Source organism: Hemitrygon akajei, chromosome 24 (genome assembly GCF_048418815.1).
Source record: "Hemitrygon akajei chromosome 24, sHemAka1.3, whole genome shotgun sequence".
Lineage (NCBI taxonomy): Eukaryota > Metazoa > Chordata > Chondrichthyes > Myliobatiformes > Dasyatidae > Hemitrygon > Hemitrygon akajei.
In genome coordinates this window covers 18,336,471-18,624,828 of record NC_133147.1, presented here as the reverse complement: position 1 = coordinate 18,624,828, position 288,358 = coordinate 18,336,471, and the positions used below count along the sequence as shown (strand labels likewise).

The window sequence follows — 288,358 nt, the reverse complement described above, 5'->3', positions numbered from 1 at the left end:
AACAGGCCCCCAGTCCTCGGGGTCGCGTTGCCAATGGCGGGGGTGTTTTAATACGCTCGGCAGAGGGTGGTGCTCAGAGAAGCTGTGCCGGAGGGAATGGGTGGAGGCTCGGAGGTTCGACTGACTCGGAGTCCACTGCAGTCAGATCACTTTCAGTGTCTGCAAGGCTGGGTTCGACGGAGCTTTCATTGTGTGCTGCATCTGCGAGGCTGAGTCGGGCGGCGCCGTGGAAGTCCATAGTGGAGGTGTTCCCTTCTGCCGCTGGCATGGGATGACAAGTCTGTTGGGACCCTGAGGACTTGTGGAAACTGTGCGGTGGTTTCTTTTGAACTTACAGTCTTTTAACATCTTTGGACTATTTTTACTGTGCCCATGGTCTGTTTTTTATCAATTATGCTATTGTTTGCACTGTTGTAACTATGTGGTTTTGTGCAGGTCTTGTAGCTTTAGTTTTTGGTCTTGTTTTGTCTGGTGGATTTGGAGCTCCTTTCCGGGAAACGCGCTAAGATGGTAGTGTGATATTAATACGCAGCAGCCTCTCCGGACTCTGGACTGGGGATTGCCAAATGTTATGTGGATTTTCTGGTGTAGTCTGCTTTGTCGTGTGCTTTTATGATATCATTCTGGAGGAACGTTGTCTCATTTTTTAACTGCATTGCATTTGTGGTTTCTGAATGACAATAAACTGAATCTGAATCTGAATTCAAATCTGAATACATTTGAACTGCTGACATATCAGTTTTTGAATTTTTAGCTTTTCTTGCTTTACAATTTTCCCTGTACCTTGGGCTCCACTGTGAAAATGGAGCATATGACCCACAAATAAAACTTCTCAGTTAAATCGATCAATATCCCTGATCATTCATGTGAACAAACGGTTGGGGGTTGAATATTTTTTTGCAAGGCACAGTTACTGGTGTTGGTGTTACAAAATCTAAAATTTCATACTTCATTGCTTGAGGACTAATTGTGTTTTTAATGATGCAGTAAGCCATTATTGCATTATATGCAAAAATTCAAATCCTAAAAAAAACTATTTTGGTGTACTGTAGTGTCTGTATGTTAATACTTTAGATAAAAGCATTTTAAAAGAATATTGATTTTTCTATAATATCTGTGGGGATATTGTGAGTCACTGTTCAGCTAGGTTAATGATATCACAGCAACACACAAAATGCTGGAGAGACTCAGCAGGTCAGGCGCATCAATGGAGGGAAGTGAGCAGTCAACGTTTCGGAACGGGCTCCTTCATTAAGATTCAGGTCTCAGCCCGAAATGTTGACTGTTCATTTCCCTCCATAAATACTGAGGCGGGCCTCAACTTTATGAATGCTGAGTGGAACCTGCTGAGCTCCTCCTGAATTTTGTGTGATTACCAGCACCTGCAGACTTGGGTCTCCTCGTGAAATCACACATTCCGGATGCTAGGAATGCTTTTTGAACTAACACCCAGTAGCAACTGACTTTGGGAAAGCCTATTCCACAGGGTTAATCTTTCAGCTTGATGGTCTTTCATTAGAGTTGATGAACTGAAGCATTAACTGTTTCTCTCATCACAGAATTTGCTTGATCTGCTAAGCGGCTCTTGCTTCCTCACCTCATTTCATCCAGTACCTGCGGTGTGTCATTTCTTAGGCCTCCGTTAGTCTCGAGAGACCATGGATTTGCGCCTTGGAAAGTTTCCAGGGCGCAGGCCTGGGCAGGGTTGTATGGGAGACCGGCAGTTGCCCAAGCTGCAAGCCTTCCCCTCTCCACGCCACCGATGTTGTCCAAGGGAAGGGCACTAGGACCCAAGCAGCTTGGCACCGGTGTCATCGCAGAGCAATGTGTGGATAAGTACCTTGCTCAAGGACTCAACAAACTGCCTTAGCTGAGGCTCGAACTAGCGACCTTCAGATCACTAGACCAATGCCTTAACCAATGCCACGTCATTTAGGATGAGCTAAATAGGTGTATGCTTAAAATTAAACTAATACCCTTCCCTTGGACAACATCGGTGGCGCGGAGAGGGGAGACTTGCAGCTTGGGCAACTGCCAGTCTTCCATAAAAAAATCTTGCCCAGGCTTGCGCCCTGGAAACTTTCCAAGGCGCAAATCCATGGTCTATCGAGACTAACGGAGGCCTACTACACTTAAAAGGTTAGTATCAAAGTTTATTGACACAGATAGCAAGTGGGCAATTAATACTCTTCCATGACTTTCACTCCTGCAGGTTGATTGCAAATCCCACTTCACCAAGATGATGCACCTATTTTGGTTAGTTCCACCAGCTTGTTCTTTAATCAGGCCACCCTCAGCCCAATGGTGCATCAATCAGTGTGGCAATGTCAATGTCAAAAAGTGTCTTGAGTTCCCGAACTATGACAGCAGATCTGGGTTCTGCCCTGATGAGGATGTCTGTGAGGGTCCTGGTGTCCCAGAGGCCAAATTTCAGATGAGTCTGTTTCAGTTTTATTTAACTCCTGTATATTGAAACACAGTGAAGTGCATCATTTACATTAAGCTGCCTGCATGTGGTTTCTTTAACCTGGGTAGCCATTGCCCACCAAACTGAACAAAATTCACAGATCAAGCCCTTGATCCAGTGACAAGGGAACTAAGACAACTGAAGACCAGGCTCTGATGCAGGAGATTGTATAGTGGTACATACATTATTTTTATAACATATAAATACAATTGACTTTTTAAATATGTTTGCAATTTCTTGAGAGAGCAGAGAATTATCTGAGTAAATTTCAGCTAAGTCACGGATTTTATAGAAAAAGCAGCTTGTATTATAAACACGCAATTCCAATAAGATTCGCAACCCGTAGAATATAAGGTGCATCAATATATCAACTCTTGTAAATTATTTCTTTCTAAAACATCAATTGCTTTCTAAAACATTAAATAATCTTTCTCACGGGGCCAGGAGTGGCTAATGTGAGGAGGCGTAATTTTAAGGTGATTGTTGGGAAGTATAAGGGGTGGTGTCAGAGGTAGTTTTTTTTTACGTCGAGAGTGGTGGGTGCGTGTACCGCGCTGCCAGGGATGGTGGCAGGGGCAGTTACATTACAAGGCTCTTCGATCGGCACGTGGATGAGAGAAAAGTGGAGGGCTGTGTGCGAGGGAAGTGTTAGATTAATCGTGAAGTAGGTTAAAAGGTCGGCACAACATTGTGGGCCGAATGGTCTGTACGGTTATATATTCTATGTCCTATGTTCTATGATATGAGACGATGAACAGGAAGGCTAAAATAAGTACTTTCAGATATACAGTACTGTGGAAAAGTCTTATGCACATATATATAGAGCGAGGGAGCCTAAGACTTTTGCACGGTGCTGTATTTGTCAACGTGGAGCGGAGAGCGAGGTTGTAAATCTGGCGGGAGCAGAGGATGCTGGGAATGGTGAGGGTGGAGCGCCGCGGGAGGAGCTGGGGGGGGGGGGGGTTGATGACACGGGTGCAGACACACCCAGCTCCTGAGACACCAGACAAGGTCACTTGATTCCAAACAGTCGGTTTATTGATCTCTACAGATAGTCTCTCGGGTGCCTCCCACTCCCTCCCTCGCCCTTCCCCTTTTCCATGCCATGATTCCCCTCTCCCTGCCCCACTTCCCACTCTCAGTCCACAACAGAGACCCATATCACAATTACGTTTATCGTCACTCACACATATCATGAAATTTGGGTTTTTTTGAGGCAGCAGTACAGTTCAACACATAAACTTACTACAAACACTGTGCAAACGTCTTTGGCTCCCTATCTCTATATATATGTGCCTAAGACTTTTGCACAGTACTGTACTAAGATTCACAAATTCATTATTTAAAACTACTAAATAGTTCTTCCTGATCCAAGTACTGATAGTCTAAATAAGTTTTGAAATATGTTTGGACAATTCATGCTTAAAGAGCTGGTTAATAAATTCTAACTCAATAGTGCCACCTGTTGGGCCTAAATCACAAGTGCAGCCTGTTTGAATATTGGAACTGTTTGGACATATCTCGGTATCTAATTTGGGAACAGCACGAGGTGTACCTGAAAATGATAAGGTACCAGCCCGGTAAAGTTGCAGAAGAGGAAGATGCAGGCGAAAGAGTAAATGCAGCCTTCTAAGCGAATTCACAACCAGGTCAAAGTTACTAAATCTGTTGATGGCTGGAGGTTAGTCTCCATAAATATACCCATCTCAGTGATACTGGCACTGCATGCGAGTATTAAAGGCCAATGCATTTGAAATCATGCTCGTCTAGAAGTGAATAAACAGATGATCCCTCTCAGCTTCCTGCTGGGAGCTCCACCATCTCAAAAACGGTCCAGCCAATTTCAAGATCAAGTTTAATTATCATTGAATTGAATTGACTTTATTTCTTACATCCTTCACATACGTGAGTAGAAAAAAATCTTTGCATTACGTTTCCGTCTAAATGTGCAATGTGCAATTTACAGTAATTTGTAACAAATAGTATGTACAACAGGACAGTCAGTACAGCGTAGAAATACAAATGTATCACTGTGAATTACTCAGTCTGATGGCCTGGTGGAAGAAACTGTCCCAGAGCCTGTTGGTCCTGGCTTTTATGCTGCGGTACCATTTCCCGGATGGTAGCAGCTGGAACAGTTTGTGGTTGGGGTGACTCGGGTCCCCAATGATCCTTCAGGCCCTTTTTATCTGTTACTGTAAATGTCCTGAATCATGGGAAGTTCACATCTATAGATGCTCTGGGCTGTCCACAGCACTCTCTGCAGAGTCCTGTGATTGAAGGAAGTACAGTTCCCTTACCAGGCAGTGATGCAGCCAGTCAGGATGCTCTCAATTGTGCCCCTGGAGAAAGTCCTTAGGATTTGGGGACTCATGCCAAACTTCTTCAACCGTCCGAGGTGAAAGAGGCGCTGTTGGCTTTTTTCACCACACAGCCGGTACGTACAGACTACGTGAGATCCTTGGTGATGTTTCTGCCGAAGAACTTGAAGCTGTTTACCCTCTCAACCCCAGACCCATTGATGTCAATAGGGGTTAGCCCGTCTCCATTCCTCCTGTAGTCCACAACCAGCTCCTTTGTTTCTGCGTCATTGAGGAAGGGGTTGTTTTCTGTGTTAGGGTGATGGCTTCAACCATACATGAACACCCATGAATACAACTAAACAAAACCGTGTTCCTCCTGTGCCAAGGTGCAAAACACAGTACCAACAATCACATAGAAACCTGACAGCACAATACAGGCCCTTCAGCCCACAAAGTTGTGCCGAACATGTCCCTACCTCAGAAACTACTGGGTTTACCTATAGCCCTCTATTTTACTAAGCTCCATGTACCTATCTAAAAGCCTCTTAAAAGACCCTATCGTATCCGCCTCCACCACCGTTGCCGGCAGCCCATTCCACGCACTCACCACTCTCTCGAGTAAAAAACATCTCCTCTGTACCTACTTCCAAGCACCTTAAAACTGTGCCCTCTCTTGTGAGCCATTTCAGCCCTGGCAAAAAGCCTCTGACTATCCACACGATCAATGCCTCTCATCATCTTATACACCGCTCACGCTCTGTCGCTCCAAGGAGAAAAGGCCGAGTTCACTCAACCTATCCTCATAAGGCATGCTCCCCAATCCAGGCAACATCCTTGTAAATCTCCTCTGCACCCTTTCTATGGTTTCCACATCCTTCCTGTAGAGAGGCGACCAGAACTGAGCACAGTACGCCAAGTGGGGTCTGACCAGGGTCCTATATAGCTGCAACATTACATCTCGGCTCTTGAACTCAATCCCACCGTTGATGAAGACCAATGCACTGTATGCCTTCTTAACCACAGAATCAACCTGTGCAGCTGCTTTGAGTGTCTTATGGACTCGGACCCCAAGATCCCTCTGATCCTCCACACTGCCAAGAGTCTTACCATTAATACTATATTCTGCCATCATATTTGACCTACCAAAATGAACCACCTCACACTTATCTGGGTTGAACTCCATCTGCCACTTCTCAGCCCAGCTTTGCATCCTATCAATGTCCTGCTGTAACCTCTGACAGCCCTCCACACTATCCACAACACCCCCAGTCACGTACACAACAGAGGGCACATATAGTTCATATAAGATATCAATAAAATATAGTCACATTTAAAATATATGGTCCAAGACCCGCAGTCCACGAATGTTGTAGCAGTCTGCAGTTGAGCACAGTACGGCTTGTTTTCTGCTGAGTAAACACTAGGGGGCAGCACCAACACCAGCTTGGATCTACACCACACCGCCCCGGCACTCCAATGAAGGGCAATACCTCTCTACTGGGCAGCTGTAAGAAGGCAACACCACGGTTTAAGACCTAGTTATCACTGTAACTGAAGCCGCACAGTTCTCCCACCACGAACTCCCAGCTTCAGCTAAGGTAGAAAAATCAGCTCCAGATTTTATCACAATTTTGGTCCAGACATATATTGCCCTGAACATAAAGACAGCAATTGATCAAATGTGTCATCAAGGCAACTTGTTAAGTGAATTACACACATTTGCTTTCAAATTTGTTTTTATTATAGTGATTGTTTCATTGACTTCGGCGTCGAGTCTTTCAGAACAGGAGCCTTCGCCCCTCCACAAGGGTCACCCTATACCAAGCGGTCTGTGTAACCACCCTCCTTTATAGCCGTGAAGCTTGGGTAACCTACAGCCATCACATCAAGTCCTTGGAGCGCTTCCACATAAGCTGCCTCCAGCACATCCTGGGAATTACCTGCCCTGAGCGGGTGCCTCACACTGAAATACTTGTAAAGACCAACTGCAGAAGTATTGAGGCCATGATCACCCAGCGTCAGTTGCCGTGGCTGGGTCACGTGATAAGGATGCCCCCATGTCGGCTACCCCGCAGAGTGTTACGCGGCCAGCTACATCATGGTCGACGCTCAGCTGGAGGGCCGAGGAGGCGCTATAAGGATCAGATGAAGAATGCTTTAAGGAAGTGCAAGATCAGACCGGAGGACCTGGAGGATGTTGCTGCTGACAGTATCACTTGGCGACAGCTGTGTAGGGACGGGGTTCGTATTCTGGAGATGGAAAGAACAACCAGAAGAGAGCCAGGAGAAATGCAGCCATGGTTGCCATCACTACCAGCACTACCACATATACATGTCCCACCCGCAATAGAGCTCGTGGGTCCAAGATAGGACTGTATAGTTATCAAAGATCTCACCGTTAAAGGAGTGGACGTTGTCATTAGATTCTGATGGACAACCGAAGAAGAAGATAAAGGATAGTTTGAATTCTCCCATGAGTGTGCAAGGACCTCCTCTACACTGGTGAGACCCAGAAATGGAATTTCCTAGTGGCCAACCATTTTAATTTCTATCCCCATTCCTATTCCGACATGTCAGTCCATGGCCTCCTCTTTTGCCACCCTCAGAGTGGAGGAGCAATACTATGTATTCTGTCTGGATAGCCCCCAACCTGATGACATGAACATTGATTTCTCCTTCATTAAGAGAATGATTTATTTCCGGTAATTTCCCCCAACCCCACTTCCTTCTTCTTCCATTCCCCACTCTAGCCTCTTAGCTCTTTTCCTCACATGCCTATCACCTACCCCTGGTGTCCCTCATTCTTCCCCTTTCTCCCATCATCCACCCCCCCCCCATCAGATTCCTTCTTCTCCAGCCCTTTACCTTTCCCACATAGCTGGCTTCTAGCTATTCTCTTTTCCCTCCACCCACCTTTTTATTCTGGTATCTTCCCCTTTCCTTTCCATCCCCAATGAAGGGTCTTGACCCAAAACATAAACTGTTTATTCATTTCCATCGATGTAGCCTGAAATGCTGAATTCCTCCAGCATTTTGTGTATGTTACTCTGTATAAGTGGAAGTTTCTTTTTCCTTTTTGCAGAAAGAACACAAATTCATAAATATAAATACTACCACTCTCATTTCTTGACCTGACTAAAGCAGACAAATAATTAAAATATGACTTTGCTTAGATAAATATCATTAGGATTTCTTTTCTGCAATGTGCATGCCATTTGTTGACTTTATTGCCTGATTGCAACTATGACTGTAGATCGCTTTATTTCACAAGTGCTTGCCAAGTGACTGATGAATTACTGATACTAAAAGAAGCTTGGTGATGCCATTTCATGGGCTTCCTCCATTTTCTGCTTGTTTGTCCTCATCCTCACTCTGCAAACCGAACAGCAATGGAGATCTCTTGGTCCTCACCATTCAATCCAACGGCTTCCACATCCAAAGTATCATATGCTCCAACATTCCCACCAGCTCAATTGTGATCCCACCTCCAGATACATCTTCCACTCTATCTGTGATTTGCTGGTCCACTCATCCCTTCCCTCTCACACCCCTCCCTCAACCCCTGGCAACTTACCCTGTAATTAGAGGAGGTAAAAAATCTGTCCTTCCACCTCCATGCTCACTATCATCCAGGGACCTAACCAACCCTTCCAGGCGAGGCAGAGGTTTCCCTGATCCTCTCAACCTGATCTACTGCATTCAGTGTTGACAAAATGGCCTCTGCATTGGTGAAAATGAGCATCGACTACGCAAGCGTTCTGCAGAGCACCCGCACACTGTCCACGATGGCCATCTCGAGGTTCTGGTTCCATGTCATTCAACTCCCCTGCCCATTTCAACACTGGCCTACGGTATCTGTCTTTGGTTTTCTTCATTGCTACACAAATTGAAAATAAGACCACATCTCACATTCTTTGTGGGTAGCTTGCGACTCAATGGTACAGAGTCACAGAAAAGTACAACACAGAAACAGGCCCCTAGGCTCATCTAATCCATGTCAAAACCTCTTAAACTGCCTACTCCCATCAATCTGCACCGTGACCATAGGCCTCCATACCCCTACAATCCACATATCCATCCAAACTTCATTTAAACATTGAAATCAAGCTCACATGCGCTACCTGTGCTGGCAGTTTGTCCACACGCTCATGACCTTCTGAGTGAAGAAGTTTTCCCTCTTGTTCCCCTTAAACTTTTCACCTTTCCCCCTTAACCCATGACCTCTGGTTATAGTCCCACCCAACCTCAGTGGAAAAGCCTACTTGCTTGTTCTACTCAATCTATCTACCCTATTTACTCTTTTTTAAATTGCTCTGTATTTGATAAATCTGCATTCAAATTCTCTGGGATTCATTTATTCCATAACCTCTCTTTTCTCTCTTAAGGCAATCCTTAAAACCTCACTTATCTACCCTAACATTTTGCAATGGGGTTTGACGTTAAATTTTGCCAATTTCTCCTTTAGGAAGATTGACTATACTGTATTTTAAAAAACGCACCAATTATTTCTCCTCCCGAAAACAGAGACGCAGTTGCAACACCCTACCGGCTCTCCAACCACAGTCAGTAGCTTAACACAGAACAGACATTAAATCTACGACCTTTCTGTTCTGGAAGGCTTACACGTTGCTGGGAGGAAGGAAATATAAAAATCAAAATTTAAAGAAAAGTTCATATTAGTAAACTAACAGTACGTTCCTACTTCGCTCCACAAATACAAACGTACTTTCTGAGCTCGCCAGACATATGTTTATTGAAAATATCCACAAAGTATACATGTTTTTAATAAGTAGAGTATTGCTGAACCAAGACTTTCTGATCTTCTCAGGTGGATAGAAATGCACCTAGCCTTCCAAGAAACACATCGTTACAGCAGAGATGTTCTTAAATTCATGTTTACTCCACTAGCATAGAAGTATACTTTCATACTTAAGTATAGATCGTTGGAAGAACAAAATTTTCAGCTGTATTCCACTTGAAAAAATTACTTATAATTTAAGAGATAAATATGAAACATTTCTGAAAATTTGGCGCCCTTATTTACAAAAGACAGGATTAAATATATAGGTGCTCCGAAGATAAAATTATTGGTTATTCGGGGAAAGAAAGAAATATATATACTAAAGCTATTATGAACTCCGTGGAGCATGTGGGGATCTTCCGATATCCAGGCATTCATTCTTTCTTTCTTTCTTTCTTTCTTTCTTTCTTTCTTTCTTTCTTCTTCTCTTTCTTTTTCTTTCTTTCTATAGATATATGTTAGGGGGAGGGGTTAAGGGGAGGGGGAAAGGTTGATAACTTGTTTTTCTTTCTTTCTGTAATCATTTGAAAACTCAATAAAAAAAATTTAAAATAAAAAGAAGTATACTTGTGAACCAAAATTACGAAAACAAGTTGGTGTTTTTCCAGTGAAGTAACTTGACTGATCTAATCGAATGGCACTGGGGGTTCAGGAAAACCGATTTGATAATATTTACAATAAAGGCCAAGGGATTCTTTATCTGTTCACTATAATCCTTTTTTTGGATGATATCTGGAGTATACATAGTATGAAATATATTTAGGCATCATTCATAGTTTCAAAATGGAATGAAAAGAACTGTTTTCAGTGAAAACACTTATAGCCTTTCCGTACATTCAATGAATAGCCCAAAGGTCAGTGTTGTATTTCTTGGCAATACAGATGTATATATGAACAAACAAGTAAGCAGGAACTACTCTGTGAATCAAAATGCCAAGAGATATGAAAATTAACTGTGCAGCCAAGGAAGCTTCCAATCAACACTGGCGCACCATGGGGGTGTGTGCTTAGCCCACTGCTCGTTTCTCTCTACACCCACGGCTGTGTGGCTAGACATGGCTCAAATGCCATCTGTAAATTTGCTGAATATACAACTGTTGTCGGCAGAACTTCAGGTGGTGACGAGAGGGCGTACAGGAGCGAGATTTATCAGCTGGTTGAGTGGTGTCGCAGCAACAACCTTGCACTCACCGTCAGTAGGACCAGAGGATTGATTGTGGACTTCAGAAAGGGTGAGACACACCAGTCCTCATAGAGGGATCAGAGGTGGATAGGGTAAACAATTTCAAATTCCTGGGTGTCAATATCTCTGAGGATCTATCCTGGGCCCATCAATGCAGTTACAAAGAAGGAGCGACAGTGGCTGTATTTCATTAGGAGTTTGATGAGATTTGGTACGTTGCCAAAGACATTTGTAAATTTCTACAGATGTACCATGGAGAGCATTCTAACTGGCCTCATAAGTATTTGGGGAAAGACTGCACAGGATCAAAGTAAGCTGCAGAAAGTTGTAAACTCAGTCAGCTCCATCATGGACTCTAGCCTCCATAGTATCCAGGACACCTTCAAGGAGCGATGCCTCAGAAAAACAGTATCCATCATTAAGGACCTCCATCACCCAGGATGTGCCCTCTTCTCCATCAGGGAGGAGGTACAGGAGCCTGTAGGCACACACTCAACAACGCAGGAACAGCTTCTTCCTCTCTTCCATCAGATTTCTGAATTGAACCCATGAACATTACCTCACTACTTTTTTATGTTTCTGCACTACTTACTTAAGTTAACTTTTTAAAATATGTATGTAAACTTCTTACTGTAATTTACAGTTTTTTCTACTAAGTATTGCAACGTACTCCCGCTGCGTAAGAACAGATTTCACGACATCTGCCAGTGATATTAAACCTGATTCTGATTCTAATTCTGACATACAAGGGGGTAATTTTAATTTGGGGGAAACGTACATCAACAAATAATTGAATTAGTGGTGCATTAAACACTTCATTTTCTATTTCATTGAATACAGTGCCTATTGCTGAACCAATTTTGAAGCTACCATCAGGACAAGAAAGCATTGAAATGCTGTGTATGATAAGAAAAAGCACTGAAATTCCACAAAAGGATAGTTTTATTAGATAAAGTGACATAATTGATTAACCGGATTCTGACAACTTGCACTCGCTCTTCAATCACACTTTATTTTCTTGTTCCACAAGAAGAACAGCCTGTCCCTTGATACCAAACTGATCTGAAGTTTGAGTGATAAGATGCCATTTTTGTACAGTAATTGACTCGTTGGATACAGATATTGATCTGATAGAAACTTTGTACACATCTGAATCCCATCTCTTGCACATGTGAGTATCAATCATAGTACATATTTCATATTGGCGCGTGGCCTAGTGGATAAGGCATCAGGTCCAGTGATCTGAAGGTCACTGGTTCGAGCCTCAGCTGAGGCAGTGTGTTGCGTCCTTGAGCAAGGCACTTAACAACACATTGCTCTGCGACGACACCGGTGCCAAGCTGCTTGGGTCCTAGTGCCCTTCCCTTGGACAACATCGGTGGCGTGGAGAGGGGAAGGCTTGCAGCTTGTGCAACTGCCGGTCTCCCATACAACCCTGCCCAGGCCTACGCCCTGCAAAAACCTTCCAAGGCACAAATCCATGGTCTCACAAGACTAACGGATGCCTATAAATTTCGGATGAGATGTTAATCTACATACTAAAGGCCCCTAATATTTGAGAATTAGTAAATTAATCATCCAATAGTAAGTGTTGCCCTAGACTCCTTTGTTTGCATCATTATATTGTTTTGGTAAGCTCGGTAACCTTGGTTACCAGGCTTGAGCAGAAAGGCTGTAATATAGGTGAGTTAGGCTTTCAAGGGCCGTGTTCAGCCTGGATAACTGCATTATGTCTGCATGCTGTCTCTATCAGATTATTATCGTGACTCTCGCTTTACTGGACTTCCACACGCTTGCAGTAAAAGGCTGTACGAAGTGTCTACACCTTGTTCTGTCAGCACCCCATTTGAGCGCTTGCCTTGTTGTAAACACCCACAGAAGAAACAAAAAGCTAGAAGGATTTAAAGAGCAAACACGAGGAAATCTGCAGATGCTGGAACACACAAAATGCTGGTGGAACGCAGCAGGCCAGGCAGCATCGATAGGGAGAAGCGCTGTCGACGTTTCAGGCCCGAGTCCTGGCGAAGGGTCTCAGCCCGAAACGTCAACAGCACTTCTCCCTGTCAATGCTGCCTGGCCTGCTGCATTCCACCAGCATTTTGTGTGTGTTGTAGCTAGTAGGATTGTAAAGTTCTCAAAAGTTCAAATAAAGGCTTGGAGAGAAGGCTGGGCAGAACTTTTACTTGAGGTGTGGTTGGTTACCGGGTTAAACAAATCACGGGTAGAAGCCGTTGACCAGGATTTTGACTAAAAGCTGTAGCTGGTTACTGGTAAATATTAAAAGCAGGTTTATAAATTAAATATTTGAACAGACTTGCACATTTTAAAAATGGCCTTTGTGCAGAGGTTACTTACAAACAAGCCAAAACCACTCAGACAAAACACGGGGAGCTGACCCTGTATAACGCATTCCACAAATAATACATGGCCTCCTCTACTGCCATGACGAGGCCAAACTCAGATTGGAGAAGCAACACCTCATATACCGTCTGGGTAGTCTCCAGCCCCTTGGTATGATCATCGAATTCTCCAACTTCCGGTAATTCCCTCCCTCTCCCTTCCCCAATCCCACTTTCACTCTGCCTCCTCCTCTAGCTGCCTATCACCTCTCTCATGACTCTGCCTTCTTCTACTACCCATAGTGCTTTCCCCTTACATTCCTTCTTCACCTCTCCGGCCTATCCCCTCCCTGCTTCCCCTCCCCTACCCCTTGATCTTTCCTCTGATTGGTTTTTCACCCTCCCCCCCACCTTCTTTATAGGGCCCCTGCCCCCTCCTTCTTCAGTCCTGACGAAGGGTCTCGGCCCAAAACATTGACTCTGCGTTTCCACGGATGCTGCCCGACCTGCTGAGTTCATCCAACTTGTTTGTACGTCTTGATTTGACCACAGCATCTGCAGTGTGCTTTGTGCTTACCACAAATAATGATGTTTTCTATGTCAAAGGAAGTATGTTCGATTCTTTATTAAGCAGCCAGCAAAGATGAACAATCTTGCAACAATAAAACTAATGAAACTAAAAATATCAATATAACAAGATAAACAGTCTAAGTGTATTCAAACGTACTTAAGCGTTAGCAGATTTAGACTAAGCATTCCTAAACGTGGTCAACAAAAAACTATCACTCCCCCTACTCTAATCGGCCTAAAAACTGAACTAAAGACAAAGTGTGAATACGTAACTCTACTCCTCATTTCTACCATGCCCCAACCCGTGTGACAAATTACCCATTACCAACGATCAACACAAAGTACAATACAGACAAAAATACAATAGATACATGGTTCACACACTATGTTTAAATTGGCTAATGTTTAGGAACTATTACCAAACAGTATGGCCACATTCGTTTAATTAGAGGACAAACCAGCAACCCAGAGAGTTCAATTAATAAACCAGAATGCCCATGTTGAAATTATTTCTTTATGCAAATTATGAATAAAATATGTTGCTATTATAGGTAACCAAAATGCCTCAATTTATCCTAAATGTTTACCTTGTTGCCCTTTGGAGGAGGAAACCCTCAATCCTCAACTGGTCTGGCATAAATGCAGTTCCCATCAAATGTGATGGATTCTGGATTGTCCTTAATGTGTAGTGTAGGCCTCCGTTAGTCTCGATAGACCACGGATTTGCGCCTTGGAAAGTTTCCAGGGCGCAGGCCTGGGCAAGGTTTTTTTTTATGGAAGACCGGCAGTTGCCCAAGCTGCAAGTCTCCCCTCTCCACGCCACTAATGTTGTCCAAGGGAAGGGCATTAGGACCCATACAGCTTGGCACCGGTGTCGTCGCAGAGCAATGTGTGGTTAAGTGCCTTGCTCAAGGACACACACGCAAGCCTCAACCAAGGCTCGAACTAGCGACCTTCAGATCACTAGACGAACGCCTTAACCACTTGACCACGCGCCAACATTGTCCTTAATATTGGCCTAATAAAGTATGCATACGCATCAGACTGAAACAAATAACCCTTGCTAAGGTGTTCTGGACCATACAGCAATTTCTCAGAGCGTGGCTATAAATACTAACCTTGTGAATGTTGCCCAATTTCATTGTCACCATTACTATTCACGGCTGTGGAAAGAATTCTTTCTAGATTCAAATGTGTTCATCATTATCACATTCCACCCATTACAGGGACACAACGATTTTAATCTGAAACTGAAAAAGTATTTATAAATCTTCTGTGAATGCTTCTGTTGCGATCACTAGAATGACAAATACATTGAATTCCCTGAGTAAACTATTAAAAAGGGAGCCACTTGTAATTATTATACTTTCTGAGCTTAAAGGGACTCAAAGGACAAAGCATACCTTCAACTTAGTATCAGGATATTGCATCAACTACACTAATACAACCTGATTCAAAAAAGAACCATTGAATTTTTTGCCCAAGATCAGTTAATGTTCATGAATGGCATTGCTGTATCATCTGTCCATCTGCAATTCTGTCCCCCTTTTCTGTAAAACAGTACTCCAGATAGTTAGGTAGATGATGTACTTGTGTATTCAAAGTTTGAAATAAATTGTATTATCGAAGTACATATATTTCTCCATAAACAACCCTGAGATTCATTTTCCTGCGGACATAGTCAGGAAATCTATAGAATAGTGACTATAACAGGATCAATGAAAGATCAACTAGAGTGCAGAAGACAATAAAATGTGTAAATCCAAATATAAATAAATTATGATAAATAACAAACACTTGAGATGAAGGGCCTATGAAAGTAAAATTGTTGGTTGTGGACCATTTATTTCAATGTGTGCAGTATACAGAATAAGATAGATGAACTCTAGCACATTTGCAGATTGCCATGTATGATGTTGTAGGCATCACTGAATCATGAATGAAAGATTATATCTGGGAGCTTCATGTCCAAGGATATATATTGAATCGAAAGAATAAGCAGGAAGGCAGAGGGAGCAGCAATGCTCTATTGATAAAAAATGAAATCAAATCATTAGAAAGAGGTGACATAGGGTTGGAAGATGTTCAATCATTATGGATAGAGCTAAGGAACTACAAGGGTAAAAAGACCCTGATGGGAGTTGTATCCAGACCCCCAGAGTGCCATTGCTGTTTGAGATTATTGTTATTGTCTACAAGTCAACAGTGATAATGTCAAAGAGTCATGGAATCAGTACAGAAATCCTCCAAGAGGACCACAACCTAGTCATTGGGTTTGGAGGCTTGAGTGCCTCAATGACCCAGAGAACTATTTTGGCTGGAGTCCAGGCTTTGTGCTTTGGCTCTTGGTGGGGGTCACCCATGCCAAACAGGTCAAAGGGTAGAGGCCAGACTAAGAGTGGTCCACCGGTCCTCCAGGTTCGGGGGTTCTGCTCAGGGCTAACGACCCTGACTGGTTCAAAATGAATTGTTACGGAAACAGTAATGAAGAATGCTTCTATACAGGCAGATATGAGGAACTTAATTGCTGTCCTAAACACCAGTGGCATAACGGGCAGTAAGTAAGCAAGTAAAGAAACGAGCTCTTTGGCCTAACCCATCCATGCCAGCCATGATGCCTATTGATATTATCCCATTTGTCTGCATTAAGCCCACTCTATTCCTTTCCTATCCATCTGCCCAAATGCCTTTGTGTCTCTAACAATTCATGAACAGCCAAGCATTTGGGGCAACCTAAAAAAACGCAAAGTGCTACAAAATAATATTTCTTTTAATAGATTTAAATTACCTGGAGCCATTTATCCTTCCTTCTATAAAATAATCTAACGTCTATTTGAAACCCTTCTTGTGCCCCAAACCATAATACTTTTGTCTCCAACCAAAATTGAAGAGAATATGGTAGGCTAGATCCCTCCCCTTTCAGCACAGTCTACTTTCCTTGTTCAGAAAGATTCTAGCGTAATTTTCAAGGTTTTAATGCAAACGTTAGCTATTTCTTCCTCCATAGTTGGTGCCAAATCTGATAAGCAGTTCCAGCATTTGTTCCTTTCCAGCAGTATGTACCTGATTTACTCATGAGAATTTTATTGGTCATGAGCTGTACTCTAGGAAGGTCAAGGACTGGAATTCACCAGTGTGTGGTATTCCATGTTCATTCATGAAATTTTCAACCTTGTCAGTTTCTTCGTCTCAGACCACAGTTGCAAGAAACAGGTCAAGCATTTGGCCACAAGATGGAATGGAGCCTAGAACACAAGTTACCTCAAGACTGCCCGATTCTGCACAATTACTCTTTGGTACAATGCAGAACTGGGAAAGCCTGGGGTAATTTATTCTCCGCTTGGCTACCAGTTTCTACTATTGATGGGAAAGTGTGATAATTTTGGGAAGCCGTAATATTTTAGTAAGTATGAAGTATTTACAGTAAATTAACAAAGTACAAACACACAGAGTTACATGTTACATTATACAGAAAGTCATAATGAGAAGCTTTATGGATGCAGAGTTAATAAACAAAAGAATTAAAGGATGGCATTTAGTCAATATAAAGATTTCAGTCTTCAAACTAGAAAGACTTTCCTGCTGCAATTAAACCTGCTGCAATAAGTCTCCAAAGTTCCCTGAATACAAGGGCTTACAGACTGAATGTTTAGCCAGACTGAGACCCGGTTGCTGCTGAAAGATTCTTTTAAGTTCCCGTATAATCCTGAGAAATTGCTGATCAGAACAATCATTACTCTTATATCTCGCAAAACAAACTGGGGACTGCAAGTTGTATCCCATCAATTTAAAATACACACCCCTGAAATCTAATCTATTAATCTTCCTGTTAATATAATCTACAATAAGAGTCAGTCTCCATTCTCCCAAAGGCCCTATAAAGAATGTGACCTGAGAACGTTGCTTTGCAATCCCTAATAACATCTTTAAGTGAAAGATTCCATTCTCCAGCATAAAGGTGGCCTTCTCTAATTTGTTTACATAATTATATGTAATGCTCTCTTTTATTTCATTTTCAAGAGGACCTTCTCAGGAGGACCTGCTGTATTTTCACTTCTGGTATTTTTTCAGTAGCAAAAGAGGAGAAACAGTTTCAACAGCTGAATTGCCGAAAATATTCAGAAAGCCCTATTCATTCAAGGTTGCAACTCAAAGCCCATGAAGTACTGGAAGGAATGTTTGGACTGGCACACAAGGTAAATGCTGGCAACTGAAGACTAGCTAAGATTTACTGCCCCTAGGTATTGACACAAAGCAGTAATTAAATTGGTGCAACTGACTGGGGCATGGTGTTCTTCCATGAATACAGCAAAACAGGTAAACTCTATCCCTACCAATTTCCTTCAATGAATGCCTTCCTACCCTATACTGTTCCCTAGATCCTTCTATGCAAAACTTGTACTGTTCTTTCCAGAGGTAGCTTCACTTCTACATCCAAGAAATTACAATCATTACTCTGGGGCAACCACTGCATTCTTTTCTGTTAACTCCAGCCGCCATTCCCAAGGAGCCAGCTTCTCTTCTAAGAACAAAGCCATCCTAATCCACCTCTACAAAAATAACTCTCAAAACTTTTGAAATTCAAGAAGATTCCCCACAGTCCTTTCCAAAAGGAGATTAGTTTGAACTAAATCAAGTGCACTGCAAACAGGAGACAGCTAGGGCACCGAGTCTGTGTAAATCAAAGAAAGATGCCACCTTTAATTAAATATTACTATTAGAAAAAATTAAGTTTTCCCACTGTTGACCCCGTCTAGAGAGGCTTAATCTGCACACAGCTCAAAGATGATAGATTTGATTAATAACGCACACTAGTTAAACTTCCTCAGTTTAGGAATATTTTTGTTTGACGAAAGATAACTGGAAGATAATAACTACAAAGAACAATGATTTTTGTGATTTCAGTGATCAGTGATAGAGAATATTTCATTTCAAATCCATCAACTATTCCAGTTTAACCATAAGAATTCCACGAGAATATCAAATCATTACTACTTTACCTTAAAAATGAAAACAGGGATCAATTTTGATTCCTTTTTTAAAAAAAATTTTCATGGTATCTGTTGGCCTTGGCAAAATAGATATCAAGATTCAGCTGTAATATTCTGCAATATCAAAAAAATTCCTGCCAAATGTCATGAGTCTAGCTGCAAAAATGGAAACCATCACCTTCCTGACCGATGATGTCCAGAAAACTATTATCTCTGAATGAGGCACTAGCTTCAGGACAGTAATAGAAAACACTGACAGAGAATTCATATTGTCATTGCAATAACTTGGGCATATTTGAAGTCAACCCCTGACTACATCTAAAGTGACATTGTATCATGGTATATGATAAAACCATATGACCAACACACAAACCATCAATGGCTCAGGCAGCATCTATGGAGGGAAATGAATTTGGTGTTTCAGGTCAAAACTCTTCCACAGGACAAAAATAATCTTTCAGAACTACTATTTGCAGCCTTACGGTGTATTTGTTCATTTCTTATGACACAGGCAAACATGGTCTTTCTACGACTATGATTGTTCTTGGCAAATTTTTCCTACAGAAGTGGTTTGCCATTGCCTTCTTCTGGGCAGTGTCTTTACAAGACGGGTGACCACAGCCATTATCAATACTCCTCAGAGATTTTCTGCCTGACGTCAGTGGTCGCGTAACCAGGACTTGTGATGTGCACCGGCTGCTCATACGACCGTCCACCACCTGCTCCCATGGCTTCATGTGACCCTGATCAGGGGCTGAGCAGGTGCGACACCTTGCCGAAGGGTGACCTGCAGGATAGTGGAGGGAAGGAACATCTTACGCCTCCTTTGGGAGAGGCACATCTCCACCCTGCCATCTTTAGGGTGCATTAAGGTGGAGAACCTAACCAAGTGCATCCTCGGACTTCGTGGGAAACTGGAGAGGAAATTTCAGAAGCACTTGCAGAGATATTTATTACATCACTAGCTACTGGTGAAGTTCCCTAAGACTGGAAGGTGGCTGATGTAATTCTATTACTTTAAAAGGATAGCAAGGACAAGTAAGGTAACTACAGGCTGGTCAGTCTGCCACCAGTAATGGGGAAGTTTCTGCAAGGGTTTCTGAGGGACAGGATCTAACAGCATTTGTGCGTGGGGTGTCACGCTTGACAAACTTTTAGAGTCCTTTGAAGAAGTAACCAAAAAGGGGTACGATGGTAGGACAGTGATTGTCGTCTATTTGAATTTTAGCAAGACCTTTGACAAGGTTCCCCCATGGTAGGCTGGTCTGGAAAGTTAAGACCCATGCAATCCAGGGAGAACTAGTCAAGTGGATTCAAAATTGGCTTGGAGGCAGGAAGCAGAAGCAACACCACCCCCTCTGCCTGTCCTTTCACCATAATGCACATCCATGGAAATTAAGCATCCAACTATGATCTTCTTTCAGCTACGACTCAGATGCCCACGACATCATGTCTGCCAATCTCCAACTGCGCTACAAGATTATCTACCATATTCCACATATTGTGTGCATTCAAATGCAACATCTTCAGTTCTGTAATCATCACCCTTTGTGATTTTGCTCCCCTGTTGCACATTAACTCACCCCACCGACAGCAATTTTGTCCTATCATCTGTCTGTCCTTCCTCACAGTCTCATTACACACTGCATCTACTTGTATACTAACTGCCTCAACCTCAGCCCTATCATTCCAGTTCCTACCCCCCTGCCAAATTATTTTAAACCTTCCCCAACAGCTCTAGCAAACCTGCCGGTGAGGGTATCAGTCCCCCTCGGGTTCAGTTGTAACCCACCGTTGTGAGCAGGTCAGACCTTCCCCAAAAGAGATCCCAATAATTCAGAAATCTGAAGCCCTACTCCGCACCAGTTCTTCAACCATGCATTCATCTGCCAAATCTTCCTTTCCTTACCCTCACTGGCACGTGCAGCAAACGAGATTACTACCCTGGAGGTCCTGCTCTTCATCTTTCTAACTGACCCCTTATATTCACTCTTCAGGACCTCTTCCATCTTCCTACTACGTCCTTGGTGCCAAAGTGTACCACAACTTCTGGTTGTTCCGCTCGAATGCCGTGGACTCAATCCATAACATCCCTGACCCTGGCACCTGGAAGGCCACATACCATCCGGGCGTCACTTTCATGGCAATGAATCTGCTTTCTGCTCCTCTACTTATGGAATCCCTCATCACTACTGCTCTCCTCTTCTCCCTCCTTCTCTCCTGAGCCACATGCTGCAGTTATTTAAGTCATTTGCTGAGGCCGCACTTGGAGTACTGCATAGTACTGTCACTCCGTTACAAGAGAGACGTGAGTGAACTGCAAAGAGTGGGAAAAAGGATGTTGCCAGGACTAAAGCGCCTAGGTTTTCAGGACAGGTTGGCCAGGCTAGGGCTTTATTCTTGACAATGAAGGGAATGAGGAACAACTTTAGAGAAACATACGGTTCTTGATGAGCCAAGGCGTCAAAGGGTATGGAGAGAAGGCAGGGGAGTTGGGATGACTGGAAGAATTGGATCAGCCATGATCGAATGGCGGAGCAGATTTGATGGGCCGGATGGCCTACTTCTGCTCCTATATCTTATGGTCCTATTGTCTTATAACATTTAAAATCATGAGAGGCATAGATAAGGTGAATGGTAATAGTCTTTTCCCTCAGGGTAAGGGAATCCAAAACTAGGGGGCATAGACTTAGGCCAAGAGGGGGAGATTTAAAAGGGAGCTGAGGGGCAACTTTTTCCACACACAGAATGGTGTATAAGAAGTTGTATCATTTAAGAAGCACGAGGATAGGTACATGGAGAGGCAGTGCTTCAAGGGCTATGTGGGAAAAGCAGGATATTGGGACTAGCTGGGTTGGCACCATGGTTGGCATGGACTTGTTGGGTCAACCACACTATTTTCATGCTCTCTGATTCTATTAACTGGAGAGATACTTCAATTTTTAAACACTTTAATGTTGTAACTGCTGTATTTTATAGTATATTCCGACGTCTATTAAAACTACGGAAGAATTTCACTTTCAAAGGTTTACAACTGCACCAGGAAAGGCAAAATAAAAACGGCATTCACATACACATATCAGTGCAATGTAGAAGGAATCCCTCAGGTCCCTTTTAAATCTTTCCCTCTCGCAGTAAATTTTGTACATACCGGTTTTCCTCCTGCGTTCTTTTGGTAAATCACCGTCATATTGGAAGCACGTAGGCAAATATCAATGACATTAAGAAATTTAATTGCATGATGCTGATGATGTAAGCAAAAATTTCTTTTTTTTTATTAAAGGCAAATACAAATACTTTGGGATTGTTTCCCACCAGTATAAAAAAAGGACTGAGCATTTCTAGGCATCACCACTACAATTTCTTTATCATGACACATAGAATTATATCATTTTGTCTTGAATAGTCCTTCTAGGGTAGGGTTAGGGTTAGGGTTTTTTATAGCATTGAACCTGACCATTGACCAAGGGGTCTGTGGACCCCAGGCTGAGAAGCTTAGTCTTAGGACAAGCTTGACCATTTTTCCACAGTCATGACATGAGCTTCCCAGTGCTGCAACAGAAAGGGCAGGTTATCAGGAAAGCAAATTACTTACCTTTCTCCTCTTCTTGCGCCCAATATCTATGCCTTACTTTCCCGCCACTCCAAACACCTGGACCCAGGCTTCAGTCTGTTTCCCCAACTCAGATCATAGAAGAGCGAGGTTTCTGTGTAGGTAGGGTCGCAGAGTCACTGGGACAACATGGGCTAGGCCAAGATGCTGCCAGGTTCTTGTCCATCCAGATGTTATAAATCCTTTGCCTGCAAGAGTCCATGCAAACCATGGATGGCCACACTTTCTGCAACGTTGCTCTGTCCTGTCGTGTGCTTAGAAGTGATCAGCTTTACCTGGAGCTGGCATGTCCCTCTCTCAGATGAACTCATTGCAGCAAGTCCCCATCAACTAATCTCCAGCCTCAGTCTGTTTCGAATCATTTCACTATCTGCACCTTCTTTCTCTGCGAAAGTCAGTGAGCCCTTGCCATTCAAATGCAGCTTCTCGTCCCACATCCACTACCAAGTCAAAGTCCATCTCCCCGCCCAATTCATCCAAATAAACCGTCAGATCGTCCATTCATACCCAATGCTGGAAACAGCAGAGGCTCAGTACTAACATCTAACAGTTCCCTCTTCTCCACACCTAGACCAAGCCTTTGAAGAAAATACCAGATGGCATATTTTTGGTTATGAAAGTAATCGATGCCAATCAGCCGCAGAGCTTCTGGAACAACAAAGGCATCAGCAGATAGCCAACAACTAAATTCTCTTTGGTCTCCTGTTCCTACATCAGCTGCTCCATCAGTTAGTGTGGAGGAGAATTTCCATGGATCAGTATTTTTATATTCTGTTGAAATGCTCAATTCTGCTTCTTAATCAATGATTACATCTTTTACTTCATTTACAAGACAAATCTTTATTAAATCAATGTTTCTTTTAATAGTCTAGCGCAGAAGAAAAGGGGTAGTGAGGTGGAAACACATCTCTACCAAAGGAGGTGTAAGATGCTCGTTCTCTCTTCTAGACTTGGGCAAGGTGTAGCACCTGTTTAGCCCCCCCCCCCCACCCCCAATCAGGGTCATATGAAGCCATGGGAGCAGCTGGTGCATATCATAAGTCCTGGTTATGTAATTACTGATGGCAGGCAAACAATCTCTGAAGCATACTGTATTGGCGATGGCTGGGGTCATCCATCTTGTAATGACATTGCCCAGAAGTAGGTAATGGCAAACCACTTCCTGGAAAAATTGGCCAAGAGCAACCATGGTTTTGAGACCACAATCACCTACATCATATGGCATGAAACATAATGATGATAATTGCAAAAGAAAAGCTTCAGTTTTGCAAGAAATATGTTACAAGATTGGGATTTCCAGCAAACAAAAATATTTGTGCAGTAATTAACAAAATAATTATAAATATTCTTGTATGATTTCTTATTACTGGGATAGTTGCTTTCATATGGAGTCTGTCAACAGAAATGTTTGAGATTCTGACTATATTCCAACAAAACCTCACACTAACCAAACCACATAATATCCTGAAAAGAATTTGACTAACAGATGGTCACGTCGGAAGAGTTAAATCATAAGCACTCAAGAGCAGAGAACCAACCAGAACAACTGGCCAGATGCAATAAACCAACAAGCGACCAAGTCGCCACATCTTACAGAGTTATCCAAATCACCGAATTTGGATCTTGTAGAGAATCTGACCACAGGGTGAGTAAAGCAGCAATTCAGAAAGCAAGCAACAAGTTCTATATCTACAGGCAATGGATATAATCTGAAATTGAATGGTAATTGAGAGCATCCTCTTTTGCTGTAAAGAATATATAAAATTATTTTATTGTGAAAATAAAATCATTTCACAATAAACTAACTTTATATGTTCTCAACAGCAAAAGTGCACACCATCAATTACTATTCAATTCCACTCCAGTCTTTTGTTTAAACTCCAATGAAATTCAACTATTGGGATAAATATTTTTAATTTTGAAATTTTACTTAATAAACAAAAATGTACAAATATGAATATGCCATTAATCCCTCAAGCCATTCCAACATTCCATAGTTCTGTGGTTTAACTTCGTAAACCCACTTTTTACCATTTTTAGCTAACAAAATAGCACATAGAAATAGAAATAGTAATTAATCCAACGTCTGTTATCACTTGTGGAAGAGAGTTCTAACTTTCTACCACCTCTTATGTGTAAGAGTTTCCTGAATGCACTAATGAAAGGTTTGACTCTGTGAAGATTACCCAATTATAATTTCTTTACCGAGGCAGAATGCTTATCCAAGTCTTGCTACGCGCAGATACGGGCTGCTGCATTTGCTACAGAGCTGAAAATGGATTTGCGCATTGTGGAATTTCCAGCGAGGATCCCCATTTCTGACCTTATGAAGCATGTAAATAGGTGCTTAGCCTGGCACCTACGCTCTATCTGCCAGAAGAAGTGGGATCTCCCAGTGGCTACCCCATTTTAATTCCCATTCCCATTCTGATATGTCTATCCATGGCCTCCACCACAGTCGTGATGAAGCCACACTCATGTTGGAGGAACAACATGTTATATTCCATCTGGGTAGCCTCCAACCTGATGGCATGAACATTGATTTCTCGAACTTCCAGTAATGCCACCCCCACTTCACCATTCCCCATCCCCTTTTCCCTCTCTCACCTTAACTCCTTGCCCACCCATCACCTCCCTCTGGTGCTCCTCCCTCTTTTTCTTTCTCCCACGGGCCTCTGTTCTTTCCTATTGGATTCCCCCTTCTCCAACCCTGTATCTCTTTTACCAATCAACTTCCCAGCTTTTTACCTCACCCTTCCCCTGCCGGTTTCGCTTATCACCATGTATTTCTCCCTCCCCTCCCCTCATCTTCCAAATCTACTCCTCATCTTTTTCTCTGCAGTCCTGCTGAAAGTTTTCATCTTGAAACGTTGACTGGACTCTTATCCATAGATGCTGCCTGGCCTGCTGAGTTCCTCCAGCATTTTGTGTGTGTCGCTTGGATTTCCAGCATCTGCAGATTTCCTCTTGTTTGTGGAAGCATGAAAATAGTTGGGCCCCACTGTCCTGAAGAATTCCTGCAGGATGGTACTCCATGGCCCGGATAATTGACTTCTGACAACTATAACATCTTCCTTTATTCTAGGTGTGACTACAGCCATTGAAATGTTACCCAAGACATTTTCTAGGTCGAATGCAGTCAAATGCTACCTTTAGTTCAAGGAGAGTCATTTTCACCACACCTCTAGGGTTCAGCTCTTTGACCTGCTTTTTTTTTTAGACAGAGGGTGGTGGGTGTCTGTGGTGGTGGTAGAGGCAGATATAATAAGGGTAATCAAATCAAGAGGCTTTAGATAGGCACATGAACGTGGAAATGGAAGGATTTGGACATTGTGTAGGCAGAGGAATTAGTTTAGTTTGCCATTTGATTACTAATTTAATTAGTTTGGCACAACATTGTGGGTTGAAAGGCCTTTTCCTGCTGTTCAATGTTCTATGTTGTTATGTGAGCAGATTATTGGAAAGTGATTGCCATTTGATAACACTTTTCACAACAGTTACCATCACCACATAGATGGATTGAACAGTAATTAGCTGGAATAAAGTTTATTTGCCTTTTGTGAACTGTATATATCTCGACAAATTTGCACATCATCAGGTAGATGCTAGTGGCCAAGTGGTTAAGGTGTTCGTCTAGTGATCTGAAGGTTGCTAGTTCGAGCCTTGGCTGAGGCTGCGTGTGTGTCCTTGAGCAAGGCACTTAACCATCACATTGCTCTGCAGTGACACTAGTGCCAAGCTGTATAGGTCCTAATGCCCTTCCCTTGGACAATATCGGTGGCGTGAAGAGGGGAGACTTGCAGCTTGGGCAACTACCAGTCTTCCATAAAAACTTCCCAAGGCGCAAATCCATGGTCTATCGAGACTAACAGAGGCCTACACACAGTGTTCTAACTGCAAAGGAACATCTTGCTAGAAGCACAGCTAGTCCTGGAGTTCAGGAGTTATAGTACTACAGCAGAAGGGCAAGCCTGTATCCATTTCTTGATATCAGGTAAAGTTAATTGATTTGACTGGAGTTTAGCTCATGTGACAGTGAGCTCTTTGGAAAAATCCGAGATACAAGGCTAAAATGAACCAGATTGATTATGGAGCTTAAGGTAAAGGAACCCCTAGGAGTCAATGATCATAGTATGATAGAATTCACCGTGCAATTTCAGAACAAGAAGCTAAAGACAGATGTATTATTATTACAGTAGAGTAAAGGGAATTACACAGACATGAGAGAAGAGCTGGCCAAAGTTGATTGGAAAGGGGCACTACCAGGGATGATGGCAGAGTGGCAATGGCTGGAGTTGCTGGAAGCAGTTTGGAAGGAGCAGGATAGATACATCCCAAGGAAGAAGTATTCTAAAGGTAAGATGACACAACCGTGGCTGACAAAGGAAGTCAAAGGCCAACATAAAGGACAAAGAGAGGGCGTATAATAGAACAAAACTTAGTCAGCTGTTTTTTTTCTGGTAGTGGGTTTAGATTTTTTTGTATAATAAAATTATTTCTTTTCAATTTTACATTTAAATTTAATCTATATGGATATGGGGTAATTACATTTCATCTGTGATTTCAATATATTGTAATTGATATATGTGTTGGTGCGTGGCCAAGTGGTTAAGGCGTTCGTCTAGTTATCTGAAGGTTCGAGCCTTGGCTGAGGCTGCGTGTGTGTCCTTGAGCAAGGCACTTAACCACACATTGCTCTGTGACGACACCGGTGCCAAGCTGTATGGGTCCTAATGCCCTTCCCTTGGACAACGTTGGTGGCGCAGAGAGGGGAGACTTGCAGCTTGGGCAACTGCCGGTCTTCCATAAAAAAACCTTGCCCAGGCTGGCACCCTGAGAACTTTCCAAGGTGCAAATCCGTGGCCTATCGAGACTAACGGAGGCCTACAATTGATATATATTATATATCTTATATATATATATATATATATATAATATTTCTGTACCCTGCATTCTTTTATGTAAGAAATTAATCAAAATATTGAAAAAGAAAGAAAGAAAAAAATTAGTGGGAAGTTTGAGGTCTAGGAAGCTTTTAGAGCACCTGAAGGCAAAAAAAAGCAGCCATAAGGAGCAAAAAGATGAAATATAAGCTAGCCAATAATATCAAAAAGGATACCAAAGTTTTTTTTTCAGATGTATAGAGTGAAAGAGAGGGAAGAGTAGATATTGGACCAATGGAAAATGATGCTGGAGAGGTAGTAATGGGGAAAAGGAAATGGTGGATGAACTGCGTAAGTATTTTACAGCAGTCTTTACTGTGGGAGACACTAGCAGTATGCTATAGGTTCTATAGGTCACGGGCTGAAGAGAGTGCAGTTGCTATTACTAAGGAGAAGATGCTTGGGAAGCTGGAAAGTCTGAAGGTAGATAAGTCATCTGGACCAGATGGACTACACCCCAGGGCTCTGAAAGAGGTTGTAGATGGATTAGTAATTATCTTACAAGAATCACTAGATTCTGGAAGGGTTCCAGAGGATTGGAAAATTACAAATGTCACACCACTCTTCAAGAAAGGAGGGAGGCAGAAAGAAGGAAATTATAAGCCAGTTAGCCTAGCCTCAGATGTTGGGAAGATGTCCGAGTCGATTGTTTAGGATGCAGTTTCGCAGTACTTGGAATTCTCTAACAAAATAACAAGCAGGATAGACAAAGGAGAATTGGTGGATGCTGTGCATCAAAGGCCTTTGACAAGGTGCCACACATGAGGTGCTTAGCAAGGCAAGAGCCCATGGTATTACAGAAAAGATACTAGCATGGATAGAGCATTAGCTGATTGGCAGGAGGCCAAGAGTGGGAATAAAGGGAGCCTTTTCTGATTGGCTTCCAGCGACTAGTGGAGTTCTGCGGTGGTGGTTATTGGGACCTCTTCTTTTTACATTGTATGTCAATGATTTGGATAGCAAAATTGATGGCTTGTGGCCAAGTTTGTGGACAATAAGAAGATAGGTGTGGGACTAGGGTGTGTTGAGGAAGCAGGAGGCTGTGAAATGACTTAGTTTAGGAGAATGAGCAAACAAGTGGCAGATGGAATACGATGTCAGGAGGTGTATGGTCAGGCACTTTGATAGAAGGAATAAAAGCATAGACTATTTTCTAAATGGGTAGAAAATTCAGAAATCTGAGATGCAAAGGAAATTAGGAGTCCTCATGCAGAATTTCCTAAAGGTTAATTTGCAGGTTGAGTCAGTGGTGAGGAAAGCGAATGTGATGTTAGCATTCATATAGGAACAAGATTTAATGTTAAGGCTTTATAAGGCACTGGTAAAGCCTCACTTGGAGAATCGTGAGCCATCTTTCCCATCCCCCCAGTTTCTGCTTTCCACAGGGATCACTCCCAACATGATTCCCTTGTCCATTCATCCATCCCCACTGATCTCCTTCCTGGCTCCTATCCTTGCAAGCGGATTACGCCCTACATCTGCCCTACATCTCCTCCCTCACTACTATTCAAGGCCCCAATCAGTCTTTCCAGGTGAGGCAACACTTTACCTATGAGTCTGTTGGGTCATATGCTGTGTCTGGTGCTCCCTGTGTGGCTTCCTGTGTATCATTGAGACCCAACGTAGATTGGGAAACTGCCACACCGAGCACCTACACTCTGACCACCAGAACAAGCGGGATCTCCCAGTGGCCACCCATTTTAATTCCACTTCCCATTTCCATTCCGATATGTCTATCCATGGCCTCCTCCACTGTCGTGATGAGGCCACACATAGGTTGGAGGAACAACGCCTTATTTTCCATTTGGGTAGCCTCCAACCTGATGGCATGAACATCAATTTCTTGAACGTCTGGTAATACCCTTCCCCACCCTCCTCTCCTTCACCATTTCCCATCCTCTTTTCCCCCTCTCACCTTATCTCCTTGCCCGCCCTTCGGCACGCTCTGGTGCTCATCTCCCCTGGTCTTCTGTCTCTTTCACCTATCAACTTCCAAGCTCTTTGCTTCATCCCTCCCCCTTCAGATTTCACCTTTCACCTTGTGGTTCCCTCTTCCCTCCCACCACCTTTTAAAGCTACCCCTCAGCCTTTTTTCTCCAGTCCTGCCGAAGGATTTCTGCCGGAAACATTGACGATACTCTTTTCCATAGATGCTGCCTGGCCTGCTGAGTTCCTCCAGTATTTTGTGTGTGTTGCTCGGATTTCCAGCATCTGCAGTTTTCCTCTTGTTATGATCGAATAATAATCGGACTCCTGCCCAAAACTTCAGATGTCCAAATGTTGCATATTTTCAAAACTGGCCAGGCTTGGGAAGACCATGTCTGTTCTGTGTCCAGAGTTAACTAGGAAGAGCTTTTAAGAGTAATGGTGACGGGCAATGCTTGTGTGGTGATGGTTAGGGGTGGCAATTATTGAGGTAAAATATCATCAGTGCCTGGTGACATTGTGGGAAACAACAAAGGGGACTGGGTTGAAAATGTGGTACTGGGGCATCAGATGAGAATGTGGTGAGACTGAAGAATGAAGGTACACAATTCAATGAATTAGCATGTGTCCCAATCTGGTGTAGCAGTGGGAAAACTAGGCTGTGGTCCAAATTCTCCTTGTTGCAAACAGTTCTTCAGCAGTTGCGATGGGAAACAATGTTCTATGCATCCTTAGTGCAGAAAAATGATTAGGCCTCATGATCAGTAATAACCAATGGATATGGGACTCATATCCAGATGTGGCAGTTTGAATTTTTAGATGAATACAAAGAAATATGGAAACGGTCATTATTTAATTTCATTCCAGAAAAAGAAGACCTATTTTCAATTACACAATGCTGAAAACAACCCAACAGCATCATGGATGTCTGGGGAGCAACATTTTAAAATGGTGATGATCAGCAGCAAATGGAATGACATTTGCGTATACGTATGTGAAACCTGCAGGAGAACTGAGCTGGTATCTGGCTAGAGATGCAAGCGAAGAAGAAATGGAATAAAACGTAGGTCAAGGAAAGGAAGTCATAAATACGTCTCTGTTCCCGTACAATTTCGGGGGTTTCACCTACAGGATGTATTTACGTTAAAAATTTACATAAATAAATGTTGTATCATTCTAACATACTTTTTATACTAACTAAATCGACACATATTTATGTACAGCACCATACAAAGATCGTAGCTATGGCGCCTAAGGCTTTCACACAGTACTGTATTTGTCAGCGTCAAGTGGAGAGCAAGTTTGCAAACCTGGCAGGAGCAAAGGACGTTGGGAATGGCGAGGGTGAAGCCCCGCGGAAGAGGTGTGGGACGGGTGGCGGAGAAGGAGTGATGGGGGCAAGGGGTTGGCATGTGTGCAGACATAGTGTGTGAGACCCCAGGCAAGGTCATTTGATTCCAAACAATCGGTTTATTGATCATTACAGGATGTTTCTCTGGTGTTTTTTTTTACTTCATCCCCTTGCCTTTCCCCTTTTCCCAACCATGATTCCCCTCTTCCTGCCCCCTTCCCACTCTCAGTCCACAATAAAGACCCATATCAGAATCAGTCACACATGCCAAGTCGGGGATTGCATACTTATGCATATCTACTGGAGCTGAAGAGAATAGATGTGGTTTGATTGAAACCTAAATGGATCGTGAAAAGAAGGATGTGAAAAAGATGTTTCCTTGTGGGAGAACATAAAACTAAAGGTTACTGTTTAAAAATTAGGCATCACCCATTTAAGACAACGACGAGGCAAAATATTTTCCCTGAGTTCGTGAGCCTTCAGAACTTCCTTCCTCAAAGGCTGGCGGAAGCAGTGTTTGAATATTTCTAAGGTAGAGGCAGATAGAAACTTGATAAACAAAGGGGTGAAATGTTATCACAAGAGACAGACACACTGAGTTGAGGTTACAGTCAAATCAGTCACAATCTGCTTATTAAAGGCAGAACAACTTTGAGAGGACATGTGACCTACTCCTGATTTATATGTTCATGCATCCTCTGGCGTAATGTCCAATGCAAGACCAAAGTCATTGAGGAGCTTAGAGTGATACCTGATCTTTAATCTACTGAGTGTGCCGATGGGTTTTAGGCACATGAAGTACAGTCGGCCCTCCGTATCCGCGGATTCAATCAACCGCAGATCGAAAATATTCGAAAAAAAATTCCAGCAAGTTCCAAAACGTTAAACTTGAAATTGCCGCGTGCCGAGCACTACACTGAATCCACGCGAATGAAGTGATGTGGAGGCATACCCTGCTGTAGCCTCCCGCCATTTCACAGATCCTCAGTCTCTCTCCAGCACTCTTTGCTTGAGCATTGTTTGCCTCGCGTCTAGCTCGTTCACTACTTGTGAGCGAGAGGAAGGAGTTTAAGGCTAGTAAGGGATGGCTGGCTAACTATGTAAAGTGCTGCAGCCTCATGAACTTAAAGATCACGGGAGAATCTGGATCGGCTGATGGCCAAGGCAGCATCAGCGTTCCCAGAAAAGCTACAATGGTTGCGTCTGTAAACATGTACACAGTTTTTTTTCTTGTCAATATTCCCTAAACAATACAGTATAACAACTATTTACATAGCATTTACATTGTATTACCAGTACTTATCAATGGATTCAGTGTAGTGCTTGGCACGCGGCAATTTCAAGTTTAACTTTTTGGAACTTTCTGGAATTTTTTTTCTAGATTATAAGTAATCTAGAGATGATTTAAAGTACACAGGATGATGTGCGCAGATTATATGCAAATACTACGCCATTTTATATAAGGGTCTTGTGCATCCACGTTTTTTGATATCCACGGGGTGTCCCGGAACCAATCCCCCACGGATACTGAGGGACAACTGTAATCCAGTTATGGTTGATTCTTTTTTTTATATGGAGTTTCGCTTAAGTTCTGGGGCTTGAAATTACCCAGTACCTCTCCTCACAAGTTGGCAGTATGTCTTGCATTGGACTCTGTTTAGAAGTTTTTCCTGAATTGGGCTTTCCTGATCATATTTTCTATTTCAACACCTTTGCCTCTTTTTTCCAGACATAAAGTTGTCATTTTATCTGTTGGGGCCAGGAGAACATCAGAATCTTTTTTCCATTTCATTTTTGTTGGATGGGGGAGTTTAGGGCAGTAAGTTTAAGCAGATTCAAAGACTCCCAGACAGGGTGCATTGTCTGTGACTTATAGAGTCCTTATCTGCTATACAGGGGACTACATTCATTATTTAAAGGTTCTGCACCTGAAACTACAGTAACATTTCAGTTCCACACTCTAATCTTTAGATACTCTATGCAAAGGATCTCAAAGTTCGAAGGATCACCTTCTGGGACTGTCCCCATGCTTTCTTAGGCCAACAAGCAGTTGCTTTCAGCTAAGTCTCCAGCCTTTCTTCCCGAATTAGATTTCAACTTGGGTGTTCCTCGCTCCTGAGATCTTGCGGAACCAGAGGCATCTGGAACGTCTCACCAAATCCAAGAATCACATTTCAGTTTAATTTTGATCAAAGCTTTTAATATAACTTAAATAAACACAGGCTACAAGTTAATTGATAGCAACCGGCATTGTTAATTATATATGAAAAATTAACTGATGTATTTTTGTTAGTAACTAACAAAATATATCAGTTAGTTAACTTGGTGCCAGTAAGATTAGGGTTATTGGTACAAAATAGAAAATGGAAGCTACACTATATCCAATTCATGTACAACATTAAAAACACAGTAATCACCACCAACTGTCTTGATTGGTGCATTTGGGTAATACAGTTTCATCAATCAATACTTAATTCAGGGGCCCCCAAACTGCTTTATGCCATCAAGCAAGGGGTCAGTGCCAGGTTTGGGACCCCTGAACTAATTAAAGAAACAGTCATCTTTTTTTACGATAAAGAGCATATAATTCTCAAAATAAATTAAACATCATCCTTTTGCCAGTGACGTGCTGCAGTTCACTGGTGTCCACCAAATGTAAGTTGCCCTCCCTTCTAACAGACTAGTTGGTACACAGCTGTAAGGGGCAAACAGAGAATTCAGGAAAATACTCTGCAGGGTTCACCTACTAGTGCTTACCCTGGGGGCACACCCACGAGGAAATCTCACACTGGTTGCAGGCAAGTCGTTAACAACGGAGGGAAGTACAGCCAAAAGGTGGAGGAGTGGAGGATGAGATGCAAGGGGTGATCCATTTCACCCGAATTCCACACAAAGTTTCTTTCTTTAACTTGCTTTGCTTGCTCATTCTTCCAAGAACATAGGTCAACGACAAAATGCAATATAAATTTGCCAAGTACTTAAGATAACTGCGTATACTAATAGCTGCTCATATTTATCAAAGCTTAAACGCACATATGGCAGCCATATATATACACTTTGCTTCATGTGAAGATTTTAAGCTGCATTCCTCTAAGATCTCAATAGATAGAATACTTAGAGTACCAGAATCTATTCAACACCAAAGAAATCTCAGAGCTTATTTCTATGTGACCAATACCCCATGAAAGAAAATGTTAATTAGCAGAAATGAATTACCAGTTGATTATTTGTTTCAAGTCAGAAAAACGTAAATTATCAAATCACAACACCCACGCCTTGTGCTTTCCATCTTCATTCTTAGCACCATTCCACTATTTTTCTAACACATTTTTTAATGGCAGCATACCATAATGGTGCTCTTCAAAGAAGTTTAGATAAGCAACCACATTATTTCAAATAAGCCAGAATTCAGCGTCTGTGTTATTAATGGTCCTTCGTACACTCCCTTATTCACAATTTAGTTTTCCCACAAATATCTAAGTAATTTATACGTGTGTATATAGCAGAATATCTTTACTTTGGGTACAGTATGAAAGCAGCGATCATGAAACATATAAACTCAAATTTCCGAAAAGATTCTCTGAACCCAGGCCGTTAGCAGGTTCTTAAATGAAAGCAGTGTTTGTTTGATGTTTTGTGTTACTACCAATTAAATTTGCATGGAAAAAAGATTTCTAAAATCTTGTTATGTTACCTTTAGTATGTCATAGACGAATATGGAGCAGGTGACTGAATACATAATAAAATTTATTTATTTTGAAGGTTCGACTTCAGAATTTTACAACTCTCCACTTTACTAAAATATGTTATTTTTTAGAAATTTCTTGGGGAAAAATCTGTAATTTGGAACTATCAATCATACTAATTTTAATTCCTATATCACAGAAGTCAAAGATGTTGATAGCATTTACCACACAGTGAGCCAATGGATAAGTATGTGTGAACCACAATTTAGGGACAACCAATCAAACAACCGATTTCATCAAAAAATATACGCAAAGGTGAACAAGGCCATTTAAATTAACAAAGCAGTGCAAAACATTTTGCAAAGGAGAAAATGTAAATGAGCCACATGGGATTGATATCTTTCGTCCCTGCATATTAGGCTAACAACGAACCGAGTAAAAGTAGGGATCACTAATTAGATGATACCGTATACAATGCATTTCCCTCACTGAAGAAAGATCACTTGATGTGGACACTCCTACGATTATAAAGCTTCCTTATTTCATGCCTTAATATTGAGCAGCTGAATCACTGCCTGTTTCGGAAATTGCACCATCTCAGATCGCAAGACCCTGCAGCAGATAGTGAGGTCAGCTGAGAAGATCATCGGGGTCTCTCTTCCTGCCATCACGGACATTTACACTACGCGCTGCATCCGCAAAGGAAACAGCATTATGAAGGACCCTATGCACCCCTGATACAATCTCTTCTCCCTCCTGCCGTCTGGGAAAAGACTCTGAAGCATTCAGGCTCTCACGACCAGATTATATAACAGTTTCTTCCCCCAAGCTATCAGACTCCTCAATACCCAGATCTGGCAAGTTGGGACAAGTTGTACTGTGTCATGTAACACCACGGTCCTGAAAAACGTTTTCTCACTTTTACTATGCATTGTACCAGCAGTTATGGTCAAAATGACAATAAAAGTTTTCTTGACTTGAATATTAAGCATGCAATTACATTTTTCTGGATGATTTTTTTTATTTAGAGGATCGTCACGGTAACAGGACCTTCCAGCCCAACAGGCCTGCACTGGCCATGTGACCAAGTGAGCTGCACTAGGCCAACTAAGCTGTATGTCTTTGGAATGTGGGAAGAAACCGCAGCACCCCGAGGAAACTCACACGGTCACAGGGAGAAGGTACAAACTCCCTTCAGGTAGTGTGCAGGAACGGGACAAAAAAATCCACCTTCTGGAATTATTAGTGTTGCTGAAGAAGTTTAAAACATGGAAGCAGGTTGGCGGGCTTGATAAGTGAGATAGAAGATACCAGGTACCAATAAACATATTCATCATTTATTTACAAAGAGTAAAAGATTCGACCAATCATCTAAGTCCCCCCCCCCCAAGTTACACAAACTGACAAACTAAATATTTAACAAACAGATACTTAACTAAGAGTGCGTGCAGGCCTTCTGAGTCTGGAGCGAACTTTCCCAGTGGTTCTGTGAACGGGCTCTGGGGACAGAGGGAAGAGGCCAAGCCTCCCACATGTGCTACTCTCGAAACTGAACACCATGTCATGGTACACAAAGCAACCAATGGGAAAGAGCAGCTGCATGCTGCAAACTTGCCAATCAATGACCGGCATGATGGAAGTGTGGTGAACTACATATACCTGTCTGGACTGCTCCTGTGGCTCGTCCCACAGACCCCCGCTGACTGCTCCTGTGGCTCCTCCCACAGACCCCTGCTGACTGCTCCTGTGGCTCCTCCCACAGACCCCCTGCTGACTGCTCCTGTGGCTCCTCCCACTGACCCCCTGCTGACTGCTCCTGTGGCTCCTCCCACTGACCCCTGCTGACTGCTCCTGTGACTCCTCCCACAGACCCCCCCCCGCTGACTGCTCCTGTGGCTCCTCCCACAGACCCCCCCCCGCTGACTGCTCCTGTGACTCCTCCCACAGACCCCTGCTGACTGCTCCTGTGGCCCCTCCCACATACCCCCTGCTGACTGCTCCTGTGGCCCCTCCCACAGACCCCCTGCTGACTGCTCCTGTGGCCCCTCCCACATACCCCCTGCTGACTGCTCCTGTGGCCCCTCCCACATACCCCCTGCTGACTGCTCCTGTGGCCCCTCCCACATACCCCCTGCTGACTGCTCCTGTGGCCCCTCCCACAGACCCCCCGCTGACTGCTCCTGTGGCTCCTCCCACAGACCCCCCCCGCTGATTGCTCCTGTGACTCCTCCCACAGACCCCTGCTGACTGCTCCTGTGGCCCCTCCCACATACCCCCTGCTGACTGCTCCTGTGGCCCCTCCCACATACCCCCTGCTGACTGCTCCTGTGGCCCCTCCCACATACCCCCTGCTGACTGCTCCTGTGGCCCCTCCCACAGACCCCCTGCTGACTGCTCCTGTGACTCCTCCCACAGACCCCTGCTGACTGCTCCTGTGGCTCCTCCCACAGACCCTTGTATAAAGGCGATTGAGGCCTGAGCCCGGCCTCATTCTCCAGGATGTAGTGTTGTTCATTCTTCCAGTCAATAAAAGCCGATATCCCGTTTCTTACATCTCAGAGTGAGTTATTGATGGTGCATCAGGAAGCAGTTTTCAGCCGACAAGTAAACTAACCCCCACATAACAACGTGCAAACAAAAACCAGTAAAAAAAAAACAGGATGGCTGATCAATCATTTCCAACTGAGGCACACGTGAGCTCACAACTTACTTAACTGCCTTGGTCCAAGTAAGGAAAGTGAGCTGAGTTCCAGAACTGAACTGAGGGTGACAGCCTCTGACATAAAGACCATATCAGATCAGTTACAACATCAAGGATCCCAAGAAAAAAATGAAAATAGGAATCAAAGAGAAAATCTTCCACTGGCTGGAACTAGACAACAGCAAGACAGTTAGTTGTGTCCTGACGAAGGGTCTCGGCCCGAAACGTTGACTGCTTGTCTCCACGGATGCTGCCCGACCTGCTGAGTTCATCCAGCTTGTTTTTACGTGTTGATTTGACCACGGCATCTGTAGTGTACTTTGTGTTTACTTTTAGTTCTGTTTGTGCTGTTTTCACTTTCAGGACAGTGTCCTCAACCAAAATGCAGGTGCAAAAAAACCATTTAAGATACCTTTGTCTCTTTTGGCTGCACACATGGGTTACCATTCTGATCTTCCTGAGGACCAATTTTGAGCCTCGCAATCCTTTCGTTCTTAACATATCTGTAGAATCCTTTAGGATTCTCCTTCATCTTGTCTGCTAAAGCAAATTCATGCCTTCTTTTAATCTTCCTGATTTCCTCCCTAAGTGTTGCTTGCACTTCTTATATTCCTCAAGTACTTCATTTGTTCCTCCCTGACTATACTTACTATGCACCTCCTTCGTTTACTTACCCAGGGGCCTCAAAATCAAAGTTACCCAAACCTGTTATCCTTGCCTTTTATTCTGATATGAACATACAAACTCTGGACTCTCAAAACTTCACTTTTTGAAGGCCTCCCACTTACCAAGTATACCTTTGCCAGAAAACAACTTGTCCCAACTTGCCAGATCCTTTCGAATACCGTCAAAATTGGCATTTCTTCAATTTATAATCTCAAATTGAAGACTAGTCTGATCCTTTCCATTAATAACATGAAACAAACGGTAACACGATCACCAGATGCAAAGTGTTTCCCTGCACCAACTCCTGTCACCTGGTCCGTCTCGTTCCCTAACAGGAGATCTGGTATCACATTCTCTCCAGTTGGGACCACTATATACCGATTAAGAAAATTTTCCAGAACAAAATCGACAAACTCCTTCCCATCCAGCCCTCTTACAGTACGGGAGCCTCAGTTAATATGCGGAAAGTTAAAATCTCCTGCTATCATAACTTTAGTCTGGGATCACCTTACAAATTTGTTCCTCTAAATCCTGTGGACAGTCAATATTATAGTCCTATTAATGTGGTCATCTTTTCTTATTCTCAGTTCCATCCATATAGCCTCAGTAGATGAGCTCTCCTATCTGTCCTGATTGAACAGTGCTGTGGCATTTTCTCTTACTAGTAATGTCACCACTCCCATTCTATCACATCTAAAACAACAGTACCCTGGACCATTAAGCTGCCATTCCTGCCCCTCCAGCAACCAAGTCTCACTAATGGCTCCATTGTCATAATTCCACATGCTGGTCCATTCCCTAAGCTGCTCTGCCGTTCCTACAATACTCCTTGCATTGAAGTACCCCCAGCTCAGAACGTTAGTCCCACCATGCACATTTTGTGTTGCAGGCTTAGCAATATCTTTTTCTGCAACTGCTCCACTACCTGCTCTGGCACTCCGGCTCCCATTCCCCTGCAGCTCTAGTTTTACACTCCCCCCCCCCACCCCGTGCAGCAATGGCAGACCTTCCTGCAAGGATATTAGTCCCCCTCCAGTTCACGTGCCAAAATGTTCCTTCTGCACAGCTTCCGCCTGGAAGAGCGCCCAAAGATCCAAAAAGCTGAAGCCCTCCCTCCTGCACCATCTCCCTAATCATGTGTAAAATTGTTACTGGCTTCACTAGCACGTGGGACGGGTAACAATCCTGAGACCACAGCCTACTTCAAGTGCAGTCTGACCAATGCCTTATAAAGTCTCAGCAACCATCCTTGCTCTAAGGACACCTAAAGGTTAGGTGTTCTTTACTCAGCACCTAGATAGATAGATAGATAGATAGATAGATACTTTATTCATCCCCATGGGGAAATTCAACTTTTTTCCAATGTCCCATACACTTGTTGTAGCAAAACTAATTACATACAATACTTAACTCAGTAAAAAATCTGATATGTATCTAAATCTCTATCTCAAAAAGCATTAATAATAGCTTTTAAAAAGTTCTTAAGTCCTGGCGGTAGAATTGTAAAGCCTAATGGCATTGGGGAGTATTGACCTCTTCATCCTGTCTGAGGAGCATTGCATCGATAGTAACCTGTCGCTGAAACTGCTTCTCTGTCTCTGGATGGTGCTATGTAGAGGATGTTCAGAGTTTTCCATAATTGACCTAACCCTCTGAACTCACTTTGCAGGGCCTTGTCACCCTTCCTACCCGTGCCATTGGCCCTGACATGGACCACAACCTCTGGCAGCTCACTCTCCCATTTAAGAATCTTGTGGACTCGATCCGTTATCCCTGACACTGGCACCGGGAGGCAACATACCATCACGGAATAGACATAGAGCATAGAATAGTACAGCGCACTACAGGTCCTTCGGCCCACAATGCTGTGCTGACCCTTAAACCCTGCTCCCCATATAACCCCCTCATCCCGGTCCACGGAAGCTCCTGTCTGTTCCCCAAATGGACAAATCCTCTATGGGCACAGCTTTCCTCTTTGTCCCCACCCCCTTCCCTTCTGAGCCACAGAGCCAAACTCTGTGACAGAGTGGTTTTCCTCCGCTGGGTCATTCCCCCACCCAAAAATACCAAAGTTGTATACCTGTGGTTGAGGGGAACAGCCACAGGGGTACTCTGCACAAGGTGCCTATCCCCTTGCCCCCTCCTGATTGTCACCCATTTACTTGTGTCCTGCACCTTGGGTGTAACTACCTCCCTATATGTCCTGTCTATCAACCCCTCAGCCTCCCAAGTAGTTTAGTGTTCATCCAGTTCCAGCTCTAACTCCTTAACACTGTCTGAAAGAAACTTCAGCTGGATGCAATGCTTGCCGTGTAGTCGTCAGGTCTCCCTGTGGGATGAGCATTCCACTGTCCTGCCTGGCATCCTCACTGTTTCAACAGTACAATAAGAAAGAAAGAAAGAAAGAAAGAAAGAAAGAAAGAAAGAAAGAAAGAAAGAAAGAAAGAAAGAAAGAAAGAAAGAAAGAAAGAAAGAAAGAAAGAAAGAAAGAAAAAGAAAGATTGATTAAAGGAAAAAAAATCCTCTGTGGTGGTAGACCTTCCATCTGGCTGATTGCTGGCAAAGCCAGATTCTCCACACTTTTCATGCACTGGGTATGAAGAATATTTCATCTTTTGCAATATCAAATTCTAGTGGCAGACCTCTAGACACCACTGCAGGTTTTTTTTTAATGCACTTAGCTACCAGGAGGCACTTGGTTGACTCAGAGCCTGAGGAAAAATGGCTTCTAATTTTATTATTTTACTTCAAGGGTCTTGGGCCTGAAACATCAACTGCTTTTTGCTCTCCGTGGATGCTGCCTGAGCTGCTGAGTTCCTCCAACATTTGTGCATGTTGCTTTGGATTTCCAGCGTCTCCAGAACCTCTTGTGTCATATAGTCCAAGATCTATTTGCCAGGGGGTTTGCTCCTCTGCTCCCCTGCCATTCTCTGAGTGTCCTACTTGTCTGAGAGGGATATACTCAAAACAATAAGTAAGGTCTAAGAGAGAAAGGAGGCACCATTTGAACTAAGGACTCTTTAGTCTCCGTAATGGGACAATGCAATGCATTAACTGGCATTCTACGCTATGTATAGTGTTACAGAATTATACAGCATGGACTCATGCCATTGAGCCCAACTGGTCAATGCCAACTAAGATGCCTCATCCAAGCAAGTTCCATATGCCAATGCTTGGTCAAGGATCTTTTAAACCTTGCCAACACAAGTACCTGTCGAACTCTTTTAGAAGTTACTGCACCTACCTCAAGCAGCTCATTCCACATAGAGCTCAACATATCAGCTGAATGTCCTTCCAATGGCAGTGCATCCCCTAATGCTCGTTCATTAATTACCCAGTTGAATGACATGGGCTTTCCATGACCATGATTGTTCCTGGCAAACTTTTCTACAGAAATGGTTTGCCATCACCTTCTTCTGGGCGGTGTCTTAACAATTTGGGCGACACCAGCCATTGTCAATCCTCTTCAGAGAATGTCTGCCTGGCGTCAATGGTTGCATAACCAGGATTCGTAATCTGCACCGGCTGCTCATACGACCGTCCACCACCTGCTCACATGGCTTCACGTGACCCTGATTGGGGGGTGTTAAGCAGGTGTTTCACCTTCCTCTTCCTCCTCTTCCACTGGGCAGCTTGAAAGCATCTACCACCAGGCTCAGGATAGCTTCTACCTCACTGTTATCGACCATTAGTCCTTTGGTATGATAAGCTGAACTCTTGGCCTCACAGTTGTGATTTTGCAACTGTTTGCCTGCACTGAACTTTCTCAGTAGCTGTTACGCTTTATTCTACATTGTCACGGCTTTATCTTCTTCTACCCCAATGCACTGTGCAATGATCTGATCTGTGTGAATAGTACACAAGCCAAACTTCTCACTGTATCTTGGTATTTCTGAGAATAATATACAGGTTCCACAATCCGGTTCCACATCTGACAGAACATAGGTTGCGGTTCAAGAAGAGATTTCACCTCCAGATTCCCAAAACCAACTCAGGATGGCATTCAGACCACAAACAAGAGAAAATCTGCCGACGCTGGAAATCCGAGCAGTCCTGCCGAAGGGTTTCGGCCCAAAACGTCGACTGTGCTCTTTTCCATAGATGCTGCCTGGCCTGCTGCGTTCCTCCAGCACTTTGTGTGAGTTGCTCAGGATAGAATTAAATGCAGCCTTTGCATGCTTTGTCAACTAACTTTAAAATTGTATAATTAAATGCTTCTGATTTCTTCCCTTTATCTGACAATTAATTTCATTAGAAATAAAAAGCAATACAATACTATTACTTCTGCAAGTCTTGTCAAAAATAAGTGTAACAACCTTAAACAACATAGGCATTGATTTACACAATGCCAAAAGTACTAATCCTAAATATTTTTTGCAATCTTGTGTTTTTTAAAAGTTGTACCTAGTCAAACTAATAAGCTCTGATGCCAAAGTTTGTGCTTAAATAGTAGCAATGTAGTAAATGTTATTTAAAGCTCCGCGGGGAATAAATTAGAATAAATATTTCCTGCTCCGTGTTATGGTGCCACTAAACACACAAACAAAACTAGTGAGGCCCATCTAATCTGTTAATTCCTGGTCATTTCCTTTTTACATTATTGATGGAACTTTAGCACCGGTTATGAAGAAAAGCTGTCCTGTTTAAAATAACTGCAATTAAATATTTATTGCTCCAGATGCCAACTTTTTAACGTAGTTCTGCAAGATTAGATGTTAACTTTGCTTTATTTTAATTCATTCATGAGATGGGGTTGTCACTTGAAAGGACAACAATCATTGGTCATAATTGTCCTTGGAAAAGTAATGTTGAACCCTTACATCCTTTGCCCTTGCTTAGATCTTCCCAAAGGACCACAACCTCGCTGCTGGATTTGGAGGCTTGCGTCCCTCAATGACCCAGAAAACTATGTTGGCTGGCGTCTGGGCTTTATGCTTTGGCTCTTGGTAGGGTCACCCATGCCAAACAGGTCAAAGGGTAGAGGCCATACTAAGAGTGACCCACCAGTCCTCCAGGTTTGGAGGTTCGACTCAGGGGTTAACAACCCTGGCTGGTAAGACAAAACTGCTATGGGAGTTTCAGTGAATAAGTCTTCAACACCTGAATGCATGGTATTCCTGAGTCTCCACCCGGGACTTGCATGACTCACAGTAGTGAAAACTGAGAGGAGGCTGCTGGACACTACCAGAGATGGAGGACCTTCATCGCTGCCCTAAACACCAACAGAGTAACAGGCAAGGTTCTTCTCTCTCCTTGCTTGGATATTGGATTCCAATGTACTGTTTCCTTAAAGCACTGGGATTCAAATTGTATTGGCAAGAGACAAAATGCTGTGATGTGATTAGCACTGCACTGGACAGTAGACCTAGAGTTAGTGCCTTTAATGGCTCAATGGTGGTAGTTATAGGAGGGATGGTAACATTTTCCATTTTACTGAACTCTAAATTTCAAGCAAAAGATACCTCACGCATTGTTTCACCACCTAGTTTTTACTGATAGTGATTTATTTCTTCTCGCAGGACAATGCTTTATTATTTCATGTCGTTGCTATTATCAAAGCCAGTCTCCTGCTACTGTTCAAAACCTGAAGGTACAGAACTGGGACTCAATACTCCACCTAAATGCCTGTGTCACTATAGAATACCTGCAAGATCTCACAAACTCAGGTGTGGAATTCCATCCTCCACCCTACCATCAACGATATCTTCAAAGGGTGGTGGTCCAAGAAGGTCATTCAGATTATTAAGGACTCTCATCTTTGGAAGCACGCCTTCTCTTGTTACTACAGAGGGGGTACAGGAACCTGAAGACCCACACTCAATCATTCAGAACAGTTATTTCCTGTCCATCCTCAGAATTGTTCATGAACCCACGAATGCTACCTTGTTACTCATTTACTTTGGCAATATTTATTTATTTTGCTATTTATAAGTAACTTAATATCGTTATATTGTACTGTGTCAGAAAACAACAAATTTCACACCACATAAGACAGTGATAATAAACATGGCTCTAATTCTCAGAAATTTGATAAGGGACAGGAACAGGACTACAAGGCTTCTCAGGATTCCTGATGACTCTCCTCAACAACCAACGTCAAATACAAATCTATAATTTCTGGTCTTTGAGTTCAAATCATAGCTTCTTCAATATGTAAGTGGATGGATGGGTTAATAAATTTGCTGATGACGCAAAGGTTGGGGGTGTTGTGGATAGTGTGGAGGGCTGTCAGAGGTTACAGCGGGACATTGATAGGATGCAAAACTGGGCTGAGAAGTGGCAGATGGAGTTCAACCCAGATAAGTGTGAAGTGGTTCATTTTGGAAGATCAAATATGATGGCAGAATATAGTACTAATGGTAAGACTCTTGGCAGAGTGGAGGATCAGAAGGATCTGGGGGTCTGAGTCCATAGGACGCCCAAAGCAGCTGCGCAGGTTGACTCTGTGGTTAAGAAAACATATGGTGCATTGGCCTTCATCAATCATGGGATTGAGTTCAAGAGCCGAGAGGTAATATTGCAGCTATATAGGACCCTGGTCAGACCCCACTTGGAGTACTGTGCTCAGTTCTGGTCGCCTCACTACAGGAAGGATGTGGAAACTATAGAAAGGGTGCAGAGGTGATTTACAAGGATGTTGCCTGGATTAGGGAGCATACCTTATAAGAATAAGTTGAGTGAACTCAGCCTTTTCTCCTTGGAGCGACGGAGGATGAGAGGTGATCTGATAGTGGTGTATAAGATTAGGAAAAGCTTTGATTGTGTGGATAGTCGGAGACTTTTTCCCAGGGCTGAAATGGCTAGCATGAGAGGCATAGTTTTAAGGTGCTTGGAACTAGGTACAGAGGAGATGTCAGGTGTAAGTTTTTTTAAGCAGAAAGTGCATAGAATGGGCTGCCGGCGTTTGTGGTGGAGGCGGATACGATAGGCTCTTTTAAGAGACTCTGGAGAGGTATATGGAGCTATGGGTAACCCTAGGTAATTTCTCAGGTAAGGCCTTGTTCGGCACAGCTTTGTGGGCCAAAGGGCCTGTATTGTGCTGTAGGTTTTCTATCACTGGCAAAGCCCTCCCCACCATTGAGCTCATTTCCAAGGAGCACAGTCTCAGGAAAGCAGTATCCACCATCAAGGACTGCCACAATCCAGGCTATGCCCTCTTCTCGCTGTTGCCTTCAGGAAGGTGGTCCAGGAGCCTCAAGTCCCACACCACCAGGTTCAGGAATAGTTATTACCTCTCAGCCTCTCAACACATGACATACAGAAATTTAAGAAGTGAAAAAACCCCAGAGGAATTTGTAAAATCAAGGAACATGAGCAGGAAGCTGTAATCTTACTCATTCTGCTTTTAATTCATCACATTTCTGGAGTTTTTCTACTTTTTTAATTTCTATATGTTATATGTTTTTGGAATGGCTATATCTATTAAGTAAATTGTTTATTCTGTTATATTATATCCAGACGCTTACTGTGGATTGTCCTATCTGTAATAATGGACCAGTCATAATGTAATTTGTCGGACTCTGACTCTAAAACTGGATCAGGTTTATATTTAAAGTAAGATATGGTGTCTTTTATGAGTTTGCATTTTAAAGAAGTATTTTTATGAGTTTGATGAATATATAAATTCATAGAAATATTTTGATGAACGATGTTTGTCACTTGATTGTGCCTGTGTAAGTAATCAGATTGAGTTAAACTGCTGCAGGGTCCTGTAATGTTTTTGGTTTCACTTGGCATTTTCTACATTTATCGCCTTGAATTTGTTTGTCATTTAATTATGCTAAACACCTGGCCCCCTGTATTTCCACAGGGAACCCCTCTGTTTCTGGGAAGAGGTCTCCAACTCTGATCCAGGTGTCCTTGTCGACGTGTAGTCTGGTCAGATTGTGGGGATGTCTTCCATGGTGAGTCATGCTCTTCCATTGGTTAACTTTTTCTTCTGTTGTGATGATTTCTTCATTTTTCTGGGTTGAGCTTTCACTTAAGTTTAGTGGCGTATTATGGCAAAAGAATATGTTAATATCAGTAAAGCAAAAATATACATTGCCTTTGCTATATTTTACTATTGAACTCTGTTTAAGCCTTGAAGTAAATTCTGAGACTGCCGGAAGTAGTTCTGACAGTGGTAGCCACATTTCTTCTTCTTTCTTTTTCTTCCTCTAGTTTGTGCATCTTGATCTTGTGAAGGTACATTTAGTCAACTGGAGTATTCCCTTATTAATCCTCCATTGCTCCCTCTACAATCTGATCTCTTCTCTTGGTTTCCTCATCCACAACATCATCCGACGAATCCTCTGTTTTCATATCTCCATTCACTCCTTTCTTTTTGACCTTCCATTCATCCAGCTGGGCTTTGGTCTTTGCACCTACTTTGACAAACAGCTTTTTCATCTTCCACTTGAAGCTCCTGCAATAATCTTACTGCACACAGAGTAAATTTTGGTTCTTTATATTCATAAAAGCCAGATGCTTGCAACTTTCCTGAAGCTCCTTGATCTCTCTTCCAGCTTCAAACCAAGTCACATTTCGCAAGCAACTGCCTGATTAACATATTACAAGCCTTCTCAGAGATGTTGCCTACAAAAACTGTTGTAGTCACACCACTGCTTTTGTCATTTCCATACTTCCTCTGAGCAGCATGTCCTTGGTCCAATATGCTTTCCAACCAGAGGCACAGAGGCTAGCACCAACACCTGCTTGCTCTCTGTAGAGGAACAGTATATGGTGTACATCATGGAGATGGATGTGGCATCATTTAGTATCCTTTTTATTTTGCTTTCAGTTGTTTTCATTGCAGGGGATGTGACATGCAAATGGTGGATGGACTTCCGATCAAGTTGTAGTTGTTTCAGCCAATCACGCCCCCATAATTCTGGCCCTCCATACAAACTCAGACTGGTTTGTTGGTTGTTGTATTTCACTATCACAAATGTCATTTCAACAGGAATGATCTTGTCTCTAGTATAAGCTCTTAGCTGGATATCTTCGGACTTCAGTTTACTATCTTCGAAATGCTGTTCAAACTCATTTTATGGGATGACCGAAGCAACTGAACCAGTGTCCAATGCTATTTTATTTAATTTGCCTATTACTTCTGGCATAAGTGATATTGCTTATCTATTATTAGATTTCAATTTGAAAATCTCAGGGGATTTTCAGTCCTGCATTGCCCCCATTCGCAGATTTTGCATGCAGATTAGTGCTCTTTTTGAAACTGCAGCTTGAACTTCTAGCATTTTTTTCTTCCCTGTACAGTCCATTTGTTTTTGTCTGCCTGACATGCTCTTTGAATGTGTCCTGCTTATTGCACATTGGTAAATTATTATAGTATATATCATTCTTTTGTACTTTATTATTAGATAATATTATTATTAAATTTATTATTTATTATTATTATTGCTAAGTGTGTTTTAACTGTTGCTGCTATAACGAAATAACTCCCCACTCAGGAACAATAATGTACTTACTATTATTGTTATGACTTTGTTGCATTTTCTGCAAATGTCACCTTAAAATCTGCTTTTGTTTGGTGTATGAGATGGCACAGCGGCACAACGGTGGCACAATTTCTTTCTGTTTAGACATTGCAATTTTGTTCACGCTCACTTTCATTCCTGGCTGCACTCAGTTGTGTCCCTGTTTGCCGTTTCCATTGAAACAGTGATTTCAACTGCTCCTTTAAATGTGAGCTGTGCTTCAGTTAGGAGCCATTTTTTGAAAGCTTTATTGTAAGATTCCACAAACTTAACAACCTCTCAGGGCATCACACAGCCTGGTTACCAGACTGGCAATGCTCAGACAATCTCTTCAATTCCCCCAGGTACACTGAAGTAGTCTCCCCTTCTTTTTGATTCCACTTATGAAACCTAAGGCATTCTGCAATCAACAATGGCTATGGCTCTAAATGTTCCTGCATTGTTTTAACAATTTCAGCAAAGCACATTTCTGCTGATTTTGCTGGAGTAGTTAATCTCCTAAGCAAACCGTACACCTTTAAACTCAATGTACTCAGTAAAATTGGTATTTGTTTCTCATCGGCTATTTCATTTGCTTCAAAATACAGTTGAATTTGCTCACTATATAAAATCGTTAACTGTTATGTAATCAAATGTATTTTTCTTTCTGATGTAGCCAGCCATATCTGCTCTTTTTTATGATTATCTCCCGGTATTCACTCTTTATGAGCCCATGAATCCTCGCGTTTTCTGACGATTTTTTAAACTGAATCATGTCTTCCTTCCAAAGAGCTCGTGCTATGCCGCTTTATTCTTACTCCACAGACTCTGCACATGCTGGACTGTGTTTTTACTCCCCATTCCTCTTTCTGCATCTTTTTTCGTTCAAACGCCTCACTGCACTTCAACAGATCAATAGCCATTTCGAGTTTGTTTTAAAAATACCTGGTAGCCAATATTATGTTTTCTAACTTCAAAATGTTAAACTAATTCAAAGGAAGACATGGGAGTCTGGAAACTTTGTGTTTTCTTTAAGTGAGGCGGGCATATATCACGTATGACATATAGAAACATAGAAAACCTACAGCACAATACAGGCCCTTCAGCCCACAAAGCAGTGCCGAACATATCTTTAACTTAGAAATTACCTAGGCTTACCCATAGCCCTCTATTTTTCTGAGCTCCATGTACCTGTCCAGGAGTCTCTTAAAAGACCCTATTGTATCGGTCTCCACCACTGTCCATTCCATGCACTCACTACTCTCTGCGTAAAGAACTTACCCCTGACATCTCCTCTGTACCTGCTTCCAAGCACATTAAAACTGTGCCCTCTTGTGCTAGTCATTACAGCCCTGGGAAAAAGGCTCTGACTATCCACACAATCAATGCCTCTCATCATCTTATACACCTCTATCAGGTCACCTCTCATACTCCATCGCTCCAAGGAAAAAAGGCCGAGTTCACTCAACCTATTCTCATAAGGCATGCTCCCCAATCCAGGCAACATCCTTATAAATCTCCTCTGCACCCTTTCTATAGTTTCCACATCCTTCCTGTAGTGAGGCAACCAGAATTGAGCACAGCACTCCAAGTGGGGTCTGAACAGGGTCCTATATAGCTGCAACATTATCTCTTGGCTCCTAAACTCAATCCTATGATTGATGAAGGCCAATGCACCGTACGCCTTCTTAACCACAGAGTCAACCCTGCGTAGCAGCTTTGAGTGTCCTATGGACTCAGACCCCAAGATCCCTCTGATCCTCCACACTGCCAAGAGTCTTACCATTAATAATGTATTCTGTCATCACATTTGACCTACCAAAATGAACCACCTCGCACTTATCTGGGTTGAACTCCATCTGCCACTTCTCAGCCTAGTTTTGCATCCTATCAATGGCCCACTCTAAGCTCTGACAGCCCTCCACACTATCCACAACACCTCCAACCTTTGTGTCATTAGCAAATTTACTAACCCATCCCTCCACTTCTTCATCCAGGTCATTTATAAAAATCACAAAGAGTAGGGGTCCCAGAACAGATCCCTGAGGCACTCCACTGGTGACCGACCTCCATGAAGAATATGACCTGTCTACAACCACTCTTTGCCTTCTGTGGCAAGCCAGTTATGGATCCACAAAGCAATGTCCCCTTGAATCCCATGCCACCTTACTTTCTCAATAAGCCTTGCATGGGGTACCTTGTCAAATGCCTTGCTGAAATCCATATACACTACATCTACTGCTCTTCCTTCATCAATGTGTTTAGTCACATCCTCAATATGATGTATACAATTCATCTATTTATACGCATAACCTATAATAACTTATTTAAACAATCAAGAATGCTTAGTCAAACAATATATAAATGTTTGTATATACAAGACTGAATGAACTTGGCCTTTTCTCCTTGGAGCGACGGAGGATGAGAAGTGTACACCTGATAGAGGTATACAAGATAATGAGAGGCATTAATCATGTGGATAGACAGAGGCTTTTTCCCAGGGCTGAAATGGCTAGCATGAGTGGGCACAGTTTTGAGGTGCTTGGAAGTAGGTACATAGTGGATGTCAGAGGTAAGTTTTTTTCACAGAGGGTGAGTGCGTGGAATGGGCTGCCGATGACTGTGGTGGAGGCAGATACGATAGGGTCTTTAAATAGACACCTGGAGCTTAGAAAAATAGACGGCTATGTGTAACCCTCGGTAATTTCTAAAGTAAGTACATGTTTGACACAGCACTGCGGGCCGAAGGGCCTGTGTTGTGCTGTAGGTTTTCCATTTTTTATGTTTCTAAGATTATTCAAGTATTACTGAAATATTAAATATACAACATAGCTCTTTCAGCATATTTAATGTTCTGCACTTACCTGATCCAAAAGGGCTTGTTTATATGTTTAGAAAATAGTTCTGCTATTTGAATGGATAGTTTTTTACTGATGAAAGAACGCATAATTTCAAATTGTCCATATATAGAAGTTGAGTTAAGGTATAATTCATTTGGTTGACACTTATTTGCTAGTCTATTTTCATCCAATTTAGTAAATTAGAGTGGGTTTAAAGCTAGATAAAACCATAGTTTATCCATAGTTTAAAACCATAGTGTGTTTAGAGTCACCCTGGAAAATGCTATTCTTCTTATTATTATTATTATTATTATGATGATGATGATTATTATTATTATTATTATTATTACAGTTTATGTTTTCTCAGCTCAAGCTGGTAAAACCTGAGGTATGGGCATAGCCCAGCACACTCATTTCTCAAATGCTAGGAACTTTCAGACTATTACAGAAGTATTTAGTATTGTGGCTTTCTGAAGATTTACATCGATATTATTGTGTAGCCCGAATTCTTTATGCTATTGTGTAGTGCCATTGGGATGATACCAGTTGTATCATCCTTTCAAAGTCCTTACTATCAGGACAATGTATAGCCTGTTCATGTTCCATAGTCTTTCAGTTTCCTCTTTTAATTCAGCATATTTCTGGTGGGTTTTTTTCACTTACTGATTTCTGTAAGTTATGTGTGTTTGGAAAGGCTGTATTTATTAAATAAGTTGTTCTTGCTTGTTTATCTTGTCCATATGGTTATTATGGATTGTCCTATCTGTAATAACTGATCGGTCATAATAAAGACGTTATTTTCCTTTCTTTTTGCATTTGGACAGCTTGTTGTCTTTTACACATTGTTTTTTTTGTCCGTATCTGTCACATGTGGTTTTTCATTTATCCTATTGCATTTCTATTTATTGTAAATGCCCACAATATAGTATATGATGATGGCAAATATGTAGCTTGATAATAAATTTACTTTGAACGTTGAACTTTGTCCTCTGGCTCCGCACACAGATTACCTCTTTGGTCCTTGGTATCCTTTTGTTCTGAATAAAAGCCTTGGAGTTTACTTAGCTTGTGACCATAGATAATGGAAAAAACATTTGAAATGTCATTAGGTGAAACATTCATTGCAGGATATCTGGTGCCATGAACTGCTCTATAGCCACTGTATTTATCAGGTTGGTCCATTTGGGGTCCTGGTCAGTGATAATGTCCGGATGACAAGATCCCGTATGGGAGGTTAATTAGGAAGATTCAGTCGCTAGGTATACATGGTGAGGTAGTAAATTGGATTAGACATTAGTTCAATGGGAGAAGCCAGAGAGTGGTAGTGGAGGATTGCTTCTCTGAGTGGAGGCCTGTGACTAGTGGTGTGCCACAGGGATCAGTGCTGGGTCCATTGTTATTTGTCATCTATATCAATGATCTGGATGATAATGTGGTGAATTGGATCAGCAAATTTGCTGATGATACAAAGATTGGAGGTGTAGTGGACAGTGAGGAAGGTTTTCAAAGCTTGCAGAGGGATCTGGACCAGCTGGAAAAATGGGCTGAAAAATGGCAGATGGATTTTAATACAGACAAGTGTGAGGTATTGCACTTTGAAAGGAAAAACCAAGGTAGAACATACAAGGTAAATGGTAGGACACTGAGGAGTGCAGTAGAAGAGAGGGATCTAGGAATACAGATACAAAATTCCCTAAAAGTGGTATCACAGGTAGATAGGGTAGTAAAGAGAGCTTTTGGTATATTGGACTTTATAAATCAAAGTATTGAGTATAAGAGTTGGAATGTTATGGTGAGGTTGTATAAGGCATTGGTGAGGCCGAATTTGGAGTATTGTGTGCAGTTTTGGTCACCGAATTACAGGAAGGATATTAATAAGGTTGAAAGAGTGCAGAGAAGGTTTACAAGGATGTTGCCGGGACTTGAGAAATTGATTTACGGAGAAAGGTTGAATAGGTTAGGACTTTATTCCCTGGAGTGTAGAAGAATGAGGGGAGACTTGATAGAGGTATATAAAATTATGATGGGTATAGATAGAGTAAGCAGGCTTTTTCCACTGAGGCTAGGGGAGAAAAAAACCAGAGGACATGGGTTAAGGGTGAAGGGGGAAAAATTTAAAGGGAACATGGGGGGGGGGGGGACTTCTTCACACAGAGAGTGGTGGGAGTGTGGAATGAGCTGCCAGATGAAGTTGTAAATGCGGGCTCACTTTAAGAAAAACTTGGACAGGTACATGGATGAGAGGTGTATGGCGGGATATGGGCCAGGTGCAAATCAGTGGGACTAGGCAGAAAAACAGTTCGGCACAGCCAAGAAGGGCCAAAAGGCATGCTTCTGTGCTGTAATGTTCTATGTTCCTATATTGGTGTGTGAGTCTGCAACAGAAATGCCAAATGATGTATTTGGTTGTATTACAGAACATGTTGCAGAACAACAAATTGCCATTATATGGTGTCTTGGCATATGACAACATGTACCATATGGGGCTGATATTAAGCAATATTTGACACAGTCACAAGCAGATATTTGAAAAAATGATGAAAAAAAAAGAAAAGTGTCATGTCAAGTTTCAAAAGAGGAGTCTAGAGATGGAAATATTAGAAAATTGATTCTTGAATTTAAAGCCTAGACACTAACATACAGCCAATTAACAATGGAGAAATCAAAACCAGGAATGTGTAAAGAGTTACAATTGAAGTAAAATGGCCTTGGAGTGTTGTTAGGCTCGAGGTGGTTGCAGGGTTAAAGAGCTGTGAAATCATGAAATGTTTTGAAAGTGATGAGAATTTTTTGGATCCAAAATACATTAACAAAAACAGACATTTGTTTGACAGATAGCACAGGACAAGTTTTGGATGAAAAGCTTATAGAAGATGCATGATGAGAGAGTGGATTGCAAAGTGTTAGAATAGTGAAAGGTGATGATAACAAAATGACAAATGTTTATGTAATTGTTATTATGCTATTGTAATAACTATATAATATTGTCTGTGGATGTACTTCAGTTTAGTTATACCAATAATGATTAAAATATGAATACTTAGAGAATTTGTTTGTAGATCATCGTTTAAGTTGCAAAAATAATGCAGATGGATCAATAACTGAAGACTTTTCTTAATAGTGTAATTGAAGCAATGTTTCTGGATCTTCAGGAGACAGGTCACATATGAATGGAGTCACAGGAAGAAATGGAATTTCCTGACAAAATAAAAGGTGCTTCATGATTTTAAGCCGGTTGCCGTTCATTACCCCGTTTGATATTCTCAGTGTGCTGCACAGACAGAGACCTACTGTCCCGAACTCCACTTGAAAACAGTATCAGCGAAGTCGGTTTGAAAGGTGCAAAAACAAATAGAGATTGTGGCCATGTTCTTTATAAATTGCAAATCCCTGAAACCGTGTGTGGAAGGTATTCACTATTTTGATTGCTAGTTTTTAAGCAGTTCTCAGGCTCAGAATATGACTGAGTACCCTTTGACTACCTTTGCATTCCAAAGGTCTGCAAATACCTATTAGGCAAATAGAGGTACTGTTGCAGAATCTTCAGTGTGGTAGGAAGCAGTCATGGCCAAAGGAACATGATGCTGTTTTTTTGTAAAACTGTGAATATGAGTACTCACTCCTTAAATTCCTGCTTCAGAATTTTGGTTAATTTCAAGGAGCTTACTATGGTACAGTTCCATTTTTATAAGGAAAAGTTGTACTGTATTTTTCCATTATGTCTGGGGCACTTTATGTTATCACAGAATATTAAAATGAAGTAATTTAAAATGTATTATCTGGTGAATCAAAAGTCAATTGTGTAAAGGTTCATAAGTATTCAGAACTGAACAATATACTCGTCTGTAATAGTTGTAGAGCACAAGCTGATAGAGAGTAAAGTGGGAATAAAATTCTTCTTCCAATGACCTGGGATAATTCCTGCCTTTCTTTGTAATTAATAGTTAGTATGAAACATTCCAGCATTGGAGGTTGCACATTGTTTAGCTGCATTTTTTTGTGTTTTGCTTCAAGTTAGGTACTGAACAAATACACTATATTCTTCTGACTTTTGTTAATGAGAAGTCTTAAAACCTAACTCAATAATAAAATAAACTTAGAATCCATTACTAGACCCACTTAATATTACCATATACCCATATAACAATTACAGCACGGAAATAGGCCATCTCGGCCCTTCTAGTCCGTGCCGAACGCTTACTCTCACCTAGACCCACCTACCTGCACTCGGCCCATAACTCTCCATTCCTTTCCTATCCATATACCGATCCAATTTTTTTTTAATGACAAAATCAAACCTGCCTCTACCACGTCTACTGGAAGCTCATTCCACACAGCTACCACTCTCTGAGTAAAGAAGTTCCCCCCCCCCCGTGTTACCCCTAAACTTTTGCCCCTTAACTCTCAACTCATGTCCTCTTGTTTGAATTTCCCCTACTCTCAATGGAAAAAGCCTATCCACGTCAACTCTATCTATCCCCCTCATAATTTTAAATACCTCTATCAAGTCCCCACTCAACCTTCTACACTCCAAAGAATAAAGACCTAACTTGTTCAACCTTTCTCTGTAACTTAGGTGCTGAAACCCAGGTAACATTCTAGTAAATCTCCTCTGTACTCTCTCTAATTTGTTGACATCTTTCCTATAATTCGGTGACCAGAACTGTACACAATACTCCAAATTTGGCCTCACCAATGCCTTGTACAATTTTAACATTACATCCCAACTCCTATACTCAATGCTCTGATTAATAAAGGCCAGCATACCAAAAGCTTTCTTCACCACCCTATCCACATGAGATTTCACCTTCAGGGAACTATGCACCATTATTCCTAGATCACTCTGTTCTACTGCATTCCTCAATATTACCAGCAGTGTTAAATAATCACATATTTGTAGAACAACATTCTGTCTACAATGAAAGCTTGACCTTTAAATCAGTCAATCTGAGATTAAGGTGGGTGGTTAAAAAAGAAATAGATGAATTTATTGTTTTATAAATTCTTATTTCTAATTAAAGTGCAGGACACATTTAATATTAATGTTTCATTGGCTTTCGTATTTCCTCTCTGTAAGGATTTCTATTGCTTTTAAGCTCTATTGTACATTGCAGGTGTCTTTAAATAGAAATTCCAACTACCTGGGGCTTGCAATAAACTTCATATTAGCATTAATTTATTGAATCAAAACACTCACTATGATAGAAGCTTTAAAAAGTTAACTTTCAACTTTCAAATGCTAGATCAATGGCCATAAACAAAATCTGTAAAGGTATTGGTCCAAAAATAGCTGCAAATACCCGGGATGAAACAGAGGTGTGTATAAAGGCCAGCCAATGATAAGTGTAAAAGCATAATTGAAGAAAGATCAAAAAGATGTAGCCACAAAGGAAAAAGTCATATGGACTGCTGTGGTTTACCAGAAAGCCACAAGGAACTCACAACAGCGGATCTTAGAGCTGTTGGTTTAAGTCATTTCATGTATTTATATTTGAATGCCTTGATAATTATCTGCTAAAATGTCAAAACTGTGGATTCCTAAGCAAAACTTACCAAGGCAGCACATTTGATGTAAAGGAGAGACATTCTATTGATTAATAATGACAACCAACTAGCATCATAGGGTCATACAGCACACATAAAGGCTTGTGGTCCATCGTATCTGCACTGACCACTATGCCCAATTACCCTAATCATACCTACACACCCCAGTTCCATAGCCTTCTCTACCTGACTGAATCAAACATTTACATTAATGCTTCTTAAATGCTTTGAGAGTATCTGCCTCCACACCACTCGCAGGCACTACATTCCAGATTCCCACCACGCTGTATGAAAACAATCTTCATCTCATCCACTCTAAAGGCTGATTTATACTTGTGCATCGCATCTACGCCGTAGGTACCGTGTACCCTACGCCATAGGGTGACGTGCACCTCCCCAAAAAAGTAACTCACGCGTTGTGGCGACACAGACCGCAACTGTGATTGGTCCACTTGGTGGCATCGCATTTCCGCCTACACATTTCCGGTCGCTTCTTCTCCGCCACGTCTGTACACCGATGCGAAATAGATGAACCAAATCGTCAAATCTACCTGCTGACATGCGAAAATGTTCAAAATGCATTTCCTCGTCCATGTCTCTCATGAAGAAACTCAACATAGTGGCATGGAAACCCCACTGCCAACTAGTGTTTTGACGCACTACAGCGTAGAGCGACACAGGAGTGAAAATCAGGGTTACGGCGTAGGCTGTGGCATAGCCCGTACACACAAGTGTAAATCAGCCTTAAGCCTCACACTTCAAAAATATGCCTTCAGACCATTTTTTCTGTGATTCATTTCTCCACCCAAGGGACAAAATGCAAATTAGAACCCTGTCACCTTAACCAATATTATTTCTGCTTCCATATAAAATTTCAGGAAGAAACACTCTAGTTTCATGCCGGCTTCCTTGAACAAATGATTCTTCTCTGATGAAGGACTGATCAAAGTTCAAAGTAAATTTATTATCAAATGAGATTCATTTTCTTGCAGGCATTCACAATCGAACAAAGAAATACAATAGAATCAATGAAAACTACACACAAGCAAAAACTGACAAGCGACCACTGTGCGAAAGAAGGGAACGTGTGCAAGTCCAAAAATAAATAAATAAAACTGAGAACATGAGTTGAAGAGTTCTTGAAAGTGAGCCCAGAGGTTGTGTTTAGTGATCAGTTCAGTGCTGAGGTGAGTGAAGTTATCCACACTAGTTCAGGAGGCTGATGGTTGAAGGGTAATAACTGTTCCTGAACCTGGACGTTGGGGAGAGTTTTTCCTGTGATTGACTGAGCTGTATCTATATTTTGGCCTCTGCCCTTTGACCTGTTTGACATGGGTGACCCTACCAAGAGCCAAAGCACAAAGCCCTGACTCCAGCCGACATAGCTCTCCAGGTCATTGAGGCACTCAAGCCTCCAAAACTAATTACAAGGTTGTGGTCCTCTTGGAGGAAGTCAGAAATAAAGTTTATTTTTTAACATAGTGAAATCTTAGCGCTCAATATCATTGAACCTGCAACTTTAAGACCTTAATGGCTCTGCGCCAAACTACTCAGTATGTTTCTCTCCAGCTAAATGGGGAGATTAATGTGCATGATTTAATTGATATGAAATCATTACATCTATGAATAAATTATTGCATTTTATTCTCTACTGAAGTCTTTCATCGAAATTCTGAAGTTGATCTCTAATTGTTGAAGAATGAGTGTGTAGGCACAAGTCATCAGATTTAATTAGTCAATTACACAGTTGCGTATAGTAAATGCGTTAATTAATGCCATGCTCTGATTTTGTGAAAAATGTAATTTGTTATCTAAGTTGCTGGCAGAATCTCAGATGGTAACAAGGAAGTGTTCAGGAGTGAGATATACCAGCCAGTTGAGTGGCGACATAGCAACAACATTGCACACAACGTCAGCAAAACCAATGAGCTGATTGAGGACTTTGGGAAGGATAAAATGAGAGAACACACACCAATCCTCACAGAGGGATCCAAATAGAGAGAGTGAGCAATTTCAAGCTCCTGGAGTCCTGACTTGGTCCCAACATATTGATGTAGCTATAAAGGAAGCAAGACAGCAGCTTTCATTAGGAGCTTGAGGAGATTTGGTATGTCACCTAAAACACTCGCAAGTTTCTACCAATGTACCTGCACAGGATCGAAGTGAGCTACAGAGAGTTGTTAAATTAGTCAGCTCCATCATGGGCACTAGCCTTCATAGTATCCAAGACATCTTGAAGCAGCAGTACCTCAAAAAGGCGACGTCCATCATTAAAGACCCTCACCACCCAGGACATGCCCTCTTCTCATTGTTACCATTGGGAAGGAGGTACAGAAGCCTGAAGGCATGCACCCAGCAATTCAAGAACCGTTTCTTCTCCTCTGCCATCCGATTTCAGAATGGACCTTGAACCTCTATATATATATATATATATGTATCTCACACTCTGTCACTATCCATTCCATAGGATGATGTTGGTTGCTCAGAAAGGAACAGCGTGTGCGTGAATGGATTTTAGGTGAGTAGGGGGTTGCACAGGTCCAGACCCCCCCCCCCCCCAACATCCCCTCCCGGATCCAGCGGCACAGCGGGGTCCGAGACGGCTTGGGGGAAGTTCAGCTGCAGTGAATGGCCAGACCAAGCTTCGATGCAAGGGATGCCCCTTCCGCGCTTCACGGCACGTGTTTGCTAGATGGCTGTTGACCCTATGAGAGGGTTCATCCGCCTTGTTTCTCGTCCTGCAGGTGTCTAGCCACCCTAAACCGGGTGAACCGGTTTAGTCGCCGACCACCCAAACATGCGACAGGTAGTTCCTGGGTTACCTGGTACCAGCGGCACTCAGACGAGTGACCTTAAACCTATAAACACTACCTCACTACTTTCCATTTCTGTTTTTGCACTATTTATTTAAATTAACTATTTAATATACATAAATATATACTTAATGGAATTTACAGTTCATCTTGTGAGTTATTTTGTATTGCATTGTACTGATGCTGCAAAGTTTACAATTTTCACGGCATATGCCAGTGATATTAAACCTAATTCTGATTCATCATATATTTGATGCCCTATCCATTTTCTGTGTAGTTTTTGAAAATTTACCATTTTCCTATAAAATAATAATCATTTTAGGATTATTTCACACTTATAATAAGGTGCGTAAATATACTGACCACTTAGATTTTGACACCATTTAAGTGAAGTCTAGACGATCAAAAACATAGACTCTTTATATCCAGTTTCCTACCCAGACACCAGAACCAAATGATCTGGTTTTCTTCCTGCTTTTCCTTGTACTATCATGCTCTCCAAGGGTATGGGTAAAATCCGCACGTCAAAAATATTTAGTTGCTGCATAAGCTCCCTTTCAACAGTGCCATCAAGAACACACAGAAATCTTGTACTTGACAACCTCACTCCCCCCCATTCAGATTCTAACAGTTACAGAGCAATAGACATTCTAAGGTCAAAGCCAGAAAATGTTCCATATATCGGATTACTTTTCCAACAGACATCTGAAGGTCAAAGTCACAAATGACTTTTTCAGTAGAAATTCGTGATACGTATTTCAAGTTGAACTTGCAACAGTGCAACAGCTGAATCGTTATTTTCTTCACTACGGCCAGCCAGGTATTTTCATAAAAAACAGTACATTCGGATCTCTTTAGGTTCATTAGGTTCCACCACCTCCTATTTTTACTGGTTTGTGATTAGCAATTCGACCTCAATTGATATTTTAGACATTATACACAATCATTAATGTTAAGTATACAACTGGCACTTTTAGGGGAGGCCAAACTGGAGAGCGTTAGAAAGCAGGTGAGTGAATTGTAAATTGTAATTCAAAGCAGTAAACACAAAGTGATTTTAGTGATGTTGGAAATGATTGGTTTTTAAAGTAATACTTTTTATAAGATATGGACATTTTAAGAAACTCATGTATTTTTCACACTCACTGAAAGAAAGCGGTATAGAAGCTAAACTAACGGTTTATCATCTGCCTTATTTTTCATTGGCTAAGTATTAGCACATTACCCACGCGATGTAATTGTTTTAATTATGTAGCCTATTAATTAATTCATCACTGAGGAATTTTTTTAATCTTATCTACTTTGATAGAAGTGCCATCTTTTATTTCTTTATTCCTTTGTCTTACACCTCTTAACATTAATTCCTCTCTTAGCATCATTTCTCAGCTCTTTATTTAGTTTGCTTAGTGTTCGTATGTATGTATGTACCCTAAAGTAAACTGAAATCTTGAATTAAGACAGCTCTCCATCTTGACTCCTGGAAGAACTCTAAAGATCAGAAATTAAACAGAGATCCAACAGTGACTAGCAAGTACTAAATGATTTGTTGCTCCGGTCTGCGCCTTGGGCAGCAACCTTGCCATTTGTTTAGAATTTGTCTGTTTTTTACAAGGCCAAGTTGCTAACTCAATGCTCAACCCAGCACGGATGGAAAGTGTGCAAGGAGCCAGTTGGATTCGAACCCGGGACCACTTGGCTCGAAGTCCGGTGCAGATACCACTACACCAGCAGCTGGATCCAACGGGATCTCACTACCAAACATATTTTTCCCTCCCCCCCCCTTCTGCTTTTCGCAGGGATCGCTCCCTACGCGACTCCCTTGTCCACTCGTCCCCCCCATCCCTTCCCACCGATCTCCCTCCTGGCACTTATCCTTGTAAACGGAACAAGTGCTACACCTGCCCTTACACTTCCTCCCTCACCACCATTCAGGGCCCCAGACAGTCCTTCCAGGTGAGGTGACACTTCACCTGTGAGTCGGCTGGTGTGGTATACTGCGTCCGGTGCTCCCGGTGTGGCCTTTTATATATTGGTGAGACCCGACGCAGACTGGGAGACCGTTTCGCTGAACACCTACGCTCGGTCCGCCAGAAAAAGCAGGATCTCCCAGTGGCCACACATTTTAATTCCACATCCCATTCCCATTCTGATATGTCTATCCATGGCCTCCTCTATTGTCCAAATGAATCCAAACTCAGGTTGGAAGAGCAACATCTTATATACCGGCTGGGTAGCCTCCAACCTGATGGCATGAACATTGACTTCTCTAACTTCTGTTAATGCCCCTCCTCCCCTTCTTACCCCACCCCTGACATATTTAGTTGCCTGCCTGTTCTCCATCTCCCTCTGGTGCTCACCCCCCCCTCCTTTCTTTCCCCTGAGGCCTCCCGTCCCATGATCCTTTCCCTTCTCCAGCTCTGTATCACTTTTGCCAATCACCTTCCCAGCTCTTAGCTTCATCCCACCCCCTCTGGTCTTCTCCTATCATTTCACATTTCCCCTCCCCCCACTACTTTCAAATCTCTTACTATCTTTCCTTTCAGTTAGTCCTGACGAAGGGTCTCGGCCTGAAACGTCGACAGCGCTTCGCCCTATAGATGCTGCCTGGCCTGCTGTGTTCCACCAGCATTTTGTGTGTGTTGTTGTTTGAATTTCCAGCATCAGCAGATTTCCTCATGTGAGCAGCTGGCTACTAATTGGTTTGGTAATTATTCAATTTCATGGCTGGCTATTACCAGTTTAAGCTAGGTGGCACTAATTAAAGTTTACCATGCACTTCTTAGAGTGGCATTTAAGGTCAGTATTGTAAATAATCATAGTTAGACAGTTTTGCTACTTTCTGGCCAGAAATGGTTCTCCAAAATTCCCTACCTTCGTTCTCCCTGCCATTCTCAAGGCCACCAAAGCCCCATATCTGTCAACCATTGGTCCGTGATAAAATTAAATTGTGACCCTCAGCCAAAGACTTCAAACAAAAAAATCACAGACTCATGACACACAAAGACATCAGCACATTGTGCTCATGCCTCACGTGCTACCCACTTTGATCCTCATTTTTCAGTAGAGCTGGAGTTTTGCTGGTAATGTGAAGTTCAGATCTCCAACTATCCAACTGCTTTATTAAAGCATTCTGGGAACAGTTAAATTAGGTCCAATATGCCTCTTGTTATAAATCACTTTTCAGTCTACTTACTTTCAATGCTCAGTGCTTTCTTCTTGTTTTCCATTCTCTTTGCTTTCTTCTCTATCTCATCTTTTACTGAGATCTGTTGTCATTCCTCCCAACTTTCCAGCCCTTTCAGCAGGTTTTCCTGCTTTCTCTTCAAGCATCCCTATAATTTAGATCAAAGTTCAAGGTTCAATGTAAATTTATTATCATGGTACATTTACGTCACCATATAAAACCCTGAGTTTCATTTTCTTGTGGGCATACCCAATAAATCCATAATTGAATCAATGAAAGACCACACCAACCAGTTCAACTGGTATGCAAAATAAATAAACTGTGCAAATAAAAAAGATAAATAATAATAACAAATAAATAAACAATAAATATCAAGAACATGAGATGAAGAGTCCTTGAAAGTGAGTCCATAGCTGTGGGAACATTTCAATGGTGGTGCAAGTAAAGTTGAATGAAGTTATCCCCTCTGGTTCAGGAGTCTGATGGCTGAAGGGTAATAACAGGTCCTGAACCTCGTGATGTGAGCCCTTAGGCTCCTGAAGGCTTCTTCATTTCAAGTTGTGGAATTTTATTTCCTCTGCATGTCATTATTATGACACTGTTTTGTTTCCTTTGGACATCTTCCTGCTCTCTGGGTTTGATTGTCCAGAGCTTCTACCTATCTCACTTTCAGTCTAGATTTTATTCTTTCATTTCCACCATCTAAGTAAATCCTTTCCTATGACTGAGCTGGAGGTTAGCCTCTTAAGTAATCAACTTCAATATCAACATTCTGAGTAGCCCAATTATCTCTTCCAGAATTAAAGTTTTCTACCTTTCTGGGTAGGCTTAATCTCAGATCAGTCAGTCCAGGAACATTTTGTCCATTTCCTTGAACTTGCATTTACTGGTCATCTTTCTAAGTCTTGGAAGGAAACCATCAACAAACTTATTTGGCTCTAGCCTCAAGCATTGTAATTCATGGCTATAGATGTGGTGGCATGTTTTCAGTTCTCGGTTTTAGATAAATCCTTCAAAGAAGTTTATTTTCTGGCTCACTTATTTCCCAGCTGCTCTAAAGGTCTTGCACTGACATTCATAAACAGATGTAGCTACACTTGTCTATATTACAGGGACCTTTCATTACACAGTTAAATGTCAGTTTATGACAAATTGTCCAACACCTCCGCAATATTGCTGGCTAACCAAGTTATTTTGGGAAGGAATTGAGCATTTCAGGCACTTTTCACATACTCAGCGTGCAGTAGGATATTGCTGCTATATTTTGTAGTGTATGGATCTATTTCTTCTAGCGCAGTGACTCCCTTTAGCACTAATTATTGACTGATAACTTACCCATGTGCATTGATTCGTAGCTCTCTCTATGAAGTGAATATACAAGTTAACCACCTCCAAGTGCATGTCTTTATTTGATATATATCATTTATTTGATATGTAGCTATACAGGCACAACAAATTGGCGATGAGTACAAACTTGAATGTCAGTGAATATCACCAAATGCACTGACGGTTATGAGATGACAGAGAGAGACAGAGAGAGGAAAGAGTGAGCCAGTACAGGGAAGGCAGTCACAGATGCTAGCACAGAGATGTTTGAGTGACAGTGCACAATACAACAATGAGAGACACACAACTAGCAAAACTAAAGTGAAAATAACATGACGATGGCCTTTGTTGGGAAAGTTTTCACATTTGATAGTGCTAATGAGGACTGGGAATGGTATATTGAGAGGGTTGAACTGTAGTGCTAACAATGTGGATGAAGAAAAGGAAGTCTCCACACTTCTTAGTTTAATGGGTGCTAAAACATACAGTCCCTTACTCAACTTAGTAACTCCTGAAAAGCCAGCAAGCAAGACGTTCATCAAAATTATTGAAGTTTTTCAAGATCACTTATCCCAAATCCACTAGTAATAACTGAGAGATTTATATTTCACGAAAGGAACCAGTTAAAGGATGAAAGCATTTCTGAATACATTGCAGAACTGCGCAAACTTTCCCAGTACTGTGACTTTAGAGATGGACTTTCTGATGCTTTAAGGGACAGGCTTGTATGTGGCATGCATAGTCAGAGCACTCAAAAGAGGCTACTGTCAGAAAGAGATGTAACTTTAGAATGGGCATTGACCATTGCAATGTCAATGGAGACAGCAGCAAAGGATGTGTCAGAACTACAGAAAAAGAGTTTAGAATGTGAAATGCACAAAATGGCCCTGAATGGTGCAAAAAGGCAAAAATGCTATCGATTTGGCAAATCCTCTCATGATGCGAATGATTTTTGTTCAAAGAAGAATTTTTCAGCAAGTATCACAGACGAGGCCACATAGAGAGAGCGTGCAAGTTCGACAAAAAGCACAACCAAAGAGAAAAAAAAAACGCACAGAGTGAAAAATTTCAAACACAAAACTAAATGAATGCATAAAGTGACTGAATGTGAAACTGCATCAGACAACACAGAATCTGACAAAGGTGTGCTGCCAGGTCAAGAACTGTAAAGCTTCACAGAAATAGAACAAAACAGATATATCTGGTGTAAAAATAAAAATGGATCTGGATACAGGGTGAGCTTTGTATGTAATTTCAGAGGGTGACTACAACAGGCTGTTTTCTAAGCTGCCATTAGAAAAGACCTCAGTGATACTGAAGACCTACTCAGGAGAAAAAGTGCCTCCCCAAAGATAAACAGAAAGTAAATGTGATGTACAGAGGGAAAACACTGCAGTTAGAGCTTTATATGTTGAAAAGTGAGGGGCCAGCACAAATAAGGGCTTGAGAAAAGTTTTGTCAACTTTTCAGACATGAACGGTTGAGAAAAATCCAACTAGACCAGCACATAATCAAAGCTCTCAATGAGTCATTGACAGGCAACTGCAGCCCAAATGGCAGCACTAACCAAAGACTGTCACACTTGCTTAATGCTAATGAGGTGTTTGAGAAGGGAATTGGTAAACTCAAAGGCATGAAGGGCAGAACTGAACTGAAGAAAGCAACAAAACCAGGATTCCATAAAGCACGCCGAAGTGCCTAATGCTCTGCTTCCTAAAGTAGATGCCTAACCTCAGACCTTCAAGGCATCTGGTATTCTCTCCAAGGTTGAGTGGAGCGAATGGGCCACCCCCTTTGTCCTGCTGATCAAGAAAGAGGCCAGAGCTGTTTCCATATGCAGGGATTTCAAAATGAGCTTCAATCCTGTGCTGTATCCCCTGCCGTGAATAGAAGACATTTTTATATCTTTGGCAGATGGTGAGATGTTTCCAAAGATTGACTTGTCACAACTCTATCTGCAACTGGAGATTGAAGAGTGAAGCAGGAAGTTCCGCACAATCAACACTCACAAGAGACTGCTCCAGTTTAATTGCTTCGCCTTTGGCGTCACATCAGCTCCAGCAATTTGGCAAAGAGCAATGGGCCAAGTGGTCCAAGATTCCCAGGAACAAAATGTAACATCATTATGCTGGTAAGAATGATGAAGAGCACCTCCAGAACCTTGGTAAGGTGCTTACCAGGCTGAACGAGTATGGTCTGTGCGCAAAGAGAGGGAAATGTGAGTTTTTCAAGAATGGGATCTCATATTGTGGACATGTCATTGACAACCAGGGCTTACATAAATCACAAGAGACGACTGAAGCAGTGCTACAGGCACCCAAACCTGGAAAGTGTCACAACTCAGGTCATACTTGGGCCTCATAAACTACTACCACCGGTTTCTCCCAAACATTGCTACAGTTCTGCGGCCATTGAATGCACCATTGCAGACAGGAGCAAAGTGGGAATGGTCAGAAAGATATGAAAGAGCATTCAAGGAAACAAAGAGACTAATAACATCAGATGAACTGTTCACCCATTATGACCCATCTCTGCTCATCAGACTGGTGTGCAGTATTTCCCCTTATGGCATAGGTATCATCTTGTTACACACTACGAAAGATGGATCTGAACATCCGATTGCATTTGCTTCATGATCACTGACGAGCTCAGAACACAACTACGCACAGGTCAACTGAAAGGCCCTTACTCTAGTATGGGGAGTAAAGAAGTTCTACCGCTACCTCTACAGACAAAGGTTTACCCCAGTAACAGACCACCAGCCCCCTTGTATTCATTTTCAATCCCAGCAAGGGAATCCCAGTGATGTCTGGTACCCAGTTGTAATGTTGGGCACTTTTCCCGGGCGCCCACTCCTATGACATAGAGTTCAAGGGTACCAAACAACAAAGCAATGCTGTTGGCTTGTCACGTCCTCCACTGCTGACAACTGAAGAAAAAAAGTCTTCATTCTGTGACCCAGCAGAAGTGGACCAACTGTCGGTAGCAAATTCTGAAACACAAAGAGAAACAAGGAATGACCCGACATTGTCTAAAGTCTATGACGTCACCATGCAAGGATAGCCAGCTCATGTTAATCTTATGTTTTCAGAGTTCTCAGTGAGACGAGACCAACTGTCTGTATTTCAAAGAACCCAGATGTGTGGATCTCGTGTTGTGGTTCCCTCTAAACTGCGCACCAGAGTGTTAGAGAATCTGCTTGAAGGTCACCTGGTTACAGTCAAGATGAGGAGTCTCACCCAGAGCTATGTGTGGTGGTCAGGAATAGACAGATCGTAGACCTGACCAAAAGCTGTTCGGGATTCCACAAAGTTCAAAATGTACCCCCCACTGGCACCTTTCCACCCATGGGAGTGGCCGCCTTCACCATGGCAAAGAGTGCATAATGATTTTACTGGGGCATTCATGGACTCCATGTCTCTGATTGCTGTGGATGCTCATTCGAAGTGGCCTGAGGCCATATCAATGAAGTCAATCACATCAGAAAAGACTGGTTCCACTCAGAAGGCTATCTTCTCAAAAAAAAAGGCTTACCCAAACAAATTATGACTGACAACAAACTAGATAACACGTCAGAAAAGTTCAGGCTATTCATGAAGAAAAATGGCATCAAACATTTCAAGTCAATCCTCCCCACTCAGCAACGAATGGTTAGCTGAAAGGTTTGTCCAAATCTACTAGAAGTCCATTAAAGCAATGGACACGGAGGACATTTCTCTTTAGCACAGGGTGGACAACTTCATTTTTGTGTATCGGAACTCTGTTCATGCGACAACAAATCAAACACCTGCAATGTTGTTCATGAACAAGAATCTGAGATCTCGCACAGACCTCCTGAAATCTACGGTGGGAAGTGCAGAATAAACAGTTCAGACAGTTGCAAGGAGCTTTGAGGTTGGACAGGAAGTCCCAGCGCGTGATTACCGAGAAGACAAGCGGACACCCAGTAGGATAGCTACAAGAACCTGTGGATATCGGTGATCATACATAGAGACATCATGTGGACCTGGCACTGGATGCCCAGCCAAAGAGCACACCTGGGCCATCTGCGTCCAACAAGGCGGACACATTGCATCCACCGGACTTACCTCTCTGTGATGACCAGGTCACCAACAGAACGTAACACCTGCAACAGAGAAAGTTGTCTTTGACAAGATACCTGCCAAACCCGATGCCACTCCATAGCTCCAGAGGCACTATCCTGAGAGAAACAGAGTGCCACCCAAAAGACTGGATCTCTAGAATAGTGAAGTTAGTTATGTACTGTTTTTTTTTTAAATATCAAGAAAACACTGTTATTGTGAAAGCATGCTTATTTGAACACAGTCTGTTAAAGGGAAATTGAATGTTTTGTTACATGTACAGTTTTACATTACATTAACCTAAAGGAAGAAGGAAGTGCAGTGTACAGATCTATTTCTTTTAGTGCAATGACTACCCTTAGCACTAATTATTGATTGACAACTTGCCCATGTGCATTGATTCGTAGCTCTCTCTGCAAAGTGAATGTACAAGTTAACCAGCTCCGAGTGTGTACCTTTATTTATTTAATATGTAGCTGTGCAGACACAACTTTTCAGTCAAATTCATAATTTTGATGATACTTTGGTTTTATTTTTTGGCCTAATAGATGTTTCTTAGATGCACTTTGAGACTCAAATCTGTGGTTAACGTTGTTTTTATTTTCAGGTTACAGGATAGGTGCTGCCTAGGTACAGTGTATATCTTCTATAAACAATATTATTATCCGGGTTAGAAGTGAATGGCACCTTGTTTTCTTGGATTATTGTCTACAGTTTTCCTTATAGATGCCTTAATCATTAGATACAAGTATTCCCTGAGTCTAGTAGGTATACTTCATAGAAACATAGAAATATAGAAAACCTACAGTGCAATATAGGCCCTTCGGCCCACAAAGCTGTGCTAAACATGTCCTTACCTTAGAAATTTCCTCGGGTTACCCATAGCCCTAAACTTCAGGTTATGAATAGTATTCCACTTGTCTTTCCAAAAATCGTTAATGTTTAATAATTGCTCATTAAAACGTCTCTTGTCTTCCAAAGATTGCAAAATTCAGACCATATCTGGAAACGTATTCCCAAAGCACATCAACACAAAACAGCTTTTGTTTCATTTCTTGGTGGTGGGTAAGGTCCCCGTGAAATCTGTTTGCCCACTTTGCCATTTTTTCCACTAGTTGCGTCCCAATGGTATATTTCAGATATGCAACTGAAATTTACCACACTCTTCCTCTTGAGGGCTGTGGTACAAATACAAATGGTAACTTGCTACCGTAACAGCACTTATCACTTACTGAGAAATATTACCTCCTATCATAAGCGTCCCAATAACAGCACACAAAACTCTGAACAAAAACTTGACTTAGTGGCATTGCCAACAGTTACAGACGGTGTCATACAGCCAAAGGTAGAAACAGTTATATATCAAAGTACAATAAACTTCTCACAATAAAAGTGTTTTGTAAATGCAGTCATGATACGCGCTGAGTTCTAAGTGAAGGGATAAGGACATTTAAACCGCTTCTGGGGTTGATCTTTCTTTTTCTTTGTTGTGTCATGTGATATGAGGGAATGGAATCAGGAAGTGGCGAAATTCGATGTTACGCCGTTTAACGGACGTTAAACAGCCAGAACTAGCCGGTTTCACACCGACAACAGTTCGGTTCATGGTCCAGAGGAAAGAGAGTGAACATCAACGAGGAACATGGCGCGATTCTTCTCCAAAATGTACCATGGCAGCCACAGGTTCCTCTGCTGCCATGTCCGAACCGGGAGCATAATCCTGACCGCCTCTTACACGGTGAGTTTTTTAAAAAAAAAATGAAAACAAAGTGATGAAATGAGGTAAAACGTGAGAGGAGAATCTCACCGCCTGAGTGAGGTTAGTGAAGTGAGGGCTTGAAGCGCCGCCGTTTTATAATTTTTTTTTACCAAGGGTACATTTTAAAAACCTTTCGGCAAGCATAATTTCGTTTTAAAAGTAGGCAATCGACAATAAAAAAGTATTTTTTGTGAGGATAACAGTTTATTTTTGAAGTTTTAAGAGTGCCGGCCTTTTTAGTCCCTTCGTTGGCCTTTTCCCGCCGAGTGCCGGGAATAACGGTCCTTGGGCGCGCGTTCCGGCTAATTAAGTTTAGAAAATTGAAAGGTGCTTAAAATGTATTTTAAATTATAACACGTCTTTTCAATATGGCTACACGTGGATTACACACATCTTTGACCCAGTATTGCTGCAGTTAAATGTATGGTTCAATTTTTTTAAGTTGATCTCCCATGGTGATCCCTAAAGGTGATCAGACACTGACATACTCATTTTCTAATACTTGGAGTTGTGAATATTGTCTGCTATTTATCAGCTCTTTACCAGGTCCTGCTATAGACTACATCATGATCTGCCGAGTTGAGAATGAAATGAATTATTATACGCTCATCAGTGACAAAATTGCTAAAGGTCTAGTTGGAGATAGGTCGGTACTTGGAATTGGTTTATTATTGTCACCTTACCAAGGTACAATGAAGAGCTTGTCTTGCAAAATGTCCACACAGATCAGATCATTGCACAGAGCGCTGAGGTAGAGCAGAGTAAAACAATGGCAATGCAAAATAAAGCGAAACAGCTATAGAAAAGAAATTCAGTGCCTGTAAACAATAAGGTGCAAGATCAAAAGTAGATAGTTTGTGAGGTCAGGAGCCTTAACTTGTGGTATGAGGGAATTTAATAGTCTTAAACCTCAAGGACCTCTGTAGTAATATCATTTGGCAGTATACGTGTGCACAGTTGAGTGACCATAAATTGAACTTGAACTTGAAAACAATGTTGACAATTATTGAAAGAAGTACTGAATCACTTGATTTGTGATATGGCTGTCGCTGTCATTCCCTTAGAGACTGCTTGTTGGCCTTTAAAATGTGAAGATTCCCCCGGAAAGTAGCATCGTAAAATTGTATTTGTGTAAAGCCATGTTTTAATGTACACTTAAGCCCTCGAGCAGTCATACACTTTTAGGTGTTAGGACTATAGAACTGTAACTTCAGCTATATAAGTAGACTATTTAAGTCTCTGGTGCTTTAGGTCCTTTCATCTGGTAAAGGTGATCAGTGCTAGAGGAAGAATCATTTAATGCTTAAACAAACCCTAATCTTTGGGGTATTACCTCAATATAAACTCAAAGCAAAATCTGATTAAATTTTTTACAATATTGAAGTGACTGGAAGAAATCCAGTTAATATTCAGAAATGGTGAGATTATAACCCTGTTCTATGAAGTCCAAGAACAGGGAATATATATATTTTAGACCCATCACACTACACTGAGGTGAAGTTCCCTTTGATCTGTAAAAGGAACTTGGCAAGCACTTTAGAGGAAAAAGTCATTGGCAATTATTAAAAGAAGTGCTGATTTACTTTTGATTTGCGATACATTCAAAGTAAATTTTATTATCAGATCATATATGAGTCACCACATTCAACCCTGAGGTTCTTTTTCCTGCAGACATGCTCAGCAAATCTATAGAACAGTAACTGTAACAAGATTCAACGAAAGATCAAATGGAGTGCAGAAGACAACAAAACTGCGCAAATACAAATATAAATAAATAGCAATACAGTAAATAACGAGAACATAAAATAACAAGTATGGCTGTCACTGTCGCCCTGATAGAGACTGCTCCTTAGCCTTTAGAATCTGAGGATTTCCCCTGATTATAGCATCAAAAGCTGCATTATTGACTTGGTTTGTATTTGTGTAAAGCCATGTTTCAAAGTATACTTATGCCCTCAAGCAGAAACTAAAGACCCTCAGGTACGATGAAAAATCAGATGCATTCTGCTCAATGCCTCATTCAATATTTTTACACTCATAAAATATTAAATCTGTACATTATCTAATTGCATCTTTGGGGATCTTGTTGTGTGATGTTTCACTATTTGTGTCTTGCACATCTTAACTACAGCTGCAAATTGTAAGCCCTGCATTGCCAAGAAGCACCACAAGCCATTCAGATAGCATGAGATGGGATCAGCTTGGATGTTGGTACACGTTTTTAATATCTTTTTGTCATATAATAAACCCAAGATGCTTGCATGCAAATCATTGCAGTTGTATTTAATGATTTGTTTTCAATATGTTGAAAGTATTTCTGCCTTGTGTGTCTACAGCAGATAGCTAGAATATATTCCTCCCAACATTCCCTCTGAATCTGAGTCAATTATCAGGTTTATTATCACCAGCATGTGATGTGAAATTTGTTAACGTAGCAGCAGCAGCAGTTCAATGCAATACATAATCTAGCAGAGAGAAAAAATAAATTAAATAAAACATAATAATAAATAAACAAGTAAATCGATTACGTATATTGAATAGATTTTTTTAAACGTGCAAAAACAGAAATACTGTTTATTTTTAAAAAAGTGAGGCAGTGTTCAAAGCTTCAATGTCCATTTAGGAGTCGGATGGCAGAGGGGAGGAGGAGGTGTGTGCGCGTACACTCACACACATCTTGTTCTAATAGCGCACAAAGGAATTTAAACTGCACACAAACTCGTTGGCTTGTTAAGTATATTTCACAATTGTACACAAGCACATTTCCTTTTCCAGTTTCTGATGCAGACAGTGTTGACAACGTGGGGTTTGTGATGATTCGTCTGCAGATTTTAAAACTGGCTTATTTATACTGTTGTTATTGAAGAAGCTATTGATTCACTATGTCAAACTCCAAAGAAGCAAAGAGTGTGAAGTGCAGGAGAACTGCTAGTTTATTTAAAACAGAATCGCTTATTATCCTTAGAACAGCTTCGGGTTTACATAAAACATAGAACAATACAGCACAGTACAGGCCCTTTGGCCCACAATGTTGTGCCGACCCTTAAACCCTGCCTCCCATATAACCCCCCCCCCACCTTAAATTCCTCCATATATCTGTCTAGTAGTCTCTTAAATTTCACTAGCAATTTGCTTCCAAGTAAACATTCAGTGTGCACGTTATCACTGGGCAAAAAAATTGCGCAGCACAAGATTTTTGCACTCTCTGGTCATTACAAATTAGAGGGAGCTTTGCTTCCTTCCATTTCAAATGAAAATTTGTCTGCTCATCTTTCATTTTTGTGGATGTTTGACAACTCACTGTAGAAGATCCCTCCCCACTTTTTGTGGAGGTTTTAAGGAGGAATTTGCAATTTTCTCTCAAACAGGACATCTGAATGGATATATGTCCACTCTTACCAAATGTTGGCCGAATGACTGCTGTTAACGTACACAAATGCTTTGTATTCTGACAGGTCATTTGGACAGTAATGGCTGGATTTGAACTGGTGAGATTATTCAGGCCTGAGTCAAAAGTAGATGTTTCTTTGATCGGTTTGCATTTCGAAGGTGCTTTTCACAGAGGTAAGTAAATGCTTTGTATGCTTTATCTGGATTTTTTTTAATGCAGTTTGGGTGAGAAAATCTTCAGTGTTATTTGCAAACGAACTGTCCATTTCTTCTATAATTGTGAACTATCTGGAGAAAAAAAAAGTTATACTAAAGTGACTAGTTTTGGCAGCAGTTATTAAATTAAATGAAGGTTGATAAAGCTGACCTGAGTGGCCCTGTTGCCTATTCAGATCATATCTACTCTGTTGAGCAACCTTTTTCTTGGCCCCAATAAGCTCGTTTAAAAATCTCTTGGTGGTAAAACATATAAAATAGCCCAAGGATTTGAGTACCTCTGACTCTGAGTCAAAATTGTAGGTTTGGAGACCAATACATTAACCAGACTGAAATTTTAATGTAGTATTAGGAAGGAGCTTTCCCATCAGAGTTTCTGATTCTTGGGTGGGATTGTAAACTGCAGTCCCACCTGCCCCTTAAGTGAGTAAAAGAAGTTCTTTAGCAATATTTCAATGAATAGCGTGCATTTAGTAATACCGCACAGAAGCAGGGCCTTTAGCTCAACTGACCAAGAAGCCAATCAAAGTTTGGCTGATATCCCTTTTAAACATTCCTATCCATGTACCTGTCCAAGTATCTTTTAAATGCTACTATAGTGCCTGCCTCAACCAATTCCTCTGGCAGCTTCTTCCCTATATATATTACGTTCTACGAGAAAACATTGTCCATCAGGTGCCTTTTAAATCTTTCACTTCTCACCTTAAACCTATGCCTTCTAGTTTTTGATTTGGCTAACCTGAGAGGAGAAACTGTACATTCACCTTATCTATGTCTTTCATCATTTTATATATCTCTATATGGTCACCTCTCAGTCTCCTATGCTCCAATGAATGAAGTCTGTCCAATCTCCTTAAGCTCAAGCTCACAAGTATAGGCAGCACTCATCTAAATTGTCTTTGCATTATTTCCAATTTAATGGCCTCTTTCCTGTTACAGTGACCAATAATATACATAATACTTACACAACGCTGGAAGAACTCAGCAGGTCAGGCAGCATCCATGAGAAAAGAGTAGCCAATGTTTCGGGCTGAGACCCTTCATCAGGAATGGGGGGGGGGGAAAAGAGGTCCGTAGCCCAGTAATAGAGATAGGGGAGGGGGTAGGGCCTAGAGGCGCCAGGTGGAAAACCAATCAGAGGAAAGATAAAGAGGGGAGGGGGAGGGGATAAGCATGAAAGAACTGTAGAGATAAAGAAGCAGAAAGTTGAAAGGGGAGAGAGGCAGAGAGGGACCTGGGATAGGGGGAGGGGGAGGGAATTACCGGAAATTGGAGAATTCAATGTTCATACCACCAGGCTGGAGGCTACCCAGATGGTAGATGAGATGTTGTTCCTCCAACCTGAGCTTGGCCTCATCATGGCAGCAGAGGAGGCCATGTATGGACATATCTAGATGGGAATGAGAGGCATTCACCACTGACACTGCCTTCACCACTCTTGACACCACTTTCAGGCAATTACGTAATTTGTTGTACAGCACTTTGTGTTACACTTGTTCACTGTGACATTATTGCCCTGATTTGTTTTCCCAAAATCTGTATGCAACCTAATGGGCCTTTAAGGGAACCTAATCTCTCCTTGGCCACCCTTTTGCTCGTCCAATATACCTGTAGAATCTCTTCAGAATTTCCCTGGCTGTGCTTGCCAGATCTATATCTTTTTGTCCACCTGATTTCCCTTCTTTGTGTACTCAATGAGAGATTTGTTTGATCCTGCCTGTCTAAGCGTAATCCTAAAGTATGCCTCCTTTCTTTATCCTTACCATTTTTGCAATGTCTAGGACAATATTTGTCCCTAAGTTAACATTCCTAAGCTTTACTGCACTTTGTTTAAAGCACTTAAGGGCACTTTCACTGTGTTAGCAGGGGGCGTGTCCAGACAGGTCTATGTAGTTCACCACATGCTGCATCTGCGAGGCTGATTCCAGCGGCGCCATGGAAGTCCATAGCGGGGGTGTTCCCTTCTGCCGCCTACGTGGGGTGACAAGTCTATCGGGACCCAGAGGACTTGTGGAAACTGTGTAGTGGTTTCTTTCAAGCTTATATAGTCTTTTAACGTCTTTGTACTATTTTTACTGTGCCCATGATCTGTTTTTTATCAATTATGGTATTGTTTGCACTGTTGTAACTATATGTTGACTATAACTATATGTAACTATTTGGTTTTGTGTAGGTCTTGTAGCTTTAGTTTTTGGTTTATTGGGTGGTAGAGTTAGTCTCTTGACTTGGTGTGTCTGGGTAGTCTTGTTTGTCTGGTGGGTTTGGAGCTCCTTTCTGGGCAACGCGCTAAGATGGTAGCGTGATATTAATACGCAGCAGCCTCTCCGGACTTTTTGGGAATTGCCAAACGTTATGTGGATTTTCTGGTGTAGTCTGTTTTGTTGTGTGCTTTTCTGGAGGAACGTTGTTTCATTTTTTAACTGCAATGCAGTTGTGGTTTCTAAATGACAATAAACCAAAATTCACTTCATTTCACTTCAATTAAGGACCATCCTGTGGTTGAGAAAGGTGCTATATAAATGCCAGGTCTTTTTTTCTTTCGAGTACAATTTCAGTCCTAACCTAAGAATTATTAAAATTTCGGCTAATTAATCTATTGCATTAACTAACTCAATTAAAATGTAGTTCTGTGGATGGGACTCTTGAGTAAAATCGAATTATTGTCACTTTGCTGTAAAATCAAATTGTAGTCCATCACTCCTCAGGCAGTGTTTCATTCACAGAATGCTGATATTTCTCACAATTTCTATTAATGTATAAAAATGTACTATTGTCTTGCAGTGGACAGTTGTGCATCTCTTATTCTTGACGTTGCCCTGACTGCTGTCAGTGGCTTAGGAGTTTATGGAATTATTAAGGTAAGGATCTATCAGGTTTGGGGTAAAGTTAGCAAGAAAATAGCTGTGAATATTCAGTTTAAATTGTGCAAAGCCACAAGCTGTTTTATATAAGACAAAAGCTATATTATCATCAACAAATACAACTGGTAAGATTCCCAGGATGAAAAAGCTATGAACTTTTTAATCATGTTGGGCTACAAAGAAAGACTGTCTAAGTCAGGGGTTCCCAACCTTTTTTTTAATGCCATGGACCAATACCATTAAGCAAAAGGTCCATGGACCCCAGATTGGGAACCCCTGATCTAAATTAATCTGGTGCAGAACTGTCTCTGTAGAATGGTAATACTTGGCCTCTGTTTTTCATATGAGTAGAATTCAGCAGGGTATTTAGCTTTCAATAACACTAGAATTGACAACAACAAAAGGTTCAACTTTGTCGATTTCCTTCACTGCATTTGCAGCAAGGAAGGTTTCCCGTTGACCAATCATTTTCAAATGTTCATTTTATTTAAAAAGTATACATTCTCTGAAATTCTTCAATTCTCCGGGTAGCCAGAAAGAAATGAAGGCAGTAGGAAATGAAACCCCCAAATCCCACCTCCCACACAAAAACCGAGCAAAACGGATCAGGCATATCGACCCCAAAGTCCCCCCTCCTGCACAAAAAAATGAACAAAATGGATCAGGCACATTGACACCCCCCCCCCCCCTCCGCTCTCCAAATCTCCCTCCCCCACACAAAAAAAAACTGAGAAGATCGGGCAACAAAACACAGAATGTTAAAACCATGAGTGGAAAAAATGTTATCGTCCAAGTCTATATCCAAAGCACAGAAAAAATCCTGGGCAACACTCCAGCAGCAACAAGCTGTCCCCTCTCTGGCAGCATAGCAGAACGATCAAAAGACAGGTGGCCGGTGCCCATCCTCTTCGATGCTTCATTCACCCTTATCACTTTAGTCGGTGAATAATGGAAGCTTTAATCAGTGAAATGGAGTCAAATATCAGCTTGCACCCCGTCCTGCAGTATGCTCACTACGAGGTCCGTGCACGCTGCCTCTATCTCCTGGAATCTTCTCAGAGACTGCAGAGCAACTCCCAAATGATCTCCAAACTTCCAGACTTACCTCGATGCTTCAGTCACCCTTGTTGTTTTAAACGGCGAACAATGGAAGCTATAATCAGCGAAATGGGATCAAACATTGGCTCATACACTATCCTGCAGTCTTCTTGTCACAAGGTTCATTCACATTACCTCTGCCTCATGGAGTCTCAGAAACTGCAGAGTACTGAAGCACCCAAATGATCTCCAAACAGCAAAATACAGTCTCCAACAGATCCAGAATCACATCCAGGACAAGAAACAAACATAAAAGACATAAAAGAAGTGAAAAAGATGGTTCCATGATCTATCCAGAAGATGTCGACCTAAAGAGCGTTGTACGCAGGTGCCATCTTGACCAGAAAGAAGGGATTTTAATTCCAGTCCCCGCTTCACATTCCAATATGCAAGTCCACAGGTTCCTCAACTGCCACAGTGAGGCCACTCTCAGGTTAGGGGATCAACACCTCATATTCTGTTTGGGTAGCATCCATCCTGATGGCATGAACATCCAATTTCTCTAACCTCTGGTAATTCTTCCCTTTCCTCCTTCCCTCTTTTTCTGTTCCTCACTCTGCCCACTCTGGCTCCCCTCTTACTTCCCTTCTCCTCACCTGCCTGTCTCCTTCCCTTTCTCCCATTATCCACTCTACTCTCCTACTAGATTCCTTCTTCAGTGCTTTACCTTTTCCACCAATCACCTTCTAGCTTCTCGCTTCATCACCCTCCCTCACCCACCTGGCTTCACTTATCATTTTCTAGCTTGTACTCCTTCCCCTCCACCCACCTTATTCTGGCTTTTTCCCCCTTCATTTCCAGTCCTGATGAAGGGTCTTGTCCCAAAGCATTGACTGTTTATTCCTTTCCATGGATGCTACCTGACCTGCTGAGTTCATCCAGCATTTTGTATATGTTACTCTGGATTTCCAGCATTTGCAGAATCTCTTGTGTTTATTATCTGTTCAACTATCGGTGAATTCAGAGAATTATGTAGTTTACTTGACTTTCACCCAAGCCATGAAAACAGATTGTCCAGAAAATTACATATGTGTGGCCTTAATTTGTTTAAATTGTCAAGAATATTTCCAATTTTACAACTATGTTTGCACTTCAGAATACTTGATTAGCTTGATTAAGGTTTTAGGATGTCATGAGATCATGAAAAACTCTTTGTGATTCTAGAATGTAAAGAAGAAAATTGCATTTGATGAACTAGCATTTAAAAATTGATTTTAATGTACTGACATTCAATGATTTTGAGGACAGAGGCAGGACTCTTGGATTCATTTGTGGATTATGCCTGACCACCCACTATCCCAACCGTCTCCCCCCATGAATACATTGAGTGCATCTAGCTACAAAAAAAACTCTCAACCAAATAACAATCGCCTAACAGCCATCTTCTATTCCATTAGAGATGGTGAAAAGAAATGGGGAAAAAGGAAGTGAATTGTTTCAAAACTATGTGCCTACTGAACTAAGTCAGCCTTCTATGTTTTGCCTGCCTTAAAGTATAACCGTTTTTCTTTCTAAGAGAAAGCACTAAGGTGTACAGGTGTCTGCAATTAATGGACACTCACAATCGAGATTTAAGTGTGGCTGATTTTGTGGGTAGGACGTGCTTCTAGTGCAATAACAAAGCATATAGTACCTATATGTTCAGCGGCCACTTGATTAGATGCAGGAGTAGAGCCCGGTGTGGTCTTCTACTGCTGTAGTCCATCCAACTTCAGGATTTGAGGTGTTACTCATTCAGAGATGTTCTTCTGCACATGACCATTAAAACGTGTGGTTATTTGAGTTACTGTCACCTTCCCATCAGCTTGAACCATTTTTCTCTGACTTCCTGCGTTAACAAGGCATTTTGCCCACAGAAGTGCTGCTTACTGGATATTTCTTGTTTTTTACACCATTCTGTAAACTCTAGAGACTGCTGTACATGAAAACCCAAGAGATCAGCAGTTTCCAAGATATTCAAACCACCCCATCTGGCACCAACAATCATTGCCAGTCAAAGTCACTTAAGTCACATTTCTTCCCTATTCTGATGTTTGGTCTGAATAGCAATTGAACCTCTTGACCATGTCTGCATGCATTTATGTCAGGGGTTCCCAACGTTTTTTAATGCCATGGACCAATAATACTGTATTAAGCGAGGGGTTCATAGACTCCAGATTGGGAACCCCTGCTTTTTGTGTTGAGTTGCTGCCATGTGATATTTGCATTAACAAGTAGGTGTACCTAATAAAGTGGCCTTGAAATGCTAGAATATCATGCACTGATTTGATCAATTTTGGATGAATTCTGTTGACATTTAAAGTATAGAGTATCATATTTTGCATGAGTAATTATCTCATTATCTTTAAATTTACTAGCTCTTACACGTGTGGGGAACGTATTACTGTTATTGATATTTTCCATTTTTATTTTCTGATCTAGTACTATGCGCATTTTCTGATTCCATTTATAATTTACCTGGTAGTGGACTTCATCATCTATAGCATAGAAGTACTTGGCATCTTTGTTCAGCTGCCAGAATATGTACATATCACACATTATGTTCAAAATGTGGTAGGTGCCCTTCTTTCTTGCCATTTTAATTGAAAATGAATGGTTTTGGTTCCTTACTAGATTGTGGTTAATGCCTGGGGTACTGGTCTCCTTTAGAAATGTAACACACATTTGCCAAAAAGCCACTTCCTCTGTGTTCTTGCAGCCCAATCTGTCTGCTGTCACCTTCTTACTCCACAGCCGTATTCCCTGCAATTTCTGGTTGAATTCCTCCTGTACTTCCAACTTACTCCAGTGCTCAACGTGCAGCAAGCTGGAGGAACTCAGCAGGTCCGGCAGCATCCGTGGAAACGAGCAGTCAACGTTTCGGGCCGAGACCCTTCGTCAGGACGGAGGGTCTCGGCCCGAAACGTTGACTGCTCATTTCCACGGATGCTGCCCGACCTGCTGAGTTCCTCCAGCTTGTTGTACGTGTTGCTCTGACCACAGCATCTGCAGTGTACTTTGTGTTTACTCCAGTGCTCGAGTTTTCCAAGTAGTATCCCCTGTGACTGAGAATGATTGTGATACCTTTTTGGCCCAATTGATTTTTGTAGTGCAAAACATCTTTTTCATTCATTGCTATTTTCTGGTTTGATCCTGTTGTAGAAGGAACTCTTACAGAGTCTTTTAATTGACAACTGACATCAGAAATTGTCAGTAACTATATCTTGGTCTCCACCTATCTTGCATGTTTTCCTCCATCTGAAGATGAGATAACCAGGTGACAAATGTACTCCTGAACCTACCGTTGCTTTCTCAATCATTCAACAATGCTGTCTTTTCCTCAGGCTTCCTGGCTGACTCCTTTGGGCAGGTAGCAAAGCTGGGAATAGTGTGACCTTTTTTTGGGAATCTTTTGTGGGACAGGCAAGCTGTAAGGAGTTTGTATGTTTGCTCCATGACAGCATGGGTTTCCTCCCACAGTCCAAAGATGTACTGGTTGGTAGGTTAATTGGTCATTGTAAATTGTCCAGTGATTTGGCTAGGGTTGTATCAGGGGTTGCTGGGCAGCACAGTTCAAAGGCCTGGAAGGGCCTATTCAGCACTGTATCTCAATAAATAAAATTAACTACATGACCTGCCAAATATAGCGAACAAACTCCCCAGGGAAGTGGAGCTAATCTGCAGAATGAATAGGAAACTGTTCAAACTACTGTGACTAAAGAATCATTAAGTATTAATTTCCTTCATTTGAACACAAACAGAATGCAATTCACTTTGCCATGTCTGACCCTTACTCTCCAGAGAAGCTGATTCCTCACAGTCTGCTGTCTGACTTGGAAATGTGGTGGGTCTATATAATCTTGAAGATTACCAAGATACACCAAGTCCCTGATCGTATCACTTCCTCTATCACAAGATATCTACTTCCAGATGTGTTTTAACACACATCTCTATTGCACTTCAAGTGATCTATTGCTGAACCCCTCATCCACATTTGTATCCCTCCAGTCTGGAAACAAAGATGCAGGGATCGTATCCTAATCCGTGATAGGTCCTGCACATCTGTCAACACTGTGGTAGTAGTTGATTCACTGTTGATTAGTGCCTCTCTCTTTAAAATCTCAACCTCGTTAAGATCATCCAAAACTTTGCTGTCTCCAATCCTGCAACCCTGCAATCCTCCAAGAACTTCCTCCAATTTAGCTACATATGTTCTTCCTCCATAGTAGTGGTTTCCTCAGTTATCCATGTTCCCCAAAGTAAAATTCTCTTAAGTTCATCTGCTCCTCATTTCACTCTGATACACTTAACGGCTACCTGTTTTTGTTTAGTTGCTCCCGTTTATCCGTTTTAGAGTAGCTGTTAATTTTCATTTGTACAATCTTCACTCCTGTGAAATAAGATATAGAATTAGGCCATTTGGCCCATTGAGTCTGCTATGCCATTTCATCATGGCTGATCCATTTTCCCTCTCAGCCCCAATCTCCTGCCTTCTCCCCATATCCCTTCATGCCCTGACCAATCAAATCTATTGGATCCTTTTCTTACATTAAAAATGACACAAATACTGGTTTTTGAGATTTCCTTAAAGGTATGTAATCACAAGTTCTTGATTTTACAATTGGATTGGGTTGTTCTGTCCTTGCGACATAATGCAGGGATTCTAATCTTAAAACATATCTTGGCACTGTGTTGCAGATCTGTTAGTTTACTAACTTTTGAAAAGAAATGCTTACTACTACTTCTCTGTAATTATGGAATTTAGTTGCCCAAGTGGAAAAAAAAATTTGACTTAAAGTGGTTCACATGTTTGTTTGATCACAGGGAATCTTTATGGCTAGTGTACAGAAGGTATATTCATCCTATCGGGCGAGGTTGGGTTTGATTACTACTGAGTTACAGTGCCCATAATTAGTAACTCCATTAAACTGTTACTGTATTAACATCCAAAGGAAGAGCGGAATGAAGAAATTGTGCCATATTCATGTGACTTGTATTTTTAAGTAAATAATATTTTTCTTGCTAAGTTTTATTTCCCAGAAAAAGATGCTATTTCTGGCCCAGGCTCCAGCAAAGCAATGGTTATGTATTCACTTATGTTCTTAACAGTGATGCTTTTGAAGGTAAGAAATACAGATGTTACTGAATATAAAAAGTATGTTGTTGTCTTGATAAAACTATGTTAATTTGAACGAATTTTGGGATAATCTATTATTTTAATAGCTTACATCATATGGAAGCAACAGGTTGGTGCCAATGGTAAACTAGATGAATTGTAAATTGCAGTAATTAAGTCTACAACAGCTAAATGTCCTTCTTCTGTATCTGGTGTTAGTATTATCGTTCATCAGATACTGTAACACCAAAACAGCAAGCTGTTGGCAGGAGCAATGCCTCTCTCCTCCACATTAGGAAGAGAGAGAGCCGATGGCATGTCAGACTGTCCGGTGAACAGTAATTTGTGATGGGCTCTAGCTCATGGTCTCTTTGAGGACTTGCTATTCCTTGCATAGTGGGTGGCGAAGGGGGTGCTAATGCTTTTACTGAGGCAGGCAAAAGGAGGGGGTAGGGGAGGTTGACGCTTTTGCTGCTGCTTGGGCTTGGGAGGGGCAAGCTTTGGAGTTCGAACATTTTTCTGCCATTCATTCTTTGTGGTTTTTCTTCTGTTTCGTGGATGTCTGTGAAGAGTAAGAATTTCAGGTTGTATACTGTATACATTCTCTGATATTAAACTGAACCATTGAATCTCTTACATATTACTCTGTACTTCTAAATATTCATCTAAACAGCCTTCTGAAAAATAATATAATGTGTGTGTCTTAGTTAATGTTTTCTTTAAAACTGAAGAGCCACTTGGCCATTCAAAACTTTTTGAAAACACCGTGGACTACTCCTGCTTCTCTCCATTGAACCTCTTCAAGTCTGTTCTGCCATTTAATATGTCATTGGTGATCTTTTCACTGCACCAACCTGCTTTTTCCTTAACCCACTTAATATCAAAAAATTATCAATCTCTACCTTGAATAAGCTTATCCATCTTGGTTAAATAAAAAGTTCTTCTTGGGTAAAGAAAAATCCAACACTTCAGGTCCTCCAGGTGAAGACATTTTCCTCTCTGTTCTGAAGGACCTATCCCTCATTTGGACAGAATAAATGCTAGTTCTAACCACTCCATTAAGGGGAAACAACAAGTAAAATTTCTTGTACTTTTCAACAAAATCATTCTTTCATTCTTCTAACCTAGAAGTCTGATCCAACTTTCTTCAGGAGAAGCAACTGCGAATCAGAGTTCAGTCTAGTGAATCTTTGTTGAATTCCCTCTATGCATGTATATCCTTGGGTAGGAAGATCCAGCCCATGCATGTTTCAGGCATGGTCTCCCTTACGGTCCTATATAGTTACGATAGTACATTATTTCAGGATGAATTGAGTACTAGAATAAGAGGTTATGACTGATGTCAAGGTAACCTGGAAATTCGTAGTTTTTCCTTTCTTCTGCTTTTGAGAATGAATTGGATTTCCTTTTAACTCTGTTTCTTCTGGAAGAAAGGAGGCAGAGCAACTACAGTGTACCCTTGCATTATGGCTGTTTGAATAACAGAAATTTTACCCTTGCACAAAACCACTAATTACAACAAAAACTGTGGTGGTTAGCACAATGCTTTAAAGTATAGCGATCCTGTTCAATTCTCACTGCTATCTAAAGGTTTGTACACTCTCCTTGTGACCATGTGGATTTCCTCCAGTTGCTCTGGTTTCCTCCCATGGTCCAAAGATGTACCAGTTGGTAGGTTAATTGGTTATTGTAAATTGTCGCATGATTAGGCTAGGATTAAATCGGGGAATGCTAGGCAGTGAGGCTCAAAGGGCCAGAAGGGCCTGTTCCATGCTATATCTCAGTACAATAAATTTTTGAGCTACAAAATTTATGTGTGGGGTGGAATAACCAAGTAAACAACTATTTTTGTCAAGGGTTCACATTTAAGGATAAATCACAATACATTCTGCCATAATGTTTGGGTGTGCTATATAACCTTTTCATTTCTAGCATAATCTAGGAGTGTCATTTTAAATATAGAAGAGAAGATTTTGGAAGAACCAATTGGAATGATGAGATGCACAAAGTATAAATGTCATCGTATAGTTGCATGAAATGCTGTCTTTTACAGCTGTAAATTCTAAGTGAAATCTTAGCTCTTTTTTGGAATAAGTTGCAAAGTAGAATTAATGGTTGCTGGAATACTGGTATTCCAGGTCCTTTCTGTCTGTCTTTAGAGTAATTTATCTACTAGATGTATTGAAATACAGCAACATTTCAAATGTTCTGATGATTGCCTACAGTGTTGAAGGAGACCTTTTTGGATGATTGGACTAATTTTCCGTATAACCTATTATTGCATTGCCATCAACTACCCTCGATGGCCCCTCATCTACCCATTAAGCTCAATTTACAGTGAGCAATTAACCTACCAACTTGTATGTTTTTAACCTTGGAGAACTACAGGAAGAACATTCATTTTCCATACAGCACCCAAGGTCAGGTTTGAGTCACTGGAACTGTGCAACAGTAACTCCACTAGCTGTACCACGGTACTGCCCCACTGTGGTCAATCTAAGACATGCACCTGCCCTTTTACAGTCGAAACTCCCAACAAAACTTTAATCCTTATCCTGTGGCAACCCACTTTCTGCACAGGCGAACCGGCTCACAAATAACCAGCATGCGGGGAGAGACTTTGGTAATGCACCTCTGATGTCATTTCCGCCCGGAGAGGGCGGGTGCTAGGGATTTAAATACCAGCACCAGGAAGTTTGAATAAACTAGTCTCGAAACGACTTACCGACTGCGTGTTGTTATTTCAGCACTGTGTGTAGCACATCGCTACATTGGTGACCCCAACGGTCCAAACGGGATTTGGACCAAAGATGACCGACTCTTCATCTGTTCACGCAGTTTCGCTACAACTGCCGACTTTCTGGACGCTGCGACCACGCGTGTGGTTTAGCCAAGCAGAAGCCCAGTTCCAGATTTGGCAGATATCCTCTGATTCCACGCGTTACTACCATGTGGTGAGCGCCCTTGACCAGGAGACGGCCACCCAGGTTGCAGATTTCATACAGTCGCCCCCGGAAGAACGCAAATATGAAGCATTCAAGGCACTGCTCATTGGGACCTTTGGCCTCTCATGGCGTGAGCGGGGTGCCCGCCTGCTTCACCTGGACGGTTTGGGAGACAGACTGCTGTCAGCATTGATGAACGAGATGCTGGCCCTGGCTGACGGACACAAGCCCTGCCTCATTTTCGAGCAAGCATTCCTGGAGCAACTGCCCGAGGACATACATCTGCTGCTGGCCGACGCAGATTTCAGCGACCCCCAGAAGGTGGCGGCCTGGGCAGACGTGCTGTGGAAAGCCAAGAGGGGGAGCGTGGCGTCCGTCGGTCAGATTACCAGGCCACTCGCCCAACAGCAGACCAGACCAGGCCCGGCAGGGGGGCGCACACAACACAGAGGCAGGAGTGAGGAGGCCAGTGAACAGTGGTGATTCTACCACCAGCGGTGGGGCACAAAAGCCTGCCGTTGTCGCCCGCCCTGCCAGGGCCAGGGCCAGCTGCCGCTAATGACTATGGCAGCTGGCCACTAGGACAGCCTCTTGTACGTCTGGGACAAACAGTCAGGACGCCGCTTCTTGGTCAACACCGGAGCGGAGATCAGCGTCTTGCCCCCGACGGGGTACGACACCCGCCGGCAGTATGATACGGACCTGCGGCACCCACACAGTGCAGCTGCAGTTCGGCGCCAGCTGGTTCACGTGGGACTTCACACTGGCCGTGGTGGCCCAACCCACTCCTGGGGGCAGACTTCTTGCGAGCTCACAGCCTGCTGGTTGACTTGCAAGGGAAAAGACTGGTACATGCCGAGACTTTCCAGCCATTCTCCCTGGGTGAAGCCAAGTTGCCGGCCCCACACCTGGACTCCATCACGCTGTCGGACAACGAATTCACCAGACTCCTGGTGGGCTTCCCATCGATTCTGACACCGCAGTTCATGGCAGCCATGCCCAGACACGGGGTACAGCACCACATTCTGACCCAGGGACCACCCCTCCACGCCCGCGCACAAAGGCTCCCCCCGGAAAAGCTCCGCCTGGCGAAGGAGGAATGGAGGAATTGGGGATCATACGGCGGTCCGGCAGCCCATGGGCCTCCCCCCTGCACATGGTGCCCAAAGCAACAGGGGGCTGGAGACCATGCGGCGACTACCGCAGGCTGAACGAGGCTACGACACCGGACCGCTACCCTGTGTCACACATTCAGGATTTTGCAGCAAACCTGCACGGCGCACGGATCTTCTCCAAGGTGGACCTCGTCCGGGGATACCATCAAATCCCGATGCATCCGGACGACGTCCCCAAAACGGCTCTCATCACCCCTTTCGGCCTTTTCGAGTTCCTCCGCATGCCGTTCGGCCTAAAGAATGCCGCACAGATGTTTCAGCGGTTAATGGATGCGGTGGGACGCGACCTGGACTTCGCTTTCATCTGTTTGGATGACATCCTCATGGCCAGCAGCAGTCATCAGGAGCATCTGTCCCACCTCTGTCAACCCTATGCCCGAATGAGTAAATACGGCCTGACAATCAACCCGGCCAAATGCCAGTTCGGGCTCAACACCATCAACTTCCTGGGCCACAGGATTACTAAAGACGGGGCAACCCCTCTGCCCACTAAGGTAGACGCAGTCCGCCATTTCCCCCGACCCAACACAATCAAAGGCCTTCAGGAATTCATGGGTATGGTAAATTTCTACCACCGTTTCCTCCCTTCAGCTGCCCGAATCATGCGCCCCCTGTTCGCCCTGATGTCGGGTAAGGGCAAGGACATTACCTGGGACGAGGAGTCCACCGCCGCTTTCATTAAAACGAAAGAAGCCTTGGCAAACGCCGCGATGCTAGTGCACCCCAGAATGGACGTCCCTACCGCCCTCACAGTGGACGCATCAAACACGGCAGTCGGTGGGGTGCTGGAATAACTTATCGAGGGTCGCTGGCGTTTTTCAGCAAACACCTGCAACCACCTGAGCTCAAATACAGTGCTTTCGACCGGGAACTGTTGGCGCTATACCTGGCAATCCGGCATTTCAGGTACTTCTTAGAAGGCAGGCCGTTCGCCGCGTTCACGGACCACAAACCGTTGACCTTCGCGTTCACGAAGGTGTCCGATCCCTGGTCAGCTCGCCAGCAGCGACATCTGTCCTACATCTCGGAGTACACGACGGACATCCAGCACGTCTCGGGAAAGGACAATGTCGTGGCGGACACACTCTCCAGACCAGCTGTCCAGGCCCTGTCCCTGGGGGTGGACTATGCAGCACTGGCGGAGGCGCAGCAGGCAGACGACGAGATGCTCAGCTACAGGACCGCAGTCTCGGGTTTGCAGCTGCAGGACTTTCTCGTAGGCCCAGGTGATAGGACCCTCCTGTGCGACGTGGCTACCGGCCACACCTCGCCCCATCGTCCCGGCAGCCTGGAGGCGGCAGGTTTTCGACTCCAAACACGGTTTGGCGCACCCATCTATCAGGACAACCATCCGGCTGGTCTCCAGCAAGTTCGCGCGGCACAGACTTCGCAAGCAGGTCAGTGAATGGGCCAGAACGTGCACGCAGTGCCAAACAGCCAAGGTACAGCGGCACACTAAAGCCCCGCCACAGCAGTTTGAACCCACCCACCGGAGGTTCGACCACATTCACGTGGATATCGTGGGCCCCCTACCAGTGTCCCGAGGAGCGCGGTACCTCCTAACGGTGGTAGACCAGTTCACGAGGTGGCCAGAGGCGGTCCCGCTCACCGACACATCTGCCGATTCCTGCGCCCGAGCACTAATTGCAACCTGGGTAGCGTGCTTCCGGGTACCGGCCCACATTACCTCCGACAGAGGTGCCCAGTTCACCTCCAGCCTGTGGTCAGCTGTGGCCAGCCTGTTGGGAACGCAGCTGCACCACACAACTGCCTACCACCCACAGTCGAACGGACTGGTGGAACGCTTCCACCATCACTTGAAGTCGGCTCTCATGGCCCGCCTGAGAGGACCTAACTGGGTGGACGAGCTTCCCTGGGTCCTGCTTGGAATTCGTACAGCGCCCAAAGAGGATCTGCACGCCCCGTCGGCCGAGTTGGAGAACGGCGCACCCCTGGCCATCCCAGGAGAATTCATACCAGCCCCAAGGGGGCAAGAGGAAGAACCCGCAGCAGTCCTGGACAGGCTACGTGAAAGGCTCGGCAACCTGGCCCCCGTACCAACTTCACAGCATGGACTGACCCCGAACCATGTACCCAAAGAACTGCAAAACTGTAAGTTTGTGTTTGTACGAAGGGGCGGACACCGGGCACCGCTACAGCGGCCGTATGAGGGGCCGTTCAGGGTGATCAACAACAACGGGTCCACGTACGTTCTGGACATTGGGGGGGAAAGAGGAGGTTTTCACAGTGGACCGACTCAAACCAGCCCATGTGGGCTTGGCACAGCCGGTCGCGGTTCAGGCACCGCGGCGCAGAGGCAGACCTCCCAAACAGAGTCCGACCCAGACTGAGGACATTGGGGGGTGTATCGCCGGTTCTGAGTGGGGGGGTTATGTGGCGACCCACTTTCTGCGCAGGCGAACTGGCTCACAAGTAGCCAGCGCGCGGGGAGAGACTTTGGTAATGTACCTCTGATGTCATTTCCGCCCGGAGAGGGCGGGCGTTAGGGATTTAAATACCAGCACCAGGAAGTTTGAATAAACTAGTCTCGAAACGACTTACCAACTGCGTGTCGTTATTTCAGCGCTGTGTGTAGCACATCGCTACAATCCCTCCTTTAATAAAAGTTTGTACTTCTACAACCTGGATGATATGTCCTGAATAAAGACTATGACGGTACTTGCCCCTTTATTTTTACTCAAAATGTGTGCTATTGTAATATTTGGAGGCTAATATTGTAAATTCAAGATCAGATTGTTGATACACTAAATATATACTGCAAGAATTAAATTATATTTCTTTTTAATATCTTGATTTATCTAATAAATCAAGATGCTTTACTGAAGCACTAGGGGCAATGGACATGTCAGGCAACTTTCATTGAGAAATCAAATAGTTTGCTTTGTGAATAAATCTTTTCCCCAAATGGAAAATTGCTCTTTACTTGCAGTATCTAATAAAAGAACATTCCAAAAGATTAAAATGCAAAGTAATTCTCAACTACGCAAACTACTTCTTGTTTATCTGCCACTGTAAAGTTCAGAAACTAATAGCACTAAATTTAAAGAGATTAAAATGGAAAGATATTTCTTCCCCTACATTAATTGAATGGTTTTCTCAAGTGATGTTATGTCTTAGTTTGGAAAAAATTAGAAGTAGAATTTTTGATCCTGGATTTGATTTTGAGAGAAGATGGGGTTCTTTTGCCAAATATTATCATTTAATTTGAATTAAGTTATATGGTATCCTTCCAATTTTATTGTTTTATATAAATAAGAAATGGCAGTTGATGACTTTTTTTATATATATTTAGATGATGGTCAAATGTATTGCTCTGGGGGGGTTGATTCCTAATGGGGCTTTTTTTGTAGTTGGTGGGTTTTTTTTCCTAGTTAGATGAGGTTCTTTTTTTTCCTTTTTCTTATATATAAATTTTTTTCCCATTTTTATATTTTAAGATCAGTTTTTTTCTTCAGCTTTATTAATTGTATACATATTAATCTGTTGAAGTTTTGTATCATTTTATAGCTGTTGAAGATTATATATCAATAAAAAGATTCTAAAAATGAAAGTGAAAATGTTGGTGCCTACCAAACGTTGTACATTTATTTACTGGTAGGCAATCTCAATTAAAATGATAAAGCTGTTTTTCTAATCTGCCTAAGTTCTGATATTTTAGGGGAATACAGTATACAAATTAAACTCTCTTGTGTCTCTGTAAAGTAAGTATTGTGATCCAGATAATTTTCTGATTTTTGACCCTAGTGGTATTTAATCAGTACTGTCTGCCGATGCTTCAAGTTCATTAAGGAATTGGAACAGCAGAGCAACTTGGTGGACACTCTCCTTGATCTTCGTTCCCGGGTTCGTTTAACTTGATGATCAATAAGCTGGAAATAGATGAGTGTATTAAATGTGCTGCCTTCATTCATTGGGGGTATAGCCAGTAGTTGTACTTCTCATTACAGAGGTTTTGTTTAGAACTCTTTTTTTTAAGTATGTGGTCTGCATGTAATATTACTTCTATTGGAAACTAAGTGCATGGTGATTTTGGCTGTGATTTATGTTGATATGAACCTGCTGGCTTGTGTTATAGGGTTGGTTTTTATGAAATTGTTAAGAATTTGTGGTAGTGCACATGGTTAAATAGATAGTAATTTGCCCATAATTAGTAAGATTTTTAATGAAAACTTTAGATTGCTGTACATTTCTCAACTCTTCCAGAGAGATCGGATACCTTCCCTACTGACAGTCTGTCAGAGTGGCATGTACGATATGTGTGTTACTTGAGCATCAAGGTTATAGTAACAATGACAAATGATGAAAGAGAGCCAATCAGTGAAGCTGACAACTGCGAGATTCAAAGCCACCTCGGCTTCATATGTGTGGTCAAGAATCACCTTTGGTGATTATGTGACCTTACATGATTGGTCAATCACACTAACAGGAATAGTTTAAAGGTAGCTTATCAAACGGCAGCTCTATCCCGACTAACTTTCGGAATCCAATCTGATCCTTGTCCACATAATTTTCACTCTTGTGATCGTCTTCACCTTTGCCTCGCCGTTTCTTTGTGTGCCACTACCATTGTTCCATCCGTGTCAACTCATTGCCGTCATCAACATCTGGTAGCCATTCCCAGTTTGCGTTGTGTTCATTTTTTATTTTAATATCGCCCTGTTTGTGATTGATAAATACATACAGCACTATCTCTGAGCCTGATGGCAGAGAAGCCTTGAATTCTAATCCTGCTAAGAAACAGAAACTACAGAAAGTGCATCAGTGCAATGTTACATATCTGGAGTATGATTTTATTCCATTCCTGTTAGATCAGGGATGCCCCTTGTGTCTTATTTGTAATACTGTACTGTATAATGGAGCTGTGAAACCATCAAGATTGCAGGAACAGTTCCATAAAAGACACCCAAAAAAGGCTACTTATGGAATTACTCAGTTCCAGAAGATGAAAAAAGCATTTGAAAAGTGTTGCATATGAGTCATTTGCCAAGAAAGCTAAAAATGACCTTGATAGTAGTCTCTTTGCTCCTTATAACATTTCCAAAATAATAGCAAAGTGTGGGAAAAATCTCGTGCAATTGGTGAAAGATTAATAATGCCTGCTGCATCAGGTATGTTCACCACTGTTCTCAAAATGGATACCAGTGTTTTAAAATCAATTCCTTTGATTAGTAATATTTCATTGTCATATTGATGAAATAAGTGAAGACATTATGTATAACTATGCGCAGAGCTACAAAAAACAGAATTTGGGATACAACTGTATGAGTCAACTGTGCGAGACAATGAGGCATTACTAATGGCATATGTAAGGTTTATCAAAAATGGAAGTTTATGAAGTGATTCTCTTTTGTAAAACATTCAAAACAAATTTCAATGGAGAATTAATTCACGATGAGCTCAAAATGTATATTGACGATAAAAGTATTCTGATTAGGAACATAATTTCTTGTGCAACAGGTGGAGTATCATATCTGACAGGTCGCCATGCTGGTTTAGTGGCACTTATGAAAAAAGAAATTCCAAGTCTGTTTGCAATCCATTGTGTAATTCCTCGTCAACATCTCACAGCCAAAAACCTCAGCCTGTGAATTTTTTTCCAAGCGTGACTCTTGTATTATCTACTGTCCATTGAATAGCAGAATATTTTACCAGTTATGCCAAGATAACAAAGAAAAGTTTGAATGCTTGCTTCTTCACACTGAAGTGTGTTGGCTGTCAAAAGGCTGCTGCTTAAAACATTTCTTTGATCTTTTTGACAATGTGGTTGAATTTTCCCTCAAAGTTGACAAGAACTTGGGAAACAAGATTGAACTTCTATATGGAAATGTGGCAGACCTAGCCAATCTGTATGATTAAATGAACATTCTATACATGAAACTGCAGGGTGAGAATTTCAATTTAATCCTGGCAAAAAGTACAGTGTCACTTTTAACAGAAAATTGGAAATATATAAGCAAAACATCAGGAGAACAATGTTCTCACAGTTTCCCTGCATGGAACGTATGGCACTCTCTTTCACAGATGGTGATTTGCAAGGGTTCTGCTTACACCTGCAGTCAATGAAGAAAGATTTTCAGAATTGATTCAAGGATTTCAACAATCTGGAAATTCCGAACTGGGTAATTAATCCATTTCTTTGCAAGGTGGAAGAGCAGGAAGAGAACTTGTAAGAAGAAATCATCAAAATTCAGAATGATGAAGCAAATATGTTTTTCAAAAATGTCAGCTTTTGTGGTACGTGGCTACACTGTCTTGCAAAGTTTCCTGGTCTTTGGAGAAGAGCTAAACTGTTCTTCATTGCATTTCCATCCTCTTACCTTTTGTCAAGTGAACCACATACTGACAAAAATCAGAAACGGCTTGGTCATTGTTACGTGTGGGGACTTGAGGATTTTGGTGTTACAACTTAAACCAGATATTTCAACTCTTGGTAAAAGCCATCAAGCTCAAGGATCACATTGATAGCAAAGCTCCTGACAGCACACAGGTACTGTGTAAGCTAGATAAAGACAAATTTGTCTTTAATTTGTAAAGACAAATAAAAATTTAAAGCAGAATCATATGGTGGACATGTTTTTACACTCCAGTGGTGCAGAAAAATGTATTGTGCCTAAGAGGAGTGTTGGCAGGAATGAAGGTGCTTTGGGGGGCATTGGGCTAAAAATGGTTGGGAAACACTGGGTTAAAGGAAATGTGAAGTGTCATTGCAAACACATAGAAATGATAAATGTCTGTTCAATTTGGAATCAGTTTATGTTTGTTGTAAATCAGAGTAAATTTCCTTTGTTTAGTACGTAGTTTCAGTCTTGAAGATGTAAATTATTTTTTTCTTGGGTTTTTCAAATAGGAGACATCTTCCCAGGGAAGTAAACCGAAAAATCAATAGTGAGTATAGTTTAGTTTAGACAGTTACTAAATTACTTAAATCATCTGTAGAAATGTTTTTTTTTAAATCAGCTGATGTATATGATTTCTTATTTCAGGCTAGCTATGCAACTGTAGTGTATTAACAGTGTTTATTTTATTTTGGTCTACTGTTTACATTTGTGCTATTTGAAATGTATTTGTTTCATGGTTCTGTTGAACCAATCCATTTTGTGCTTACAGATTCTATCATCATTCGTTTTGGTACATTGACTTCATGATAAACTATAACCTTTTGAGAAATCCATCCATTTTTGCACTTGCATGAATAGATTCTCTCATTAGATTAAATTTTATTCACTAACATTGGTGTGTAATGAAAGTTTTTTCTCATTCAGACCCAGCTACCAGCAAACACAGATATCATGAAGTTGCCATTATGCGAGGAGGATGAAAAGAAAGCACCAGAATTGACATTCAAGGGATCTCCGCCTTCCTACACATCAATGTAATTTACAGTGGCCTGATGTGAACATTTGCATATTCAGTACCTATGAAAAATATCAGCAATATTGTATTGAGCTTTGAAAGCAATTTGCACTAAATGTGCTTTATAATGGCAACTTGTGAATTTTGAGAGTTTTGTGTTGTGTAAATGGAAATAATAATTTCAAAATCTACGCAAGTGGGAACAGTTTGGGTTTTTATAGAATTGTCCATTGTACTTGTTTATTTGCTAGTTCTGATACTGACAGCAATTGAAACCAAGCTTGTGTGTGTAAATAGTGTTAAAGCCATACTGGGTGATGATTACCCATTCCTGGATGCTGCTGGTGTTTTCCAGATAGTTTGTTGGGTGTTGTTTTAAACAATGAGAAGCTACCTATAAATCCTGCAACAAAAGTGAGAGAACCCTAGAGGTGGCAAGCAGATCCAGCTGGCTATTCATTATTGACAGTGGAATCCATCCCACAAACTCTAGACCAATTAGTGTAACTACTTTTAAAAAATGTCATCAAAAAGTTATCGGGAATGAATTTTGAGTGGATAATAACTACACAGCTTATAACTTCCCCTTTTCATGTACTAAAACATTGCCCCATGGGGCACTGTAGTTTTTAAAACTAATACTGCTTTGTCTCCAATAATGTCAGTCATCAAACACAATTGGTATGTTTGCAGATATCAGAGTTTGTAGAAGATTAAAGTTTCATTAGATTTTTGTTTGGTAGGAAACTCTCAATCAGTTACCAGCTGTGACACAACGCAACAGAACACATTTGTCAAGTGAATTTCTTGTGTGCAATTCTTGTGAACCAGATTCTAACTGCTAGCTGACTGAAAGCAGACCTGAAACATTATAATCTGTTCATTCAAAGTAATAAAGCTGCTCGTGTTTGAATGACTGGTATTAAAGATAGCTGTTTTGTGCTATTTATTACACATGATAGATCAACAAGGTAGAACAAGATTCTCTGAGCTGAAATTCCTGTTGAATTTGGATCAGAAAGAAGAGAGAAAGATGACTGTGTTACTTATTTTGAACAAAAAGTTAAACCACATCTTTTGATCATTTTTGACTTCTGCAACATCTTTATAAGGGAAGGGCTATGGGGGGATAAGAAAATCTGCTCCCTTGAAGTTTGATGTAGTTAAATCTTTTTCCATTTAAAAGTTCTATTTATGAAAGCTTCACTCATTTTCATTATCTATCACAATTTTCTGATTGGGTGTATTTTAGTATTAAGAATTTATATAAAGAGCAATTGTCTCGTACTTTACAGTAAACAGTAAATTCTGTTAAAAAGTGGTATAAACCACTTCAAATGGAGCATTAGCTTTAGAATTAGTTTTTAATTGTTCAAAATCCATACCTTACGAAGAAAAAAGAGCATTGAAATGTTTAAGACTTCTAAGCTTCAAATGTCATTTTAGTTTTGAACTGTAAAATTGTACAAACTGAATGTAATTTTTTCCTTGTGTATTTGAAGATTCCCTATAACTTTTTGATATCTGTGGTGCGATATCTGCCCTCACATTTAGTGCAATCATAACAAATGATTTTTTAATGCTAGCTGTTCTGTAAAATGTGCTTATTTCCATAAATAAATTATACAATCAATACAATTTTATTTGTGTTGTGCCTATAGTTGTTTGAATCGTGTAGCTTATCATAAAAGAAAGACCCTTGTGTAATAACACACTAATTATATTATTTATATTATTCCTGTGTTATGTTACTGAGAATAGAGCTATTATCTTGCATTGTCTGACAAGCTGTTCTATTGATTTCTGTCACAAACCACTATTAGGAAAATAGTTATCGGTATTTTGACATTCCTTAATAGTTTATAATCCTTTTACAGGTGCATAGAACTTAAGTGTCTGGTTTGGGTGCTTTCAGACATCTAGGGGCAAATTACACCCAAAATTACACTGGCTTTTATAAAGTAATTTACATTCCCAAGTTTCTGATCAAAATCAATTTCACATGTAAGATTTTTAAACATGTAAAATTCTTCCGACATATCTGTGATGATTATAGTATTGTCTTTGTTCCAATTTGCTGATTTTCCTTGACTTCTGACAAAGTAGTATAGTGTTCAGCACAATGCTTTACAATACCAGCAACCCGGATTCAATTCCTGCTGTTGCCCCTAAGGAATTTGTACATTCTTCCCATGACCGTGTGAGTTCCTCCAGGTTTCCTCCCACAATTCAAAGGCCTACCGATTGGTAAGTCAGTCAGTCAGTCATTGCAAATTATCCTGTGATTAGACTAGGATTAAGTCCGGGAGCGGGGGGGGGGGGGGGGGGGGGGGGGGGTGGTGATGATGGGTGGCATGGCTAGAAGGGTCTATTCCGTGCTGTATCTCAGTAAATAAAAATATATTTTAAATACATTAGATACCCCAGTGTTTTAAGGATCATTCCACTAGCTGTATGTTTGACCAAAAAGAGATGTACAATCTGCTAAACTAGGAAAAGATTGCATTTTCTTTTCAAAACTAAAGTGTCACCATTACATTTACTTGATGATAAATTAATTGCTTGATGCATTCAGAACCAACCTGAAAAAACGTGTTTGTTCTGACATTTCCTTGCTGCCAACTTGCATACTGTATTTGTAATATATCTTTGAAATTTAATGCATTCGCCACCTGGGCACTTTTCATTTGGATCCCAGTCATTTGACTAATTTGTTAGATGAGGATAGATTTAAGATTCTGGCCAGTCTCCAAGTAGAAACCTGATGCAGTCAGAAACTGTTATACTTGATGGTAATCAGGGATTTAAAAAGGGCTGGAACCGCAGACTCCAAAGGTGAGAAGTGGTGCGAGTCTATTGGATGGAGCTTTAAAGTACTTAGCCAGAATGTGCTTCGTTATCAACTATCAATGTGATGCCAAATCCTAAAGTATTACAGGTATCCCAATCATTCAAAGCACTGTAACTGTAATCGACAGCTGCTATTGACCATAAGATGCAGGAACAGAACTGGAAACCATTTGGCGCATCGAGTCTGCTTCACCATTTCGTGATGGCTGATGTATTTTTCCACAGTCCCATTCTCCCGCCTTCACCCCCGTGTCCCTTCGCGCCCCGACTAATCAAGAATCTCTGCCTCAAATATACCCAATGACTTGGCCACTACGGCCTCTTGTGGCAACAAATTCCACAGATTCATCACTCTCTAAAGAAATTCCTCTTCATCTCCAGTCTACAAAGCACGCCCCTATATTCTGAGGAGGTGTCCTCTGGTCTCAGACTTCCCCACCAGAGGAAACATCCTCTCCTCTTGTTGGTAATCCCAGTTTTGAGAATCAGGGGTTTTAAATGAGCTGGAATTGCAGACTCCGAAAGTGAGATGGGGTGACAGAACCGACTGGATAGAGGTTCAGAGTACTTGGTTATTAAATATCAGGATGACGCCAAATCCTGAAGTGATGCAGGTATCCCAAACACTTACTGATTCCATTGCAACTGGAGCTGTAGCCCATGCTGTCAACAGCTGCCATTGCTTTTTTCATTTCTCTTCCAAATCAACTTTGAGCAATAGAAAGCGCAGTTGTTGGAAAGGTGAAGGTCTTGATTAGATCCTTTGATCAATTATACATCAGCAAACACCAGAAAGTTCGGCACCTGCACTAAAACTACTCTCTGCCAGATCTTGAAGCGTGCGTGCCGTTTAAGGAACCATTTCTCACAGAGACCATTTTTCACAGTTGAAGATCTGTTGTAAAGTAAATTCTTGGAAAAGGACCGGAGTAAGTAAATATTTAGGAAGTCGGAGTTTGTTCCTGCGCTCATCAGTAGTGGTCCCCTAATGCTGGATATAAAGCAGTGTTGTGTTTGCCTTGCGGGTTTGTCAGATTTCACGGAATATTTGTTGAAATTGCATTGGCAAGAGCGTTCCAAGTGTGAGTGTGTGTGTGTGTGCGCGCGCGTGTTTGTGAGTGTGTGTGTGTGTGTGTGTGTGTGTGCGCGCGCGTGTTTGTGAGTGTGTGTGTGTGTGTGTGCGCGCGCGTGTTTGTGAGTGTGTGTGTGTGTGTGCGCGCGCGTGTTTGTGAGTGTGTGTGTGGTGGGGGGAAACCGTAGAGAAGAGTTAAACATTTTGAACACCCCATTCATACCACTTGTAAGTGAATAAAGTTCACGTCTCCGCGCTACAAAAAGAACATGGAACTTGCAAAAAGTTGTTGCAGGATCTTAGAACCCAGAGCTTCCGGTTATCGGAAAAGGCGACGACGGCTTGGTGGTGTTCCTGGCAAATAGCAGAGCGAGGGCCGAATGTCATCCAAAACAGTGAGGGTTTCAATGGTCCTACTTGTGAGGAGGTGGGCTCCAAAATGACCCGCCATAAACCATCCGGGGTTTTTTTTTCAGGCTCGGGGTGAATGTTGAACTGTGCGAAGAGTTTGAAATAAACTTATTCACGCGAATTCAGCACTGGGTAAAGCGTGTAAATGGTGTACAGCGAGGGTGGGAGCACGGATACTCCCCTGCAATATTAATACCACACACACACACACACACACACACACACACACACACACACACACACACACACACACACACACACACACTCACACACACACTCACACACACACACACACTCACACACACGCACACACACACACACACTCACACACACACACACACACACACACACACTCACTCACTCACTCACACACACACACACACACACACTCACACACACACACACACACACACACACACACACTCACTCACTCACTCACTCACTCACTCACTCACTCACTCACTCACTCACTCACTCACTCCATCAAATCTTGTTGTGCTGTTGAGCTAAGTATTAATATCGAATAGGGGGAAGCCGAATTCTTAAAACCTACGGTCGGGGTTAAATGCGGTCATCGAAAAAAATCCACCGTGTCTTATCAGAATCAGGTTTAATATCTGTCGTGAAATTTGTTAACTTTGCGTGAGCAGTACAATGCAATACCTGATAAATATAGATTTTTTTAAAAAACTAAATTACAGTAAGTATATGTGTATATTCAACCGTTAAGTAAGTAGTGCAAAAACAGAAATAAAAAAAAGTAGTGAGGTAGTGTTCCTGGGTTCGATGTCCATTCAGAAATCGGATGGCAGAGGGGAAGAAGCTGTTCCTGAATCGTTGAGTGTGTGTCTTCAGGCTCCTGTACCTCCTCCCTGAGGGTAACAATGAGAAGAGGGAATGTCCTGGGTGATGGGGGTCCTTAATGATGGACGCCGCGCATCGCTCCTTGAAGATGTCTTGGATACTACGGAGGCTAGTGCCCGTGATGTTGCTGCCTGAGTTTACAACTCTCTGCAGCTTACTTCGATCCTGAATCTCTCCCCCCATACCAAATGGCGATGCAGCCCGTCAGAATGTTCTCCTCATCTGTAGAAGTTTTCGAGTGTTTTAGGTGACAAACTAAACTCCTAATGAAGTATACCCCCGTGTTTCTCTCTACAGCTGCATCGATATGTTGGAAACAGGTTAGATCCTCGGAGATCTTGACACCCAGGAACGTGAAATTGCTCGCTCTCTCCACTTCTGATCCCTCTATGAGGGCTGGTTTGTGTTCCCTCGTCCTACCCTTTCTGTAAAGTCCATAATTATTTAAACGGTTTGTCGGAGATTAATGGGAGGAAGGGGGCCCATTGGCTGCGGACAAACTTCGAGATTTATCAGTCGTGCGCCGCTCTTCACCACTTAAATGTTCAGACTAGTAAATTGTGTTTTCAAGCGTTTGTTCCCTGTACCTTGACCAGTCTGGAGACTGGGATCCAACCACAGAGGAGAATCATTTAGTTAAAATATGGAAGTCAATCAGTCTCTCTCTTTCTGTCACTGTCTCTCTCCGTCTCTGTCTCTCTCTCTCTCTGTCTCTCTCCGTCTCTGTCTCTCTCACTCTGTCTCTCTCCGTCACTGTCTCTCTCTTTCTGTCACTGTCTCTCTCCGTCTCTGTCTCTGTCTCTCTCTCTCTCTCTGTCTCTCTCTGTCTCTCTCCCGTGAATGACGTGGGTGGGCTGCGCAGTTAAAGGTCAGGGTGGGTCTCCGAATATCTGAAAGACGGGCAGCGCCGCAAAGGGGAGAAGAAGGCGAAATTGAAAATGCAAATGGAAACGAGCGACGCTGGCGGAGTAAAAAGTCAAATTCGGGCTGATCGAATGGGCAAAGTTCGCAGTTGCCGATCGCAGCTAACTCACACTTAACCTCAGTGAAAATAATTAGTCAAACAACCCCTGCAGAGAAAGTTTATTTACTCCTGATGGGGATGGGTATGTTCCACTCAAATAAAATAATCTCCAGAAAGCTGGATGACTATGTCGGTCTGAGGAGTGCTTCTTCTCCTGCTTTTTGCGAGGCGGAGTCACCCGCTTTCTGATTAGATCCCGACACGGTTGATCGCAATAACTGTCAATGGGGGGGGGGGGGGGATATTAAAATATAAATAATTGAGAGAGGGAGAAAAGCGGGCTTAGAAATAAAACGCATTCAGAAATCTTCAACGATGTAAGATTGATGTAAGATCAATCTTACGTTGTAAGATCAAGGTTGATGTAAGATCAGGCAATTTTCCTGACCTTCAGCCTGGCCGAGCCTATCCGTTTTCCTGACTCGATCATTTCCCCCCTCTATAAACTGCGGCGGTCCAGAGGACGCTGGGGACTAAAACTTTTTTTTTTAATCAAAGAGTTAAACCTCAACGCATTTCCTGGAACTGGTTGTGTGTGTTTCACACGTGTCGGGCGGCGTTCCGGCCTCTGCGAGGGGTAGGTAGCATGTTAATACCTGGAGCCGGCCCCGTTCTCTGCCACACAAGCCTGATCTCCTGTAACTGCTCGCTCAACAAGATGAAGGGACTTCTCAACGGGCTGCTCCTTTCTGCCTTGATCCTAGTTCAAGTTAACTCGGAGCTTACACTTAAAGCAAAACCTCCGGCAGGTAAGAAGATACGTTTATTAAAAAGTAGAATGTCGTCGGTTTCTTATATACTTTATGGGCTCAACATTAATTATAGTAAATAACCAGTGTGTATGCTTTCTGCAAATTTGTGCTTAAAATCTTTCACCTTTTTTTGAAGAGATTTTTGCATCCACACCAATATTGGGTAAACAGTATTATGCTGATGGTATTATGCTGAAATTATAAGTATGGAAATTTAAACACAGAATAGTACAGCACAAGAACAGGCCATTCAGCCCACAATTTTGTGCCAAACCAGTAAAAATACAAATCAAAAACACCCAAACACTAATCCCTTCTACCTACTCCTCCATATCCCTCAATCTTCCTTACACTCATGTGTCTATCCAAATGTCTCTTAAAAACGTCTCATGTATTTGTCTCTACCACCATACCAGGCATCCACCACTCTCTGAGTCAAAAACTTACCCCTCACGTCACCCTTGAATTTACATCGCCCCCCCCCATCCACCTTTAATGCAAGCCCTCTGGTATTAAACATTTCAGCCCTGGGAAACAGACACTCTCTGAAAACTCAATGGTTCTCATGATCTTGTAAACCTCTATCGGATCTCCTCTCTGCCTCTGCCGCTCCAGAGAAAACGACACAAGTTTGTCCAGCCTCTCGTGATAGCACGTGCTCTCCTAACCAGGCAGCATCCTGGTAAACCTCTTCTGCACCCTCTCCAAAGCCTCAATATCCTTCCTATAGTGGGGCGACCAGAACTGTGTGCTGTACTCCAGATGTGGCCCAACCAGAGTTTTATAAAGTTGCAACACAACCTCCTGACTTGTGAACTCAATGCCTCGACTGATAAAAGCAAGCATGTCATAAGCCTTTTTAACCACCCTATCGACCTGTGTAGATGCTTTCAAGGAGCTATGAACTCATGTTGTCTTTTGTTCAAAGTCTTCAAATCATTCTTCAAGCAGACTACACTTACAGGCTAAGAGGTTTTAGTTGGGGTTGTTTGCAGACTCTTCATTATCATTGTCACTAAGACTTTAGAAGCTCCTTCAAGGTGCATTGTACTTGGCATTTAAACTCAAATAACTAGAACTATTCTAATACATCAACATAAAAAATAATTTTAGTAAAACAGCAACTTATCTGAGTTAAAGTGTTAAGAAACTAGAGCTAACTTCCTGCAGGCCTATTAATAATGCCAAATCATTGAAGAAAGTACATATGATATGGATTAAATATATTAAACCAGATTTACAAGTTTAAAATATCCTAAGCAAATAGCCACCAATGTTCATAAAATGCTGGAGGAACTCCAGCAACTTGTGTGCGTTGCTTGGATTTCCAGCATCTGCTGATTTTCTCTTGTTTCTGACTGTGTCACCAATATCGTCACCCTGATATGAAACAGCAGAAATTCCACATGTCTATACTTGTACCATAATACACAAGTTAGTCCTCTGTTTCAGTATAAGGTGCCACCTTCGAAATTACTAGTTTGATCATGTACAATGAGCAGGAAAAGGAGAATTATCAATGGAACTGACCTTTGCGTGTCCGCCACTTAATAGTTAGTTAGACCGCAGCTTGTGACAACATTATCTTCTTTGCCTTGTAGCTTTGTACTATTAACAGAAAATTATTATTAAATATTGGATCTCAGCTGCTAGTACCTTCAGTGTTCCCAATTTCATTCTTAACTTTCACTTAGTTGATTGTCTCATCCAAATGTTGCGATCGCCCATTAAAATCCGTCTTTACTTTTAATATGGATGGTTCCTATCAAGTTCCCAAATGTTTGACCATTTATCCGTGTTCTCCGTGGTTCTTGGTGCTTCCCCACTTCGCAAAGAGCAGACCATTATGTCACTTTCCTCTCCGTTCGTGAATGATTTGGAATTGATGGCTTGGATGTGAAAAGCTGAACTTGATCTTTCTAGGATAAACTACTGAAAGTAGTTTTCTTTGGAATTAGGTGTTGTTAGAGCGTTTTTTGAGGGTTAGCACGTTTGGAAATAACTTCAGCGGCTGACTTCAGATGCAAATATGAACTGTGATGAAATCTAAAATGCAGCCCTGAACAATGGGTTCCTTAGAACCGGGAACCAGATTAAAACTCAACTCAGATGTTTGTGGTGTGGGTATGAAGCGCAAGGTGTGAAGTTTGTGTGTAGTTCAAAGAAAGCATTGTGGATGCATTGTAAATATGGAATTGTCATTTGATCTTTAGCACATAAAATGTCGTGCCATGTTGGGTCACGTAGGCCTTTTTCCTCCAAAGTCGGTCTCAACATAATGCCTTCTCTATCTCATTTTGTTGAATAAAGAGACTGCTTCATATCTATTAGTACCTCTCTCTGGTGACTTCGTTCACAGGTATCACGCTGTTTTCAACCCACCGAGTGGAATTCTATGTTCATGATTGTGGCATTTTAAAATAGATTGCAGACACTGTACAATTTTTTTAAAAGCAAAACCTGCTTTTTACTCCTGTTATTACCTTTGTTGTTGTCAAAGGTAATATTACTGCTGGCCCGTATAGTCCAGCTGAGAGGCCATACAGTGAAGCTGAGACACATTGGATTCCGTCTGGTCTGATCCAGCATTTGCAGATTTTCTCTTGTTAGTGACTGGACACATCTGCACTCCGTTAAAGTCACTTGTGTATTTCTGTATTTTCATTCATTCATCCTCCTCTGTTCAATTTATTGAAGACAAACCAAAGGTCAATGTCATGGGAGGTGAATTAATGGCCTGTGCATCACCTGATGAAGCAAGTTCCACGCTTACTCAAAAGCTGTGCTCGGTTGCGAGGGGCGACCACGAATTATTCTCTGAGCACTTAAATTGAGAAAGTATAAGGTTTCCGACCCTAATGATGTCCACTGATCCTTATTGAAAAGTCCACAATCATACAGGATGAAGGCATTTTGCTGGTATACTCTTTATATTCCTTCAGTATTAAAGCAAAAGGGCTGGTCTTGGCAACATTAGTGTTGTTTTGATAATATAAAGTATCACTTATGCTTCAGATACAGTTTTGGTGCATAAATACTTCACTGTTGCGCAAATTACAAAGGCTAGCTTGTTCCATCGGCCTTAACTGCAATCCTTTATGCTCCTTCCATATTTCCTTATTATATGGAAGGAGGCCATTTCAGGCAATCGACTCTATGCCAGCTCAGAGCATCAGCTTCCCACTTTTTCCCCTTCCTCTGTTGTAGGGTAACGTACCTAATTCACAGCCACCGACTCCAAGCTGGAGTTCACTTTAAGAGGCTGGTCTGACATGATGACGAGTTCAGGTGAAGTTTTGTACGGCGCAGCGTGTTCTGTGTTTGGAGAACAATAAAAGAGTTGTTACGGCTTCCCTTAAACTTAAAACCATCTCTGCCGTTTTATTTGCAAAAACCTGCACCATCAACTTCCACAGAGTTTATCACTCACCTACGCATCAGGGCTTGAATCACCCTACATCTCTTTACGATGTGGAAGGAAACCGGGGCACCCCTATGAAACCCACCCGGTGTGAACTCTCCGCAGACAACACCAGGGATTAGGGTTGGACCCGGGATGCTGGAGCTTTGAGACCGAAGACCTACAGGCTGCACCAGTGGGCTGCCCCAAATTAATCACAGAAAGCGTTGCTTCATTCATAGTCCAATACTACGTGGGCTGCGGGTGTTGGTTTGATGAATATGGATATTGCCCACTGCACATCGCTGGTACCACGTGAGGGCCAACCGAAGCTGTATTATTTGCCTCCGTGCTCACTGTTTAGACCCAGATGTTTAATCCAACTGTTAGGTGGTCAAATTTTTCATAAAACAGACCAGGGCTGATGGAAATCACATGAAATGCTGCTGCAGAGATCTTGTTCAGGATTGGCAATACATCTGACACCAAAGTTCAGGAGGAGGGGAAAAAAGATTATTATAGCAATAAAGGAAGAATTTTCTTACCAAAAAAAAGTGGTAATACACCAATATTTCTCCAGAACATCAATCCAATAATAGCACATTATAAATCTGCATACTTTCATTTGTGAGTTTATCATTATGCATTATGAATAGCCCATAGAGTCATTGAGAACATCACAGAAACAGGCCCTTCAGCCCATCTAGTCCAAGCCAAAATCTCTATACCTTAATTTTACATCCATGGTATTTACATCTTTTAAATATTCAAACTAACATGTGTATTTTTATTTTCTTAATTACATGTTATTGTATACTCATGTTTTCTAATCAGGTTATATTTCTCTCCCAATTCTTCAACAGTCTTTGTAAAAATCACAGACTTAATACTTAGAGAAAAGGAATATGCTTCATGCAGTAAGATAAAAGCAGGAGGTGTCAGAAATGAAGAACAGGGACTCCATGTGTCTGTGAAGCCACCATGTGTTGGACTTCCGTGTCCCACAATAAAAAATAAAGTTTTATTGTTCTGCAGCCGGCTGGTGGTGTAGTGGCATCCACACCGAACTTTAGGGCGAGTGGTCCCGGGTTCGAGTCCGGCCGGCTCCTTGCGTGCTTTCCGTCCACGCTGGGTTGAACAAACAAAAATGCTAAAGGAACGGCAAGGTTGCTGCCCGATGTGCCACAAAGCACGGAAAGGAACAATAACTCCTCTTCCATATTTCTGTGATAAAAGAATACAAGAATCACAGTGACAGTAGTGGAACCAACTATCCCTACAGAGCACAAATGTGGAATAATTGTGCACTTGGAGGGTGTCTGATGCAGGTCTGACACTTTAACTTATCCGAGTACCCCTAATGTTGCAAAGCAACGTCCTTTTGCAACTACACTGTAAATATTCCTTCAAAGAATATACCAATAGTTTACCTTAACCCTGTATTATTGTAGATCCTACACTGTGGTTAGAACACAAGCAAAATGCAATTACTCAGTTTTTCATTTATGGATCCCACACCCTAGTAATTTTACTGATACATTACTGATAATGTCCCCCAGTTGTTGTCTGAACTAATGGAAAGTTGTAATTGAATTGAGGACAATATTCAAAGACAAATTTGAAAATAGAATGCACAGGACCACTGACAGAAATCAAACAAATTCTGCAAAGCCAAGGATCATATTATACAGAAAAATACTTGACTCCCAATTTTGTTTTCACCTACATTTTGCCCTTTTTTTCACAACTTTCTTTATCTCTTTGTGCAGGTCTTTGCCGAACTAAACCAACCGATCTGGTCTTCATCATTGACAGCTCGCGGAGCGTCCGCCCAAAAGAATTTGAACAGGTGAAAGTATTTGTATCCAAGGTGATTGAATCCCTTGACATTGGCCCAAATGCCACCCGGGTTGGACTGGTCAACTATGCCAGTACAGTCAAGAACGAATTCAGCCTCAAAACACATCGCACCAAAGCCAGCCTCCTGCGAGCTGTTTCCCAGATCGAGCCACTTTCTTCGGGCACTATGACCGGCTTGGCCATCCTATTTTCTACCAATGTCGCTTTCAGTGAGGCTAACGGGGCACGAGTGAAGCTAACTGATGCCAGCAAGGTAACCATGGAAACGTTTTTAATGGGACTGTCTGAAACGATAATAATTTAATGACATTTGACTTAATTTTCTTTTTAGTGTTAAACTAAACTCATTTCTTTTAAACTAACTTGATTACGACTAGCAAGGCTTTCCATCTAGCCCGATCTTATTTGAGGATTGAGTGGATTTTTCTAGTGTAAAGGCCAGCAATAGGTTTTCATCATTTCAGGAATACTTCGGCATTTTCGTCGAATGGGCACGGAGTAAATCTGGTTAATCTTACATCTTTATGTGTTAGTTGTGTGCCTAGACTATTGGAAGCTTTAAACCAGGGAACAAAGTGCTGTAGAATGTGCAACAAACTATTTGTTGCTTTTTGAAGTTCTTGAACATTTGAAGTTGCTTGGTTCCTTAAGGTGCAAGTAACCTTGCCTTGTATCAGCTTTGCTGGGTCTTGCACAGAGCATTTATCATTGGTACTCAATTCTAGTCAACATGTTTGGCTCTTCATTCTCCTCCACTTGTGCAGAATTCTCAAAAAAGACGTAGAGATGCTGGTGGCCATGGAAAGCTTCTGCTAGATCTTTCAAATGTAATACATGTTTGCGGGTTTATTGATAATTAATCCCAATGTGGTGTATCCCACAGTAATAACTAAATACCAGTGACTACTGGGACACCTTTGTCTTATATGTGTTACTGCCTGTAACACCGCTGGCAGTTAGGGCAGCAATGAAGGTTCTCCATCTCCATCACAGCTTCCTTCGTCGTCTCAGCTTCCTCTCGGTTTTCACTACTATCAGTCATGCAAGTCCTGGGTGACGATTCAGGAACACCATCCCAGGTGTAGAAGGGTTCTTCATTGCTATCTCCGTAACAGTTTTGTTTTACCAGTCAAGGTTGCTAGCCCAGAGCTGAACCCCTGAACCTGAAACACCAGTGGACCACTCTTAGCCTGGCCTCTACCCTTTGACCTGCTTGGCATGGGTAACCCTAACAAGAACCAAAGCCTAGACAGCAGCCAACATAGCTCTCAGGGTCATTGAGGGGCACAAGCCCCCAAACCTCAACAACAGGGTTGTGGACCTCTTGGAGGTTTGTCCTATATGACTTAAGATAATTTCACTTCTATATCATCCCCAATTCAACCTCAGTTCAGCCTCTGGAACACTTGTTCATCCCACTGTTAATTGTAGACTTGTTTATTCCAAAGCTCTTCTGACCGGAATTCGGCAGTGTGCAAGTTCTTTATTCAGTTTTGGCATATAGCGATTTTCTTCAGCTTTAGTTTTGTGATCCTTAACGAGTATAAAAATGAAAACTGACGTTCTCCTCTCATTTCAGCTTCCATCTACCAGTGTTAAAAGCAGGCAGTCGCAGCTAGTATGTATTAGAGTCTGACTTACATATTTTCTTCTGCTATAATGGCTCCGTAGAACTAACCAAGTTAACACCTCTGTCTTTTTTTACAACCATAACCAAATGTGAGTAGATGAACAGAAATGTAAATTAGAATGGTGGTGAATATTGGTAGCTCGGGCTGAGGCGTTCGATGTTGTGGTGCTCGACAAGGTTGGCCGTTTATTTCATCACCAGTCAAGGTGACATCCTCAGTGTGTAGTTCTTAGGTTTTCTCTCTGGGAGTGCTGGTGTTTATATAGCACCACCGCCCCACCCCCATTCGCTTGCCTCAGTCCTGATTGGCTACCTTTTCAGTTGACCCTTGAATTCTATTGGCTCACATTTCCTAAGAGCCAAAGAAATGTGAGCCAATAGAATACGAAGGTCATCTGAAGGGGTAGCCAATCAGGACTGAGGCAAGTGAATGGGGGCCTGTATAAACGCGAGGACTCCCAGAGACAAACATCAACAACTGCGCACTGAGGATGTCACCTCGACTGGGGAGGAAACGTCTGCAAGCTAATTGCCAAGCTCAGCGAACAGCGCAACATCAGAAAAATACATTATTGTTGATGCTTAAGATCTGTAATAAAGCAAGGGAAGGTCAAAAACACACAGTAGGTTAGCCAGCATCTATGGTGAAGTGAACCACAGTTTGAGCTGATGGCTTTTCACCAGAACTCTTACGAAATAGCTTTTACCAGAAATTCAGGCTCTCTGCGTCGGTTTGCAATGCGGCCCGCTCTATCACATCCTTAGAGTTGCCATCGTGTCGTGCAGTTTCCCTGAGAAATATTTTCTAAGAATTCTGGTTCTCAGTTCACTTTAATCAAGCTTTAAAAGAAGGATCTCTTTCAAATGGTGAAAAAAAAACGAGCTGAAAGTAAAACGGAGTACAAAGAGACTCCAGTCATAGTTCTAGAGGGGACTGTCTGAGTAGAGCATAATGCACATGCTGTGTGAAATTGTTTGACAAGGTATGTCTACACAATATTGAATGAAGTTACAGTTACAGAAGGATTAGTGCTTTAAGGAAGCATCATTTTAAAAAAATTACACCAAAGAATAAATGGAGAATGTCATCCATCTGAAGGCAGTTAATCTAATATTTAATGGTACAGGAGATAGACAGTAGCAGATGGAAATGTAAAAGGGAGGAAACTTCAACAAATCTTGCTTCTTTTGCTCAAACGCTACAAGCTAAACTCAGACGCGTGGGCACCGGAGAGAGGCTCCTGCGAGGAGTGTATTATTGGGAGGATTATCCTAGGTTCACGGGGTTTTTGCCTAGGAGAGAGTAGATTTATTTATTTACTGAGATACAGAATAGACCCTTCAAACCTCGCCCCCTCGGCAATCCCCCGATTTAACCCTAGCCTAATCTCGGGACAATTTACAATGACCAATTAACCTGCCAACCAGTACGTCTTTGGACTGTGGGAGGAAGATCCCGGAGGGAACTCACGCGGTCACGGGGAGAACGTACAAACTCCATACAGGCAGCGGTGGGAATTGAACCCGGGTCGCCGGTACCGTAAACCGTTGTGCTAACCACTGTGCTACTGTGCTCTTAAGGATAAAAGTCCTTAGAGCAGCTCAGTCACTGCCAAATCTCGGCTACTAGAGAGATAAACAGAACTATTTCTAAAGTAAAACATTCCTTAGTAATAAATATGAATCCATGTCTTTATGTACTAAAACGCTGTCTGTAGGCACAACTAACTGTGAATGGAATTTTACTATCACTAATGGGTAGGAACACTGAGAGTGTTCTGACAGCTGAGCAAACTATAGACAGTCATAGAAAAAGGCCCTTCAGCCCATCTAGTCCATGCCCACCCATTTACACTGTCTGCTCCCTTTGACCTGCTCCCGGACCTTAGCCCTCAATACCCCTACCATCCACATAACTTTGCTTAAACGTTAAAACTGAGCTCGCATGCACCACTTGCACTGGCGGCCCGTTCCGCACTCTCACAGCCTTCTAAGCGAGGAAGTTTTGCCCCATGATCCCCTTTGAACTTTTCACCTTCCACCCTTGACTGATGACCTCCGGAGGTAGTCCCAACCAGCCTCAGCGGAAAACGAAAATCAAGTCACAAACAAGAGAAAAATCTGCAGACGCTGGAAATCCGAGCAACGCGCACAAAATGCCGGAGGAACTCAGCAGGCCAGGCAGCATCTAGGAAAAGTGTACAGTCAACGTTTCAGGCCAAGACCCTTCGGCAGGACAACCCGACTGTACTCTTTTCCAAAATGCTGAGTTCCTCCAGCATTTTGTATGTGTTGCCCAGTGGGAAAGCCTGCTTGAATTTACCCTATCAGTACCCCTCATAATTTTGTATACCTCTATCCAACTCCTTCCAATCTTCAATGTTCCAAGGAATTCCAAGGACTGTTCCTATTCAATCTTTCCTTATAACTCAGGTCTTCTAACTCATCACTGAATTACTTGATCGGAGATACTACCCAATCCAGTTAGGATTTTCCTAACAAAAATAGTTTATGAAAGCAACACAAATGCCATTAAGGAATTTGTCTCTTTACAACCCAACCCCAGTGCTCTAATTAAGTTCAAAATTTGCTAAACTTGCTAGCTTGCTAAAGTTAAAAAGAAATATGCAGCAGGTCAGCAGAATGTCCCTGGAGGGTGACATTTCCAGGTCAGCAATATTTAGAATCTCTTCCGATGTGAAGTTTCGCTCATATTCAACTGGACAGTTGTCACAAGACAGTGTTGGAAGCATGATGTTGTTTTTATGTACTGGTAAAATCAATACCAATTTCAAACTGAGGAGCCTGGGATGGAAATCAGGAAAGGTCTAAAGGAAGTGTGTGGCGCGTGGCTGAGTGGTTAAGGCGTTGGACTGGCGATCTGAAGGTCGTGAGTTCGAGCCCCAGCCGAGGCAGCGTGTTGTGTCCTTGAGCAAGGCACTTAACCACACACTGCTCCGTCCACCCAGCTGAAAATGGGTACCGGCAAAATGCTGGGGGTTAACTTCGTGATAGACTGACGTCCTATCCGGGGGGGAGAGTCTCGTACTCCTAGTCGCTTCACGCCACAGAAACTGGCATAAGCACTGGCCTGATGAGCTGATAAGGCTCGGGACAGACTTTAACTAACAAATAGGAATGGAAAGAGATTTGGGAAGGGAATCCCAAAGACTGTGCAGAAATCTTTGGTCTGTATACATATATATAGATAGCTAGGGTGCTTAAGACTGTTGCAATTACTGTAGTAATTTTATGTATTGCACTGTACTGCTGCAAAAGAACCAAATTTCATGACATATATGAGTTTGATTCTGATATGGGTCTCCATTGTGGACTGAGAGTGGGAAGGGGGCAGGGAGAGGGGAATCATGGTTGGGAAAAGGGGAAGGGAGAGGGAAGCACCAGAGAGACATTCTGTGATGCTCAATAAACCAGTTGCTTGGAATCAAATGACCTTGCCTGGTGTCTCAGGGCTGGGTGTGTCTGCACCCCCTGCCTCTGGCACTCTCTGCCGCCTGTCCCACACCCCTCCTGCAGCCTCGCCATTCCCAACACCCTTTGTTCCCATCAGATTTACAAGCTTGCTCTCTGCTCCGCTTTGACAGATACAGTACTGTGCAAAAGTCTAGATATATATATATGCACTTAAGACTTTGCACAGTGCTGTCTGTGCCGGAAGAGAAAGTTAGGATGAAGAGCAGTGAAAAAGTAAGGTAAATTGGAAAGAAAAGGGATAAATTATTAAGCATGGTTAAGAGTTGTCAGACCAGCACATTGTGTAAGAAAAGGTAAACCAGCAGGTTAAAGATAAGGTTCTGGGAAAGAATTATTTTTACAAAGGTGTGATCAAAGTCTTGATCCCAGTAGAAATGGATTCAGGGGAAAGAAAAATTACACAATGTGGGTAATTTGTAATTAGGTAGGGGACAAAAAACAGGATACAAATAGGAGAGAAACACCACTCTAAACCAGGGGTTTTCAACCTTTTTTTTAATGCCATGGACCAACACCATTAGAAAAGCATGGACCATGGTTTGGGAACTCAGGCTCTAAGTAGTAGTTAGTTAGTTAGTTACTGGCTTTTACGGCAGCAATGAAGGTCTCCATCTCTGTCTGTCCTTGGCCATCTTCTCGATTGTGCCCCTGGTGTGGTTCAGGGACCTCATTTCTGTGTCTATGGAACATCGCCAAGTTGCCTTTGGTCTCCTGAGTTTCCTCTACCCTTCAGGGGTCCAATGAGGTGCTGCCTTGATGCTGGAGTTGGCCTCTCTTCTCATCACACGCCCAGTCCATCTCCAACGTTTCCTCATGATGATTGTGGCCATGTCCTCTTGGTGACACTGAAGGAGATCTTCCTTGGCCAGAAAATGCAGAGGATTTTTTGGAGACTCGAGGTGTGGAATGACCGCAGGTTGGCAAGGTCTCTCTCTGTCATGCGCCAGCATTCTGACCCATACCAGAGTGTGGACAGAACACAGCTCTGGTACAGCTTCAGATCGTAGCATTGCGGTAAATGGATACCTGTCAGGGAAAATAAAATTTTGAAGGTCAGAGAAGGACCTGTATGCTGTCATTTTTTTTCTCTCTTGTGTTTAAAGTGATAATGAATAGCTGTGATCGATCCACTAGATGTTTTATGTCTTAGCCAGAGTTATAGTTTTATCATTTATTGTGAAATTGCTGTGGGGGAAAATGATTTGGAAGAGAAAGACCACAATTTCTTTGAGGTAGTTTTGGAACATCGAGATACCCTTATTAATCTGTGGTTTGTGATGTTGATGGACAAGAAATTGTTATCTGTAATCACACACACAAAATGCTGGAGGAACTCAGCAGGTCAGGCAGCATCAGTGGAAATTAATAAACAGTCGACATTTTGGGCCGAGACCCTTCACCAGGACTGGAAAGGAATGGTGAATAAAAAAGGTTTGTGTGAGGGTTAAGGAGGTGGAAGGGGATAGGTGAAGCCAGGTTGGGGAGTGGGGAAGTCAAGGGCTGGAGAAGAAAGAATCTGGACAACAGCAGTAGAAAGGGGAGGATGATGGGACCCGGGGGTGGGGGGGGGGGGAGTTGATAGGCAGGTGAGAAGAAGTGAAAGGTCAAAGTGAGGGATGAAGGAAGGGGGGAGGGTGGGAAGAAGATTTGTTCATCGGAAGGAGAAATTGATACTCACGCCATCAGGTTGGAGGCTGCCCAGATGGAATATAGGTGTTGCTCCTCCACCCTGAGGGTGGCCTCTTTTTGGCAAAAGAGGAGACCATGGATCAACATGTTGGAATTGGAATTTTTTAAAGTCTAGCCACCAGGAAGTCTCACTTGTGGTGGATGATGTGGGGGAAGCAGTAATTACGGTTTCATACATCAATTAAACTCAATTAGATCCTGCGCAGGAAGGTCTCGATGCACAGAGAACATAGTTTACATACCAGGCTGATGGTACCAGACGCCTCACAGTTGTGGAACAATTGTTACATTTCTATATTGGAGAACTTAAGATAATTTTACTTCTGACGTGTGTCAGATTAACCTGCTTTCACAAGCTGAACCTTGAAAAATTGTAAAAGCCAGATTAAAAACTTAGCAATTATTTGATTTTCAGGTGATCGTGGTGGAAATGTGTAATAAAGCAGAAAATCTGATCTGTGCTCTCAGCAAGCCAGGCAGCATATGTGGGAGAGAAACCAAATTAATGTTTCCAGTCAGTGTTTTCTGATCGAGACGTGATTGAAAGCCATTGACCTAAATACATTAACTCTTTCCTTTGCCACAGATGCTGAAGGACATGCTGAGTATTCCAGTGTTTTCTGACTTTATTTCAGATTTTCGGCATCTGCGGTATTTTGCCTCTAGTGAAGTGCCTTGATTTCTTTGGAGATGGCTGAAAACAGAGAATGCAGAAGCTTAGAGACCTTCTTCGGGGTTTTCACATGGAACTTCTAAACTGGCAGTAATTTTTAGAGTGTATAAGGACGTAAAATAGCTGTCATTGCTGCTGCAAAATCGGGGACATTATAGAGGCTACACTTCCTTTCAATGCCCTCACAAGGGTAGTGCCTTTGGTGCCCTATACTGGGCACTTACATCACAACGACCAAGTTAGTAGACTCAGTCTGTTTTCCGAGTGTCCTCAAAGAGCATTAAGAATCAGACGGTGTAATTACTTTGTGATTGAAAAATCTCCAGGAAAAATATTCTACCAAATATGTAATTATCCCAACCCCCACCACTACACAAGTGTCACCTAGTGTCACTTTATGTACAGTACATACAATCCGTCTGTGTATATAACAGTCGTGTTTTAGAGGGTCGTTTTTATATTTGTATTTATTGTGGGGTTTTTTTTGCTTTTTTATTGTGTTCGTTATGCTTACTGTGTGTGTTTTTTTTGTGTTGTATCAGAGCCAGAGTAATAGTCATTTCTTTCTCCTTTACACTCAGAGAAAGACATTGAGCAATCTTGAATCTGGATGTTATTTATTTTTTTTTGAGAAACTGCGGAATGGCACTTCTGGCCCTTCGAGAGGCACTGCCTGGCAATTTCCCTGATTTAATCCCAGCCTAATTATGGGACAATTCGCAACGACCAATTAACCTACTGACCGGTACACCTTTGGACTGTGGGAGGAAACCGGAGCGCCCGGAGGAAACCCACGCGGTCACGGGGAGAACGTACAAACTCCTTACAGGCAGCGGCAGGGATTGAATCTGGGTCGCTGGTACTGTAAGGCGTTGAGCTAACCACTATGCTGCCCCCACATTGAATCTTCTAAGTTTTTAGTTTGGCTTTTGCAGTTTTCAAATTTAGTTTTGTGAAAGGAGATTAATTCTGCATGCTTCCAAAGTAATCTTAAGAACTCCAATACAGAAATACAACTATGATACATTCAATTCAATTCATGTTCAATTGTCATTCAACCATACATGAATACTCATGAGTACAGCCAAATGAGACAGCGTTACTCCAGGGTCAAGGTACAAAACACAATACCCACAGTCACACCCAGCACAAAGCACACACAAGGTAGCAAGCACAAATGGTATCACAGTCACAATCCCAAAGCTCCACCAATCCACAGTCAACTACAACAGAGCCCATCTCCCACCGAGCGAACACTGGAGAGCAGCACCAACTCCAGTATGGACCCCGTGCCACACCGCCCCCTGGTAGAGTGCACTGGCCCCAACATACAGAATATCAGTAAGGTACAGCAATACAGAATATACATGTATGTAGTCCGGGCTGGATGCAATACCACGCTGGCCCTACATCTGGTACAATCAGTCTGAAATATAAACTATGTTCTTAGTGTGCCTCTTCCAAGTTGCTGTTACCAGTTTTATTTCAAGTTAAACACTTTAGAAAAGCATTGACTAAAGTTACAGCAATTATGACTTGATAACGGTAACAAATACTAACGTACAGTAACTGTTTCACCTTATTCCAATGTGTAAACTGGTGATACGTGGGGAAGACCACCCACAAACTCAGTCCATTCATTTGCGATCACTGCAAGGAACATGACCAGCTTTGTGCCCATTCTGCCCTCAGGTTGCCATCATCGTGACCGATGGCCGCCCCCAGGACCAAGTGCGAGATGCTGCCAACCACGCCAAACAGAAAGGCATCGAGATCTTTGCGATCGGTGTGGGCAAGGCAGAGATGAAATCCCTGCGTGAGATTGCCAGTGAACCCCTGGAAGACCATTTGGACTACGTGGAAAGCTACAGTGCCATCGAAAAACTTTCCAAGAAGTTTAAGGAAGCTCTTTGTGGTGAGTAAAACAGCAAAGAATATGGAAGATCTCAGCTTAGTAGGACAGACTACTTCACCCTCATACTTGTGAGGTTGCAACTCAAGTTCACAATTGTCAGTTGGTGTTTACACTAGGCTCATACTAGTGCAATTCTTAAAAACAGTATTTTTATGTATTATCATCATAAACATTATGCGCCGTGTCGTATTCCCACAACCATGGTTGTTATTGGCAAATTCTAGCAGAATCAGAATCAGGTTTATAATCACCAACATATTGTTATTGAAATTTGTTAACAGCAGCAGTTCATTGCATACATAATACAGAAGAAGAGGAAAAAAATAATAATAATTAATAAATAAATAAACTACAGTATACGTATGTTGAATAGACTAAAGATTGTGCAAAAACCAAAATAATATATATTTAAAAAGTGAGCTAGTGTTCACGGGTTCAATGTCCATTTAGGAATCGGATGGCAGAGGGGAAGAAGTGGTTTGCCATTGCCTTCTTCTGGGCAGTGTCTTTACCAGATGGGTGACCCCAGCCATTATCAATACTTTTCAGAGATGGCCTGCCTGGCGTCAGTGGGCGCATAACCAGGACTTGTGATACGCACCAGCTGCTCAAACGACCATTCACCTCCTGCTCCCATTGCTTCACGTGACCCTGATCTGGGGACTAAGCAGGTGCTACACCTTGCCCAAGGGTGACCTACAAGCTAGTGGAGGGAAGGAGCACCTTACACCTCCTTTGGCAAAGACGTATCGCCATCCTGCCACTCAATTTTTATGTACATTGTACATAAAATACTGTATGTTTGCTTTATTAAAAGGAACTTAATGGAATTTATATCATAAACAGAGCATACATAATACCCCTTAGGTATTTTGTAACATTGTGCAACAAAACTTGGATTTAGGCTTTAAAATCTTTTATGCATTCAAATTAATAAATTAATCTCTTGATTTTCTAGCCTGGACTCTCCTTCACTTTTACATTTTGAGATACATAGCAGGAGACCAGAAACCAACTATGTGACTTCAAAAAAATTGGAATTTGGATTTAATAGAATATTACACAATAAATTCCCACATTAGCTCTTAAATTCATCCATGAAACCTTGCGGCTTCCTTATCTAAGAAAGGATGTGCTGATATTGGAGAGGGTTCAAAGGAGAGTCACGAAGATTATTCTGGGAGTGAAAGGCTTGTCATGTGAGGAGCATTTGATGGCTCTGGACCTGTAGTTGCCTGAACTTAGAAGAATGGGGGGGGGGGGGCGGGATCTCATTGAAACCTATCGAATGTTAGAAGGCCGAGGTAGAGTGGGTGTGGAGAGAATGTGTCCTGTAGTGGGGGAGTCTAGAACCAGAGTGAACAACTTCAATCTAGAGGGATATCGACCTCGAATGGACACGAGGAGGAATTTCTTTAGCCAAAGGGTGGTGAAACTGTGGAATTTGGTGCCACAGGCGGCTGTGGAGGCCAGGTCATTGGGTGTATTTAAGGCAGAGGTTGATAGATTCTTGATAAGTCAGGGCGTGAAAGGTTACCGGGAGAAGGCAGGACAATAGGGTTGAGAGGGAAGTGGATCAGCCATGATTAAATGGTGGAGCAGACTCAATAGGCCAAATGGCCTAATTCTGCTCTGATATCTTATGGTCTAAAAGTATCTCTCCCTATAGATGGTTATCCTTCAATTGTGCTTGTTTAGAGTATCTCTGCTTAGAGTTTCAGGTACACTGATAAGGGAAGTAGTTTTCCAATGTTCTATCGCAATTCTGTTGATGTTGTGGCTTTTGGGTAAATCAGTCTTATTTTCCTAAAGGATTTGGACAGCAAGATCACTGCAAAGCTGGACCAACATGAAACAGTATTTGGGGAAGGTTAAGTACTTTAGAATGAAATGTTTCTTTGGTTGAGATGGTATTATCTGCAGGAGAAATAAAGGAATTCCATTTGAACTGATTATAATAGGTGATCCAACAAAGTTAAGAATTGGTAGATGTTGACCAGCCTTGTTAAACATGAGCAAGAAATATCATTAAAAGGATGAGATCCAAGATATTCTGACACATTCATGGAGCTAAATGTTAATATTAATCCAGCTATTCACTGAACCAATATTAAAAGTTGCTGGCCAACTTTCATCGACATGCGATAGAGAGCATACTGATGTTCAGAATGACTGTGTGGGACTCTAGCTGCAGCGAGACAGATCACAAAGCGCTCCAATGGGTTATTAGAATGGTTCAGCACATCACTGGGACTCAACTACTGGACCTGGAGACAATCCACAAATCTCGATGCCTAGAGCAAACTCACAACATCATTTAAAGACCCATCCCATCCCAGACACCACCTGTTCAATCTCCTGCCACCTGGTAGGAGATACAGAAACATCTTAGCAAAGATGTTAAGACTGAAAAACAGCTTCTTCCCGAAGGCTGTTGTGCAGCTGAATAAAGCCACATCCTGGCTTGCCGATGGTCTTTGAGTGTCATGGACTGCCAAAGTCACTTGTTGCATGTAAATATGGGATTTCTTTTAATCAAGTTGTACAGCATGCATTGTAAATAAATGTTTCGCACGGACTGGAGTAACACTGCAATCTCGTTCTCTTGAGCAATGACAACAAAGTTCTATCCTATTCTATTCCACTCCAAGAGAAATGCGGCTGTTGGAAGAGGGAAAATCAGACAGAGCTTGGATGCACATGGTTGGTTTGAGAAGCTATTTTTGTGGTATAGACACAAGGGAAAACAAGACAAATGCTTAATAATATAAATAGAACCAGGGGACTGAGGCACTAGCGCTGGAATTTGAGCGGTCTGCTGTGAATTTAGTTGTGGGAACTTCTGGGATTAGTGGAAAAATATTTCCTGTACTAAAACTTTTTCTCAACGTTCTTTTGGCATTCAGAAAGAGCTGGCGTGCCCTGTCCGATAATTGGTATGTTGTCTTTCAGTTGCGGATCTGTGTGCAAGTGGGGATCATGACTGTGAGCACATCTGCATCAGTACTCCTGGCTCTTACAAGTGTGCCTGCAAAGAAGGGTTAATGTTAAACCCAGATGGACGGACGTGTGGAAGTAAGTCTTTGGCTTAAAAACCGGAAGTTAGCTAACCGCAACTCCTGCTTGCTCAGTTACATAGATACATGTCCTATGCATTTGTCCATGCAACTATATAGATAAAGTTCAAAGTAAATTTTATTATCGAAGTACATATACATCAGCACGTAAAACCCTGAGATTCTTTTTCCTGCACGCATACTCATCAAATCTATAGAATTGTAACTATAACAGGATCAACCAGAAGACAACAAACTGTGGCAATGCAAACATAAATAAATAGCAATAAATAACAAGAATATGAGATAAAGAGTCCTTAAAGTGAGATCATTGGGTTGTGGGAACATCTCAATAGATGAGTGTGGTTATCCTCATTTGTTCAAGAGCCCGATGTTGAGGGGTAGTAACTGTTCTTGGACCTGGTGGTGCGAGTCCTGAGGCTCTTGTATCTTCTACCCAATAGACAATAGGTGCAGGAGTAGGCCATTTGGCCCTTTGAGCCAGCACCACCATTCACTGTGATCATGGCTGATCATCCACAATCAGTACCCCGTTCCTGCCTTCTCCCCATATCCATTGACTCCACTATCTTTAAGAGCTCTATCTAACTCTTTCTTGAAAGCATCCAGAGAATTGGCCTCCACTGCCTTCTGAGGCAGAGCATTCCGTAGATCCACAACTCTCTGGGTGAAAAAGTTTTTCCTCAACTCCGTTCTAAATGGCCTACCCCTTATTCTTAAACTGTGGCCTCTGATTCTGGACTCCCCCAACATCAGGAACATGTTCCCTGCCTCTAGCGTGTCCAAGCCCTTAATAATCTTATATGTTTCAATCAGATCCCCTCTCATCCTTCTAAATTCCAGTGTATTCAAGCCCAGTGGCTCCAATCTTTCAACATATGACAGTCTCGCCATCCCGGGAATTAACCTCGTGAACCTAAGCTGCACTCCTTCAATAGCAAGAATGTCCTTCCTCAAATCTGGAGACCAAAACTGAACACAATACTCCAGGTGTGGTCTCACCAGGGCCCTGTACAACTGCAGAAGGACCTCTTTGCTCCTATACTCAACTCCCCTTGTTATGAAGGCCAACATGCCATTAGCTTTCTTCCCTGCCTGCTGTACCTGCATGCTTACTTTCAGTGATTGATGAACAAGGACACCTAGATCTTGTCGTACTTCCCCTTTTCCTAACTTGACACCATTGTCAATGGCAGCAGCGAGAAGAGAGCATGGGCTAGGTGGTAGAGATCTTTGATGGATGCTGCTTTCCTACAACAGTGTTTCATGTAGATGTGCTCAGTGGTTGGGAGGGCTTTACCCGTGATGTACTGGGCCGAATCCACTACCTTTTGAAGGATTTTCCACTCAATACCAAGCCGTTATGCAGCCAGTCAATACACTTTCCACTTCACATCTATAGAAGTTTGTCAAAGTTTTTGATGTCATGCCAAATCTCCCCAGACTCCTAAGGAAGTAAAGGCGCTGGTCCCACAGGTTTTCAGTTGTTAGGGTGTAATCTGGAGTTATGGTATATAGCAAATAATAATTTTAACAGCAGCCAGTCTTCAGACCTGAATGTGAACTGTAGATTGAATTTAAAATGCAGCTCTGAACAATGGTCTTCCTGGAGCTGCAGACTGGGTCTGATTGCAGACCAGGAAACACCCCAGAAATGTCTGCATATGCATGAATGCAACTCAGAGACAGTAGGGATTAGCCCTCATCTTGGATGTGTTGGTGTGAAGATCTACATGTTTGAAAACTATATGTAATTCAAAGAAAGCATTGTAGATAAATAGTAAATATGGAAATGTCCTACTGTTACCTTTGATCTTTTCATATAAAAATTCCATGTAATATTGGGTCAGGGGAGCCTCTTCTTCCAAGATTATCTTGAAGGCAAATAAAGATTTCCAATTCGACCAGTGTCATTGTCTCTCCGGTGTCGTTGTTCACTGTCGCATCGGCACTTAATGGTGGGATAGGTCTGTATGCAAGCATTTGTTTTATGACTACATTATTTTAAGGTAAAGTTTGTTCTCTGTGCTATACTCTGCTCCACTGTCTTAGATAGGCACATGGATAATAGAAAAATGGAGGATGTATAGGAGGGAAGGGTTAGATTGATGCTGGGGTGGATTAATATAGGTCAGCACAACATTGTGAGCCCAAGGGGCTGCACTGTTCCATGTTCTACATTGAAATGCAACAGGTAATTAATTATTTACACCTTAGATCCTAGGAATAATGATACTTTGTTCATTCGTTACGTGCCGTGTCTTATGACGTGGGCGATCACGGTCTTTCCACGACTGTGATTGTTCTCGGCAATTTTTTCTACAGAAGTAGTTTGCCATTGCCTTCTTTGGGGCAGCGTCTTTACAAGACGGGCGACCATGGCCATTATCAATGCCGTTCAGAGATTGTCTGTGGTCGCATAACCGGGACTTGTGATATGCACCCGATACTCATACGACCATCCACCACCTGCTCCTTTGGCTTTACATGATCCTGTTCAGGGTGGGGGTACACCTTGCCCAAGGGTGACCTGCAGGCTAGCGGAGGGAAGGAGCGCCTTACACCTCCTTTGGTAGAGACGCATCTCCACCCTGCTGCCCAATAACAATATTTATAGAATGTAAATAGCAGCACTAGTCAATAGATGAACATAAACATGCAGTAGATTTTCCTTTTGTAAACTGACAATGTAGATTGTGCCACCCACACTGAACACTGATCTCTTTTTAATTTTAAGTTAATTACTTATTCGTGATTTTTCAAAGAAAAGCTATTTCAAGAATTGCATTATTCTTCTAAATTGGAAATTACAATTGCTGCATCGGCTTCCCTTGGTCCTGAGAACAGGAGTGACACAATAAAAAGTTAAATTCTTTCTTTATTTATTAATACCTGCTTTTAATTTTCCTCCCAGCTTGCAGTTCAGGAGCCGTCGATTTGGGCTTCATTATCGATGGATCAAAGAGTGTGAGGCCCGAAAACTTCGAGCTGGTCAAAAAATTCATCAATCAGATCATCGACTCCCTCGATGTTGGCGATCAGCAGGCCCGGGTTTCTCTTGTTCAGTACTCGAGCTCAGTCAGGACAGAATTCCCCCTCAACAAGTTCAAAACGAAGCAAAGCATCAAGGCAGCGGTCAAGAAGATGGAGTACATGGAGAGAGGAACAATGACAGGCCTGGCTCTGCAGCATCTGTCTGAAAAGGTTTTCGTCCCGTCACAGGGAGCACGAGAGAACATCCCAAAAGTCGGCATTGTCTTTACTGACGGGCGCTCACAGGATTATATTAATGATCATGCCCAAAAGATCAAAGCTAAAGGTAACACTGCAGCAATACCCTGTTAAGATATCCTATGGGAGGAAATTGCAAGACCATGGGGAAAGAGTTGAGACATTCTTTTTACTTTCTTTCTTTCTTTCCTTCCTTCTTTTCTTCTCTCTCTCTTTCTATCTATCTATTGGCCCATTCAGTCCCTCATGCCACGCCACCCATCAATCCCCCGATTTAATCCTAGCCTTATCAAGGAACAGTTTACAATGACCAATTAACCTATCAACCGGTACGTCTTTGGACCAGAGCGGCCGGAGGAAATTCACCCTACCTGTTCCCACTGTGCAAAATAGTCCCGTGATAAGCTGAACTCAAACAATTTGGTGCAAAAATTAACTTAAAATAAGTCTGCAAGTAATAGATTGAGAGTCAATAAATGGGTTGAAATTTGTTTTCCTGGAGATGCATTTTGGGGGTTGATTGCAGACAAAGAAACACTCCGTTTGACTGCAGAAGTCTGCACATGCATGAATGCGGCCCAGAGTCAGTCGGAATTAACATCCATTTTGGGTGTCTGGAGTGTGGGTGCAAAGAAGGAGGTGTTTGAAAACTATATGTAATTCAAAGGAAGCATTGTAGATACATTGTAGCTATACAATTGTCCTGCTGTTACCTTTGATCTTTAATGAATTATTTATGGACAGTAATGGGGTGCAAAATGTTGACATGAGCAAATAATAATGTACAGACATCCTTTTCCATTGACCTCCACTGCAGTGCACTCTGTTACCTTGAGTACTGGGTGCCGTTTTAGGCTCCTCATCTTAGAAGAGATGTGCTGGCATTGGAGAGAGTCCAGAGGAGGTTCACAAGGATAATTCCAGGAATGGAAGGGTTATCATACGAGGAACGTTTGATGGCTCTGGGTCTGTACTCACTGGAATTCAGAAGGATGGGGGGGGGGGGGCTCTCATTGAAACTTTTAGAAGGCCTAGACAGAGTAGATGTAGAAAGGATGTTTCCCATGGTGGAAGAGTCTAGGACAAGAGGGCACAACCTCAGGACAGAGGGGCGCCTTTTAAAACAGAGATGCAGAGAAATTTCTGTAGCCAAAGGGTGGTGAATTTGTGGAATTTGTTGCCACATACAGCTGTGGAGGCTGGGTCGTTGGGTGCATTTAAGGCAGAAATTGATAGGTTCTTGATTGGACATGTCATCAAAGGTTACGGGGAAATGAGATTGAGGAGGAGAATAAAAAGGATCAGCCATGATTGAATGGCGGAACAGACTCGATGGGCCAGATGGCCTAATTCTGCTCCTATCTCGTATGGTCTTATGGTTACAAATATATAAGGTTGTTGGCTTGCTTCCTGGTGTCTACGTGTGCAGGAGACTGTCTGGGTTGTCGCGTTATCACGGCAGTCATGGAGCACTTCGGCTTTAGTGGCCGTAGTTCTATTAGTTTTAAACGACAAAAAAGGACAAGACAGGTTAGTGTTCTAAACTGGAACAGGATTCATTTTGGGGGAATTGGACAGGATCTAACACAGGTTCATTGGATGAGTTTTGCTTGAATGGTAAGTAAAAGGCTTACTTACACTATACTTGTGAAACTCCTTTTTTACCGGGCTTCTCTTTAGATGCAGCTTGTTAGCCCCTCACTAACAGCCTTCGGACTCAACAGTGAGAAAATCCCCCTTCTCAGGCTGCGTACGTCTGGGGTGGATATGGCTTGGGTTTCCAAACCTGGGAGATTGGGATGTCTCACCCACCCGAACCCCGGTCTGTGTGAACACCGTGTAATTACTGCTCCATGCAATCGCCCGTTGGCAAGAAATACCAGACTGTACCCGGCATACAATTAGAAAGAAAGTACACTTAACCAAACTTTATTAAGGAAGAAAGGGGGAAAAAAAAGAAAAATAAAACAGAAGAGCCCATCATAACTAAAACAGTCAAATATGCGCAGGCTGGAGCTCAAATCTTCCAAAAGTTTAGTGCCCGGTGTACCAATGGCGCCAACTCCTATTCACTGACCACCGGTAGGATTTTCCCTCTTGGACTCCATCGAGTTGCACATTCTTGTTGGATTGAATCCTACGGCCAGTTCTCTTGGGCTTCCTCTCTCTTTATCTCCCGCTGAAAAAGACGTCGGCCCACCTCAGTGTCCATCACAAAAACCTCTCCACCCGGCGTTTTCTGGAACCTTCTCCCAATTCTACCATCCTGATTGGATGACACGACATTCCTAAGCAAGGGCATCGCAACCTCTTTAATGGTAACCCAAACACTACTAGCAGAACACACTGCTTCTACAGAAACCCATTAAATGAAATACCATACAACATTAGTAGTAAATTCTTCGCCAGGGCGTGACACTTGTATTTTGAGTGTGATATCAGGCGTCCGGAAGCAGCACGTTCTTATTCAGGTGAAGGGCAAACCAGACTCATTTTCTAAATCAACACACACGAAGAGGAAAAGGTTTTACACGGATGTTGCTTTCTTCAAAACGTGTCAAGGATTCCTGTGTTGAATGACATGTTTAGAAGAAAGCATTGATGAGGAAATCTGTTGCGTTATCATTCCTGTTCATTTAAGATAAGTACATTTATTTAATAATCTGTATGTTGTTCCTCTCCGCGCCCTGCGGTGCGTCGGGCGGCGGCCTTTTGCGGTTTACTTAGCACTTGTCTGTTTTTACGACCGAGTTGCTAGCTCGCTGCTCAACCCAGCATGGATGGACAGCGTTAGATTTGATCCAACCGAGAGAATTGATATAGACTTTGAATTTGATATTTCCACCCCAGCCATGGCTCCCGAGAGCAGATAAATTGATAAAACCGAGGCTTTGGAACCTTTTATGAATTGCACGTGTTGTCACAACAAACACTTTTGCTCTCTAAAGAAAATATTCCCACATGTCAGCTCTCTGTGTAGAATGACAAACATCCGAACTGTCTGTCACTGTCGATCAGATTTTGCACCAGGTTTTATCTACCACAGTTCTTTATTTCCATTCCTGTGCAATCATTGTATTCTATCAATGTGCCCCTTTCACAGTATCTGCATCCTCCCGGGTCCTCAAATCCTCAAGGTCCTTTGACAAGCCTGACACAGAAAACAAGAACCGATGAATCAGTCTGAGAAATCAGGTTGGAAGAGCATCACCTTATATTCCGTCTAAGCAGCCTCAAATCTGATGGCATAAACATCGATTTCTCTAACTTCTGGTAATCGCCCCCTCCTCTCCTTCACCATTCCCCATTCCTGTTTCCCTCTCTCAACTCATCTCCCTACCTGTCCATCACCTCCCTCTGGTGCTGTTCCCCCTTCCCATTCTTCCATGGTCTTCTGCCCCCTCCTATGAGATTCCCCCCTCTGCAGCCCTTTATCTCTTTCACCAATCAACTTCCCAGCTCTTCCCAGCTCCTCCCCCTCTCCCGGGATTCACCTATCACCTGCCACCTTGTACTTCTTCCCCACCAGCTTCTTACCCCGGCTCCTCCCCTTTCTCTCCAGTCCTGATGAAGGGTCTCGGCCCTCCACACCGACTGTTCACTCTTTTCCATAGCTGCTGCCTGGCCTGCTGAGCTCCTCCAGCATGTTGTGTGTGTTGCTCTGGATTTCCAGCATCTGCACACTCTCTCATGTTTGAGAAATCCACATAGTGAAGCCACACTGCCCCTTTCAGCAATCAAATCCGGCCACCACTTCCAACAAGAGTCAATGAATGGGGATGAGAAAACAATTCCCCTGACTTCTTTATTCCAGACACACAAAGCTACTCCTGCTCCAGATGAAAAAAAATGGTTAATTGCACCCACTAAGAGATTGGACCTGTGAATCTGTGGCACTAGTGTGCTCAGCATAATTATACATTTCATTATTGAATAACATAGGAGCATTCATCTTTCTCTATGTTACTTGATCTTTGGGGGGTTTCAACTTTTTTATGCCATGATCAAGGAGTCCATGGACCCCGGGTTGGAAACACCTGCCTTAGAGCCTAGAGTTTTTATTCTTGACAATAGTTAGTGGCAGGACAATGCCAAGTTCATGTAACAATACAAGCAATACAAAAATGGTAATACATTCCCCTACTGGGCAACAGCGGAGAAGATTTTCAAAATGCAATCGGTAATTCACTCTTCCTGACGAAGGGTCTCGGCCTGAAACGTCGACTGTGCTTCTCCTTATAGATGCTGCCTGGCCTGCTGTGTTCCACCAGCATTTTGTGTGTGTTGTAGTAATTCACTCTTATATATTTTCAGGGGTTAAGATGTTTGCAATTGGAGTGGGGAATGCCCTGGAAGAAGAATTAAGGATGATTGCTTCAGATCCAGTCAAAGATCATTACTATTATACCGCAGATTTCAAAACAATGAATCAAATTGCAGACAAATTACAGGTTAAAATATGTGGTAAGTTTTTTTTTCATTTGTTTTGAAAATAGTTCAGTATTGTATTTTTATTTCTCTAAGTCTGGATTTTTCAGACTAAGAAACTCGGCAAATACTGCTCCGCCCTCATCCCTGGGCAGAATCTTGGATTTCTGAACATTTGATAGTGGGAAATAATCGATATTTTAGTATCACCAACAATTTAATCTCTTTTTTTTTCACAAACAACAGAATATCTGCAGATGCTGGAAATCCAAGCAACGCGCACAAAATGCTGGAGGAACTCAGCAGGGTTTTCTGAAGAAGGGTCTTGGACCGAAATGCCGACTGTACTTTTTTCCAGAGATGCTTCCTGGCCTGCTGAGTTCCTCCAGCATTTTGCGTGTGTGTTGCTTAATCTTTTTTATCGTTCATTCGAAACAGGCGTAGAATCACGTAGTGTTTATCTGAGGAACTGATTAAAATCTTTTTGAGTTGGAATAATCAGAATCAGATTTAATAACACTGGCACATGTTGCTGCTTTTGCAGGAGCAGTACAATGCAGCACAATATTAGAGAAAAAAAGACTGAATTACAGTATATTATTAGTTATTAAATAAGCAGCACAAAAAACAGAAATAAAAAGTAGTGAGGTAGTGTTCATGGGTTCAGTGTCCATTCAGAAAATGAATGGCAGAGGGGGAGAAGCTGTTTCTGAATCATTGAGTGTATCAACCTCATTTTGAACACTGTGGAAATGTTTATAAATGCTTTTATGGTAAATGTTCAATGAAATTTATCCAAATCAATTGCACGAGTAAACACAAAGTCCACTGCCGATGCTGGGGTCAAAGCAACACGTACAACACGCTGGAGGAACTCGGCAGATCGGTCCACGGATGCTGCCCGACCTGCTGAGTTCCTCCAGCTTGTTGTACGTGTTCAATTGCATGAGTGTTGTTGGATGCCAGATGCTACCCAGTGCTGGATCTATGTTAGTTTTCAGCAAGTCTGTCTCCTCACAACTGACTACAAATTCTGCCACAGTGCGAATACACTGACATATCAGACAGACAGACATACTTTTTTGATCCCGAGGGAAATTGGGTTTCGTTACGGTTGCACCAACCAAGAATAGAGTAGAAATATAGCAAAATAAAACCAGAAATAATTAAATAATAATAAGTAAAGTATGCCAAGTGGAAATAAGTCCAGGACCAGCCTATTGGCTCAGGGTGTTTGACACTCCGAGGGAGGAGTTGTAAAGTTTGATGGCCACAGGCAGGAATGACTTCCTATGCCGCTCAGTGTTACATCTCGGTGGAATGAGTCTCCGGCTGAACGTACTCCTGTGTCTAACCAGTACATTATGGAGTGGATGGGAGACATTGTCCAAGATGGCATGCAACTTGGACAGCATCCAGATGGGATCACAGATGAAACCATTTGTGTCATAGTGGACTGACTGAATGAAAACTGCATGAGATAAATTTTGATTCAAGGGTTTAGAGAGCAAAAAAAAAATCTTCAGATTCTTGAAATCTGAGATAAGGGCAGAATATACTGGGCAAACTCATCAGAACAGTCAACATCTGTGAAGAAGAAAAGAGTTAATGTCTCAGGTTGATGGCTTTGTAACAGAACAGTTCTTATAAGGGACTAAAACATGACTTTAACTGAAATATGCCTTTTGATTTTGTGTTTTATAATCTGTGTTTTCATTCATTTTTTTGCTGCAGTTTGTGCAATTATTTTGCACGTAGGGGTAGGAGTGGGGTTTGATGTTTTTCTTTGAGTGGGGTTATTCCACGGTTCTTTGTTTCCTGGCTGTCTACGAGGAAGACAAATTTCAGGGTTGTATGCCGCATGCATACTTTGATAATAAATATACTATGAACATTATCTTTCTGTCTCTCCCCGCAGGGGTTGCCTGAGCCGCAGAATTCTTGGAGATTTAAGTAACGTTCGCTTTGCTATAAGTTCATTACTATCGGTGGGGAAATAGCCACTATTTTCCAGCATCTGCAAAGTTTTACCTACCAATAAATATCTCTACTGGGACCTGCAAGCGTGATTCACAGAGAAGTTGAAAAACATTGATATTTTTTCCCTCACGTAGCTTCTTTTTGCTTTCAGTTGAACCTGAAGACCCATGTGCCTGCGAGTCACTCGTGAATTTCCAGACAAAGGTGGAGAAAATAATTAAAACACTGACGTCCAAACATATCCTTTTAATCTCTCGTGCAGTTTATCTGTGTATCAATATATTATGTAGGCCTCCGTTAGTCTCGGTAGACCATGGAGCAATCAGTTTCATCATCATCATCATTATGTACTGTGTTGTATGATGTATGGTCATGCTCGTTCATGCTGTTGTTCCTTTCTCTATTCATGACCATGATCGTTTTTGGCAAATATTTCTACTAAAATTGTTTGCCTTCTGGGCAGTGTCTTTACAAGATGGGTGACCCCAGCCATTATCAATACTCTTCAGAGATTGTCTGCCTGGCGTCAGTGGTCGCATAACCAGGACTTGTGATCTACACCAGCTGCTCGTACGACCATCCACCGCCTGCTCCCGTGGTTTCATGAAACCCTGATTCAGGGTGGGGGGGGTAGTTAAGCAAGGGAAAGAGGTGGGGAAGGGTGAGGGAGTGGAGGGAATGAAGAAGAGGAGCACTCGTGTAAGATTGCAACATGTGTCTCGCTCTTTAGAAGGCTTACTGATATTATTTTAAAATTCATTTACGGGACGTGGGTGTCGCCAGCTAAGCCCATCCCTAGTTGCCCTCGAGAAGGTGGTGATGAGCTGTCTTCTTGAACTGCTGCAGTCCCTGAGGTGTGGGTACACCCACGGTGCTGTTGGCAGGGCGGGGGGGGGAAATTCCATGGTCTTAACCCAGCGCCAATGAAGGAACGGCAACATGCTTCCTATTCAGGATGGTGAGTGTCTTGGAGGAGGATTTCCAAGTGGTGGTGTTCCCAGATATCTGCTGTTCTCATCCTTCTAGATGGTACTGATATATAGTTTAGGTATTTGATTCATTTAAAGTTTTACACCACTTTTGCCTAAACCATTATACTCCAATACTTTGACTGTCATGCCGTATGGTCCTTAACAAACTTTTGCACTAGGTGCCTTCGGGAAAAAGCTGGCAGCTCTTGAGAACAGACTTCTTGTCAAATAGACACCGCTGCACTTTTCCTGACAACTGTTAACATCACCAAGTATACTGAAAACACGCTTATTTAATATACAGGGGCATCTGAATTACTAAACAAAAATGCTTTTATTTTAAAATGTCTAGACTAGTTACCGTATCCGTATTAAGAAACCCTATAACAAGGGTTCCCAACCTGGGGTCCAAGGACTGCTGGCTTAATGGTATTGGTCCATGGCATAAAAAAGGTTGGGAACTCCTGCCCTATAATAAGAAGTGCAGTCACTTTCATTTGAACAATGCACTATGAAATAAACTGGAAACACTGACACTTCTGGCAAAATATTTTGTATATTAAAGGAGAAATATGCTAAATATAAAACTAAGTCAGAATTTGATTTGTATTTATATAGTAATTTACTTGTTTGATACTAATATTGGCAGATCACTCAACCATTTTTACCCCAAGCTCGTGTATTTTGTCCACTGGCTAAATTAAAAGTCTCATTAAAAGAGCATATGTTCTGAAAATAGTCTGATACACAGGAACAAACTTCCACAGTTGTTCCGTTCTAATGTGAGGCAAACAGTTAAGGCGTGCCATATTTATAAATTTTTTGGACAAAACCAAGGGACGAAATTTTAAAAATTTGCATGCAGCCAAGAAAGCGGAACACGAGTGTTTCACCCGCCTATTGCAGTCCTCTCCTGATTGGCTATCGAAGGGGAGTGTAACAAGTGAACAGCAATATACCATCTCTTTCATGCTTGTGACCAGAGATCTATTTCTAACTCAAAATGTCTTATGTGTGCCTTTTTTAAAAATTCAGATATTTATATAAGTATATTTAAGAAGAAAAGGTATCATGGAATCTTAAGAGTTTTGTTAGGATGTTCTGTTTTGTCACTTTGGTAAAACTGTATCGTGTCAGGAAATCACAGGAAAATAAAAGTGGCCTAAAAAGTTCAAATGTCGCCCTTCATTTTTTTTCTGTTCTTTCGTGAGATTGTTGGACACTAGAGTCCCAGGATTAAAATGTTCCATCTTTCACACTGAGAGCTTGAATTTAAAATTGATAGAAAGAAGACAGCGATCGTTATGTCTTGTAAGTTCAAAACACTTAACTAATTCAAAGGAAGACACGAGAGTCCGAAATGCAAGTCTAACTTCAAGGTTACTTCAAGCAAGCCGCGTACATATCACATGGTAGCATGATGATCTTTGTCATTCACATATTTATACATATATTCCATAATGAATTATTTAAACAAATAAGAATACTTAATCAACCAGTATCTATATATAAGATTACTCAAACTTTACTTCACTATTAAATATACAACAGTAAGTTCATTTTCATTTCAATGATTCCCAGAACAGTACTGTCAGATTTTCAAATTGGAGCACAATATTGATCTAATGCAGATTCTTGCTGCTGCCAGCTGGGATCTTTACCTTTTCTACAAGGGATAAAAAACTGAAAATGTCGGAAAAACTTAGCAGGCTAGCCAGCAGCTGTGGATAGAGATGCAGAGTTACCACTTCAGGTCAAAGTCCCTTCTTCAGAACTGGAGAAATGAGACAACGTTACCCCAAAGGGACATATTACAAAATAAACAGCACTCTTCCAGCTATTAGGGAGAGTTGCTATTAATGCATGAATGCTGTGAAGATGAGAGGAGGGTGGGCGCTACATTCCCAAGGTTGTCCAAGGGACTTAAGACAGAAGTGTAGAAAACAGACCTGGATTGAATTGTAAATATGAAACAGTCCCCCAAGAGAACAAAAGGAATCGAACGGAGATGAGTCCAGGAAACAAGACTAATTTCCTTACCAAAACCTGGAAGAGCTTGAAAACCTTGAACCAACAATCATGGGAAGTACCTGAGACTGGGACTCAGAAAATACTGGGTGCCAAGACTGGCGAGCATAGTGTGCAAGCTTTGTCTTTTGTCGAGCATCTTTTTTGCTACGTCCCAAAACAAACAACAAATAACTCAGAGAGGATCAATCATCAGTACATTTATTTTATGTGCAGTAAGGGGAGACTATCACCACGCAACCACCGGTGATAGACTCCAAACAAAACGGACAGTATAGTCACTCCTTTATACATAAGTACAGCTACCCACACCTTGGTTCAAGGAATCCGTGTACTTGGCATTCAGTCAGTAGTGCATCTGCTGGTCTGCAGTGTGTCAAGGACTCAGATTCCATTGGCATAATGTTGCACGAACACTATTAGCAAAGCACTCTGGTACAGTACAGGTTCCATTTTGCTACAGACAAAAATGCCATTTTGCTGCTACACATAAAGTACATATGCAGATGTTTCATACTGAAAGTTCAAATAAAGGTAAGAGTGACACCTTTCAACAGTTATCAGTGTTCTCTCTAAAATAAATTCAGATTTTGTTCAGCAACAGGGATCTACAGTAGCAACCTAGAAAGGTGCCTGAGAGAAAGCGCGACCTTGACCTTCTTAAACAAAGTAAGGTTGTACTTGAGATTGCAGGTGGTTACAGATCTTACTGAGGGCAAAAGAAATGCAGTTTGATTGTCAGGCCTTTAAATAGCCCCATCTCAGGGGCCTCACCAGTGCCCTATAAAACCTCAACATTACATCCTTGCTTTTATATTTTAGTCTTTTTGAAATGAATGCTAATATTCCATTTGCCTTCCTCACCACTGACTCAACCTGCAAATTAACCTTTTGGGAATCTTGCACGAGGACTCCCAAGCTCCATTTGCACTTCAGATGTCTGAATTTTCTCTCTATTTAGAGGTGATGAAATAATCTATAGGGATGGCATTCACATGTGACAATAATGAAGCAAATTATTCTTAATGCTGCATGGTGGGGTTTAAACTCGAGTTGCAGGGGGATGGGAACCAGAGTGCCAGAACAGTTAGCAGTTGTGGAGGCAGATGTTGGTAAGACCTCAGACAAAGTCAGGAATCGAATGGTTGAGCGTGGTGTGACTAGAGTCCTGAGCTGCGTACGCAAGAAATATCATAAGGAAGGCAGATAATAGTGCGGAAGGTGAGGTAGCTGGCTTACAAACAGAGGAGAGGCAAAATTGCAGTTAACAAGATGAATCGCAATGTAAAAGGCAGACAAAATCAAAAAGGGTGAATATGGGACTGAAGGTATGGTATTTGAATGCATGCAGTATACAGAATAAGGAAGTTGAACTTGCAGCACAGCTGCATCACTGAATCATGGCTGAAAGAAGATTATAGCTTACTGTCCAAGGATATACATTGTATTAAAAGGATAGGCAGGAAGGTAGAGGGGTGGCATTGCTCTGTGGTAAAAAATTAAGTCAATCTTTGGAAAGAGGAGACATAGGGTTGAATCATTGTGGACAGAGCTAAGGAACCACAAGGGTAAAAAGACCCTGATGGGAGTTGTATGGTGGTGGCATCTGTTAGTCTCGCAAGACCATGGATCTGCGCCTGGAAAATCTTGCGAGTGTCCTCTCCAGGGCACAGGCCTGGGCAAGATTGTGTGGAAGACCGGCAGTTGCCCACGCAGCAAGTCTCCCCTCTCCACGCCACCGATGTTGTCCAAGGGAAGGGCAAGGGCCGATACAGCTGGGCATCAGTGACGTCGCAGGAGTTGCCAGAGCGAGGTTGAAGGCAACGTCGGACTGCCTTAGGGACTCCAGCTCCGGATTTGTCCTCAGAGTTCACTCCCGAAGCCTTTCCCATGAGTGGGTATGGCCGCAAGGCAGCGGAGGTTTGAGATCAGAGTTTTCCCTCTCTTAGATGGACTGCCTTCCCAGGCTGATGAGCTCCATCTACCCGAGGCACTGGTTTTAGGGTGCCAGGACCCGCCTTCGCCCCTTCTCCTGTCAGTAGAAACAGTTCCGCCGGGCTTCGAGGCTAAGCCACACGAGAAGGCCAGGAGTTGGACTTGGTTGCCAGAGGCTATTTGAGGTGCATGCCATGAAGAGCACTCTTAGGTAGTGGGAGCTTGTCCCTACTACCACTCCTCAGCTTGACCACCTTGGAACCTGCAACCTTGGGAGTTGTATACAGACCCCCCCAGTGGCCTACAGCTCAGAAAGGGAGACAGAAAACACATGCCAGAAGGGCAATGTTACAATAGCTATCGGGGACTTCAATACGCAGGAAAATTGGGAAAAACAGGTTGGTGCTAGAACTCCAGAAACAGCTCATGGTTGAACCCACTACAGGATCAGCTAATCTGGATTGGGTGTTGTGCAATGAACCAGAACTGATTAGAGAGCTTCAGGTAAAAGAACCCTCAGGGACAAGTGATCATAATACGATCGAATTCACCCTGACATTCGAGAAGAAGAAGCTGAAGTCAGATGTATCAGTGTTACACTGGAGTAAAGGGAATTACAGAGGCATGAGGGAGAAGTTGGCCCAAATTAATTGGACAAGGACACTGGCAGGAATGATGGCAGAGTAGCAGTAGCTGGAATTTCTGGAAGCAATTTGGAAGGCATAGGATATATACATCCCAAAGCAAAGAGGAAGAAGTATTCTGAAGGAAAGATGTCAGAACCTTAGCTAACAAAGGAAGTCAAAGCCAACATATAAAGTCAAAGAGAGAGGTATATAATAGAACAAAAATTAGTGGGAAGTTAAAAGATTGGGAAGTTCTTAAAAACCAGGCAACTCAAAAAAGTCATTCTGAAGGTAAAGATGGAATACGAAAGTAAGCTAGCCAATAATATTGAAGCGGATACAAGAAGCTTCTTTAGATACACAAAGTGTAAAAGAGACGAGAGTGGATATTGGACCACTGGAAAACAATGCTGGAGAGATAGTAATGGGGGGACAATGAAATGGCAGATGAACTGAATAAGTATTTTGAATCAGTCTATGGAAGACACTGTCAATATGGTGGAAGTTCCAAGTATCAAGGATCATGACGTGTGTGATGTTACCATAACTAGAGAGAAAGTTCTTGGGAAACTGAAAGGTCTGAAGGTAGATAAATCTCCAGGAACAGATGGTGTACACACCAGAGTTCTGAAAGAGGTGGCTGAAGAGAACATGGAGGCATTAGTAATGATCTTTCAAGAATCACCAGATTCTGGAACGGTTCCAGAAGAGTGGAAAGTTCCAAGTGTGACTCCACCCTTCAAGAAGGGAGAGAGGCAGCAGAAAGGAAACTACAGGCCAGTTAGTCTGATCTCAGTGATTGGGAAGATGTTGGAGTTGGTTATTAAAGATGTGGTTTCAGGGTACTTGGGGGCACATGATAAAAGAAGCCAAAGTCAGCATGGGTTCCTCAAGGGAAAACCTTGCCTGACAAATCTGTTGGAATTCTTTGAAGAAATAACAAGCAGGTTAGCCAAAGGAGAATTGGTTGATGTTCTGCACTTGGATGCTTATCAAGCTATGAGCCCATGGTATTTCAGCAAAGATTCTAGCATGATCAGCAGGAGGCAAAGAGTGGGGATAAAGGGAGCCTTTTCAAGCTGGCTGCTGGTGACTAGCGGTGTTCCACATAAGTCAGTGTTGGGATTGATTCTTTTCACTTTATATATCAATGAATTGGATGATAGCTTTGTTGCAAACTTTGCAGACAATATGAAGACGTGTGGAGGGGTAGGTAGTTTTGAGGAAGTAGAGAGGATACATAAGGGCTCAGCCTGATTAGGAAAATGGGCAAAGAAATGGTAGATAGAATAGTGTTAGGAAGAGAACGATCATGCACTTTGGCAGAAGAAATGAAAAGGTTGACTATTTTCTAAACGGAGGGAAAATACAAAAGAAAATTAGGTGCAAAGGGACTTAGGACTAAAGGTTAATTTGCAGGTTGAGTCGGTGGTGAGGAAGGCAAATACAATGTCAGCATTCACTTCAGGAGGACTAGAACACAAAAGCGAAGATGTAATGTTCAGACTTTATAAAGCACTGGTGAGGCCTCACTTGGAGTATTGCGAGCAGTTTTGGGCCCCTTATCTTAGAAAGGATGTGCTGAAACTGGATAGGGTTCAAAGGAGGTTCACAGAAATTATTTCAGGATTGAACGGCTTGTCATATGGAGAGCATCCGATGGCTCTGGGCCTGTATTCGCAGGAATTCAGAAGAATGAGGGGTGACCTCATTGAAGCCTATCAAATGGAGAAGGGTTCTGATACGAGTGGATATGGAGAGGATGTTTCCTATGGTGAGAAGGCAAAGACCAGTGGACACAGCCTCAGGATGAGGGGCATCCTTTTAGAATGGAGATGAAGAGGAATTTCTTTAGCCAGAGAGTGGTGAATCTGTGGAAGCCAAGTCATTATGTATATTTAAGGCAAAGGTTGATAGATTCTTGATTGGTCAAGGCACGAAGGGTAACAGGAAGAAGACAGGAATTGGGGCTGAGAGGAAAATTGGATCAGCCATGAATGATGGAACAGACTCGATGGGCCAAATGGCCTAATTCTGCTCCTATATCTTATGGTCTTATTTCTCTGCACTTTTTAAAAAAAATCAATTGTTTTATCAACTGCCCATTTGTTTTCTTACTTGACACTGTAAAAGTACAAGCAGGCAATTTTGAAGACTGTGAGGCATTGGACTAATTCGATGTATAGATAGGTATTACTAGTGGATGAATATATAAAAGGCTGCTGACTGAAGTGATTGCCAGCAATCATGACAGTGTTTTTGTTTGCCCTTGAGAGCCCCTGCTACCACCTTCTCATTGCTTTGCTGGAGGCAACTGTAACCCTATCAGAACCACACTGACAGTGCAGTCAACCTGAGCTATTTGCCTCAAAAAGACAGCTGGACCCCCATCACCCAGGACATGCCCTATTCTCATTGCTACCATAAGGGAGGAGGTACAGAAGCCTGAAAGCACACACTCAACGATTCAGCAACAGCTTCTTCCCCTCTGCCATCTGATTTCTGAATGGCCATGAAATCAATGTACACTACCTTTTTTTTATGTTTAGCTTGTGCACTACATACTTAATTTACCATCTAATATATACACATACTTACTGTAATTCGCATTTTTCTCTATTATTATGTATTACATTGTACTGCTGCTGCGAATACCTCAAATTTCACATTATATGCTGGTGATATTAAATCTGATTATGATTCTGAGTTGTAATACAGTATTCACCCTCCAAAGCCTGAAAGGCGGCTATTTCTTCCTCCTTCAAATCCTTTAACCATTACACGGATTTATAGCAAAAACAAACCACGGTAGTAGAAATTCTCAGCGCGCCGAGCAACATCGTAGGAGAAGTCAGTGGTTTGTCGTCCAATCCCCCTCCACCATCTAACTCTGACTCCTCATCGTTTTCTCTCTCTCTCTCTCTCCAGTCCTGATGAAGGATCTCGGCCCGAAACGTCGGCGGTAGATGCTGCCCCGGCCTGCTGAGTTCACCAGCATTTTGTGCGTGTTGCTCCCCGCGGTGGGGGGGGGTGGGGGGAGGGGGGGGGGGGTTAGGTGACTGAAACGGGACTACATTTCCCAGCGAGCAACGCGGCGATGACCTGGGCGCATGCGCATGAATGGCTTGCGTCGCCCGCCCGCCCTTTCCGCCAATGACCCAGAATCCGGAGCGCGCTGCAGCTCTCACCCTCTCGATGTGATTCAAATGCAGGCGATTCAGATAAAACCCGTGTTCGAGTGTCCGACATGGTGAGTCCGCGGCGTTGCGGTTCGAGCTCGGGGGGGCTGTGGTGCGCTGGGCGTGGAGGCCCCAGTGGTGAATGTGGTCGAGGTTGACCGTGGTGGGGTGGGGGGCCTGTTGTGCTAGGCCGCAGTGTGGCTCCCCAGTGGCGATGGGCGAGGCAAAGCCTTCTGCTCCCTCCCACCTTGCATTACTCCATCTTATCTGCAAGCACCTTTATCTCCCTACACTCTCCAATAAATTTCTCTTATCACGTTCCCACACCTCCATCCCGCCCCAACACCACTGTTCTCTGTCATGTGTCTTCCCCCCGCCACACACACACACCTTTACCTTGAGTTTACTATGTAAAGCAGACGATTTATTGTTTGACAGATTGCCAACATGGATTCAGATGTTGAAGATTATCACACTCTCTTCTGCAGCCCCGTAATTTATTTTTAGGATAGGTATAATATATTGGTGTGCTGAGTGCAGGTGGCATCAGCTTACCTCTGCGATTTGTAGGAATGGTGGACAAATGTAATTGTGTGGTTTGGAATCCATATTGCATCAAACAATATGTTTGGACTGCTGTTATATAAATGCCAAGGGAGAAAGTTTCCTTTGTGCAGGGGTGCACAACCTTTTTTTTAATGCCATTATGGAAAGGGTCTGTGGACCCCAGGCTGGGAACCCCTGGCACTGTTTGCAGCAGTCAGTATGAAGCTAATGGTGGAAATGTGTGACAAGATGGTGGGAAACATTTATAGGCTCCAACGAAGAAAGAGAGGTCAACATTGTTTTGTTAACAAATTCTGTGCTCAGGATTATTTCTGGATTTGATTCCAAAACTGTATTTTTAAGTGATTGGGAGATTATACTTTATTTATATTTCTCAAAGCAACTTGATCTTAAAACAAATGTAATTGATCGGGCAGGGAAGGTCCCGTTATTGTGCTGTGTCTGTAAAATAAATGTGAAAACACAGGGTGGAGATGCAAAGCAAACATACTTCTCCAAAGGCAAATGCTGCTTTGATGTACGTTGCTAATCTTGGACGAACTGCAAAATTTTGCCAGTCAAATATTGAATAGATGGAGGTGGGTTTCTATGCCCCAGCAGCTCTAAACTGTACTCTTTCAGTGATTTTATGTTCTCTCCATTGTTCTGACCTGTCAGAACCCAGCAATGCTATGCTTTAAAAACCATATCCTTTCCATTAAAAATATCAAGTTCTGATTTGACAGTTCTACTCCAGAGACTTCAGTGTGTGTTTAAGATGGTGAATCAGTTAGTTGCTGTGCGAGGGAGAGGTTGGAGTTTGCAAATCTTTGTTTCTTTTTCATGCGGGGGTAGGGTGTTGATGTCTTCCTTCAACGACTTGCATGGTTTGTCTGTATTTCCTGGATAACTGGAGAAGACAAAATCTCAGAGTTGTATTCTGTATACATACTTTGATAATAAAATGAGCCTTTGAGCAATTGTTAGATTCTGTACAATATCTGAAGTTATGGAAGCTGCTATGTAAGTGCATATCTTTCTGGTAATCTACTTTTTTTCTCCTACATTACCTGCTGTCTGCTCTGTATCGGGCCATCTGGTGAATACTGTTTTGCTGGCTTCTAGATTTTTCCTACAGGAGCTTCAATTTGTCTTTGTGCTGCAGTATTCTTTCCTTTTGCATGTGCTGATTTTGTGTGTGTAGGGGATGACATTGGGCAGTATCATATCTATAAATCCAAGTGTTTTAATCTCTAAATGGTTTTGACTTTCCCAATCTCCCAGTCTCATAGAATTTACATTGCTCCTACTCTCACCTCCTGTGCATCACCCGTTCTCTTTATGATCAGTGCTTGTGATCTTTGTCATCTATGCTGTAAGTTTCCAAATCTCTTTCATCTTTTTAGTCTCCCAAACAAATCACCCTGCTGAACTTTGCCAGTTTGACCCAAGGTTTTAGACACTCAATTGCTTTAGCTCATTGCTACCATCGGGAAGGAGGTACAGAAGCCTGAGGGCCCACACTCAGTGATTCAGGAACAGCTTCTTCCCCTCTGCTATCTAATTTCTGAATGGGCATTGAACCCATGAACACTACCTCACTACTTTTTTTATTTTTGCACTGCTTATTTGTGGTGGTTGGCATCCATCTGTCTCGAAGGACAATGGGTGATGATGATCATCACGAGCCTGGGGAGAAGGTATGGAGATCCTGAGATGCCCAGTCATCAAGATCCCCCTCTCGGCCTCACCAGTGTAATCCAAAGGAAAGCTTCTGAAGCAATATGTTTGGCACCAACTTAGCTGTAGGAGCTACTGGAAAGATGTTCACTGATGCCCAGCCACCTTAAGGGCTCCACTCCGGATTTGCTGTTAGGGTTTACTCCCGTAGCCTTCATCCCTACCGAGGCAGTGGGGCTATTTACCCATAGCTAGGTATCTGGTCCACGAGCACCAGGTCGTGCCCAGATGCCAATCGGCCTGCGTGCAGGGCCTAGGCCTCCTCCCCTGCAGTTCAGCCTGAATCCAAAAGGAGTTCAATTTCCATGTGTCGCCAGCACTACATGAGGCTTGCTGCTGAAGAGGCTACGTACTGGCAGAGAGAGACTTACACACTCAGCTGTCCTTTTTGCAAGACTGTTTAACTAATATAAATATATGTGCTTGCTGTAATTGTTTTTTCTATTTTATCATCTTTTGCATTGTACTGCTGCCACAAATATAACAAATTTCATGACATATGCAAATAATATTAAACCTCATTCTGATTATGCATCTTAAGGAATATTTGTGTTAATTTTGCCTTTCCTTTTTTTTGTTTTCATTTTATTCGCCTTCTAAGCAATTTAGTTTTTGATTTTCCTGCATTCTGTTGTGGTCTTAATTTCACTTTCACTGCTGTGCACCTTTGGAAAGTTTGCTTGCTTTAACCATTGTGAAAGGTTTCAGTCCTTGCTTTGAAGGATATGCCCATCATCCATATGAAGCTTGAGTTTTTTTACATAATTATTCTTGACAACCTTTAGCCAAGTCAGTGCAACCAGATAATGTGGTTTAATAGAAAACAAAAAGATGCTGATCTGAAATGAAAACAGAAGGTACTCAGTATGTTGGGCAAAACCTGTGGAAAAGAGAAACAATAAACATTTCAGGTCAATAAGTCCATTGGAACAAATAAAAGGTTATTGATCTGAAATGTTGATCCACTGTTTCCAGAGATGAAGTTAAAAGATCAGTCCCAGAAGAAGGATTCTGATTGCAGAGGGGAGTCAATTATGGGAGGAAGGGAAGGAGGAGGGGCACCAGGGGCACGTGATGAGAAGAAGTAAGAGGCTACAGTGAGGAAATGAAGAAGAGGGAAGGGAGAAGGCAAAAATATGTAAATTGGGCATTCCTTCTTCCCCAGCCCTTTGCCTTTTCCACTTATCATCTCCCAGCTTCTTACTTCATCCCTTCCCCATCCTCCTGGTTTCACCTATCACCTTCTAGCTTGTCCTCCACTTCACTCCACTTTCTTATTCTGGCATCTTTCCCTTCCTTTCCAGTCCTGATGAAGGGTCTCTGCCCGAAACGTTGACCGTCTACTCATTTCCCTAGATGCTGCCTGTGTGGTAGAGTATGTTCTCTCAGCATCTTGGACTTCCTTGCCCCTGGATCAATATCTTACTCCAGCAAGACTCTTGAGGTGGTTGTGTGCAATAGATAGATACTTTGAAACCAAAGGAAATTACAGTGTCACAGTAGCATTACAAGTGCACAGATATAAATATCACTAGACAAGCAGAAATAATAAAAATTAAGTTAATACAAATAGTCTAGCAGGAGGGGTTCATCACTTCCCCGGCTATCGGTTGACTCATTAAAGAGCCTAATGGCCGAGGGTAAGAATGACTTACTTTGGAGCAGCGCCGTTGTCTTAGTCTATTCCGAAAAGTGCTCCTCTGTTCAGCCAAGGTGGCATGCAGAGAGTGAGAAACATTGTGCAGAATTGCCAGGATTTTCTGTAGGGTCCTTTGTTCTACCACAGCTTCCAGCGTGTCCAGTTTGACTCCTATAACAGAGTCAGCCTTTCTAATCGGTTTATTGAGCCTGTTGGCATCACCCATGTTGACGTCATTGCCCCAGCACACCATGGCATAATAGATTGTACTGGCGACAACGGACTGTAGAGCATGTGAAGGAGAGGCCTGCATACTCCAAAGGACCTCTGTCTCCTCGGGAAGTAGAGGCTATCTCATATTGAAAGAAATGACATGCAGAAACCATCTTCCACCCCTCAGTGAGATTTGGAACCCAGAAAACTGATCTGAACTAGGATGCTTCAATGTTGAGTTCGGCAACTACTGGAATATGGTTTTGTTACTAAGGCCAAATAATCATGGCAGTTGGAGACACCCCTTTTGAGTTAAATAAATGCCTTTTGATACTTCAGCCTCTATCACTGAATTGTCGCATGTGCCCCAACCCTGCAAGTAATGGACAGGGCCAAAGGGAATCCTGCTCTAAATTTTGAGCAACCTCTGATCAGAATTCCATCAAATTATGTGCCTTTGAAGTTGGTAGAGGTTTCAGATGAAAGCTATGAGATTAAGAGGCGATCTGATGGTATTTCTTCACATGGAATTATTGGAGTCTGAAATGTAGAGACTCTTGGGGAAGTGTCATTAATGAGGAAGGAGTAAGGAAAATTAAGTCCAAAGGAACATGTATGCAAATTAATGACTAGGTTGTGAATGTGGCATGTTGGCAGATGATACGAAAGTTAGTGGTGTCGTGGTTCAAAAGGTTGTCCCTGATATAGACCAATTGGAATGTTCAGTCAAACAGTAGCAAAGGGAATTCAATCCCCACAGGTGGGAGGGCATGCGGGGCATCACTGTAAAAGGTGCCTGTAAAATGGAAAGTTAATGAACAAAGGGGTCTTGGGGTACAAGACCATGCATCACTATAAGTGGCAGCATAGGCAGGTAAGGTGCTGAAGAAGGCGGATGGGGCTCTTGACTTCATCGGCTCTGTCATGGGATGTAAGCTGGGATGTTATGTTCCAACACTGGTGAGTCCTCACAAGGAATATTGCGCAAGCTCTGGCTGCCATGCTACAGATTGGATGTGATTGCACTGGCGATAGTGTAGTAGCAGCTGTCCGGAATGTTGCCTACATTGGAATATTTGGCTATTAGGAGAGATTGGATAGGCTGAGTTTAGTCATACAACACTACAGCACAGGAAAAGGCCCTTTGGTCCATCTAGTCCATGCTGAACCATTAATCTGCCTAGTCCCATTGACATTTACTATAGCCTTCCATATCTCTCTCATCCATGTGCCTATCCAAATTTCTCCTAAATATTGAAATCGAACTGGATCCACCACTTCTGCTGGCAGTTCGTTCCACACTCTCACTACCCTCTGAGTGAAAATGTTCCTCCTCATGTTCCCCTTAAACATTTCACCTTTACTCATGAGCTCTAGTTGTTTCTCACCCAACCTCAGTGGGGATAAAAAAGCCTTCTTACATTTACTCTATCTATACCCCTCATAATTTTGCATACCTCTGTCAACTCTTCCCTCAATCTTCTATGATCTAGGGAATAAAGTACTAATCTTTTCAATCTTTCCTGGTAACTTCCTCAAAAACACTCTGCAAGATTGGTTTGATGTGACCTACCATGCAAAAACACAGGTTGACTCTCCCTAATCAGGCTTTGTCTATCCAAATACTCATTTATCCGGTCCCTTAGAATACCTCCTAGTAACCTTCCCATTATTGAGGTTCTGACAACATCCTTGTAAATTTTCTCTGCACTCTTTCAATCTTAGTTATATCTTTCCTGTAGGTATGTGACCAGAACTGCATATAATACTCCAAATAAGTCCTCACCAATGTCTTGTACAACTTCAATACAGATCCCATTTGCTATACTCAGTAACACACACAAAATGCTGGTGGAACACAACAGGCCAGGCAGCATCTATAGGGAGAAGCACTGTCGACGTTTCGGGCCGAGACCCTTCGTCCTGACCTCCTGACGAAGGGTCTCGGCCCGAAGCGTCGACAGTACTTCTCCCTATAGATGCTGCCTGGCCTGTTGTGTTCCACCAGCATTTTGTGTGTTGTTTGAATTTCCAGCATCTGCAGATTTCCTCGTGTTTGCTCCTATACTCAGTACATTAATTTACAAAGGCTAATGCCAAAAGCTTTATTTATGAACCTATCTACCTGTGTCGCCACTTTCAAGGAATTATGGATCGGTATTCCCGAATCCTGCTGTTCTGTTACACTCCTTAGTGTCCTACCGCTTACTATGTAAGACCTGCCCCGGTTGGCCCTTCTGAAATGCTACACCTCACGCTTGTCTGCATTAAATTCCATATACCATTTTTCACCCCATATTTCTAGCTGGTCTAGATCCTGATGCAGCTTTTGATAGTTTTCCTCATTGTCCACTACACCCCCATCTTGGTGTCCTCCTCAGATTTCCTGATCCAGTTTATCAACACTATCATCAAGATCCTTGACGTAGAGGACAACAACAGACCCAGCACCAACCCCTACAGCACATCACTGGTCACAGGCCTCCAGTCAGAGTGGCAACCCTCTATTACCACTCTCTAGTTTATCTACAAAGCCAATGTCTAATCCAATTTACTATCTCATCTCGAATGCCAAGCAATAAAGGGACCTTGTCAAATGCCTTGCTAAAGTCCATTTAGATAATATCTCCAGCCCTACCTTCATCAACATTCCTGGTAACTTCCTCGAAAAACTCGTATGAGATTAGTTAGATATAGCTTAGCATGTAAAAAGCCATGTTGATTCTCTCTTATCAGTCCTTGTCTATCCGAATACTCATATATCCAGTCCTTTAGAATACCTTCCAGCAACTTTCCCAATATTGATGTCAGGCTCACCAGCCTATAATTTTCTGGCTTACTCTTAAACAACAGAACAACATTAGCTATCCTCCAATTCTCCGGTACCTCACCTGTGGCTAAGGATATTTTAAATATCTGCTAGAGTCCCTGCAATTTCTGCATTGGCTTCCTGCAGGGTCTGAGGGAACACTTTGTCAGGCTTTAAGGATTTAACCACCTGACTTGCCTCTAGGCAACAAGTACCTATTCCTCTGTAATCCGCATAGGGTCCACGAAGTTGATGCCATTTTGTCTTACTTCTATAGACTCTTTGTCTTGCCTCCTGAGTAAATACGGAGGCTAAAACCCGTATAAGGTTGCCCCCATTTCTTTTGGCTCCACACATTGTTACGTACCCCGTAACTGGGTCACTTACCAGCAAAGATAGAGAGGTCCGTTGAAGTCTGATGTTACTATTTTTAACAGTATCGATAAAAATACACAAAAATAATATCAATGCAAACATAGAGATAATATACATCGTCAATACTAAATCTAAAAGCGCGGGTATAATAATAATCAATAAGAAATAGCTCTATCGTTGTCTAGGGGATAATGTATTGTCCGATGGAAATATAAAAGTCACTTTAGTTCATTCAGGCTGCAGCTTTTGGTTGGAGTCAAGAGAGACAGATTTTTAGAACTTGCCAGCTTTTCCTTTTTATGATGTCGATCCTTCGAAATTTTGTTGGTGGTGATCTCTTCTTTAGCTAAGCTGTCTTCCGTAGTAAGGCCCCAATCCCAGGCAACGGGAAAGGACACATGTGGGCCCTCCACCGGCTGTCGCTATTAAACGCTGTCACGGGATTTCTAGCATTCTCCTGGTGCGTCTAAAGGGGTTGTTCCCCAGACCTTTTATCCTTACTCACGGGGTCTCAGATGTCAATCAGGTTGGAATGATGCCATCCCTCAACCAGCCCACTTTGGTCATTCCCTGAGAGCTTCAAATAAATAGTACAGTACTCAGTACACAATTCCATCTCCAAGAGACAATGGCCGTTTTCCGTGGCTTTGTATCGCTGAGGGGCCAGGACATTCCAAACCCCTTGTGGATTCTGCGTGTCTCTCTCTCATTTCCTGGGTCCCAGACCTGAATTAATAGCGATCTTGCGAATCTCAAAAAGGGGGGGGCTACTTTGTACCCTTTGGCCCCTCAGAGTTGGGGCACAGTCGTAACAACATAAATTACCATTCTGATCTTCCAGAGGGCCAGTTTTGTCCCTTCCAATCCTTTTGCTCTTAACATGTCTGTGGAGTCCCTTAAATCATCTTGTCTGCTAGAGCAATCTCATGCTTCTTTTTAGCTCTCCTGATTTTGTCCTTAAGTGTTCTCTTACATTCCTTGTACTCCTCAAGTACCTCATTGGTTCCCACCTGCTATACACCTTTTTTCCTAAAACCAGGGCCTCAATATCTCTCGAAAACCAAGGTTTTCTAAACCTGTTATTCCCGCTGTTAATTCTGATAGGAACATACAGACACGGTACTCTCAAAATTTCACTTGAAGTCTTCCCAATTACCAAGTACACCTTTGCTTGAAAACAACCTGTCCCAATCCACACTTGCCAGATCCTTACTAGGTGATCTAGTATCACACTGTCTCTAGTTGAGATTTCTATGTACTGATTAAGGAAACTTCCTTGAGCACATTTAACAAACTTTTTCCTATGCAGCCCTTTTACAGAATGGGAGTCCCAGTCAACATGTGGGAAGTTAAAATCACCTACTATCACAGCCTTATGTTTCTTGCAACAGTCTGTGATCTGTCTACAAATTTGCATTTCTAAATCCCGCAGACTGTTGGGTGATTATATTTAATCTTATTAGCATTGTCATCCCCTTTCTTATTCCCCAATTCTACCCATAAAGCCTCACTGGATGAGCTCTTTAAGGTTCTCCAGTTTGTCCTGTCTGAGCACTGCTGATCTCTGCACATTTTCCCTGACCAGTAACACCATTCCTACCCCTTTATTCCCTCCCGCTGTGCCGTATCTAAAACAAAACACTGGAAAATTCAGCTGCTGGTCCTGCAACCGAGTCTCACTGATGGATACAGTGTCATAATTCCACATGCTGATCCACGCTCTATGTTCCTGAAGGTTCTGTACTCTATTTTAAGCTACTATGCTCCTGCGTTGAAGTATGCAGAGCTCAGAACAGTAGTCCCACCATGCTTAACCTTTTGATTCCTTTGTATGCAGGCTTAACATATTTCCACAATCACTCCACTATCTGTCCTGGTGCTCTGGTTCACATCCCCTTGCAACTCCAGTTTAAACCCCTCCATGCAGCAGTAGCAAACCTTTCCACTAGGATGTTAGGTCTCCCACCAGTTCAGGTTCAAACCTTCTTTTCTGTACAGGTCCCACCTTCCCTGGAGGAGAGCCCAAAGATCCAAAAATCTTATGCCCTCCCTCCAACGCCAACTCCTCAGCCACGTGTTAAACTGTATGATTTTTCTATTTCTGGCATCACTGGCATGTGACATGGATAACAGCCCTGGAGGTCCTGCCCTTTAATTTAGCACATAACTCCCTGAACTCATTTTACAGGGCCTTGTCACCTCTCCTACCTAAGTCATTGGTACTGATGTGGACCGTGACCTCTGGCTGCTCACCCTCCCACTTAAGAATGCGCAGAACTCAGTCCGAGTTATCCCTGACATTGGCCCAGGAGGCAACATACCAGCTGGGTATCTTGTTCTCGTCCACAGAACTGCCTTTCTGTTACTCTAAACAATAAATCCTTTAACATTACAGCTTGTTTCTTCTCTTCCCTCACCCCATCCCTTCTGAGCCACAGAGCCAGACTCAGTGCCAGAGACCAGGTCATTTGCCAGGTCACCCCCCCCCCCCCCCCCCCCCCAAAGCAGCAGCCACAGGTGTGATCTGCACTGGCTGCTTATCCCTTTCCCCCTTGATGGTCACCCAGTTACCTGTGTCCTGCACTTTGGGTGTAACCACCTCCCTGTATGTCTTGTCTATTAACTCCTCACTGTAACACAGAGAGTGTTAGAAGCTGCAGCTGGATGCACTTCTTGCAGGTAGGATGGGTTTTCCCTATCAGGAAGAAGTTGAGGGGTGGCCCAATAGATTGAGAACACAGAACAAGGAGCAGTACAGCATAGGAACAGGCCCACCATTTTGGTGCCAACTATCATGCCCTCTGAACTAATCTATCTATATCCCTGCATTCTCTGCCAGTTCATGTTCCTAACTAAATGTCCCTTACACATTGTAATTGTATCAGCTTCCACCACTGGCAAAGTAATCCAGACATATACATGTACACACACGCACACCTGTACCTAATTAAATAGCTACTCAGTGTATGTTTGTAGTCTTCTGCTGCTGTGGCCACATTAAGGTTCGATGTGTTGTACATGCAGAGGTGCTGTGTTGTTGTAACATATGGTTATTTGAGTTACTATCATCTTCCTGTCAGCTTGAAGCAGTCTGGCCATTCTCCTCCGACCTCTCATTAACAAAGCATTTTCACCCACAGAACTGTTGCACTCTGGATGTTTTTTTAGCACTATTCTCTGTAAACTCTAGAAACTAATGTGTGTGAAAATCCCAGGAGATCGGCAGTTTCTGAAATACTCAAACCTCCCCATCTGATACCAACAATCATACCACCATGTCACCAAGATCGCATTTCTTCCCCATTGTGATGTTTGGCCTGAACAACAACTGAACCTCTTGACCATGTCTGAATACTTTTAAGCATTGAGTTGCTGCCAAATGAATAGTTTTTAAGTTATTTGCATTTACGAGTCTCTAATAAAGTGGCTACTGAGGGTATATACAAGACACTCACAACAACCTACCTGTTGGTTTCTTATAAAACGACATGACAGTGTACCTAAAAGAACTGATGCAGTTTTAAAGACAAAAGGTGGTCACAGCAAATATTGATTTTAGGTTTTTTTTGCTGTTTACTGCTTTTTATAGTGAATTTTTTGAAAAAACTTTTCATTGCAGTACCGTAGATTCCGGACTACAGAGCGCACCTGATTAAAAGCCGCTGGCTCTAATTTTAGAAAGAAAATCAATTTTTTACTTGTACAGGCCGCACCGGATTTTCGGCCGCAGGTGTCCCACGTTGTAATATGAGATATTTACACAGAAAGATATTACACGTGAGGATTTTTTAACTTTTAATTAAATCCATATGGTAACATAAACAAATACATATTGCAAATGCTTTTTTTCGAACCGTGCCTGTAACGCGGCTACTTTTAAATATACGTTGCGTATACTTTTTTACTGAACAACATTCCAATATCTCCCAACGACTGGTAAAAAATATATATACTGCAGCCTACCAGGAAAAGTTATTGATCGCCTTTAACTTAAAAGCAGCGTTTTCGCTCCGCCGCTCCCCCCCCGCCGTCCCGTTTATCGCAAACCGGTATCCCACAAGACGCGGCGAAACCGGGTGTGACGTCATAGCATCCCGCGATGTAGTACAGAAAACAAATATAGTTAAAACAGTTCTAACTTTAACCAACAAATGAATTACTAAGCGAAAATATTATAAACTAAATAACTGCCATAAAGGCAGCACAATGCTTTTCTTCGAGTGTTTTCCATGTTGATGAGGGTGAGTACAAATGACTGATTTACAATAATTTAATTGTGAAAGTGCGCTTGATTTATCGTACAATTTCATTGGACCTCTGTGAACTACTCATCAATTTTATTGGTCTACTGTTACGAGGCAAAATGTTTTTGGCGGCATGAAAAAAATCATGTATTAGCCGCTCCGTATTAAAGGCCGCAGAGTTCAAAGCTGTTCAAAATGTGGGAAAAAAGTAGCGGCTTATAATCCGACATCTACGGTATTTTTTTAAAACATCTTCACTTTACAGAATTTTTTTACATGCAACTTAGAATTTTGCACAGTACTTGTTGATACACCCCACCCTGAGGAGTGGGTGTGTGTGTGTGTGAGAGTGCCTGGGATCCAGCCCAAGGCCCCTACTGAACTGCCACCACCAGGACCCCTGCGCCACAGCAGGGCGAAGCCCGAATGCTTCCCGGTGTCGGCCTCGGGCTTGGTGGTGTCCTCCCGATTCTTACACACAGCAATGTATGTTATATAATAAATAGTACCTCTTAAATCTCCTTTAAACTTTTGCCCTCTCACCCAATGCACCTGTAGTATTTAACATGTCCACCATGGGATACTGGGAATAAGGCAAGAGAATATAGTTTTAAGATAAAATTCTGGATATATGAGGGTAGGTGTTTGACTTGTGGTAGAAGGAGTCAGGAATGCAGAAGAGTTGATGGAGGCAGATACCTAGGACGCTTTAAGAAACTTCTAGAGAAGTACTTGAATTGCCAAGGCATAAAAGGCTGTTAGTTTGAATGTGGAACAATGGGGGTAGTGTCGATTATAGTCACAGTTGGTGGTATGGATTTATTGAGGTATGGACTTGGGTTTGTGCTTAAAGAATTTGAGTCATTCCTCTGACAGGTTGAAGCAGTCTTTTTTCTGAACAAAGAGATAAGTTTACTGTATTATGGTAATGTTTTGATGCAGGTATTGGTATCTGTAAGATTGTGTCATGGGCTGAGAAAGGATTCAACCCCATGCCTGTAGCATTTGGATATTCAGGGATGTGATTACACTGAAGAGAGTGCAAAAGAGTTGTTTCCTGTATGCGCTGTGTAGAGAGAATACATGAACTGGCTTGTTATCCGTGGATTGATAAAGGCTGAGGGAGCATAAATAGGATTAATAGAATCTTTTGCCTTTGTGGTTAGTGATATGTATTAAAAATTATCCTTCCAAGTGGCCCATTCACCTCTATTTAGTGCCCCAAACTGTCCTTCCAGGTGAGGCAACACTTCACCTGCAAATCTACTGGGGTCATCTAGAAGCCCTGGTGTTCCTGATGCAGCCCCTCTACATTGATGAGAACCATCATAAGTTGCGGGACCGCTTCGTCAAGCACCTCCGTTCCATCTCCCAAAAGCAGAACTACGTTTTAATTCGCATTCTTGTTCAGACATGTCAATCCATGGCCTCTTATGCCATGATGAGGTGGTGTAGCAACACCTTATATTCTGTCTAGGTAGCCTCCAACTTGATGGCATGAATTTCAATTTCTCCTTCCGGTAATTTTTTTCCCCCTTCCCTCCCCCCACCCCCCTCTTTTCCCCTTCCCTCCCTCCTTTTTCCCCTTCCCTCCCCCCTCTTTTCCCCTTTCCTCTCCACTTTTCCTCACTGTGACCTTTCACCTCTTCACACCCTGAATTTCTTCCCCCTCCCCCCCTTCCATTTCTCCTATTCTCAACTCTCCTCTCCTATCAGATTCCTTCCTGGCTTCCCCTTCCAGCTATCCTCCTTCCCCACTTACATCCCCCTTCCATTTCAGTCCTGAAGAAGGGCCTTGGCCTGAAACATCAACTGTTTATTCATTTGACCTGCTGAGTTCCTCCAGCATGTTGTGTGTGTGTTTAAAAATAACGGCAGAGATTTAAGATGAGAAAGCAGTTTTAAAGGCGGTCTGTGGGGGAAGGGGTTTACTCAGTGCTGGAGGAGATGGTGGAATCACTCTTTCAATCTTTTTATTAATATTTAGAATATTATGAATGAGATACAATTCAAATAATGGTAAGGGATTACAAATATATAGACTCCCATTATACATAAAGTAATACATAAACAATGAATAGAGCATAAGTAAGTTTCCCAAAACATAAACCATATAGTATATATATGAACAAGGTAAGTTTAGATATTTCATAATATATAGTGTAAAAAAGAGAAAAAAAAAATCTATCTAAGAAAGTTAGCTAATCTACTAATCTAGTATCAAGAAAAAGGAAAAAAAACAAAGAAGAAAAAAAAAATAAAAAAAACTTTTAAAAAGAGAAAAAAAAAAGGGCTGTTCATAGGAGTATACATAAACATCAATGACGTCAACTCCGATCCTCTCAACATACATACGATTAAAGCTGAAAAGAAAAACCAATAAGCCCGGCACAGGGCCATTACATCATATGAAAATATTGAATAAATGGTCTCCATATCTTTTCAAATTTAATAGAAGTATCAAATACAGCACTTCTAATTTTTTCTAAATTTAGACATAACATAGTTTGAGAAAGCCAATGAAATACCGTGGGAGGATTAATTTCCTTCCAATTCAACAAAATAGATCTTCTAGCCATCAAAGTGAGAAAAGCAATCATTCGACAGGCGGAAGGAGATAAGTGAAGTAAGTCCATCATCGGTAAACCAAAAATTGCGGTAATAGGATGGGGTTGTAAATCAATGTTCAATACCGCCGAAATAATATCAAAAATATCTTTCCAATATTTTCTCAAAAGTGGACATGACCAAAACATATGAGTTAAAGAAGTGATTTCTAAATGACATCTGTCACAAATAGGGTTTATATGAGAATAAAAATGAGCTAATTTATCCTTGGACATATGGGCCCTATGTACAACCTTAAATTGTAATAATGAATGTTTGGCACATATAGATGATGTATTAACTAATTTAAGAATTCTATCCCAATTCTCAATAGGAATAATAAGATTAAGTTCTCTTTCCCAATCATTTTTGGTCTTATCAAAGGGCACTGAACGTATCTTCATAATTATATTATAAAGTTTTGATATAAGCCCTTTTTGAAAAGGGTTTAATTCAAACAAACTTTCCAAAGTATCTGAAGACAGAGAATTTGGGAACGAAGGAAGTACCGTACTTAAAAAATGCCTAACCTGTAAGTATCTAAAAAAATGAGATCTAGGCAAATTATATTTATTAGCTAGTTGCTCAAAGGACATAAAACAGTTGTCCAAAAATAAGTCGGAAAATCTTAATAATCCCTTAGTTTTCCAAGCCAAAAAAGCATGATCTATAATTGAGGGATGGAAAAAGCAATTAGATACAATAGGACTATTTAACATGAATTGAGTCAACCCGAAAAATTTCCGAAATTGAAACCATATACGTAAGGTATATTTAACTATCGGGTTGTCAATTCGCTTCGGCAATTTAGAAAGAGCAAAAGGGAGAGATGTCCCTAAGATAGAACCCAGAGCATAAGCAGAAACCGATTTGGTTTCCAAACTCACCCAATGAGGGCCAAAAGGACCATCCCATTCTTTCAACCAACATATCAAATATCTAATATTAACTGCCCAATAATAAAATCTGAAATTGGGTAATGCCAACCCACCATCCTTCTTTGTCTTCTGTAAGTATATTTTACCTAACCTGGGATTTTTATTCTGCCATATATATGAAGAAATTTTTGAATCAACATTAGTAAAAAAGGATTTCGGAATAAAAATTGGTACCGCTTGAAAAACATATAAAAATTTAGGTAAAATAACCATCTTAATAGCATTAATCCTACCTATCAGAGATAAAGATAATGGTGACCACTTAGTAAACAAACCTTTAATCTGATCAATTAAGGGTAAAAAATTAAACCGAAATAATTCTTTATGGTTTTTGGTAATTTTAATCCCTAAATAAGTAAAAGAATCGTTAGCTAATTTAAAAGGTAAAATACCATAATTTGGGACCTGTCTATTCAAAGGAAACAATTCACTCTTATTAAGATTTAACTTATACCCAGAAAACTCACTAAATTGAGCCAACAATGATAAGACTGCTGGAATAGATTTCTCAGGATTAGAGATGAATAATAATAAATCATCTGCATATAAAGATACCTTATGAATATCTGTTCCACGATTAATACCCAAAATATCCTGTGATTCTCTGATGGCAATTGCCAAAGGTTCTAAGGCGATGTTAAATAGTAATGGACTAAGAGGACAACCTTGTCTAGTGCCCCGAAATAAACGAAAAAATGGAGATCTTTGATTATTAGTAAACACCGAGGCTACTGGAGTTTGATATATCAGTTTAATCCAAGAAATGAAGGTCGGACTAAAATTAAACTTCTCCAACACATAAAATAAGTAGGGCCATTCAACTCTATCAAATGCTTTTTCCGCATCTAATGATATAACACATTCTGAAGTATTATGTGAAGGAGTATAAACAATATTCAATAATCTCCTAACATTGAAAAAAGAATAGCGATTTTTAATAAAACCGGTTTGGTCTTCCGAAATAATTTGGGGTAATACCTTCTCCAACCTAGAAGCCAGCAACTTGGAAAAAATCTTAGAATCCACATTCAATAAAGATATTGGTCTGTAGGATGCACAATCAGTAGGGTCTTTATCTTTCTTCAGTATTAAAGAAATGGAAGCTCTATAAAAAGATTGTGGCAACTTCCCCAATCTAATTGCTTCTTCAAACACCTTGCATAGCCAAGGAGATAGAGTATCAGAAAAACATTTAAAAAATTCTACTGTATACCCATCTGGACCTGGTGCTTTCCCAGAATTCATTGAGGAAATAACCCCTTTAATTTCCGCATCCGTAAACGGAGTATCTATTACTGAAATATCATCAGATGATAGTTTTGGAAAATTCAATTTCCCGAGAAAATCACAAATGGTATTATGATCCTGAGGGAATTCAGATTTATACAGGGAGGTATAAAAGTCTTGAAAAGACTTATTTATGTCATCATGGTTAACTGTCAAATCCCCATTCTGCTGTCGAACCTTAGTAATCTGGCGTTTAACTGAAACATTCTTCAGCTGACTAGCTAACAGTTTTCCCGATTTATCACTATGTATATAGAAATCAGATTTGGTTTTCATTAATTGATTTTCTATCGGAGATGTAAGTAATAAACTATGTTCCATTTGAAGTTCAACCCTTTGTTTATAAAGTTCCATGCTAGGAGTAGTCGAATATTTCTTGTCAATCTCTTTAATTTTATCAACCAGTAAAAAAGTTTCCTTCTTAATGCGTTTTCTCAGACCAGCAGAATACGAGATAATCTGTCCACGTATATACGCTTTTAAAGTGTCCCAAAGTGTTCCGCATGTGATATCCTCCGTGGAATTAGTTGAAAAGAAGAAATCAATCTGTTCCTTCATAAATTTAATAAAGTCCGGTTCTTGCAATAAGGTAGAGTCAAATCGCCATTGTCTAGCATTTAAAGCTGTATCCGTAAAATTAATAGAAAGTTTTAATGGAGCATGGTCAGAAATAGCTATAATATCATAATTACAACCAATTACCGATGGAATAAAACAAGAGTCAATAAAAAAATAATCAATTCTCGAATAGGAGTGATAAACATGTGAGAAAAAAGAAAACTCTTTGTCATTAGGATGACGAAATCTCCAAATATCAAAAACTCCATTATCAGTCAAAAAGGAGTTAATACAAGTGGCCGACTTATTGGGTAGAGTCTGAATAGTTGTAGATTTGTCCATCAAAGGAATTAAACAACAATTAAAGTCACCACCCATTATTAACTTATATTCATTTAAATTAGGTAAAGAAGCAAATAAGGACTTAAAAAAGTCAGGACAATCCACATTCGGGGCATAAACATTAACCATAGCAACCTTTTTATTACCGAGTAAACCCGTAATTAACAAAAATCTACCATTCGGATCCGAAAGGATATTGTGTTGAACAAATGTAATAGAGGAGTCAATAAAAATTGAAACTCCCTTAACTTTGGCATTCGAATTCGAATGATACTGTTGACCCCGCCAAGACCTAAAAAAGCGATATTTGTCCTCCTTCCTCACATGAGTTTCTTGTACAAAGATAATATGAGCATTAAGTCTTTGGAATACTTTGAAAATCTTCTTTCGTTTAATCGGATGGTTTAATCCATTAGTATTCCAAGACACAAAGTTAATGGTTTGAACCATGTTTCTAAAGTCATCCCTTTGGTATATAAAGGGTTAACCATGTTATAAACTCATGCATCCGGAAGAGGGACAAAAATAAAGAGCGGACCCGGAAGTGACGACATCGTAGACATATTTGTAGTTCATGAACAGCCTAAGTAAAAAAACTAAAACAAATTGATAAGAAAAAAATTAAAAAAGAAAACAGACCAACCCCCACCCCCGTATGAAAAAGAAAAAAAGCCAAAATATGGCTAGAAAAAAGAAAAAGTGAAACTAACTCTACCCCCATATCAGCGGCAGACCACTCCGTGTTTAACGGATATATATAAAAAACCACCCGAACTTTAAGAATTATGATCGCAGTACTAAAAACTGCGCTTCTTAATATGCTGAGTTGTAAAGAAAAAGGGAATAAAATCATTAAAAGTTTATAAATCGGGTTATAACCCAAACAAATCAAGAAGTATTTAAACTATGATAAGCGATGCATTATAGGAAGAAGACGAAAAAAGAAACAATAACGCCATCTTAAACTAAACCAATACTTTACAAAAAACCATTATCTTGATATTAAACAAAAAATTCACTTCGAAAGGTTAAAAATATACCTTCAAGGGAACAAAAATAATAGACAAAAATATAGTATAGTAGTTAAAGTGTATAAGACAGAGCGATTAATATAACGAAAACACACTTTAACTTAAATATGAAGTATAGGATAAACCTACACCAATAACCAGAGACTAACCCTGGTTTAAAAAATCAAAAACCATCTTTCACGATCAGAATCACTCATTTACTGGAGAGTAGTAACTGTATCAGTAGGGAAGTTCTCTTCCAAATACTTTTTCGCTTCAAAGGTAGACAAAAATACTTTGCGCGGAGCATTCGGGGGGGAGATCCTGAGCTTCGCCGGATATAAGAGCGCAGGTTTTAGATTTTTCTCATAACATTCAGACATCAGAGGTTTAAAAAGCAACCTTTTTCTCATGACTTCTGGGCTGAAATCCTGGACCAAACGAAAACAATAATCACGAAATTTAATCATCCCAGCCCTTCGAGCTTCACGAATGAGTTGTTCTTTATCGTGTACGTAATGAAATCGGACGATTACCACCGGGGGCTTATCTGAAACCGTCGGTGATCGACTCCAAATTCTATGTGCTCGGTCAAGTAGCGGAGGGTTTACTGGAAAAACCGACGGAAACGCATCTTTTAGAAATTGAGCAAAGTATTTCGAAGGATCGCCTTGTTCTATGCCGTCTGGGAGACCAAGTATGCGTAGGTTCAAAAGATGGTGGAATCAGATACAATCATTGTTTAAAATGATTTAGACAGGTAATTGAGTAAACAGGTCATAGAAGCATACTGACCAAATGCGGGCAAATGGAGTGTTGATGGGAATAAAGATCGTCATGATGTTTGCAGAAGAGCCCATTTTCTTATTGTGTGACTATGGCTTTACAATAGGAAACGCTGATTACTTAACCTTCTTATCATTACCATTGACTGTAAAAAGTGGCAAGACAAACTGCCGGAGGAAAATAAATATTGAAGGACAAAATCATAGCTTAGCTTTAATAAAATGATTGAAACCCACCATTAACTGCTGTCATGGATGTAACAAAAGCCATTCACCGCAGGTAGCAGCAGAATGTTTTAACTAGCTGCATCAGTATGCATACTCTCAGCGTGTGCAAGTCTTCAGCTACACCAAGTCAATGCCTCATCACCATATTGGCCGTTCAACCTACTGTGAGAGTAGCATCCATTGTGCTTGGTCTGCCTTGAGGTCCATTATAATTGGCATCGGAGAGCAGATTGTTTTCATAGCAGAAAACAGTAAGACTAGATTGGTGGGAATAACCAGGAGATAAATCAATATGCAGAGTGTTCCTGGACAGGGGAAAGTAATCAGAATCAGGTTTGATATCACCGACATATGTTGTGAAATTTGTTAACTTTGCAGCAGCAGTATAGCACAGTATATAATAATAGAAAAAAGCTGAATTACAGTGTGTGTGTATATATAGAAAATTGAATAAAAACAAAGAAATTTTAAAAAGTTTTAAAAAAGAAATAAAAAAGTAGTGAGGTAGTGTTCATGGGTTCAATGTCCATTCAAAAATTCAGTGGTAGAGGGGAAGAAACTGTTCCTGAATCGTTGAGTTTGTGCCTTCGGGCTCCTGTACCTCCTTCCTGATGGTAGCAATGAGAACAAGGTATGACCTGGATAATAGGGGTCCTTAATGATGGATGCTGCCTTTTTGAGGCATCGCTGATTGAAGATGTCTTGGATACTGTGGAGGCTAGTGCAAGTGATAGAGCTGACTAAGCTTACAACTTCCTGCAGCTTATTTTGAACCTGTGCAGTGCCCCCCCACCCCATACCGGACGGTGATATAGCTAGTTAGAATTCTCTTCATGGTACATTTGTAGAAATTTGCGAGTGTTTTTTGAGACATAGCAAATCTCCTCAAACTCCTAATGAAATATAGCCACTGTCACGTCTTCTTTGTAGTTGCATCGATATGATGGGCCCAGGATAGATCCTCAAATATATTGATATCCAGGAACTTGAAATTGCTCACTCTTTCCATTCCTGATCCCTCTGAGGACTAGAAAATAGATTAGCCAAGAAACACACGACCTAAGAGAAAATAGATTTGAAGGCCAATACCAGCCAATTCCACTTGAAGAGATACCTCAGAGACCTCCTTGACCAAGATCTGATCTTTGAAGTTGTTTGGGACTTTATTTCACAGTTTGCTATGCTATATATCACAGCTTTGGCCCTGCCACAACCTAACAAGATGGTGAAATGTCCAACAATTGGCTATAAAATGAGCAGTTGGGAAGAGCACACAATCCCTTCTAAAATACAAAAATAAAGAAATACTTGTGTCAATTTGAGATCTTTTCTCTCTGCTCTGGGAAGAACGGAGCATCCCAGGATATGTCAGATATAATTGTAATCAAGGAAGGAGATGTGTTCAGTTAACACACACAAAATGCTGGTGGAACACAGCAGGCCAGGCAGCATCTATAAGGAGAAGCACTGTCGATGTTTCGGGCCGAGACCCTTCATCAGGACTAACTGAAAGGAAAGATAGTAAGAGATTTGAAAGTAGTGGGGGGAGAGGGAAATGCGAAGTGATAGGAGAAGACCGGAGGGGGTGGGGTGAAGCTAAGAGCTAGAAAGGTGATTGGCAAAAGTGATACAGAGCTGGAGAAGGGAAAGGATCATGGGACGGGAGGCCTCAGGAGAAAGAAAGAAAGGGGGGAAGCACCAGAGGGAGATGGAGTACAGGCAAACAACTAAATATATCAAGGATGGGGTAAGAAGGGGAGGAGGGGCATTAACGGAAGTTAGAGAAGTCAATGTTTATGCCATCAGGTTGGAGGCTACCCAGCCGGTATATAAGGTGTTGTTCCTCCAACCTGAGTTTGGATTCATTTTGACAGTAGAGGAGGCCATGGATAGACATATCAGAATGGGAATGGGATGTGGAATTAAAATGTGTTGCCACTGGGAGATCCTGCTTTCTCTGGCAGACCGAGCGTGGGTGTTCAGCGAAACGGTCTCCCAGTCTGCGTCGGGTCTCACCAATATATAAAAGGCCACACCGGGAGCACCGGACGCGGTATACCACACCAGCCGACTCACAGGTGAAGTGTCGCCTCACCTGGAAGGACTGTCTGGGGCCCTTCCAGGTGGTGAGGGAGGAAGTGTAGGGGCAGGTGTAGCACTTGTTCCGCTTACAAGGAAAAGTGCCAGGAGGGAGATCGGTGGGAAGGGAAGGGGGGGACGAGTGGACAAGGGAGTCGCGTAGAGAGCTATCCCTGCGGAAAGCAGAAAGGGGGGGGGGGAGGGAAAGTGGGATCCCGTTGGAGGTGGCGGAAGTTACGGAGGTGTGTTCAGTTGTGATTGGTCTCCTTGCTTTTATTCTCAAAGGAATTCCAGAGGAATTCTTGGTTGTCTCCTCCAGAGTTGCAATGTGTATTCCATCCATCAAAACATGTGCCAATGTGGTAAATCCAAGAAGAGTGCATGGAGTAGAATCAACCGCAAATGGCTGCCCTTTGGTATCCTAAAACCCTTCAACTGAAAACAAAAATAGACGAGGGAAACACTCAGGAGGTCAGGCAGCACCTTTACAAAGACAGTTGAAATCTCAGTTCAGAGACCCTTTCGTCAGAACTAAAATCTCCTGAATTATCGAAGATTCCTCAAATTTAATACATCACCACTCTCCATTTACTTCACAGTAAGATACAAACTGATGTCCCTCAGTGAATAGCCAATCTTAATCCTGATTGAAATAAGCAAAGCTGTGACTCTGCACCAATTCTCATCTCATTCCCCTCAATACAATACAAACTTTACCTCCAATGATCTTATTGGACTAGAACTAATATACAATGTGTGCCTATCTTCCACACTTTGCCACGTAAATACAGTGCATTGGCTATAAAGAATTTGATTTCCCATTTGTTCAGGGAGGTTAGTCTATTGATGGGGACTTTTAAGTGGAATGAATTTTGATTAATGCTACAGAGGATACAAGAAATGTAACAACTCCAAGGTTTGAAAGCTCTAATTTGTTTCAAGGAAACAAAATAGCTTAAGTTGATAGTTAGGATCTAGCTTCAACCTGGTTGGCTAATTCTGCTACATGGTGGGTTCAATGCCTTTGCTCGCAGAGATTTTATACAGTAGTGAACTCGATACCTATATTTCTTTCTTGTAAGGTTTTGCCTGCAGTCGTAAAAAATTGATTTTGAATTTGAAAATTTTATAGATTTTGGACAAAACGTTGTAACTTGACATCTTGTTTTAAATTCCAGGGGAGGGAAGCCTCCACCGGGACTTCATTTGGATGTTGTGAAAGGGGACAAGCTTGTCGAGGTGAACATTTGTAATTCCTTGTAGATTTTGTTCTGTGTATAATTCCTTAACACACATGCCACAGCAATTATATTAGTTACGATGGCTGAGATTGTCTGGTGATTGCTATGCCTAAAATGCTGAATCCATCCTGATTTGAACTGTAATTTGTGAATCTCTGTTTAACTGTTTAGAAATATTTGAGGAATCTAGATGAATGTTTGAGCAGGTTAAAATGCCATTTTAAATCACTGTCTGACATTCACTGTTCCTACTTTCATTTTAAACTAATATGAGCAATGCTCTGGAAATTTAAATTCCTCTTTGATCTATGATCTCACACCCCTCTAGATACTCCCCAATGCTTTTATCGATTCAATTCAAGCTTAATTGTCATTCAGCCATACATGACTACAGCCAAATAAGATAGCTTTACTCTGGGGCCAAGATACAAACCACAATATCGACAGTCACACACAGCACAAAGCACACATAGCATGTACAAGATAGCAAGCACATAAAGGTATCAGTAAGATACAGCCAGACTCATGCCACAGAAATCGGCAGTCGACCACGTTAAAGCTTTTCTAATGCTGGGCGAACACTGAGGGGCAGCACCAACTCCAGAGAGGATGCCACACTCTCCTGATGGCTATGACAAGCAACACCAAAGCTTGAGGCCTAGTCTTCGCACATACAAAGTAGGAGCATATGTAGGATATCATTAAAATACAACCACACGTCTTATTATACTTAAAAGTTCACCTCTTAAGTCAGAGGTTTCCAACCTGGGGTCCACAGACCCTTTAATGCTATTAGACCATGGCGTTAAAAAAAGGTTGGGAACCCCTGCCTTAAGTATACTGTCGGTATCTCTACTTCCAAAGTGTCTTTTAAATTCTACCTTAAACCCCATCTTTATCTTGGGTTAGCCTTGCAAATATCTCAGTCTCTACTTTTATATCTTTTTTATGACTATTCTGTGAAAGACTTTAAAAGTTATCCTTTGAAAAAGGGTCACTGCATGAACCCTTTTGTTATGAAGATCATTTGTTCTTCTTTTTTACCTGTTTCTGGAAATATTTTTCTGCTTGCCAGGATCTGAAAGAAAATTTTGTGTTTAGAAATGATAATGCACCAGATACTAACCTGGCCATCAATGTCACAGCTCTGATCGATGCTTGAGACAATCCATGATGGTTGGGTCCAATTGGTGCTAAATCAAAGTAAGCCTGGAGAATATTAACTCAGCGTATGGAGAAAGACCATGAGATATAACTCAAAGGCACATTTATTAAAAGAACTGTAGTTTGTTATTTATACAGAATTACTGGAATGGAACATCTATGAATGTTCTGTGTTTTTATTTTGGAAGAGCTCAAAATTTTCATCCAACGAAGTGCGGAAAATAAAATTGATAATTGTCAGCAGTGACCTTGATATATATATATATATATATATATATATATATATATATAGGAACCAGTGGTTTCGTTTCTTAAATATTAGCAAAATATATTTTTAAAAATAAGCAAATTATGGACAAGTATTTGACTCATTCAATACAGGGAAAAGTATTTGAACTCCAAAAAGGGTTGGGAGGGGAGATAAGATTTAGTGAAGAGGGGAAGTATTAGAATGTAAAACTTCAAATGCAGGACACTGATTTTTAATGCAGTAACGCATATCTCGCTGTTTTTTAATCAATGAGGGATTCGTGAGATTTTCAGTCCTTATTTACTGCCTGTTACGCCGCTGATGTTTAGGGCAGCAATGAAGGTCCTTCACTTCTAGTGGTGTTTGGGGCTTCCTTCATCATATCAGTAGCTTCCTCTCAGTTTTCACTACTATCAGTCAGGCAATCCCCCAGTGGAGACTCAGGAATACCATCACGTTCAGGTGTAGAAGGATTCTTCTTTGCTGTTTCCATAACAATCTTGTTTTACCAATCAGGGTTGTTATCCCTGAGCTAAACTTCTGAACCTGGAGGACCAGTGGTCCGCTCTTAGTCTGGCCCCTGCCCTTTGACCTATTTGGCATGGGTGACCCTACTAGTAGCGAAAGCAGGAAGCCCTACCTCCAGCCAGCATAGCTGTCCGGGTCATTGAGGCACACAAGCCTCTAAACCCAACAACAAGTTTGTGGTCCTCTTGGAAGATGTGCAATCCATCGAGTTCAGAATTCTTGGCTTTCAGCGTATCCCTTCCTTATTGCCAGTTGATGAACTTTTTTTAAACCCACTGGTTTTCAGAAGCTTCTGTAAAATTGTTATTCTCCCGACAAATGCTCTGCTAATATCAGAAATTTGAAATTAGAAGACATTTCAAGGTTTAAAGTAATAAAATGCAGAGGACTAGCTGGCTCTCTCATAAAGAATTACTAGCTGTTGCAGTGCTATACAACTGCAGTGCAATTGTCAGCATGTTTTATACATGCATGTTTGTACAATGTAGCATGGGAATTTAGAACCCAGGGAGGTCAGAGAATGGCAGATATGAAATCTCGATCTAGTCTAGACTGCAAATTCAGTGGCGATTCAATAATGTACTGAGCTGAGGGATCAGATGCACTTTCCATCTGGCCTCTTGGCTTTGGAAAGTCACAATTTATGCATCATTCATCTGAATTGGATTGTTGACCTTCAGCTAAAAGGTGAGTAGCTGGGTTTTGCATTTTGATTTGATTAATTTTGGTATTTCTAACTTAACCTGAATGTAGTTTTAAATGCATTTAGTCATTTCAGTAAAACATGTAGGCCTTCTGACACTACAGGTTGTCAGGCCCTCAGAGGTCAGCAGACAGGACCTTGGTTTCCTCCCTCTGCAGCCTACTTGCTGCTTGTGGCCTGCCGTGTCTTGCTGAACAGACAAATGCTAGCAGCTGAGCATCTGCTGAAGGTACCTGCAACTGTCAGGATCCCAGGAGACGTGAAGATAAGGTGTGGGTCAAGTTTCAAAATTTCAAAGTGCATTTAATATCGGAGTATGTATACAGTGTCCAACCTGAAATTCGTCCTCTTCACAGATATCCACGAAACAAAAAAAAACCATAGAACGATAGAAACATTGAAGCCTCGAAATCCTTGCCTACTAAACTTTTTTTTAAAAAATTATATATAATAGTCTAATTTACAGCCTGAACAAATAAAACTAAGTTTACCATGTACTGTAATCTTTGTGAGCAGATCTGGGAGGGTTAAACACAAAAAAAAGTTTAAATATCTCAAATTTTAACATGCATTGTTACTTTTCTTGCAGAAACTCATCATTGATGAGAAAAAATATTACCTCTTTGGAAGGAATCCTGACATATGTGATTTTACCATTGACCACCAGTCCTGTTCAAGAATCCACGCTGCATTAGTCTATCACAAACATTTGAAGAGAGTTTTCATCATAGATCTGAACAGTAGTAAGTGTTATATGAAATTATGTTGTGGAAAATGTTTGTAGTGTTTACCTTTAAAGAACTCTAGAATTCACAATTTAGAGGCTGCATTACAGCATAGAGGTAAATTTGAGTAATATGCATACTAAGATCACACAAATTAAGCTTTAAACCATACGGTAATCCAGCATCCTATTATGCTAGCTTTTGTCTACATTTGAAAAATCAGAACAATGTTTGTTCCCCTCCCCAGTTCAGTTGAATTGTTCTCCAATCTTGGCTATCTATTTGTGTCACCTTACGAGGAGACATCATCAGTGCCCTGTACATTTGTGGCGTGTCCTCCGAATGCTTGGCCTTTATATTCTTATCAATCTGCTGATTGGCCATCATTACAGAAACTCAATTGTGATGTAGCGAGGGGGTCTCGTCGCTGATTGGTTGTGTGGTACACCACGCGTTATGTTCTGTAATTTTGTGCCCGCATTGGCTTGTAAGTAGGATCAAGGTCTTCGTGTTTGTTTACAGAGTTGTTTGTGGAAAATCATGCTTCTAGGAATTCTCTTGCATGCCGCATGTTCACTTGCGCTATGACTTTTCGCTGGTGCCCAGTCAAATTTGTGCCCCTCTCTATCTTCACGGGTAGAGACTAGGGAGAGTCGGTCATGCTGCCTCACAGCCAGTTGATGTACGTAGACCTCGTGGATAGTATTCCACAAATGAACAGCACATTGTTGATGTCTCCTTGTACGGTGATGAAATGTTTGCAAATAGATTGCTAAAATCAAGAAACAACTCAACCCAACCATCAACCATTCAAACTGCACAGTTCTTTCCAACCATATAACAGTGTCAGTAGTATCTACAGTTGGAGCCTCTCTCAGTGCTATAGCACCCAAGTAGAATGAGATTATGTATGACCTTAACACACTAGCAAATGATAAGTAATTAATTGAACTACAAAACTCATAAGACATCATTATTCACAGGGACAAAATTTACGGTGCCATGAGGAAGGAGTAAAGATGTGGTTTTAATAAAATAGGCCAGTGAAAATCTTTATAAGAATCCTCAGCCATTAATTAAAGCTTCTGAATTGCCACTAGATTTTTTCAAATCTTGACACCTGTCTCTGGTAAGATGACCCTTTGTCAAGATATTGTGGATTTACTGTTAATAATTTTGAACCTTTATTTGTTAGGAACAGGATAAGATTTTATGTTTGTGGAATAACTTACAAGAAATATTTTTAAGTGCTGCCCACAAGTGGTTAAGCATGATTGCTAGGACAAAGGAAATGTTTTGCAGATTCAGATTTGTGTTTTTACTACTTTGAAGACCACATATCTAGATTATATGTTTTTTTTCTGCCTGCAACACAGTGTTCCTTTAAAATGTCCCTTCAAGCTTAAAAGATATGAAGAAATTTTACACAATCTTACCACCTCCATCTTGCATCATCATCATTAAGTGCCGTGCTGTATGACAGGCGATCATGGTCTATCCATGACCGTGATTGTTTTGGGCAAATTTTTCCAGAAAAGTAGCTTGCCATTGCCACCTTCTGGGCAGTGTCTTTACAAGACAGGTTTAGAGATTGCCTGGTGTCGGTGGTCGCATAACCAGGACTTGTGGTATGCGCCAGCTGCTCATACGACCATCCACTACCTGCTCCCATGGTTTCACGTGACCCTGATCAGGGTGCTAAGCAGGTGCTACACCTTGCCCAAAGGTGATCTGCAGGCTAGCAGAGAGGAGTGCCTTACACCTCCTATGGCAGAGATGTATCTCCACCACACCACCTTAATACTCCCTGATGCATAATGATTGTTGCTCTAACCATTAGTTTCCACTTTATAATCTTTTCAAGTGCTGCTTTGAAATATTTTGTGCAGATCATAGCATTTGCTGGAACAATACATCTTTTGAAACAAGAAATCAATGAACCACAGATGCATTTTCCAACATCTGCAGACCCAGTAGTTCCTTTTGCTCAGCCCTATACATTCAAACCCTTAAAACACATGTTCATTCCAACAGGCAAACAGCTCAAGTACATTCAGAGGACAATTTTAGTGTTTCAGTATGGGTCGATGATAATTTAGAAAGGAAAATTTAGCATGTTCATATCATTTTGAACAGTTACGTCTTGAAACTAGAGGTGTGTGATATTTAAAATATAGTGTTAGTTATGATTTTAGGAAAGAATTTGCATCAAAGGTGATCAGAAATACTCCAGTGAATGTGTTGTCTGGTCATGCTGTTTTACCTGCTTTATATAATTGCCACTGTACAATCATTTTACTATTAGTTCTCCTTGCTGTCCCTGAGTATCTGGCAGTAACCATCCTTCTCCACATCATCATCATTATATGTCGTGTCATAAAACGTAGGCCTTCATGGTCTTCCATCTGTCTTTAATCTGAGAATTTCTAATAAGTGCTTCAAAACTTTTGCCTGTCCATCCCTTGATGTAACTCATGAATGTCATGCACTGTCAATTGCGTCCTTTCCTTCCCTCAATTTTTCCTGTCACTGCCAGATGCTCGAGCTTCCCTTTCCTCAGCACATGTCCCGGAAATTCCAGCTGTCATTACCTGATTGATGATGTCAGCTGTCTTCTTATTCCAACTTTTTGCAACACTTCCTTATTTGTTACTCTGTCCTTCCACAATATTTTCAAAATTCTTCTCAAAAAACATATCTTGCTTTTATATTGTGCAACATTTCCTTCCATGTACTGGTTCAAAAATTCCATCTCATAATCCAAAGTCAGCTGCAGCTGCCCTCAAATTGTAAAATTTGACAGACAGACAGACATACTTTATTGATCCCAAGGGAAATTGGGTTTCGTTACAGCCGCACCAACCAAGTGTAATGTAGAAATATAGCAATATAAAACCATAAATAAATAATAATAAGTTAATCATGCCAAGTGGAAGTAAGTCCAGGACCAGCCTATTGGCTCAGGGTGTCTGACACTCCGAGGGAGGAGTTGTAAAGTTTGATGGCCACAGGCAGGAATGACTTCCGATGTCGCTCAGTGTTACATCTCGGTGGAATGAGTCTCTGGCTGAATGTACTCCTGTGCCTAACCAGTGCATTATGGAGTGGATGGGAGTCATTGTCCAAAATGGCATGCAACTTGGACAGCATCCTCTTTTCAGACACCACCGTCAGAGAGTCCAGTTCCACCCCAACAACATCACTGGCCTTACGAGTGAGTTTGTTGATTCTGTTGGTGTCTGCTATTCTCAGCCTGCTGCCCCAGCACACAACAGCAAACATGATAGCACTGGCCACCACAGACTCGTAGAACATCCTCAGCATCGTCCAGCAGATGTTAAAGGACCTCAGTCTCCTCAGGAAGTAGAGACGGCTCTGACCCTTCTTATAGACAGCCTCAGTGTTCTTTGACCAGTCCAGTTTATTGTCCATTCGTATCTCCAGGTATTTGTAATCCTCCACCATGTCCACACTGACCCCTTGGATGGAAACAGTGGTCACCGGTGCCTTAGCCCTTCTCAGGTCCACCACCAGCTCCTTAGTCTTTTTCACATTAAGCTGCAGATGATTCTGCTCGCACCATGTGACAAAGTTTCCCACCGTAGCCCTGTACTCAGCCTCATCTCCCTTGCTGATGCATCCAACTATGGCAGAGTCATCAGAAAACTTCTGAAGATGGCAAGACTCTGTACAGTAGTTGAAGTCCGAGGTGTAGATGGTAAAGAGAAAGGGAGACAGGACAGTCCCCTGTGGAGCCCCAGTGCTGCTGACCACTCTGTCTGACACACAGTGTTGCAAGTGCACATACTGTGGTCTGCCAGTCAGGTAATCAATAATCCATGACACCAGGGAAGCATCCACCTGCATCACTGTCAGCTTCTCACCCAGCAGAGCAGGGCGGATAGTGTTGAACGCACTGGAGAAGTCAAAAAACATGACCCTCACAGGTGGGAATTTGTGGGGAATGTTGTCCTGTCGTTGCTTTTACTGCACTTTTTTGTAATACAGCCTTGACCACTAAGTCTTTTTTTCCCCCTAGCTGATGTATGTGTATTTGGTAATTGCATTTGCATAAGATGTAGAAATCTTAGGTTAGACAATATTTAGAGTATGTGTACAGTTCTGGTCACCACATTAGAGGAAGAAGTGCAGGAGAAATTCATTAAAATGTTTCATATATTTGAGAATTTGAGCTATAAGGAAAGGTCAGAAAAAAATCAGATTATTTTCTCTGCAACATTGGAGGTGGATGGGGTGATGGATATAAAATTGAGGGTATAGGTTTAAGTGATCAATCTTTTTCCTAGAGTAAAAATCTCAAATATTCAAGGTTGTAGCTTTAAAGTTAGGAGGGAAAGATTAAGGAAGGTATGTGGAGCAGGTTTTTTTTAAGCAGCAACTGGTAGGTGTCTGGTGATTGTGGCATTATGGTGGGCCATAGGGTCTGCTCCTGCGCCGTACTGTTAAGCTTGTGATGGCCAAAGCAAACCAAAACAATTACTGCTGCTGGAGCCCCCATGGTTTTGTTATACTTGCATGACATGGCCTCTTTCCTGTGATGATTGCTCCAAAAGTCGAGGATAAGCATTCAATCCTTTACTAAAAATTAGCAAACATACAATCTTAGGGGTCTGTATTGGGACCACTACTTTTCACATTGATTGTCAGTGATTTAGATAATGGAATTGATGGCTTTGTGGCAAAGTTTGCAGATTATACGAAGATAGGTAGAGGGGTAGGTATTGCAGCAGGACAAATTGGAAGAATGGGCAAAAAAGTGGCAGATGGAATACGGTGTTGGGAAATGTGTGATAACGCATTTTGGTAAAAGTAATAATAGTGCAGACTATTATCTAAATGGGGAGAAAATTCAAACATCAGGGGTGCAAGGGGATTTAGGAGTCCTCGTGCAAGATTTCCATGAGATTAATTTACAGGTTGAATCTATGGTAAAGAAGGCAAATGCAATGTTGGCATTTATTTCAAGGGGAATAGAATATAAAAGCGAGGAGATAATGCTGAGGCTTTATAAGGCACTAGTCAGCCTGCACTTGGAGTATTGTCAATGGTTTTGAGCCCCATAACTCAAAAAGGATGTATTGTCATTGGAGAGAGTCCAGAGGAGGTTCACGAGGATGATTTCGGGAATGAAGGGGTTAACATATTAAGCGGCGTTTGGCGGCTGTGGGCCTGTACTCCCTGGAATTTAGAAGAATGCAGGGGGATCTCATTGAAACCTACTGAATGTTGACGGGACTAGGTAGGATGTGGATGTGGAGATGATGTTTCCTGTGATGGGGGTATCCAGAACTAGAGGACACAGCCTCAAAAATGAGGAGCAACCTTTTAGAACAGGTAAGGAGGAACTTTTTCAGGCAGAGATTAGTGTATCTGTGGAATGCTCTGCCACAGACTATGGTGGAGGCCAAGTCTGTGGGTATATTTAAGGCAGAAGTTGATCGCTTCCTGATTGGTCAGGGCATCAAAGGATATGGCAAGAAGGCAGAGTGTCTGGGGTTGAGTATGATCTGGGATTAACCATGACGAAATGGCAGAGCAGACTCGATGGGCTGAATGACTTAATTCTGCTCCTCTGTCTTATAGTCGCATCTAAGCGATGAAACTTAAGTGCAAGCTAAGTGGAATTAAGCATTACTGAGCGGTCAGTAAAAGATATGACATCCAGCAGCCCCAGCTACTACAGACTGTAAAGAACAAAGCATGAAGACGTAACTTATTCCCTTCGCTTTAACCACACTCCCACTCATGTGTCTAGTTACCACAAAAAACACACAACACAGAATACAGTGCAGATAGAGAACAGATACCTGGCTCATAACTAGGGAGGCACAGTGGTAAATTCTGCTGGATAAATAGTGAAAACAAATTATTGTATTTATTGAAAAGGTTTTTAATTTTTTAAACTAACTACAGAGGATTCTGGTTAATTGGGACACAGTATGTTTTGTCCCAATTAAGTGGCTGCCGAAGTTTCATGGAAATAGTTAAAAAGGTATATAAGAAATACAAACTGATTAACAAATTATGCATTTAAATGAAAGAACTAATTAAAATACTACAAATACTACTATAAAAATGTGTATTAGTACCTAATACTTATCGACAGAAGAATTCAACTGTGTCATGTTCTTTTGACTGTAATGAACAAAATCAGCACAGACACCATGTGTAGATAACAGACTGCCTTCATACAATGCTGTTGATGATTGCACCCTCCATATCTTCATTTTCATTGTAACATTCAAGATGGTTGTCGGTATCTTCACATTCTTAGCAGTTCCTAACTTGTTGAAATAGTGAAGTCGTTTCATTTTCACCACTGGCTGTTTATGGCATCTCCCAAGTCTGAATGCTTGAAATTGCAGTGAGCAAAACCATTCTGAATTGTCTACTGCTATTTCTCATCAACATCAGTGACAAAAATCACTGATTTTTGAAGACAATCACACGTCACTGACGCTATTTAAAAACTTCACTTGAAGTATAGTGTTGTGTCTTAACAGCCGCACAAGTCCACTCAACTGATGCTAGTTAGAAGCTGTTCGGCAACAGTCTCCTGTCCCGAATAAGCGAAGGGAATCTTGGCTGTTTTCTCAATTAGTTTTTGTTCTTTAGGATTTATATCAAGTAAGTGGCTGCCCTGATTTACTGATGGCCCAATTAACCGGAATCCACTGTATTACCTAAATGGAATGAGTTGTATCATCTTTTTCTCTTCCCCTTTCCAACCCTCCTTTCCTACCTAATAACAAAAATAGGCTACAAAATAATTTGCTTCAAAGTGATTTGGCATTTGACCAATCAAATTTATTTCTGCATCAAGAACTAAATAGGTTTGCATATGCACTTATGTTGCAGCTCACGGTACATATCTGGGGCGCATTCGTTTAGAACCCCACAAACCCCAGCAAGTTCCCATAGACTCCACGCTGTCATTTGGAGCCTCAACACGAGCGTACACACTACGCGAAAAACCACAGACAATGCCCTCCGCGGTAAAGGGTGATGAAAATGCTGTGGAAGATGATGAACTAAAGGGCTTGTTGGGTTTGCCTGAAGAGGAAACGGAACTTGATGTGAGTCCTGATTCAATGTTTCTTCTGCTGAGCGGTATTGATTAGTACTAGTTAAAGGAAATAAATCAGTTTTCAAATCCATATAGTTATATTATTCAATGCCATCAATGGATTCTTATTGATTTGGGTACAAAGTTATTTAATTGTATGCATGCCTGGTGACCATGACTTAATAAGGTAATATAATGCTCTATGTAATGTGGACATAAAGAACTACAACTTCTTAAGCAATAATTTCAAATTATAGCAAAATGGCATGCAGTTCCCAAAGTTTAGTCTACCTCTCTCTGTTGGAATATTAGAAAAAATTCATGTTGGTTTATCAGTTAGATTTCTGCATTGCTTAAGGGTTATTTTCTGACAGTAGTATTGGTACACATTTAGTAATCTATGAGTTTCAATTGATGCTTCTGTCAGTTTTAAGTTATTGGTTATTGAAATTTAAAGAAATAATTTCTAAATTAGAATGACTGTTTACTCCACTACGTGCTGAGCTGAGGCTGTGAGTCTGCTCCGGGCTTCGTGTCTACAGGCTCCGTGACATTTACTCTGCTGTGTGCTGAATTGAGGCTGAGGCTGTGGGCCTTCTCCAGCTGCTCTCTGGGCTTCATGTCGGCAGGCTTACTTCCATTCTAACTGCTATTTGCTTACTTTTATTGTTTGCGTGATTATTTTTCTCTCTGTCACTCTGCACATTGGGTTTTTTCCAGGTTTTTTTATGGGTTCTTGTTTTGTGGCTGCCTGTAAGGAGATGAATCTCAAGGCTGTATAATGTATACATGCTTTGATAATAAATTTACTTCGAACTTGAACTTTTTTCTTAACTTAGAATCTGACAGAATTCAATACAGCTCATAACAAAAGAATATCAACGCTGACAATTGAAGAGGGGAATTTGGAAATACAGAGACCAAAACGTAAAAGGAAAAGCTTCAGGGTGTCATTCAGTGACGATGAAGAAATAATAAACCCAGGTATTCCCATCTTTTACTTTCTCCATTTCTGTCACATGAAATAACATACACGTTGGGTATTTGACATACAAAGTACACAGCTTAGACGATCGTGCCAACTGTGGGCTTGTGGACTACTCCAGCTTGATATTGTTGTGAAGATGCCCTCAACTAGCAAAATGTATTATCTTGGATATCTTCAGCAAGACATGAAGCAACTTGATGTTTTTATATTAAATTTGTGAGGTAGTGCATAGTATATGCAGAAGTATCACTGTTTACATTGTTAATGTCAAGTTCATTTTACTTCTTCACCTAATGCAATCAAAACATTCCTTTCTAAATCACTTAATCATTCCTCCTTTCACCTCAATTTGTCCTTTTGGTAGTTTGCTTCACATTCTAAACATTCTGGCCAAAAGTTCAGAATTCCTTAGTTGATCTATCAATGACTTTTTGATCGTGGCTAGTAGATCTGAACTCTCTCAAGCTTCACTTGCCTAGAGAAAAGAGCAGCAGTCTGCTTCCTGCACTTTCCTCTGTTCTTTCATCATCCCATGTAAAATTTCCTTTTAACTTTCTCCTTTAACTTGATATCCTTTTTAGATATGATAACCACAAATTATACACAATGCATTGTGGTGTAAAATGTGATTCTAAATATTTTTCTGCAATTCATCTATACATCTCCAGAGAAAATTGTACTTGCGTGGTGTTTTTGTGATGTGGTCATATTAACCACAATTTGCATATGGTCCTATTTTTTCCGACTAAAGTACTGTACCATTGTCATTCAACTTAATTTAATGATTTTGTATTTTGTTTCACATCTTCATTATTGGTTATAGCTGTCACTTGTAAAGGTTTCATTTATATTTATGATTCCTAGATCTAAATAATTTGTTGCTATGGCATATGCATATAGCTAATATGCCTTACACACAGGGTTATTGTCTAGAAGTGGCATTTTGTGAAATGCACATTTGTCAATACAGTAAACTAATCAGCTTTAACATTTTAATACCGATCTGATGTAGAGGAAAATGTAACATTATAAGCTGTTAATTCTTGAAGCACGTTTTCAATAAGTTTGTATTCATGTCAATGATCCTCAACGCCTTCTGGACAAACTGGCATTTTTGTGACTAAAGTGACTACAAGAGGAAATTGTGAAGCCCCTTTAGAGTGATCCTAAATTGGTCAAGTTTTTTTTCTTCAAATGTCTTAAACTAATAAATTTTCTTTCCTATCCTCATCCCTTTTGCAGAGGATGTTGATCCTTCAGTTGGTCGCTTCAGAAACATGGTTCAAACAGCTGTAGTTCCACTCAAGGTAAATCAGCCAATGAATGCATGGTTTGTTGTAAGTTTTGTCAGACAGCAATGAGTTTATAAATTAACTCACTGTTTCTGATTAGTTATGATAAAGTTGACCCTGCTGATCAATATCCATTTGTACACCCAAGCTTGCTTGCTTGGTCTTTAGCTCCTAGTGGAGCATCAGCCAACAATGTCCTCTCATCTCCATCGTCCTCTGAGGTCGGTTCATCAATGTTTCTGTCATCCATTATATCCATTGCACAGGGGATTGGCCTATACACCGTCACTAGAGCTCTGCACATTTCCACCTCTCATGACGGGGACGAAAGGTTGGACTTTGAGAGGCCTCATAGCTGTAGTTGTGTTCATTTTTTTTATAGCATGGAACAAAAAAGAGCACGGCACAAGAACAGGCCATTCGACCCATAGTGTTGTACTGAATCAGCTAAAAAGGAAATCAAAAGCACCCAAACACTAATCCCTCCTATCTTCACATTATCCATATCCTTACATCCATGTGTCTATCCAAAAAGCCTCTAATGTATTTGCCCCTACCACCATTCCAGGCATCCACCACTCTGAGTAAAAAAAACTTAGCTCTCATATCCCCCTTGAACCTCACCCCTTTCATCTTCACTGCATGCCCTCTGGTGTTAGACATTTCAGCCCTGGGAAACAGATACTCTCTGTCCACTATATGTATGCCTCTCATAATCTTGTAAACCTCCACCAAATCTGCCCTCAGCCTCCACTGCTCCAGAGAAAACAAACCAAGTTTATCCAGCCTCCCGTGATAGTAAACCAGGCTGCATCCTGGTAAACCTCTTCTGCACCCTCTCCAAAGCCTCAACGTCCAGCAGTACTCCAGGTGTGGCCTAACCAGAGTTTTATAAAGTTGCAACATAACCTCTTGACTTTTGAATTCGATTCCTCAACTAATAAAAGCAAGCATTCCATAGGCCTTCTTAACCACCTTATTGACCTGTGTAGACACTTTAAAGAACCTATGAACTTGGATCCCAAGATCTCTCTGCTCAACAACACTGTTAAGGACCTTGCCTTTAACAATGTACTGTCTCCCTGCATTTGCTCTACCAGAGTGCAACACCTCACATTTATCTGGGTTAAACTCCATCTGCCTTTTCTCTGCCCATACCTGCAACTGATCTATATCGCACTGTATTCTTTGCCAGTTTTCTACACTGTCCCCAACTCCACCAATCTTGGTATCATCCGCAAACTTACTAACCCACCCATCTACATTTTCATCCAGGTCATTTATATGCATCACAAACAGCGGAGGTCCCAGGACAGATCCCTGCAGAAAACCACTAATTACAGACCTCCAGCTTGAACAAGTCCCTTCAACCACTACCCTCTGTCTTCTATGCGCAAGCCAGTTCTGAATCCAAACAGCCAATCCGCTGCAGATCCCATGCAACTTAATCTTCTGGATTAACGTCCCTTGAAGGATTTTGTCAAACGCCTTACTGAAGTCCATCTAGACAATATCCACTGCCCTACCCTCATCAATCTCTCTCTCACCTTGTCAAAAACTCGATCCATTTGGAAGGCATGACCTGCCATGCACAAAGCCATGCTGGCTCTCCTTAATTAGGTCATGGGTTTCCAAATGCTCACGTCCTATCCCTGAGAATTTTCTCCAGCAGTTTCCCTACAACTGACGTGGGACTCGCCAGATTTTCCCTGTATGCCTCTTAAATAGAGGTACAGGGTTAACCTTTCGCCAGTCTTACAAGACCTCGCCTGCAGCTAGAGAGGACTAAAAGATAGTGGTCAAGGGCCCAGCAATCTTGTCTCTTGCCTCCTAAGGAGGCTCAACACCACGTCCTGCTTGACCTCTAAACTCCCTAGACGTATTTATGAAGTCAGCACTGATCTCTTTGTCCTCCATATCGTTTTCCTTGGTAAGTACTGAAGCAAAGTTCTCATTAAATACCTCACTCACATTCTCTGCATCCAAGCAAATGTTACCCTTGAGCGGTCCCACCCTTTCCCTAGTTATTATTTTACCCTTGATGTATGTATAGAATGGTTTAGGATTCACTTTAATCCTACTTGCCAGGGGTAGGATTAAGGATCATGGTCCCTCCCGGCTTTCCTAATTCCCTTCTTTGATTCTTTTTTTAGGTTCTTTATACTCCTCATACCTTGATTGATCCTGACTTCCGAAACTTCACATACTTTCCCTTTTACTTCTAGACTAAATTCATCGCCTCTCTGGCCATCCAAGATTCTCTTATCTTTCTATCCCTGTCCTAACAGGAACATACCTTTCCTATACTCTGCAGTTGATCTTTAAACATGTTTGATGTGGACGTGCCAGAGAAAAGGTGTTCCCAATTAGTAATTCTTAGTTCCTACCCAAGGCCCTCGTAATTTGCCCTACTCCAATTTAAAACTCTCCCACAAGGACCATACCTATCCTTATATGTAGCTATTCTGAAACATAAGGAGTTGTGGTTCCTGTTCCCTAGCTGTTAAGCCCATCGGCCAGACTCATTACCCAACACCCGGTCTAGTATGGCTTCTCCTGTCATTGGACCGTCCACATATTAATTCACAAAGACCTGCTGGATACACTTAACAAATTCAGCCCCATCTAAACCCTTTGCACTAAGAAGGTCCCAGTGTATATTAAGGAAGTTGAAATTCTGCCACCCACCCTCTTCCCCCCCCCCCCCCCATGACAACAACACAACAACCCTGTTATTTTTGCACATTTCCTTAATCTGTTTCTCAATGTACTGGAGGCTATTAGGGATCTGTAGTACAATCCCATCAATGTGATTGCACCCTTGGACTCAGTGTCTGACCCCTCCATTGTGTCTCCCCTGAGTGCAGCTATGATACTGCCCCGAATGATAGTGCAACTCCACCCCCTCTTTTACCTCCTCTTGTATGCACCTCTCATACAATCTCTTCTCCCTCCTGCCGTCTGGGAAAAGACTCCGAAGCATTTGGGCTCTTACGACCAGACTATATAACAGTTTCTTCCCCCAAGCTATCAGACTCCTCAATACCCGAAGCCTGGACTGACACCTTGCCCTACTGTCCTGTTAGTTATTTATTGTAATATCTGCACTGTTTTCGTGCATTTTATGCAGTCCAGTGTAGGTCTGTAGTCTAGTATAGCTTTCTCTGTTTTTTTTATTACATAGTTCAGTCTAGTTTTTTGTACTGTGTCATGTAAACCATGGTCCTGAAAAACATTGTCTCATTTTAACTATGCACTGTACCAGCAGTTATGGTCGAAATGACAATAAAAGTTGACTTGACTTTTCTAAAACTTTAAAAACCTGGTACATTAATCACCATTTCTAGCCCTCTCTCAACCAAGCTTCAGTAATGGGTACAACATTGTAGTTCCATGTACTGATCCATGCGCTAAGTTCACCATTACCCATAATACACTTTGCATTAAAACAAACACACTTTAAACTCTCCGAACCATCGTACCTGTTACTTTGATTTCATCCACCTTGACGTCTACCTTCTGGTCCGGTCTTTACTGACCTGAAGCTCCAGTTCCCAGCCCCCTTCAAAGCTGGTTTAAAATCTTCCAAGTAGCATCAGCTAACCTCCCAGCCAGAATATTGGTTCCCCTCCAGTTCAGGTGCAATCCATCTCTCTTGTACAGGTCACTCCTTCCCTAAAAAAGATACCAATGATCCAAAAACTTGAAACCCTGTCCCGTGTACCATCTCCGTAGCTACTCATTCATTTGTGCTGTCCCCTGATTTCTACCTGCACTAATCCGTGGCATAGGGAGTAATCCAGAGATTACAACCTTAGAGGTCCTTCTCTTCAGCCTCTTTCTTAACTCTATATGCTCACTGTGTCAGTCATCCTCTTTTCTGCCTATGTCGTGGGTGCCAATATGCACCACAACCTCCGGCTGCTCCCCCTCCCCCTTGAGAATATCCTGTAGCTGCTCGGAGTCTCTTTTGCAGCCACAGAACTCTTTCTGTCCTCCTAACTATTGAGTCCCCTATAACTACCACTTTGCCTGACTTTACCCGTTCTTGTCGAGCCTCAGATCAGAGCCAGCCTGGCAGCTGCTGCGGCCATAATCTGATGGGTCCTCCTCCAAGCAGCATCCAAAGGGGTATACTTGTTGCTGAAGGGAGTGGCCACACAGGAACCCTGCACTGACTTCTTAATCCCTTTACCTCTCCGGATGGTCACCCTTCTACTGTCCGAAGCCTGTACTTTGCATGTCACCACCTCTTCAAAAGTCTCGTCCTTAAATCTTCAGCCTCCGAATGATCCTTTCTTTTTCTTTTTATTCAAGATTTACAGAGTGCAACACATAACACATGTGCAACTTGTGTACATTCATATATTGTGATAAAATTGATCGAAATGTTATAGCATAACACATAAAGGTATACCACTCTGTAATCAAAAATTTAAAGATGTCATCCATCATAAAAGAAATTTTTTATATAAAAAAAAGTCAACCACCTATCAACTACCAAAGAAAAAAGCTGATGGATGATAATGGATAATTAGAAAAAAAAACATATTCACTTAAGAAGAGAAGATAAAAATATACATAAAAGTCTGTGCACTGTTAAACTTCATAAATTGGAAAAGTAATTTAGGAAAGGTCCCCAAGTATAATAAAAAGATTGTTTTGAATTTAAGACTGAGCAGCGGATCTTTTCTAAATTTAAATAAGACATAATATCACGTAGCCATTGAAGATGTGTAGGAGGGTTAGACTCCTTCCATTTAAGCAAGATTGCTCTTCTTGCTAAAAGAGAGGGAAAAACTAAAACTAGGTTAGGAGTATTTAAAGTTATATCTTCATTTGCAGTAATACCAAACAAGGCAGTAAGGGGATTTGAGTCAAATTGGACCCTAAAAAGTTGAGAGAAGGTATGAAATACTTCCCGCCAAAACTTTTCAATTGTAGGGCAAAACCAAAACATATGAATTAAAGAGGCATCAGCAGAGTTGCATTTATTACAAAGTGGAGAAACATTCGGGTAAAAACTGGAGAGTTTCTGTTTAGAAATGTAAGCTCTATGAACCACTTTAAATTGTAGAAGAGAATGACGAGCACAGAAAGATGATTTATTAACCCGTATAAGAATTTTATTCCATCTATCATCAGAAATCTGACAAATTAGGTCATCCTCCCAAACTTTTTTTCTTTTATCTAAAAAGTCTTGTCTAGAATCAACAAGTTATAGATACCGGTAATAGAACCATTAACAAAAGGTTTTAAATTTAAAAGATCATCCAGTAAATTTTTATCAGGACCTATAGGAAAAGTAGCTAATTGGAAACGTAGAAAATCTCTAATTTGAAGGTATCTGTAAAAATGTGTTTTTGGGAGTGCAAATTTATTTGACAACTGGTCAAATGAAGCAAGAGATCCTGAGATAAACAGGTCCCAAAAACACTTAATACCTAGTTCATCCCAATCTTTAAAGAATTTATCAGTCATGGAAGGGATAAAAAAAAATTAAGGAGAATGGGAGATGATAATGAAAAATTCGCTAAATCTGCAGATTTCCTCGTGTTTGCTCTTTAAATTATGTTATCTGTTGTTTTATTTGCTGAAAAAGAAGAGTATGATCCAAGAAGAGAGACAATAGAGGAATTTTTTATAGAATTAACTTCTAAGGAGACCCATGATGGGCAATCTTTACGATAAATATAATAGGACCAGAAAGTAATATTCCTTATATTGGCAGCCCAATAGTAAAACCTAAAATTGGGTAGGGCTAGTCCACCCATCTCTTTATTTCTTCATAAGTAAACTTTACTTAAACGAGCTTGTTTATTATTCCAAATATAAGAGGTTAAAATTGAATCTAAAGAATCAAAGTACGTCTTAGGAATAAAAATAGGTAAAGCCTGAAAAAGATATAAAAATTTAGGAAGAATCTTCATTTTAATCGAATTAATTCGGCCAATTAGGGATAAAGAAAGAGGGAACCATTTAGAAAGCATCTTTTTCACAAAATTCAATAAGGGGTTTGAGTTTTCTTTGAATAAATTCTTGAATTTTTTAGTAATTGTTACACCTAGATATGTAAATTGACTTGTAACAACTTTGAACGGAAATTTGGCATTTGATGACATTAGGTCATTTAAAGGAAATAGCTCACTTTTATGTAGGTTCAGCTTATATCCTGAAAAAGAACTAAACTGGGAGATTAAAGAAAGAACCAAAGGCAAAGAAGTTTCAGTGTTAGAGATAAAAAGTTAAATATCATCAGCGTATAATGAAGTTTTATGAGACATACCTTCCCTTAGTATACCAGAAATGTCCTTAGATTCTCGAAGTGCTATTGCTAAGGGTTCTATAGCTAAAGCAAAAAGTAAAGGACTAAGAGGACAACCTTGTCTAGTTCCCCGCTGTAACTTAAAGGGCTTAGAAATTTGGGAGTTAGTAATAACCTGAGCGTTAGGAGACAAGTAGATTAATTTAACCCAATGAATAAAATTAGGCCCAAAATTAAACTTTTCTAAGGTCTTAAAAAGATAATTCCACTCAATCCTATCAAAGGCTTTTTCTGCATCTAAGGATAATATACACTGATATTTTTTTGGATGGTGAATATATCACATTCAATAACCGACGTATATTAAAATGTGAGTAATGATTTTTAATAAATCCTGTCTGGTCATGTGATATAATAGATGGTACGAATGATCCTGAATACATCCAACTCCAGTTTCAACCCCTTGACCCGGTCAGTCAGGTGCTAAAGTTGGGTGCGTTTCCGCAGATGTAGTCATTAGGGAAACCGTCGGGTATCCCGTATTCCCACATTTGACAGGAGGAGCATTCCATCTTGACTATACCAAAGAAGAAAAAGGGTTGCCTCTTAACTGTGCCTTCGCCTGTTAAGCCAAAGCTTAACTCTGACAATGGCTGCTCTGCTTGAGCCTGCCCTCCTTTTATTTGCAGCTGAGGTTAGGCCTCTGACGCCAACACTTTTCGTGACTGTCCTTCCCCAAATCTGCACCTTTATCCTCTCTCCTCACCTCTGTAGGGCTCTGTCACCAAAACACTGTTCTCTCACCTGAGAAAAGTTACTATATTTAGATTGTATAATTAACTAGAATTGTAAAATACTGTCAACAACACACACAAAATGCTGGTGGAACACAGCAGGCCAGGCAGCATCTATAGGGAGAAGCGCTGTCGATGTTTCAGACCGAGACCCTTCGTCAGGACTAACCAAAAGGAAAGATAGTAAGAGATTTGAAAGTAGTGGGGGGAGGGGGAAATGCGAAATGATAGGAGAAGACCGGAGGTGGGTGGGATGAAGCTAAGAGCTGGAAAGGTGATTGGCGAAAGTGATACAGAGCTGGAGAAGGGAAAGGATCATGGGACGGGAGGCCTCAGGAGAAAGAAAGGAGGTGGGGGGGAGCACCAGAGGGAGATGGAGAACAGGCAAACAACTAAATATGTCAGGGATGGGGTAAGGAGGGGCATTAACGGAAGTTAGAGAAGTCAATGTTCATGCCATCAGGTTGGAGGCTACCCAGCCGGTATATAAGGTGTTGTTCCTCCAACCTGAGTTTGGATTCATTTTGACAGTAGAGGAGGCCATGGATAGACATATCAGAATGCTGTTGTATTTTTGGAACACCTATAAATAAGTACGTATTACATCGTTCCTTGAGGTACCAAATGTTACTTATTAAACTGCTTGCTCTTTAAGCATCAGTAAGTTAATGCTTTTCCTTATTCACATCATTGTCACATAACTAATTGTTTAACCACAGTAGTTAGCCTTCCTATTATCATGATTTCTTCAGTACTGTGAAATATCGTTTTGAAATTTATCAAAGGCTAATTATGTTTTCTTTTGAAACTTACAGAAGAAGAAGACAGAAAGCCCCAGTTCACTGGGTTTGGAAGATGGAGTTGCTAGGCGTATACAGAATTTCCCATTCAATGCTGGTTTATATGGTGGCCTCCCTCCAACTAGTGGCGACTCTGCATCTCAGCTACACGGCAATACAATGGGCACGGCTATGATAGGAGGACTGCCTATGCCATTCCCAAATCCTGCTCCCGAAGTGGACTTGGCACCAGCTGTGGTACCAGCATCTGTGACTATAAACCCCGTTTCAAACCCAGGCGTGTTCAATGCAGAATCTGTTAATGAACCGAAGAAAAAGAAATATGCCAAGGAAGCTTGGCCTGGCAAGAAGCCTACTCCGTCATTGCTTATTTGATAACCAGTTTTTTTATATATAAAAATGAAATAAAGTCACCTAGGATTTAAGGACCAAGAGGGGCTTTCTTTTAATTTTGTTAATATGCCCAAAAATTTTTACAAGCTTTGTACAGATGTTTGTACATTTGTGTAATAGGTTTGGCCTTTCCAACATATACTGTTATTGCTTTTTACTTCTAACCTGTATTTCAGTGTAAAATACATTTGGCATTGCCACTTTGTTAGACTAAAGTCACATAAACTATTTTTCTGCCATGTGTGCTTTGTTTTCATGTCTAGGTTAGGGTAATAGATGAGGCGTTTCACTATTTTATAATTTGTTCTAAGTTTAGTTAAAAATAAGAGAAGTAAATAAGTAATGTTTCCTGTACACTGCAGAATTAGGTCATTGATTAACATTCAGACTACAAATTTTTTTTAGCTAATGTGACTGCTCTGGGGGAAAAACTGCAACACTCGAATAGCAAATTTACACTGTAGATGTAAGTTTGCAAGATGAATAAACTCTTCTCAGGTTTCCTGCCAGGTACAAGTATCAATTTTAACCAATGTTTCAATGACAGACTCTGCCATCATCACCTATTCAGCAGGAAGCCCGAGAGGAGTTTATTTGGCGTATACGCCAGGAAAGCACTAGATCCTTTTTCAAGTTTGCAAGATGTTGTACCATATCACACTATTTTCCCTTTTTAATGATTTTCTCTGGTTACTTGATACATCATAACTATTTTACACTATTCCAGCCTTGCCCATTTTAATCATGTGTGATTATATTTGAGAATGATGTGTACTAGTTGCAGAATGCTATTGACATTTAATAGCTGGAACGCTATTTTTCAAATCATTTTAAAGAAAAGTTCGGTCTAAAGACAGGTAATGTTTTATGGGCTTTGTAGTCTGTTTTTGTAAAGTGGGGCCATTGTACTTGTGTTTATTCTAAAGTGATCAATCATGAAATTAAAACTACTCGATTTTTTTTGGGAAACAAATTCCTCTGTAAAAATTACCTACATTGGTGTGTGCTGAATATGTAGTATTACCCACAGTTCTTTGTATTTAAAATATCTAAGCTGTCACCAATGTGCCTTTTGAGTTGAGAAATAGTGGGTTAATTTTGGAGTATTTACCTGCCCATCAACTTCTTTTGGTGCTCCTCCCCCCCTTCTCTTTCTTCCTTGGTCTTCTGTCCTCTCCTATCAGATTCCCCCTTCTCCAGCCCTTTATCTCTTTCACCAAACAACTTCCCAGCTCTTTGCTTCACGCCTTCCCCTTCTCCCGGTTTCACCTATCACCTGCCACCTTGTACAACTTCCTCCCTTCCCCCACCTTCTTACTCTGACCTCTCCCCTTCCTTTCCAGACCTGATGAAGGGTCTCTGCCTGAAATGTCGAATGTTTACTCTTTTCCGTAGAATCTGCCTGTCCTGCTGAGTTCCTCCAGCTTTTTGTGTGCATTTTTCTGGTGATTTGTGTAGCTGAGAAGTATGTTTTTTCCATTTTTTAAATTAACTTTTAAATATAGATAGTGGTTTAAAAATTGGTGTATGATGCCAAGAATTCAATCTAGGCCATCACTCCTGTGGTCAATGATACACTCCTAGAGATCGAATCTTTCCAATGAGACATTAAGCCAAGATGAAGCACTGCAGGTAAATGTAAGGGATCCCTCTGCATTATTCCAAGAAGGGATTGCAATTTCTATCATCCTGGCAGAATTTATCCCTTGAACATGATCTGGTCACTTAATTCATTGCACTGTGATGCTGACTCTCCGCAAATTGCCTTCTGCATTACTTCACAACAGCCACTTTGCTTCAGATTTGTACCATTGGTTGATTTGGTTATCCATGCTACATAAATGCAAGTTTCTTTACAAACTTAGTTTTAATAAATACACTGAAATCTCTTGCCTGTTACACAACTGATGTTTAGGGCAGCAATGTAGATCTTCCATCTCTGGTGGTGTTCCTTGTGTCCGTAACTTCCTCTCGGGTTTCTCTACTGTCATTCACCCAAGTCAGGAACGCTGTTGCACTCAGATGTAGCAGCGATTCTTGATTGCTGTTTCCATAACAATTTTGTTTTACCAGTCAGGGTTGTGGGCCCTGAGCTGAACCCCCGAACCTGGAGGATTGGCGGATTAGTTTTAATAAATTTACTGAAATAGAACTGCAGAACTATCAAGTCAGCCGGTTGAGTTAAATGATCAGTCACTTTTTGGAGATTGTTTTGTATTTAAAATAAGCCAGGATTGCCAAGACAGATGTTTAGAATTTATTTTGATTTTTCATTATCTTGAAATCTAATATCTTTGGAAAATAATCATTGTAGATTGAGACTGCAGCTGTTGTAAATGGACAATTAAAAAGATGGAATTATGAACTAGGTGTGTCAACATTAGTAGTGTGTTAATGTAAATGACTAGATTTTTGAATTGCTGTTTGGTTTTTGTGTATTGCCAACCTATTCATTTTTTAAATTTAACTATGACTTGCTCAGTGTTGCTGACATTCACTTCAGACCTCATGAGTCATTGGGCCGTTCATTCCTAATTAGAACATTAATTTAATTTAGAGTATATTATACTTTGTATCTTTCAGCTGTGGAATTTTATGAACTGTGACGAGAGGTTCCTGGTCAGTGAGGAAATGCTGAAATATATACCATTTCTCTTGTGAATAAAGAAACATGATGTTTGAGGCACATAATGGGATAAGAAGTCCTTACCCAGCATTTGGTTTTCAGAGTGGTAGTAATCATTTTTACTTTAAATTCAATTATGCTTTTAATAAAAGATGGATCCTGCATTATGAGAAATTGGGGGGGGGGAATATAAATAATCAGTAACCTATTGAACTAAAATATAGGACTGGTAATGATATTAATTTCTAAAATCCTGCACTGCAGGCCAATTGGAAAAGTTCTGAATATGCATTTTGGTTTGATATTCACATTGCTGTTTCTTTCAGAATCAGGTTTCATGTCACTGGCATCTGTCGTGAAATGTGTTGTCTTTGCGGCAGTGGTACATTGCAATGCATAATAATAGAGGGGAAAACTGAGTTACATTAAGTGCAAAAAAAAGAAATAAAAAAAGTAGTTTGTGATAATGGGCTCAATGTTCATTCAGAAATCAAATCAAGCTGTGCCTGAATCCTTGTGTGTGCACCTTCAGGCTTCTTTACCTCCTTCCTGATGGTAGCAAAGAGAAGAGAGCATGTCCTGGGTGGTGGGGGTCCTTAATGATGGACATTGCCTTTCTGAGGCACTGCTTCTTGAAGATGTCCTGGATACTACAGAAGCTAGTGCCCCCACCCCATACCAGACAGTGATGCAGCCAGTTAGCATGCTCTCCACATAGAAATCTGTAGAAATTTATGAGTTTTAGGTGACATTCCTCAACTGCTAATGTTGTGCCTTCTTTGTAGCTGCATTGATAAGTTGGGTTCCAATTAGCTCCTCAGAGATGTTGACGCCCATGAACTATTTATTTAGTAATATAGCAAAGAACAGATCCTTCAGCTGCTACTAGTGTATACACTTAATGTATGGAAATTGCTAGCGCACTTATTGTAGTATGCAATTCATTCAAGTACAGTTGGGGGATAAGACATTGCTAGTTGAGGATGAAAAAACGGAAGAGATAAAAACTTTATAGTGTAACTTTGGTTTTTCTCTGAACAATGTGCATTTGTTGGTATCTGCAATGCAAACCAAGAACCCAAGGATGTAGGAGTGGACCACTTGGCTTCTCAAGCCAGTCCTGCCATTCAATCTGAACTATCCCAGATCTTAATTCCTCTGTGCCCTCAATGTATCTACCTCCACTTTAAATACTTACAATTAGATTAGATTCAGCTTTATTGTCGTGCCGAGTACAGATACAAAGCCAATGAAATGCAATTAGCATCTAACCAGAAGTGCAAAAGAATAGTGTTATTTACAAAATAACTGTGAATAAAAAGTAAGTGCTACAGCACACAAATATAAAAGTACTGAGACAGTCCAATATGGGTGCAATACTGCTTTATGGTTCAACTTCAGGAGTTTTTCCAGTCTGAAGTTGAACCATAAAGTAACTCAATGGCAGAGGTTAGGCCACTGGGCTAAAGTGAAATATGCCAGCTTTCTCCCCGCTCTAAGTGTCTCTGAATTCAGTAGGTGTAGTGTTTTGAGAAGAAACAGCCTTGTGACTTTACCCAAATGTTGGAAGTCTGCATTACTAGTATCAAGGAAATACACAGCACATTAAATATTAAATCTAAGAATAGCTTGTAGAAGAACTTAGCCAGTCGAACACTAGTGGAAAAAGAAACCAGTTACCATTTCAGGCCGATGATCCTTCCTCGGAGCGGGAAGAAAATTGGAGAGTTTTATGTTCTCCAAGGAATATAGAGGCATTGACCCAGAATAAATAACATAATGAATAACATACTAAATGCATAATCTATTACCTGATTCCTTCCTGTGGTGACTGAATAGTGTATTTTGACAAAACTGTGAAAGGACATGTTATATCATTTTTTGCAAATCATTTATACAACCTCTAACACTGGATGCAAATACTTTTTTTAAAAAAACTACTTTGATAATCATTATTAGTGATAGCTGACAGATTGTTTCTTCACGTGTAATCTACTCACTGAACTCATATGCAAACTCAACTCGTTAGCTAGCTCTGCAGTGACTCAGCAGTGAAGAGGCCAGCTCTCATAAACTATATATGTCTAGGGTTGATATGATTTGAGGTTCAACCAAACACGAATGTCATGATATTCCAATTAAAGAAACCCCAATTTGAGCAAATGCTGTGTAAATACTGTCCATACACAATTATAAGCCAGCAAGACGTAACGTACACCACATAAAATTTGTAAAATAAAGTATATTTACCAATTTTGACTTTATTAAAGTTATTAAAAGAAAAAAATAAGGAGGAGCCCATGACAGTTAAACCGGTCTAAATGCACATGACTGTTGGAGCCCGTCTCTTCCAAATCTGGCTATAACTGTTAGATAGATAGATAGATACTTTATTCATCCCCATGGGGAAATTCAACTTTTTTCCAATGTCCCATACACTTGTTGTAGCAAAACTAGTTACATACAATACTTAACTCAGTAAAAAAATATGATATACATCTAAATCACTATCTCAAAAAGCATTAACTCACCATCTGTGTGAAAGCACCTGCCACAGTCTGAACTCCCTGTGAAGTCCATCTCGAACAACCTGGCTCTCTCCCAGGAGTTTTGTCCCTTCTTTTTGGAGCTATTCATCTGTACAAAGCACTTCATGCCACGGGACTCTCCTTTCCATGGCATCTACCCTTCTGACCCACTTTAAAAAAAACCCAAACCAAACTGCTGCTCATCACAAATCTCTCCCTCTAGGACTTTCTCCAGATCCCACCATCTTGATTAACTGTCGCAACATTCCTAAGCTGAACAGCAGGGTTTCTTTAGCCAAAACCAAAAATTTCTACCAGCAGGACACAGCTTTTGAAGAAAACTGCTAAAATGAAATACCTACAACATAGCAATAGAAATCTTAACCTGGTCTTAACATATTATTTGAAAGGACACTAGATCTCCACGGGTTGTGGCAGGGATCTGTTTCTGTGAACAGTTCATAACCAGGACAGTTGAAAACACGAATGGTCCCCAGGCAGCAGAAGATGCTTGCAGACCAAAAGCTGCAGCGAGCAAATTCATCCTGTCAGGTCTCCCAAATGCTCATGCAGGCTTTTCACAAGTTCAAGGCTCGAGGTACATCTGAGTATGTATGCAGTATACTACTGAAATTCATCTTCTCCAGGTAGCCATGAAACAAAGAAAACCATGGAAGCTGTTCAAAGTATTCATAATCTAGACAGGACCTGTGCCCTTTACTCAGCAGGCTTGTTTACAGCAAAGTTTTTATATTCTGGAGAGTGAGTCATGTAGTTATTTCTGTTTGTTCATCAGCTATGGTTTGAGTTTCAGTTAGAATGAGAGGTAATTTGCACAATAGGCAAATTGTTTTGTATCAACTGCCCACTGTACTTCACTGCACTGTACAGAGTCGACTGTACTTCCTTAGAAGGTTGGCGTCATTCAATGTCTGTAGTGAGATGCTGAAGATGTTCTATAGGTCAGTTGTGGAGAGCGCCCTCTTCTTTGTGGTGGCGTGTTGGGGAGGAAGCATTAAGAAGAGGGACGCCTCACGTCTTAATAAGCTGGTAAGGAAGGCGGGCTCTGTCGTGGGCAAAGTACTGGAGAGTTTAACATCGGTAGCTGAGCGAAGGGCGCTGAGTAGGCTACGGTCAATTATGGAAAACTCTGAACATCCTCTACATAGCACCATCCAGAGACAGAGAAGCAGTTTCAGCGACAGGTTGCTATCGATGCAATGCTCCTCAGACAGGATGAAGAGATCAATACTCCCCAATGCCATTAGGCTTTACAATTCAACCGCCAGGACTTAAGAACTTTTTAAAAGCTATTATTAATGCTTTTTGAGATAGTGATTTAGATGCATATCATATTTTTTACTGAGTTAAGTATTGTATGTAATTAGTTTTGCTACAACAAGTGTATGGAACATTGGAAAAAAAGTTGAATTTCCCCATGGGGATGAATGAAGTATCTATCTATCTATCTATCTATCTATCTATCTAAAGTATGTTGCCAGCCAAAAAAAATTTACATTAAAAAGTTCTAAAACTGTTAGTTCAATGACTCGATTTAATATCAGAGAATGTATACAGTATACAACCTGAAATTCTTTCTTGTTCCAAACATCCACGAAACAAAAAAAAATCCAAAGAATGAATGACAGAAACATGAGACTAGCAGAACAATTTAAGTGTTTAGTCTAAAGGTGAATAAAATTAATAAATTTGTAGTTTAAAATAATGGCTGGAAAGGTAAGCAATATTTACTTTTCTATGAGCTTGAGAGAAAGTGTCAGGATGTCAGAGTGAAGGAGTAGGATGCCACTGAAAACTTCACGTAAATGACCTGGGAGCATGCAGAAGCCCAGTGTAAATGGCAGATAGGGCACACCATGTCACCAACTGCACGCTCATGTATCCTATCGGATACCCCTACCCTGCTGTGGAAAAGTCTGTGGTCTGAAATATTGGCTCTATCAGTTACATTGGAACTGGAGTATAAGCAAGTCATCCTTGGACTTAAGGGCTCTGCAAAGTCCAAAGTAAATTAATGTTCAAAGTACATATATGTCACCATATACAACTCAGAGATTCATTTTCCTGCAGGCACACTCATAACAGAATCAGATAGATAGATAGATAGATACTTTATTCATCCCCATGGGGAAATTCAACTTTTTTCCAATGTCCCATACACTTGTTGTAGCAAAACTAATTACATACAATACTTAACTCAGTAAAAAATATGATATGCATCTAAATCACTATCTCAAAAAGCATTAATAATAGCTTTTAAAAAGTTCTTAAGTCCTGGCGGTTGAATTGTAAAGCCTAATGGCATTGGGGAGTATTGACCTCTTCATCCTGTCTGAGGAGCATTGCATCGATAGTAACCTGTCGCTGAAACTGCTTCTCTGTCTCTGGATGGTGCTATGTAGAGGATGTTCAGAGTTTTCCATAATTGACCGTAGCCTACTCAGCGCCCTTCGCTCAGCTACCGATGTTAAACTCTCCAGTACTTTGCCCACGACAGAGCCCGCCTTCCTTACCAGCTTATTAAGACGTGAGGCGTCCCTCTTCTTAATGCTTCCTCCCCAACACGCCACCACAAAGAAGAGGGCGCTCTCCACAACTGACCTATAGAACATCTTCAGCATCTCACTACAGACATTGAATGACGCCAACCTTCTAAGGAAGTACAGTCGACTCTGTACCTTCCTGAACAAGGCATCTGTGTTGGCAGTCCAGTCTAGCTTCTCGTCTAACTGTACTCCCAGATACTTGTAGGTCTTAACCTGCTCCACACATTCTCCATTAATGATCACTGGCTCCATATGAGACCTAGATCTCCTAAAGTCCACCACCATCTCCTTGGTCTTGGTGATATTGAGACGCAGGTAGTTTGAGTCGCACCATATCACAAAGTCCTGTATCAGTTTCCTATACTCCTCCTCCTGTTCATTCCTGACACACCCCACTATGGCCGTGTCATCAGCGAACTTCTGCACATGGCAGGACTCCGAGTTATATTGGAAGTCTGATGTGTACAGGGTGAACAGGACCAGAGAGAGTACGGTTCCCTGCAGCGCTCCTGTGCTGCTGACCACCGTGTCAGACCTACAGTCTCCCAACCGCACATACTGAGGTCTATTTGTCAAGTAGTCCACTATCCAATCCACCATGTGAGAGTCTACTCCCATCTCCGTTAGTTTGTGCCTTAAGATCTTGGGCTGGATGGTGTTAAAGGCACTAGAGAAGTCAAGGAATGTAATCCTCACAGCACAACTGACCCCATCTAGGTGAGAGAGTGATTTGTGCAGCAAATACGTGATAGCATCCTCCACTCCCACAATCAATGAAAGACCATACCAACAGAATGCACAAGCAGTGTGCAAATGCCAACAATGTTCAAATACAAAAAGCAACTAAGTAATAATAAATCAATAAGCAATAAATATTGAGAAGAGTCCGTGAAAGTGAGTCCTTAAGTTGTGGAACGCAGCAGGCCAGGCAGCATCTATAGGAAGAAGTACAGTCAACGTTTCGGGCCGAGACCCTTCGTCAGGACTAACTGAAAGAAGAGGTAGTAAGAGATTTGAAAGTGGGAGGAGGAGGGGGAGATCCAAAATGATAGGAGAAGACCGGAGAGGGAGGGATGAAGCTAAGAGCTGGAAAGTTGATTGGCAAAAGGGAGACAAGGCTAGAGAAGGGAGAGGATCATGGTACGGGAGGCCTAGGGAGAAAGGGGGAGCAGGCAAGGAGTGATTGTGAGAGGGACACAGAGAGAAAGGAGAGAGGAAAAAAGGGGGAAAATAATAAATAGAAAGATAAATAGATAAATAAGGGATGGGATAAGAAGGGGAGGAGGGGCATTAACAGAAGTTAGAGAAATCAATGTTCATGCCATCAGGTTGGAGGCTACCCAGACAGAATATAAGGTGTTGCTCCTCCAACCTGAGTGTGGCTTCATCTTGACAGTTATTTTTTCCCTTTTTTTCCTCCTGTCCCATGATCCTCTCCCTTCTCCAGCTCTGTATCCTTTTTGCCAATCACCTTTCCAGCTCTCAGCTTCACCCCATCCCCCTCCGGTCTTCTCCTATCATTTTGGATCTTCCCCCTCCCCCTCCCACTTTCAAATCTCTTACTACCTCTTCTTTCAGTTAGTCCTGACGAAGGGTCTCGCCCCGTAATGTCGACTGTACTTCTTCCTATAGATGCTGCCTGGCCTGCCGCATTCCACCAGCATTTTCTGTGTGTTGCTTGAATTTCCAGCACCTGCAGATTTCCTTGTGTTTGCGCCATAAGTTGTGGGAACAGTTCAGCGCAAGAAGCAGAAGACAGGACTTAAACTCAAAACTGGAAGTGGTTCAAGCCATCCTTGAACCTGAAGCTCAAAGTAAATTTATGATAAAACTACATATATATCAAAAAAGGATCTAGTGCCTTCCCAGCCTGTATGACTCATAAACTCTTCAGGAGAGACAGACGACAGGAGTTGACTTTATATACCGCTGGGCTAGACATGCCTAGGCATCATCCCCGATGAAGATGTTAGAGTTTGTCATTGAAACATCAGTTAAAATTGACACCTGGACCTGGCTAGAAGCCCGAGAAGAGTTTATACGTATGTATATGTCACTATATGCAACCCTGAGATACATTTTCTTGCAGGTATGCCTATAATAGAATCAATGAAAGACCACAGCAACAGGGCGGACAACCAGTAAAAGACAATGAACTGCAAAATCAAAGAGAAAGGCAGAAAAAAGAAATAATAATAATAAGGGGGAAAGAAGAATAACAGACATAAAAAATCTACACAACAGTCAGATGAAACTTCTAAGGATATACTTTCATCAGTGAAAACAGGAATCATCTCTCCATGGAAGCATATGCAATTCTGGTAAGAAGTATACACCACTAAAGTTAAATGACAGCAAAACCCAGACAAATTAAGACATTATCACTAATGAAGAATGTTACAAAGGATGAACAACTCTGATGGGCAGAAGGGTGCCGAGTCGCCAATGCCCCCCCCCCCCCCCCCCACTTTTGGAGAATCGCAAATCGCTACTATTTCGATGCTGTTATCAAGGAAGTAAGAGAGACAAAAGAATGCTGCCAGGGCAGTTGTTATTGATAACAGCTCATGAAAGTTAATGAGAGAGAGACACAGCTCAGAGATACACAAGGTGGAATGTCTCCTACTAACAAAAGCCATTGATTTACTGCTATTGTCTTTTGGAGAAGGATTGTTTACTTGGTACTGTTCTACTCATTGAAACCCCTCGGGGGGCAACCAGAGTGGGCTGGTTTGATGGGTTACATCATCCCGACCTGATTGACACCTGAGACCCCGTGAGTGGGGATAAAAGTGAGGTCTGGGGTAACAACCCTCAGACGCACCAGCAGAAATGCTAGTGAGCATCAGAACCCCCACAAAACAGGGTGGGAGATCGGAGACCGAACGAAGGGTCGGTAAATTTTAGCTCAGTGTTTTGTAGCGAGACCGGTGGGGGCTTGTGTGTGTGTCCACCCTTGCCTGGGTGATGAGTCCACCACGGAAGAATGGTCTAGCTAAAGGGCGGAGGGGTCATACGTGAATGGCCACAACAACAACGCATCGACAGATCAAAAATCGTAAAGGAAGGTTGGCAAGATAATCGCTGTTACTGTTCACACGTTTTCTCTCTCTCTCTCTCCAACAATTGCAACACATCAACAAACAACTACCGCAGCCTGCATGAACTGAACTGAACTTTATATTTCCATCTGACAATTCATTATCCCCTAGACAACACTAGAGCTTGTTTCTTTAGTGATTATTGTTATACCCGCACTTTTAGGTTTAGTATTGCTAACGTATGTTCTCTGTATATTCACATTGATATTATTTTGTATATTTTTGCTAATAAATATTGTTGAAAATAGTATCACCAGACTCCAACGGACACTTCTATCTTTGCTGGTAAGACACCCAGTTACGGGGTACGTAACAAATTGGGGCCTCATCCGTGATTTGATGCCAAATTGGAGGGCCAGTGAATTGGGCTATAAGTCCAGACTTTGATCTGGTTGCATGGGTAATCAGACGGGAAACCAGCAAAGATGGATGTAGATGGATTTACACAAAACCCGACTTTGAAGGCGCTAGAGGATGCCACAAAGACGGACTTGGTAAATATTGCGAAGGACTAAATCTCACAGAGGTGAGGTCATCAATGAAAATGTGGGAGATGCGGAGAGCCATAATTCAGTATTATATTGAGAAGGATGTGTTTTCGGCTGAGGTATTGGAACATATCCCTGAAAAGGTACCAGCTAGTGGGGTGGTTCAGTTAGAGTTGGAAAAATTGAGGCTGGATGCGGAACAGAAGAAAAGGGAGTATGAGCTCCAGCTAAAGGAGTTAGAGGCGAAGAGGGAGCATGAATTTAGGTTAAAACAGCTGGAAGCAGAGGAAAAGGAGAAGGAAAGAGCTGAAAAGCAGAGGGAGCATGAATGTAGGTTACAACAGCTGGAAGCAGAGGAAAGGGAGAAGGAAAGAGCTGAAAAGGAGGAGAAACAGAGGCAGTATGAGCTGGAAATGGAGAAGTTAAAACAAGAGAGAAGAGTCCAAGGGGCAGACCGAGAGGAGAAGTTTAATGTTAGTAGGGAGATTAGGTTAGTACCTCCGTTTGAAGAGACAGATGTTAATAGTTATTTCTTGCATTTTGAAAAGGTGGCAGTGAATCAGAAGTGGCCCAGAGATCAGTGGGTGGCGTTGTTACAAAGTGTGTTAAAAGGGAAGGCACAACAGGCATATGCGGCGTTGTCTGTGGAGAAGTCTGAGAATTATGAGGAAGTAAAACGGGCCATCCTTCGGACCTATGAGTTAATCCCTGAAGCATATAGACAAAAGTTCAGAGATTTATAGAAAGTGTGGAATCAGACGTATGCAGAGTTTGCCTATGAGAAGGGTGTGCTCTTGGATCGCTGGTGTGCGGCAGAAAGGGTGGAGGAGGATTTCCATCGTTTCAGAGAGTTAATTCTGATTGAGGAATTTAAAGGTTGTGTTTCGGATTATATCCGGACGTATTTGAATGAGAAGCCGAATAAGTCTATATCAGAATTTGCCAGGTTTGCAGATGAATTTGCCCTAACCCACAAGACAAAGTTTTCCTCGAATAAGAGTTACCAGAAAGACCGTAGGGATGGTAGAGAAAGCCCGCCGGCTGAGGTAGAAAATAAGCCGGGAGCTAGTGGTAAAGATAAGGAGGAAGAAAGGCAGGCTGGCAGGAGGGTTCCTGACTTGACCTGTTTTAATTGTGGAAAGGTTGGTCGTATTGCATCTAAGTGCTTTGCTCCAAGGAAGGAGACAGGAAAAGGGAACGCAGCAGTCCCTACAGGGTGTATTGTGTCAATCAGCAAATCGACAAGAAAGGCCCAGGTAAATAAAATACGAGAGGGGCGTGAGAAATTTATTTCAGAAGGGACCATGTCTGTGAAAAAGGGAGAAACCCCAGTTCCAGTGAGGATCTGGAGAGATACTGGAGCTGAGCAGTCATTGATTCTCAGTAAGGTACTAGATTTTGGTCCTGAGACTGGAGAGGTAGTTCTGAGAGGCATAGGAAAAGGGACAGAAGCTTTACCTTTGCATGGGATCATTATAAATTGTGACCTGGTATCTGGACCAGTTGAAATAGGGGTACGGTCAGAATTACCGAGAGACGGCGTGGACGTCCTTCTTGGTAATGATTTAGCAGGGGGTGAGGTGTGTTCAGCCGTGAAGCTGACGAGCAAGCCTGTGAGTGCTGAGGACCCGCCTCTAGATTCCAAGATCTATCCCGCATGCACGATCAATCGCAGCATGTCGAGAAAGGCAGCTGAGAAAGAGACCAGTTTAAATCAGTCCAGTGTCGATTTGGCTGAGACATTTTTACCGACCCTGTACCAAGAGGGGTTAGGGGATGGTAAAACGGAGAATAGGGAGGTGAAAGAGAGTAAAGGAGAGGAGGTAGACCTACCCTTAGCCAAAAGTGAATTTATAGAGGCACAGAGTAAAGATGAGAAACAGATAAGGCAATTAGAAGGTCCAGGGTTGGACATGGATGATCTGTCTGGCTTGACAGAACTGTTTGAAGAAGTTGAAAAATTTAAATGTGTTCCCAATAATGATGTAAGAGCAGTCCTAGATGAAAAGGATGCCGTTACCTTGAAGGAGTCTGCTGGGTTAGCAGATGAAATTGTTTTAACCCGCAGGGTTGAGTTTACTCCGGATGGAAGTTGCCCAGAGAGTAACTGGGAGGATCAGGGGAATTTAGAATTTGAAAAGGGGACGGGTATTGAAAGCCTGGAAGAGGCAGATGTCCCGTTTGAGTGTGTTCAAGATGTGGATGCACATGGTACTGAACCTAGTAATGAAACTCAGGAAAAGTCTGAGGTATCTGATTTGGTTGAAAAGGAATGCAGTCCTTTTGGGTCAGATGGACTTGGTTCAGTGAAGAAAGGGTTAACCTTGGTACCAGTGGGAAGTGAGAATTCTCAGTTGTTTGTGTTAGAAGGTGTGTTAAAAGTTAGTGAGGAGATGGGAGCTGGTAATGTGAATATTATTATTGAAGGAGAAGGGAAAAGTGTAGTTCCTAAATTGAATTTAAAAAATTTTAAGTCTGGATTGGTTTCAGAAGCAGTAACCAGGCTGAAGGAACAATGGCTTGTTAACAAGGTGCCTGTGAATCAGTTACAGTTTGTTTTGGAATTTAAAGGTAAACAACTTGCAGATGTTAAACTGAAAACGAATAGAATGAAGGGTCCTGAAGATAAAACTAATGACTTGCTTAAAAATAAAGAATTGTGTGCAAGTTCAGATTATGGGCTAAGTTTGGAAAACATTGTTGATAAAATAACTCCTATGAAAGGAGTATGCGAAAGCCTATTCCACATTGGTGAGCAAGCTAACCACGTGAGAGTTAAATGGAAAAGAGGCAAAGGTTGACAAAAATGCCACTTTAAATTACAGGATCTGGTTTTGAGGGATTTCGACAAAGCATGTAAATAATAAAGACAACACCATGGAAGATTGAGTGTTAAGTTTAAAAGTAAAATAAAGATTAGTATCTGCATAAACTTTTGTAATGTACTACAGAATAATCACACATGTATTGGTTCTCATTTTGTAATATATACTTAAGATCACAACCCTTTAGTTTTGTTTTTGCTGAAGAAAAGGAATAAAAATAGGTGTTTATTAAATTGGAGTCTGATGCTGCAGGAATTTATTAAGGTACAAGATATTAAGATATTAAAGGAAGTGACAATGTAATCGCTAACTGTTTAGATGCTAAGTTGAATGTATATCTGTATTACTCTGTAGTTAAAAAACTCTTTTGTATTGTGTTAGATTCTGTAATTCTGTAAGACTCTGTATTAGTTAATTTTCCCCTTTGTTGAAAATTCTTAGAAGGATGGGGATGTTACGAAGGATGAACAACTCTGATGGGCAGAAGGGTGCAGAGTCGTCAATGCCCCCCCCCCTTTTGGAGAATCGCAAATCGCTACTATTTCGATGCTGTTATCAAGGAAGTAAGAGAGACAAAAGAATGCTGCCAGGGCAGTTGTTATTGATAACAGCTCATGAAAGTTAATGAGAGAGAGACACAACTCAGAGATACACAAGGTGGAACGTCTCCTACTGACAAAAGCCATTGATTTACTGCTATTGTCTTTTGGAGAAGGATTGTTTACTTGGTACTGTTCTATTCATTGAAACCCCTCGGGGGGCAACCAGAGTGGGCTGGTTTGATGGGTTACATCATCCCAACCTGATTGACACCTGAGACCCCGTGAGTGGGGATAAAAGTGAGGTCTGGGGTAACACCCCTCAGATGCACCAGGAGAAACGCTAGTGAGCATCAGAACCCCCACGAAACAGGGTGGGAGACCAGAGACCAAACGAAGGGTCAGTAAATCTTAACTCACAGTGTTTTGTAGCGAGACCGGTGGGGGCTTGTGTGTGTGTCCACCCTTGCCTGGGTGACGAGTCCACCACGGAAGAACGGTCTAGCTAAAGGACGGAGGGGGTCATACGTGAATGGCCACAACAACAACGCATCAACGGATCAAAATTGTAAAGGAAGGTTGGCAAGATAATCGCTGTTACTGTTCACACGTTTTCTCTCTCTCTCTCTCTCCAACAATTGCAACACATCGACAAACAACTACCGCAGCCTGCATGAACTGAACTGAACTTTATATTTCCATCTGACAATTCATTATCCCCTAGACAACACTAGAGCTTGTTTCATTAGTGATTATTATTATACCCGCACTTTTAGGTTTAGTATTGCTAACGTATGTTCTCTGTATATTCGCATTGATATTATTTTGTATATTTTTGCTAATAAATATTGTTGAAAATAGTATCACCAGACTCCAACGGACACTTCTATCTTTGCTGGTAAGACACCCAGTTACGGGGTACGTAACAAGAAAAACCTTACCAATGAAGAGCATGACCCTCCACGGAAGACATTCCCATGGTCTGAGCAGACTAGATGTCAACAAGGAAGCGTTGAATGCCTGGATCAGAGCTGGAGTCCTCTTCTCAGAAGCAGAGGGGTTCCTTGTGGCCATACAAGGCCAGATGGTTAACACAAAAAATGATCAAAATTACATAGTAATAAATCAACAACTTCAAGATGATAAATGTAAAAAATGACAAGGAAAACCAGAAACAAGCCAGGATCCTGCAGCAATTTTACACAATCTGATTACTAATGTACAATGTACTGTGTATGTTAATCAAAATGGCTTCTTTGGTTTGCTAGAGTAGGAATGCTTTTATGTCTGATAAGTGTTTTCTCTCGCAGTTGTTTAGCGTTGGACTTGCTGATATGGGGATTGTATTCATTTTTTAACCAATGGGGAATGTTATTTTGTCTTGTGAGGCTGGGAGCTTGGGGGTTTCATGGTCTTTTCAGGGGAGGCGGGAAGGAGACGCCGAGGAAGGTGGACGTGCGCTGCACTGCTCGGTCGACCACCAGGGGGTGGTCCCAGGTGCGAGGACGTGAAGGTCGGAGGAAAGTGGCGAGGGGTCGAATGGTTCGATGGTTGAGCTCCAACGATGTGCACTAAACTGACTGAACTTTGATAAGTTGGTGCCTTTTACTTTATTTTCTTTTCCTTCATATATACTGTATTGCATAGTACTCTTAGTTTTAGTAAAATCTTTAAAGTGTATTCCATAACGGTATCTGGTGTGAGTTTGATATTGTGTGGTACATGCGGCATAAACTTGATTCTCACAGCACCTGCGTGTACGGGAGGTGGGGTTGGTGAGTGGCTGGATCTCCTTTTCCCCTAGACGTATACCAGCCTGTTGGGTAAGTGTTACACTTACTATCAAGTGGCAAACGTCATTCATCAAAATCTTGCTTTAAAATACAAATGACTACAAATACAAGCCGGATCCAGTTTTAGAGTCAGAATACCACAGATGATATTATGACCGATCAGCTATTACAGATAAGACAATCATAATAACTGTCTGGTTTTAAAAACACAAGCTGAACAAGCAATAACAACTTATTTAATAGCCATTTCAAACACACATATCTTACAGAAATCAATAAGTGAAAAACACCACAAACAAAAGGAGGAAATGGAAATACTTTGGAACATGAACAGGCTCTACATTGTCCCGATAGTGATATCTACAACTGGTGTCATCCCAAAGTCACCACACAGCAGCATTAAACAATTAGGGCTGTGTAGTAATATCTCTGTAAATCTTCAGAAAGTCACAATGATAAACAGCACTAGAATAGTCTTAAAGTTTCTAGCAATTGAGAAATGAGTGTGCTCGGCTATGCCCGTACCTCAAGCTTTACCAGCTTGAGCTGAGAAAAAAAATAAACAAACAAATAATCAATAAATATCAAGAACATGAGGTGAAGACTCCTTGAAAGTGAGCCCATAGGCTGTGGGAACATTTCAGTGCAAAAAGCAGAGGATGGGAATAGTGAATTTGTGACTTAAGCTCCTCATCATAAGGTATTTCATCTATTTATATTTATTGTGCATTATCTATTTATTTACAGATACAGCACAGAATAGGCCCTTCCAGGCTTTCGAGTTGCACCCCCGACAACCCCAAGTTATCCCTAACTTAATCAGGGGACAACTTACAGCAACCAATTAACCTACCCGGTATGTTTTTGGACTGCGGGATGTCTTTACCTTTTGTGGTTTTTTTCCGCCTCGCATCGGGGTAACAATTATTTTGTTCTCCTTTACACTTGTGTATGGGAAATGACACGAAACAACTTTTAAAACTTCAGCAGGGAAACTAGCCGCTCCAGAAACCCTGTTCCCCCCCCCCCCCCAGTTAACAAACAGCCTTTTTTGTAATTTGGGAGGCAGCCACATATAATAGTTTGTTTACTGTGGAGTAAAGTCATGGGCGCTTATGTTAGGATAGAGTTCTTCAGTATGTTGCTTTCAGCTGATATTCTGCTATCTGTCTCCCAGTATTTGATAAGATTGCCTGTCTTCTTGGCTCTGAAAGGTTGGATCTTTCACTGTTTCGTCCGTGGATGATCTTCAATCACAGCACCTATGCCTGTATCGGTTATTACCACATTGTCTGCTCTTTCTACCCATCGTTTTTTCTTCAGTTAATGAGTTCCCTTATGAACCTCAGTCTTCAAGCGTTTGAAGTGCTGCTTTTTTTATCATTCATGTTGGGGGGGGCTGTGTAAACCAAGGTTCAAGTTCAAGTTGCTTTTCATTGTCATTTCGACCATAAACTGCTGGTACAGTACACAGTATAAACAAAACAACGTTCCTCCAGGACCCTGGTGCTACATGAAACAACACAAAAACTCCACTAGACTACAGACCTGCACGGGACTACATAAAGTGCACAAAACAGTGCAGGGCAGTACAATAATTAATAAACAAGACAATAGGCACAGTAGAGGTCTAGACACACATTACAATGTCAGTCTGGACCCTGAGTATTGAGGAGTCTGATGGCTTGGTGGAAGAAACTGTTACACAGTCTGGTGTGAGAGCCCGAATGCTTCAGTACCTTTTGCCAGACGGCAGGAGGGAGAAGAGTTTGTATGAGGGGTGCGTGGGGTCCTTCATAATGCTGTTTGCTTTGCGGGTGCAGCGTGTGGTGTAAATGTCCCTGATGTCAGGAACAGAGACCCCGATGACCTTCTCAGCTGTCCTCACTATCTGCTGCAGGGTCTTGCGATCCGAGACGGTGCAATTCCCGAACCAGGCAGTGATGCAGCTGCTCAGGATGCTCTCAATACAACCCCTGTAGAATGTGATGAGGATGTGGGGGGGAGGGGGTGGGAGATGGATTCCCACCTCTGAATGTATGGAGTTTGCGCATTCTCCCCGTGACATCATGGATTTCATCCAGATTTCCTCCCACATTCCATAGACATACAGGTTACGGTCAGTAAGTTGTGGGCATGCTACGTTGGCACTGGAAGCATGGGGTAGCACTTGCATGCCATCGCGTTGGTTGTTGATGCAAATGGTGCATTTTACATGTGTACGCGACAAATAAAGTTAATCTTTACAATTATATTCAGTCGGCTTTGATGGGTAGCCAACTCATTACAATCTCTCAAAGCAGATACTTTCCTGACTTCCATTACAACAACCAGGCGGACAGAGAAAACGATTCAAATATGTTTTCTATCTACCTTGAGGTATAAATATTGCCTCTGGGTATCCCTGGTCCATAACTTGAAATGCATAAAAAGGATTTGGGGAGCCTCACGCCTGTTGGTTTGAAGCGCATGGAACTTCAGCATAAACAACAGCAGGAGCTCCCAAACCACTCACCCACCCAACCCGTCCACAACCTCCAGCCCTGCCTCCGAGTGGCGGAGACGGCCAATCCCAGAACCCGCCGGAGCGACAGAAGGGAGGGCGATTGGAATAAAGAAACAAGCTGCCGGCCGAACTCAGCCGATCACAGCGTCTGTGAAGGGGAACTGACCCCTTCATTTTGGACTGTCCATTCAAAGTAACAGGTTTCCGAGTACGCAGAGAAAATAATTCAAATACATTCAGACCGTCCAAAATGTCAAATGTACATTTTCCTCCATGGATGCTACATCTGAGTTCTTCTGGCAGTTTGCTTTTTTAAAAAGAAAAATCCAGCGTCTACAGTGCCCTGGGAACATAGAAAAACATTAAAATGTGTTTTTTTTATTTCATTAGCCATCCTCTAACTTCCGAGAGACTGGTACAGTAAGGAGTCAGTCGATGAATATTATTTTTCAAGAAAGCTTACGCATGACAGCATTGGGGACCCTCATACTGTGACCCGGAGCTGAATCTGCACCAGGTTACTAGGTGGGCAGAGAAAACTGTGGACATATTGCTTACTGCCCTCTACTGTGCCTATTGTCTTGTTTATTATTTATTGTAATGCCTGCACTGTTTTGTGCACTTTATGCAGTCCCGAGTAGGTCTGTAGTCTGGTGTAGTTTTTGTGTTGTTTTACGTAGTTCAGTGTAGTTTTTGTATTGTTTCATGTAGCACCGTGGTCCCGAAAAACGTCGTCTCGTTTTTACAGTGTACTGTACCAGCAGTTAGGGCTGAAATGACGATAAAAAGTGACTTGACTTTGACTTGGGGGAAACTCTGAATACAGTATCCACTATCAGCCGACCCCGTCGGGTGGCAGCGCTCGTTCGGGGCGGGTCCTCCGCGGCGGCAGGTGGCGCTGTGCGCGCCGGTGGGGGCATAGGGGTGGAAGGAGCGGGCAGACAGGCGTCACTGGATCGGCGTTCGGGCGGAAGGCAGAGCGGGTGACCGAGGCCGTTAAATGTATTTCATCGGGCCGAGGATCGGTTGAGAGGAAGATGTCGCGGAGCCTGTGGATGGGCGATGTGAGTGGGACGGGAGGGGAGGGGAGGGCGCCGCGTTGCCAGGGCTCCCTCCCACCGCAGGAGCCGCGTCCTCCTGCCTGCCCGGGCAAAGCCAGGTCACGGACTCGCACCCCCTCGATCTACCGGCCTCGGGCCTTTCGGTGCCCCGGGGAACCGAGTGATTCTACACACACTTCTGCAAATGGCGCCACGCCGGTAAAGTTGCGGCGATCCTGCAGTGAGTTTGAAGGGAGAGGGAGAGGAGAAACCCGGGGCCCCGGCGGGTAGGAGAGGGAGAGGAGAAACTCGGGGCCCCGGCGGGTAGGAGAGGGAGAGGAGAAACCCGGGGCCCCGGCGGGTAGGAGAGGGAGAGGAGAAACCCGGGGCCCCGGCGGGTAGGAGGGGGAGAGGAGAAACCCGGGGCCCCGGCGGGTAGGAGGGGGAGAGGAGAAACCCGGGGCCCCGGCGGGTAGGAGGGGGAGAGGAGAAACCCGGGGCCCCGGCGTAGGAGGGGGAGAGGAGAAACCCGGGGCTCCGGCGGGTAGGAGGGAGAGAGGAGAAACTCGGGGCTCCGGCGGGTAGGAGGGGGAGAGGAGAAACCCGGGGCCCCGGCGGGTAGGAGAGGGAGAGGAGAAACCCGGGGCCCCGGCGGGTAGGAGAGGGAGAGGAGAAACCCGGGGCCCCGGCGGGTAGGAGGGGGAGAGGAGAAACCCGGGGCCCCGGCGGGTAGGAGGGGGAGAGGAGAAACCCGGGGCCCCGGCGGGTAGGAGGGGGAGAGGAGAAACCCGGGGCCCCGGCGGGTAGGAGGGGGAGAGGGGGGAATCTGGGGCCCCGGCGGGTAGGAGAGGGAGAGGAGAAACCCGGGGCCCCGGCGGGTAGGAGAGGGAGAGGACAAACTCGGGGCTCCGGCGGGTAGGAGAGGGAGAGGAGAAACCCGGGGCCCCGGCGGGTAGGAGGGGGAGAGAAGAAACCCGGGGCCCCGGCGGGTAGGAGGGGGAGAGGGGGGAATCCGGGGCCACGGGGGGGGGGGGGTGGCAGTGAGAGGGCTGGAACCCGGACCTCAGTAAGAGGGAGAGGAGAAATCCGGATCCCTGTGAGAGGGAGAGGGAAAAAGAGAGGGGTAGCCGGATCCTAGTAAGTGGGAGAAGGAAAGGGAGAATCTGGATCCCAGTAGGTGGAGGAGGGAGAAGAGAAACTTGGGTCTACGGCAAGTGGGAGTAGGAGAGGGTGAACACCGGGTCATGGGGATGTTGGGGGAAGAACCCTGGACCCTGATAAATTCTCAGGAAGCTAGGACCTCGTTAATGGCAATTGAAAATGTTTGGTAAACCAGATGCTGAACCATTGGGATCTCTGAATGGTTGGATAGTGGATTATCAGAGTTGAACTAAAGAAATAAATCCACTGTTTTCTCTGCCCACCTAGTAATCTGTTGCAGATTTAGCACCAGGTCACATAAACGTGAGGGTTCCCAATACAGTACTATCTTGCATAAGCTTTCTTTAAAAAAAAGTTCGACTGACTCCATACCGTATCACTCTCTCTCAGAAGTTAGAGGATGGCTAATGTAAAAAATGTCACAGCAGTTAATCCAGAGGGTCTGCAGTTTAAAAATAGCCATGGCCAGCCTTTTTAGGCATCCTGGTGTAGCTTGTCAGGCCACTATAATCACAGAGAGATTAGCACCGAAACAAACATTTCAACCTACTAGCTCCACACAAATTATCGTTTATTGTAACCCTACAGTAATCCTTTTTTATTCTTCCTACATTTTCATAAAATCATGCTACCACTCGCCAACACTATAGCGTTAATTTACCGTGGCCAACTAACCAACCAACCCGCACATCTTTAGGATGTGGGAGGAAAACGGAGCACCCAAAGGAAACACATATGCAGTCTCGGGGAGCCTGTGAACTCGACACAGACGGGACCTGAGATCAGGATTGAACTTTGGCCTCTGGCGCTGTGAGGCAAAGTTTCCACCAACTGGGTCAACCTGTACAAAGTCAGAATCACAATCAGGTTAAATATCACTACATGTTGTGAACTTTGTTGTTTTGTGGCAGAGTACATTGCAATACCTATTGATAAAAACTATAAATTGCAATAAGAAATATATATATAAAATGTTAAGTAGTGCAAAAAGCAAAATAAAAGTGAGTTAATGCTCATGTGTTCATTGTCCACTCAAAAATCTGATGGCGGAGGGGAAGAAGCTGTTCCTGAGAAGTTGAATGTGTGCCTTCAGGCTCCCGCACCTCCTCCTTGATGTTAGTAATCATAAAAGGACTGGTCCTGGGTGATGGGGGTCCTTACAGATGGATGCCGCCTTTTGAAGGTGTCCTTGATGCGAAGGAGGCTAGTGCCCATGATGGAGCTGGCTGAGTTTACAACTTATGGTTGCCTTTTCCGATCCTGTGCAGTGGCCCTTCCATACCGGACGGAGATGCAACCAGTTAGAATGCTCTCCACGGTACGTCTGTAGAAATGTGTGAGAGTTATTGGTGACATACCAAATCTCCTCAAACTCCTAATGAAATATAGCTGCTGATGCCTTCTTTGTAATTGCATCAATATGTTGAGTCCAGGATAGATCCTCAGAGATCTTGACACCTCGGAACTTGAAGCTCCTCACCCTTTCCACTGTTGATCCCTCTATGAGGACTGGTGTATGTTCCTTCGACTTCCCTTCCTGAAGTCCACAGTAACGTCTTTCTGATGTTGAGTGCAAGGTTGTTGCTGCAACGCCACTAAACCCGCTGATCTGTCTCGCTCCTGTACACCCCCTCATCGCCATCTGAAATTCTGCCAACAATAGCTGTGTCATCAGTAAATTTATAGATGTCAACCACTAAATTCCAGAACAAAATTGCCAACCGTACAGTTGGGGGTAAGGATATTAGTGAACTTGTTTGATTTTTTACAACAGTGACTTTTTTTTTTAAAGTTAGTTCTGTTTATGTAATTGTCATAGTGGAGTTCAGAGCTTTGTTCTCTGAGTTGTTGCTGTAGAGTATTATCACCATGTCCTTTCTCAAAATATATCTGAGTAGATCTTCTTAAGAGGAAGTTAGATATGGCCCTTGTGGCTAAAGGGATCAGGGGGTATGGAGAGAAAGCAGGTACAGGGTTCTGAGTTGGATGATCACCCGTGATCATACTGAATGGCGGTGCAGGCTCAAAGGGCCGAATGGCCTACTCCTGCACCTATTTTCTATGTTTCTTACCTTTCTCAACTTAAGAGAATGACAAGTAACTTGTTGATTCACAATAATTGTAATGTTCTAATGTACCACCTGGCTGCATAGTTTATGGTTGAAAGTAAAGGCATTTAAGTCAGCTATTTGGAAATTTTAAGAAACTCTAATGTAAAGCACCATATAGCCTCATGTGTTTTGGACTTTAATTCATGCTCCTTCATTTTAGATGTGGGAATGCATGGAGTTTACAGCAGGGTGGGGGAAAGGCAGATCACAGTTGCATGTTTCTTGCCAAATGATTACGATCAGGATTGAGAGGCCCTGGAGTAGAATGGCCATTTCCACCTAAATGCAGAAACATGTTAGTTAGAGGAGTGGAAGTGGAGAAAATTAAATGGATTTTCTCAGGAGAATCCCCCACCAAAATTCCTCTGTTACTTCACAATGCCTAGAATCCTGCCATTAATCTTGTACTCTGACTTCAAGTTTGATTTTTCAACATGTATCTCTTCACACTTTTTCGATCATACTCTATCTGCCACTTCTCCGCCCAACTCTGGACTCTGTCAGTGTCTCATTGTAACCTGCGACGATCTGCTACACCATCGACAATTCCTCCAACCTTCGTGTCATTGCAGTCTTCCACTTCCTCATCCAGGTCATTTATAAAAATCACAAAGCCCAAGGGTCCCAGAACAGATCCTTGCAGAACCCACTGGTCACCCACTTCCAAGCAGAATACACTCCACCTATCACCACCCTCTCCCTCCTGTAGGCAAAATTTCTGAATCCACGCAGCTGAGTTTCCATGGAGACATTTAAAAAATCTAGATATTGAAAAGAGAAGCCCATTCTTATATTCAAAAACCATCCAAAATTGAAACTACTAAATATAAATTTAATGTTTAAGTCATTTGTTAGACACTGAAATAACATTGGCCTAATTCTTTACTTTTTTTGCAGTTGGAAAATTACATGGATGAAAATTTCATCTCGAGGGCATTTGCCACAATGGGTGAAACTGTAATGAGTGTAAAAATCATCCGTAACCGACTGACCGGGTAAGAGCAATTCTATCTTGTGAATAAATTATTTCTCAAAATATTAGAATCTTGGAGCTATCTGAAATTTATTGATTTTTTTTAACGTTTCATCAACATTATCTAATTGGGCAAAATCCCAGTGAAGGTGAGCATGTGGAGTTACCACAAAAGGGAATAATTTAGAACAATAAAGCTTAAGAGTACGTATTGGAAAGCTGAGACAGTTGCTATAAAAGCATTAATAAAATTAACTAAAGGTTTAGGAATTGTTATTACCCCTCAGCTATCAACCACTTGAGCCAAAAGGGACAACTTCACTTCATCATTGAAATTTATTTATTGGAATAGGCCCTTTTGGCCTTCAAGCCACTGCACTCAGCAATCCCCGATTTAATCTGAGCCTAATCCTGGGGCAATTTGCAATTAAAGTTAACCTACCAACAGGTAGATCTTTGGACAGTGGGAGGACACCAGAGCGCTCGGAGGAAACCTTTGTCGTCACGGAGTGAGTGTATAAACTCCTTACAGACAGCAACAGGAATTGAACCCTGGTCACCTGTACTGTAAAACATTGTGTTAACCACTATGCTGCCGTGCTGCCCCCAAATGTTCCCATAACCTATAGACCCATTTTAAGGACTCTTCATCTCATGTTCTTGATATTTATTGCTTATTTATCTATCTATTATTATTTCTTTCTCTTTGTGTTTGCACAGTTCGTTGTCTTTTGCATTCTAGTTGAGCACCAAAGTTGGTGCATTCTTTCATTGATTCTGTTGTGGATTTATCGAGTGTGTCAGCAAGAAAATTAATCTCAGGGTTGTATATACAGGTAGTCCCCGAGTTATGAACGTCCGACTTACGGACAATTTGTACTTACGAATCGAGGAAGGAGAATGCCGTCCGCCATTTTAAGTTGGATCGCGACGCCGTCCGCCATTTTAAGTCGTTGCATTGACACTGTGTTGAGTGTTTAACTTTGTATTTGGCTTAAATTTTTCTTAGTAAGATTCACCCTGACCCTGCCCCCCCCCCCCCCCCCCCCCCCCCACACCCCGTTCCGGTCGGCTGGTGACGCAGTGAGATCAGCGCTGGGCTCAAGTTCAATCCAGTGACAGACCGCTCCCGTGCTGGGTTGATGTTGATCCAGTGACTCCCGTACCATCCGTGCTGGGTTGATGTTGAGCTCGCAACTCGACCTCGTAAAAAAAAACACTGCCACCTCCAGTTTAAATTCCCACATGGAATATTGTGGAGGATCAAATACCCAAACCCAGCACAGCCCCCACTTGTCCCATTTAGCCTGTGTCAGTGTGGTGGTCCTTAGGACCCAGCGGACCTCGGGAGCCGGCGCAGCTCGGGACCCGCCGCCCGCAGTGTTTCTGTTCCATTGACGGAAAGCGATCGCGATTGAAAATAAAGTGGAAATAATAAAGCGCTTGGAAAACGGTGAAATGCTGTCGGTCATTGGAAAATCATTAGGTTACAGTTAGTCAACGATCGGAACAATTTTAAAGGATAACGGATAAAGTGAGAATAATGGAGCATGTGAAATGCCCTGCCCCGATGAAAGCTACAATTATTACTAAGCAACGCAGTGGTTTAATTATTGGAATACATACGTTTCTTAAGTGTTTTATATGCATAGAAAGGTCAAATATATACTATATACTAAGACAAATGTTTGACTAACTGACGCTAAATAATACCGGATGTACTTGTTCCGACTTACGTACAAATCCGACTTAAAGACGGACTAGGGAACAGAACTCGTACGTAACCCGGGGACTGCCTGTAGTGATATATAGGTTCTTTAATAATAAATTTACTTAGAACATTGAACTTCTGAAATTTTCTTTTAATGAGGAAGTTTATTTTCATTACTCTCCAAAACACTTCAACTCCTATTAAATTATTGTAAATTATTATTGTGTATGCTATTATTCTGCACTTTATTCTTAGTTAATGTTATTATTATATTTATTATTGTTGCTAATTGTGATTTTAAATGTTGCTGCAGTAGTGAAATAATCTCCCACTTGGAATCAATAAAGTACTTTATTATTATTAAACACCAAATGGCATGTAGGCACATTCCTAACTTGGGGCAATATAACACCCAATTTTGCACGAGTTCCACAAACAGCAGTTATACAAGCTGTAAGAGGTTATTTTGATATAGGTTAGGACTCTGAGAGAAATCCACTGTTCTTCAAATGTTCTCCTGAAATTTATAAATGGATATGTACAGTCCTGTGCAAAAGTCTTGGGCATATGCCGTGTATATAGCTAGGGTGCCAAAGACTTTTGCACAGTACTGTATTTGTCTACGTGGAGCGGAGAGCGAGTTTGTAAATCTGGCAGGAGCAAAGGATGTTGGGAATGGTGAGGGTGGAGCGCTGCGGGAGGGTTGTGGGACAGGTGGCAGAGAAGGAGTGCCAGTGATGTGGGTGGTGCAGGTGTTGACACACCCAGCCCTGAGTCATCAGGCAAGGTCATTTGACTCTAAACAATTGGTGTATGTCTCTCTGGTGCTTTCCTCTCCCTTCCCCTTTTCCCAACTATGATTCCCCTCTCCCTGCCCCCTTCCCACTCAGTCCACCGTAAAGACCCATATCAGAATCAGGTTTATCATCACTCACATATGTCATGATTTTTTTTTTGGTGGCATCTGTATAGTGCAATACAGTACCGTGCAAATTACCACAGTATTGTACAAAAGTCATGGGCATCCAAGCCAAATATATGTGCCTGACTTTTGCACAGTTCTGTGTTTAGTGGATAGAGAAATGGAACTTGGGTTTGACATCTCTTCAAAACAACAGTATTTCTAACTGGACAAACACACACTAGGAAATGTACTAAAATAGGTTAAATTTTTGTGCTCGAATCTGTAGACCTTAAATCCACATATTCTGAGTCTGCTGACAGCCGTTGAGCATAAACCAATATCTAATGTAAATTGAACGGTTCATAGGTTCTGGGAGATTTTTATGTCCCCTTGAATTGTACGTTTTACAATCTAGAATCTGCTAAATAAGTAATGAATCACAAGTATAGTTAGCTGTGTTTTAAAGTTTGGCACACACATTGATTCCTTCTGCCCAGTACGATGTTGATTAGTCCAGTGAAGGTTTATTAGATAGATGCCTGGGATCAAGGGGTTAGTTTATGAGGAATAATTGAGGATATTACTCCTAGGCTGTCTGAAGAAGAATATGACATGATCTCTGGTAAAACAAGGCTTTGATTTCAAGTCGTCAAGTCACTTTTTATTGTCATTTTGACCATAACTGCTGGTACAGTACACAGTAAAAACGAGACAACATATTTCAGGACCGTGGTGCTACATAGGGCTTAACAAATACGATGTAATTCCTGGCCAGAGGGATAGAAATAGAACCCAGCCATTAAGATCAAGATGAATATCTTAATTCAGGGTTCTGACTAGTAAATTGCTTGTTGCAATTACACACATGGGGAACTTCTGATGGGATTTTCAAAGTGAAGTATTAAATGATCTTAACACAAAGCATTCTTTAGTTCACACATATTACAATTTTTGTATAAATACATGCATATGTCATGGGATACAGAAAATTAAAAATTGTTTGATAGTTTTTTTTTACCTAATTCACTCATGAATGCTAATTTGCGTCAAACCATTACAAGTTAAGAGATTTTTTACTGGGATCGGAACAAAGTTTGATAAGACAGCATTCAATGAGGGAAGGGTAGTGCTTTAACAGATGAAACCTTGAAAATAGGTTACAATGAGGAACAAAGACCTATAAATACATTTCATGTTCATGAGTAGTTATTACCCCTCAACCATCAGGCTCATGAACCAAAAGGAATAACTTCACTCAACTTCACTTTCCCCATCACTGAACTGATCCTGTCACTGAACCTATGGACTCATTTTCAAGGACTCTTCATCTCATGTACTCTATTTATTATTAATTTTTTCTATTTGTATTTACTTTTTGTTTTCTTCTGTGCACTAGCTGTTTGTCCATCCTGTTGCATACAGTCTTTCTATTGTGCTTCTTGCGTTTACTGTAATTGCCAAGAAAATGAATCTCAGGGTTGTATATGGTGACGTATATGTACTTTGATAATAACTTTACTTCTAACATTGAACTTTGGAATACTCTAAGAGGGATCTGTATGCTGAGCCTTTAAGTATATCCAAAACTCAGATAGGTAGATCTTTGGATCAAAAGAAAAGCAAGGATTGGGGAGTGGTCTGAAAAGTTGCAACTGGCTTTGAAGGTTAGATTTAATTGAATGATGAAGCAGGAATGAAGGACCATTTGGCTTACCCTTACTCCTGCACAACATCCCTCACAACAGTATCCAGGTGGTATACTTATTTTTGAGGGGAATGGCCACAGGGGTGGTCAGCGCTAACTGCCTATTCACATTTCCATTTCAGCCGAGTGTCACCCAGCTACTTGCCCGCTGCAACTTCCCTGTAACTCTGATCAATTATCTCACTCTCCTGTCCAAGCCAAAGGTCATCCAGCTGCTGTTCCAGATCCCTAACACAGAATTTAAGGAGCTGCAGCTGGATGCACTTCACACAGATGTCGTTCCCTGGGAGACTGTGCCTCCCAGGACTCCAGCATCTGGCATGAAGAACACACAATGGCCATTTGAACTACACAAGGTACCCCTGGCACAGTAAGGTAAACGGAAAACTTAACAGGAGCTTACATGGCCAACTTACCCGGAGCTGATGCCTCTTCCAAGCCAAAGCCTGATACTCCCACTCTCACCACTGGTCCGCTCCGCTTGTCCCTTCTGTACTTCTATTTACTCATCTCTGAGCTGCTCCCGCCACTGACTGGGCCGCCAGAATGACACCAAACGCCTGTGAAGCTCTCATTTTAAACTAGTACGGCCTTCCTGCGAGAAACCTCCTCGCCATGCACTGCTCCTGCCGCAGATTGGGCCACCGGAATGACTGAATCATCTTTGTAAGAGTATGAATTGGTAGCTGCTTCTTCCTACGTTGCAATGGTAGCAAAATAATTAATTGATTGGGAAACACTATATGACCTGACAACTTAAAAAGACAACTTATCAATACAAATCCTTTCTTTCTTATTGCGTGTGGCAAATCCTAACAAATTATAAATGATTAAGCTGATAATTAGTCCCTCTTGAATATTGCATTATTTGCTCCATATTTTATATAATCTCATGTAATCTAATAGTTGATAACATTTTTTGGTCATGGTGTACCATGAATTGTTCACTTTTTAACAATTCTTTCCCATTCAGGACACCAGCAGGTTACTGCTTTGTGGAGTTCGCAGACCAGGCTACTGCAGAACGATGTCTGCTGAAGATTAATGGGAAAAAACTTCCAGGTGCCTCACCTGTAAGTATTTTGGTCAAAGTGTTAAAGAAGGGGATAGCATTGTGTAAGAAAAGAGAAATCAATTCAACAAAACTACTGGGTGATGTTACTTTAGTTTGTAAAATGTATTTGGATCGTCTGAATTTATGTTTTGGCAGTTGGGTGTTTTAATACCTAAAGAATATTCTTCTATCCACCTGACACTGATCTGTTTAGATTGGCTAATTTAGCTAACTTATGGTAAGACTTGTTAAAGGACATGCCTGTCACACAACTATTGCGCAGACAGTATTGCACATGTGACGCTGCTAATAGAACTGTGTTACAAGAGAGCCGGGTTCAGTTTTGGACGTTGCCTATTCAGAGTTTGCAAGACATGAGAGGTAATTGAAAATCAGGAAAAAACTGGAAGCCTAAAAATGAAAGAGAAATTTCTGGAAATACTCAGCAGGTTAGGTTGCATTGCCAGGTTGAGAAACAGAGTCAGTGCTACAGGTCGGAGACGTGCACAGACCCTCGGCCCGGCAGCATTGACTCTTTCTCTTCCCACAGGTGTGACTAAACATGCTAAATATACCCAGTATATTTTATTTTAGTTTTGAAATGCTAATTGACTACTGTAATAGCCCCTAATGTGAGGGTGAGTAGTGTTCTCTCAGGTTGATAATAACGTGGAGAGAATGTAATAAAAAAAAAGATAAAATTAGTGTAGAATTAATGTAAGTGTCTGGTTGATCGTCAGCATGGACTTACTGGGCTCTCTCTGTAATGTGTCTCTCCATGAATGTAACTTTGCAATTCTAGCCCTCTGTTTCATATTTTGCTCTAAAATTTGATATTTAATGAACAAATTTGGAAATAAATAGGGCGTCAGATGAGATTTCAGCATCGCATTGTAATTTTTATTTATATAGCAGCACTTCCATACCTTATAATTCCAAGGCCTAAATAAATGCAATATACACAAGGAAAATCTTAGTAGCAAGGTATTGAAGGGAAGGCTTCTGAAGCAAGGGGTGAAATTAAACTCCTGTTAAACCAAGAGAGACGGAGTATTTCAGGAAGATTCCAGAAGGCAGACACTGAAATGAAGGCGTAGAGCGAGTTCTGACGTGAGAGGTGTAAGCTGAGATTGAAAGCTGTATGAGGCCACTGACAGAGAACTAAGTGATGGTAGCAGGTAAACATAATTGAGAATAAATATGTAATCCATTGTCTTTAGGACTTCTGTACGTCAGACTAGCAGATTTTCCAGACTATTGGATAAGTCTCCTTTTATGAGGTACTTGTATTTCACTAATTTAATACGTTACACAGTGGTGTAATAAAATTTCCAGTGAAGTCATGAGGTTAAAGGGAGCAGGAAATACACGAACATTCTAGACCTCAGCCACCAATCTACCCTCATTTCTGACTTCTGGCATTGAGTACCCCAACCCTGGCATTAATATACCTACTGTCCCCCAGTTCAGAGCTAATCCCTTGCTTCATTGTGAACTCCTGCCTCTGGCCTTGCACCTCAGTACACCCCATCTTGCATTCCAGACTAAAGAGTGAGTCAGTCAGATGCAGTACCATCAAGGCTTCCAAAAAAAAAATCAGATACTAGCTTAGGGGCTCCCAACCTTTTTTTATGCCATGGACCCCTACCATTAACCGAGGGGTCTGTGGACCCCAGACTGGGAATCCTTGTGCTAGGTTGTCCGAGTTTTACTGCACTACTTTATAGAGTCATTTTCTGATACTTATACTAGCCGTATTCTTAAGGCTCATAAGCAATGTCACTTGTTAATTAAGGTCAAACGTTACTACATATAACAAATTGATTTTTTGCTAGCAGCCCAGAAGATTTAAGCTTAACTATGCCACTTACGGGAAGCAGCCAGATAACAGGTAATTTATTATAAACTTTTACATTTGTTGATACTCCTCTTAATTGTGTCTTTGAAAAGAATTCCTGTCTACCAGCTACATTATTCCTCTTGGGACAGGATCCACTTCAGTTTTCTTCAGTTCAAGAGGGCAGATTTCAGCTTATAGGGGCCACAGCGGTGTACATCAAGCATGATAAAGACATGTACAGTATTCCTCTACACCATAATTGCTCAGCGCTCACGGACCATGCTTGACTGCAAAGATACCCGAGTTATTTTTTTCCCCTCCACTGCCTGCATGTTCATGTGCCAGTTGACATGAAATAGCTCTAATGAAATCTAAAAATGACACCCTTTATTTATTGATCGATTGAGGTACAGCACGGAGTAATCCCGGCCCTTCAAGCTGCACCGCACAGCAACCCACCAATTTTAACCCTAGCCTAATCACAGGACAATTTACAATGACCAATTAACCTACCAACTGGTACATCTTTGGACTGTGGGAGGAAACTGGAGCACCTGAAGGAAACCCATGCGATCCCAGGGAGAACGTAAGACTCCTTACAGATAGAGGCGGGAATTGAACCCGGGTTCCCTGTACTGTAAAGCGTTGTCTAACCACTATGCTACCATGCTGCCCCATGTTGAATCTACTAGTTTTTAGTCTGGCTTTCGCAGTTTGTGACCGATGTGTTCTTTTATCTTCTCATTCTTCATGCCCTGTCTCTGGCTTTTGTAATTACTGAATGTGCCATTCTCTTTCAGTTTTTCTGCTTTCTCGTTCAGCTGACTGGGATTGCCTCTGGCCTTGCACCTCAGTACATCCCATCTTGCATTTCAGACTAAAGAGGGAATGCTTCCACTCCGTGGCACACAGTCATAGCCAAAGAATACACAGCAAGCGCTTTGTTCTTCCTGCACCATCTTCTAATAGAGTCAACCAGGGATCCATCCTTGATGGCATCATCCTAGAAAGTGTTGTCAGGTTCTTCGAGTTCTTTGACAATACAATATTGCAGCCCTCGATCTTTAGACCTGCCCACTTCCTCAGTGTGAGAATATAAGAAATAAAAGCAAAAAAACGCTTTGTCTGCCAGATTTTTCACCTCTGTCCCACTTCCCTTCACCAACCCCATAACCCAATATTCCTTCAATATCTAAGAGCCATAGAAAAGTACAGCATAGAAACGCCCTTCAGCCCATCTAGTCCATGCCAAACCATTTAAACTGCTTACTCCCAATTGAACTGCCCTGGAACCGTAGCCCTCCGTACCCCTACCATCCATTTACCTATCCAAACTTTTCATAATCGTTGAAATCGAGCTTGCATGCACCAGTTGTGCTGGCAGCTCATTCAACACACTCACAACCCTCTGAGTGAAGGAGTTTCCTGTACTCTTTCAACCTTATTTACATCTTTCCAAGGTAGGTATCCAAAACTGCACACAATACACCAAATTAGATCTCATCAATGTCTTATACAGCTTCAACATAATATCCCATTTCCTGTACTCAATATTTTGATTTATATAGGCAAATGTGCCAAAACTTTTCTTTACAGCTCTACCTGTGACACTGCTTTCAATGAATTATGGACCTGTATTCCCCGATCTCTTTGTTCTTCCATGCTCTTCAGTGCCCTACCATTCACTGTGTAAGACCAACCCAGCAACTTTTTCTTTAACTTGCTAAATTTCCTCTCATTAAAGCATGTTCTTCACTGCTTAGTTTAAATCCTGAACAATTGGAATCAACCATTTCAATTCCATGATTTGCTAGGACATGGCCCCAGTCTGATTTAAATTAAGCCCAGCCCAAATGAACAGCTTCCCCTTTCCCCATTATCTCATAACTGAAGCCCATTTCTCCCAGGACGATGTTTGAGCCACACATTGAATTTGGAGATGCGACTTGGGAATTAATTCATAAATCATTTTATTTATTAATTGATTTATTCAGATTCAGCACGGAATAGGCTCTTCCGACCCTTTGAGCCACGCTGCCCAGCAATCCCCCAAATTAATCCTAACCTAATCACAGAACAATTTACAATGCCCAATTTTTTTTTTATTTTTTTTTAAAATTTTTTTTACTGAGTTAAGTATTGTATGTAATTAGTTTTGCTACAACAAGTGTATGGGACATTGGAAAAAAAGTTGAATTTCCCCATGGGGATGAATAAAGTATCTATCTATCTATCTATCTATCTATCTATTAACCTAGTACATCTTTGGACTGTGGGAGGAAACTGGAGCATCTGAAGGAAACCCACATGGTCATGGTCACTCCTTCCAGGCAGTAGTAGGAATTAAGCATGGGTCACCTGTACTGTAAAGTGTTGTGCTAACCATTATCCTACAATGCCGCCCCAAAACAAAGTTTTGACTTGAAATATTGACAGTCCCTTTCCTCCTACAGATGTTCCTCCAGCACATTGTTTGTTGCTTCAGATTCCAGCATCTCCAATCTCTTGTCTCACCATTACATTCCTTTTCACTTTCACAACTATAATGACCTCCTGGTACCACATTATTGTAGTCAGTTTGCTCATCCTTTCAAATTCATTTTATTGTTGTATACACCAGCGTGCAATGAAATTCATGGCCTGTGGAAGCTCAAATTATACATAGTTCAATAGTTCAATTAGTATCGCAAATGTTTACAGTATACAACCTGAAATTCTCACTCTTCGCAGACATCCATGAAACAGAGAGAAAAAATTCCCAAAGAATGAATGACAGAAAAACGTTAGAACCCCAAAGCACCCCTCCCCTTCTCCCTCTCCCACACACAAGCATTAGCAAAAGCATCAACCCTCCCCTCTCCCCCCAATTACTCCAGTGAAAGCAGCACCCCCCCCCCCACCGCACACCATGTGGTAGTAAGTCCCCAGAGACCGTGATCTAGAGTCCATCAGAAACTACTGTCCTTCCCAACACTTCAACATCTCAACAGGCCCCCTCTCTCCCCAATGAGGAAAAGAGAGATAATGTTCCTGCCACAACAAGATGGGAGGCCAACAGCTTGCTGTTTTGACGTTGCAACCTGCATAGTATAATTACTGCTATTGTAGTATTAATAATACAACAATAAATATAGCAACAAATGCAAACTAACAGAATGGTCTCAAGCAGCCATTCTCAGTGGGGGCCCTGGAACATTTGAAGGGGGCCACAGACTGAAAACTGTGAGAAGGGGAGCCCCAAGTGTTTATGGGGGCCCTGGTAACTGAACGGATGAAATACCCAAGCAGCAACCTTCATTGGAGTCAGTAGTTTCCCTTCTGTTTATAATATCTTTCCAACACACTGTTTGAATTTGGCGTACCTGGTAAATTCATTGCTTAAGCTCCTCCCACACGGCCTCACTTCAGAGTCAGTCGCAAATCAGACTGCACCGGGCCAACGTATTCTATCGAGGGTTCTCGCATCCATTATCGCCATACTTCATTTGAAGAACAACCCACCCAAGCTGAGGCAGAAATTCAAGAGAGTTTGATTGATCTGCAGAGTGATATAACTGCACGTCGTCAGTTCAGTCAGTTTCAAAAAGATTTTTGGATCAAGAGTGATCTGCCGAATAAATTTACAATACTGTGGGAAAAAGCCCAAAGATTTTTTTGTTGCCTTTCCCTCAACTTATCTGGTAGAGAGTGGATTCTGCAAGGTTGTTTCCTTGACAAAATCCAGGAACAGAATTGATACTGCAATAAGAGGTGACCTCTGACTGTCATTGTCTAATTTGCAGCCCGATATCATGAAACTTACAGAAAAGCACCTAGCTTGGTTCACATTAGGCCTGATAGATATTTAATTTCATACAGTCTTTTTTCAAGTTTTGTCCAGTATGTTGGAATGTTCAAGTTTTCTTGGTGTTCAATAATAAATGATTTTCTGTCTATCTGTTTGTGTTGTATTCCTGTTTGAAAGGGGAGCCCTGGAACCTGAGAAGATTTCCTAAGGGGGCCGTGGCCAAAAAAACAGTTGAGAATCACTGGTCTAAAGTATAGTAGCACAAAATAAAATGCTGAAATGACAGTAATGAATGAAATAGAATTAAGGGTTTGATAAGGTGGCCGCACCATCAGGAAGGGGGATGTGAAAGAGATGATTGTAATTTCAGTTTCTATTTTAATCCACAAAACATGTAGGAACCTTGCACCTCATGGACAAGTATAAAGCCTGAGGTTCCTGCAACACTACCTCTGGATCCCCATATTGTCACTGTGACCTACCAGATTCCTTACTGATTAAACTGTGTGGAAATAGCAGTCATAGGATATTATTAGACTCTTGGTCTGCATCCATCAATTGAACTTCAGGAAGGCAGAGTTCATAGTTTGTGTCAGGGGCAAGGGAATCAGGTGCTTCTGCTGTAAGTGGGGGGAGCGGATGCTTGGGTCCAGATATAACTATCATTCATTCTTTGGGGTTTCTCATTTGGTGGGTGTCTACGATGTGTAAGGATTTGAGGTTGTATGTTGTATACATTCTCTAATATTAAATTGAACCATTTTGAACATTTGAAATATTCTCTCATTATTAAGTCCTTTCTCAAGTGCCTCAGATGGAACTAGAACTAGTAAAAATATTTTGCAGCCATGGCATCCTATTTTCATGAGCTGAACTTCTAACTGTATTTTTGCAGTTAGGAAGACTCGCTTGTTTCACTCATCTGTGCCTATTCATCAACCCACTGCTGTTGAAACTCTCCTCTCTGTGTCGTTCTTAATTCCAGAAGAAGTCCAAGCTGTTGTGGTCAACATCCTCTGCTTTTTCACAACAGCTAGGTTCATTTGTTAATCAGTATCATGTTCCACCAAGCCAGTGTGAATGATTTTTTTTCTGTTAATTCTTCCAAACCCAATTTTCACCTCAGCTCAGCTTACCCCCAATTCTTATCTTTTACCCATCCATCTCTGCCTTTACCCTACCCTGAATGGTCAGTCATCTGTCCTGAGCCTTTGTAATTTCCATCCCCAAGCCTTCACATTTCTCTCTCCTTCTTTGAGGCTCTTCTTAGAGCCAATCTCTTTGACCAAACATTTAATTACTACCCCCACCCCCAGCATCTTTTGCTGTGAATTGGTGTCAAATTTGTTTGATTAAATCCTTGTAAAGTCCCTGCAATGTACCATTCAGCTAGGTTTTCTAATGCACAGAAACAAACTGCAACAAATTCAGAGTGGATGAAAATATAGTCACATTTTATTATTTATTTCCAAGGGAAGATATCTCCACACATTATGGTCTGGAAAATAGCTTCAATCTTATAGCTCAAACAAACCACTTTTATACTTATACAAAATTAATTAGGTTGCTCCATTCCATAATGGCATACTTCCATTATCCACAAAGTTTCTAGGTCTTGTCATCTGTTTGATTTGTCTTTAGAGGCTGCGTCCTGTCCTGTTTTTCTCTGTTGTCAAAACATCCTCCTGCCATAAAACGCACACATATCCTGTTATAAAACACACATCTTGATAAAACACATACACACAGACTTATAAGCCTCCAATTCAAACTAACAAAGCACCATGGGATTTCACAGATTCCATTTTGTCACATTACATTTTACCAAAGTTACAAATTCATAAAGACTTCAAGGTTACGGATATATTACCACTTCCCTCAGGATTTTTACCTGCATAAAAGTAGCTGTTGTATTTTCAGAAAAATTGAGGTAGTGTTCATACTCAGCCCAGTGTAAAGCGATGCCGATTTTATTCAGCAATGGCAAATTTCTACATAATTTTCTGATGACCATCAGCAATACACTGAGGTGAACAGTTACAATCAGTATCTAAGCATAGAAAGCAACCAATAGTTGAATTAAAACACATTGCAAAACAATTAAAATTGTTAATGGAGCAAGGTGTTTGGAATTCAGTAACAATGTTTATGTATGTTTTCACCTTATACAGTTATTGCAGAAAATTAATCAGAATTTCTCTCTAACGTATTTGGAGTCATATTCGTAGTCAATGCTTCAAACACATTTAATGCTTGGGGATTAATGCTTTTCATATATTTTGTCTAGTCCTGAATACTCATTGTTTGTTGGAGACTTAACACCAGAAGTGGATGATGGAATGCTTTATGAGTTTTTCGTTGAAAAGTATCCCACGTGTAGAGGAGGGAAAGTGGTATTGGACAATCTGGGAAACTCCAAGTACGTACCAGTTTTTAAAAATATATTAGTGTTAAGTTCAGTGTTCTTTGAATGATGTCATCCATATTCTAGAAGTGGTCATAGTGATCATAACCTTTCTTGTGATATCTCAACGAAAAATATTTTAAACGATATTGTGTATAGATGGAGCAAATCAGTGCATTGGTACTGTGAATAGTGCGCCACAGACAGAATATGAGGTAATGCTCGCTGTTTATCATAGTCACTGGACGTTAGTCACAACAATGTGATGTGAGTGTTGCCTACAGCAGCACTCCGTGGAGTTTTTATGTTCTCCCTGTTCCTTAGCTAATGCAAATCTGTGAAGATTATGCTCCCCCTATTCCATGGGCTGAATTTGTTGGCGGTGTGATGTTCCTCGCATGGAGTGTGAGTGCAGCGAAGGCAATTGTTTTACTGGGCCTACTTGATTCGAGAGGATATTGAAACATGCCTTAACTTGAGGCTTGAGGACTGCCTGGGAGTTTGCATCGGGCTTTGCTTCAATCTGAGCTGTTACCAGCTACTGCACCGGATCAAAGTAAGCTGCAGAGAGTTGTAAGATTACTCAGGTCCATCATGGATACTAGCCTCCATAGTATCCAGGACATCTTCAGGGAGCAGTGCCTCAAAAAGGTAGCATCCATCATTAAGGACCCCCATCACCCAGGGCATGCCCTCTTCTCATTGCTACTGTCAGGAAGGAAGTACAGAAGCCTGAAGCCACACACTCAGCAATTCAGGACCAGTTTCTTCCCCTCTGCCATACGATTTCTGAATGGACATTGAACCCATGAACACTACCTCACTACTTTTTTATTTCTGCTTTTGCACTACTTATTTAACTTAACCCTCTCTCTCTGTCTCTCACTCTCTCTCACTCACTCACTCACACTCACTTACTGCAATTTACGGTATTTTTATATATTATGTTTTGCGTTGTACTGCCTCTGCAAAGTTAACAAATTTCATGAATTATGCTGTTGATATTAAAGCTGATTCTAATTCTGATGTGCACCATCTTCTTTTGGCCACCCTTTTCTCTTTTGTTCAGTCTTCTTCACCCATCCAATCCCCATTCATTTCCAACTTGGTCCCGTATAATCAGAATCAGGTTTAATATTACCGGCATATAATGGAAGAGAGATGCTATGTATTACCACGTGCAATCAACTTCACTTGCCCCTTCATTGATATGTTCCCACAACTAATGATCTCACATTCAAGGACTCTTTATCTCATGTTCTCATTACTTAATGCTATTTATTTATATTTGCATTTGCACAGTTTGTTGTCCACTGGACTCTGGCTGATCTTAGATTAATCCTGTTATAGTTACTATTCTATAGATTTGCTGAGTATCCCCCCAAAGAAAATTAATCTCTGGATTGTATATGGTGGCATATATGTACTTCGATTATAAATTTACTTCAAACTTCATTTAAGTGTGCATGGTAAAATATCCGAGGGACTTTGGTTGACCAATTCAAAAGCTGTCGTACACAGGCAAAGTATTCAGGTAAGAAATGAAACATAGGTTTTTCAGTTTTTCATATGTTTTTCAGATTTTTTTTCCCCTTTTATTTTTTAGAGGCTACGGCTTTGTGAAGTTTTCAGATGAAGCTGAACAGAAGCGTGCACTTGCTGAGTGTCAAGGCGCTATTGGCATTGGAGGGAAAGCTTTAAGACTGAGTGTAGCAATACCAAAAACGTAAGTAGCTCAAAGGTTGGGTGTTGCACTTCCTACACTATCTTTCTGAACCTTTTATTTGCACTATTAAGTTTAAAATAGTCCTTTAGAAAAGTTTGGGGCAATGCTTATATCTAAGCACTTGTAGAATCATGATTATGTGCCATGTTGTTTGACGTGGGCAATCATGGTCTTCTGTCTGTCTTTAATATGCCCGAGGGGAAAACCTAGTTCATGCTGTTGTTCCTTTCTCCATTCATGACCGTGATTGCTTTTGGCAAATATTTCTACTGAAATTGTTTGCCTTCTGGGCAGTGTCTTTACAAGACAGGTGACCCCAGCCATTAACAATACTCTCCAGAGATTGTCTGCCTGGCGTCAGTGGTCGTATAACCAGGACTTGTGATCTGCACCGCCTGCTCATACGACCGTCCACCACCTGCTCCCATGGCTTCACCTGGCCCTGATCTGGGGCTAAACAGGTGCTACCCCTTGCCCAAGGGTGACCTACAGGCTAGCGGAGGGAAGGAGCGCCTTGTACTTCTTTTGGTAGAGACGTATCTCCACCCTGCTGCCCAATTTGTAGAAAACACTGCACTAGATTAATTGCATCGTGTTACTCAAATGCATTCGTATCCCAAAAGTTCTTATCTACAATGATTAGTTTTAGTTGGAGTGGTAAGAAGCTGTGATTTCACGATGTGCTTTAACACTAATGTGCAGAGACCCAGAACATTTTACATTAGTGATAAAGAATGGAGGTTTTGTAGAAGAGTTAATTTTGCAGATGTAACACCATTGAAGTATACAACACTTAATTAGTAAAATTATATCCAATTCTCAGAGGCAATAATTACAGTCAATTACAGCTTAAAAGATAATTTGTTGTTGTGTCTCTATTTAAAAGCACATATTTATTTTTCAGGAACTATCTTTTTACTGTAATGTGACAGGTAAAAATATTTTTAAATTTCAGAAATCGTGTAGTGAAGGCACCCGACTACAGCCAGATGTATACTTATAGCTACAGCCAGTACTACCAACCATACCAGAATTACTATACTCATTGGGGGTATGATCAGTACACTGGAAGTTACAGCTACAGCTACCAACAGTATGGTTATACACCAAGTACCATTCAGGTAATGTTTTTGAAAAGCTAGAGAACTAGACCACCACCTACTACATGTTAGGTTGATCAAAAGAATTGTTCCCATTTTTCACACTCAGCAGCCACTTTTATGAGGTACCTCGTCTATGAAATAATGTGGCCACTGAGTGTATGTTCATGGTCTTCTGCTGCTTTAGCCCATTCACTTCAAGCTTCAACATATTGTGTATTCAGAGATGCTCTTGTACACACCACAGTTGTAAAGTGTGGTTATCCTCTGACCCCTCTCACTAACAAGACCCACAGAACTGCCTCTCGTTGGATGCTTTTTCGTTTCTCACACCATTCTCTGTAAACTCTAGAGACTGTTGTGCGTGAAAATCTCAGGATATCGGCAGTTTCTGAGATACTCAGACCACCCTGTCTGGCATCAGCAATCATTCCACTTAGATCACATTTCTTCCTCATTCTGATGTTTGGTCCGAACAATGACAGACCCTCTTGACCATGCCTGCATGCTTTTATGCAGTGAGTTGCTGCCACATGATTGGCTGATTTAGATATTTGCATTAACGAGCATAGACCATAAGACCATAACATATAGGAATAGAAGTAGACCATTTGGCCCATCGAGTGCTCCACCATTCAATCATGGGCTGATCCAATAATTCCACAGATTTACCACCCTCTGACTAAAGGAATTTCTCTGCATCTCAGTTCCAAAAGGGCGTTCTTCAATCTTGGAGTTGTGCCCTCTTGTCCTAGAATCCATTACCATGGGAAATAACTTTGCCATATCTAATCTGTTCAGGTCTTTTAACATTTAAAATGTTTCTATGAGATCCCCCCCTCATTAGGCTTCATTGTATTTACTCTGAATGCCTGCATGGAAATGAATCTCAGGGTACTATCAGCATGTGTACCTAATAAAGTGACCACTGAGTATATAAGCCCTCTACACTCTTTGTCTTTATTGCTTTCTTCCAATATCCTGTATTAGTTTATAAATATTGTGGGTGAAGACAGCTATCAAGTACAAATTATATTGAATGACTTTGAAAGTTCAGTTTGGAGTTAATCAACAATTTGGAGGTGATGTAACAAATGAATGGACAAAATGATGACTAATGGGGGATAATGCAGGGAAATTTTCTACTCACTTTCATAGGAAGAATATTAAAGCAGAACCAAATGAAGTGGTGTCACTCTAATGAACGCTTCAGAGAGATCTGAGTGTACATGTTCAAAAGACTGCAATTAATGTCATGCACAGCATTTAATTTGCAACATAAATGTAATGTTGGCCTTTGTTTTAAGAGGTTAGAGTAGAAAGGGTAGGGAAGCCTTGCTACAGCAGAGCTTTGATGAGACCACTCTTGGGAAAATGTTTCCAGTTTAGGAGGATGAGAAGTATTAGTATTGAAATGGGAGCTGATTTGAAAGGGGAGACATCTTCCCTAGTGGGCAAATCTATACTGAAGGGAATGGTTGTAGGATATAAGATGATTCATTTAAAACTGAAATGCTGAGTTACTTTTTTTGATAGTCATAGAATCATAGAGAAGTACAGCACAGAAACAGGTTCTCTGGCCCATCTAGTCTGTGCTGAACCATTCAAGCTGCCTACTCCCATCAACTACAACCCTCCATCCTCTACCATCCATGTACCTATCCAAACTTCTCTTAAATGTTGAAATTAAGCTTGCATGCACTGCTAGTGCTGGCAGCTTGTGCCACACTCTCACGACCTTCTGAGTGAAGAAGTTTCTCCTCATTTTACATAGAGATATAGAAAACCCACAGCACAATACAGGCCCTTTGGCCCACAAAGTTGTGCCGAACATGTCCCTACCTTAAAATTACTAGGGTTACCCATAGCCCTCTATTTTTCTAAGCTCCATGTACCTATCCAAAAGTCTCTTAGAAGACCCGACCGTATCCGCCTCCACCGCTGTTGCCGGCAGCCCATTCCACGCACTCACCACTCTCTGCATAAAAAACTTAACCCTGACATCTCCTCTATACCTAATCCCCAGCACCCTAAACCTGTGCCCTCTTGTGGCAGCCATTTCAGCCCTGGGGAAAAGCCTCTGACTATCCACATGATCGATGCCTCTCATCATCTTATACACCTCTATCAGGTCACCTCTCATCTTCTGTCGCTCCTTAAACTTTTCACCTTTCACCCTTAACCCATGACCTGTGGTTGTAGTCCCATCCAACCTCAGTGGAAAAGGACTGCTTACATTTACCCTATCTCTACATAGAAACATAGAAAATAGGTGCAGGAGTAGGCCATTCGGCCCTTTGAGCCTGCACCGCCATTCAGTATGATCATGGCTGATCATCCAACTCAGAACCCTGTACCTGCTTTCTCTCCATACCCCCGAATCCCTTTAGCCACAAGGGCTATATCTAACTTCCTCTTAAATATAGCCAATGAACCGGCCTCAACTGTTTCCTGTGGCAGAGAATTCCGCAGATTCACCACTCTCTGTGTGAAGGAGTTTTTCCTCATCTCGGTCCTAAAAGGCTTCCCCTTTATCCTTAAACTGTGACCCCTCGTTCTGGACTTCCCCAACATCGGAAACAATCTTCCTGCATCTAGCCTGTCCAATCCCTTTAGAATTTTAAAAGTTTCAATAAGATCCCCCCTCAGTCTTCTAAATTCCAGTGAGTATAAGCCTAGTCGATCCAGTCTTTCTTCATATGAAAGTCCTGCCATCCCAGGAATCAATCTGGTGAACCTTCTCTGTACTCCCTCTATGGCAAGAATGTCTTTCCTCAGATTAGGGGACCAAAACTGCACACAATATTCTAGGTGCGGTCTCACCATAATACCCTTCATAATTTTGTGTACCCCTATTAAAACTCCCCAGAATCTTCTGCAGTATGTTCTAGGGAATAAAGCCCTAGCCTATTCAATCTTTCCATATAACTTAGGTCCTCCAGTCTCAGCGACATCATCAAAGGTTGAGAGATTTTGGATTTCTGTACCCCGGAGACATTAAGGCTGACATAGATTTTTGATTTGGGAAATCATGAGTTACAGGGATCTTGCAGGAAAATGGTGTTAAAGCCAACAATCAGATCAGCAAAATTAATGAATAGTAGAGTAAGGTCTACTCCTGCTCCTATTTTGTATGTGTTTTATATTATGTATCAGCTGTGAGCTACTTATTTGTGGGTACCACATTTACACCACAGTTATCAAGAGAAATAGAGAATCATCACATTCTTCAATGGTATCTTTTTTTTACTGTGATCTGTTAAGTGTGGGGGCACTTTGAAATATCCTTCATTGTTTGCCTTCCAAAGTGTATTTTTAGTTCAGAAAAATTAATTTCTAACAAAGTAATGTCATTGTAATTGATGAGTATATGGCAGTGCTAAAGTTGGTTGAATGATTCTGTGTTTAAAGGTGAAGTATTTTCCTGCAAATTGTGTGAAATAGTGCCCGAATTAGTCGCACTGCTACATCTTTCTACCACTCATAGTGATGCATTTAGTTTTCTTTTGTTGTTGGAGTTTTTAATGATTTGCTGATTATGTTTAATACATGCATGGTCAGCATTTATTTCCCACACTTGGTTACCATCTGCTAACTCTCTGGCTATTTCAAAGTCAAGCACAATCATTCCTACAGTTCTAACCGAAAAGCTCCGAAACCTGGGCCTCTGTACCTCCCTCTGCAGCTGGATCCTTGACTTCCTCATTGGAAGATCACAGTCTGTGCGGATCAGAAATAAGTCAAGTCAAGTCACTTTTATTGTCATTTCGACCATAACTGCTGGTACAGTACACAGTAAAAACAAGACAACGTATTTCAGTACCATGGTGCTACATGAAACAATACACAAACTACACTGAACTATGTAAAAACAACACAGAAAAGATCTACACTAAACTACAGACCTACCCAGGACTGCATAAAGTGCACAAAACAGTGCAGGCATTACAATAAATAATAAACGACAATAGGCACAGTAGAGGGCAGTAAGTTGGTGTCAGTCCAGGCTCTGGGTATTGAGGAGTCTGATGGCTTGGGGGAAGAAACTGTTACATAGTCTGGTTGTGAGAGCCGGAATGCTTCGGTGCCTTTTCCCAGAAGGCAGGAGAGAGAAGGCTTTGTTAACACCTCCACCTCACTGACGCACCACAAGGATGTGTGCTTAGCCCACTGCTCCACACTCTCTATACCCACAACCACTCAAACGCCATCTATAAATTTGCTGATGACACAACTATTTTATATGGTGACAAGAAGGCATATAGGAGTGAGATAGATCAGCTGGTTGTGTGGTGTTACAGCAACAACCTTGCACTGAATTATCAGTAAGACAAAAGTACTTCAGAAAGGGTAAGACAAGGGAGCACACATCAGTCATAGAGGGATCAGAACTGGAAAGAGTGAGTAATTTCAAGTTCCTGGGTGTCATCATCTGTGAGGATCTATCCTGGGCCCAATCAATGCAGATACAAGGAATGCACCTCAGCAGCTATATTTCATTAGGAGTTTGAAGAGATTTGGTATGTCACCAAAGACACTTGCAAATTTCTACAGATGTACTATGAAGAGCTTTCTCACTGGCTGCATCATTGTCCTGTGTACTGTTCAGCATCGAAAGAAGCTGCAGAAAGTTGCAAACTCGGTCAGCTCCATCATGGATGCTGGTCTCCCCAGCGTCCAGGACATCTTCAAGGAGCAATGCCTCAAAAAGGCAGCATCCGTCATTAAGGACCCGACCACCCAGGACATGTCCTCTTCTCAGTGCTACCATCAGGATGGAGGTACAGGAGCCGGAAGGCACACACTCAATGATTCAGGAACAGCTTCTTTAAAAATGATTATTTTATGACTGGTAGTTTACTTGTCACCATTTCTAATACTTATTACAATCTGTATGACTCAGTTGATTATTTTCAAATTCCCCTTTTGAACTCCTCTCTGCAGATCATTTATCTGGATCACTCTTGTTCTGTACATTATTCATGTAGCTCTATCCATTGTTCCACTGTCCCCTTGATGTTTTGTAAACATTATGATTTTTTAAAAAGCTGCAAATCATACAGAGATTCTGCAGATGCTGGAAATCCAGAACAGCACACATAGAATGCTGGGAGAGCTCAGTAGGTCAGGTCGCATCAACGGAAAGGAAAAATGTCGATTTTTCGGGCTAAGAGCGAAAAGCTGCAAAGGATTGTAAACTCAGCCTGCCCTGTCGTGTACATCAGCTGCCCTACCATCAAAAGACGATGCCTGAAGAAGGCAGCATCCATCATTAAGGATACTTATGATCCACGATATGCCCTCTTTTCATTACTACCAGAGGGAAGTGGTACAGGAGCCTGAAGGGGTATACTCAATGTTTTAGGAACAGCTTTCCCCTTCCATCATCAGATTTCTGAATGGTCCATGAACCCATGGGAAATACCTCACTATTTTGCTCTCTTTTTTGCTGTGTATTTTTAAAAATATATTTCTTGTTGTGGCTTACAGTAATTTTCTATGTCTTGCACTGCACTGCCACAAAACAACAAATTTTACAAGCTATATCAGTGATAATAAACTTAATTTTGAATTTTAACTGCAACAAAGTTTAACCACTTAATGAATTATTTTGACCTTACTAAACAAAGCTTTGCTAGCACACATTTCTACTATGAGGAACTTCTCCCAACTGTCAGCAAAGTTGTGCTACTTTTAAATTAATACTAACAATTTCACAAGGTCCCACCATTTGGGCAACTGCTGACAAGATCATTTAGGATAAAGTTTCAAAGTTCAAAGTAAAATTTATCATCAGAGTGCATACATATATCTTTGAGATTCTTTTTCCTGCGGCATACTCAAGCAGATCTATAGAATAGTACTTGTAAACAGGATCAATGAAAGAGCAAGAGCGTCGCAGACAGCAAACTCTGCAAAGTTTGTGTGGACAAGTAGCAAAAAGACAAAATAACCGTAAGTGTGGGATTTGGAGGGTACCAGAAATACATTGGGATATGTCGGTTGAAACAAACTTATTGTTATTTACAGAGTTATGAAGAAGTTGGAGATGATGCTCTGGAAGGTAAGCTCAACAATTTTACTGTGTCTAATATAGTTTAATCAAAATCTACCGAGTTATTGGTATTTTAAATTGATTTGCCTGTCCCTTTATTGTAATTGAAAATTATTATAGTCTACAAGGTTAATCAAATAGACTTGTTGTGCAATAACAGTTCACAAGAAAGCCTCACATTCTTGTTATCACTGGTTCCTGCGATTTTTTTCCCCCCCACAATTTTACTGTTTATCATTTTTTCACACTTTTATATGCTCTTTCAGGAAAAAAATGACAGAATTTCATCACAGAGGCAGCCACTTCACCCTTTATATCTGTTCTGCTTGTTTCAAATTAGACCAATTCACTTCACACTTTTACCTTTCAGTTGTATTATTTTTTACTATTTCTTTATTCAGTGGTTGGGTTGAGTTGTTTTCCGATCTTGGCAATCCATTTGCAAATGTGTCATCGCCATGCAAGGAGACATCATCAGGGTGCTGTTTATTTGGGCTGTGTCCTCTGAGTGTTTGGCCTTTATATACTTATCAATCCACTGATTGGCCATCTTTATGGAAACTCAGTTGTGATGTAGGGAGTGGGGGGGTCTTGTCACTGATTGGTTGTGTGATGAACTTTGTGTGTTGTGTTCTGGAATTTTGCCCTCCTTAAATTTTGTTTGAAGTTCACCTTATGGTTGATTTGATAATCTATAATATAGAGTGTTAGCATTGAGACCACCAAAATTTCCCTAGGCAGGCTTCTAAGATGGTTATTGGTTGTTGACGTTCTTCACTATGATTAGTTCAAAGTTCAAAGTAAATGTTATTATCAAAGTACATATATGTCACCATATACAACCCTGAGGTTCATTTACTTACGGGTATTCTCAGCAAATCAGCAGAATAATAACTATAGCTAGATCATGGAAATATTAACCAGAGTGCAGAAGACAACAAACCGTGCAAGTGCAAATATAAATAAATAGCAATAAATAATGAGATAAAGGGTCCTTAAAGTGAGATCATTGGTTGTGGGATATTTCAATGATGGGGCAAGTGAAGTTGAGTGAAATTATCCCATTTATTCAAGAGCCTGATAGATGAGGGGTAATAACTGTTCCTGAACCTGGTGGTGTGAGTCCTGAGGCTCCTGTACCTTTTATTTGATGGCAGCAGCGAGAAGAGAGCATGACCTGGCTCGTGAGGATCTCTGATGAGGGATGCTGCTTTCCTGCAACCGCGTTTCATGCAGACGTTCTCAATGGTTGTGCGGGTTTTACCCGTGATGTACTGGGCCGAATCCATTTCTTTCTGTAAGACTTTCCGTTCGAAAGCATTGGTGTTTCTGCACCAGGCTGCGATGCAGCCAGTAATCTCCACCACGCATCTATAGAAGTTTGTCAGAAGTTTAGATGTCATGCCTAGGTTGTGGGGCTCTCTGAGGTTAGACGCTGCTTTCCTCTGACAGTGTTTCATGTATACTGCAGCATGACCTCTGTCACGTCAATGGTGCTACTGCTTCTTTAAACACTTTCAGTGCACTGATCCAGATTTTCCTGGAGATTTTGTCCATCATCTACTCATTAAAGGTGCAAAATTAAAAAGAAGATTATGGAGCAAGTGATGGACCATCTGGTATTTTCCTGGCAGCCCCTTCGTTATCTCCCATGCCTGGAAGTTAATTATTATGCTCCTCCCCCCAATTAAAATTAATGATAGCCACTGTTCTCATAGATAGAAGCTGCTCTTGTGCCAGCCCCACAATGATGCAGAAGTATTATATCTGATAAATTTTATTTGCTTCATTTCTCATTTTTGTCCTCTGTACATTAAAAGAGTCTGATATATTTGAGAGATCCATTTTTTTATTATATGTGATAAAGTGATTTCAGTAAAGATCTTTCCAATCAAATGCTTTCAATCCCAAATGAATTAGTATGAAGCAAAGTGACATTATGGCAAGGTACCTGTTCTAGTTACATCATACCTTTGTACCCTGCTATCTGGTGATTTTACCACACAAATACGGGTTAATAACTTTTAACAATATATCTTAGTTTTCTAGCAAACTCTCATTTTGTCATTATCCTAAAGACCTGTTCTGCCAGTCGCATACAGATTGGTTCTCAGCTTGCCTGATACCTTGCCAGCAGGCCGGCTGTCAAAGTTATCCCATAGCTAATATTAAGATAAGATCTGGGCGAAAGTTGACAAATATCAGTTTCAATCCTGATACAGTTACGGAATTGCATAGATGTGGTGGGGGCGGGGGGGAGTTCAGTAATTTTAAAATACATTGTCTTCATTATTAATTCCAGCTGGTCACATAATTATTATTATATCACATAATAACAGCTGGATTTCTGAAATATATCAGGTTCTCTTAATGTACAGAGAACTAAACAAGATGACATAATTCCAGGAAATATCATGCCCGATGTATGAGTAGATATCTGAGTATGTGACAATGCATCCACCTTTTCCTGGTAGGTTTCTATGTCAATTTATTCTAATTAAGGGAAATATGGAGGAAATTATCAACTGAAAGTTTTTATTGAAGGAAAATAGGGACTATTATTTGGTTCAAGCGTCTGCTAATAGACAATTATCTTTCATAGGTATTTTGGGATTTGGGATAATTTAGGATATTTTATTTCCCTTCATTTTAATTTCAGTCCACTAGTTGTAACTCAGGTGCTTATCAATAAGAGAGCAGTTTTGGTTGACGAGTAGAATACTTACTTACTGCCTGTTAAGCCGTGGGTGTTTAGGGGAACAATGAATGAAGATCATCCATCTCTGGCAGAGTTCAGTGCTTCCTTCGGCCTATCAGTAGCTTCCTCTTGGTTTCGATGGAGACTCAGGAATATCGTCGCACTCAGATGTAGAAGGATTCTTCATTGCTATTTCCATTATAATTTTATTTTACTAGTCAGGCTTGTCAGTCCTGAGCTGAACCCCCAAACCTGGAGGACTGGTGGACCACTCTTAGTCTGGCCTCTACCCTTTGACCTGTTTGGCATGGGTGACCCTACTAAGAGCCAAAGCATAAAGCCCTGACTCTAGCCAACATAGCCCTCCCAATCATTGAGGCAAGCAAGCCTCCAAACCCCATACGACAAGGTCATGGTCCTCTTGGAGGCGGCGAGTAGAATGGTAGGAGATATCTATGGGAAATGGAAGGACAATATCCAATCAGCATTGCTTCTAATTGCAACTTTGAGATCATGGTAGATGCCTGACCTATAATTGTCCATTATATTTCATTTATGCAACAATGGCACCACTGTCATTTCTATGGTGTTATGCATCATGGCACCAAGATACGCAGAATAAATTAGCTTCAGACACAGGAGGTCAGCGCTAGAAGTCAGGAGCAGAGGAGGATGTGTAAGCCCAAGTGTAACTTTCTCCCATCGTGGCAAATCCCTTGGCTAATTAGAATGATAATATAATAAACAGAAGTAGAGAACACTGATGCCAACTCAACTGCAATGACAAGAATTTTAAAGCAATGATGTAATGTTGAATCTTTATAAGGCTGTGCTGAGGCCTCGCTGGGAGTATTGTGAGCAGTTTTGGGCCTTTTTTGTAAGAAAGGATAGAGGCTTGGAGAAATGCAACACAGAAACAGGTCCCTTGGCCAATCCATTCTGTGCTGAACCATTTAATCTGCCTACTCCCATCAACCTGCACCCGGACCTTAGCCCTCCATACCCCTACCATCCATGTACCTATCCAAACTTATCTTGAATGATGAAATTCAGCTCGCATGAACCACAGTCAGCTCGTTCCACACTCTCACAACCCTCTGTATGAAGAAGCTTCTCCTCATGTTTCTCTTAAGCTTTTTCACCTTTCACCCTTAACCCATGACCTCTGTTTGTCCAACCTCAGTGGAAAAAGCCTGCTTGCATTTACCCTATCTATACGCTTATAACTTTGTATGGAAAGGAAAGGTACGTCGCATCTGGAGTTTCTCCAGTTAGATCACCAGCTCATAACCCAGCACAGATGGAAAGCGTGCAGGGGAGCCGGCTGAATTGGAACTTGGGACCTTTCATCCCAAAGTCCGGCACTGATGCCACTACTCCACCAGCCAGGTCATAATTTTGTACACCTCTATCAAATCAACTCTCAGACTTCTAGGTTCTAAGGAATAAAGTCCTAACCTATTCAATTTTTCCATATAACTCAGGTCCTCCAGATCTGGCAACATCCTTGTAAGTTTTCTCCGTATACTTTCAACCTTGTTTACATCTTTCTTGTCGGTAGGTGACCAAAACTGCACACAATACTCCAAATTAGGCCTCATCAATACAACTGAAACATAACATCCTATGTCCTGTACTCAGTACTTTGATTTATGAAGGCCAACGTGCCAAAGGCTTTCCTTAAGTCCCTATCAACCTATGCTAACATTGGAGAGGGTTCTAAGGAGGTTGCAAAAATGCTTCTAGGATTGAACGGCTTTTCATATGAGGAGTGTCCATGGTTCTGTGCCTATACTCACTGAAATTCAAAACAATGAGGGGAATCTCATTGCAACCCATTGAATGTTGAAGGCCCTCAATAGAGTGTGTATGGAGAGGTTGTTTCCTATGGTGAGGGAGTCTAAGATCATAGGGTGCAGCCTCAGAATAGAGGGATGTCCATTGAGAACAGAGATGAGGAATTTCTTTAACTAGGGATTGGTGAATCTGTGGAATTCGTTGCCACAAGCAGCTGTGGAGGCCAAGTAATTGGTTATAGTTGAGGCAGAGGTTGATAGATACTTGATTAGTCAGGGAATGAAGCATTATGGGGAGGAAGCAGGAGATCGGGCTGAGAGGGAAATAAATTGGCCATGATGAAATGCTGGAACAGACTGGATGGGCCAAGTGGCCAGACTCTGCTCTTACATCTTAAGGACTGTGAATTGTTGATATATTGGTGAGTATTGTTACACCTGTAGTTTGCAGTTCTAAAATAATGTGGTGTCTTGTTTATTGGATTGCACAGTAACTTTAGCATTTGTTTTGTAAACCTGAAGTCAGTTTTCTTCTTTGTTGATCCATGTAATGTTAGGACTATTGTTGGGAAGATGATTGCCAACCTGATGGACACTAAAGCCCTAGTTTATCCATTAAAAGAGGTAATGAGTCACTTTATAATTATGCCTAAAGCATTAAACATAGTTACGTGAGTTCAGGAAATAAGAATTTTAATCAACGTTTTGTGATTTTTAAAAAATGTTTGCTGTATGTTTTATGGAGGTAAAACGCCCTGGTGTGAAATCCTTTCATTTTTTAAATTGTTCTCCTATCCCATGGATTTCCTCCTCATAGTTTTCAGAAATTAGTTTCCGTAAATTTAATTCTGTCTCAGAAGAAAATAGAAGACCATCAGGAATAAGGCCAGTGGAAGATTAGAAAAGCTGAAAATATGACTGGAACTTGAGACTGAAAAGATGGAGACACCATGCTAATAAAATGCAGATAGGCTCAGGGAGATATAGTGAAAAGAAACTTCAGCGATAGGCAATTTTATCTGTTGTAGATTAGCTCAAAGTAAAGTAACTTTTATTATCAGAGTACATATACAGCTGCAAGAATAAGTTTGTGAAACCTTTGCAAGTACCTGTTTTTATGCATTAATCATTCATAAAATGTGGTCTGATCTTCATCTTAAGTCACAATAATGGGCAAACACAATCTGCCTAAACTAACAACACACAAACAATTGTACTTCTTGTCAATACTGAGTACACCATTTAAACTATCAAAGTCTAAGTTCAAAAGAGTATGTGAGCCTCTGGGGTAATGCCTTCTACAGAAGTTATTTGGAGTCAGGTGTTCCAGTCAATGAGATGAGATTGAAGGTGTAGGTTGTAGAGGTGCCCTGCCCTATTAACAAAAATGACACGCAAAGTCAGATTACTGAGAGAGCCTGCTCTTCTCAAAAAAGATCTGCTTATGTGCACCATATCTCGATCAAATCAACTTTCAGAGGACCTTAGAAGAAGAATTGTAGAGATGCATGAAGGTGGAAAAGGCTACAAAAGCATTTCTAAGGACCTGAGTGTTCATCAGTCCACAGTAAGAGAAATTGTCTGCAAATAGAGAAAATTCAATACTGTTGCTACTCTCCCTAGGAGTGGGTGTCATGCAAAGATCACACCAAGAGCACAATGTGCAATGCTGAAGGAAGTGAAAACAAACCCGGGGTAACAGCAAAAGATCTGCAGAAACCTCTGGAATTTGCAAAGGCCTCTGTACTTGTGTCCAGTATAAGAGACTACCTGGATGTTCCACAGCGCTTCTGGGATAAAGTTCTGTGGATAGATGAGGTAGAAGTTGAACTTTTTGGTAGAAACGCAAACCACTGTGTTTGGAGGAAAAAGGGCACCGCACACCGATACCAAAACCTCATCCCAGCATGGTGAACGGAGCATCATGGTTTAGGGTTGCCTCGGGACCTGGACAGCTTGCAATCGTTGAGGGAACAATGAATTCAAAATTGTATCAAGACATTTTTTAGAATGTCAGAGTAGCAATCCGTCACCTGAAGCTTAATAGAAGTTGGATGATGCAACACGACAATGATCCAAAACACAAGAGTAAATCACCAGCAGAATGGTGTAAAAAGACAAAAATTTGTGTTTTGGAATGGCCAAGTCAAAGTCCAGACTTTAACCCAATTGAGATGCTGTGGCATGACCTGAAGAGGGCTGTTCATGCAAGATAGCGCAGAAGTATTGATGAACTGAAACAGTTTTGTATGGAGGATGGTCTAAAATTCCTTTTTGCCGTTGTGCAAGTCTGATCAACAGCTACAGCAGGGGTTCCCAACCGGGAGTGCGACAAAGAGTGGCTTGTGTCCTTGAGTGATGAGTCATGAGTCATCACTCAGCCAGCTGCCAGTGTGCCTTGAGACGTGGTAGTAACATTTGTCCCAAGCACGCTCCAGTCTCCCGCTGCCCAAGTTAGCATTGAGGATTCTCATCAGTGTTACATGGGAAGTTACACCTCAGAGTCGAGGAGTCTCATCATTGTTAGCTAGAAGGTTACATCTCAGAGTTAAAAATCATCTCATAATGCCAAAATCTTTATACATCCCGAATCAACCATCAAGTAACGACTTCACGTTAAAACCAAACCTGCAGACAGTAGGTAAATTATTCAATTATAAAATTTTTAAAAGCCGCATTTTGCTAAAAAAGCAGCTGAAGTTATTCATTCGTATTTGTCTCAGTGCATTAAAGAAGTTTTTGAATTTCAAAGGTTTTTTTCCTCTTAAAGGTTTTTTTCTTGAATCGTTGATAATTTTGAATTATGTTAGTTGAGGAGGTATGATTAGCACCGAGGATTTTGAATTGTGTGATGGGAGTTCATATCTCCAGTAATCATCAGAAATAGGTGTGTAAATTCAATAGAGAGTAGCCTAATAATTCGCGTTGCATCCCTGTAGCATTTCCACCTGACGATTTATCTTGGCTTAACCGCAGATAATATCGTAATATAATATTCGAAAGCATATTTCTCATGATACTTTGCTATAGGCATGTCTGGTTGAGTAAAGCAGTCATTCCTGACAGATAGTTTTTCTCATATTAGCTCATACTTTTCCCTTCATTAACCCTTCATCATGTCAAAAAGAGGGAAGTGGAATGATGACTATGTGTGCTTTGGTTTCACTTGCACAACAGGAAATAATGGCTTGCAAAAACCCCAGTGCATTCTTTGTAGCGTTGTGTTTTCCAACTCAAATCTGAAGCCATCCAAGCTTCAAGAGCACTTCAAGAACAAGCATGGCGTAGCTGATGTTGAAGGACATGATGTTGGGTCATTGAAAATCAAAAGAGCTCGTTTTGATTCACAAGGAACTCTTCCAAAATTAGGTTTCGTTTCTGTTGAAAAACCACTACTTCTTGCTTCAGACCTTCGTCAGGTCTCGGCCCAAAATGTCGACAGTGCTTCTCCTTATAGATGCTGCCTGGCCTGCTGTGTTCCACCAGCATTTTGTGTGTGTTGTTTGAATTTCCAGCATCTGCAGATTTCCTCGTGTGAGCTACAGGAAATGTTTGCTGAAGGTTATTACTGCTAAAGGAGGTTCTACCAGTTATTAAATACAAGGGTTCACATACTTTTTCCAGCCTGGACTGTGAATTATTAAACAATGTGTTCAATAAAGACATGAAAAGTACAGTTGTTTGTGTGTTATTAGTTTAGGCAGATTGTGTTTGTCTATCATTGTGACAGATGAAAATCAGACCACATTTTATGAATACTTAATGCAGAAAACCAGGTAATTGCAAAGGATTCACAAACTTTTTCTTGCAACTGTATTTCACCACTTACAACCCTGAGATTCATTTTCCTGAAGGGATATTCAGCAAACCCAGAGCATAGTAACTGTAACAGGATCAATGAGAGATCGACCAGAGTGCAGAAAACAACAAACTGTGCAAATACAAATATAAATAAATAGCAATAAATAGCGAGAATAGGAAATAACAAGTTAAAGAATCCTTAAAGTGAGTTCATCAGTTGTGGGAACATCTCAACGGATGGGCAAGTGAGTGTAGTTATCCACTTTTATTCAAGAGCTTGATGGTTGAGGGTTTGTCACTGGCCTTGAACCTGGTGGTGTGAATCTTGAGGCTCTCGTATCTTCCACCTGAAGGAGCAGCGAAAAAAGAGCGTGACCTGGGTGGTGGGGATCTCTAATGATGGATGCTGCTTTCCTACGACAGCGTTTCATGTAGATGTGCTCATTGGTTATCTCATTATATTATCTCAGCTTCTGTCTCAAATTATCTCAACCATATTATCTCAACATTTTAACACAAATTCACTGCTATTTATACTTCTCCTGCCTTTGGCCCTTTGAGTTGTGCCGCCCAGCACCCCCCAGTAAACCCGATTTAACCCTAACCTAATCACAGTACAATTTATAATGACCAATTAACGTACCCTTTGGACCATGGGAAGAAACCAGAGCACTTGGGGAAAATCCACACATTCTATCGTGACACTTACAGAGGACACCAGAACTGAACTCCCAAACTCCAACGGCCTGGGTTGTAATAGAGTCTTCTTTTTAAAATAATTTTTTTTAATTGAATTTTCAAATGGTTACAGAAGGAAAAAAAATTATCAACCCTTCCCCCCTCCCCTTAACCCCTCCCCTCTAACATATCCCTGTAGAAAGAGAAAAAAAAAGAAAGAAAGAAAGAAAGAATGCCTGGATATCGGAAGATACCCACATGCTCCATGGAGTTCATAATAGCTTTAGTACCTATGTATATTTATTTCTTTCCCCAAATAACCAATAATTTTATCTTCGGAGCACCTGTATACTTAATCCTATCTGTTGTAAATAAGGGCGCCAAATTTTCCGAAATAGTTCATATTTATCTCTTAAATTATAAGTAATTTTTTCAAGTGGAATGCAGCTAAAAGACATATCTATTTTCATTTTCTTAATGTATGTTAAAATTCTTTTTCTTTTTACCGGTCCATTAAGCCCATTAACATTAAAACTTTAAAAATTCAGTAAATTAGTCATTATTTTTAACAGGGTTACTTCAGTCTATAGTAATACCTAACTTTTCAACTTTCGTAGTTCTCCGTGTTGCTATGTGTCTCCGCCCCCCCCCCCCCCCGATTGTCCAGGCAAAGAAAAAAAATTAAAGAAAAATAGATTATAAAGAAAAAAATAACAAAATACCCCCCTACGAATGTTGTGAATAAAAAAAACACAACATTACCCCCCTCCGTTGTACGGGTCATGGCAATTGCCATGATTACACATGTGAATCCCGTAGCAATCGATCCGAAGCTCCCCCCAGCTCCCCTGTAACATAAAAAAGTATATATAAGATAAGAAAAAATAATATCACTACTCGATTAATATTTCTCAAATTTGTACCTTTCTCCCCCTGTATCATATAATTAAGAATATATTTAAATATTCTTTTGTCCTTAAACATCCATCAACTCCATTCACTGTCCCTGTCTTCATCTTTAATCTGTTTCACTTTTAAATCTTTGGATGTAGTTAGCGAATATTTGGGAGTTCTTGTGCAAATTCTTCCGCATCCCGATAATCAGTAAAAGATCTTCTTTTTCCGTCATCCAAACAAAATATCAGGGTTGCCGGGTGGCGCAATATAAAATTATAACCCTTTTCCCATAAAACTTTTTTCGCTGAGTTAAATTCCTTCTTTCTCTTCAAAAGGTCATAACTTATATCAGGATAGCAAAGAACTGTTTTCCCTTCTACCATCAATGGCCCGTTTCTCTTTCTGGCATATTGGGCAGCCGCCTTCAGGATCTTTTCTTTATCTTGATATCTTAAGCGTTTTATCAAGATTGATCGTGGGTTTTGATCAACTTGAGGTCTTGATCTTAAGGCTCTGTGAGCCCTTTCAATTTCAATTAACTGGGCTCCTTCTTCCATTTCCCAAATTTCCGGAATCCATTTTTGAAAAAAATTTATTGGATCCTCTCCCTCTATACCTTCTTTAAGTCCAACAATCTTAATATTATTTCGCCTGCTAAAATTTTCAAGTACATCCACTTTTTCCAACAACCGTTTTCTTTCTGATGTCCAGGCAGAAATATTATCTTCCATTTTATTCACCCTATCAATGGTGTCTCCCATTGTTTCTTCCAAGTTTTTAATTTTCTTGTCCATTTTGTCTTGTCTTTTCATCATTTTATCAAACATAATCTTCATATTTTTAACATCTTTTTTATTACTTTTAATGCTTTAAATTCATGCGTTATTTGCACCAAAGATTTTTTTATGTCTGCAATATCACCTCCAACCTCTTCCTGTTGCTCTTCTTTGTTTGTCTTTTCATCTTCGTCTGATTTATCCAGAGAATCTGATTCCACCTCATATTCACTTTCACTTTCAGTTCCGGTCATAGCTGGGATTTGTAGTTTGGGTTGCTCGTGTTTGCGCATGCCCCTTTCTTCACGCATGCGCAATTCCTGTTGCTCTTTTTTTTTTGGAAATGGTTGATGTTGCCGCAGTTTCCTGTTCTGTATCGCCGGAGGTAAAATACACTTGAGCCCGAGGCTCTTTCATGGCGGCCAGCCTTGATTCTTTTCCAACTTGTGTTGTCTTCAAAGTAGTAGTTTTCTTCTGCTTCAGTTTAGGAGACATATCTTAAGACAATCCTGAGTAGTTTATAAGTAATTTTTAAAAAGTATTTACTAACATTTCTTCACTTAAACATTATTTTACTGGTTTTTTATGGGAGAGCTGGATTTCCACATCTCGATCTCACGTCATCACGTGACGTCCCCCTATAGAGTCTTTTCTGAGGTGAGGTAAGTTCCACAGGAAATGATTAGTTGAACCATGGTATGGAACAGAATGACAGCTTCTAATAAGTGTACAGAGGCCTATATGATGACATTCGTCTTGTCTCAACGTACAGTGGAGTAACCTCTTCCTGTGCAGAAGGTATGGAGATCCTGAGATGACCCTCTTAGCCTCACCTGTGTAGTCCATAACCCTATGAAAGCTTATGAAGCAATATGTTTGGCACCAGCTTGGCTGCAGGAGCTGCCGGAAGGATGGTCAATAACGTCCAGCCTCCTCTGTCTGGGTTTACTCCCGTAGCCTTCGCCTCTCCGGAGGCTGCCCACAAGGCAGTGGGGCTATTTACCCAGAGCTGGGGATCTGGTTCACGAGCACCAGGCCGTGTCCACACGCCGGTGGGCCTGCGTGCTGCTTGTGCAGGGGCCAGACCTCCTCCCCATCTTCTGTAATTCAGCCTGAGTCCAAAAGCAGTTCAGCTTCCGTGTGTTGCCAGCGAGGAGGCACTACAAAAGGCTTGCTACTGGAGAGGCCGTGTACTGGTAGGGAGAGGCTTACACCTTCAGCCCTACTGCTCACGAGATTTGTGAGCCAGCAGTGGACGCTGAAAGTGAGAACGGCAAGCGTGAGGGATATATAGATATAATAATGAGGAATGACATGCAAAAAGGATGGTGCATACACAAACTTTGGGAGGAAGGAATGAGAATAACAAGCCTTGAATTTTTATTTAATATTTTGGCTATACATACAGAATGATATACAAGCGAGTAGAACCATTGCCTCAGAGCAAGAGACCCAGGTTCAGTTCTGGCCTCAAGTGCTGTCTGTGTGGTGGTTGCAAGTTCTCCCTGTGGCCCTTTGGATCTACCCTTAGTGCTCTAGTTTCCTCCCAAATCCCAAAGATGTGTGATCAGTAGGATAATTGGCTATTGTAAGCTGCCCCTATTTTGCAGTTGAGTGTTAGAATCTGAGGGGGAATTGCTGAGAGAAAATGAGAAAAAACTGGGATTAATGTGGATTTTGTGTAAATGGGTAGCTTTGTTGTTAAATTGAGGTTTCTCTCACTAGGATCATAGAGTACCAAATGTAGAGGTTCATAGGATTTATGTGAATTACAACACCAGAGTGCCTTACGATTCTTTATTGTATAACTTGTTTTTGATAACCAAAATATTGATTTTAGGTCTAACAATTTCAAATACCAGCTATCGCAAAGATTCCTCACATAAAATCTGTATTTTTGTGTGAAGGATTACATTTCCCAATGCATGTTTTTTGATGTTTAATAATTACTTCATATTTGCAATTGTGTATTGTATATTGAAGTGTCACTATTACATCTGTCATGATTCAGATCCAGTTCCTTACTTTGATGTTGAAGAAGCTAATGCACAATTCATGGAACAGAGTGAAGAGTTCTACGATGCCCTAATGAATTGCCATTGGCAGCCATTGGACAGTGTTGTATCTGAAATCCCTGCCTCGGCCCTGGCCTAGCCACTAGAAAACTATGAAACTACTAGATACTCTATGGGATTGTGTTTTTCCCTTCACTCACATTTTCTGTAATAAGGTTCCTGAGAAAATGGACTTAAAATGCTGCACCCTCTTTTTCTAGTTTTATCCAAGGTTTTAAGCAAATAATTTCAAAAGAGATGTTTGTTTTTAGAATATTAGAATTAGAGCTGTTCAAATAATTAATCTGTTTTGCTCTGGAATGTTTTAAATGTGATGATAAATAGGAGCAAGAGCCAGAAATGTTATGTGGTATTCTCATAACCAAGTGTGGGGGTTCATAATTCCATGTGAATCGCAACACCAGAGAGTGCCTTATGGTTCTTTGTTGCATATGTCACTACTTCTGCGCAATATTGATTTTAAATCTAACAAACTCAAATGCCCACTGTCGCAAGGATTCCTCACGTAAGATCTGAATTTTTGCATAAAGTATTGCATTTATCAATGCAAGTTTTATGATGTTATTGCTGTTCACACTTATAGGCTGATACAGTATATTGTACGTGTGTGTGTGCGCGTATATGTTATGAATTTTAACATTGCTCACCTTCTGGGCTTTTGTGTTAAAAATCTACCAGGGTAAGCTAAAAAACGGTGTCTTTGTGGTCCTTTGAATGGTATAAGATTCTGTTCTGATTTTAAGATTATCAAAATAAAGGACGAAATGGAGGTTGCAATCAAAGTGAGTGTAGGACATTGTTACTGGTGTACATTCTTCTCAACATCTACCTCCAAAGCATGGGTGATTACAATCTTTGAAGCATGGGGTCAGATTTGCTTCCAGCTTTCAGAACGCAAGAACCCCAGCTGAAGTTACGAGCTATAGTTTAAAGAAAAAGATAAGTAATGTTAATGAACAATATTTTGTTTATTCTGCCTGTGCATCTCGCTGAATTTTATTTTTAGGTATTTTTCCAGCGTTGTTTATATGACCTGGTTACTCACTACTGAGTAGGACTCTAGATTTGTAAATTTATATAAAATAAAGATATGGTATAGTGTGAAAATTTATTTGTTAATAGAAAAAGTGTCAGGAATTTATTTAAGGCCATTAAGTCCTGCATGCAAGTGTTTATGTTTACATTTTCCTAGTTATGCCTTTGTTAATTTTTCAATTTTACGAAATGCAGAAGCCTGTAAAAGCAAAATTTATTTTGTAAACTAAAAATAAAGGCATTTTTTTAAAAATGAAAGTTTTGTTCGTGCTGAGTGCTATACCTTTTCCGAATTCACTGTCACGCTGGAATATGGGTCAAGATCACTACAGGGAGTCCAGTCAGATCTGTCGCAGCTCACTGTTTTCAATATGACACATAGGATATACAGTATTGCGTAAAAGCACAGGCTGGAGTTTAATAATAGAAATATTGTGCGCTCATTTAAATAGGTATGTCAATATTGTTACAGGTGACCCATGACAAGTACCGGGTAGGTAGCATAGTGGTTAGCACGGGTTCAATTCCCACCATTGTCTGTAAGGAACCCGTACGTTCTCTCTGTGACTGCAAAGGTTTCCTTCACATGCTCCAATTTCCTTCCACGGTCCAAAGACATACAGGTTGGTAGATTCATTGGTTATTGTAAATTGTCACGTGATTAGGCTAGGGTTAAATCGGGGGTGCTGGGCGCCTCGGCAGTAAGGGCCTATTCTGATTATGAGGAGAGATTGAGTCACCTGGGACTGTACCCGCTGGAATTCAGAAGAATGAGAGGAAATCTTATAGAAACACATAACATTATGAAAGGGATAGATAAGATAGAGGCAGGAAAGTTTTTTTCCACTGGTAGGTGAAACTGGAAGCAGGGGATATAGCCTCAAGATTTGGGGGGAGTAGATTTAGGATGGAGATGAGGAGGAACTGCTTTTCTCAAAGAGTGGTGAATCTGTGGAATTCTCTGCCCAATGAAGCAGTGGAGGCTACCTCGGTAAATATTTTTAAGACAAGGTTGGATAGATTTTTGCATAGTAGGGGGGATTAAGGGTTATGGGGAAAAGGCAGGTAGGTGGAGATGAGTCCATGGCCAGATCAGCCGTGATCTTATTGAATGGTGGGGCAGGCTCGATGGGCCAGATGGCCGACTCCTGCTCCTGTTTCTTATGTTCTTATTCCACGTCATACCTGAATAAATAAAGCAAAAACTAACCACGTCAGCATAATAATTTCAGAATCAGGTTTATTATCACCATGTGTCGTGAAATTTGTTAACTTAGCAGCAGTGCAATGCAATGCATGATAATATAAAAGAAAAAGTTAGATCAATTACAGTTAGTGCATATATGTATATTGAACAGATTAAAAATAGTGCAAAAGAGAAATAACATTTTTTAAAAAAGTGAGGTAATGTTCATGGGTTCAACTCCCATTTAGGAATGGGATGGAAGAGGGAAGAAGCTGTTCCTGAATTACTGAGTCCCCCTACGTCTAGCCTTCAGGCTTCTGTACCTCCTTCCTGACGGTAACGATGAGAAGAGGGCATGTCCTGGGTGATGGAGATCCTTAATAATGGACATTGCCTTTCTGAGGCACCGTTTCTTGAAGATGTCTTGGGTATTGCAGAAGCTAGTACACAAGGTGGGGCTTCTTTTGGTCCTGTGCAGTAGTAGCCCCCTCTCCCCCATATCAGGCAGTGTTGCAGCCTGTCAGAATGCTCTCCACAGAACATCAATAGAGGTTTTCAAGTGTTTCAGTTGACAAACCAAATCTCTTCAAACTCCCAATGAAGTATACTCGCTGTCTTGCCTTCTTTATAGCTGCATTGACATGTTGGAACCAGGTTATATCCTCAGATCTTGACATGCAGGAACTTGAAATTATTCACTCCACTTCTGATTCCTGTATGAGGATTGGTTCGTGTTCCCTCGTCTTACCCTTCCTGAAGTCCACAATCGGCATTTTTGACTTACTGACATTTAAAACATTTTTTTAAGTGGCTGTTGCAGCTAGCAGATCAGGAACAAGATGTACAAAAAAGCTGGATGAACTCAGCAGGTTGGGCAGCATCCGTTGAAAGAAGCAGTCAACGTTTCGGGTCGAGACCCTTCATCAGGACTAAAGAAGGAGGGGGCAGGGGCCCTATAAAGAAGGTGGGGGGAGGGTGGAAAACCAATCAGGAAAGATCAAGGGGTGGGGGAGGGGATAGGCAGGAGAGGTGAAGGAATCTAAGGGGAAAGCACTATATGTAGTAGAAGAAGACCTCATGAGAGGTGATAGGCAGCTAGAAGAGGAGACAGAGTGAAGGTGGGATGGGGGAAGGGAGAGGGAGGAAATTACCAGAAGTTGGAGAATTCGATGTTCATACCAAGGGGCTGGAGACTACCCAGATGGTTTATGAGATGTTGTTCCTCCAACCAAAGTTTGGCCTCATCATGGCAGTAGAGGAGGCCATGTATGGACATATCCGAATGGAAATGTGAAGGAGAGTTGAAGTGAGTGGCAACTGGGAGATCCTGTCTGTTGTGGCGGACGGAGCGTAGGTGCTCGACGAAGCGGTCCCCCAATCTGTGTCGGGTCTCACAGATATAGAGAAGGCCGCACCGGGAGCACCGGATGCAATAGATTACCCCAACAGACTCACAAGTGAAGTGTTGCCTCACCTGGGAGGACTGTTTGGGGCCCTGAATGGTGGTAAGAGAGGAGGTGTAGGGACAGGTGTAGCACTTACGCTTGCAGGGATAAGTGCCAGGTGGGAGATCTGTGGGGAGGGATGTGTGGACCAGGCAGTCGCGGACGGAACGATCCCTGTGAAAAGCAGAGAGGGAAAGATGTCCTTAGTGGTGGGGTCCTGTTGAAGGTGGCAGAAGTTGCAGAGGATAATATGCTGAATCCGGAGGCTGGTGGGATGATAGGTGAGGACAAGGGGGACACGGTCCCTGTTGTGGTGACGGGAGGATGGGCTGAGGGCTGAAGTGCGGGAAATGGAGGAGATGCGGGTGAAGGCATCATTGATGACGGCAGAAGGGAAATCACGATTCTTAAAGAAAGAGGACATTTGGGATGTCCTGGAATGGAAAGCCTCATCCTTGGAGCAGATGCGGTGGAGACGGAGGAACTGGGAATAGGGAATAGAATTCTTGCATTTGGCAGGGTGGGAAGAGGTATAATCAAGGTAGTTATGGGAGTCAGTGGGTTTATAGAAGATGTCAGTGGACAGTCTGTCTCCAGAGATGGGAGACCGAGAGATCGAGAAAGGGGAGAGAAGTGTCCGAGATAGACCAAGTGAATTTGAGGGCTGAGTGAAAGTTAGAGGCAAAGTCAATGAAATTTGTGAGCTCAGCATGGGTGCAGGAAGCAGCACCAATGTAGTCGTCAATGTATTGAAGGAAAAGTTGGGGAGCAGTACCAGTATAGATTTGGAGCATAGACTGTTCCACATAACCCACAAAGAGGCAGGCATAGCTAGGGCCCATGTGAGTGCCCATAGCTACACCCTTGGTCAGGAGAAAGTGGGAAGAGCCGAAAGAGAAGTTATTAAGTGTGAGTACCAGTTCCGCCAACCTGAGGAATGTGGTGGTGTTGGGGAACTGGTGAGGTCTATTGTCCAGAAAGTAGTAGAGGGCTTTGAGGCCTTCTGGATGGGGAATTGAAGTGTATAAGGATTGGACATCCATGGTGAAAGTGAAGCGGTCGGGACCGGGGAACTGGAAGTTATTGAAGAGGTAGAGGGCATGGGATGTATCCCGGATGTAGGTAGGGAGGGACTGAACTATGGATCAAGGGTGAAGATCAGGAACAACATTTGAGCCAAATAGAAGACTAACTAAAATTAGAATTGTTCATCCAAATAGTCCATGCTTGTTTCAGCAGTTACAAAACCAACAACTTCGAAAAAATAACCCAGAAATCTGGACTGGACAGAGAACTGTGATGGTAGTTAATAGTGTTATTCTTATGCCAATCAGTTAGCCACTCCCACATGGGAGGAGTTTACGCACTGTACAAGCAGGATTGTCAATAAAATTCAGTTGAATATCCTGCATGCTGGTGTCCTGGTGTGCTCTGCACAATCCCTCAATAACCAACACGACAAGAACAATCCCAAAATAAGTAGAACGACGGCTCTACACAATTGTAGGCTTTAAGTTGCCTTCTCATTTTAGCAGAAATTAATGTATTATAGTTCACAAAATAGCAATCAGAATAGCAGATCTGGTTGATTTAATTCCCTTTATAGCCCAGGAGTTTAGAAGTGTATTATAGCCCTACAATTAGTTAAGATCAACAAAGCTACAGTTCGGTGGCAGTTAAACCCAGGACTTTCTAGATGGGATATCTTTGCTTTGCAAGTTTTTTATAACTTCAGAATCCATACACTAAGCAATTCAACCTGAATAGCGATGATAAATCAACAGGGACTGGACTATAGGTATCAGTTTTTAATGGGCAGAAGTTTACAGAAATGGGGAAAGTGGGAAATAGTGGAATCATTCAGCCTAGAATGCTTGCCCCTTTCCAGTCCTGATGCAGCGTCTCAGCTGTTTATTCCTCTCCACAGATGCTGCTTGACCTGTTGAGTTCTTCCAGCTTTTTGTGTGTATTGCTAAGCATGGAAGTTAAAATTTAAAAATAAGGCTTCAATGTGGCCAAACTTAATGTACCAAGATGAGAAGAAGGAACATAATAATAGAGAAGTAGAAGCAAATGGCATTTGAAAATAGGAACTTCTGATTAAAAGTTTAAATAAACAGTAAGATTTTAAAATATTGCCTGATGTTTCCGTATTTTGGAACTCTTCACCCTTGAATAATTTTACTTAAATTTGGAACTATTGTGATGAAAAATGAGAATGGTTGAGCATCTTCTACAGATCCCATCATTCAGGGGGAGATTTTGGGTCTAGTCACAATAATTCTATTAGTTTCAAGTTAGTCTTGGAAAAAGATAAGACTGGTTCTTAAGCTAAAGTCCTAAATTTGAGTCCTCAAAAGTTGATTGGAAGAAGCTTCTTGCAGGCAAAAGTATGTCTGGTAACTGGAGGCTTTCAAAAGAGTGAGGAAGTATTCAGGGCCAACCCTTTCCTGTTCAAGTGAGGGAAGGCTAGACGGCAAGATTTGGGACCTCAAATGATGAGGGATATTGAGGGTTCTGTCCTGAAAATGGAAGCACATTGTCCAGTATAGGCAGATGAGGTCAAGCAAGTACACCTGAGGAAATTGGGCGGGCAAAAAGGGGCATGAGATACCCCTGGCAGATAAAGTAGAGTCCCAAAAATTCTATTCAGTGCAAAAGGGTAGCTGGGGAGAGCAGAGTTCCTCATTAGGATATATTTATCTGTTTAGAGATATGGTGAGATTTATTTAGCCCTTCCATCTCTTTGATCTGTATCATCCAGCAACTCCCAATTTAACCCGAGCCTAATCACAGGACAATTTGCAATAACTAACTAACCAATGAATGGGTTCATCTTTGGACTGTGGGAGGACATGGAGAAAACCTGTGGTAATCTATATATGAAGGCACAGAAAGTGGTGAGGTCTCAAATGAATACTTCTCTTTTGTACTTAGAAGGTCATGGAAGCTATTGAGTTCAGAAAAGGGAAGTGTGATATCACAGAACATATCAACATTAAAAAGGAGGAGATTTTGGAGGTCTTGGAACACATAAAGCTGAATAAATCCCTGGTGCCTGTCCAGATGTATTTTAAGATGTTTTGTGAAGGAAGGGGAGGAGTTGCCAAGGTCCTGGCAGAGGTTTTGTAGCCTTGTTAGCTCAGAGATGAGGTACTGACAACAGACAATAGGTGCAGGAGTAGGCCATTTGGCCCTTCAAGTCAGCACTGCCATTCAATGTGATCATGGCTAATCATACACAATCACTACCCGGTTCCTGCCTTCTCCCCATATCCCTTGACTCCACTATCTTTAAGAGCTCTATCTAACTCTTTCTTGAAAGCATCCAGAGAATTGGCCTCCACTGCCTTCTGAGGCAGAGCATTCCAGAGATCCACAACTCTCTGGGTGAAAGAGTTTTTCCTGAACTCTGTTCTAAATGGCCTACCCCTTATTCTTAAGCTGTGGCCTCTGGTTCCGGACTCCCTCAACGTCGGGAACATGTTTCCTGCCTCTAGCGTGTCCAATCCCTTAATAATCTTATATGTTTCAATCAGATCCCCTCTCATCCTTCTAAATTCCAGTGTATGCAGGCCCAGTCGCTCCAATCTTTCAACATATGACAGTCCCGCCATCCCGGGAAGGTGATTTGCAGATGTGACTTAACTGAAGAAGGGCAGCATGGGTCGTGAACCATAGGCCAGTGAGCCTTAAATCAGTGGTGAAAAGTAAATAGAAAAGTATTTGAAAGACAGGATTTATTTGCATTTGCAAAGGCAAGGACTGATTAGGGATAGTCAGCGTGACTTTGTGCATGTTTCATGATTTTAGTTTTTGGAAAAAGTAACTAAAGAGGAATGATGAGGGTAGGATAGTAGATGCTGTGTCTGTGGCCTTTCGCTGAACTTTTGACATGGTCCCTTAAACGGCATGCTTGAAGGTGAGAGAGAGAGAGAGAGGAGGTTTAAAGGGAACCTGAAGAGTAAATTTCTCACACAAAGAGTGACGCAGGAACAGTGACGCACGCGAGAGGCGTCTGGACAGGTGCTCAAATGGTCAGGGAATAGAGGGGTATGGAATTGATACAGGCAAGTGGCGTTAAAATAGGTGGTCAGCACAGATGTGATGGGGTGAAGTGCCTGTCTCTATGCTGTATAACTGTCACATAAGCTACAACGTCAACCCACTCAATCCGGACAAGGCTGTTTCCCCACCTTCACAATTTTGAGAATCAGTATTGTGTATAAAATGGTTCAATACCACATCCTCACTGTTCCTTTTGCACAGAATAAGATGGCAGTCACTGTATTTTTTTTCCTTGCAGTAATGGCCAAGCTAATCTTTAGTTTCCAGGGATTACCAGAAAATGAATCACAGAGTACTGCCGACTACAGGACATGGGATGCACCATCAATAACTCTCGGAGACGTGAGGCGAGATATAGGCTTTTATTGGCTGGAAGAAAGAACAAGCAGCAAATGACCACCACACAACATCCTGGAGACTGAGGCTGGGGCTGTGTCTCCAATCGCCTTCATACCGGGGTCCGTGGGAGGAGCCACAGGAGCAGTCAGTGGTGGGGGGGGGGGGGGGGCGTGTCCAGACAGGTATATGTAGTTCACCACAACATGAAAGTGAGTACATTTACAGCTGTATGCTTTCAGTTGGCATGAGAAGAGGATGAAAGGGGCTATGGGAAGGTGGGTGGGAACAGAGATTAAACAAATAGACTTTTAAAGAGCCAAAGGGAAAAAAAAGGACACATATACAGGCTGATTCTCCAGGGCAGTACATACACCATTGAAAGTGACATTTTTCAGACCCATGGACACTACCTCACTTTTTAAATATACAATTTCTGTTTTTTGTATGTTTTTTGTACTGTAATTGATTGATTTATTATTATTATTTTTATTTTTTTCTCTTCTATATTGTGTATCGCATTGAACTGCTGCTGCTAAGTGAACAGATTTCACGTCACACGTCGGTAATAATAAACCTGATTCCAATTCTGAATTTGGCTAAGGTCCTAAACCAAGGTATTAAGTGCTCTGCCCAAGGAAGCAGTGGAGGCTACCTCAGTACATGTATTTAAGACAAGGCTGGAAAGATTTTTGCATCGTAGGGGAATTAAGGGTTATGGGGAAAAGGCAGGCAGGTGGAGATGAGCCCATGGCCAGATCAGCCATGATCTTATTGAATGGCAGAGCAGGCTCGACGGGCCGGATGGCCGACTCCTGCTATTTCTTACGTTCTTATATTCTCCCAGTTAACCCTAATAGATCCCACCACATTATTTTGAAATAACTATATAGGGAGTATTCTTAATGCCTCAACTTACATTTTTATTTCTCATTCAAAAATTAAATTAGTATGTCATGGACATAAACACGAGAAAGTCTGCAGACGCTGGAAATCCAAAGCAACACGCACAAAATGCTGGAGGAACTCAGCAGATCAGACAGCGTCCATGGAAAAGAGTAAACAGTCGATGTTTCGGGCTGAGACCCTTCATCAGGACACTGAAGAAGATATGGTTGTATTCCTTTTCCTATCATCTATGAACTTCGGAATCAGAATCAGGTTTGGTATTGCCAGCACATGTCGCGAAACTTATTAACTTTGTGGCAGCAGTGCAATGCAATACATAATAATAGAGGAAAAAATTGTGAATTACAGTATTAATATATAACCTCACTGTAAGGATTCTTTATCTCATGTTCTCGTTATTTATTGTTATTTATTTGTATCTGCATTTGCACAGTTTGTTGTCTTCTGCACTCTGGTTGATCTTGTTATTGTTACTATTGTCCCGCAGGGGGGAAAAAAATCTCAAGGTTGTATACGATGACATAGATGGACTTTGATAATAAAATTTACTTTTAGTATTGAAATGCCGACGTCTTGGTCCGTGGACTGACTGGAGTGAGGGCGACGTCATCGCGTAATGACGGGGCGGGACCTCGTTGGGTACGTGCTATCACGTGAGCAGGCGGGCCCTCGGTTGGAAGCGACAGCGGCCAGTTGTTGGGAGGGACTATCTCTGGTAAGAATCTTCTCAGCTGAAGCTTTTATCCCTGGGAGGGTTACGCGAGGTGTGGCCGGCCGCCAGGTGCCGGGCCGGGGGGCTGTCGCCCCGCGGCGGTGGGTGGGTTCTGCTGTCGGGGGTTTCACCCGTTTGCCGAAGAATGGAGCGTCGGCGGGGTGGGAGGCGCATGCGCGGTGTGGTCCGGGGCGCAGCGTTTCGCAGTCCCGGGGGGGGAAGGAGAAGCTGGCGCTCCGGCCGCGGTGTTTGCATCCCCCCCCACTGCCCTTTCGATTAGCTGACCATCCCGCCGCGGTGCGGGGCTGAACCAAGTCACAGCAAATCGAACCCAACAGGGAGAGCAAGTGCTGTAGACCAGAATTGGAACGGGGAAGAGTTTGAGCTGTCAGAGACCAGGGTACAGGGTAAATTAGGCTGTGGCTTAAAAAATGTTGAAAGGCCTTGAGAGAGTAGATGTGGAGAGGATGTTTCCTGTGGTGGGGGAGTCTAAGACCAGAGGACACAGATAGAGTGGATGTGGAGAGGATGTTTCCTGTGGTGGGGGAGTCTAAGACCAGAGGACACAGATAGAGTGGATGTGGAGAGGATGTTTCCTGTGGTGGGGGAGTCTAAGACCAGAGGACACAGCCTCAGAATAGAGGGACGTCCATTTAGAATGGAGTCAGAAGGTGGGGAATCTGTGGAATTTGGAAGCAAAGTCATTGGGTACATTGAAGGCAGAGGTTGATTGATTCTTGATACATCAGGGCAAGAAAGGATACGGGGAGAGGGCAGGCGATTGGGGCTGGGAGGAAAGTGGTTTAGAGCCATGTGAAATGGAGAAGCAGACTCAATGGGCCAAATGGCCCAATTCTGCTGTTATATCTTATGATGTGACATCATTTAGAAATGAGACAGCAATTCACTCACTTACCCAGCAGGACAGGCAATGTCTTGTTGAGTTTCAAGCCAAGACCCCTCATCGGAAATGGGAAGAAAGAAGCACAGGAATTCCAGCCTCTATTGATGCTGCTTGACCTGCTGAGTTCCTGCAGCATCCTGCTCCAGATTCCCAACATCTGCAAACTCTTGCATCTATAAGTGAGACAAGGATTTTGAACTCAGTACATTGTTGATGAGAACTGAACAGTAGAGACCTTAAGGAGGGAGCTAACATTTAAATAGGAATATCAGCATACTTATTGATCTATTCACTGTCTTCTACTGTGGAGTGATTGAATATTGAATGTCAAGCTCATTGCTAGGTGCTTCTTAAAGAGCATAGCAAATATATATGGAATATAATGGCATATAAGATATTAATTGGATTAATCCAAGACTAAAATTGTAGTTTCTTACATAATTTGTATCTTTAACAAACTGGTGCATTTTTCACACATATAGACAATAGACAGTAGGTGCAGGAGTAGGCCATTTGGCCCTTCTAGCCAGCACCGCCATTCACTGTGATCATGGCTGATCATGCACAATCACTACCCTGTTCCTGCCCTCTCCCCATACCCCTTGACCCCACAATCTATAAGAGCTCTATCTAACTCTCTCTCAAATGCATCTAGAGAATTGGCCTCCACTGCCTTCTGAGGCAGAGCATTCCACATATCCACCACTCTCTGGGTGAAAAAGTTTTTCTGCATCTCTGTTCTAAATGGCCTACCCCTTATTCTTAAACTGTGGCCTCTAGTTCTGGACTCACCCATCAGTGGGAACATGCTTCCTGCCTCCAGTGTGTCCAATCCCTTAATAATCTTATATATTTCAATCAGATCCCCTCTCATCCTTCTAAATTCCAGTGTATACAAGCCCAGTCGCTCCAATCTTTCAACATATGACAGTCCCGCCATTCCGGGAATTAACCTTGTGAATCTACGCTGCACTCCCTCAATAGCAAGAATGTCCTTCCTCAAATTTGGAGACCAAAACTGCACACAATACTCCAGGTGGGGTCTCACCAGGGCCCTGTACAGCTGCAGAAGGACCTCTTTACTCCTATACTCAATTCCTCTTGTTATAAAAGCCAGCATGCCATTAGCTTTCTTCACTGCCTGCTGTACCTGCATGCTTGCTTTCATTGACTGATGTACAAGAACACCTAGATCTCATTGTACTTCCCCTTTTTCTAACTTGACTCCATTTAGTTAGTAATCTGCCTTCCTATTCTTGCCACCAAAGTGGATAACCTCACATTTATCCACATTAAACTGCATCTGCCATACATTTGCCCACTCGCCCAACCTGTCCAAGTCACCCTGCATTCTCATAACATCCTCCTGACATTTCACACTGCCACCCAGCTTTGTGTCGTCAGCAAATTTGCTAATGTTACTTTTAATCCCTTCGTCTAAATCATTAATGTATATTGTAAACAGCTGCGGTCCCAGCACCGAACCTTGCGGTACTCCACTGGTCACAGCCTGCCATTCCGAAAGGGACCCGTTAATCGCTACTCTTTGTTTCCTGTCAACCAGCCAATTTTCAATCCATGTCAGTACTCTGCCCCCAATACCATGTGCCTTAATTTTGCCCACTAATCTCCTATATGGGACTTTATCAAAAGCTTTCTGGAAGTCCAGGTACACTACATCCACTGGCTCTTCCTTGTCCATTTTCATAGTTACATCCTCAAAAAACTCCAGAAGATTAGTCAAGCATTATTTTCCCTTCATAAATCCACGCTGACTCGGACTGATCCTTCTACTGTTATCCAAATGTGTTGTAATTTCCTCTTTTATAATCGACTCCAGCATCTTTCTCACCACTGACATCAGGCTAACCGGTCTATAAGTCCCTGTTTTCTCTCTTCCTCCTTTCTTGAAAAGTGGGACAACATTAGCCACCCTCCAATCAGCAGGAACTGTTCCTGAATCTATAGAACATTGGAAAATGATTACCAATGCGTCCACGATTTCTAGAGCCACCTCTTTAAGTACCCTGGGATGCAGACCATCAGGTCCCGGGGACTTATCAGCCTTCAGACTCAACAGTCTATCCAACACCGTTTCTTGCCTAATATAAATTTCCTTCAGGTCATCCTTTACCCTAGTTCCTTTGGCCACTATTACATCTGGGAGATTGATTGTGTTTTCCCTAGTGAAGACAGATCCAAAGTACCTGTTCAACTCATCTGCCATTTCCTTGTTCCCCATAATAAATTCACCCGTTTCTGTCTTCAATGGCCCAATTTTGGTCTTAACTATTTTTTTGCTGTTCACATACCTAAAGAAGCTTTTACTATCCTCCTTTATATTCTTGGCTAGTTTACCTTCGTACCTCATTTTTTCTTGGCATATTGCCTTTTTTGTTATCTTCTGTTGCTCTTTAAAAGCTTCCCAGGCCTCCAGTTTCCCGCTCATCTTTGCTATGTTATACTTCTCTTTTATTTTTATACTGCCCTTTACTTCCCTCGTCAGCCATGGCCGCCCCTTACTCCCCTTAGGATCTTTCTTCCTCTTTGGAATGAACCGATCCTGCACCTTCTGCATTATTCCCAGAAATACCTGCCATTTCTGTTCCACTGTCTTCCCTGCTATGTGGTATGTGGTAGTTCATCCCCACTTACTGGCAGGAGGCGGTATAGCAGATACATATTGTCATTTTTTTAATTGGCTAAGTATTAGCCCATGTGCTATGATTTTGCTACCGTTGATTAGTTTATCCTTATCAAAGGAACTCTCAAGTATAAAGGTGGTAAATTTTTCAAAGGTGCCATCTTTTCATTGAATCTCTTCAATCTTTGCTTTTCAACTCCTCGCTTAGTTTCAAATGCCCTGTATCTTTGTTTAAGCTTTAAAATAAACGGTCGTGAAGAATCGATGAATAAAAGTTCCTTGCCCATTCCTGAACTCCTAAAAGAACCCAGGGATCCAAAATGACAGGAGATCTGACGTGGATCAGATTATGGAATTCAGTGGCTTGTGTTCACACAGATGCATAATTTGCAACAAATACGAATTAATTTAAGGCACAAAAGCACAACAGAAAAGCTGATGGCATTGCTGGAGGAAAAAAAAGACAGTAAGCCTGAATACCAGTTGTTTTAGAGGTTTGTTAAGAAATTAATAAAGGGTTAATAGTAAATGAAGGTAAACTAATGGTGAGTTATTGGTGCATTAATAAATAAACCAGGGTAGGTCTTACACAGTGAATGGTGCGGCACTGAGGAGTGCGGTAGAACAAAGGGATCTGGGAATACAGGTTTATAATTCATTGAAAGTAGTTTCACATGTAGATAGGGTTGTAAAGAAAACTACTGGCACGTTGGCGTTCATGAATCAATGTATTGAGTACAGGAGATGGGATGTTATTTTGAAGCTGTGTAAGATGTTGGTGAGACCTAATTTGGTGTATCATGTGCAGTTTCAGCCACCTATCCACAGGAAAGATGTAAATAAGATTGGAAGAGTGTAGAGAAAATTTACAGGAACGTTGTTGAGACTGGAAGACCTGAGTTATAAGGAAAGATTGAATAGGTTAGGACCATATTACTTAGAATGTGGAAGATTGAGAGAAGATTTGATGGAGGTGTACAAAATTATGAGGGGTATAGAGAGGGTAAATAGAAGCAGGCTTTTTTCCACTGAGGTTGGGTGAGACTACAACAGGAGGCCATGGGTTAAGGGTGAAAGGTGAAAAGATTAAGGCGAGCTCAGAGGGTGGTGAGAGTGTGGAACGAGCTGCCAGCGCAAGTGCTGGATGTGATTTTGATTTCAATGTTTAAGCAAAGTTTGGATAGTTTCATGGATGGTAGGGGTTTGGAGGGCTCTGCAGCTGGTGCAGGTTGATGGGAATAAGCCATGATGATTCAGCACATATTATGATGGGCTGAAGGTCTTGTTTCTGATTCAGCACATTAGATGGGCTGAATGGCCTGTTTCTGATTCAGCACATATTAGATGGGATGAATGGCCTGTTTCTGATTCAGCTCATATTAGATGGGATGAATGGCCTGTTTCTGATTCAGCTCATATTAGATGGGATGAATGGCCTATTTCTGTGTTGTACTTTTCTATGACTCTAAGAGAAAAGGAATTTACAATAAGGAGTAAGAATATGACAGAGTAACTAATCAAATACTGTTCATAAAGGAAGACAAAAAAAATCGCCAGAAATACTGGACATGCAAATGCAGTTGAGAACATAAGTATTACTTAAAAAAAATACTAGTAGGACTTGGGTTGATAAATCTCAAGGGCCTGATCTTTATCCAGAGTTTTGAAAGGGGTGTCTCTGGATATAATGGATATTCTGGTTATAATCATCTAAAGTCCTGCAGATTTGAAGGCAACAAATATCTGTCCTTTTATTTAAAAAAAAGAAAATGGTCACTTATGACCTGTTGGCCTGACATGGATAATGCTGTATGTAGTATGTAATGAAGGCTGTGCGATCTAGACATTTACAAAAATAATGATTTAATTGGTCGGCAGGGATCTATGAAGGGGAAGCCCTGATTGACTAATCTGTCCTCTTTGAGGAATGCACTGGTAGGATAGATAAGGGGGCACCGCTAGATATGGTACATCTGGATTTTTTGGAAGGCTTTTGAGGGATTTCACAAAAAAAAGTTGATAAACAACGTTAGAACACATGAAATTAGAGGTCTTGCAGTAGTGTGGATTGAGACGACAAACAGCATAATGTAAAGTCCAGCAGGTCAGGCAGCATCTGTGGGGAGAGGACCTTTGGTCAAAACCACATTGTTGGGACAAATTAGTCCAGCTGGCAGAGAAAGTAAGGGAAGGGCAATAGATGTGGGTGGGGAGTGGGGGAAGGAATTGTCTGCTATTTGGTAAAATAGCCATTAAACAGACATTTTAAGTTCCTGTATGTGTTGTGCAGAATACTATGCTGTAATGTCTAGGTAATGTTACCCAACAGACCAAAAGGGGAATGGCAACAGAACAAAAAATACCCAGTTCTGATTATAAAAATGGAATGAAAGAACATCTTACCAAAATTGGGGAATTCAATATTAAGTCCTGCAGTTCTGTTGAAAACTTTAGTCCAAAACATCTTTACTTGTCTAGACCAAGTGATGTCATTGCCAGATTAAGATCTATAGTTGGTCTAAACAGGAAGAGAGAGATCAGAATTGTGGTTGAGGCTGAAGATTTCTACTGTCTTACTTATAAACACAGATAGAATGATACTATGTTTTACTAGCTCTCGACTGTTCCAGCTGACCTGAAGGTAAGGCTAGAATCAGCATCAGGTTTATTATCACCAAATATGTCGTGAAATTTGTTAACAGTGGCAGTAATACATAATAATATAGAAAGCAAATAAGTAAATCTATTATAGTACGTATATGTGTGTACATATATGTGTGTATACACACACACACACAAAAGATTTAAAATAGTGCAAAAACAGAAATAATATTTTTTTAAAAAAGCAAGGTAGCATTCATGGGATCAATGTTCATTTAGGAATAGGATGGCAGAGGGGAATCGCTGAGTGTACCTCCTTCCTGACGGTAACAATGAGAAGAAGGCATGCCCTGGGTGATGGGGTCCTTGATAATGGATGCCGTCTTTCTGAGGAACCGCCTTTTGAGGATGTCTTGGATACTACGGAGGCTAGAACCCAAGACTGAGCTAACTAACTTTACAACTTTCTGTAGCTTTCAGTCCCTTGCAATAGTAGTCACCCCCAACCCCCACACCAGATGGTGATGCAGCCTGTCAGAATGTTCTCCACGGTACATCTGTAGAAGTTTTCCAGTGCGTTAGGTGACACCCAAATCTCTTCAAACTCCTTATGAAATATAGCCGCTGTCTTGCTGCCTTTATGGCTGCATCGATATGTTGGGACCAGCTTAGAAATGCCTTGCTGAAAAATACCTTGATCTTTTTTTCTAAGAGAGTCCATTTGTTTAGCCAATTGGGATGGAACAGTGGATTAAATAACCACTTTGTGTCCGATGAAATATTGGATTCGATTTACCTGGTACTTTAATGCTTAAAAAATATGCTTTATTAACTTGGTAGAGGACAGAAGCAAAATATCTTCTGGTGTAACTTGAGAAAACTGCTTTGTATTAATTCTTGTCTTGCCAAATAGTTTAACTTTTATGTTGGCATGTTTCCTTTTTCTCCAGTTTTCTCATTGAAGGGAACGGGATCGTGATCGCTCTTTGTGCTGGGTCATTGCCAACCCCTCACGCAGCCATGTCGTACGGAAGAATTCAAGACAGCCGCTTTAGCTACCACTCACAGCCGCAGGACTTTAATACACTCATTCAAACATGCAGTACCAACATCCAGAAGATTACACAGAATAGTAAGTATTTGGGTTTTCTACAAGTCGGGAGGGGGGGGGGGGTGGAAGGTTGTACTGAAATCTTTAAACTTGGGGAATAGCTTTTTAGGCTGTGCTTATTTCACTTATCGACCAAGTTAGTTATTAATGAGAAGGTTGTTGCTGTTAAAGGAAATGATGTTAACAGCAGCTTTGGTTTCCTTTAAAGTGGAAGAAGTATTTTTTGTTGACTTTAAGCTGTCTTAGACCTCAGTTATGTGTTCATTGTGCAATGCAAGTCCACATACTAACTAAGAGTAGGCCACTTGTATCATCAATTGTTCGGATAGTTTGTGACCTCAACTCTCTGCTCTCATCAGAATTCATGGCACCTATGGCTGCACAGGTTTCCTCCTAGTGTTCCCATTTCCTCCCATGTTCCAAAGGCATGCAGTTAGGATTAGGGAGTTGTGAGCATGCTACGTTGCTGCCCCAAGCATGGTGACGTTTGTGGGCTGCCCAGCACAATCCTCAGTGAGTTATTGACACAATTGACACAAACAATGCATGTCACTAAATGTGACAGTAAAGCTCATCTTCATCAATTTCCTTCAGAATCTACTTGCACCGGAGATTAGCATGTGTAAGCTGCCAGCCCACTCAAACCAGCCCTGCTATTAAGATGATAATAACTGAGACGTACATTTGTAGAATGGTGCAATAAGTTTTTCCAGTGAACCTGGTCTGGTAAAGAAGGGATTCTAGGTCATTTGGAATTTTAAACAGTTGGATGACTTTACAGCATGTTTTTTGAAAATATTCGAAGTTCAACGTAAATGTAATTATTGAAGTACGTATATGTCACTCTATGCAACCCTGAGATTCATTTTCCTGCGGGCATACTCAGCAAATCTATAGAATAATGACTATAAAAGGATCAATGAATGATCAACCAGAGTGCAGAAGACAACAAACTGTGCAAATGCAAATATAAATAAATAGCAATTAATAACGAGTCATGAGATCATGGTTTGTGGGAACATCTCAACGGATGTGCAGGTGAGTGTAGTTGTCCCCTTTGTTCAAGAGCCTGATGGTTGAGGGGTAGTAACTGTTCTTGAACCTGGTTGTGCAAGTCCTGAGGCTCCTGTGCCTTCTTCCTGATGGCAGCAACAAGAAGGGAGCATGGCCTGGGTGATAGAGATCTTTGGTGGATGCTGCTTTCCTACGACAGCATTTCATGTAGATGTGCTCAGTGGTTGGGTGGGCTTTACCTGCGATGTGCTGGGCCAAATTCATTACCTTGTATAGGATTCTTGTTCAAAGGCATTGGTGCTTCCATACCAGATTGTGATGCAGCCAGCCAATGCACTGTCCACTACACATCAATACAAGTTTGTCCAAGTTTTAGATATCATGCTGAATCTCTGCAGACTCCTAAGGAAGTGTAGGCACTGCTGTGCTTTCTTCACAATTGTACGTGCATTCTGGGTTCAGGAGAGATCCTCTGAAGTGGCAACACCCAGGAATTTAATGTTGTTGACCCTCTGCACCTATGATCCTCTGATGATTCTAAGGCTCTACTTAAATTGCCTTGTGCAGAAGAGTTCCAAGGACTTGTGTTCCTCACATTTTGCCTCCCATCTTAAGTTGGCAACCCCTCAGAGATTCCTTCCTCTTCCCTCATCCGAATTGATCGATCCCTTAACCTATATTGATATTTCACATCAACAGCTTCACAAAAAATATAGTTTGACAGTGAATGAGGGTATGTCATTTAGTTGACTTTGAATTATAACAAGCCTTAATTATAATTGAATCACGAGCAAGAGAAAATCTGCAGATGCTGGAAGTCCAAGCAACGTACAGTCCTGCCGAAGGCTCTCGGCCGGAAAAGACTGTACACTTTTCCATAGATACTGCCTGGCTGCTGAGTTCCTCCGGCACTTTGTGCATTAATTATTATTGATCTGTTTTGTTTTAAACTGCAGACGATTCGTTTAATCTAGTTTCCCTATCACAGCTCGTATTTCCTTAGAAAATTGTAATTTGATTTGCTCAGATTTAAGCCCTCAGTTTCGGACTTAGCAAATTTGAAGTCGAATTTGATAACTAAATCCATTAGGATCACTCATCTCCAGATACTGTTTTCTGACAATCAATTTTGTTTCTTTGTATGACAAATTGAAAGTTGGTTTTGTACTGTACTGATTGATACAAACTGCCAAGTATTCCATTAAATTTTACCGCAAGTTAGGTTCCATCCGTTTACATATAGGTTGAAGTCGCAACTCTAAATTTAGCTATTCAAGACTTCCTGTTACTGTAACTCCAATGACATCACCCATTTTTGTTCTTGACTTTTTCCTAGGCCTGCCAAAACTCATTACAAATCTTGATTATTTATTTTTTACCAACCTAAGATCTTTCTTTCTCTATGCCATTCTTTACCAGAGCATCCCAAGCCCACACACATTTTCAATTTCCAATTTAGTAAAGTCTCTTCTAGAAGTTAAATACTATTTAGTTCCCAATCTTGAGCGGGTCTGCAGCCTTGTTGCCCTGATAATGATTCACATCTGAAATGATATGCAGCACAGGAATGGAGCATTGAATTCAATCATTCCACATGAATTCTAGTGCAGGAGTTTTCAGCCTGAGATCCATGGATGCTATTGGTATTGGTCCGCAGTGTAAAAAAGTTTAGGAACCCCTGCTCGAGTAAGTCTTCTCTCATTTTTCGTCATCATGAGATTATACTGTTTTCATGTGCTTATTTCAACTTCAAAACCTAGCTGATTTCGGGGGGGGGGTGGGGGGTAAAAGGTTAAATTTAACATTGAACAGAATGCTACATGGCATTCTGAGAAAGATACTAAAGATCATTTCATTAAAAAGCTTTTTTTTGCCAGTTATCTGTATATTTTTCATTTTCCCCCGTTTGAGCTAAGTGTTTAAGTATACATGCACTGATCAGCCATCTTCATGTCCTAGGAATTTGCTGCAATTCATTATTTATTATTAACAGCTGCACAGATTAATACATTGGTGCAACAACTGGGAACACAACAAGATACAAGTGAACTTCAGGACAGACTGTAAGTATGTCTGTGAAAGATAGAAATTGCATATCATACTATAAATAGGCCATGTTTTGCAGATGCAGGTTAGAACTTGTACAGTTAAGTACATTTCATAATGCATTTTTGCTGAGTATAGCCGTGTTGGTAATATGTCAATTGCAGATTAGACATTATATTTACACACACCATTTGCGCCTCTGGCTTTTAGGGCAGTGATGAAGGCCCTCCATCTCTGCATAGAAGGATTCTTCTTTGCTGTTTTCCATCACAGTTTTTTTGACCAGTCAGGGTTGTTGGCCTTGAGCTGAATCCCTGAACCTAGGAGACCGGTGGACCACTCTTAGTCTGGCCTCTACCCTTGACCTGTTTGGCATGGGGGACCCTACCAAAGCACAAGGCCCTGATTCCTGCCAACATAGCTGTCCAGGTCACAGAGGTACGCCAGTCTCCAAACCCTACAACAAGGGTTGTGGTCCTCTTGGAGGAGACATTGTATTCAGAAAAAATAGTTATCCTATGGAACCAGTAACTGGAGTAATTTAAATACTCATTTATTGAGCCACTGGGTTTGGGTCTTAAAATGACAAAATTAATTATTTGCTTGTTAGTTCAATACGTCCACAGCTGGAAATGTGGTTATTCCTTTATTTGGCAGTACACTTAGTTAATCTAGTTAACAAGTAGTTGTTGCTACTTACCTATGAATGGTAAATTGACAAACTTTTTAATACTCTTTTGGATAGTGCATTTGAGGCTTTGCAGTGTGTGAAACATTATTAGCCTTGGTTGAAGTCACCATTACCTTCAGTAAAAAGAAGGAAAATCAAAATGGGTATAATAGAGATAGAGGATTTATAAAAAAACAATGCGAGTACATAGCTCATACTCATTACCCTCCCTCCATGGTTGGGGTAGAACTTCTTTATACGAATTAAGGTTTAAGGGATGGTTGTTGGTAAAGAAAAGGTGATTTGTTCTGTGATTTCTTTTTCATTTAGTTAATCTCCTGTATAGAGCTGGCAATGCTGTGAAACTGTTTTGAGCAATCATCATTATTAATTTATTGCACATCAGTGATGGATCCCAATTTTAGAAATGGAAGTTAATTGCTCAACAAATGGTCAAACCTGAAAACTGCTTGTATCCTCCTGAGTAAACTGTTTAATCCATCTTTGCAGGCAGCGTCTGCAACACTACACAAACCAGGTAGCAAAGGAAACCAATAATCATCTGAAGGAGCTCGGATCCCTACCTTTAACATATACTGAGCAGGTAAGTGGTTTTACAGAAGAAAGACCACCTCTCTGGAACCTGAGTCTAAGCTTTGCTCTATAACCTAACCTGATCAATATCTTTATACAGTTCCCAAGCTTAACTGTTTGTCACTGTTACGGATTCAAACAACAATAAAAATATGAGTTAGGCAGGGGTTTTTTTATAACAAATAACACGTTTATTAAACACTGAAAACAAACTCCCCAAAAGTAAACAAATCACTAACGTAACCGGAAATCAGCTGCTGTGCAACAGCTTAAACAGTTCTTAAAGCGATGTTGCAAAAACAGTTCTTCAAAGTAGTATTGCAAAAGTTCAAAATGCTTACAGTCCATTTAAGGGAAAGACTTCTTAAGACGATTTAAATTCTCTTTCACGTTGTGTTGCTTCGGTTCCCAAATCGAACTTTTCCCACGAAGAATTTTACGAAGATGAAATGTAACGGCTTAAAGGCACTGACCTTTCCTTTACAAAACTGTTCCCAATCCTTTCTGCTATTCACAGGGATTAACACGAGAACAGTCAACGAATTCCTTCCAAATAAGGCTCAAACAAGGTTGAACCTGTTTCACCGTCGAAATCGATTCTCCTCGATCTTTTAACTCCCGAACTCCGATCTTCACTCTCCACTGATTCTCAACTAGCAGTATTATAAAGAAACTGCTGGCAAATACCTTTTAAACTTTAGGCATTAGATAAAACTTCATCTTTCAACTAAACTGCGTCATAACATTAAATCGCGCATTGGCATGAAGTCAACATGGCAAATCCAGCCACGAACTGCCCCTCCTCACAGGGAGGGGTCCTCCTTTTATACCCTGTTTTAAAAAAACTGTCACATGACCTCTACTGGCGGGAAAATGACGTCACTCCACCATCACCAGACCATTACCTCAAGTCCAGTATAGCTTCAACCCCTGTCACGTGTACGTAACAGTCACCTAGGCCAAGTAATGTACAAGGGATTGAGAAGTCATGTTGAGTCTGTAATTAAACTAGACTTGTGGTTCACTTCAAGAACTTCTTTAGCAGAAGCTTACTATTGTGTATGATTGTGCATTGTCTTAATTTTTAAACATTCTAAATGTTGCATAAAATAGCGCTTTACATTGTGTTAGTATGAAATCTTATTCCCTATTCATGAGTCAATTAAGTGCAGTTAGAGATAGGTCAAACTTTTCATTGAATGTGTGCATGTAAAACTCCCAATTCCCTACGGAGAATTATTTTGAATTTATGGCAGACAAACAGGTCAGCAGACTCAACTAATTTCTGGGCCTTTTTTTCCCCTCTTTCTGTAAAAGCCTTCTCCAGTTCTATCAATCTGCTCCTAATGTTCAGTTTGGGTTTATATCATGTACACAGTCCTTTTCTGAAGGTGTCTAAAACACTTCTCCCAATTATTCTGATTCCATATGGTAAGTGCATTTCTCCTTTCCCTATTGGATTTTTTCATGAGCACTTTGAATTTATGGTCCATGGTTTTGGACTCTTCACATTTTCTCTCCAAGTAATTAATTGTTTTAAAGACTCATGTGAGCACCCAAGTCGGGTATGGTGCAGAGAACATGGAAGAGTGCAGCACAGGAATAGGCCCTCCAGCCCAGTGTTGTGCCGAACCAGCTAAAAGGTAAATCAAAGGTGAATTCCTCCTGCCCACACAATGTCCATATCCCTCCATGTGCCTGTCTAAACATCTCTATTTGCCACTCCCAACATAACCAGGCATCCACCACTCTTTGAGTACAAAAAAACACTTACCCCTCTCTCACATCCTCTTTGAATCTACCCCCCTCTCACATTCAATGCATGCCCTCTTATATTAGACGTCTCTACCCTGCGGAAAAAGATACTCCCTGTCTACTCTTTGCCTCTCATAATTTTATAAACCTCAACTCAAGGCTAATAATTTGGTTACTGATCATATCAGTATTTTATGTAAATGCCAGCTCAGATACAATGGATGAGCCTAAAGGCAGGGTTTGCCATGGAAGTAACTTGCGGAAGGGGAAAAGCATTTACTAAATCAATTGCTGCATGTAGATTATCCATTAAACAAGCCCAGTTTAAGTCAAAGGTACAGCACTGTGTATCTAAGAGTTCAAAACAACGAGCTAGATTGTGCTGATGGCCAACTAGCTGATCCATACAGAGTCTGGGAGTAGTTCTATAAACTAGTGAACTGGGAATCAGACACACTTCATATATAGGCCCTTAATGTCTGCCATATATGACACATTTAAACTGCCACATTCATTTGAATGGGGTTGACAGCTTGAATGGAAAGATAACTAATTTAATTTTAAGTAGATCCTTTATTTGTATAGCTTTTTCTATTTGGCTTTGATCATTGAAATTTGGAATTAAGGTGGTGACAAGGCCTGTGTCTGTGCCACCTGTGATGCCATTGCTCAGGACTGCTCTACCTTGCAACAGCTGCGGCAGTGAGAATTCTGTTGAGTTGTATGACTGCAGGCCATGCCAAAACTGATCTCGTCTCAGATTTCAATTATTGTTTTGCTATCTAGAGAAACAACTCCCTTTGAAATAGTTGTAGGGGAAAAAAATAAGATTTCAACTGCTTAATTTGGTGTTGTGTTGAGGCATTGTCTTGGCCTAAAATGTTTTGCAACTTGAAAATCGCAAGCAGTTTTTCTTCCCCAATTTCAGCGTCAGCAGAGAATACAGAAGGAGCGTCTCATGAACGAATTTTCTGCGGCCTTGAACAACTTTCAAGCAGCGCAGCGAAACGCTGCAGAGAAAGAGAAAGAATCTGTAGCAAGGGCAAGAGCAGCGTCGCGCCTCTCGGTAAGTGAAAATAGGTCACTGTCTATTTTAAAGCTGTACTGCTTGTGTTACCATACCTGCAATATAGGGCTTGGCTGTGGTACAGCAGTTCCCCTGTGCCTAAATCTGTACTGTGGACTGGAAAACTACCAGATTGTTGCAAAAAGCCATTTACTTCACAAATGTTCTTAAAGACAGAAGCCTGGTGTTCATAATTCCCAGATTTTTTTTGAAGTAAACAAAATAATTAACAATGGCATACTCTGCTCTTATAGATTGTCCCTATATAATTTGCATATCTGTTATGCTTTTGATTTGAAATGTTTGGCACGAAACCACAAAGCTACAAGGTGGTATTGAAACAAGCTTGGGGGCTCAGCCACAAATGGAGCAGTGGAAAAAAAATCAGGAGCACTAAATGCAAATTGCCCATACCTCAGATATATAATGTTACAGATGCTTCAATATTGTATTTTAAACCTAACTTAAAAAGTTGCAATGTTAAAATAATACTATGCAAGTGTTGAAGACAGTTATTTCAACAAAAGTGATGTTTTTTTGACAAGTGGAATGCTATTTAATTTTAAATACTTAATTTCATTAGTGCCTAGTTAAGAATTCCTGCAAATTTACTTTGAGACTCAGTTTCGAGTCTCATATTTACTTTGAGATTCAGAATCAATAACTATTGGTTCTATTACGGCTATTGGATTTATTGAGTATGCCCACAAGAAAATGAATCTCAGTGTTGTATATGGTGATGTATATGAACTTTAATAATAACTTTGAGCTTTTTAAATATTTGATTTAAAATTTTATTTTGGGACTTGGGCGGTGGTGATTCTTGTGCTGTAGATTGAAAGGGATCAATGATAGTTTTCTTCTCCGTTTTCCCATTGTTCCTCCCACTTTTGCATATGTTGAATCTTGATAGTGTACTATGGCATAAGCCAGTGGAGCCTTTCGTGCCAACTTAATTGACAAACTATTTAAAAACAGCAATCTTCCTGGGAGACTGAGAAAGCAGAGTACCATAATAAGTGAATTGATTTGCGTATGTTATCACCTGGGTGGCTCGTCATTTATCAGTAACCCAATTCTTGGTGTTTAATTGCTTTTGAAGGTTATTAATGAGTAATTTTATGGCTTGATAAGTGTTTGCGGGAATTCTAATATTTTAATATGTGCATTAATTTGGATTGTACACTTAAAATTGTATAATGTGATCAATAAAAGTGACTTGACGAAATTAGAAAGTATTTGAAAGTATTTGAATTCTTGAAATGATATCCATGGAGACAGTAACTTGGGTATATGTATCAAGGACCCGTCATCGGAATTGGGAAAAGTGGTGAGAACAGGACGATAGCGCGCTAATCAAAGATATCAGGACAATGGAGGTGTTCTGCAAGGTTTCTTAATCCGCATTTGGTTTCTCCGTTGCAGAAGGGTCCATATAGAGTACCAAATGCAGGATACTAAACTGAGAGGAATGCAAGTGGATTGGTACTTCATGAACACAAGAAAATTCTGCAGATGCTGGAATTCCAAAGCAACACACACAAGACACTGGAGGAACTTGACAAGTCAGGCGATATCTTTGGAAGTGAATAGAAGGGTCTCAGCCCAAAACGTCGACTACCTATTCATTTCCATAGGTGCTCCCTGACCTGAGTTCTTCTAGCATTTTGCGTGTGTTAATTTGGATTGCTACTTCACCTGGGATGGTGGGAAAAGAATAAACAACAAAATGGAGGTTGTACCTCCTATAATTGCCTGCAAACCTTCCACCCAATTACATTCAGTCCACAAGGATGACCCTGAGTAGTTAAACTTATCTCTATCCTGATCTTACTCTGACGTCTGTCTTCATCTTCCATTGATGTACAAAATAAGCAGCAGCTCCACATGGGTTGTATCCCTCAGCATTCAATCAATTTAACAATTTCAATTGACCACCTGCTTTTTTTTAAAAAAAAACTCTACAGACACGGCTCTTCCTTTTTTCAATTATATCTTCCATTATCCCTTCTATTTCTAGCTGCTGTTTTCTTCCAAATCAATTGTAACCCTGATAACTTTGCTCTAAGCCCTGTCACGCACACTCTTCTCTCCACCTGAATCCCTGTCTACAACTTAAAATATACTATTTTTCTTTTCTAGTTCTGATAAAAAGTCCTTAACATTGACTGTTTCGCTCCCTGTAGATGGTGCATTGTGTTTGGATTTCCATCATCTGTAGCTTTTTTGGTTTGTGAAGTTAGTACTTGCAAGTCACACCTATTCAATTATCTCCATTACTATGCAACTTACTGCAAGTTTGCTTACTGCCAATACTGAGGGAATATATCAGAAAAAGAATTTCATTGGATCCCTGCAAGCGGCTGAAGAGTTACATCTGCCCATTCACCTCCCTCACCTCCATTTAGGGCTCCAAAACAGTATTCTGTGGATCTACTGGGGTCATCAATCGTGTCCGGTGCTCCCAATCCAACCTCCTACGTTGGGTTAGACCGGTTGTAAACTGGGGGACTGCTTCGCCGAGCACCTCTGCTCCATCTGCCAAAAGCAGAATTTCTCAGTAGCCAAACGTTTTAATTCCTGTTCCCGTTCCGACATGTCGGTCCATGGCCGCCTGTCTTGCCACGATGAGGGTGGAGGAGCAACACTTTGTATTCAGTCTGGGTAGCCTCCAACCTGATGGCTTGACTATAGATTTCTTCTTCTGGTTTAAAAAAAATCCTCCCCCCCCCCCCCCCCACTTCTACTATTGTCGTGGTTTTTCGTGCCTTATAAATTACCAGGAGACGCAGAAGATTCTTCAAGAAGGGTTAAACTTTAATTTGCAAATCAAAGCTGAGACAGTCATTGAGCTAGTCGCTGATTGTCTACCGATTCTCGGACACAGCAGCTTTTTAAAGCAATCTCCTGGACCAGTTGCTATAGTTGCATATCACACGTACTGTCTTGTCCCTATTGTTTCTACCTATTGACTTATTCATGTTCTAGTCTACATCTCTTAGCTACCTCTCATTACCACACCATTGTCGTCTACATTCAATTGGATACATGCAGAGCACATAGCCAACTTCAAAGCTGACTACCTCTCTTAGCTACCTCTCATTAGCATATATTAACACACCATTGTCTTTAGCATTTCACATAGTTTTGGTTACACAGCAAATAATGCAAGTTTTATACTCCATAATATTTTATACTCCAATACTATTCCCTAATCTGGCCTCTTAGCTCTTCTCACCTGGTTATCACCTCCACCTGGGTTCCCTCTTCCCTTTCCTCCCCTATCAGATTCCTTCTTCTCTAGCCCTTTACCTTTCCTGCCTTCACCTATCACCTTCTAGCTATCCTACTTCCCCTCCCCCCCCCACCTTTTTATCCTTCTCAGTCCCGAAGAAGGGCCTTGGCCTAAAACAATGACTGTTTATTCATTTCCATGGATGCTGCCTGGCCTGCTGAGTTCCTCCAGCATTTTGTGTGTGTTGCTTCACATTGGATCTGTTCATATTTAGTCAAGTTCTGAGTGTGGGTTCCTTGCAGTTTTGTCCTGACCCTCCATCCTGAAATTTAACTAAGATGGAAATGTTCTGTGTTTCCAGAGTGGCCTCAGTGATGATGAACATAAAGAAGAGCAACTTGTGTCATTTGAAGGGTGAGAGCATGAACGTTTGATCAGAAAAGCTCTTTGCTGTGAATCACTTGGGAAAGTGAGGGAGGGCATCACACGTTTTCTCATCAGCCTTGGTCTACATTGAGAAAGGATAAGTAGTATAAATTCAAAATTCTTAGCTATTAAAGAAAACTAATGGGCAGAAATAACTGGGTGCAGTCTCTCAGCCATTGTAAAGATACGGCTGCAAAATGAGCAGGGCGGGGCATTGATTATTTTTAGGATATTGAATTTTGAGAAGAAATAAGCAAAGTGTTTATGTGGAGTCTGAATCACTGCTTTGTATAACGTGAAATTTGTTTTGCAGCAGCAGACAAAATAATTGTTCTTTAAGAGTTGACCCAAATAAGCAGCTACCCTGATCAACTGATGGCTCAATTAACTGGAATCCACTGTATTTTCATCGTATAATGATTCGTAAAGTCAGATGCTTGGATTGTGGAGCAATTCTTAACTGTTGTAGCGGTCCTTTCTGCAGATCAACCAAATAGGACAAAATATTGGGGATGTAATTTGGCTTTGTAGTTGATGTAACTTTACAGATGCAAATTCTCCACTGGAATTTCATTGTGTTGCAACATTGAAGGAATTTCACTTTTCTAGTAACGAAGACTGGAATGGGATGCAAGCTCAGTCTGAAGACGCGATAACAGAAGAAGACTTGCAACTGATTAAGGAACGAGAAACTGCAATCCGGCAACTTGAGGTGTGTTTTTCATTTGTATATCAGTTTCGGGTTTTTTTTTAAGAATTATACAGACTGGAGCAAGTTGTTAAACTCTGCTGATTAAGCTTATAAGAAAGACATTTCTGTTAGGTCCGCTCACCTCAAAGCTCTTAGTAGTCAATGATGTGTCACCATGCTGAAATTGCTTCTGTAGAGTGAACTGAAATCACAATTAGAATTTAACCATCTGACTTCTGTGAGTTGCACAGATTTTCCAATTTCTTAACCAGCTCTTTCTGTTATCCAGGCCAACATCTTAGATGTCAACCAGATCTTCAAAGACTTGGCAATAATGATCCACGATCAAGGAGATATGATTGGCAAGTGCTTCCTTCCATTAATTTTTTTGAGTAGTTTTGTTCAACATTTGTGATCCTCCAGTTGGGTTCTTACTGTTGGAAAATGGAAATCTGCTATATCAGTGCCACAAGGGTCTTTGGTCAGTTACAGCACTAGTAGCTGCCATGTGAAAATGATTGCTCTGCATTGCAATTTGTCTCAAACTTGATAAGCTTCATTTGTGCACAGGTGAATGAATTAGTGTGGGTGGATGACTTGACACTTTCTATATAGGGCATATTATGGCCATTTGCAGACAATTACTAAATGAGTTCAAGTTCGATTGCACAGCACTAGATATTAAGAACATCATTTACTGCAAGTCTACCTCATCTGTGAGTTCCTCGATTGCGATGGAGCTGGACCTGATTTCACTTTTACAAGCCATTTTGATTATTCTATGTTTGGCTGATACTCAATTCCATTTCTCACTCCTCAGAAAGTGAGGTACCCTATGCCTGCACGCATCAAGACCCAGGCATGGGCTGTTAAATGACAATGGCCCATCCAGTCTGTATTGAACGACTTAAACTGTTACTCCTATTCACCTGCACTGGGACCATAACCCTCCATACTCCTACCATCAATGTACCTATCCAAACTTATTTTAAGTGCTTAAATCGAGCTTGCATACATCACGTGCACTGGCAACTTGTCTCACACTCCACAACTCTCTGAGTGAAGAAGTTTCCCGTCATGTTCCCTTTAAACTTTTCACCTTTCACCCTTAACCCATGACCTCTGGGTCTTTTCTACCTCAGTAGAAAAAGCCTGTTTGTGTTTACCCTACCTATATCCCTCATATTTCTTTCAAGTCTCCCCTCAGTCTTCTATGTTTTAAGGAATAAAGTCCTAACCTATTCAATCTTTCCTTATAACTCAGCTTCTCCAGCCCTGGCAACAGCCTTGTAAATTTTCTCTGTACTCTTACAACCTTACTTGCATCTTTCCTTTAGGAAGGTGACCAAAACTGCTCACAGTGCTCCAAATTAGGCCTCACCAACGTTATTTAGTACCTATCTGCATTAATCCCATTCAGTAGCACGTGGTTTTTAGCCTGCTGTGCCTTGGAAACGATAATGCTCATCCAGCAGTTGCTTTAATGTTCTTAGAATACCAGCTCCAAAGCTTTCTTAGGAAATATTTCAGCTGTGGCCTTACCGATATTTTATTGAGGGGTGAAGACTTTTATACTCTCTGCATCAACAGTGAAAGCTGTGTTCACCACACCATCTACTTGGAGCAAAGAAATAAGCTGCAGGTAGAATTCAAGGTGAGCAGCATCCATAGGGCAGAGGAAGGAAACGTCAATGTTTCAGCTCAAGACCCTACATCAGATAATTTCTCCCCTCCCACATGCCACACCACAGATATTGCTTGTTGAGTCCCTCCAGCTGTTTTTGCTCCAGATTCCAGAATCTGCAGTCTCTTTGGTCTTGCCCTTTCTCCCTAAGTTGCCACTTTCAGGTTTATTTGGACCTGTCCATTAAGGTCCCTTTGTTTTTCATTACTGCCTATGGTCCTACCATGCATGATCTACTAGATCCAGCCCAACAGCCCAAATTGCAACCCATCACTTAATGCATTCTTCGGCAGGTGACTCCAAGGTGTGAATGTAATGGAATGTTCTCGACTTGCCCTGGATAGGTGTTGTTTTCAGAGGATTTGGGGAAACTCAATGCCATTTGGGACAAAGCAGTTTGCTTTGATTGGCACCTCATCATAGGCCCTCATTATTTGTTCCTTGCACCATTGCCTGTGGTGTGCATCGTCTATGAAATGCACTGCCAATACTCAGCTGGGCATCTCCCAAACCTCCATCCTCTACCACCAGGGCAAAGGTGGATACATGGGAGAATATCTCATGGTGGGATCAAGAACGTGAGTTACCACCTTTTTAAAGGTCTAAATGCGTTGGGCAATTAATGTTTACCTTGCCAATGATGTCAGATGCTAAAGAGAATGAATTTACATTTGAAAACCCTGCATTGCTTCACTACCAACTAAATATGTTTGAATTTGTAATTATTTTATTATTGGGTTCCTAGGCCTGTTGTTGTAGATACTGGTTTTCCTTTTTCCATTTGGACTGTGCTGAAAGTGTTTCTGTTTCGATTCCTGCAGATAGCATAGAAGCAAATGTGGAAAGTGCTGAAGTACATGTTGAGCAAGGGGCTCACCAATTGCAAAGGGCAGCGTATTATCAGGTTTGTTTGTGCTGTTCTTATTACCAAGTTTTAAAATTAATGACATCTCTCAATTATTGACCGGCTCAACAAGTTGTAGATTGACTCCCTGTCCCTGATTCTTGAACTAGAATAATAATTTCGGCCTATCACTATCCGATTCCTTAAATTTTGACACAAGACATCAAACTACCTTTGCTACATCGAAACTGTATACAAACAAATCCCAAAGACCTGCACTGCAGGATGGTTTCATTTTTAAAGAAAGTGGCCTGTAATGCAAAGCCCAGTCACCTGTGAGTGGGTCAAAATATGCAAGTGGAGGAGAAAGTTTTTTCATACATTACCTGGGACCATATTTTATTCTGTATATCAATTTTCAAAGTAGTGATTTGTGAATTTGTCTTACCCAGAAGGCTGTAGCTCCAGACGGTTGTCTGGACCATCACTTTTTTTCTTTGTATGCTTAAGTTTCAGATGTTGGTGTGTGGCCAAGTGGTTAAGGCGTTCGTCTAGTGGTCTGAAGGTCACTAGTTCGAGCCTTGGCTGAGGCTGTGTGTGTGTCCCTGAGCAAGGCACTTAACCACACATTGCTCTGCGACGACACCGGTGCCAAGCTGCTTGGGTCCTAATGCCCTTCTCTTGGACAACATTGCTGGCATGGAGAGGGGAGACTTGCAGCTTGGGCAACTGCCGGTCTTCCATTAAAAAAAAACCTTTCCCAGGCTTGTGCCCCAGAAACTTTCCAAAGCGCAAATCCATGGTCTATCGAGACTAACGGAGGCCTACACTATACAAGTTTCAGATATTCCTCTTTGTAATGTTTTTGAGCTCCTGCATTGTCACTGTTGGAATTGGCTTTTGTTGAACTTTAACTCACTTTCATTAGCAAGTCAAAACCTGATCTTTGTCTCAGATTTACATCATCATACTTTTTCTTTAAAAAGAACTACTTTCACCTCCACTTTCAACCTTGCTGAGTGTGTCTTTTCTCTTGTGGCCTTAAGTCTCAGGTATGTGAAGAAATAATGTTGTAAACCTATAGGTGATCAGTTAGTCCTTCTTGTGCTGCTTAAACAATTACTAAAGAAGTCTATATGAGGATGTAAAGTTAAAACTAGACCTGAACACAAAACTTTGGATCAAATATGAGCAAAGCAATTGGAGGCATTTGTGGAAAAAGACTACATGCTGCATGTACATTGCTATTGATCATAAATAGGATTCACAGTAAATCTAAATCCATCATCTTGACCTAAATAGAGAGCCAGGCTAGCATGAAATGGCATGTCCTGAACCCAAATGTTATAGCAGAATGTATTAGCAAACCTGTCTTAAACCCAACGTTTAGAACATAGAACAGTACAGCACAGTACAGGCCCTTCGGCCCACAATGTTGTGCCGACCCTCAAACTCTGCCTCCCATATAACCCCCTACCTTAAATTCCTCCATATACCTCTCTAGAAGTCTCTTAACTTCACTAGTGTATCTGCCTCCACCACTGACTCAGGCAGTGCATTCCACACACCAACCACTCTCTGAGTGAAAAACCTTCCTCTAATATCCCCCTTGAACTTCCCTCCCCTTACCTTAAAGCCATGTCCTCTTGTACTGAGCAATGGTGCCCTGGAGAAGAAGCGCTGGCTGTCCACTCTGCCTATTCCTCTTAATATCTTGTATACCTCTATCATGTCTCCTCTCATCCTCCTTCTGTCCAAAGAGTAAAGCCCTAGCTCCCTAAATCTCTGATCATAATCCATACTCTCTAAACCAGGCAGCATCCTGGTAAATCTCCTCTGTACCCTTTCCAATGCTTCCACATCCTTCCTATACTGAGGCGACCAGAACTGGACACAGTACTCCAAATGTGACCTTATTAGAGTTTTATAGAGCTGCATCATTACATTGCGACTCTGAAACTCTATCCCTCGACTTATGAAAGCTAACACTCCATAAGCTTTCTTAACTACCCTATCTACCTGTGAGGCAACTTTCAGGGATCTGTGGACATGTACCCCCAGATCCTTCTGCTCCTCCACACTACCAAGTATCCTGCCATTTACTTTGTACTCTGCCTTGGAGTTTGTCTTTCCAAAGTGTACCACCTCACACTTCTCCGGGTTGAACTCCATCTGCCACTTCTCAGCCCACTTCTGCATCCTATCAATGTCTTTCTGCAATCTTTGACAATCCTCTACACTATCTACAACACCACCAACCTTTGTGTTGTCTGCAAACTTGCTAACCCACCCTTCTAACCCCACATCCAGGTCATTAATAAAAATCACAAAAAGTGGAGGTCCCAGAACAGATCCTTGTGGGACACCACTAGTCACAACCCTCCAGTCTGAATGTACTCCCTAGTCAGATTCCATCAGATCCATGTCAGATAGCCAAGTGCCAAGGGGCGCTCAAACACAATAATAATTTTAGCTGTTTGGCTCAAATAGGATCATATTTTGTAACATAATTTACTGCAGGCTGTAATCTTAAATGAAAAACTCTTCTGAATCCCTTAACGTTACACACACAAAATGCTGGAGGAACTCAGCAGGCCAGGCAGGATGTATGGAAGTGAATAGATAGTCGATGTTTCATGCAAAGACCCTTCTTCAGGACTGAGAAGGAAGGGGGAAGATGCCGGAATAAAAAATGGTGGAGGGAGGGGAAAGAGGCTAGCTGGAAGGTGATAGGTGAAGCCAGGTGCATTGGAAAGTGCTAGAGAAGAGGGAATCTGATAGAAGAGAGTGGATCATTTAATGTTATTTTCTTCCTCAATGTATTGACCCTCATTTGATTTTCAATTTTATATGGCTTACTCCCTTATTTCCACCTTTCATGGCATAATTTGACCCTTTTCCAAATGAGGACAGATGGATTATATATCTCTGTAGTTACAGGGGTTCCCAGCCTGGCGTCCATCAACCCCTTGTTTAATGGTATTGGTCCATGGCATAAAAAAGGTTGGGAGCCCCTTTTCTAATAAATCAATTTCTTTCAAGGACCTGCCTTTCTGAGAAAAAGATAAGTTTTATTTGCATAATTGATTATGTATTTGTATTTGAATGCACTGATTAAATATACTCTGCAGTGTGTTTATTCAGTATGGTATAACAATGCTGGTTGAATAGACAAGGAAAATACTCCTTGTCTAATGATAAAGCCACTGAGTTACTGAAGTCTATGTAAAATTAATTTATTCTTTTTGAATTTTCAGAAAAAATCCCGCAAGAAGATATTCATTCTGATTGTAGTCCTCCTAGTTGTTGCTGTCATTTTAGGCCTTATTATCTGGTGGGCATCCAGAAAATGAACTTGCTTCCAAACACTTGCTGCTTCTCTACACAAGAAACTGTACAGAAAACTGATGTCAGTGGGAAAATCTACTGTCTATACTGTAATTTGAATCACAGAGAATTTCATGGATTGTGACCAAGCGCCAAGAAATTGGTTATTTGTGAATATATGTAAAGTCAGTAAGATTTAGCCTTCTGTATGTGCACTGTAAATTATATGTAATCGTCTTGAGTTTTACCAGCATATTTTCATTCCTTTATCAAGTAGATTTTCTAATAGCATGCAAATGGTCCAGGGTTCAGAATCACCTGGCCAGCTTTTCCATCTGGGGGAGTCCCATGTGGCGATGATCCTGAACATTGTCCACCCGATCTACTGTCGTCGTGATTTGTTTAAACATAGTCCTAGATTTTTTTAAAGCAGAGTCAAACATTGATTTTTTGCAGTGGAATAGAACTCTTTAAATTCTGTCGTGGTGAAACCGCATAATGAGGTGGGTTTGGAGGCATATAATAGCAAGCAGCAATAGTTCATAAGCAAATGTCTCTGTACCCAAATCACTACTTTCAAGTAGATACTACAATACCTTTTTTTTTTTTGCATTAATACTTTTATTAATGGAAACATTTCAAAATCTTCCACATGTGGTCTTGATTTCCCAAAGCTTTCATTTTTTTTGTTTCGGTATTCTTTTAGAGATTGGTATTCCAAGTCAAAGCAAGGGTTTAATTACTCAAAACCTGTGAAGCTTATCTGATCCCTGTACCAACTAAGTGTCTGTTCTAGGACTTTTTTTTTCTCCAGGAGTTCTGCATAAAGTACAAATTAATGCTGAAAGAAAATCACTAGAAAATATTATGACATTTCCAATTATTGGGATACAGCAATTACATTTTTGTATGTGGGAGTGATGAAATCAAATCTGCCCTGAAATTATTTTCCCACTTTTAAAAAACCCCCTTAGTGTTTATATTACATGCTGAAACTAACTATATTTGTAATTGCTTGCCTCCAAGTCTTTTCCTTTCCCATTAAAATGTTGGAGTGCATTGAGTGATGGTCATCAGAGCTTTCTAAGGACTAGAAGTGTGTGGTGGTTAGGTATTCCATGGTACTTGCACTACATTGATTCTGTAAAACTTGGCCGTGCAATCTAGAGCCCTATGTGGATTCGAACTCTTCTCAGCATTCTCGGTGAGGTTTCTTCTGCTGTTAGCCAGACCTGAACTAAATGTTGCATGAGGTTTGTGGGAATGGGGCAATATTACACGCAGAATATTAATTGTTCTGCATCTTTATTAGGCGAAAGATGAGTGAAGGAGGCAGCACATCTCTAGAAAATAAAGGAACATTGAAAGTTCAGTGTTGTAGTTTTAGGAGGTTTCATTTAACCTAATCATGCACAGTTCAGTGTTTTTAAAAAAAAATATTCACAGTACTATGATTACTGTGGATTTAGCTTTTTTCCCCCTCAATAAATTTCCACAGATAGGATGTACTCTTAATATATTTTGTACCCATTGGTTTTGCAGAGCTGAGTAGATAGCTGCTAGTCCTGGGCTTTAAAACTTCTGCTGTGTGGACGTGCTCGGTATGAATTTGAATCTCTTTACTCAGTCATTCCACTTCCTGCATTGTACATTTTATCATATTATACTTGAAAAAATTGCACTTTTGATTGACATTTTCTGAATAAATGTATCCTAATGTGATTTTTTTTTTTTGGTTAGCAATGTATATAGGAGGCTTGAGAATAAAGATGTACTTATACCACAGATACTAGTCCTGTAGTATTGGGTTTGTGGATTCAAACTCTTCCCAGCATTCTTGCTATTTTTTTTCTTCCTGTTCTCAGCCAGACTTGTTTCTTTCCCTTGATAGCATTAAGATGCTTCATTAGCAATGATTTAGACTTAGCGGTGCAGTGGTCAGAGATTTCCTTTTTGTCTGTTGCATGTTAACAGCCAGACTCCCACTGCTCCACTTTGTCATATGAACAAGGGTTCCAATGCAGCATCACCTGTTCTAAAAAAGACTGAAGAAACCTTGAATAGATGACAAATACTTTAGGAACCAGGAGAGAATGAGAGTTGTAAAATCCTTGAAGGGTAATCTATAGGTTGTGGAATGAGTTCAAGAGTTGAGGTGAGCAAAGTTACCCACACTGGTTCAACAGCTTGATGGTTAAAGGGATAGTAACAGTTCCTGAACCTGGTAGTGTGGGACCTAAGGCTCCTGATGGCACCAGCAAGAAGAAAGTCTGGCCTGGATGGCCGGAGAAGATGCTGCCAGTGAACAAGGTGACCGAGGGCAGCATCCTCCAGACCGCTCACGAAACTACTTTCACCTTTACAACTTTCTTTCAAGTGTAGTTCTGCTACCGTTGGAGCCAATGATCTACGTTTTGGCGGTGTGTTTTCTGGCCGATTGAGCCTTCTGGCGCTTTGCTGTCTCGCAGAGGCTGTTCCATGATGCATGCAGCCTTGGGGCCAAGAAGCACGGAGATGGGGTGTGAGCCCATGGTAGACTCCATTTCTCACCGATTAAAGCACCGAGGAAGATTGAAATCATCGAGGTGAGTAGGTGTTCAGCGGCATCTTCCAGCCTCTCACCCGCTGCTGTCAGAGTCTCTCCCTCGATGGTGCTGGGAGTCCTGGATCTTGGGCAAAGTTTAATCGACAGGGTTTGTGGAATGGACTCTATAGATCACGTTATGATATATTTCTAGTTTACGGTCGCTATTTTTTTTTTGTTGCTATTTTGGGGGATTTTGATCAGGGCAGGCTGCAGATACTAAACGACGCATCCCTAGAACTAGAACTGAGCTGAACGGAATGTGCCTGGAATTGGCAGTTTTGTTTGATGTCCAATGCCGTTTGTTCGTTTTCATTGCTGTTTTGTTCTTGTGCGTGGGGGAGGGTCAGTTGATGTTTCTCTGTTCCATGGTTTGCTTTGTTTATTGGCTGTCTGTGAGAAGACTAATCTTGTATAACTGCATACACACTTTGATAATAAATGTACTTTGAATCTTTGGTAATGGATGCTACTTTCTTGTGGTAAATGTAACTACACCTGGAAAGCGGTCATTGCAGCTTTAAAGGCGCTCGAGAAGCTGCTTTAACGTCACAGGTAGCACCTGACGTTCAGTCCTGTCACTGGGAATTACCAAATCCCATAATTACTTGTTCTGAATTTGACCCGCAACTACTGGACAGGCATTTCTGCTTTCAGGCTAGAAGTGCCTCCACAGACTTACAAAGAACATAGAGTACAGCACAGGACAGGCCATTCGGCCCACAAATTTGTGCAGCGGCCAGCTCAATAGCGATTCAAAAATAGCCAAACACTAATCCCTCCTATCTACACCATGCCCATATTCCCCCATCTTCCTTACATCCAAATGTCTCTTAAAAGCCTCTAATGCATTTGCCTCTACCACCATACAAGACGGTGCATACCAGATATCTACCACTCTAAGTTAAAAAAAAACTTACCCTTCACCTTCAATGGATACCCTTTGGTGTTAGACATTTCTACCCCGGAAAACAGGCATTTCCTGTCTGTCTATGCCTCTCAATCTTATAAATTTCTATCAGATCTCCCTTCAGTCTCGGCCACTCCAGATGAAACAACCCCAGTCATCGACAAACTCCTATTGAGCAGGAACTAATAAAGCTGGATCCATTTTGAATTGACTTTATTTCTTTCATCCTTCACATAGGTGAGAAGTAAAAATCCTTGACGTTACGTCTCAGTCTAAATGTGCAATCTTAGTAATTTATAATAAATAGAACAGTCAATGTAATATAGAGTACACTCAAATCAGCGTGAGTTAGTCAGTCTGATGGCCTGGTGGAGGAAGCTGTCCCGGAGCCTGTTGGTCCTGGCTTTTCCCGGATGGTAGCAGCTGGAACCGTTTGTGGTTGGAGTGACTCAGGTTCCCAATAATCCTTCAGACCCTTTTTTCACTCCTGTCTTTATAAATGTCCTGAATAGTGGGAAGTTCACAACTACAGATGCGCCGGGCTGTCTGCATCACTCTCTGCAGAGTCCTGTGATTGAGGGAGGTACAGCTCCCATACCAGGCAGTGATGCAGCCAGTCAGGATGCTCTCAATTGTGCCCTTAATTTGGGAACTACTTTAACCAAATATATAATTACTGTAAATGGAAAGGATCCAGGTCGTAATGACCTTACAAAATGGCCTTCCCAGCCCTTTAACACTATGCAAAACAGACTTTTCCCCAATTCCCGGAAAATATCTCCCTGTATTTTTAGTCCTCAGTGGAATGAGGAGGAGGTGGGAGTAGGGGTGAAGAATCAGGAATACGATGTTGTGCCATGCGTGATACGTCATGGTATGAATAACCTATTTATCGTTTTATTAACCTAAGTGAACTGATCGTTGTAATTTGTGTTGATCCGAAGTGAAATAAATCTGACTGCATGAAGCCCAGTGTGATTTACTGCGAGCTCGCACTCAACTTGACATCCTGTAATCATCCACTCTGCTTCTTCCCATTATCTATTATTGAATCAATCTTCTAACATTTGGGTTCAATTTATTTAATGCGCTGTTTTTCCTTCCCCCCCTGCCTCCTGTGATTTAACAATGCCCTTTTCATCCCTGGCAACTCAGTCGATCTGCTTCTCGGTTCCCTGAGCGGCATTCTGTACGCTGAAGTGAGATCTTTTCTTCAGATCACGAGAAGCTGAATATATTTTCCTTGCTTTCCCGGGGGGGAACAATAGTACTGTATACCACTCCGCTGTCACGACATGAACGTGGCTGAGAATAAATGTATAAGGCAACGTTCTGATGGAATAGAAGTTTGGTTCTTGCAGCAATCCGAAGTACTGATCGACATGACGGCGAGCTACAAAGAACCCTGGATCCCCGGAGGTAAATTAGTGTTATTATATAATGATCACTAAGCCCAGTCCGTCGATGCAATCAATAAGAAGGGACGCCAGATCTTGTACTTTCTCAGCAGGCTAAGGAGTCTTGGCTTGAACATCAAACACTATTTCATTTTAAAGATCTTTTTATTGATACATAAATGTTCTACAGCTATAAAATGAGACAAAATTTCAACAAGTTGATATATATACAATTAATAAAGCTGAAAAACTTATCAAAAAAGGATAATAGATGCTAATGAAAAAAAATAATATAAGGAAAAGGAGGAAAAAAAGAGGACCCCCAACTTACTGGGAAAAAAAAGAAACCCCACTAACTACAAGAGAAAGGAAAAAACATTAGGAATCAACTCCTGGGAGCAATTAATATATTTTTTAATATACATTAAAAAAAGAATCATCAACCGCCAATTCATGTTTATATAAGATAAGATTGGAAGGAAACCGTATAAAATAATCCAAATTAAATGATAATATTTGGCAAAAGAGCCCCATCTTCTCTCAAAATCAAATCGAGGATCAAAAGTTTTTCTGATTTTTTCCAAACTAAGACATAACATCACTTGAGAAAACCATTGAATTAAGGTAGGGACAGAGGTATCTTTCTGTTTTAATAAAATAGCCCTTCTTGCCAACAATGTAACAAATGCAATTACATTTTGGTCTGAAGATGAAAATTAACTTAAAACAAGAAGTGTGTGTGTGTGTGTGTGGGAGGGAGAGATGATTGGCGAAACCAGGTGGGTGGGAAAGGTCAAAGGTTGGAGAAGGAAGAATCTGGTAGGAGAGGAGAGTGGACAGTGGGAGAAAGAGGACTGCAGGTCTGAAGGTAGTGACTGTTTACACAGAGGGTGAATGCACTGTTGAAAGTGACGGTAGAGGCCGATACGTTAAGGACATTGACTAGTTCCTTGGATAGGTACACAGATGAAAGAATGAGTGAGGGAAGGGCTAGATTGAACTTGGAGCAGGTTAACGGTCAACACAACATCGAGGGCCCATAGCTGCACCGTGCTACGGTCGCTTGGAAGTATCCTGACTGGTTTTGTCACGGTGTGGGGCAGTAATTCAAATGTGCAACATACTGGAGGAACTCAGCAGGTTGGGCCGCATCCGTGGAAACGAGCAGTCAACGTTTCGGGCCGAGACCCTTCGTCAGGACAAATCGGAGACTGCAGAGGATAGTGGACTCAGCTCGATACACCACGGGCACACCCCTCTGTGCCGTCAATCACATCTATTATCAAAGATACACACCACCCGGACCATGCCATCTCCCAGCTACCCTTCAAACAGTTCTTAAACCAACAAGAACAACCCTAATCACGACATCCTGGCCATTTTGTTTACTCTGCACAGAACAGAAGTTTTAACGTTGCTTCCTGTAAGTCATCTGTACAATTTAAGGTTGCTTTCTGTTTTTCTCGTGAATGCTGCTTACGTGATGATCCAAGGAAGTTTTCTATTGTACCTGTGCGTACGTGTTCATTCACTCGTTATGGGCGATTGAATTTTGCCACGATTGCAAATTTTTCTGTAATTTTTTTTTCTCTGGGCAGTGCCTTTACAAACTGCAACCATTATCAATACTGTTCAGAGATGGTCTTAATTACAGGAAGGATATTAATAAGGTCGAAAGAGTGCAGAGAAGGTTTACAAGGATGTTGCTGGGACTTGAGAAACTGAGTTACAGAGAAAGGTTGAATAGGTTAGGACTTTACTCCCTGGAGCGTAGGAGAATGAGGGGAGGTTTGATAGAGGTGTATAAAATTATGATGGATATAGATAGAGTGAATGCAAGCAGGCTTTTTCCACTGAGGCCAGGGGAGAAAAAACCAGAGGTCATGGGTTAAGGGTGAAGGGGGAAAAGTTTAAAGGGAATGTGGGGGTGGGGGGCTTCTTCACACAGAGAGTGGTGGGAGAGCTTTTAACATTTAAGAAAAACTTGGACAGGTATATGGATGAGAGGTGTATGGAGGGATATGGGCCAGGTGCAGGTCAGTGAGACTAGGCAGAAAAATGGTTCAGCACAGCCAAGAAGGGCCAAAAGGCCTGTTTCTGTGCTGTAATGTTCTATGGTTCCTGGTGCCAGTGGTCGCGTAAGCAGGACTTTATGACCATCTGCTGCTGTGGCTTCACCAGTTATATCCTCATGCTTGGATCCCAGCACTGGGGACGTGTGTTCTTTTTTTTTAGCAATGTGTTGCCATACCATATCCCTTGTTTCGCATCGGCGTGATCCTGACATCGAAAGGCATTCAGGGGAAGTATGCAGACAGATAACCGCCAGTTGAACACGGAACAGCGCGGTGACTGAAATGCTCCCGCGCACACAGCCTCTGTTGTCACGCAGCTGGAACTGAACACAGCCGGGAAAAGTTTACAAAATCTGAAGGAGTTTCAAGTTTGTTGTACTTTTACTTCATTATACCCCTCAATTAGTAAATAGAATCAACGGTGTGCGATTTTCAATTTTCCTTTCATATTATTCATATTCATATTAGATTCAGATTCAGTTTATTTGTCATTTAGAAACTACAAATGCAATGCAGTTGAAAAATGAGACAACGTTCCTCCAGAACGATATCACAAAAGCACACAACAAAACAGACTACACCAGAAAATCCACATAATGTTTAGCAATCCCCAATCCAGAGTCCGGAGAGGCTGCTGGGTATTAATATCGCGCTACCGTCTTAGCGCGTTCCCCGGAAAGGAGCTCCACATCCACCAGACAAAACAAGACCAAAAACTAAAGCTCCAAGACAATTAGTATTCATATTACCAAAAAAAACATTTAAAATGCACGAGAACACGAGAAGATGTGCAGATTTTGGAAATCCAAAGCAACGCAAAGTGCTGGAGGAACTCAGCAGGCCAAGCAGCCTCTATGGAGAAGATTAATCAGTCCACCTTCCAGGCCGGGAACCCCTGCGTAGTCCTCAGGCCGCGCTAAAATACCCTGCTCGGAGCAATGGTTTGTCCGCACAGCTGTGAAACGAAATTAGAGACTGCATAACAGTCCCTCCAAACAGGAGAAGTCAACCAGCTGCTGCCTTTATGCCTGACACTATACGTCTACGAAGGTACAATGCCTCACGTCAATGTATCACAGAGACCCTTGTATCAGGGAGGTGAGTGTCTTATTGCTAGTTCATTCTGCTGCTATTGGTTTGCTAAGCACATTATTTTTGCAACAGTCATTAATTTTGACAATTTACCAACGATCCGTCAGGGAGAGGATCCCGTCTCTTTTAGATTGTTACACCCATGGATCGCCAGTAGATGGAGCCGTTCATCAACTTTGACGATCGAGCTGCTCTGATTCCGTCGGGAATTTATAACCATAAGGAATAAGCAATAACCCGCCAGAGAGCCCCAGTCAACACACACAAAATGCTGGACGCGCTCAGCGGGCCAGGCAGCATCTATGGAAAAGAGTGAACAGTCGACATTTCGGGCCAAGACCCTGGAGGGTCGGAGCGACCACTCCCCGCCGAACATCGGCGGCTCCTCGGTAGAGATCGTACAGATTTCTTGGCGTTCACCTGACGGAGAATCTCACCTGGTCCCTCAACACCAGCTCCATAGCAAAGAAAGCCCAGCTGCATCTCTACTTTCTGCGAAGGCTGAGGAAAGTCCATCTCCCACCACCCCATCCTCATCACATTCTACAGGGGTTGTATTGAGAGCATCCTGAGCAGCTGCAGCACTGCCTGGTTCAGAAATTGCACCATCTCGGATCGCAAGACCCTGCAGCGGATAGTGAGGTCAGCTGAGAAGATCATCAGGGTCTCTCTTCCCGCCATCACGGACATTTACACTACACGCTGCATCCGCAAAGCAAACAGCATTATGAAGGACCCCACGCACCCCTCATACAATCTCTTCTCCCTCCTGCCGTCTGGGAAAAGGCTCCGAAGCATTCGGGCTCTCACGACCAGACTATGTAACAGTTTCTTCCCCCAAGCTATCAGACTCCTCAATACCCAGAGTCTGGACTGACACCAACTTACTGCCCTCTACTGTGCCTATTGTCTTGTTTATTATTTATTGTAATGCCTGCACTGTTTTGTACACTTTATGCAGTCCCAGGTAGGTCTGTAGTCTGGTGTAGTTTTTGTATTGTTTCATGTAGCACCATGGTCCTGAAAAACGTCGTCTCGTTTTTACTGTGTACTGTACCAGCAGTTATGGTCAACATGACAATAAGTGACTTGACTTGACTTCATGAGGACTGGAGAAAAAAAGACAAGGAGCGAGAGTTAGAAAGTCGGGGGAGGAAAAACCACAAGGTGAGAGGTGAAGCTGGGAGGGGGAGGGGTGAAGTCAAGAGCTGGGAAGTCGATTGGTGAAAGAGATCTAGGGCTGGAGAAGGGGGTGGGGGGTCTGATAGGAGAGGACAGAAGGCCACGGAAGAAAGAAGAAGAGGGAGGAGCACCAGAGGGAGGTGATAAGGAGATGAGGAAACGTGAATAAGCAATGGTGAAGTGGGCTGGGCCATTACTGGATGTTCGTGCCGTCAGGTTGGGGGCCACCCAGAAGGAATCTGAGATGTTGCTCCTCCAACCCGAGTGTGGCCTCATCGTGACAATAGAGGAGGCCTTGGATAGCCATGTCGGAATGGGAATGGGAAGTGGAATTACAACGGGTGGCCACCGGGAGATCCCGCTTTTCATGGCGGACAGAGCGTAAATGCTTAGCAAAATGGTCTTCCAACTACGTCGGGTCTCACCGATATACAGGAGGCCACAGCACGGGCATTGGATGCAGTAGACGGCCCCGACAGACTCACGGGTGAAGTGTCGCCTCACCTGGGAGGACTGTTTGGGGCCCTGAGTGGTAGTGAGGGAGGAGGTGTAGGGGCAGGCGTGGCACTTGTTCCACGTGCAAGGGTGAGTACCAGGAAGGGAGATCAGTAGGGAGGGACGGATGGACAAGGGAGCCGCGTAGGGGGCGATCCCTGTGGAAGGCAGAAAGTGGGGGGATGGACGAGGAGGGAAAGATGTGCTTACCCAACGAAGATTGGGAGACTGCGTCACTGAGCACCACCTAAGAGTTTCTTATGTGCTCCTAATGTATCTGACTCTATCGCCACCCCTGACAGTACACTTCGTGCACCCACCATTCTCTGTGTAAAAAACCTACCTCTGACATCACCCCTATACTTTCCTCCAATCACCTTAAAATTATGCCCCTCCTATTAGCCACCTCTGCCCAGGGAAAAAGTCTCAGGCTATCCAGTCTATCTATGACACTTATCATCTTGTACACGACTATTAAAAACTTCTCTTAATCTCCCTACCACTCACACGGGCAAAGCCCTCCCAACCATTGAGCAAATCTACATGAAGAAGTGTCGCAGAGGAAAGCCGTATCCAACATCAGGGACCGTCCGCCATCACCTACGTCATGCTCTCCTCTCGCTGCTGCCATCAGGAAGAAGGTACAAGAGCCTCAGGACACACACCACCAGGCTGATGAACAGTTACTAGCCCCCAACCATCAGGCTCTTGAACCAAAGGGGATAACTTCACTCGCCCCATCACTGAACTGTTCCCACAACCAACTTTCAGGGACTCTCAATATTTATTGCTTATTTATTTATTATTGTTCGGTGATTCTCTAATAGCAATTGCCAAGGGTTCTAAAGCAATATCAAATAATAATGGGCTAAGAGGACAGCCTTGTCTAGTACCCCGAAATAAACAAAAAAAGGGAGATCTTTGATTGTTAGTAAGCACCGAGGCTACTGGAGTATGATATATCAGTTTAATCCAGGAAATGAATGTCGGACTAAAATTAAACTTCTCAAGCACAGTAGATAAGTATGGCCTTTCAACTCTATCAAATGCTTTCTCTGCATCTAATGAAATGACACATTCTGAGGTGCTACGTGAAGGAGTGTAAACAATATTCAATCTTTATTACTGTTATTTATTTATTTTTCTACTTTCAACAGTTTGTTGTCTTCTGCACTCCAGTTGATGGTCCTAGTTGGGTGATCTGTCATTGATTCTGTTGTAGTCACTATTCCAGAGATTTATTGAGTATGTCCACAGGAAAATGAATTTCAGGGTTGTACTTTGATAATAAAGTTTACTTTGAACTTTAAGTGTCCAATCCAGTGCCTTTGTGGCGTGGTTTAAAATATTTTGTTGTTCTAAGTGTGAACTGAATAAGAATCATCACCGTTGTGGCGCCTTTCCCAATGCTATCAGTGTTCAATGCAATGTAAAACCCCTGAGGAGATGGTGGTTTGATTCGCCACCTCAGATCATATGCAATCGGACTGATTGATTGGATGCCAGTGTTAGAGGGGATGATAACATAGCAGTTGTGTTACTGAACCAACAGCCAATATTCTAAATAATTGATCGAGGCACATGTTTAAATTCCGCCAAGGCAGCTGGTGTGAATTTCAGTGTTAGCAGTTAATGAAATCCGGAATTTAAAGTCAACCTCAGTAATGAAGCTGCAGACTTGACCTAATAATCTGCCTCATTCATTAATGTTCTGCCTCGCTTGCCCGATCTGGGTTGTACAGTCGGTAGCCACTTTATTACGTACCTGCTGTACACCTGCTCGCTAATGCAAGTACCTAATCAGCCAATCAATTCAATGCGTAAAAGCACGCAGTCAGGGTCAAGAGGTTCAGCTGTTGTTCAGACCAGACATCAGAATGGGAATGAAATGTGAATTAAGTGACTTTGACTGTGGAATAATTGTTGGTGCCAGATGGGGTGGTTTGAGTATCTCAGAAAAGGCTGATCTCCTGGGATTTTTACGTATAAGTCTCTGGAGTTTACAGGGAGAAACAAAAAATCAAAAAAAAAAAACCCAGTGGGTGGCAGCCCTGTGGGTAAAAACACCTTGTTAATGAGAGAGGTCAGAGGAGAATGGCCAGACTGGTTCAAGCTGACAGGAAGGTGACAGTAACTCAAATAACCACGAGTTACAACAGTGATGTGCAGAAGAGCATCCTTGAAGTGGATGGGCTACAGCAGCAGAAGACTATGGATGTACACATCAGATCAAATTCAAGTTGCATTATCATTCAACCATACATCAAAGGAAACAGCATTCCTCGCGGGCCAAGGTGCAGAACATAAACAGCACATTCAAAAGTAGCAAGCATGCATGCAGTCATGCACAAAAACATATATATATTTACAAATTGATGGTGCAGTTCACAGCCACGCCTACAGACGTACACAGGCAATACAGCTTGTCATTCCGCCAATCAAACATAAGAACATAAGGAATAAGAGCAGGAGTAGGCCATCTGGCCCATCGAGCCTGCCCCGCCATTCAATAAGATCATGGCTGATCTGTCCGTAAACTCATCTCCATCTACCTGGCTTTTCCCCATGACCCTTAATTCCCCTACTATGTAAAAACCTATTTAACTGTATCTTAAATATATTCAGTGAAGAAGCCTGAACGGCTTCCCTGGGCAGAGAATTCCACAGATTCTGAGAAAAACAGTTTCTCCTCAGCTCCATCCTAAATCTTCTCCCCTGAATCTTGAGGCAATGTCCCCTAGTTCTACTCTCACCTACCAATGGAAACAACTTTCCTACTTCTATCTTATCTATCCCTTTCAAAATTTTGTATGTTTCTATAAAATTCCATCTCATTCTTCTGAACTCCAGAGAGTATAGTCCCAGGCGACTCAATCTCTCCTCACAGGTTAACCCCTTCATCCCTGGAATCAAGCTGGTGAACCTCCTCTGCACTGCCACCAAAGCCAGTATATCCTTCCTCCAGTATGGAGACCAGAACTGCACACAGTACTCCCAGAACACTGGGAGCAATGCAGTGGGAGAGACCAACCCCCAATGTAGCATGGATACCACGCTACCCCACCTCCGGCGTCTCCTTTCCTGGACTGAAGCAGCAGGCAAGCCCGCGGCTAGAGACCTCCGTCATCTCCAGTACCTAATAAAGTGGCCACTGGGTGTCTGACTGATGATTTTTAACTGCCTCTCAGTTCAGCGTGCGACTCTGGATAAATAATAAAGACGTATCTTCCAAACAATGTCTGTAATCCGTGGACAAATAACACGAAGTAACGATCTTCCCTTCAGCTTCCTGCTGTGCGCTGATCAGTTTGGAGGCAGAAGTAGATACAAGAGGTGCTGCGGATGTAGTTATACACACGATGTGCTGGAGGAGCTCAGTGGGCTAGATATCCATCATCTACGGATGGGAATAAGCAGTCAACGTTTCGGGCCGAGACCCTTCATCGGGACTGGAAAGGAAGGGTTCAGACCATTCTGGTGCCGGCTTGCAAAGATGACCGAAAAGCCAACAAGATTTCGGATGCTGTTTAAAAATAATAATCAGCTTTCTTCTTGCGTCTTTAAAAGAAGCTGGTTGTTAAATCCGTGGTTCGCCAGTAGATGGGGCCATTCCATCACCTTTGATGTGCTTGGTTCGGCGAGCATCTCTCTCTCTCTCTCTCTCTCTCTCTCCCTCTCCCTCTCCCTCTCCCTCTCCCTCTCCCTCTCCCTCTCCCTCTCCCTCTCTCTCTCTCTCTCTCTCTCTCTCTCCCTCCCTCTCTCTCTCTCTCTCTCCCTCCCTCTCTCTCTCTCTCTCCCTCGTTACCGTCGGTAACGGGCGATAACGCGCCATCCGGTAAGTTCTGTCTGAAGCCGAAGTGCCACGCGCACCTCTATAAGGCAAAACTTCTGCAGGTAAACAACTGCAGCTGCTTCTCTGTAATAGTGTTTCAGTCCTAACGGCCGTTCGTCCCCCTACAAAAACTGTTTCCAACACCAAGTACCTCACTCACATGCCTGTCACGCCGCTGGCGTTTCGGGCGACAAAGGTCCACCATCTCTGGCGGTGTTCAGGGCTTCCTTCATCGCGTCAGTAGCTTCCTCTCGGTTTTCACCATTGTCAGCCATGAAAGTCCCGGGTGGAGACTCGGGAATACCGTCGCACTCGGATGCAGAAGGATTCTTCATTGCCGTTTCCGTTACAGTTTTGTTTGACCAGTCCGGGTTTTTAACCCTGAGTTGAACCCCTGAACCTGGAGGACTGGTGGACCACTCTCAGTCTGACCTCTACCCTTTGACCTGTTTGGCATGGGTGACCCCACCAAGAGCAGAAACATAAAGCCCTGACTCCAGCCAACATAGCTCTCCGGGACATTGAGGCACGCAAGCTTCCCAACCCCCTGGCAAAGTTGTGGTCCTCTTGGAGGAACGCCAAGTAGGAAGCAACGTTATTACCCCCCCTGGAGACAAGCCAATGACCTCTCTCTCCAAAGAGCCACCAATGGCCTCCGACTAAGGAAGAGCTTGCCCAGTATATGTACAGCAGCAGGACGGGCCCTTGGAGTAACAGACTAATACTGTTCCTTCAGCTTAATGAGGTTTTCCTCCAACCTTAACCCATTTCACCTGATCGACAAAGTGGTATCGCAGCTTTCTTGACCTCAGACGCCAGTGCACTTTGCAAGTAGTACACTTTACCGGCCATCCCTGGGTAATGAACACCCTAATTAAGGTGACCCATATACAAACAAGCTCCCATAATGTTAACATTTAACATGAGAAAATCTGCAGATGCTGGAAATCCAGAGTAACACACACAAGGAACTCAGCTGGTCAGGCAGCGTCTATGGAAATGAGTAAGACCGACAACATTTCGGGCTGGGACGCTTCATCAGGACTGGAAAGGAAGAGGAGAAGTCAGAACTGTAGCTCTCCATACCCCCTTGTTCATGCACTCATCCAAATTTCTCTTAAACATCGGAATCAAATCTGCATCCACAATTTCCACCGGCAGCCCATTCCACACTTGCACCAGCTCTGGGTCAAAGCTCCCCCTCTGGTTTTCCTTAAATACCTCTGGCGTTTCTTCAACACAGTCAGGAAAGCCCACCCACGCCTCTACTTTCCGAGGAGGCTGAAGAGATCTGGACACTATGCACATCAATATTCACGTCCTTCTACAGATGTGTAGTGGAGAGCATCCTAACAAGCTACATCACTGCTTGGCGTGGAAACCGCACTGTGACGCACAGGAAGGCTCTACAACTGTCCGATGCATCACCGGCCTACCTGCCATCGAGAACACATATACGGAAAGGTGCCGGGGGATGGCCAGGAACATCGTGAGGGTTTGCACCCACTCTGCTGGTGGGCTGGATCTTCTTCTCCACTCCTGATGAAGGGAACGTTGACTGTCTACTCTTATCCGTCGATGCTGCCCGGCCTGCTGAGGTCCTCCAGCATTTTGTGTGTGTGTGTGTGTGTGTTGCTGGGATTTCCAGCACCTGCAGATCTTCTCCTGTCTGCTCGTGGGCCGTCTGTCCCACTCCAGTCAGGGAGGAGGCATCGACGGCAGACTCAAAAACTGGTTATGTTCCCCAATCAGTAAGGCTTATCAACACCTCCACCCATCAACCACCACGACTTTATCACCTCCTAT

At 41.8% G+C, this 288,358-nt stretch overlaps 5 protein-coding genes, 1 long non-coding RNA gene and 1 other non-coding gene across 17 annotated transcripts in view; 6 read left to right on the top strand and 1 right to left on the bottom strand.

Annotated features, from left to right (window-relative positions):
• The first annotated feature begins 58,948 nt into the window (after positions 1-58,948).
• On the top strand, positions 58,949-94,335 carry LOC140715927 (lysosomal-associated transmembrane protein 4A-like). 5 transcript variants are annotated; one of them, XM_073028479.1, is made up of 9 exons: positions 58,949-59,012; positions 68,291-68,522; positions 70,675-70,754; positions 71,999-72,107; positions 74,931-75,007; positions 78,530-78,661; positions 81,115-81,210; positions 89,089-89,187; positions 92,607-94,335. In XM_073028479.1, the coding sequence occupies exons 3-9, from the start codon at positions 70,734-70,736 to the stop codon at positions 92,718-92,720; spliced, it is 648 nt and encodes a 215-aa protein (XP_072884580.1). In that variant the 5' UTR covers positions 58,949-59,012; positions 68,291-68,522; positions 70,675-70,733; the 3' UTR covers positions 92,721-94,335. The 5 variants fall into 5 exon arrangements, with proteins under 5 accessions (XP_072884580.1, XP_072884577.1, XP_072884578.1 ...); XM_073028476.1 differs by lacking the exon at positions 70,675-70,754; XM_073028477.1 differs by lacking the exons at positions 58,949-59,012; positions 70,675-70,754 and adding an exon at positions 59,158-59,201.
• A 4,917-nt stretch (positions 94,336-99,252) lies between these two features.
• Positions 99,253-127,426, top strand: matn1 (matrilin 1). The gene is made up of 7 exons (XM_073028474.1): positions 99,253-99,667; positions 104,840-105,183; positions 114,110-114,332; positions 117,285-117,407; positions 120,324-120,728; positions 124,955-125,104; positions 127,200-127,426. Exons 1-7 carry the CDS (start codon positions 99,505-99,507, stop codon positions 127,409-127,411), a joined length of 1,620 nt encoding a protein of 539 aa, XP_072884575.1. The 5' UTR covers positions 99,253-99,504; the 3' UTR covers positions 127,412-127,426.
• An 8,300-nt stretch (positions 127,427-135,726) lies between these two features.
• Positions 135,727-181,782, top strand: ppp1r8a (protein phosphatase 1, regulatory subunit 8a). 3 transcript variants are annotated; one of them, XM_073028470.1, is made up of 7 exons: positions 135,746-135,858; positions 158,366-158,426; positions 161,663-161,816; positions 168,678-168,895; positions 169,725-169,869; positions 171,116-171,180; positions 179,040-181,782. In XM_073028470.1, exons 1-7 carry the CDS (start codon positions 135,815-135,817, stop codon positions 179,397-179,399), a joined length of 1,047 nt encoding a protein of 348 aa, XP_072884571.1. In that variant the 5' UTR covers positions 135,746-135,814; the 3' UTR covers positions 179,400-181,782. The 3 variants fall into 3 exon arrangements, with proteins under 3 accessions (XP_072884572.1, XP_072884571.1, XP_072884573.1); XM_073028472.1 differs by lacking the exon at positions 135,746-135,858 and adding an exon at positions 161,178-161,343 and having other exon boundaries at positions 158,381-158,426; XM_073028471.1 differs by lacking the exon at positions 158,366-158,426 and having other exon boundaries at positions 135,727-135,858.
• LOC140716104 (small Cajal body-specific RNA 1) lies at positions 159,538-159,698 on the top strand. The gene has a single exon (XR_012096248.1).
• Positions 181,783-199,317: 17,535 nt separating the features above from the next.
• LOC140715922 (tRNA selenocysteine 1-associated protein 1-like) lies at positions 199,318-239,975 on the top strand. 5 transcript variants are annotated; one of them, XM_073028469.1, is made up of 10 exons: positions 199,318-199,454; positions 203,600-203,697; positions 208,969-209,068; positions 210,885-210,940; positions 216,964-217,095; positions 218,687-218,806; positions 219,762-219,927; positions 225,937-225,970; positions 231,013-231,079; positions 238,619-238,663. In XM_073028469.1, exons 1-9 carry the CDS (start codon positions 199,428-199,430, stop codon positions 231,030-231,032), a joined length of 753 nt encoding a protein of 250 aa, XP_072884570.1. In that variant the 5' UTR covers positions 199,318-199,427; the 3' UTR covers positions 231,033-231,079; positions 238,619-238,663. The 5 variants fall into 5 exon arrangements, with proteins under 5 accessions (XP_072884570.1, XP_072884569.1, XP_072884567.1 ...); XM_073028468.1 differs by lacking the exon at positions 231,013-231,079 and having other exon boundaries at positions 210,888-210,940; positions 238,619-239,975; XM_073028466.1 differs by lacking the exon at positions 231,013-231,079 and having other exon boundaries at positions 238,619-239,975.
• The window catches only part of LOC140715925 (uncharacterized), a 76,214-nt gene continuing 3,919 nt past the window's right edge, over positions 216,064-288,358 (bottom strand). Inside the window, exons 2-4 of the long non-coding RNA XR_012096220.1 lie at positions 254,325-254,439; positions 249,290-249,450; positions 216,064-216,361 (exon numbers count right to left, since the gene is read on the bottom strand). This is a non-coding gene — a long non-coding RNA (uncharacterized lncRNA). The remainder of the gene's footprint in view (positions 216,362-249,289; positions 249,451-254,324; positions 254,440-288,358) is intronic.
• On the top strand, positions 248,239-276,032 carry LOC140715924 (syntaxin-12-like). The gene is made up of 10 exons (XM_073028473.1): positions 248,239-248,376; positions 255,473-255,654; positions 258,641-258,710; positions 259,874-259,967; positions 262,641-262,778; positions 266,375-266,427; positions 267,049-267,151; positions 267,420-267,492; positions 269,636-269,718; positions 272,916-276,032. The coding sequence occupies exons 2-10, from the start codon at positions 255,543-255,545 to the stop codon at positions 273,009-273,011; spliced, it is 822 nt and encodes a 273-aa protein (XP_072884574.1). The 5' UTR covers positions 248,239-248,376; positions 255,473-255,542; the 3' UTR covers positions 273,012-276,032.

Bases quoted from the DNA above. Each gene is read 5' to 3' on its own strand.
- LOC140715927 (XM_073028476.1), top strand. From the start codon at position 68,427: ATGGCGCGATTCTTCTCCAAAATGTACCATGGCAGCCACAGGTTCCTC. The intron at 81,211-89,088 runs GTAAGAAATACA...TTTTGACCCTAG, and splicing joins TAACAGTGATGCTTTTGAAG to TGGTATTTAATCAGTACTGT. The intron at 89,188-92,606 runs GTTCGTTTAACT...TTTCTCATTCAG, and splicing joins TCCTTGATCTTCGTTCCCGG to ACCCAGCTACCAGCAAACAC.
- matn1 (XM_073028474.1), top strand. From the start codon at position 99,505: ATGTTAATACCTGGAGCCGGCCCCGTTCTCTGCCACACAAGCCTGATC. The intron at 117,408-120,323 runs GTAAGTCTTTGG...TTTTCCTCCCAG, and splicing joins AGATGGACGGACGTGTGGAA to CTTGCAGTTCAGGAGCCGTC. The intron at 120,729-124,954 runs GTAACACTGCAG...ATATATTTTCAG, and splicing joins CCAAAAGATCAAAGCTAAAG to GGGTTAAGATGTTTGCAATT.
- ppp1r8a (XM_073028470.1), top strand. From the start codon at position 135,815: ATGCAGGCGATTCAGATAAAACCCGTGTTCGAGTGTCCGACATG. The intron at 158,427-161,662 runs GTGAACATTTGT...CTTTTCTTGCAG, and splicing joins AAGGGGACAAGCTTGTCGAG to AAACTCATCATTGATGAGAA. The intron at 161,817-168,677 runs GTAAGTGTTATA...CTTATGTTGCAG, and splicing joins CATCATAGATCTGAACAGTA to CTCACGGTACATATCTGGGG.
- LOC140715922 (XM_073028464.1), top strand. From the start codon at position 199,428: ATGTCGCGGAGCCTGTGGATGGGCGAT. The intron at 209,069-210,884 runs GTAAGTATTTTG...ATTTTTTGCTAG, and splicing joins AACTTCCAGGTGCCTCACCT to CAGCCCAGAAGATTTAAGCT. The intron at 218,807-219,761 runs GTAAGTAGCTCA...TTTAAATTTCAG, and splicing joins AGTGTAGCAATACCAAAAAC to AAATCGTGTAGTGAAGGCAC.
- LOC140715924 (XM_073028473.1), top strand. From the start codon at position 255,543: ATGTCGTACGGAAGAATTCAAGACAGCCGCTTTAGCTACCACTCACAG. The intron at 259,968-262,640 runs GTAAGTGGTTTT...CCCCAATTTCAG, and splicing joins CTTTAACATATACTGAGCAG to CGTCAGCAGAGAATACAGAA. The intron at 269,719-272,915 runs GTTTGTTTGTGC...TTGAATTTTCAG, and splicing joins AAAGGGCAGCGTATTATCAG to AAAAAATCCCGCAAGAAGAT.